We start from the raw sequence: 243,793 nt of genomic DNA on the forward strand, positions 1-243,793 counted from the left end.
AAGATATTTTACTTGCTTGGTGACAGTTTTTTTGTTATCTTTTTTTTTATAAGTACTAAGCTTGGTGACACTTGTTATTAGTTTTTCGATCATTTTCATTTTCTGGTTTTGTGCTTACCACTTCCCCAAGTTCATGTTTTTTGGGCCCCGATGCAATTTATTTCTTTATGTGCTAAATAAGATGTTTTGTGGATTAATGTAAGGTGCTTAGAGCATATATTTGGTTGGTCAATAGAGTTCACTTGGTGTTTCTCATGTCACCTCTTGAGGTTGAGATGGAGGGATGGAATGAAGGAAGAGAAAATGAAAAATAAGAGGCTTAAATGTTAAGAGAACCAAAAGAAATTTTTCCTCTGCTGTTTTCATCAATTTATTTCCTGCTTTGGGTCATTTTTTACCAGTGAAGAAAGTCATGCTAATATAGGCTGATGTTATTTGTTTTTAACAACTTGGTTCATGAGAAAACTGCTGCATACGCTTATGAGGAATGCCCCAATTTTGGGGCTTAGGGTCTTCAGCAGGTTCATGCATCTACCATATAGTATAGACCAATTCATAGATGTAAACCCACCCCCCCCCCCCCACACACACACACACACAACAACAAACACAACATAAATATATATATATATATATACGCACTTCATCAATTAAGAGCATGATTGTTAAAAAGGAAGGGTCACAATAGTTTCATATTTGTGTAAATTAAAGAAACTATATATTAATAACTGAGAAACACTTTCTTATTCTTATATTCAATCATTAAATTTATATACAGGAAAATGCATTTGATGAAGTGCAGATGCAGCATTAGAGAGATGGGAAGACACTAAGAAGGCAGCTTATGTAGCTGCCCTATATTTATATGTCATCATGTGCCTATCAAAGTGAGTTGTATGTTTTCTCAAACCCTGCACTTCTAGCTCTCATATGCATACAGTAATATATATATATATATTGCTATATATTTAATGAACTATATGACCATATACACCTGTAAATTTCTGCTTAGACCATTGTGTTTGGTTGTCTTTGAGTTCACTTGGTACTTCTCATGTCACCTCTTGAGGTTGAGATGGAGTGATGGAATAAAGGAAGAGAAAATGAACAATAAGAGGTTTCATTTTAAGAGAATAGGGAATTAACTAAGTACTGGTTTGAGTAAGGCTATTTCCTCTGCTGTTTTCATGAAGTTATTTTCTGTATAAACCAGCATTTTTTACAAGCCAAGAATTTCTGCTTGGTAGCAGATGTTATTAGTTAACTTAAGACCAAAAACTATCTTGGTTATTGTGCTTCAGTTAACTTGTGCAATATGCTGTTAGAGTGAGAGTTTTCTGTTTGGATGTGTATAATACTCCTTTGTGGATTCTGTTCATGGTTGCTTAGAGCTGGTTTTGGATGTGCCTTTGAGTTAAGTTGGTACATTAGGGTCATGTCACCTTTTGAGGTTGAGATGGAGGGATGGAATAAAATAAGAGAAAATGAAAAAGTAGAGGTTGAAATGTTAAGAGAACAAGGGGTTTCGAACCATAAGTACTGTTTAGATTGAGTTTGCTATTTCCTCTGTTGTTATTATCTTCAAATTTTATGCTTTGGGTCATTTTTTACAATTCAAGATCGGGTCATGCATGCTTGGTGAACTGCAGTTGTTAGTTTATAGACTAACAACTCGGTGGGGTTTTTCTTTTTCCTAACTTGTGCAATGACTATGGTTTTTAAGCAAGAACATCTCTCTTCCAGATGTGCATAATTTTGGTTTTAATTATAGGTTGTTTTTTGGTTGCTTAGAGCTGGTTTTGGTTGTGCATTTGAGTTCACTTGGTAGGCTGATCATCATCTCAACCTCGAGGTTGAGATGGAGGGATGGAATAAAGGAAGAGAAAATGAAAAAGTAGAGGTTGAAAACTTAAGAGAAGGTGGACTTGTGCAATGTACTGGCATTGGAACATGTTGGTATTTCCTCTGCTGTTAATTATTTCTGCTTTGGGGCAAGACTTACAAGTCAAGAAGGGTCATGCTTGGTGAACTTATTGGTACTTGTGTTTTTAGACTAATTAAAGTGGTTTGGTTTTTGTTTTTCCTAACTTGAGCAAGATGTTTTTTGAGCAAGAACATCTGGATAGGATGAGCAGAATGTTTTGTTTTGTAGATAATCTGTTTTTGGTTGGTTAGTGCCCTAATTGGTTGTGCCTTTGCATCTACTTGGTACTTCTCATCATGTCACCTCTTGAGGTTGAGATGGAGGGATGGAAATAAAAGAAGAGACTATGACAAATAAGAGGTTGAAATGTTAAGAGAACAGTGAATAAATGTACTGGTTTGAGCTTCATTATTTCCTCTGCTGTTTTCTAAATATTTTCTGTTTTGCTTCTGAACGTAGTCAATTATCTAGCTATATATTGACTAACTTTAATCATGTGCATATGAGGGGATTCAATGGTGGAGTCTTATGTAAGAAGAAATGAAGGAATTGTGAGGAGATCATAAGCAAACAGTAAGAGAATTCACAGTAGATTATGTACACTGAGTTGTGTAGATTGATAGTAATTTCCCTATTAGGAATACCAAATGACCTTAAATATCAATATGTGACATTAGATAAACCTTTATAGAAACCACGTAAAAGGGTGGGGTATAGTAGAATCATAGCTTCCTGGGGGATAGTTTATTACTGCTGTGAAAAGGGTTCATTATAATTGCTGATTTGGTATTTTTATAACAATAAACAATAGTGAAGTTTATTTTGTAGTAACGGTTTTGTTTTTTTCTTTTTTTGTGTATCATTGCCAGATATTGGAGTTGGAGATATAGCAAAATCAAATATGCAGAAATTTTGAGATTTTAAGGGCATTGTTGCAATCATGTTGAAGCTTGTTCTACCCACCCCTCATGCCCCAGGTGCATATTGAAAAAGCTGAGTAGATGTAATTTCAGCTGCAGGCCAATTGACATATATTGAATGAATGTGCACATTTTCAGATAATATTGTTTAGAAGATATTTAGTAGTTGCGTTGTAGGTTTTGGATGCATATTGGTACAGCCTAGTGTAGCCCATAATTACATTAATGTGAATTCTATGTAACTGAATTTGACTAAATGAATGTATTAGTTTATGAGCTGAAAATGTTTCCTACTTGTGTGGTGTTTATTATTTTTTTAATATATATATTTAGTATCTTTATTTCAGGTAAGATACTAAACATATATATATTCTTCTGGCTGACCTCAATTTAATAAGAAGTTGCAATATGTGTTACCAATGTGACAACAAACCCCAGCCAAGACGGCGAATGGAAAAAAAAAATGAACCAAAGCATATTTGCGGCGAATTCAAACTCGTTGGAATCAACCTAATTTTCGTTGACAACCCAATAGCGGCACTGCTATATCGCCGAAAATCATCACTTTTTAGCGATTTATATGCGCCGCAATATACAGGTATACCGTCAACTACTATTACGTCGAGTTGAGAAAATCGTCGTGACAATTATTTGCGGCGATAATATTCTTTGCGGCGACGACGCATCCGCAGAAATAGCTGATAAGGCGATGAAAAATGAAATCGCCGTGATAAGCATAGCAACTTTTTCGGCGACCAATATCGCCGTGGAGTATATTGTAGCGACGATATCACAATATCGCTGGGATAGTATCAAAGTTTTTTGCAGCGATATTCAAGATTATTTACGACGATATATGTCGTCGCTTTAAATTTTTCGCAACGATATTGGACCAAACAGAAAGACTCTTTTGCAGCGTGCATGTCATTATTTTGGGGCGAATAAAACGCGCCGGTAAAAGTCTAATTCCCAGCGAGTTTTGGCGTTCGCTGCGATTTATCAGAAAAATGCATCTTTATTTCGTCGAACGGGCGGCGATCTAAAAATCGCCTGAATTAATCACCTGCAGCGATTAAGGTATGTATAAGCGGCGATTTTGAGCGCCGCAAAAACCAGCATTTCTTGTAGTGAGAGCCGGTATGGAGGATTGATTGCAATGGGAAGAAGTGTGGATTTGCAACAAGGAGAGAAGTCGGGGCCAAGGAGTTGTAGGTCTTGATGGCTGTGGAGCCAATTTCAATGGGTGCTGGTGTTTTGCCTAGGAATGAAGTTGAAGCTGGGTCCGATGGAGAGCTCATGTACATGAGGGCCAAGTTTGAGAGAATTGTAGGGTCTAGGGATTCTAAAGCTTTCTACATGATGAACCTTGTTAGCAATGGAGCTCCTGAGGTTATTATCTACTTTCTCAGAGTCTAAGCAGCGCCTGCCTAAGACTTGTCCCATGGCGTTGTACGTGTACAAAAAGATAAAGAGAGGGGAAGCAGTGGTGGGTTCCCTCCTTTTCTTAATCCAAGAAATGAAATAAACAACAACCGGTTGCACTGCGGTTCCACAAGCCGGTTGTACCTAGTAGAGCTGAAAAAAAAAAAGGTTAAAGGCACTCTACATTGATGGTATCGTGCAGAAGGACAGGTGGCTGGCGAGTGAGTCTGTGACACTGAGCTAAAAGAAAAAAAAACAAATTGTTTTGTCTCCAAAGAATTATGATATATACAAATTGTATTTAAAAAAAAGAGTTATTTTATTCAGCACTTTTACATTACACACTTGTTTTTATTTTTTATCTTTTTATTTTTTTTCCTCAATAGCTATATGGTGTAAAGCTGTTGAATATAATTTTTCTTAAAAAATATATATATATACCATAATAATTTCATTGAGCTTTTAACTTTATCTTTTTGGATGATGCTAGAGTCACAGAGAGTGGCCACCGACTGTGTAATTTTTTTTTCAAACATGTTTTAAATTTTCTTAAATTTTTGTTGTTTTAAAAACACAAATTTATTAAAAAATATTTTCTTAATTATCAAGAAAAAAAGGTTAATCAAGGAGAATTGTCGATAGCCACACTCATTTTTCTATCTTTTTATCTTTAAATTTCTAATTTTACATTATAATGAAAATTTGATTTGGTATGTCACGTAAACACTAATAAAAAATAAACCAAAGCAAGTCATGCTCAAGACGTATTGATTCCTAAAAAAAGAAAAAGACATATGGATTGGGATTAGATAACGAAAAAGTCTTGTTTCAAGTGATTTTGTGCACCCATGCACACCGAAGATGACATGGAATGGGGTTAATGAAACGGTGTGCATGGTGAGGTGGGAGATGAAAAAGGTTGTTCTAAAAAGTCTGGAAGTACACATTTGAGCCCTTTTTGATTCCTTGTTTATCACTACTGGTAAAAAAAAAACAAGCAAGAAACTTCGTGATCTGCAACTGAACTTCTCGATCTGGGTCCGCTTCTCTACCATTATGGTGTTCTTTGTTGGAACAAGATCATGGAATGTAGCATTCTTCGGGATTTGAGGTAAGACTTTGTTTTCTCATTTTGTTTTATTTCCTTGGTATCGTTGATTTGCGCAATCAAATTAATCTAGGGAAGAAAAGCACAAAACAAGTTTTGCAACAAGAGATACCCATGTGGGAAGGCCTTGGACGGTCACATCAGAACCCACATGAATAAGAATTCAACTGAGAAAGAAGAAGTAGTCGAAGCTCATGTTGATTTGGTGAAGTTTCCATCTCTGGATGGCGGAAAGAATAGCAAGAAAGATTCTAGGCCTAAAACTACCGGTTGGAATTCCAGTTACGGTCTTAGAGAGAACCCCAAGAGAACATGGAGGTTTGTGGATTTAGGTACTGGTTCACTTTAGAAAAGGGTTTGCTGAGAATGTGGCAAATGCTTTCAATCATTGAAAGCTCTATGTGGTCACATGGCTTGCCACTCAAAGAAAGAGAAGCTAATTAGCAAATTTGAGGACCACTCAGGGACTAGTGAAAACCAAAAACCAGAAATGTATATTCAGAATGCGTTTGGATGTTGAATTGAGTTGAGTTAAGTTGATAAAATATTATTTGAATATTATTTTTTAATATTATTATTATTTTGAGATTTGAAAAAGTTGAATTGTTTATTATATTTTGTATTAGAATTTAAAAAAATTATAATAATGAATTGCGATGAGTTGAGTTTGATTTAAAAACCAAATGTACCCTCAATCAGTTACCGATACATCAGCTCCAAGAAAGATAAGGCAGAGTTGGGGGACCAAGAACTGCTACTTATGACGTGCACACCTTGTTAAAAATCCATCAATTTCTAAGGTTTTATAGTCCTTAGCAATTTTCGTTTCCGTCAAGTGCAGAAAATGGGAGAGATTTGGGAGTAGTCGTCTTCGGACGACGACTTCAATCATGGGTGAGATGGGTTTTCCTTTTTTCTTATTTTTCTTTAGTTTTTTTTTTATTTTTAGGGTTAGTTTGTTTTCAGAAATGAGATGAAATGAATTGAAATTAAAATTAAACAGTTGAATAAAATATTGTTAGAATATATTTTTTAATATTATTTTTATTTTAAGATTTAAAAAAATTGAATTGTTTATTTTATTTTATGTGAAAATTTAAAAAAATTATAATGATAAAATGAGATGAGATGTTTCTTGAAAACAAATGAGACCTTAATTAAAAGTTGCTATGTCAGTATTTGGTATGCGTTTGGTTACTTGGTATGCCAAACCGCTATACCTAGCAAAATTGTTAGATAATATATCTAGAAAGTTTTTGTGAAAAAGTTAAAATCTCGTTTAGATATATAAATATTCTCAATCAATCTTATCTCGTCTTATTATTATAATTTTTTTAAATTTATATATAAAATATAATAAATAATTTAATTTTTTTAAATTTTAAAAAAATAATAATATTATAAATAATATTTTTATAATATTTTATTTAATTTTTCTAAAATTATCTCTTTCCATTCCATCTTCAATTACTATCCAAAAGAGCGTCTTTCGGCCGGTCCCACTCGGTGGCCCAAAAGGAAAGCATAAAAATTAAATTCAGTTCTAAACAGAGAAAAGGGCTCCACTCCACCACTTTGCCTGATCGTGTCTTTCTAAAATTCTATCAGACTGGGGGAGTCGGTCTACACTCCTAAACCTAAAGGGACAAATATACACACTATGCCCTCCCCCACTCCCATCGCCGGAGCCTCCAGGATGCTGCGCCACCGTCTTCTTGGCTCCCTGCGCACCAGGGGTGGCCCCGCCACGTCGGGGCAGGGCAGGTGGACCAGCCCGGGCCACGAGGACCGGCCCAAGGGGTACCTCTTCAACCGACCCCCTCCTCCCCCTGGGCAGTCCCGCAACTGGGAGGACTGGGAGCTCCCCTGCTACATCACCAGCTTCCTCACCATCGTGATCCTCGGCGTCGGCCTCAACGCCAAGCCGGATCTCACCATCGAGACCTGGGCCCACCAGAAGGCCCTCGAGCGCCTCCAGATGGAAGCCTCTGCTTCCGGTTCCGCAGATTCCGAATGAGTATCGGATCATTTGGTGGTATGGTCAATTCGGAACCACCCTTTATTTTTTCCTTTTTCTGAGTTTCATGAAATGATGACGACGACGAAGACGACGACGATCTGATTTTTTGTTTAAATATTGGGGTCGAGGATGACCCGTAGCTCTTTCTGTGGCTGTTCATATGATGGTATGTAGTTGAATAAATGTTTTTTTCGAATTTTACCGTTTAATTGGGCTATTTCTGTAGCTCGGTTTACGAGTCTTTACTGCTTATTTTGGATATTCTGACCAAAGTCACGTTACAGTTAGGTTATAAGTCTCAATTTTCTATTTTGGACGTTTTCAATTTTGTTGATGAGGAATTTGGTTTGATTTTAACACCTCTGGGGATTAGTTGGTTGAACTGATGACTTCTGGCTTCAATTGGTAATTTGAGATTGGGTTTCTGAAAAAAGTTTCACTATTTTCAGTGCCAGGGTATGAGCTTGCAACATGAGTTGTGACAATCTATGCAATGATTTCTGGGCAAAGTTTTAGTGTTTTTACTTTGGATCTGTAGCAGTGGTGGTGTAGATATGAATGATGCGTTAGAGCCATAGTGCTATGCAATATAATTGTAGCTAATTTATTGGTGGCCGAAGGGTTGGTAAAGTTTTAAGGTTGTGTTTGGAAAGATCGAACAGAAGTGTTGGATTTTGGGGTAACAATTAAGCAAGGGAAGGCAGGAAGCCAAAGTCAGGAGCTGCTCTGAGGCTATGAACTGTGTTTTGGTGGCTGGTTGTCTCTCTTTGCAGGTTTAGTTCTGAAGGGTCGAAAGGGGAAAGACGAAAATGATAAGACTTGGTGGATAGCCTTTAATGATATAAAGGGGGATTATTGTTAAGGTCGGTTAAATGTTTAACCAAATTAGTATTCAACAATTTTAGGGCTTTTGGATCAAAGGTTAGGTCTTTAACAATTGGTATCAGAGCAGGGATTACGTTACGAGTTCAAGTTGTGGAGGAGGTGACCTATAGGTTAGATTACAATGCCTTGGTACTATGTATGGCATAGTGTTAACTCATTAAATAGTAAATATTGATAGATGAGTGAAGCTACCAAAAGGGAAAGGGCTACCACCGGATCAGTGTCGATAGAGTAGGCCGCAGTGGATGTCGGAATCGGAAGCGTAGTGGAATGGTATGATTCTGAGGGTTGAAGATTTAACCAAATTAGTGTTCAACAGTCCTAGGGCTTTTGGATCAATGGTTGACTCTTTAAGTTTCAGAACTGATTAGGGAGTTTAATGCTTAGGTAAGTATCTATATATAAAAAAAGTAATGCTTAGATAGGTTGAAAAAATAGAAGAAAATAAGGGAAGGGGGAATGGGGTGAGGGTTTGGGGTTGTCCTAATCAACTTATATCTCACTCGATACCAGGCCACCACACTTTTCGCCCAGCCTACAATTTTCATCTCTCACTCCAATCATCCATCTTATGATACAATCAGAAACACCACAAAGGATTTCCCTTTCGCTAGAGTGTGTGTGTGTGTGTTTTATGCTCCTACTTAGCTAAGACATTCTTTGTACTAGTAAAAAAAAGTGTTTTTTTTTTAAGGTTTCCCTTTTGCTAAAGTTGGGAACTTCCATCTTCTTCTTTTGGTGATATCTTTGGGGGTATCTTGTTGTGTTCATGTTGTTGTGCATATCAAGTAGATTCCAAGTCCAACCAAACATTGGATCTTGGTGGTAATTCATGGTCTCGGGGAGCCCCAAAGTGCTATTTATAAGGAGTATTTTCCCACTCGTCTACTTGTTTATCCCCTTGATTTTCGTTGCTCTCTCAATCATAGAAGTTTCTTCTTGCACACTGGACGTCACACACACCATTGGTTTGAGGGTTTCAACTTTGTAGATCATGCGATCAATTTCGAATGCCATGTAAACATGTTTCAGACTTGGCTTTGATGCTAACATTGATGGTGGTGGTAAATTGTTAGGGTTCAGTGTTCAGAAAGACGCAACAAAAGGTCCAGGAGCTGGGGTAACAATAAGGAGAAGGAAGCCAAGAGTCGGGCTGTTCTAGGGCTTTGAATGGTGCCTGTGAACAGTAATTTGTGGTGTCTCTTTGAGTGGTTAAGGATATAAAAGGGAATCCGTCTGGCTAGGGTGTTACGTCTTAGATAAGTGCCAAAAAATAGAAGAAAATAGCAATAAGGTTTAGGTAAGTGCAAAAACATAGAAGAAGAGAAGATATATATAGAACGAGTATACATATGAAGCGATGAATAGAAACAGTAGGAGTATTTACTCGGAGACTTCATTGCAAAAAGTGTCAAACCCAACTATTAAAATGTTAAAACTGCATAGGAAATCAAGGGGCTTTTTGCATTTGCTCTTGGTAAAAAGCGCATAGTCTCTTTTTCTACACCGGTGGTGCTATATAGGAGCCTAGGGCCACTGAGGGCCCTACTGAATTATTGTACCGAGGAGTATAATATTTTTTTTTCAAATATTTTTTAAATCCCTTTAAAAATTAAAAATTTACAAATTTATTTAAAAACTATTCCTTAACAATTAAGTTAAAAAAAAAAATTGATATTTTCTTTTCGCAAGGTGAGAGTGGCATTTCCCTTTTCTACACTTGTAATCGGTCCCCATGGTGTTTCTTGGATGTAGCTACGTACGTACGGTTTTCCGATTAATTTTCCTCCTTTTTAAAAATAAAATTAAAAGTAATGGCACCATCCAATTGAAAAAAATGAGTTATTTACGAATGTATGAAAATTTAGGGGCTGAATTTACATTTAACCTGAATTAGTTTTATATTTTTTTAATAAGGTCGTTGACGCAACATTTTTGTATCATGTTCTAATTTATTTAATGCCACGTCAACGTGGCAATTGAGCAGTTAGTAAATTTTTATTTTTTTATACATTTAGAGAGGAGGGTTTTAAATCCAAGACCTCTATTTTAAAAGCCGGAAATTTATACTAATCAAGTCACATGCTTTGACGAGCATTTAGTAAATTTAAGAGTTCAACAAGGAGAGCTAAATAATGTATAATGTTTCAAACTCAAGGAATAAATAAATAAAACCAGAGACTCAGAGAGGTTTTTGCATAAAGCTTGCAAACTCAAACCCACATATATATATATATATATATATATATATATAATTAATAATATACCGTCCACATGCATGCATATGCAAATACAATTTTTATTTATTTATTTATTATGCGCCATCTGCAATCCTTTGATTTGATGACTTCATCATTGACCTTGACCATATATAAACACTAACAACGCCATATATATCAAAGTTACCTGGATTTGCACACACTATTTACTTTGCTATTAGTTATAATATTAGATTTTGTCTAGCACATGCAGTCAAGCCTTTCATGCGTTAGAAAGCGGAGATCAGCTCGTCAAGAAAAGTGCTTCCATCCAGCTCGAAGGAATCAATTCCAAAGTCTCTCATGTCCAGCTCAAAGTCTTCACTCAATTGATCTCCTTTCTCGACTAAGCTTGGCGGTGCAGAGTTGCCCTCCATAAATATTGGTGTTTCATGAATACGAAATCCACCATTGCTGGCATCAGCATTGGAATTCATCTTCTCCGCGGTCTCCATCACCATCGAACTTTCCTCTGGAAACCAGCTACTACCTGCAAGTCCTCCTACACAGCTACTGAAGTTTACATTATTTGTTCCCACATTCATTCGATCAACACCAGTCAAGCACCCATACAGGAAGTTATTAGGGTTTGTTTGAGACTCAAGGTTTTGGATTTCACGAGAATGGGAAGGGTCAGGATCCTGATCCTGGAGTAGACCGTTAATATCATTTCCTGCATCCTGATGAAACTGAAACATTTGGTTCTGTTGTAGTGTCTGAAACGTCTGATCTAATTCCTCCACTTGTTGAATTCCCCCCCAAGATATCCCAAGATCAGAGTAATCGCCAGTGTTTCTCACCGTTGAATTTCCATCCAGCACACCACGATTCTCTCCCGGAAACCCTCCATTAAGGTTGCCACCCATATAAGTCCCATTCCTCTCCAAGCCACTTGCAGCACTGATTGACCCGTCAAGGAAATCAGGATTTGTCAGAAAGTTAGGGTTTTTGTGGCCAAGAAATGGTAAGCTGAGGATTTGGGGCTGTAGGAATTGGCTGGTATGTTCATAACCTTGATGGAACTGAGAGTGATCAGATGGCTGAATTGGCTGATTCCAGCTCGGCAATATTCCACTGTTGGCCATCAGCTCATTAGTCTCCATCATTGTCAAGCTGTGCTCCCCCAAACACCATTACATGGAAACACCAAATTCGAGCTCTCACTCAGATTTCCACCAGATGTCTCCCCTCCACCAATTTGAGTCAATTCCTGAGTGGCATAAAGCGGAAAGGAGGAGCTAAGGTTCTGATGAAAAACTTGGTTGGCATTATTGCAGTTCTGCTGAAAGTACGGAGAAATGATCTGGTTGTTTGGGGCTGTTGCCAACGTGTTAAACTGTTCAAATGATTGCTCATGTTGTGAGTTGGGCTGAGAGCTGCTTGGGTTTTCTAACGGCGAGCATAATGTGGGGGTCTTTCCGGTGTTTCTTTTCGTAAGAAGAAAATCATCCACTGAAGTCTTCTTTAACACCTTCGAAGCGCCCTTGCCGATCGGAAGCTTTTCGCATGCGAGTATGCCATTGACATCGTAGTTGCTCAGTTCAAAATTGGTGACAGCTTTCAATCCTTTCATTCTTATGGCTGCAACATCATAAGCTCTGGCTGCTTCCTCTTCAGTACCTGTTTTTTTTTTTTTAATACACACATGCATGGAGTTATTAGACAATTAGTTTGGATGCACCTTCAAATTAATATAAGATCGTTAGTTAGTTCTCAGAGCTAACAAAATTAGGAATTAATGATATATAGTACAATATTGCAATTTAATTTCAGATTAAAAAAATAATTGATCAGGTAAAAGTAACATTAATAGATCATAACAATAATGAAATCATGAACCTTAATATACTAGCTAGGACTAATCACCGACATGAACAATGTTAGTTAATTTGATCATATTATATTAATCATGATTTTATCCAATGAGTAACTGATGATATTCAATCATATATATGCAAGGTCGACTCACCAAATGTTCCAATATAAATGCTTCTCATTCCTCTACCTTTCCCTAGCCTGGCTTGCCATTTCTTATAGTCGGAGTTCCTGTTCCCAATGTTTGGCCATGATAAGAGAGATTATAGAGAGAGCTAGCGAGAGAGAGAGAGAATTATGAATCTACGATACCTTGAAACTCCACGGTAACTTGAGATTCCCTTGGAGAAGCCTCTACTCTTTCTGAAATAATTTATTCATGCAAAAAGAACATTGTCTGTTTAAGCTATATATATGTAAAAATAACCAACCAAGAGGGCGCGCGTACGTGAAAGCCTAATTAAGCCTTGATGCTGAAAATCAGATGTTGATCTAGCTAGTGCGCTAATGATCGATCAGGCAATTAGCATCATGTCTCTATGCTCTATACTTATATATAATATGCTTAGTTTGAATTCATTCCTTCACTTCATGTGTTTGTGTGTGTGTGTGTTATATATGAATAATATGTAATATTACATAGAATCGGCGAGACTGAACATATATGGAAGCTGGAAAGAAAAGATGAAAAGGTTTTCTGTTGGTGTTGTGATAATTAATTCCTTCTCGATCTAAACTCCAAGTCGCTCGATTGATCGCACTTTCAAAATTGATTAAAATTACTCTCTCTCACCTTCTAATGCTGAGCAAATATTCTTTCTTTGTCATGTACTGCATCTCCTCCATTTCCTTCTTGTAGTCACTCAGCTATGACATCAATATGCACAGCCAATATTTAATTATCAAAAGGAAAACATAAATTAATACATACATATATATATGTGTGTGTGTGTGTGTGTGTGTGGATTGATCAGATCATCAACATACAGAAAAATTTATTGGTGCAGCCTCGCCCCATAACTTGAGAGCAGCCAAATCATAAGCCCTAGCCGCTTCCTTTTCGTTATCAAAACCACCTGCCAAATTAAATTAAAGAAGAATTAAGAATTTTTTTTTTTAAATAAAAATTTGTGATCATGTAAATAATGCTCTCTTGTGAGTGATTGATTTATTTTCAGGACCCAAAAACTAAAATCTAATTAATTAATTAGAAGATTTACTTACCAACATAAACTGCAAGAGTAGTACTCGATCGGAAGAAAAAGTAGAAGGAAAAACAAACGGGAAAAAAAGGTCAGTACGTAATTATATAAGAAGTGAATCTTATTATACAGAACAACAAATTAAATGCTATTAAATCAAAGTAAAGAATAATTGATAAATAAATGACTGGTAGTAGATATACTTACAGTTTTACTTACAATACTCATTTTATTAGTTTTATTTTGAATTTCAAATTTCATGATTTTCAACGTATCAATAACTGACATGTGAAAAAATAATTTTTTTTATAAGTTTTTCTTAACTACATTTGGCATTTTCCAAATAATATATCTTCTTTGGCAACCTGTCTTTGGTTTCTCTCCTGGGTTAGTGTTATCCCACAGAAATGCTTCAAAACGTCCAGTGTATCTGTATGATCAAATTCATTCGATCATGATCAGCTTATTATATATATGAAATTTTTATATATGTAATCAGAGAATCAAGAGATAAACAGACCTACTAACTCCTCTGTAGATTGAGCCTCTCTCACCAAGTGAGCGCTTTGGCTTTTTACGGAATCCCCTACGACGATCGACACGATTATCAGGAAGCTGTGATGTTTTACCAGTTTGATTACTGCCTGCATGATCCTCTGATCCACCAATACCATTATGGGAACTGTCAACAATGGTTAATTTGCTTATTTAATTAGTAAATATTGGAGAGAAAAGTCTCAAATTAAATAAGTAATTAAATAAATCATGCATAAGGAAAAAGTGATGGCTAGCCAGACTCCATTAACCTTGCCGGGTTCCCTTCAACAATATTGCTGAGATTATTTGTAGCTCCATTAATAATATTTTCTTGATTAGTACCCATCCAACCCTCAAGTACATTTCCCTCCGGAAATGTATAAGTTGACAATGGAAATTCAGGCTGGATTTCTTGGGGATTTTCGTTAGGCATTTCCTGTGTGTAATATTGGCGAAGTGTCGGTGGAACTTCAGGCCATAAAGATGGGTACTCGTCGGATAATTCAGGCATCGGAAGTTGAGGATCTAATTCAGAATTAACGTTTTTGAGAAAATTAATATCCTCTGCATGAACCTCGGCAGTAGTACTATAATATTGTGAATGCATTGGTAGAGATGGAGCGTCTAGGGTTTGGAAGCTTGAGTCAGATGTAATCAATTCATTAAAGAGCCCTATGGTACCAGAGTTGCCAGATTGATCATGAGAAGTAAACGAAGAAGCTGATAAAGTAGTAGAGGAAGTTGGCCAGAGGGGAAGGTAGAAATCATCCTCATCTGAGTGCATTGATCCAATATTCATCTTCGATCGCTAGCTTGATGGGATCAAGTGAGGAAAATATCCTGCAAAAATCAGAAGTTTAACAATGTATCAGCATTCGTGATAGCTTGTTACTCGACAGAGATTGATTTTTATTTTCATTTCCTTCTATGTATGCCAAAGTTCCTCCATTTGTTTATTCATACCAAATCATTTTGATTAATGAAGGAAATTAGCACAATAAGGGTAATGGTTTACAACACCAATAAGTCTATTAAAGGATTACACTTCGAGTTTAACTAATTGATACATCCACGCGCACGCGCGCGTAGATGTGCACGGGATTTGCATGGGAACGTAAAAAATTTACGACGTTCCCATGCAAATCCCGTGTATTAATCCTTTTGTGTATAAAGCATTTCTCTAATTGATATAAGTTTACACCTCTCCGACAAGGTGTACGTGGCTTTGTTTTTTGAACATTTCATCGCTCGACGTATATCATAATTATCTCATGATTGAACTAATATATAGGCCATAGTTTAGATCCGGCCAAACGGTTGTACTAGTATCTTTTAAAAACTACAAACCGTTCTCTTGCTGTTTAGTAATCACAAGTACTTGTACTTTTTATTTAATGAGTAATTAGATGGAAGTGGTCTTACTATAACCATACTTCAATCAAACATTTAAAACGTGTTTCATTTCCCATATTACATGCATGCATGGAATTCGAGGCTTATGTTAATGTAGGAAATAAAAATTGAGTAAATGTTGTGAAATTCTATAATCTCCTCGGATGGCCGCAATCTACTCATCATGTCTAACACTTCAATTACCTAAAAGGCAAGAAACCAAAAGGCTCATATATAGCTTGTTGGTTTCTCAACTAAGATTATTTATCTCCCTTTGATTTCATACAAAAGTTTCATCTTTTTTATTACTTGAACATACAAATTAAAGAACAACAAGATCATCATGTGCATGAGAAATTAGAACTAAGATGATCCCCAATTCTACCTTTTTTTTTTATTTACCAATTCCACTTATATAATTGGGATCGGCCAAGAAATAGTCACAATAGGAAGGAAAAGTAGATGAGCGGAGAAAGAGAATGAGCATTCAGCCACAATGATCAATTAAGCATGCTTCTACACACACACACACACGCATGCATGCATCGACTCCAAACAAAAGCAGAACCAACCAACAGTGTTTTTTTAAGAGATCGAGGGAGAGAATTTATATTGTATAATCATATTTAGTACATTTTGAATCGTCTGTAAAATTATGTTTTTGACAAGAGAAACATGATAAAGTTGAGAGAATTTATGATCTGTTGAAACCTAAGAATTATTAACATATAATATATCATGATCGTATTAATTGACATAAATGTTGTATACTATACCTTACTGTTCCTTTGGAGGAATGAGAGATAAATCGATTTTAGGCTATGAAACAGACGATGGGGTTAGATAATTAAACCATGCAGCTCTTCCTGTGATCTCTCTTCAAACCAGACGGCCTTCAACTCCCTAGCTAGCTAAGAACCTCATGAAGACTCGTTTTTCTTCTGAATTAACTTGCATATCATCATCATTCTTGGTGGTAATAGTATATATTATATGACAATCAAAGGTTGCAAAGAAGATCATCAAGAACGGATCATGGAACTCCTTCATGCAACTGGCCTGCTAGCTATCAATTCCCTTTCAGTACTACTCTCTATATCTCATTCACTAACGCTAATATATATATTAAACTTGAGAATCTCCAAACACCGACAATAATAATGATGCCTCTATACCCCCAAATACTTTGCATGACATCGCTGCATCCGCCCAAGCAAAAACAAAAACAAGGTTTAGAACAATTTAATGCTAAACATAATTGCTTGGTGGTTTAAATAACAATCCCGAGTGATTAATTGAAGGGGATTTTGTTGACCATATATAGATTTCACTATTCAATTCTAGAATCATGTCCTTTTGGTCATGCTTATAAAAGGTGGGGCCTACATAAATATACACGTGTCAAACTTTACATGCAAGTACATGATAAATCGTAAATGTTGTTCTTAATTAATATACAATCAGCTTATATATAGAGTGATTTTCTGTTCAATTTAGTGGTCAGCTTATAAATTCATTTGATCGTGGTAATTTAACTTCTGATATTTCTAGAAAAAGATAAAGGGTAGTTTGGTAAAGAAAAATCAGGTCTCATTCTATGCAACAAATGTACGGTTTACGAAGATGCATGCATTAATTAGCATGCTATAGAGTCTGCAAATGCAAGCCATTTGGGGTTTTGAGCAATCCAGCTTTTTTGACTGACTAAGAAGAATCCAAGCCAACTTTATGTGTGAGTTAAAGACGACCCTATTTTCGCATCCATTTGTATGAAAATAGGCGGAACAGTAACTGTCCGGCCGTTGTTAATCACCATTAAGATTTTCACGAGACGTGATCTTTTGCTTTACACTTTCATTTTACTCCATTTCTATTTGGTTACCAAGAAAATTGATTTCAAAACAAAGAAAATATAAGAGATTCCAACTTTCGTTATTGTGAGAAATTTTGTTTTTTCGGCTAACTGTTTTTACAATTCTATTGCAAATAGAAAGTAGTTACGTAGAACTAAAATAATAATTTTAATTTAATGATGTATAATTATATTAGATGATTATAAGAATCGGATATATAAAAAGAAATTTTTGGTCAAGTAGACAACTTAAAAGGTTCAAAAGCCCAAAACATAACAGTCTAGTATTAACCTCAACCATACTGTTGCACACTCAAAAAATAACAAGCTGCAATAATCCACATCAGCAGCACCAGAAGCTTCAAGAATTCTTCTTTATCGTTATGTTGTAACAAACATTTATTCATTTTCTTTGTTTTTCAGTCATTACCTGTTGTACTAAATGCCTATATAAGTTGTCTAAGGCATTATGTAATGTTTGGATTATTATGAAATGAATATGCATAGAACTTCTTTTGTTCTCTTCTGATATGGTATTAGAGCTGCTAAACTAGCAGTCTCTCTGATCATTCTTTCACCATGGCCGCTGAACTAGTAAATCCCATTACACCTCCAACCTTTTTTCCTTCTTCCTTTTCACATATAGTGACCATCAAACTCAACTCTGAAAGCTACTTGCATTGGAAAGTCCAAATTTCAGCTTATTTGAGAGGGCAGGACCTTTTCTCTTATGTTCATGGAACGCGGGTTCCTCCACCACAAATGCTTCCTACTGAAGTTGATTCTATCATCAAAACCAACCCAGCTTATCTTTCTTGGCAGTGAATAGATCAATTTATTTTGAGCATTCTCTTCTTCTCACTAACCGAATCTGTCATTGGCCATATTATTTTAGCAGGTACCTCACGAGAGTTATGGATTGCACTTGAGTCTATGTTCAGCTCACACTCTCAAGAAAAGAAGTTTCAGATTCGATTTCAACTTATCAACCTGTCCCGTGGAGAGCAATCCATATTGGACTACTTGAGCAAGGTGAGGATGCTAGTTGACACTCTGGCTGCTACAGGAAACCCCCTCCCTGACAAAGAATTTGTAACCTACCTCATAAATGGTCTGGCTTCTACTTATGAATCCTTCATAACTTCTGTTACCACTAGAACCGAACCAGTGACCTCTCATGAACTCTACCACCTGCTGCTTATTCATGAAATTAAGTCGATCCACTCATACATCACCCAGCAATAACTTAGCCTTTTCCTTCGAGCCATCTACCAACTTTAGCACAGGCAATCAATGAGATCAGTAAGGAATGGGCTCTTATCGTGGAGGACGACATAGTCGTGGTAGAGGAAGATTCCCTTATAATAGAGGACGATCATTTCCCAACTCACATTCCAATTTCAGTCCACAAAACAACGACCCAAACAGACTTACCTGCCAAGTTTGTAACAAACCTGGCCACATTGCTCTTTCATGTCATTTTCGTTTTGACCATGCCTATCAATATGACCCACCCCGATCCTTCTCTGCCAACTATACCCCTCCCTCAGCCATCATAAATTCAACCTGGTGCTCAGATAGTGTTGTTACTCACCATATAACCCATGATCTCTCTTATCTCAACCTTTCATTTGAACCATACAGTGGCAATGAGCAAATTCACGTTGGAAATGGAACTAGTCTACCTATTCATAATATCAGTGATTCCTCTTTCTTTTCTAATTCTTCTTCTATTCATCTTCATAATCTTCTTCACGCTTATTCTATCACCAAAAATCTCATAATCTTCTTCACGCTTATTCTATCACCAAAAATCTTATCTCTGTTTTACAATCTTGTATTGACACCTCATGTTTCTTTGAATTTCATGCAACCCATTTTTCAATAAAGGACAAACTGACAAGGAAGCTCCTCATCAACTGCCCAACTCATAATGGTTTCTATCAATTCCCTTCTTCCCGACTATCGTCTCCTCCGTCTGTCCACCTTGGTGAAAATGCCTCTCTTAGTTGCTAGCATCAAAGACTGGGTCACCCCTCTCTAGACACTGTTTCCACAATAATCGCACCAACTATTTGCCATATTTCTCCATTGATTCTGCTTTTGTTTGCCCCGAATGCCCCTTAGGCATTAGCTAAAGCTCATCAGCTACCCTTTCCTTTAAGTTCGACTACCTCTGTAAAGCCTTTGGATCTGATATGGGCTGATGCATAAGGCCCGGCCCCTTGTCTCAAGAAATGGTTTCAAATATTACTTGTCTATAATTGATCATTTCACAAGATTTACATAGCTTTTTCCTATAAAAAACAAGCCTAATGGTTATCTATCTTTACCACTTTTATTACATTTGCTCAACGATTTTTTAATACTAATATCATCTCCTTACAAACTGATGTCGGAGGTGAATTTCGAACTATTACATCTCTTTGCAAGACCCTTGGAATCACCCACCGATTCTCCTGTCCTCACACGCACCAACAAAATGGTCTTGTCAAACGTAAACACAGACATATCGTTGAAACTACGCTCGCTCTCCTAGCCCAAGCCTCACTTCCCTTATCTTTTTGGGATGATGTTTTTGAAATAGTCACATATCTCATCAACTTACTTCCCACACCTGTGTTACAAAATCGATCTCCATACTTCATGGTTCATCACAAACCACCTGACTGTTCCTTTTTAAAAATTTTTGGTTGTGAATGTTAGCCTAATCTACGACCGTATAATCGTCACAAGCTCAATTTTTGCTCTACTTCATGTTTATTCCTTGGTTATAGTCCCTCTCACAAAGGGTACAAATGTCTCAATCTCCAAAATAAACGTCTATATATTTCACAGGATGTCACCTTTGATGAAAACACATTTGATGAAAACACATTTCCCTACAAAAAGCCCAATTCCATTAATCCAGTCTCTCAGCCCACTACACTCATGGTACCCCTCCCCTGTTTTCCCACTTCAATTCTCGGCCCAGTTCCACTTCACTCCTCAGGCCCATCGAATCACTCTCCTGGCCCACTCAACTCTTCGCAGCACATCACTACCTCCCTTACTCATACTCTTTCCCGACGTCTTCCCCAAATCCTTCAATAGAAATCCCTAATTCCTCCCACCACTCATCTTCAATCTCATACCTTCCTTCTCAACCAACTCAAAATCCTCCTCTCTTAATTCTTTCATGTTCACCCTTCATTACTTGCTCTCAAACAAACTGATCTTGACCTTGTCTTCTCACCAACATCACAATTCTTTATCCCTTTCGCTACTGCTTCATTTCCACTGCAATGGTACTAGATGAGCTTTCCTCTTTCACCTTAGCTTCTAAATTTTCCGAATGGCAAACTACCATGACCAAAGAATTTGAAGCCCTTGTCAAGACAAACACCTAGACTCTTGTTCCACATTCCTCTGTTTCTAATCTTGTTGGCTGCAGGTGGGTCTTTCGGACAAAGTTACATCTTGATGGCTCCATTGAAAGGCGAAAAGCAAGGCTCGTAGCCAAGGGTTTTCACCAACAACCCAGTATAGATTATACCGAAACATTCAATCCGGTTGTTAAACCCTCCACAATCAGATTAATCCTCTCAATTGCAGTTACTCATGGATGGTGTCTTCGACAGATTGATATTCAAAATGCCTTCCTTCATGACAAGCTCACCGAGACCCTTTTTTTGCAACAACCACAAGGATTCGTTGATCCACTTCGGCTTGACTTTGTGTGCAAACTCAATAAGGCCATAAAGTCATTTATGGCCTTAAGTAAGCTCAACGTGCTTGATTATCAAAATTAAGCTCTTAGCTTATCAATTATGAATTCTCAACTTCAAAGGGTGACCTTTCTCTATTCATTCTGCATAAAGGTAATATTTGCATTTTTGTTTTGGTGTATGTCGATGATATGGTAATCACCTCCTCTTCCTTAGTTGCAGTTGGTAGTCTTATTACCTCACTTGGTCAAGCTTTTCCAGTTACAGATTTAGGTCCTTTATCTTACTTTTTTGGGTTGGAACTTGATTATCTCAATGACAGTCTACTTATTTCCCAAAGAACATATATTTTTGATCTCTTAAAGAAGACCAATATGCTTGGTGCAAATCCAATTTCATCACCCATGTCTGCTTCCACCAAACTTTCAAAATTTGACTCCCCATCCTTTGAGAATGTCACGTTGTTTAGAAGCATTGTAGGTAGCTTACAGTATATGTCCTTAACTAGGCCGAATGTTTCCTTTACTATCAACAAAGTGTGTCAATTCATGCATAAACCTAAACTTAGCCATTGGATAGCAGTTAAAAGAATCTTTTGCTACCTCAAATCCACCATTAATCATGGATTGTTCTTCACTAACGAATCTGGTTTCACACTCCATGCCTACTCTAATGCACACTGGGCAGGATGCCCAAATGATAGGCGTTCTATAGGTGGCTTTTGTATCTTTCTGGGCAATCATCTTATCTCTTGGAGCTCATGAAAGCAACACATTGTTGCTCGTTCCAGCACTGAGGTTGAATACAAGGCCTTAGCCAACACTACTGATGAGCTTATATGGCTCCAAACCTTGATAAGGGAACTTAGTTTCACACTTTCACAGCCACCTATTTTGTGGTGTGATAATTTAGGTGCAATTTGAATTCAAATCATGTGTATCACTCACGCATCAAGCATATGGATGTTGACTTCCATTTTGTGAGGGACAAAGTTACTGCCAAAACCCTTCAAATTTCCTTCTGCAGTAGCAAAGACCAATTAGCCGATGTCTTTACTAAACCTTTAGTGGCCGAAAGATTTCCATTCCCAGATCGAGTCTTACTATGCTTGACACCTCATTAGACTCGAAGGGGCGCATTAACATAAAAAAAATAGCAAGTTGCAATAATCCACACCAGCAGCACCAGAAGCTTCAGGAATTCTTCTTTGCATTCTGTTGTAACAAACTTTTATTCATTTTCTTCCTTTTTTTAGTCATTACATGTTGTACTAAGTGTCTATATAAGTTGTATAAGGCACTATGTAATGTTTGGATTATTATGAAATGAATATACAAAGAACTTTTATTCTCTTTTGATATCCATAAACCCAAATGATACTACACAGTACATCGTGGGTCCATGATAGAGATCTCTAAGGCTCCATTTGGATTGTAGAGCCAACAGAGAAGGAGATATACGAGGCGATCTCGTCAATAAGAGCCGATAGTAACCTAGGACCCGATGGTTTCGGATTAGCATTCTACGTGTCGTGCTGGAGTATTATTAAGGAAGACATGAAGGAGGTAGTTAAGGAGTTTTACGCGGGTCAGATTCTTTCAAGGTTTTATTCCTCTTCATTTTAATTTCTCATTCCGAAAATTAAAAATCCTCAGAGTTATTACAAGTTCCACCCCATAAGCCTGTTTAATGTGATTTACAAAGTTTTTTCCAAAATTTTAATTGATAAGGTGTCCATGGTACTCAGGGATTTAATCTCTTCGGAACAAGGGGCTTTTGTGAAAGGAAGAAATATTTTAGAAAACATCACACTTACGCAAGAGATGGTAAAACTATTACATCGGAAGATCAAAGTCGGAAACATTATGGTTAAAATAGACATGAGCAAGGCATACGACATGATGGATTGGAGATTTTTGGAACATACTCTAAGGACCTTCGGATTCCCGGAGTTCTTTTGTAGACTGATCAAAAATTGCATGAAATCGTTCTCAATTATCATGCATGACACGTATAAAGGCTATTTCAAGGCGAAAATGAGACTGACAGGGGACCCAAAAATATTTGAGAATATTTTGTGTAAAAATGTTGGCCCCATTGAAAAAGTGAATAGTAATAAGTTCAGATGTATGAAGTAAGTTGAGATATATTTAACTTTTTATTAGAAGTTGAAAAAGTGTTAGATCTCATCAATTGAGATGAAAGAAGTTATGTGTGTTTAGAATGAGGATATTCATCCGTACGAGAATAACTTGGATGAGAAATTCTCAACACCCAAACGCAGCTGCTTAATAGTTTTTTTATTGAGTTCTAGGGCATATAATAAAAAAAGAGATAATCACGTAACATAGAGTTGAACATATAACATTTATTGAAAATTTTATATTATTCAAGAAATTCATTTAATCGATTATACATGTTGTGAAGTCCACTTCTTGTCTCTATATTTCTGCCGCTCTCGACCTTAGAATTTGGTTAAGAACTACAGGGAATCCAAATCCGTAGATCCATACATGAAAACTAAAATCGAAAAAACCCAGTGGTCTCGATCTTCCCAACCGATCGTATTTAATCCCACAAATCTCACATTCATGACCGTAAAGTTGCATAGTAGATAGAACAAGCCCACGATGCCCTGTTCACTGGCTACTGACTATTGCTTATTAATCTCTAAATTGACGAGACAAGTACCGTCTCAAAGAACCGAAGTGTTTGTCTCCTTAATCAAACATATTGTTCTTCTGCTTCTCAAACTTCCAGTTCAGAGAACATTATGTATATTCCATTAAGATGGATTTAACTTTTTGTGGATAAGATGAGTTTAAATTTTTAGGCTAAAATATATGAAATAAATTGAGATGAGTTTAAATTTTTTTTCTAAATAGTTAAAAAAAAAGTAGTAGTCTCATCAATGATTGATTTGAGATGAATTGAAAAAAACACAACCTGTATAGTGCCTGGACCATGGGATCAAGTTTCTTAACAACCCCATAACCATTAGGACATTGCAGAAATCTTGTATTTCTATTAAACAGAATCCCATCACAAATCCTGGTGCAGAACAGAACAGCACGCCTAAAACAGCATATTCTTTTCCTAATCAGAAGTCATAGTGAGAAAATTCAAGTTGGCTTTACATTAAAGACTTGAAAAAAGGGGTTAAGTCCTCGGTTCCATCACAGTGAAATTGAATGACCTTCAGAAGTATTGGAAGGAAAGGAAGTCCTTAAGTCGAGGGACTGAAGAGCTCTCACAACTTCAAACATGGATGGCCTTTTCTCTGGCATCACAGAAGTGCAGCCCATAGCGATTTCTAGAGCCGAAAGCATCTCTTGTTGGGAAGACTCTGATATGTTTGGGTCAAGAACTTGGTGCGCCCCATTGGTAATGTTAACTTTCCTTCGCACCCATTTCACGATATCAAGAGATTCTGCCGGTTCTGCTTGCTCGGCTGTTCGGCCACTCACAAGCTCTAACAATACAACACCAAAGCTGTAAACATCCATTTGCTCAGTTGCCTTCTTGCTGTACCCACATTCTGCAATACAAACCCAATAAGACCATCTGGACCTCAAATATCATTGCGTATTCACAAAGCATTCCATATACTTGCCAAAAATTTATATGTCTTTTCTATGGTGATGTAGTGTTTTATTGAGTCAATTAACCATTAATTCAGAAAGGGCGTAGTTAGAGGTGATTTAGCAGTAAACAATTGCGCCTAACCACTTTAGCAGTTCTTCGCATTTTTATTCTAAGGTAACTTATAGAGAGCATTCCCTGGTCCTCAAGAATTTAAAAGGTGATTTTTCCATGACCCCCAATGTCACGGTTCAAAAAATAGTAAATCAGTTAAAACTGAGAGAGAGAGAGAGAGAGATTCGGACATTCAAATGCCACTAAAGTAGCATTAGACTCTAAGACAAGAGTTACTCTATTACAACATTTTGGGCAGAACCAGCTAGCTAGTGGCATTTCACTTCTAACCACAACTCATCCGCTGGTTCTTCAACTTCAGTCGGTTCTGACTTCCAGTGGAAGTACTTTTAATCATTACAGTTATGTAGCAAAATACCTATTAAAACTTGAGTAGGTCTCATCAGATCTCTTACCTGGTGCATTGTAACACGATGATGCAGTTTCAGAAGCCATGGTGGACTGAAATGCGGCTTCTCCCACAATTATGTTGAGTGCGAAATCAGTGAGTTTTGGCTCAAAATCTGCATCCAGTAGGATATTATTTGACTTGAGATTTCTGTGAAGCAAATGCGGGGCATAATCCTTCTGAAGATATGCTAATCCCTGAGCAACCCCTATGGCAATTCTTAATCTCACATCCCACTGCAACACAAAACCTGGCCTGTGAATCAGATCCCTAAACTCCCTTTTTGTAAGAACTCGTAAATTAGAAGGATCGAATCATCAGAACGGCAAAAACCAAGAATTTTAACGATGTTCTTATGTCTGATCTTGGCTAATGTCTTAATCTCTGCCTTCAAACTTTTGAATGATTGGCTCCCATAATTAACAAGCTTCTTTATGGCAACAAGTTCACCACTCGGTAAACCTAAAATGTATACTCTACCAAATGCACCACTTCCTACTGCACCCTTTTCATTCATTCCCATGACTAATTCATGCTCGGTGACTCTAAGAGGATAGAAGAATATCATACGCCAACTTCCCGTTTGAGATCTCTGCTTGGAATATCTGTGATACCAAAAAAACCCAGCAGCCACAATCAGAGTCCCAAGACCAAAAGCTATAGATATCAGAACATATGTCAACGTTGCAAGACCAGCAGTCTGGTGTCTTGGCTGGTCATCGGAACAAGAATTGGGTAATCCTGGGCCACAAAGCTCAGGGTTTCCTTCCAGAAATGAAGCCGGGAGACCTGAAATCAAAGAGAATGGGACTCTACCGGATAGTTGATTGAAGGATACATTGAAGAGGGCCAGCTTCAAGTTTTGAAGCCCTTGGGGAATGGGACCGCTGAGATTGTTACCAGAAAGATCAAGGTAAGTTAGCACTGGTAAATCTGCAAGGGATGGTGGAATTTCTCCAGTAAGGCTGTTGTCTGCAAAAGACAATGAAACTAGCTTCCTGCACTTCTTCAACTCCGGAATTTGTCCCGAAAGCGAATTGTGTGAGAGATTTATTATACTCATAACGGGTGAATCGCAAAAATTAGGAGGAAGTTCACCATATAAACCATTAAGAGATGCAGAGAATCTGTATAAGCTCTTAACCATCCCAAGACCCTGAGGAATTCTACTAGTGAAACTGTTGTTATCTAGTTGAACTTGCTCCAATTGGGCAGCCATTGATACCGAATCAGGTATTTCTCCAGAAAATCTATTGTTTTCAGCTCGAATGAGCTTGATTTTGGGCAATGACCATAAACCGTCTGGGAAATCGCCAAACAACGCATTGTTCTGAACCTGAAACCTCTCAAGATTTATACATCCACTAATGGAGTTGGGTATTGGACCACTGAAGAAGTTTGTATGGAGGCTCAGGTTTATAAGGCCTTTTTCATTACAGATGCCATTTGGGAATGGCCCCAAAAGCATATTCTGTGAAACATCCAAAGACACCAGTTTCTTAAGAGATGACCCTAGTGTCTGAGGAACCTCGCCGGTCAGATTGTTTTGGGAAAGGTCCAAAATGGTCAAACTTCGCAAACCCACAAAAGAGTCCGGGATTTCACCATAAAAACTAGAGCTTTGCAAAAGAAGTTGCTCGAGCTTCTCGAGCTTCCCGAAGTCACTGGGAAGCTCACTAACCAAGTATGCATTTTTAGACAAATCAAGAACAACAAGCTCGGTGAAGTTACCAAAAACAGCAGGTAGACTACCTGAAAGCAAGTTGCTCCCCAAGTTGAGTACTTCAAGGTTCTGCAGTGAGCCCATGCTTTCTGGAATCTTTCCTTCAACATGGTTTCCGCTGAGATCAAGCACTTTCAAAGAACCAAACTGAGAAATCTGAGATGGGATTGGACCCCAAATGAGATTATTACTGAGATTCAGAGTCTCCAAAGTATTGCATTCAGAGAGATGAAGAGGAATGGGTTTGTTAAAAACATTGTTAGCAAGATTGAGGTGAGAAAGATAGGGAAGCTCACAGATTGAAGAGGAGATTTCACCAGAAAGGTTTAAGCTTTGAAGGTTGAGAGAAGTAACAGAAAGTGAAGGCGTGGAGACGCAGGAGATACCAGTCCAGTTGCAATAATGGGTAGCTGAGGCATTAGACCAGCTAGAGAGAGCATTCTTGGAGTCTTCAATGGAGGCCTTGAAGGTTAAAAGGATATCTGCCTCAGACGAAGCTGAGTTAAGAATAAAGAAGGATAAGATTAGAGAGAGAATAAGTGAGTATGTGCAGGTAGAGGCCATTGGAGGTGACTGTGAGAGAGCTTCGATGTATTCTTTTCAGTTTTCAATCTTTCCTATATATCCGTGAAGTGCGAAGATGCGAGTCAGAGGAATAGATTACAGGACATTGATGGGGTCGAGGGTATCTTTGCAAAGTTACAAAATGTCATCATAACTTTTGAGGATTTCGTATAAGTTCGAAGAAAACTCTCCCCTCGTCCGGTCCCACCAAAGAAAGAAAGAGCAGAAAAGTAAAAGTAAAAACAGTAAAATAATTGTTACGAATTATGCAAAAATGTCAATCGGTCTTCCCTATTATCACCAACCCTATTATGTGTTAGATATGATTTGGCCTTTCACCAACCCTATTATCACAGGGAAATTTTCAGATACGTAGGAGTAGTGCAGTAAATCACCCCTAAATTGTAGCCGGGAAACCATTCTAAAATTTGTTTACAAAATAGTCAAAAGTATCTTACTTTTGCAATTATCATATAAGTCCAAGTATGGATCTAATAATTATATACATATATATATATATATACATATATGCAAATAAAAAAGAAAAGAAGACTATCGTGTGTGATGACAAGACTCCATTTCCAAGAGAGGATGAAACAAGACTCCACTTCTCACGTGCCAGCATGAGAACTCTTTTCAACGACATAGGAGCGCTAATGTCAAAGTCTGTTGGTCAGAAAAATGAGAAAGGGCCTTATTATAATAAAATTACTGATAATAATTATATCATTATTGGAATAAAATATCCAAATTAGAAAATAAATATACTGGTCACTCTTTTATTCTGCTTTCTAACGAGTTTCACAAAAAAAACTATCTCCTTTCATTGTCAATAGATTCAATTATAATACTTCAATTTTTTTATGGGATAAAATTGTATCTAATTTCTGTAATTTTTTTATTCAATCAGAAAATATGTTTAACCAGCGAATTTAAACCATTTCCAACTAATATAGAATTGGTATTTTAGCCATACTTCAATAAGGAAAGATTTATATTTATAGAAAGGAAAATGAAAGATTTGTACTTATAAGTCGGTGTAGATAACATACAGTGAAGTACTTACATTGTATAAATTAATTTAGAAAATAAATTTAAAATCTTGAATATTATAAATCAAATATTATTATTTAAATGATGAATTATTCAATTAAGTAACCTTAGACTACACACTTGCTGATGTGAGTCTTTATTTTTTATATTTTTTCTCTCGACAAGTGTATGGTATAAGACCGTTGAGTTGATTTTTTTTTTTTAAATGATATGAATGATGTGCATTTTACAACGACTTAAAAATATAATAACTCTGTAAAAATTATGGAGAAAAAAACTTATTTATTCAACACAATCAATCTTGTTTCTTAACATGTTTATTAAGATGAATCCAATGACTCGTTTTCATTAGGGGTGTAATCATTCTGGTTCTATACGGGTTTAGACGAATTTTAAAATCGAACTGATATAAACTGATTTTAAAATTTTAAAAACCGATACAAACTCATTCATCATCGAAACACAATTTTTTTTTTTTTCAGTTTCGGTCCAGTATGATCCGATTTTTTTGGTTTACAGTTTACAAGTGTGGCACTATATATATTTATCAAATATCAGTATATGTGATCAAATGTGTAAATATATTTATAAAAATATATATTATAATTTATTATGCCAAATATATACATATATATATATATTAAAAGTAAGTTTCTATTTAATAACTTAATATTAATGCTCATGCTTAAGATTAAAATTTATATGTTATATCAAATGTTGTACTAATTAAGAAATAAAAAATCTATTTATCATTCTAACTCTTATCATTCTCTTATCATTCTATGATGTGTTATTAAATGATAGGTTCACAAGTAAAGTATAATAAATAATTTTCAATCTTTTAATGTTACATCATAAGATGATGTGAGTTAGGATGATGAATAATATTATTCTTTAATTTATTAAAAAAATTAAAAATATAAACATAAACATAAAAGAGTAGAGAATATCTAAGGTTTTAATTTCTTCTTTTTGCATTTTCGAGCTCCTGTGGGAATCCATTGTCAGAAAGAAAAGGAAGGAAAAAAGTTCTAGGCCCGGTTAGCAACAAAGAGATAATGATAAAGTGAGGGATATAAATTAAGGGTATAGTATCATTACTTATATTAATAAACATGAATGATAAGATTAAATTATTATATTATATTAATTAACATTTTATCATATAATATATTATATAAAAATAGTTGATATATAATAAAAAATCTAAAATATATATCCGTCCAGTTAAGTTGAAACCACTTTTTCAAATAAGAAAAAAATCAACTTCAATTCTTTAAAAACTAGTAACGAACAAATTCACCGATTCGATCAAGTTAAGTTGATCGGTTCAATCAATTTTCTAATTTTATTTTATACCCCCTACTTTTCATTGGAAATTAATTGAATAAGTTGAAAATTTAAAATAAATTAAAGAAAGATTTGGATAGTAAGTTGAGATGAAATGAAATAAGATAAAATTAAATTAAATATTATTTTTATTTAGTATTAAAAAAAATTAAATTACTTATTATATTTTATATAAAAAATTTAAAATTATAATAATTTGATAAAATGAGATAAACGAAACTCTCTCAATCTAAATAGGAACTTCTTACTCCTCCTTCATTATTCTATAGTGTATTTGAAATTTTTATTTTTTTTATTATTTTCTTTTAAATATTTTGTTAACATCTTTAATCATTAAGGAAAAATTTAAAAAATATACAATTTTATTAAGAATCACTTATTTAACTATTAAGTAAAATAAAATAATAAATAAGTGATAGAAAGTTAAATAAATAGGAAATGCTTCTCCCACAGGCCACAGAAAGTGGCGGTGGCCACCAATTGCATTTCTTTTACTTAATTATTAAGTAATTATTTTAAAATGAATTTATATTTTTATATTTTTTAAAAAAATATTTCATGAATTTTAAAAAATTTTTGGAAAAAAAAAAGATAAAAAATGTTTTGTCAATTTGGTAGTTGGTTTCGGTGGACTCTGCATGGGAGTAGCACCGTGCTAAATAAATGAAAAATAATAAATACACATAACTTTTTATAATATTTTATATAATTATGTTTTAAAATAAAGGTTAGTTTAACAAAATATTTTACAAAAGAAATATCAATTTATAAAAATATATTTATTTTAAAATATATATTATGAAATATATTGTAAAATATTTTGTATACGTATTACTAAATAAATATGTTCGCCAACACAAGCACAGGCACTCACAAAGCAAAAATGCTTTGGATCCTCCTGAATTCGGATCAAAATAATATCTCGAATGATTTTTTTTTATTTTTTATTTAATGATTAAGAAAGTTTGTTTATTAATGTTATGAATTTTTTATTGTTTTAAAAGAATAAATATATATAGAAATTATTATTGAGAATATCTATTTGTATATGTAATATGACATCATCTAGATCACACATCTCTTTAAATGAATATTGAGAATAATTAATTAAAAATAGTCATATAATAAGTGCAAAGTCTACAATGACTTCTCTATATTATTTTTTAAAATAGTGTTTATAATAATTAAAAAAAGTACAGAAAAGAAAAACCGAAACAGTACTCGGTGACTATTATTTCGGTAACTGTAGCAACGCTACTCGTAAAGTCGTTGTCTTGTCAGTGTTTCGGGCGTCAAACAGCTGTCGTCGTCCACCACCAATAGAGATGGTACACGTGCTGTACAGAGTAAAAAGAGTTGCGTTGAAAATGTCAGTATGTAGCTTTTCTTTCAAGTTGACTCTTTTCATGTCTCTGCAGTTGGGAATTGGGATCGACGTTTTGCTGTGGGAGTTTGAGGTGAAATGACAATCCATTTATTGCAGTTCTCTGGCAAAATCTAGAGAAAAATTATACTGTCATGTCTGCCTCCACAACACACTTCTTTTGCACTGAACGACTACGTACAAAGGCACAAGAAACAAGCACTTTTTTTTTTTCTATTTATATTAAGATGTTCAGACATTTTCCTTTCCTTTTGATTTGAGTTGCTTTACTCATCCGTCGCCCATTCTTTCATTGGCATCCATTCTTGTCATTCAAACGCCGCAGAACTATCGTTTATGGTACCATATATTTTTATAATATCATGGTCACGAATTTCATAAGAAAAGCTTTATGCGTCCTATTGACTGAAAGTTCAAGAATGTCAGCCCTTAAGACGGAACTCTTGGCCATCCATGAAAAATCTAGTATAATAAGCCAGGACTACAAGTAGTTTATACAATAGTTGATGTTCCTCTTTTTTAATGCATTCCAATTTGTTCCTTTTTCTAAAGTTAGAGAGAGAGAGAGAGAGAGAGAGAGAGAGAGAGAGAGAGAGAGATTAAACTTAAAGCATCCGAGGGCATATATATATTACACATTTCCCTGTTTTAGACTTTGGATGCTTGTGATTTTTGCTAAGCAATATTCACCATAAACAAGTCTCCTAGTCCCAACAAAGGATTTCGAAGGTGCCCTTTGTGTCTTAGACGCAGAAACCAGACATGATTATGGTGGGGGGGTAAGCCAAAGGTGTTATAATCAAATTTCACTTATTGAAATGAAGAAAGCTATATGGATTAATAATGCACTCTTATAACCAACATCACTTTCAGCAGACGGTGGGGACATCTCTCTTCATTGCTTCGTGTTGCTTTCCATGCCGATGATCCTAATTTATGCCCTTCAACTTTTTATTTATTTTTTCTTCTTTTTCTAAGCTCGCCCAAAGAAAGTTACATAACCAAGTTTGTTCCGATTAATTGGAAAAAAGAGCATGCATGCCCGAAAAGATAATTAGGAAGTGACAACTGATTTGATCAATTCCAATTCACATCATCATGTAAACCAGTTCTTGCAGCACGGATCCAACTTTGTAAAACCCTCATTGAGCTAAAAGAAGGCTTGTTGAATAAAAATATATATTAATGGTGGAAGTTACTTTTTTTCCCCAAAAAAAGGTCAAGCTTTAATTATTATTTGTAGATACCTTTATCCGGGGAGCCTTCTTTCTAGAGGGAATATTGCAATCTTTTTTCAATCTTCAGCCTTTGCCAAACGATTCACACGGGTCCACGGCGATATCCTCGTGAAACAGCAACTGCACAAACACCATATACCAAACAAAATTGAGGAAAGAAAAGGGCACCAAAGAAAGAATCCTTTTTTCTTGTTTCCATCTTGCTGTTGGGAAGCAACTTTGTTTACGCTGTCAAAACTTCTATCAAAAGATATGCCATTCCGTGCTCCTTGTTCCCGGCCTTACAAGCTACTGGGTCTAAAACATTTTACAGTGCTGCAAAACCAATTGCTTCGAAAGAGGATCACTCTCACAAATGGAAAACACAGTCAAAAGCTGTGTGCTTAGAGGCCATGGAACGCGTTGGTGGTCTTGCTATATTAATTAGGAGATTTCTTGATAGGTAATTGTGCCAATGGTTCTTGTAGTTTACCAGTCCCAATCTCTAATCCCTTATAATTTTTGTTGTTTCACCACATAAGCGCTCAGACGTTTTGTAAGGCATCGTCAGAAACATTTGCATCACTCAAAATCAGAAAACCCTTCTACTGGCAAGTGGCAGTAACCATTCCATCGCCTGTAAACGTCTACTCCACTAGCCGAGGAGTTCCCAGACAACGGGCCGAGATTTTCAACACCAACAATCCACGACTCTGAAACCGGGGACGTACATTCACATTAACACGTGAAATTCAATGGCCCACAAAAGCATGAGAAAAAAAATAAGTGCTACATAAGTTTTTGGGTATGAATTGGTAATCCAGCAAGTTAAGTCTCCCATTCCACACATACATCGCGAGTAACTACACGAAGATGATCGAAAGAAAGGGGAAAAACAATAACATTTATCAACGACCCAATTTCTGTGACACGGTTTTAAATCCACGAAGAGCATATACCTGTAGAGACAACTGAAAGAAGTGCACACAATATTGCATATACACGCCATTGGAAACGGAGTACCATTTTTCAATGTTCTACCAAATAACCGCGCAGCCGACGGATTTAACATTACAAGTAACACCAAACTAGAGCCAATAAAGGAATCCTCAGTTCCTCACAATAGTCTTCTCCTAAAGATGTCCTCACTACCATGACTTCATCCATTTTTATCAGTGAAGGACACGTACATGACAAGCAGCCAACTTATATAAAGACACATGGATAGAGAAAGGAGCATCATACTCCAATTTTCCAAATATGAATCCTAAAGTTTATCAAGCTTTTCTGCCTTCACAACAGGGTTGGCTTTGGCAATAGCATCCCGGGCAGTAGACCTATAATCAAAGGGGCAATCATGCTTATCAGAATAGCGATGAATTGCACAGAACAGGTTTCCGCACTTGCAATTAAAGCCGGTTAAACCAACACGCTTTCGACAAGTTGTGCATCTAGTGGATCCCTCTTTCATAGGCATCTGAACAAAGTTGCTTATGGATGAATCACTTGATGGTTCTGTTGAAAGGATCTTTCTCTCCACTGGTTCAGCCTGCACATCCACCGCACCCCTAACAACAGGCTCCTTTTCACTGCTGCTAGAGCTGCCGTTCACTATGCTTCCTATTGATGAGGCCGCAAGTTTGACTTGCTCCTGCTGCATGAGCTTATCCTTGTAGCATTTGGAACACATATTCATCGTTGCAGCCCTTCCAAAGAAACCACAGCTGTTAATGCAAAGAATAGGGCGTTCAGGTGCTTGGCATCCTGTTTCATCATGAGACTCCATCTTCTCTAATTTCCTGCAAGAACGTCAACTTGAAATCAGAGGCAAGAATAAGATAACAATTACAATGCCATATAGCAATCTTTGAAACCAAGGAAAAGGAGTGCATACTTAAGAGACAAGCGAGGACATGAATCCATGAATACAAGCAAACTAAGGGGCAAGCTCAGGTGCATATAAAAGGCAATTGGGGAAGCCATAAAAATGATAAAGAAAACTAAATGCAGTTGATGCGATTTGCTTAATTCTATCAATAAAAATCAATTTTCATCATACACAATCCTATGGAACGTGTATCTGGGCTGCAAATGGAAAAAAACAAGCGCATTCATAACTGAAGTAACATAGACTTTCTTGAATCAAATTGAAACTCAGAAAGAGTTTAAACAGCAAGAAAAGGCAAAAAATGAAGGCACATAACATCTTCTTTTTCCATTTTTTTGTGTTTTTTGTGGGTGGGGGGGGGGGGGGGGGGTGTTCTCCACCAAACATTTATACAAACTTCACCAGGATAAACATCTTCACTCCAAAAACAATACTAATATGGCCCTAGAGAAAGCAGTTCAAAACAAATTTAACCCAGCACAGCATATCAAAACATCAAGAATTTCTTCTTTTTTTCTAAGCACATCAAGAATTTCCTTGCACACACAACAATTTATATATACACCAAGGAAATAAAAGACGAATCCAAAATATTCAGCAAAAACCCCGACTTCCTCAACCTTCTCCCGGATATTATTACCCAAGAAATAAAAAACTGTTGCCATAAAGTTTAACATACGCAATCAGCCCAACATAACAAAGAACCACCTCGATTAAAAAGCACAACCAATCATCTTCATAAACAAGAACAAGATTAACCCTCAATATGTCTGTTCCTATACATAAAAAAGGACGTACATACGAAAAAGGAAAACCCTAGTCAGGATAGAGGAATATATCAAGAAACGGGTCGTCTGTTTGGTTTTCTTGGTGCACAAAATCCAAACATATAATTTCTACAAGAGCGAATTATTTAAATAAAAAAACAGAGAGAAAAAAAGGAGGAAAAATCTTACCCAGAATCGATCGATCAGATAATCGAAAGATAATCGGAAAAACGAAGACCAGAGGGGAGAGAAAGAGACACGAAGAAAGAGAGAGAGGCTTGAGTTAAGAAATGTTATTACCATCGGGCTGTCTTTCTCTCTCTTTGTCTATATATATTTATCTTTAATTAAAAAAAAAAAAAAAAAAAAAAAAAAAAAAAAAAAAAAACCTCACTATTTTCTCTGCCAGCCACGCTCTGACGGGTCGGTTTCATTGCGCTTGCCCACGGCCTTCTGTTCAGCGTTTAACCTAATAGGGCTGGTTTAGCTTTCAAATAAACCATCTTGATTCTTATCTCATTTTATATTATTATTATAATTTTTTTAAATTTTTATATAAAATATAATAAATTTTAAAATTATTATAATAATATTTTATTTAATTTTTAACTTTTATTTTATCCTATCTCATCTATATAACCAAAACCATGCTTTACTCATTTTTTTTCTCCAGTTGTGGCTTTATAATTATTAAATAGTTTTGACTACATATAAATAGTCTGGTTACATTACAAGATATTGTGCTATCAAAAATTAAGAAAAATACTAGATAGCCCCTCAGTATACCACTCAAAATTATCTCTAGTGATTAAAAAAAAAAAATTACTGTTTTAGTATGTAAAAAAATTACTACTAATAAATTTGTATATTTTCAAATGTTTAAAAAATAGAAGAAGATTTACCCAGCGATCATGTCGAACGGTAAGAACTGGACGGTTGAGAATGCGACGTTTCCAACTAAGGCCATATTTGGTTATCTCAATTTCTAAAAAAAAAATCAACTTTAATCTAAACGTATTTCATTCTTAAATTTTTTTAAGAAAAACGAATTTCATGTCATGATGATTAATAGATTATAGACCATTAGAGAAGATTTTGAAGAAATTGCTGAGGAATGCGAGGTTTCCCTAAGTTGCTCTGAAAAAAAAAAAAAAAGAGAAAAGTTATATATAAAGCCGGTGTGAATAACAGTGAACACATACAGTAAAGTGTTTGATAATTTAATTTGAAAGAAAAATCTTAAAAAGTAAATTTTATAAATCAAAATTTATTATTTAAATAATGTTGATGGTGTGATTTATACATCAATTTGAAAACAAAATAACTTTAAATAATGGATAAAAAAGAGGAGAGGATTTAAATCATAAAAACAATGGACAAAAAGACAGAGAGGATTTAAATCATAAAAACAATAAAATATTTATTCTAAAACTTTTTTATAAAAATATTTGTTTTTTTTATTGAAAAAATTATATATTTTTTTTAAAGAAAAACCAATTATAATTGATAGTTATATCAAACTCGTGGTGACCCGTTTCTTTTAATCGTAGAGCGGCCCAATTGCATGTAGGGTTAAGGTATAGGCCCACAGGGAAGCCCATATGTGATCGTCACGGCGGGAAAAGGTGTAATTTGTAAAGGCCAAAAAACGCGAAGTGGCGGGAACAAATCCACATTGTATATATTATATCAACACCCGAACCCTCTACAGGGCTTCATTTTTTACTCTATCGCATGTAGGCTTCGATGGCGGAGAGAAAGGAAACCAGGGTTTCCAAGGAAGAAGAAGAAGATGAGGAATTCCTCCAAAAAGATGGACAAGACGACCAAGAAAATCTTAATGAATCGTCAACTAACCACAAGAGCCTCTACGAGGTACCCGAAGTTATATTCTTTTTGATAAATACCTTTTTACTGCACAACTATATTTTCAGAGTTTTGTTGCCCTAGATGGGAATTTAGGTTTTTTGGACGTTGCTTTTATTTTTTGCTCCATATAAATGTTTTGGTGATTTTTTTTTTTATTGTGCTCTGTTGTCATCCTATGATCCTGTTATCTTAATGCTTAACACGTTTCAATGGAAGGGTTTATTGGGTTAGTGGATAGTATTTAATGTCCTCCATTCATTAGGCCATTTCATCGCGCACTTAATTGGGAATTGCTTCAAAGAATGATCCAGAGCAGAGGTCAGGGTTATCTTGATGCAGTACTGTAGGCTCCTAGGTTGTCAACGTTGAAAGACCTTTGGATCAGAAAAAATTAATCTTCTCTTTTGGATTAACGAAACTACATCCGCTGCTGATTGCTATACATTTTGTCCTTAAGTGAATTTGTGCTTGGATATGTACTTAAAAAGTCTTTTGAATTACTGGCAGGGGGAATATGTTATATATCACTTACTGAACAAGAAAAGGCCATGGAAATGATTGCTCTCTTTCTATTATAGAAGAAATCATAAGATCAGAGGCAATAGATTATTTGTCAGACCAATCACCTGTAATGTCTCTCTTAATTCACCTTCCAGCGATTCTCTTCTGAACCATCTATTCTTTTCCTTTTTGTCTCCCTCCCCCGAAGTGGATCAGTTGGCACATTGGGATTAGTTAAATTTTGGTTAACGTGGTGCGAAGTTGTCTTCCAAGGCATTAATGGTAATTTGACTAGGTGACCTTTATCACATAAGCTTCGAGTGACCTTCCATTCAAGGTTCATAATGAAGATTTCAATGGAAATTCTCCTTTGTAACCTTTGATAACTTGGTGAATAATCCATAACTGGCATGCCTAACTTGAATCATGAAGAGTGAAGCTTAGATGCTGGTATAATTACATCGGTGTGCTTCATACTGTGAGACTTTTCTCGTTTCATATCCTTGGGGTCTTAGGATGAGTTTATGTGTTTTCTTCCTTATTTGATCAATGTAACGTGGAGTTGCTCCAAACGTTCTCATTTTTGCAAATCTGGGTGCGGAGCTAGGCTCATGGGTGGCATTGTTTTGCATTCTCTGCTGCTGTATTTTGGTCCCACCTTCTCTCGGTCTTGGTTTACTGTTGTTTTACATTTACATCAAAGTGCGAAGTGCAGCAACTTATATAACTGATAACCTGGTGCTCATAGGTTCTTGGTGTGGAGAAGACAGCAACCCAACACGAAATAAAGAAAGCATACTATAAGTTGGCATTGCGACTCCATCCTGATAAAAACGCTGGTGATGAGGTAACAATGCGTGTTACTAGGTACTAATTTGGATAAACTAGAAAGTTTCCGAATTTGTAACCTCTTATTCTGCTTCTTGTAGGAGGCTAAAGAGAAGTTTCAGCAGTTGCAAAAAGTGATATCAATTCTCGGGGATGAGGAGAAAAGAGCACTCTATGATCAGACTGGTTGTGTTGATGATGGTGTGAGTGACAGTCTAAATGATTTTTTTTTTTTTTTTTAAGTCAGTCAAATTAAGGGTTGTTACCCTATAGATTATCGTGCTTGTTTTAAATTTTAAGTCACAATTTTATATATAATCATTTGTTACCAGATAATATTGTTGTTCATTTCAACAATCCGTGGTTATAAGAAGCTGGGTAAAACTGACAAGGGAGTTATGTAAACGATGGTATTTCTTAAGATAATGAAATACAAAAAAGTGTTCTTCCAATTTTCACGAGAAAGTAGAACACTTCCTCTGAACTGCTTTGTAAAACAAAGGGATTGTTTTAGTTTCCTGTAAATCCAACTGTTCTTTTCATCACCTTTTCTCATTTTTTCTTTTGGACGATCAGGATCTTTCGGGGGAAGTTGTTCAGAATCTGCATGAGTTCTTAAGAACAATGTACAAAAAGGTATGCCAATTTTATGGTCAATATATTTTCTATTATCATATGGCTTTCATTAATTTGTTGTTTTTTAAAGATTTTAAATCCGTAACTGCAGGTCACTGAGGCTGATATTGAAGAGTTTGAAGCAAACTATAGGGGATCTGACTCTGAGAAGAAAGATTTGATTAATCTGTACAAGAAGAGCAAGGGTAACATGAACAGGTACAAGATCAATGTTTAAGCCTCTTTCATGAAGACTTGCCAGTTTGACGACTGAAGTTCTTTCCTCTACAGACTCTTCTTTTCAATGCTTTGCTCGGATCCTAAGCTTGATTCACATCGTTTCAAGGACATTATCGATGAGGCTATAGCTTCAGGTTAGAATTTCTAGTTACATGGTCTGAGGTAGGCTTCACTAGGAAATTAGCTGTTGTACCCTTCATATGAGGGAAGAATCTAGTGTCTGAGCTCAGTCCTGCTTTGCAAGTTAAAAAAAGAATGATTGATACTATAGTTGATTGTTACGACACCTGAATACACAACCTAGCAGGTTATCTGGGAATTTTCCACCTAAATAGTACTTTATTTTTATAATAGTTAACTTCTAAGGGCAGCCTGCTTAGTTCGTCCTATTTGATGCATTTCAAGGCATGCTTTATCATTATTAACTTGCTGCATGTGTAGGAGAACTGAAAGCAATGAAAGCCTACCAGAAATGGGCAAGGCAAGTATCTCAGGCTAAACCCCCTACAAGTCCTTTGAGAAGGAAGGGGAAGTAAGTATTATACTGCTTGGTATTTAGCCGTACTATGATATACTTTGATCCGAACTTGGTAGAGATAACAATTTTGCTGTGTAAACTTTATAAAGGTCAATTAAAGAGCCAGAAGCAGATATATATGCAATCATATCTCAGCGCCAAAGTGGGAGAAGAGATCGTTTTGATTCCATGTTCTCATCTTTGGTATCTAAATATGGTGGCGGGGGTAATGCTGTTTCAGAACCAACTGAAGAAGAATTTATGGCTGTGCAGAAAAGACTTGAAAGCCATAGGAAGTTCCAAAAATCAAGGCAAGAGTAACAATAGACTTTCTCTATGAATTGATTGTGTACAAAATTTTATCCTGCAGACACCCTGCAATAGCTGTGTAAGTATTTAAACGATACTAAGAACTGTATGCACGTGTGCCTGTCTTCCTTCTGATGATAATGTTGGATTCATTATCCTTGGGGTTTGAGGTTTGTTTTCAAATAGAGAAAGTGACTCGGATTTTTAGTGAATCTCATTCCGTCATTCGCTAGAAGTTGTCACATTGAAAAATATTGTGAAACTATACATAAAGAAGCTTCTATATTTGTGCCAACGGTAATTATCACTGGCTTGTCGCTGGCTTCTGCTTTGGTGATAAATATCTTTGATGAGTGTGGCCTTGAGGCAAGAAAAGAAAATAATCCTATATACTATATTATTATTTTATTTTCATTTCATTAAAAATGATGTGATATATTTATTACTATTAAATAATTATTTATTATATATTATTAAGTGATAAATATGTCATATATCACTTAATATAATTAAAATAAGATGAAAATATAATATATAATATTACTCGTAAGAAATAAAGAAGTGTGAGAAATTAGGAGCATTTGTGCGAATAAACACGTTATTGTCAACGGGTCATTGAAATAGCTGTTAGCACCTAATGGGACGGTTGGGATGAGGGTCTAGTGGTGGAGTGTCCCTTAGAAAAAGAAAGAAATAAAGAAGAAAATAGTTATTGGGCTGAAAATGTTGAATGATTGATGATGATGATAAAGTAAACTGTTGAAAGTGGATGGGCGAACCCATTCTGTGGTAGTTCAGGGCATCATTCCAAGGCAGTTTCCCTTGCATGTCTGAACTACCACAACAATCTTCTATCCAAGCTATGCCCTTTAATTCTAATACGGCAATGATGTTGTAGGACGAATCTCGGTGTAATAAATGGTTATGCCTTTTTCTTGGGTCTCTCTCTGTTCATACTCTGGCCTTGATTTTTCGGGATCAGCAGAAAATTGCAGTCAAATCGACAAGAAAATCGCAATCATCATTATCATCTGCACATCACCTAAGTAACATGTAGGTTTAGTTAGTTGCAACGGAAATCTTGCTGAAAATTGATCTGACGAGGAGTCCCATCTTCCTTGGGTATGATTTTTCTTCTCTGGGTTGATAGTATAAACATTTTGCCAAGTAGGTGGGCAAGCAAAACAACGTAAAACTTTACAAACAAGGCTGGACGAGGACGTCTCCGAATTTTGTCATCGTCTCTGCACATTACATATTATATTTTTTAAAATTTTTTTTTTTAAATTTTATTATTTTTAAATTAATTAAATTTTTTTACTTATTATTTATATACCACATATTTAATAAGAGAAAAAAAAATTTAAAAAAATAATATATAGTGTGTAGAATGATAAATAGAATTTTTCGGATATCCCCACCTACTTTGAATTTGATTCTAGATTATTATTGCCCACCTGATCAATTGTTTTGGGATTTAGCCCACTATGATTGCACCCAAAGATGCATATAATAAAAAATATAAAATACTTTAGGGCAAAGTTTAAACGATTCCTTGTGTCTCTTAAACCAATCATAAAAACCCATTAATTCCCTTGGCTGGCCAGCACAAGAACCGTGTGGAAACTTTATGGAGGGCCCTATCCATAGGCAAAGTGTCTGAAGTCTTGATGAGATTTTTTTTTAAGTTACAAGGACGGTGACATTAGGCTTGCATGCTGGGAACATTCCCTACTGTAAGTGAGTGCTCTCCCATGAATCTCTCAATGCAAGCAAACCTTTGCTTTTTTGTAGGTCTTCCTTATCTGTCACTTTCACTTGGGGCTCTCTCTCTCTCTCTCTCTCTCTCTATGTGTGTGTTCCTACCTTTTCTTTTTGGTGGGTAATCGGCTGTTTAATTATGTATTATGGATAAGTTGAAACGTTACTTTATTTGAGCTTGTCTATCCACATCTCTCCTTACCTTTTTTTTTCCTCACATCTCTCCTTACTTTCTTGGTAAGTGATAAACTTTTCAATCACCATATTAGTGCTCTATCCAAATAAACAAACATAAGAAAAGAAAAGAAAAGAAATTCATATCAGCGCTGTGCGAGATTAGATGGCTTTACTTGAGATTGTCCTTCCACCTCTCTCTTCTCTGACAAGGCAGTGTTATCTCACCATTGTGGGATGTAGCTTTACCCATTTCTCTGTCTCTTAAGTCTTACCTATAGGATCCCTCGTAGTTTCCGGAACTTCAATAGTCTCAAGAATCCTCCTCGCAAGAATTTTCCTCGGTAGCCAAGGTACAAACTTGATACCTGGCTACACTTTCTTTTCCTTTCTTTTGTCTCGTTTTGTTTTGGAGACTGTCCTGATCTGCCTCTGAAGCAGGACTTGCTGCACTATTTACCTTTCAGGTTCTGAAGTTCCACATGGAGACAGACAATTGTGATACGAACACGAAGTCGAAGATGGAGGACTACGAAGTGATAGAGCAAATAGGAAGAGGAGCATTCGGCGCGGCTTTTCTTGTTATCCATAAGATTGAGAAGAAGAAGTAAAAGAAATTTCTGACCAACATTGTTTCTTTCTTAGTATAACTATATTTCTTCAATCTCGTGGTTCTTATCAGCAGGATCATAAATATTGTTTTGCTGAAGATATATCAACCTACTTGATGATTTTCATGAACTAATTCTACGAAACAAATTTATTTGGATAACTATGTTGATACTTGATAATGATTGGATATGATGGTATCACAATTCACATCTACTTAAGGATCCAAGATTCTATGTTCCATTGTATGGATGATATCCAGTCTAATAAAAAAGTAAGATTTTCTTTGTAATTGCCATTTTCTTATTATTTGTTTTTTTAAAGGTATGTGCTGAAGAAGATTCGCTTGGCTAAACAAACGGAGAAGTTCAAACGTACAGCACATCAGGAGGTCACCATACAAAAAACTTCAGTTACATTTTAAACAATGAAATTCAATATCTTCTGCATCAACTTTTCTGCTCGCCGTATTCAATTAAAGGATTGGTTTTTAATTTGTTTCATGCGTGCCTACCCCATGTTTGCACTTCTCATTTCATTGGTCTAGCCTTTAGGCAATGTGGTTTAGTATATGTCTTTCCTCGGTTTTTCCAGTCAATCATATAGGATAGTGAACTTCGGTTTCATTTTTTCTGTCCATTCCCCATTCCCAATTGTACCTGATTGACTTGATGAAAATGTCATGTCTTGGCTGCTCTGCATTCTTTTCAAGAAACACATTCGGTTATGTGGCATTCTGAAGAAGTTGTATATCGGAGGCAGTATGTCATATAGATCTCCCTCACACACCAGCATATGCATCTTTCACTTCTCATAATTAGCAAAGAGGTCCATAATAGTTAGTGTCGAAGGTCGCTAAAATAGCATGCATAGGCGATGCTCTTGTTTATGTCCCATATATATTGGGCCTTTGTCTATTTTATGATCAATAAAATTTTGTTTACCAATAAAAAGAAAAATAGTGTCGAAGGACACAGAATTATATGCTAACAAATTGAACTCAGCATTGGTTTTCATTATTTTAAGTACCGTTTTACGAAATTCTATCTGTTTCTTCTAATATTCCAATCATTCACACAGATGATATTGTACGATAAACAGCCGCTGTACTGAATACAATTTTAAAGAGCTTGATTTCCTGTCTAGCTTTTCCATCAATTATCCCTGAAGATAACTTCTATAATCGAACTCCTATGCATGGAACCATACATGCCTACTCAAATTGGGATTCTCAATAAAATAACTTTCCAGACAGTGATTCTAGCTCACACCAATGACAGTTCCTCTGTTTATGTTGCAGATGAACTTAATTGCAAAACTAAATCACCCATACGTTGTGGAGTACAAAGATGCTTGGGTAGACAAGGTGGATGTCATTTTTATTCCAAAAGTCTGAATAAAACTTTAAGCTGACCTGATAGGCCTATAATTTTGTACAAGTCTGTAGTTACTGCAATTCTTTCTGACTCAGTTTATGCATTTCCATGAGTTCTTTTGTTTGTAGGGAGACTGCATATGCATTGTAACTGGCTATTGTGAAGGAGGAGACATGTAAGTAACATAAATTTATGTCTTGAACATTTTATGTAGGTTTTGGGTGGTCTAAGAGAATGTGTTTGTGTAAACAACTAATATGTAAAAAATAGAAAGCTCTCAGAATGCAATCTATGAACATGGAAGTAGGAAAAGTGAGTGTTTTTTTTTTTTTTCCCTTTGGAGCAGGGCTGAAATTATAAAAAAAGCTAGAGGGACATCTTTTCCGGAGGAGGTAATCAGCAAGATTTCAGGGTCTTTAAGTCCTTTATATGCGCTTAGTGTAATCTTCTCCTACTTTTAATTGTTTTTCCATTACATTTTTCAGAAGCTCTGCAAATGGCTGACTCAGTTGTTGCTAGCTGTGGACTACCTACACTCCAATCGTGTACTTCACAGAGATCTAAAGGTGTGATATTGTATCCATCCTTGTAATCCAAAGGATCCTAATTTTTGTACTAAAAAAATTTCTTGAATTCCAGTGTTCCAACATATTTCTTATGAAGGAGAACGACATCCGGCTTGGTACGAGAGCATAGTGATTATTAAGGGAGCATAATTTTATTTCTTGCATCAGGTTTGGCTTCCATGTCTTCATGTCTTCTAAAGCAATGTAAATCTTACATGGACTGTACAGGTGATTTTGGACTCGCAAAGTTACTTAATGCCGAAGACCTTGCTTCATCGGTATGAACTTGTATATATCCTTTGGTTTGCTAAATTTGTTACTTGTCGTCAACGCTGCAATCTACAAATTATCTTAAAACCCTACTACTGTATCTTAAAACTCTACAAACTATCTAAATTTATATCAAGTTTTGCTGATGTTTGTCATGCCTAGAACGCTCATCCATCACACGCTAACACTTAAGTGGCGTTTGAGATTTTAGGGTTTAGGTTACAACTTATCTAAATCCACTTATTTGCATCTGTCTGTCTTCAATGCCCTTTGTATTTTATATAGGTTGTTGGAACTCCAAATTACATGTGTCCTGAGCTCCTTGCAGACATTCCTTACGGTTACAAGTCTGATATATGGTCCCTTGGTAAGAATAGTGGAATCATGGTTCTAATTTAACAAAGCCGTGTCCATGATCTTGGCCAGAAGTCTAGGGAATGACTTTTTTATTTTTCACTTTTCAGGCTGCTGTATGTTTGAAATTGCTGCCCATCAACCAGCATTTAGAGCTCCTGTAAGTTTAAGCTCCAGCCAAATCTACTGAAATACATTATCAGCTATCAATATTTACTTGATTGAAAATTCCTCAAAATTAAAACAAATTTCTCAATTTAACAGGACATGGCTGGACTCATCAATAAAATAAACAGATCCTCCATTTCGCCACTCCCAATTGTATATTCCTCCTCACTGTAAGTGACCACCCAGTGCTATCTCAATCAATGTTGCATTTAATGTACGTGTAGCAATTGAAACAAGAAGCCTACACCTTACAGGAAACAGATTATCAAGAGTATGCTGCGGAAGAACCCAGAACACAGACCAACGGTGAGTTCAAGTCAACCTACCCTCATTTCTGGTTATATTTGAGCACCTTGATCCATTGCAGCAGCTGCATCTTTATAATTGTAGGCAGCAGAACTTTTGAGGCATCCACATTTACAACCATATCTTCTGCATTGCCGCAATCCATCTTCTGTTTTTCTACCGATCAAGCCCGTAAACAATTCCAAAGAAAAGGGAACAAGAAAAACATTATCTAACAGGCCTAACAGCAACAAAGGCAACAAAGACAAAGAAGATGGAACACTAAACCAGCTTGAAGGTATTCATCCATCTGAGGGAAATGCTGATATGCACCCAAGCAAATTGCCTAACAGTGACGAGCCAGTGTTGACAGCTCGAGCAGAAGACAACCTTGAGACCAAGAAGGTAGATCCTACTAGCTGTGCAGTTTTAATATCAGCCACCGGTTCAGGAGAGGGGTCAACTGATTCTGAAGCACCTATTTGCAATGGAGACGGTCAAGTAGATTTTAGAAATGTACCTGAAAAGGAAAGAACCAACAATGAGATTATGTTGGAGAGTACACTGAATACTCAGAATAAGGAACGGGAACAAACCAGTGAACAATTTAACCAATTGCAAGTGGTTGATATCAAGAGTGTGGCCACAAAAGAAGAAGAATCACTTAACAACCAAATTAAAAAAGAATCGGAGGTAGAGGCCATGTGTGCTAAACTGGGGAAATTTTGCAGCCAAGTTCAAGAAGAAGCCGAAACAGAGAGCAACCGTGGTAAACCCGGGAACCAAGTTCTTGATGAAGCAGAAGCAGAGGGAGACGCTGTTAAACCAGGGGATTGTAAGAACTTGACAATGTCCAGTGCAGGATGCACTGATAAAGACGTATCCCTTGATGATGAAAGTTCATCATCGCCTGAGCATATTGTTGAAAATAAACTCAATCTAGAATCCAGAACTATACAGAAAAGGGAAAGTCCTGATGCATACACAGAAGGCCACACAGTGTCGGGAAGTAACGGTACAGTTCCGTGTAAAGAGAACGAAAGAGCAAAAAAAGATAATATTAGTTGCTCCATGCAGACTCAGAGAGATGACGCTCATGTAAATAATCAAGCACCTAGTGAACACTCTTCACTGAGTACGCTTACTGGGATTGGTGGTGATGAAATCAAAAGTGAGTGGGATAATCAAAGCCAGCAAAGAGCGGATGCCCTAGAGTCTCTCCTTGAGCTATGTGCTCAGCTACTTAAGCAGGACAAACTTGAAGAGCTTGCCGGGGTGCTAAGACCATTTGGAGAAGAAGCTGTCTCATCTAGAGAAACGGCAATTTGGTTGACAAAGAGCCTCATGTCTGCACAAAAGCTTAATGGAGGAACGTAGTCTTTGAGAGGTGATTGGCATTAACTTGTTAGTCACTTTAAGAATGTTTTGATTGAATGTCTTAAAATAAAGTGTACATCATTTACATTGCTGTTTTGATTGAAGATAGATTATTGGAATAACATATAGTGCAGATTTAGCATCTTTGGTTCCTTTTTGACTCATCATCAATCAGTCGATAAATAAAATCAACATTCTTTTCTGTTTGCCATTAACTTACCATTCGAACATACAAACAGAGATACACACAAACAAAATGCAAGATGTTGCATATGGTTCAAACTACGTGTCATCTTTAGAACCATTAGTGTTGTCTCCTTGAATTTTTAGTAACTATGCACGAAATTACTTTCTCCCACTTCCTCAAGAACAGTGTGACTTGACATGAAGTAATGGTTTGTAAATATAGTTCATGCATGCCTGGCATAATTCAATCAACACCATTTTCGTTAAGGTTCACCTGTCATAGCCAGAGGTCCTCCTGTCATAGCCAGAGGTCCTCACTGGCTATGATGTTCTCCTACGCATTAACAAACTCCGATGTTTTTTTTTTTTTTTCCCTCCCCCAAGCAAGCAAATATATCATTCAAATAATGAAAAACGAGATACATGAGGAGGGAGTGGGGTTTTCAAACAAATGCTTCATTATAACAACCACAACGCTAAAATGAAGAAAAAAAAGTGGGTCTTAAGACTATAAACCGGTCGGTCTGGTCTGGTGGTCCATCATTTTCCCGGACCGGACCGGTAGATATAAGTCCCGTTCGGCCTAATTAGTTTTATTTTTAAATCAATTAATAAAAATATTATTTAAAATACTAAATTAACTTATTAATGTGGATTATGTAACTAACTCAATAAAAAAATATTTTATATGGTCAATGATAATAAATTAGATGAAAATTACATTATTAATTTATATAATTACTATATAATTAGTTAATTGATATTATATAGTAGTTAATTGATAGAATATTAACAAGGATTAATAACATATTTAAAATTTTATATTGTTAATGGTGATAAGTTAGATGGAAATTACATAACAAATTGTACAATTATTAAATAAATATATATAATATATTTATTATTATTATTTTCATTTGGACCGAAACGACAGGTCCGGTCGGTTTCTCCGGTCCAGACCAACTGTTGCACACCCCTACTTAGGACAAAAAATGTGGTCTCCCACCTATACCCTACAAAGAGGGCGCCGTCTTAAAGACGATTTTTTGCAGTTCGCAAACTGTGGAGTCACCGCTAGAGGTGGTGGAAGCCGAAAGTGCACTATTGTTTGTTGTCGTGAAATGTTTCCTAAAAAGACCCGTATTCACTTCCTCAAGATCATTAATTAAAGAAAACAAAAACATAATAGGATCTTTCTAGCATTGTAGTATGGCCTCCTAAGGGCGATAGGTCTACGAGTTTTTATATGAAATGATCGTTTTACTTTTGGGTAGTGATACTCTTATAAAGGGTTGTAATTGAGCCGAGCCGTTCTTTGGCTTGCCGAGCTCGGCTCGACTCAAAATACTTGTTCTCGAGATTTTTATTTTTATTCTTTGTTCGAGCTCGACTTGATAAGCTGAATTCTCAACTTGAGCTCGTCCCACAAAAGAATTCGAGTCAAGCCGAGCTCGAGCTCGAGCTTGTCCTACAAATGAGTTCGAGTCGAGCCGCGCTCGAGCTCGAATTGTTTATTTATTTATTTTAATAAGATTTAATAATTAATAAAATAAATAAATAAAAGATCTAATATTGAATTTATACAACTAACAAGTAGAACCTCTATTGAATTATAAAATTTTAAAAAATTTATAAATAATTAATATCTAACTAGTTGATATTTATCCAAAATAATAATATATTATATGCCTACATATATTATTAATACATACACTTAATATGATAGCATATATCTATTTCATATATGGTTTCCACATACTAGTATATGAAATTATTAAATTTTATCGACTAATTATTATAAAAGTTATAAAATATACCTATGAAGTATATTCACTATTTAGACATAAGTAATTAGATTACATATTATATATTTAATTATAAAAGTGGTATGTATATATTTATTAATATATGAATGTGTTTTAATTGAGTCGAGCTAACGAGTCGACTCGAGCATAAACGAGCGGGTTTTAACGAGCATTAGCCAAGTCGGGTCGAGTTTTGTAGGGTATGTGTCATTTACAAATCGAGTGTGTATTTGCTTTCACGAACGATCTTTATTTTTTCACGAGTCGAGTTCGATTCAAACTTAACCGAGCGAGTACCGAACAGGCTATCGAACAGACTGGTTCATTTACAACCCTACTCTTATACCTCATTTACTAATGCCTTACTATTTAGTTTTTTTTTTTTTTTTGTTATTTGAATCTAGATTAAAAATTCAAGAAGATCTAATTCTTACATAATTTATAAGAAAATAAATTCAATCAACCAACGTAATCATTTAAATTAATTCAAAATAAATTCTATTTTATAAAAATTGATTTAAAGAGTAAAAGAATGTCAATTAGTTTTATAAAATTATATTTATTTTTAATTAAATTATATGATTAAGTTAGTTAATTAAATTTATTTATTTTTAAATTATGTAAAAATGCTACATCCTGAGATTTTTAATTCAAATTTAAAGAATAAAAGGAAAAAAAAAAAAACTAGATAATAAAAAGTAATAAAGAATGTGTAAAATATCATTACCCTTTACTTTTACCCCTTTGCTGTCATGCCTGACGCGTCAATCGACGTAGAGTATTGTCGAGACGTTCCTAGACCGTATAATGGCCAAAATAAAATCAGTGGTAATTCTTTCTTAATTTTATTCATGAAAACAAGTGATCAACGATAGTAATCGATTCTGACTTCATTCTATATATATATATACTGGCTGATGCATTGGAAAATTAACAGATAACTAATGCTTGATTTGTAAAATAAAATATAAAAAAAATTATTATAAATTGATAGGACTTGATTGATATGTTTGATCGTAATTTTTATTTTATTTTTTTAAAATGAATTTGACATCTCACGTCAAATTATATTAATTTATAAATTCACTCTCGAATTAACACTTCTCAGAATCTCAAATTAATGTATTGTTATTGAGAAATCCCGACAATTACATGAAGAACTGAAACAATTCAAATACAATAGTTTGAAAGAATATCCAATCCTCCCAAAGCATACATAATCACCAAAACTTCCAACGTACTATTCCATTCAGACCAAACTTTTCTTTGTCACTCCCTTTATTTTCTAAGTTCTATCCTTTTTCGAGCTTACTGATGAAACCAGTAGGCCGTGAAGAAAGAAAAAACGGAGGCACCAACCAAGTACCCGACAAGGGGCAAGGTAGCGGAGGCTCCGCTGGATGGGCCAGGCGCAGGAGCTGGGACCTCAGTACTGGAAGCCAAAGCCGCGCTCATGGAGGCGGCGGCGATGAGAACAGCACATGAGATCTTCTTAGCGTCCATGGCGAATATTCAGATCAAATAATGAGATCAATGGCTATATAGCTAGCTTGCGAGACCCGCCTTGGAGTATGAAGAAACAGTCTTTTGTTATTCTTAATCTCAGGTATTTGCTGGCCTGAGGAAGAAGGAAGGTGATCGAGCACTTTTAAGCTTACCTTTGACCCAAAAATAGATACAGTTAGTTGCGGATCGAAAGGTTTTACGTGAATGGCTCTGCATGCATGGTGTGAGGATTTGCTATATATTCATGGGTTGTATATATATTACATGATCCGTATGAATTCGCGGTAGGAAATTAAGTTTTGCCAACGGTTTTTTTGGGATACTTTAATTAAACACAGGCCGGTTAAGAAAACATCTTCTTCTTAAGTACCTTAATTAATTTCTGAATTTCTCTAACTACTTTAATTTAATTAGCTTTTATTTATTGAATTATAATTTGGTGTCCCATATATAATCATTATTAATTTTAAAGGTTGAACGAATCGATCGATGGCTAATAACACTAATTAATTAATTTTAGATAGATCCAAATTAATATATATATATATATATATATATATATATATTGTTTTGGAATGTATGACCACTCGATGATCACCCTCGTCATTGACAAATATTAATTCCTTTAATTGCCATTTCCATAACTTCTTGTTGGCACTAGCAATTTACTAGCTATTTCCATAAATGTACGAGGCATTGGTTAAAGAGGTCATTTTTGTCTGCCAAACTTTGGTCCTTTGAAAAGGCGCAGCTCGATCGGCCCTTTTAGGTAGAGATAGACGCTAGCTTGCAGTCAGCAGATCGGAGATGATCAGGTGAATGAGCAAATTTTTTGAGCGGTCCGTCCGTCCTCCACCAAACAACAGCCCTCCAACGGGTGAGTGCCACGTAAGCTTCCCATTTTAACTTCTATGTGACCACATATCAGGAGATAACGCCAAAGGTCTGAAATGCATCCCCCTCTCCAGAGCCCCTCGCTCCCCCTCTCGCACGGAGATCTCCAAAGCCCCTCATCCCCTCGCCTATCTCTCGCACGAAAACAAGAAAACCACCCCCCCTCTACTTCCTCGTGACCCTCTCGAAGCCCCCCTCTCAAATACCAGAAACCTCGAATACCCAAACGTGTAAAGCTTGCTTTTACACGTAATCCTAAACCCCTGGTGATAGTGACGGTTGATTTTTTATTAGACAACTGGACTTGCTGCAAAAGACTGGTCCAACGTTGCTAAGAAAATTGAAGTAAATTTTCATTTTGCATTTTAAATTACTATGTTACTGCTGCATAATTTTTTCTGTTGGATTCCGAGAGTGATTTGGGCCTTGTTTCTTTTCACAAAACATTTCATCTCATATCATTTTATCATTATAATTTTTTTAAATCTTTATACAAAATAAAATAAACAATTCAATTTTTTTAAATCTCAAAATAAAAATAATATTAAAAAATATATTCTAACAATATTTTATTTAACTTTTTAACTTTAATCTCAACTCATCTCATCTCATCTCTAAAAACAAATGAGGCCTTATTAAGTTTGGGTATTCCTTAAAGGTAGTGATGGTTTATTATCTTTTTACTATTTATTTATTATTTATAGTATATTTATTTATTATTATTATTTTTAAATATTTTTTTCACATCCTTAATCATTAATAAAAAAATAAAAAATATATAATTTTACAAATATTTACTTTCTTAACTATTAAGTAAAATAAAAAATTAAAAAAATCAAATACAAGAAAAATAATAAATAAATAGTAGGAGGATAGCTAGCCTATCATTTTCTTTACTTAAATTTGTAAGTAAATGAATAGAGAAGATAAGATTAAGTAGAGAAGGTTTGCTAAATTTTCAAGTCAAAACTGGGACAAAAGTAATCCACATAAAACTGAAATACATGACATTGTCGTGAGTTCATCTGGTATGCCCTTTTACCATTTATGCTTTAGCTGCTACCATTTATGCCCTTTTATTTCCGAATTCATCAGTGTAATATGGCTATCAATTTTTACTGTGGCTTGAGATTATGGTGTGAGATTGTGACGTGAATTATGCTAATAATGTTTCTGATATGTTGATTGTGGTGTCAGATTGTGGCTTGAATTCTTCTGAGATATGGCTTGAATTCTTTTGAGATTGCGGTGTAATATGGCTATCAATTTTGACTGATTGTATGGGTCTTCTGAGATTGTGGTGTAATATGGCTACCACTGAGATGGTGGGCGACGGAGATGGTGTTCGAAATTACTGGTGGTCAACGAAGATAGTGTTCGAAATTACTGGTGGGCAAAGGAATTGGTAGCGACGAAACTGAGGGGTGATGCAATTGGTGTCGTTCGGCTGGGTTAAGGCATCGTAGGCTGTTGCGTTTTTGAAGAAATGTTGATTATCCATGGTGTGATGACCCTTGCGTAAATTGTGCGGAATCGCTGATTGGCATACTATTATTGGAAGTTGTTAATCTCTTCACAACAGACGGACCGGTGCAAAGCAGAACTGTGGGTAAATAGGTGGTACGTCTACATGTTTTATGGGTATCAAAATAATAAATAATTAATTAATGCCCATAACCATCGACAGCAACCCCCTAATTTTCATGATGGTTAGTACTATCTCGTGAAAGGACTGCTATACCACCATTACTCCAGCAATCCTATGTTGCAAGACATCCTAATCCTAATCTGAAATCATGGAAAATTAATGCTACCAACATAGATTTAATTAATGTTATTACTCCTTCCACCACAGTAGCAGTACTGTTTCAGCCCCCCAAAAAATTACCATATCACACTCAGCCTAACTTTTCCACATCTTGCTTGCTTTTCATTTCCGACTAAAGTAACAAGCCAACATGGAAGCATATGTAGAAGTACTCTTGTTTCTAGCACCTAGATTGTTCAATGGGTCCCAGGAGCCTTGACCCCTAAGGAATGAAAGTTGTAATTGCAAACGTTTCACGTCATACATTATAATGTACCAGAGAGTCGAAGAATGTTTATAGGACACACACAGACAAACTAACTATAAATTCGTGCTCTCTTACACTTACACAGCACAGTCGACTTCAATACGAAAAAACCCACCGATTTCTGATCTTTAATTACTCGATCTCTAGCTATCTTTCAATTTGTACTGAGAAATGGCATGGCTAGGTTCATCAACTACAGTACTTCATATTCATATGCTAATGGTACTTGTGTCCTTCTGTTTTGTGGCAACGATTATGGCACAGGAGGTCGGCATTGCCCCCTTAGCAGCGTTGGAGACTGGAGCTGGATTTTCCGTGCCGGTTGCAGGGGCAGTGATTTGTTCCTCTATGCTGGCCACTTTTGTCTCCTTTTTACTGCATTGAACTCGGAGCTGGGTTGTTTTGTTTAGTTTTCATGAGCTGGATTATATATGAGCGGTTGGGTTTTGTGCTGTGGTCTTTGTGTATGGTTTGAGACATCTACTATAAATGGTCGGACATGGACATAGTTAATGTAACATTGTACTGCAACTGGTGTGATTGCCTGTCAATAATTTGTTCTATCTACATTAATGGTAGAAACTGTTTGTTTTACAGGTAACACAGCATTGCTTGGATGATATATAATTATTATATATTAAGTTCTGATTTCTTTGTTGCAAAAGTGGTTTTTAAATTTGAAACATATTTTTGGCATAAAAATGGATTTGAATTGTTAAATTAGGCCCAGATTACCTGAAGGTTGTTGGGCCTTTGATGCCTCCCTGGGCCTACCGACATATATTTGCTGGACAGAGTGACGCCTTCGGACATGTAATAGCCGCCGTCCACCGAGTTTTCCGCATTACGCACACGCACAAGTACCAATTTCACATGCATTTTCCACACCGCAGGGGGCCACTTTACTTTACTTTACAGGCAATTCTTGAGCTGTTAGTAGCCGTTGCTGCCTAATTTACTCGCTGTTCACAGCTCCCTGTAGGGTCCACCGACCGCAGAATTCATCTTATAAATTCCATCGTTCTATCTCTGCCATTTCATACATTCTCAGGGCTCAGAAGACCGATCGAAGTTATCGAGGTGTTCTATAATCTCTCTCTCCGTCGCCTATATTTTATATATATTCTTCGAGTATCTTCAGCTAGCCATGGCCCAAATTAGCTTTTCCAAGGCATTGATGCTCGTCCTCGTGATGGTGACCACCTCGACGGCTATTATGGTCTCGGCTCAGGACAGCGAACTGGCGCCGGCACCAGCTCCCATGGACGCCGGAGCGGCTTTCTCAACGCCGGTATCCGGTGTCCTATTGGGATCCTCTCTCGTCCTGTGTCTTCTTTCTCTGCTCAAGTTTTAAATTCTTGATCAACTGCAGCTTTTCTTTTTCGGCAAAACTGCGTCATCCAGTGTGATTTTGATGAGAGTTATATTTACTGGTTTTGTTAGGGGGAGGATATTTGATTGTATTCGCTTCATTCTTTGTTCCTTTTTTATTACTATATCATAATGAAATAAAATACTTAATATATGGCGCTTATTATAGAATTCTTGTCATAGTACCAAAGAAAATTGAAGTGCCAAGTTACCAAATGACTAATAAAATACAGCTCCACTTTCACTTTGACTCGGCAGTAATGTGAGCTGGTCCTTAAAGATAAAAAGAAAAAATCAATGTGAGAATACTCTATAGCTAATGTTTCGCGTGATCTTGTTCGAAGTAAATTGGAAAACTTGTTTTGCTATAACCCTTTAGAGAAATGATAGTTGTAATTATGAATCTGTAAGTGTTGTGCAATCATTTTGAAAAAAATGAATAAGTTTTACATGAAACAAAATTAATTTATTAATAGTAGATCTAATTTTTTTTTAAAATAACTGCACGGTACTTACACACTTCACAACTATATGCTCGATTTTTAGGCTTACAAAGTGTTGAAATTGAGATGGATTCAATGTTAGTGATTGATTGCCTGAAGAAGAAAATGTGTGGTCTTTGATATTTGGAAGACTATTGGGAGGAGATGTTAAGGCTGCTGGATGATCTGTCTTTCCGTTTTCGACATGTCTATAGGGAATGCAATCCTTTGGCTGATGGCTTTGCACGTTTGGGAGCTGTAGGTGTTAATAAAACTTGGAATAATAGCTCAGATTTACCTCGTTTACTTGGGGGTATCTTTCGTTTGGATAAGAGCGGCTGTTTTTCTCTTAGATCAAAAACTTGTATTGGGTAGGGGCTTAGTTTGGGATGGTCTGGTTTGGCTTTTTAGGTTCTTCTTTGAGGTTTATGTCCTTCTGTTACCACTGGTTTCTCCTCAGCCTTTTGTGAGGAAGGTTTCTAATAAGGAGGCTTGAGCATTACTCAACCCTTTATCTTGCTTCTTTTATATCTAAAAGTTCATGAGCAGTGGAATTGTGAGAGAGCTGGGGATTATTCTGCCAAATGTCATCAATCAGAGAAATATTTCATTTTCTAGGTTCTATTATTCCTGTGATCATTGAACTTTACATCTAAATTCTACAAATTGGATGACGGTCCATTCTAATTATTATTTTTTCAATATTTTGGAGGGTGCAGTGTGTATAGTTTGTGGTATAAAATGTAAAATATCCGATGGGTGTGCAGAATGCATTTTCACTTCAAAAGCTAGAAATCAAGGAGCTCTCTTTTTTCTATACTTTAAAAAATACCTACACATATCCACTGAGTTGTAAGCCCACAAAATAACCATAACAAGTACATGCACAACAGACATTGTGACGTGTATATTCTTCCTAAGCATCTATACAGCAATTTTCAATGATGCAAAGCAATATGACAGCGCAAGCCATGTTTCAAGAGGCAGTCCCTTTGGATTGCTGAATGTCCAGTTCATGCTCTGCCACCATGATACAGGAATCCGTTTCCAGAGAGGAAACCGAGCTCTTATCCTTCAACAAGAAATCCTTGGGAGAACTTAGCATGTCTGTTGTGCACTGCACATCGGGTGTTATGCCAACCTGATCTATGTCATGAAGTGCGGGCGATAGATACTTTGCAACCGTTACAAAGAGGGCCGAACCATCGTGGAGCTCTGTGACACTCTGTAGTAAGAACACGTCAGAATCCATGCAACATAGGCTTAAACAATTCTGGAGGCCTATGACCTAAGCTTGACAGACGTGGTTGGCAATGTTAGAAACAGGAAAACATAAAACAAGAGGAGCGTCCGATAGTAGAAAGAGCAAAGCCTTGGCACCAAACATACCATGGCTGATTAATCAGAAGAAAGGCTTCAAAGACTCAACGACGTGAAATTTTTGGGTTTTGTGCCCAACAAGAATACCTGAATTTTTCCTTTCCCAAAGGTTTTGTGCCCAACAAGAATAGCCCTGCCATTGTCATGTAGAGCTCCTGCCAAAATCTCACTTGCGCTTGCACTTCCCTCATTTACCTATTTCAAGTGGTGATAAATTTGGAAGCTATAATTATTGAGGATGTTATGCCGTCCGTATAAAAGACTGAATAATGGAACAGGGACCTTCATGTTTTTTCAGTAAAAACTCCAAGCCAACAGGCATATGATATTTATGCCCAAGGATCAATCAACAAGAACAATCCAGATTTGTTTTTGCAAACCAATGAATAAAACAATTAGCTTAAAATGATATGATACGTAATGCAAAAACTAGAAGCAAAAAAAGTAGTCAAGCTCAATTGCAATATGTTTGAGTTTATGTAAGATTCATGTTGGTTGGCTAAGTTCATTTTGGGTTGAAAATTACCCATCTCCGATCTAGTTCTGCTCTTTATGTAATTTACAACTAATTGTTGAAATGTGTAATTGCACTGGCTTAAGTAAATCAAACATGAAGCCTAAACTAGATCTAGCTTCTTTCCATGGTGATTGTGTTCAACTTGTCTTCATAGGATTTTTAATTGCATGAATGCAAAACTTGAAAGTCTTTCATATTCTTTATTTATTAAACCAGTTGTTATATGTTAATCAGAAATTAGCGGAAAGAAATTAATGTCTTCATAAAGTTAGATACTCACAAGCACGACAAGTGGATCATGAGTCAAGGCATGCCCATTGAACATGTTGATGGGTGACATATTTCCATCCCGATCAATTGTATTCACAAGAGTCTCATCCCCATCAAGCCATATTTGGGCTACATCAAGTCCTGCTTTTACCAGGCCCCCCTGCAAAATGATTAAAGAATTGAGAAAAATGATATGGAACTAAAAGCTCAAGGTGAGAAAATCAACTTTGTAAAATTTCCAGCTGCTAAGATAAGAAATGGAAAATTACAGGATTATTCCTCAGATCAAGTATATATGCCTGGACATCCTGACTTTCCATTTCATGAATTGCATTTTCCATATCAGCAGCAGCACTCTGTCACAAAACAGATCCTGATTTATTAGCAACTGATTTGCAAAAGAGTTGACATCCTAACAACCGATCCTGATTTTCATGGTAATATGCCAAATCATAGAAAAGAAGCAGCATCTTTGAGTCCTCTAGAGATAATACCTGAGAGAAAGCTGAGAGCCTCACATAACCAGTTTTTGTCAGACGGCCATCTGCAGCTCTATGAGGAATAATGGCACAGGATATGGGAGAAAGCTTAATGTACTCCCTAGGTAGTTTGACCTTCAAGCAAATGAGGAAAGTTTCCCAATCAGTTCATCAAAGAATACAATCATAGTTTAGAACATAACAAGCCAGGGAAGACGAATGCTTTTGCATGAACTATAACTTGAGGCTTTCTTTCCATACTGTTAGAAAGAAACGAATGACTTTATAATAAACCACTCCAATGCAAAGCCATATAATGAATGCTTCCTACCTCTCTGATACTAGAATCACCTCCCGAATCTTTTATCTGGAAAACAAGACACTATTTAGTTGACAAATTTGCTATTGCTAAGAATGCCAGATTACAGTTCAAAGTACCCCAAAACAAAGAACACCATTCTCTACTTGAAAAATATTCACATCAGTCCACAATCAACCTGAAATAAAAAATGAATAATCTTTAATTGTTCTTTTCTTGCTGTGTTTCCAATTAAGTAAAAATCTGATAATCCCGAATATTGCTTGATATATACACACTGTCCACTAGCACTACCAAAGTAATTCAATTGATAAAATTCAGTAGTCTTCATTCTTCCACGACTTAAGGTAAATCATCCCTAGCAAAATATTCAGCTGAAAGACCCTCACTAACAGACATGAAACTTCCGAGTTGGAGTGAAGAATAGAGGAAAAATTTTTGTGAAACACTTAGAGAATGCTGTGTTGCCCAAGTCTTGTATGGCAAGTCTACAAGATCAAATTTTTCAAAAGCTCCAAATCGTGGGATAGAGGGAATTGAGAATCTGTGATGAACTCTGAACCACAATTTGAAGCAATATGCATACAATGTTCTGTTCAAACTGATAGATTAAACGACTAGTCCTCCCCATAAAACAGAAAAGCCTGATCTTCTTCTTCTTCTAGAAAAACACATCAAGTAGAATCTTGTTGTATCGTGTATGTAAATTTGGTATTATGCAAAGGCATGCAAAACATGAAGTGCTGAAGGCTTCTCTGAGCACTTTGAAATGGTCATACTTAACATGCATCATTTATAACAAGAGAGAATGAAAATTACGCTCTGCAATTTTACTGTTACAGCTGTTCCAGCACTCCCTCTAAGTTTCTGTGCAGCTGCTTCACTATTAAGGCCGTCGAGCCTCTCCCCTGAAGTTCCACAAGACAGTTTAAAAGAAAGAAGACATAATTTGAATGAATATTGAACTTTGAAATGTTCCTACCCTGAGACAAATATGACTAGGCAGAAGTAAAGCCATCTGAAAAGCAACAAACAAGATTTCTACATATAAAATATGAAACACTGGGAACCCAGATTTTACCAAATGGAGAGATTAATTTCACTTTTTTGGCAAATATTAACTTCTGGAACCAGTAATAGGTCTGGTTCCACCTCGAAAAGATAAAATTTAGTAAATAGTATAAGGGATCTAAATAATAAGATGAACTTATAAACTATCCAACAGTAGTTCACGTCCCACTTCAATAACTATGATGATATCAACATTTGGCATTTGATAATGCGATTTTCAATTCCCAAACAATTTCAAAAGTCATGTGTGATGCTCTCCAACAAGGGTCGAGAAATCAAAGTTGCATACTCAAATAAATTCAGGCATCTAAAGAATGATAGAATGTTAATTTTATAAACCTAGAAAAAGGTTTTCACTTTTCCCTATAGCCAGCTTAGAGCCTAAGACTTGGAAGTGACCGCCCTTTAGCATAGCATGATGGATATATAAAGACTCCATATTCAGAATCGGAAAGAAACTATCAGATTGTAAAATACCATTAATCTCGATCAACTCCTCTCCTTCATGTATGCCAGCACGAGCAGCTGGGCTACCGTCTACACAAGACAAAACAACCTGCAATGTCAAGAAGATGGAAATGATCTTCGTGTGGTGCCAGAGAAACAACACGAGTCCTTTTCTTCTCTTTTCTTTTCAATTTCTTAACCTACGGGTAAACCGTAAATCTATAATCTAATTAAAATTTTTTTCCTTAAGGAATACTTATACATGGGAATAAATGGAAATAACTTTCATCTACGAAACCACCAAAGATTTTTGTTCTCTGAGCACCTAACACAACACCGGTGTTCTCATTACTTACCATTTGATGTAAAATGGATACAAAAAGTGAATTTTTTACAGCAGAAAATTCTCTATTTCCCAAGAAAAGCCAGGAATTAATTTTTCACAAAGGTCTTCCCTGTGGAAATGACTTTTTTTTTTAATCGAAAAAAATAATCATTGGTATTTTGCTAACCAAATGGCCTGTTCTTGGTTCAACATTTATAAAAATTCCAACTCCCTGCAAGTTCCCATCACTTCCAATCCTGAAGCTTTGATATTCCTGAAGGTAAAAAAATCATTCTTAGGTTGATTTCAATAATTTGTATTTGAAAGAGTATCATACAAACTAAATGATCCCGATATATCGAAATAATAATAAACTAATCAAGAAGACCTTTGGACTGATAATCCGCGTAAATGGATCTCCAAGTGTAGAAAGCATTCCACTTATTTTCGTATATGCCACATCGGCGGACCTCAGGGGAAACATTTCCACCATTGTTTGTTGCAACTTGGAATCCCAATCTACAAAAAGTATGTATTACTATCATAAGAGTTTAGCTCCTTGGCCCATACACACACGCCTCAACACCAAAGGAACGAGAAATACAACTACCGAGAAAAGAAAATCAATAGTACTAATTGAAAAATACGATCCCCCAGTTACCTTGATGATTAAAAGTTGGGTCTATGAATGTTTCTCGGATCAAACCCCAAGCCTCCACAAGTGTTCTTTGAACTGTATTCACCTGCAAACAAACCTTACTGACTCTACGCTTTGCTAATTCCGCTACCATTCACCAAATATAGATTAAACTCGTTCATCTCATCTCATTATTACAATTTTTTTAAATTTTCATACAAAATATAATAAACAATTTAATTTTTTCAAATCTCAAAATAATAATAATATTAAAAAATCATATTTTAACAATATTTTATTCAACTTTTATTTAAAACTATCTCATATCATCTCACTATCCAAATCGGAGATTTGTACAATAAGTTGAGTTAAAGAAATTTAAAAATTAAATAAAATATTATTAGAATATAATTTTTTAATATTATATATAAAAAGATATATTGTTTATTATATGTTATCTAAAATTTTAAAAATTTGTAATAATTAGACGCGTGAATTATCATCAATTATTTATCCAAACAACCCTAAGAGAACCAAGATAACAATAGAAAAGAGGGAAAAAAAATTACCTCTTGAGCTCGTGAGACAGGAAAAGCGACGGTTAGGGACTCGGCGAGAACCGGGGAATCGCAACAGACCGAAACCAAAGCGGCGGCCGAGGCGGCAAACCCGAAAAACCCTTTCCCGAGTGATCCGAGCAGTTCTTGGCAACCGAGATGTTGTTCCTCGGACTTTGGTTTGTACCAAGCACAGGGCATTATTAACGCTCTCCAACTATCGCTTCTCCGGCGATATAAGCATGAAAATCGCTGAGAATGACATGGTCGTGAAGTGGGTTTCTTGAGTTTGGTTGAGAGTGGCGAGCAACGGGATGGTTTGAAATCCAAGTTGCGGCAAAGAGTGGCCTCCATCTCAGAACTTCGCAACTTGGAGAAACCAATGGAACAGACAGATTTCAACAACGGTGAGTGGAGACCGTTTTATGTTGTTGGGATTCTAGTGGGTCCCATACGAATCTTCTGAATTGTGGCTCTGAGATCCATTGCGTATGCGAGTCACTCACTGGACAATTCAACATTCTTTTATATCTTAAATATTATTATTTTTTCCTTTAAGGAAAAGAAACAGCAGAAACAACAAACCAAATGTTCTTGCTTGCTGGGAAGATTGGTACTACAGTTATCGAAATAGTATCGAATATTGTATTTTAGTTTTTATATTTTATCTTTTTGTGTATTTTTTTAATCATCATAAATATTTTAAAAAAAATAAAAAATTTATAATATCATTAAAAAATATTTTCTTAATTATTAAATAAAAAAACCCTTTCGAAAGAAATGTTCGGGATTATTTTTGGGATCCAAGCATTTCTCTTCTGGGAATGACCCCAATATGGTTTGGCTTTTATGCTATTTTTTAATCAAAAATTTGATATGCGTCATTTTCATGTATTTTTTGTATACTCTACTAATATTATTACGATTGATTATGTTATTTTTTTAATATAAAATATTTTTTTGACTAATTACATGTATACAAAAATTATATAAAAATAATTGTATGGAACAGAATTTTAAATTCAATAAAAATTGAATTGAAAGTTCTGGACCCCAATAATTTAACCCGAACATAAGAGGAGGAAAAGAAAATGGACTGGCCCAAGTGAAATACTTTTGGGTTCAGACCAACGAGGTTCTAGGCCAAGACTTCTGACACACAGACAAATCCAAAACCATTGATATTCCGGCCCATCATCCCATATAAACATGACCTGGCCCAATCAAGTAGAGTGCCGTTCAGAAACTCCAATTTGTTTGGACTAGCTTGGGAACCTAAACAATCCCAATAAAATAATTAAAAATCAAAACAGACATTTTAATTGTATTATTATTGTTGATAAATGAACAAACTAGATGGGCCGGTTCAAAATCACCACAAAAATAGGACAATCTAGATGGACATTTTTCTAATACCATGGGCTGTCTTGTGGTCAAGTTTTCTATGAAAATTAGTTGGGCCTTTCTTTTTCAAACAAAAACTTTCATATATTGACTACCATTAAGGTGGGAGTTTTTAACTTTATATATACACAGGAAATAACTTTAGGTCCTTAGTACTCTAAAAGAGAAGTGTTTGTTGGACCCCAAAAAAAAAAAAAAAAAAAAAAAAAAAAAAAAAAAAAAAAAAAAAAAAAAGAGAAAAGTTGAACAAAAAGGGATCATAGTTGCCATGTTAACTGGGGACACATGCTGTGAATCATGGGCCCTCATCTTTATCAAAGTGTTCCTGCACTTCTCTCCTTCCCAATTGTCATTTCTCCTTTATTTTCATTATTTACTATCCAGATTTAAAGCCAAATATTTATATGTGATAAATGATTTATACAATTTTCAAATAAACAAGTCATGCGCAGACTTTTATAAAGAAGTGGATCCCATCTTTAAAAGATATAACAATTTTTTTTTTTTTTAGTGGAACCCACCTTTTTACAAAAAATCTAAACGAAACTTGTTTATTTGACAGTTATTCCTAACATTACTCGTGATAGGTATATGTGTGCACGCGCGATTGTTATGGGATTGGCCTCCAAATCTTCCTTACACCAGAATCCCATATCCAAATTTATGAAACAGATTAATAAATAGATCATTTTCTAACTCATGTTTTTATCAATAATGGCATAAATCCGACGTAAATTGTGGAGACAGATTTTTAATAAGACTGATCAGTGGTGTAAGTTGGTTGTTGATTGAAAGAAGGGTGGTGCGTGATAGGGATCGAGCGATTACACATGATGATATGATTTTGCATATATATAGAGAGAATGTCATGAGCTAGCAATATATATATATATATATATATATATATGGGTTGGTATTAAAAATCCTAACATGTCATGTACATTAAGAAACATATATATATATATATATATATATATATATAAAGACATGATATACAATTTGTAGGAGCAAAAGCTGCCTGTTCAATCACCTTTCCTTCATTTGGCAAAAAGATGAGGTTTTGATTGGATTTCCCAAAGTCCTATTGACAGAAAGGGCATGGGAAAAAGGAAGATAAAGACACCCTCATTCAAGGAGCAAGAAAAAAGTAGTAGTGTTCCGCCCACTGACTGATCAATTAAGGAGCTAGCTAGCTAGCCCAAAAATAAATATTTGTTGATCTGATGATCAAGGGGCCGGCACAAAAATGAAGGTGCCCCCATCTTTCTTAGTGAAAGGGCACCCATGCGCGCAGTTGCAAAAAGATCATGATGCTACCCCTTTTTACTTCACCAATATTATTGGTTTTGTGCATAGGATCAGTATTAATATATCTTTGAGAAATGATGTTTATATTTATAGTATGTAAGTGTCACGTATTTATTTTAAAATAAAAAATTAAATATATTATAAATAGTAAATAGATAATAAGAGGATATTAATTTTATTAATATCCATTTAAAAATAAGTGTGCGGCGTTTACACAATCTATGACTATATCTCGCATTAGTACTCTTAATATATATTTATTATGATTTTCAATCATCACTTATGTCAACTTCATCCCATATAAATTAATTTAGGTGTTCTAAACATTGACCCATAAAATTAAAGGAATATTGATCCAATTAGTGATCACCCTAACTTATTTAATAAAAAAAATGGTTTTATTTATTTTTTAACTCAAATGTACATGCATATGACCAGATCACCCAGTAATCTGGCCTGAAATAAACTAAAACGCATGCACTCGGACAGGAAGTATATATAGGATGAAAATTAATAATAATAAAAGTGAAGTAATTACGAGACGCAGCTAGCTAGCATTGATATCGATCATGGGGTGGTTGAAAGCTGTGATACCAACGTGACATGTTCCCCTTTCTCATCATTATAAGGTCCAAAAATAAAAAAGTGTCCAACAGTTTGTAGAGCTCTCGATCGCAATTTAATTAAGAGAGGTGATATAGTTATAAAGAAATTATATAAAAATAATTTTATAAATTGATGTAATTTTATGTGATCTATTAAATTTGATTTATAATAAAAATAATTTTATAATCTGACGAACTACATCAATTTATAAAATTATTTTCATATAATTATTTGGTGGTTAGAGTATTTATATTTAATTAGTTAGAGTGAACAAGATTTTAGTTAGGAGATATTCATAGGCTATATATATAGGACTTGCCCATGCAGTCATGCTCTCCCTTTTTTGGACCTCGATTAATGATCAGATTATTATTTCTCGACGTACGTTGGACTTTCAAGGTGGTGGTAATTTGATAAAATTAATGAAAATCCCCGTATGTTGTTTCTAAAACTAAAAGCACTCCAAAGGCAACAAAAAAGAATTACAAGAATTAATTATAAAATTTGATTAATGCTGCTAAAATATATTGACGTAAGAATAAGGATTTTTTTTTTTTAATAATAACGGATCTCATTCCATTCATTAAAGAATGACATACAAAGTTGACTTAAACAACACACCAATTACAAACATTAGTAGTTTTTCAGTATACTTTCATGACTGACATGGTCTAGTCCAGACATCAAATCTCTAAAGACTGAAGTCTAAGAGATAGCATAATTCTGTCCACGACAAAGTTTGCAATAACCAAGTAAACACAACTCCATACCCAACTAATCGGAATATGGAGAAATCAAACCCCATCATCACCGCCTAAGCAGATGGTGCACAACTTCCTTCGGACCTAAGTCCGAAGGCACAACATCTTTGGGTTTTTTGTTTTCTTGAAAATAAAAACAGGGCATTGTGAAAACATTATAAAAAGGAAAAAACAATGCACAAAAAGGCTGTAGGAGGGAAAATCGACGATCAATCTTGGGAGATCCAGAGTCGAAGAATTAGGGAGTAGTCGCGCGTTGCAACGGTAGAGAGCTCCTTGGTGGCGCGTGAGGGCCACACGCGAACAAGCTCCGAATTTTTCATCCCGCGTGTGTGGGCTACGCTCCATGTCGATTGGGGCCGCATTTGGTGGTCGTGTAGATCGACGGCTGGGCAACCTCCTAGTGGGGCGTGTGTTCGCAAATGGGTACCGAAAAGTCACGATAAGCAATTCTTCCTTTATTTGGCTTAAAAAAAAAAAAACACACACACACAACCTAAACACTACACAAGAAGAAAATAGAGAGGGGGAGGGAAGGAGTGAGGGGGCAAGGAGATTAAGCTCTCACCCCCTCAAGCCGATTCTGAGTTTAGGGAAGCTAAGAGAGAAGGAAGAGGGTTTAGAGAGAGAAGTTAGAGGGAGCAAGATTAAGGAAAATTGGCGTAAGAATAAGAAGCTGCATTTTATAATATTTGTAAAATTTAGGGTAGTGTCCCATCGAACCCTTAAGGGAGAGGTTGATTACAATATCTAGACATTTTTATGTTAATTACGTTGCCTATAAATAATTAATGACCTATATTAGTAAAGGAGGTATATATTTTAATACCCAAAACAAGAAGATCAATTGTAAGAAGATGATCAGTTTGGCTATAGGTAAAATAGTACAATGAATATTAAGGTGCTGTTTGGACAGTGAGTTTAGATGAAAGTTAAAAGTTGAATAAAATATTATTAGAATATTTTTTTTTTTTAGATTTAAAAAAGTTAAATTATTTATTATATTTTATATAAAAATTTAAAAAAATTATAATAATGAGATGACATGAACTCTTGTATCCGAACTGGACTAGGTACTCGCTTCTCTTTTTGATCTCCCTTCTAATTTTCTACGCATACAGCCAAAACTAAGGAATTAATTAATGCACAAAAATTTCTTACTTTTTTCTCCATTAATTCCTATCAATACCTATCTTCTCTTTCTTCCATGAGAAATGATAGTTATAATTGTGAGTGAGTAAGTACTGTATAATTATTTTTAAAAAAAGAAATAAATACGGAACCTACTTGAAAAGAAATTAATTTTTTAATTATAGATCTCACTTTTTTCCATAACGATTGTACAATACTTACGTATTTTATGACTATATATAATATTACTCTTCTTCGATTATCGATGATCTCTCTTAATTATCTTTTCTTGTAAACTTTCTAATCATAGCGTAGGAGAGAGATGTAAAGGGGAAAAAAAAAAGGAACTTTTTGTAAATGCTATATATTTTTATGATATAATTAATTAACTCCCTTTATTATATATTAATAATGTTAAAGATAGATATTGATTTATGTTGTTATATGTAAACATTATTGCCTAGCTAGCCACTAGACCTTTTACATGATCGATGGATGGATAATGAAGTGTGAGATTATTCTTCCCACTTGACAATGATCTACGTAGACGTTGGTCTAAGATGTGGGGATAATATATATGCATTAAGAAAGGCTGATGGTCACCACATGAGCTAGGAGGCTGACTTTTTGCAGGAACATTTATTTGGATCGAACACGTACGTATGTGCAGGGTCAACTTGAATGAGAAATTGTGGACTTCGTACGTCTACAAGATGATCAAGAGTTAAGAGGATAGCATATATATATTGAGCATATATCTATCTACTCGAGCCATGCATGCATGCACTTTTCTAATTCTCCTCTACCAATAGTATTAATATATATTACCTTTTCCATTTGTGCATGATCCTATCATTTATGTCATGTATAGCTAGGAATTATATATAATGAGGTGGCATGCATGGGTATGTAGGGTCTCCCCGGCCCGTCGTCACTGTATATAATATATATGTCAGTTTGAGCTCATGATGGTCTTTATTCTTATTGTCTGGAGCTAGCACTCCAATTGGTGCAGTGCACTTATCCCAAAATTTTCAAGGAATTTAGGCTGTATTAGTTCTGCCCAGCCCTTCGCAAAATCCAGATAAGAATATGGAATACTACTCGTTCAAAGATAATAAATGTTAATGCATTTATGTAAGTAGATAGGTCTTTTTCTTTCCCCCATTGCTTGTTTAATTTGGGAGGACACACGTCTCTCCCAAAATAAAGTACGTAAATCTGTTATGAATTTAAAGGATATATCTACTCTATTATAATAAGTATCTATTTAACTGTGAATTATAATAATTTTTTCTTGTTTTACCGTTAGTTTCCTTGTTTCCTGTTAAGTTTCAGTTGAGCCTCGTTTGTGGCCATTTGTGTTGTTTGTATCCGTTTGTATTTCATTATAATAATTTTAAATCTGCAAGAAAAACAGTGTCACATTATAATACGTTCAGGCTATGCATGGATACACAAAGTGAATATTGTCCATGGATTGGAATGGAAGCTGCAAACAGAAAGATAAAATATATTATAAATTAGATAATATATTATATTGCATGCTAGAGTAAAGAAAATATATTATATTATAAATTAGAAATTCTATTATATATTAGGAACTGAATATATGAATATTTATAAAAGTCTAACCATTAATTACAAAAATGGTGCAACAAAAAAAAAAACATGAAGGGGCAACTGAATGGCCAACCGGTGCAGTAGTCAGCTTTAAAGTTTGAACACTAAGACACATTTTTCATAGGAACCCAAGAGACATTGAATTGTGTTTAAGAAAACCCTTCTATTACCTTAAGTTTCTACTACGCTCTATCTCTCTCAAAACTAATTAGAAAACTTATAAAAAAAACTCAAATCAGAAAACTGATTCGTGCAATCAAATATTCAGTTTACTTTCTATTTCTTTCAGTTTCTTCTACGCTCTATCTCTCTCAAATCAGGAGTGGCCAAGCAGTGCAGTGGTGCTAAGGTTTGAAGGAACATTGAAAATGTGAGTCTAATTGTCTTTTGTGTGTTTATAGTATGTATAGTTTATCTATGCATTACACATGTATGTTCATATTTCTAAGAAATCAAGCAACTAATGCAATAAAACTTAAATGCAGAAAGTACCTGGAGAAGAGGGTCATTCTATAGTGAAGGATTGTACCCACACAAAGCAACAAGTTTCAAAAAATGAAGAAGATAAGGAACACAAAAATTTAAGTAAATCGAATTGTACAGATTTTGTTTAGAAACCATATATAAATAAATGAACATAAATAAATTTATGTATCAAATAATTTCATCACTCTAATAATTTTTTTTTTATAAGAAAGGAACTATAGAGATATGTCAATTAGAATAACCCTTAAATTTTTTCATATAATATGATCTCAAGCTAAACATTTAAAACTTAGAAATAAAAGAAGTCAGAACCATGAAAACAATTGTTAAGTAACAATCACCTCATTTAAAACTTTTACCTTCTGTTTTTGCAAAAAAACAAGGCACCAAATCAGATCAAATTCAATTGTTAAAACATGCACAAAAATGAAACCATTGTCCAAACTTCCCGCAAAAGGAAAAAACCACCAAATCAGATTAATTGATTCAAAAAACAAAAAGAGAAGTCATAACCATGAAAATGATTATAGAGAACTAACAATCACATAAAAATATGCACAAAAAGCAAACCACAATCCAAAGTCCTTGAAAAACAAAACAGCAGATCAAGACAATTAAACTGTTAGCACATGCACAAAAATCAAACCACAGTCCTGAAAAAAAAACACCAAATCAGATCAATTAAATAAAAAAGGAAAAAGAGAATAAATCAATGACATGCAAACCAAAATAAAAAAACCAATAAATTTTTTAACGATGACAAGTCATGAGAAGTATTACAAATAGCTTATGATGTATAGATCAGAAGTAACAATCACATTAAAATATGCACAAAAACCAAACCAAAATCCAAAATCCTTGAAAAAAAAATCACAAATGGGTAAGACGCAAATGGGGAAGAGCTAAAAAGACCCATCCAAAGTCCAGAATCCAGAATCCATTTTTCATCTTGAGGAGGAGCTAAGACGCAAGGTAAAAACCCTATTTTAATAGGTAAAGAGAAGAGAAATCCACTCTACTGTCGAGACCATTGAAACAGAAGTACAAAGAGAGAGATTGAGATGGAAGATGGAGTTATTTTCAAAGAGTAGAAGGCAAAAAGACTTTTAGCTTACGAATTTTTTTAGTTTTAAAAATTTTAAGACTAAATGGGCCAAAATATACTGAGTAAGGTTCATACAGAAAGCCCAACGAGTTAAATGGATGATCTTATTGTCCATATTGGAAAGGCTCTTTTATTTTCACCAAATGGGCCCAAATATACCGAGTAAGGTCCATACAGAAAGCCCAACGAGTTAAAGGGATGCAAGCGTACCATAACCTCGCCACCTAATGGGATTAATATGGTAACCATCGCCAATATAAAATATCTACTTCTAAGGAAACAAATATGCTAATCAATTCCATCTTAAAGCATATACCGAAAATTTGATAATCGAGACTCCGAGATTTGGAAAAGGGATTGAACTATTTTTATAAGCAATAATTCATCTATAAATATATAAAGGACCAACGTTAACAATCCGAGATAAATTTTCTGATCCCCTTTTGCAAGGCAATACATATAGATCTCAAACTTAAGCATCAGAGGTGCACCAAGCACACTGGACCACCATCTTTTCTTGTCACAGTTTAGCAGTCAGGATCTGTTGCCGGTCATGAAACACATTATATATAGCCTTGCTAATTGTTGCCTATTCTTGGTTCCTAAATTGTATTCATAATTTCGAATTACGTCTGACATGATGGATATATAATTTACATGGGGGTTAAAATATATGGCCAATATCAGAAAAAACAAAATGAAGCCATGATGGACCATATATATATATAAATATATTCCAAAAAATACTCTAATTATTGAGTTAAATTTATAGCATCTTTTACTCAGGAATAAATTATTGCATCTAATTTTATTCAGGAAAAAAATTCTTAAATTTTTGCTTCAAAATCGAGTACGGATACAGTAGTGCACGTGCATATATGCGACCAAAAAAGAGTGTTTATATATAATATATAGATGAATGTTATATATAAGTCACTATTTACTTTCATATTTTATGCTTATAATTTTTTTTTCATAGAGTGTGGAGTGTTTTTATAAGATGTGAGATGTAAAATAGTAAATAGTGGCTAATGAGAAGAAAATTAATAATATATAATCTTTCTTTAATTTATAAAATCGAAAGCACTTAAATTATAAATATAATTTAATTTATTATTGCTTCATGTATAGAGCCTTAATCATTTGCATATCCCATTGTTTTTCATTGGCCCATGGTCGTATAATTTCCTCTACCTGTCCCTACTCTATAGTTTCCTAATTCTCTCCCGATGATGATGGATTTTCTTTTGTCGTTACAAAATATATATATAGGACATACTTTCCTTTTCACCCTTCCCTTTCTACTTTTTGTTACATGCAATATAAAGTATTAATTCCACTGACGGGATCCTTCTAGGAAGCTGGTGAAAGTGGTCTTTTGAAAGAAAAAGTTTTCCTCTTTAATTCCTCATTGATTTGGGTTTTTGGAAAAGATATGATGATCATGGGAATTATCATCTAGAGTGAGCCCTACAATCCATATATATTTGCCACATGACCCACCAAATTAGCTTTAATCCAAGCCTATGTTTGATTATTTAGTCAGAACTATATATATATATTAGAGAATATGCCATCAGGATTTTAATTTGGAAGCTGAAGGATATACTAGCTAGCAGCACACATGCCACAAGAAAAACGAACAATTGTGACAAATTATTTACGACGAAAATGACTATTTGTGACTAAAACAAACTCATTTTAATAGAAAATAGTCATTTTTAGATGAAATAACTGGCTACAAATAACCAATTTTCTTGTAGTACATATTATGCATCGATAATGTTATTAATTTACTATACATACATATATATAACTATATATATTGTGCAACATCTCTTACATGATGATATATATACTAATTAATCGGCATTGAAAAATGTTTACAAGCTGGACGAGGTATTTACATTAATGAATATGTACTCTAATTATTTAGTGAATCCAAGACAAATTAATAATAAATATTAATGCCAATTATGATTGCTTAATTTGATGCATGCATTTCATCTTATCGATCATTAATTTAGAGTTAATAAACAAAAAATAGATATATTAAGCTAGCTCATGCACCCTTTATATATAGTTTTATTAATAATAAAAAAATCGAAAAGATAAAATATGTAATTGCTCATGAGCCCCCTGCAAGTTGCTGCCCTTTAAGTTTTAATTACTCTGGCCAGCACTGCAGCCACTGTCAATATTAGAACAAACCGGCCTTAAGCATGCACCAACTGCGTCGGCCAATTGCATGCCTTTATGATCAACACCACGTACGTACGATTTTCTATCCTCTTTTCGTAAAAAAATAAAAAAATAAAAAATAAAAAACTGGCATTATCACAATCTTGAAATGACGCAGAAAATGAGTGAATTACCTGCAGATTGTAGGTACGTACACAGATAAAAATGGGAGAGCTAGGTAGCTAGAAAGGGACGGGGTGGGCATTTTGTTAATTATATATATTAATATATATTATATTCTGTCAAGTTGAGAATTGCATGCATATGGAATCCTCCTGATCATAATACTTTGAAGTACTTTAAAAGGCGATCGTGTGGGTTTTCTTCTAATGAGTGCCTTTGGCCGCGGGTTTCTTTGGCTTTATAGTTGTTTATCTTTAATAGGATCTTCTAGCTGCAAATGGACCTTCATGTTTACATGCTTCATGCAGCTCTCTCTTTATATAAAACTAGATTATATACCCTGTACGATTTGATAGCTAGCTAGCTAGCTAGGCTTGAACGTCAAACTTCTCATCAACTTTCCTATACCTCACTTCGGGCATAGAGAAAAAAAAGCCTAGATCTCTCTCTCTGTATCTCTCTCTCCTGTGGCGAGTCATCATGTATAATGCAGGTCATATATCAAGTATAAAATCGTTGCTGCAGCTTACTTCTCTATGAAGTTTTTCTCTATATTCCCCAAACAAATTGATAGCCAATGCATGCCTCCAACTTGGAGAATCTCCAAGCATCAAAGCAATATAACTTTAGCATGAGTAGCTTAGCTAGCTAGGTAGGCGCATATGTCATGGATAATGATCATGGGGTAAAAAAGGGGTCCCTAGGTATAGTCCAAAAGAAGGATTTTTGTTTCCCTTTGTTTTATTTAATTGATCTTAAATTTATTTTCTACTTTCTTTTCAAAGGGTACGTGATTATGGGTCAAGATTATTTTTTTCCTTTTTCCCTTTTTCTTTTGCTCATTGGGGCCTCTCAAACAAAGTTGTCTCATTTACTTTGAGAATCAAAAAAGTACCTCAAATCAACCTTCTTACAGTTGGACCATTTGATATAATATGATGAGGGCATATAATAATATTGCGATTACACTCGGCCATGCATGGTCATCATTTCAGTGATGAACATATTTATCTTTATGGACTAGTTTTAAGAGCTAGCTAGAGACCTTTTTCTACACTGTGTCGACGCTACTTTAATATCCATAATTGACGTTATCAGAGCTGCAGTAATCAATACCGATCGAATTTATATATATATATATATATATATATATATATATATATATAAAATATTAAATTTACTTGAAAAAAATTTACTTCTTTACATGTCAATTATTAATACGTTGAAAATCATAAAATTTAAATTTAAAAAAAAATTAATAAAATGAGTCTAATTTGTAAATAAAAACGTAAATATATGTAACAGTACTCTATATATATACATGTATTTATTTATTTATACTAACTTGACTCTATTTTTCTTACCTCGATTGAAGAGGGAGTTTTAGAATTTAATTAGTTGACCAATATGATCTTTATTATTCTATAAGTAGTGATATTCTTCATGGGAAATTAAATATTTTATCAGCCATGAATATAGATCGAATCTCTTCAAGAAAATTTTGGAACGTCGGCACATGAATTAACCAAGATATATAGTAAATCGCTTGATCTCATGATATTGTCCATGAACTTTTGCATTTTTTTGATTGAAAAGTCATATCTCGTACGTGCAACGCTATTGTTATACCATGTTTAATTTTTGTTTTCTTATACATAAGCAAAGAAAAAGCAACTAAAACCTTTTCCGCGTATTGGTAATCATATATACCCGCTCCCGGCCGCCTGATCTCTCTTTGATCTCTGTCTCGCCTCAATTCGTTATTCCCACAAGTATTTGTCTTATTAGAACTGTATTTTAATATAAGAAGATAGGTGAGTTTTGTTTTGCTAGGCAAAGATTGGCTTTTTTAAACGCATAGAAACGCAAGGAAAAGCTAATGATTCCAACCGAGTGTGGGAAGCTGTCAGCTCTTTGTACTGCAATATGAATACAAGCTGCTGGGAAACGTAATATATTATATAATACTCGTGTACAGATATTCAGTAAGATAATATTGGGAAAAGAACAGAAGAAAAATAAAATAGTTTTGGGATTTAATTAATTAAAACGTACGTGGTTCTGTTAGATAGAGGGAAAAAATGAAAATCTAACGAGCTTTTCTCTCGAGTCTTCTATCGAGTTAAAGTTTTCTTGGGTTTGTCTGCATGCAGGAAAAACAAAAAGAGTAAAATTAGTTGGATTAACATATTGTAAATGTAAACTAATTTTCTTTTTCTGTTTCTGGGAAAATGTAAACTGATCACGAAGTGGTACGTGAATACACACACATGCATACATTCACATATAAACAAGATTTTTCCGGTCATTGTGTAATCTGATTGTATGGTATATATATTTGGTGGTTTCGGACATATCACTAGCTAGCATCTACAGCAAGACTCAAGCGGTACAAAAATTGAAGACGTATAGATACAAAATACATATATATATATATATATAGATAGAGAGAGAGAGAGATGTAGATGCATGGAGACGTATAGGGGAAAGGAGAGTGGCCCAAGGGGTCAATTCTGGTAGGGTATGGTCTCCCAACAAAGGGGTAGGATATTGATGGTCAATAAATGCTTTAGTTCTAGTTTACTGTTTAGATCATGTGGTAATATTTCATAGCAGTAAACGAAGGAATTAGTAAGCCCACATGGTCACTGACTGACAGTGGCAGAATGTGAACTTTGTACGTGGTGGTCATGGTCTTACATCAAAAGATCATTGCAGTCAATGTAAAAGTGACGCTAAATTGCTGAAACCCAAAAGAAAATGCACAAGAAAGATTTTGTTTTTCTCATGGGTATCCCACATTGTCATTATTGTTGTTCTTGAAAACATGCTCCATGTATTTATCAGCAAGAATTGCAGGCTGCAATATTTCAAAGACTGTCTGAGAGATATAGAATAAGGTGGTCAAAATATTATTGAGAGGTCATTTCAGTCTACAGTTTATCCATCAGAACGTATATGTATGTGGCACTGTACGTAGTAGGCATCAGTATTTGTTTCAAACTGGCCCAACCAATGCCACTTGGTCTCCGCACTGTTGCAGTTTTCAGCCTAGCTGACCTTTTGGACACACCCATACCCTCTCTCTCACTCTCTCTCTCTTTCCCTCTAGCTCTCTGATCTATTCTTTCTCAAGAAAGCTGCCAACGGGATCTATTTCATTTCAATCCCCTAAAACCTGACAAACGATTTGCATAACCTGTCTGAGTGTCTGGTAAATGCTATTTACTCATCTTTCTCTCTCTTTAAAAGCTAATCATTTGCCTTGAATTTTCCATACAATAGTGAATCTCAAATGGTATATGTTCCATACATCAACAAACACATGATCCACTGAACAAAGCAAGAGGGTATCCCCCAAAGAAAAAAAAAAAGGCAAGAGGGTATCGTATGCACCCCCCAACAAAAGCTGATCTTTATATTCAGGATGAAAAGACTAGCTCAACTATAATTGTGCAAAAATACTCACCCCTCTCCCTATCCATTTCTTTCTTCTGGTCAGGTGTCTATTGCGAGGTTTGCTTCATTTACACCCTTCACAACGCATTTGTCAGATTTGTGAATTGATGAAGACTCACATGAGGATCCTAAAAGAGAAAATGAATTATTGGGGCCAGAAAATCCTCAAATTATGTCCCACAAAATTTATCGATCCTTGGATCATGTATCATCATCGCAAAATCTTATAAGAGCTAGGTAGCTTATTATTTCAAATAGGGCTTCCTTTCTGTCAGCTTTTCGTGGTAAACCTAAACCCATACTCAAACCCTTGTTTTTTTGTCGGCAAGCAATATCAACAAATACTAATTCATGTGGTCATGCATCTACTTACGTCACGTTATTACAAGAAAAATGAGTTTTTATGATCAATTTATTACAATTAAAAGATTATTCAAGAAAAATGAGTTTTTGTAATCAATTTATTACAACTAAAAGATTATTCAAAACTAAAATTAATTATAAATAATCATTTCGTTAGAATTAACTTATCACAAAAACCTGTTTTTTTTTTGTAGTGCGTGTATTTCTTCTACATTTTGATGTTGATAAATTCAAGTACTTGTATTTGCAAATACTAACTGATCAGGAAGTGAAGAATGCTTGATAGCTAGACTAATGAGCATACTTAATCTATTAATCTAACTGCAACGTTCTAATTAACAAATCCCTATATATCCCGGTAGCTGGTTTTGAGGGAAAAAAAGGGCCTACTCTCACTTAAGATTCTCCTCTAAAAATTGTTGCATACGATGGAGGATGCTGATCAGGACACTACTGATGCCTTCCTCATGGAAAGAAGGGAAAAAGAACACTAAATTTTCCCTCCAATCACCATATTAATTCATAAAGTACCGCTTTGACGCCTATTTATCGCTAGGAACATCGATCTTTCGGTTTTCTAAACATATCCAAAATCACTTTCTAAATAATGTTTTTATATTTTTCCGCATTGTTTAGATCAATAGGAAAGAAGAGACAGCAACAAAAGTTGAAAGGAAAATGGATTTACAAAAAACTTTGCCTACGATATTGGATGTGCTTTGGATCCTACAATGCCAAAGAAAAAGGAAGTAACAGAAAAGAAACAAGACGAAAAATCTAATAAATCGGCTCTCCAAGTAATTTGAAGCTCATACGTCTATAGTTCTTAGTAAGAAAGCCATGGCTATATTAATGCAAATGAGCTAATTATGGACTTTAGATCATTTACTAGTATTGATGCTCGATTCGTTAATATATATATATATATATATATATATATTTCACTGCATCGACTCATTATCTTGCTCTACTTCGGATGCTGGTTCATCTTCCTCTTCGAAGCCATCCATGCCATATGCTGCATGGCCGCTGCCAAAAGCCTTTATATGGTCTTTGAGAGATCTTTTGTGCTTGAAATCAGACCCACAGATGCAATACCAAAGCTTGCCACAGTTCTTTTCATGGGTTCTCCAGTCACCCCTCACTGCGAAAGCCTTGCCGCATTTTCTGCACATGAACGGCTTAATTCCATGCTTCCTCTTGTAATGTGTCTGAAGAGTTCTGAAATCTTTAAGAGGCTTTGCTCTCGGGTGATCAATGTTGTTCCTGCACCCTGGTGCACAACAATAACAAGGAAGCCTAAGCATCCCAGTTGGTTGGGTGCCCCTCAGTGATTCGGGCCCTTTTCTATACTGAGAACCATGCCCCCACATATGCATCTGCAAAAATTTAGTGACACCAAGAAAAAAGAAAACATCAAATTTAGCAAGAAACAGCGTCCAAAGTACTTCTACATATCCCAAAAATCAACAATGAAAAAAAATGCATGACCTAATCTATATATAGGAGTAGAAGTTCGTAAGAAATATGTTCAGTCCACTAATCAATTCTAGCTTCTTGAAAAATAGTTGGGTTTTGATGGTGTAGAATCTGTAGATAATTTAGTGTGAGAAGTATCTATGATTTCCGCTTTAAATTTGGGGGTTTAGTTTACAGATAAATTAAGATGCGAATGTTTGGTCTTTGAAATTTTTACTGGCTGATAAATTCAAAGTTTTTTCTTTTTTAGATATATGGAAATTTAAATAGGCATTTGAAAGAAGTTAATTCGTACTTCTCACATGAGCCTTAGTTCGAAATTTTCGGGCTTAAACAACGTCCCAAAAGGAAAGTCAAAAGTGGATTTGCTTCAGCCAAGGTATGAAACAGAAAGTTCACTTTGTTGTACACGAATTGTTCGGATTACGAGGTTCTTTCTCTTCCCAACATCTGCGAGAGAAAACAAGATGTGAAACAAGGATATGGAAAGACCAGGCCGTCTGGGTTATGGGATTTCGTAATTGTATCCTATGTTTGGGGTTGTCGTGTCTGAGAACCGTTCGTTGCAGACCGAAGGTTCACAAAGAGAACTCAATCTGTTCGTGGATTAAGATCATGACCTGAGCCTCTGATTAAAGAAGCACTGCAATATTTCAGTTCTACAGACCTGCCGACGTGTGTAGCGCAGACTTCAAGGTACTATGAGCTTGAGGAACATAGCATGTATTGTTCAATCACATAAAGGGAAGGGACTCATGAATACTGATCATCTCAGTCTCAGTTTGGATCAGAAAATATTTCTTAATTCCAACCCCAATACCCAGAACCATGCAAAAAATAAAACAAAAGAAAATAAAATAAAAAGAACTTGAAGACGATAAATCCCGGAGAAAGTCGATCTTAAAAAAAAAACACCCAGAGGATCAATCTATTTTTGTCCTCTTTAAACTGAGAACAGTTGAGACTCAAATCGGGCAAGAAAAGTCATAGACACAGAGAAAGAAAGTCATGGACACAGAGAAGGAAGGTCTATGTATCCAATTTTCTTTTCCTTGAAATATTTTGAAAATGTAGAAAAAGGAAGAAGAAATCCAGAAGGCAGAGGGGTCAAAGGACCTTTGGGGCGGGGGAGAGGGGGGTGGGGGGGATGGTTTCATGGGAAGAAACAAACCTGCATGTTGTTGTATCTATTGAAGGTCTTGCAGCAAACAGGACATGAGAACTGTGTTGGGCCAATGAGAATCTGAGAAGGAGTCGGGATCCAGTACTGCCCCTTGTTGAGCCTGTTCATGGGGTACCCAGAATCATCGCCATCTCCATGATCTTTATCATTGATCTCCGAGGAAGAAGCAGAGAGCATAGAAGCCATCTCAGCAGCACTAGGGCTTGGCAACCCTATATGCAGTGCAACAGTCACAGACTCATCGTCGTCTTCTTCTTCTTGTGCGCTTTTGTTGATCTTGTCCACATCCATGGCAGTACTGCAATACTCTTCTAATTTATCTTCTACAGGTTCTTGCTTTGTAGGGCTTAAGCTTAAAAGAGGGAGAGCTTCTTTGAGAGGAGGGGATGCAGGTGGGGTTTGGTAATGGAAGAAAGAGTCGTTGTTTTGGTTGATGAAGAAGTCGTGAGCATAGGGAGGGTGTGGAGGAGGGTTTGAAGGAGGGTAATGGTGGAGAGGGTTGAATTTGTATAGACCTGTGAAGAAATTTGGGTAGGGGTCAGCCATGGTGAAAAAGGCTGTAGGGGGAGGAATAGTTTCCCTGTGCTGGCTTTGCTTTTATAGAGAGAGAGAGAGAGAGAGAGAGAGAGAGTACAAAATGGCTGAAGGGAGTGGACGGTGGTGAAGAGTGGAGAGTACTGATATACAGCGCTCAATTGGATTAAAGTAAAGGCGAGTGGAAGATAATTTAGAATCACCCAAAGAAGATTAAATAATAATAATAAATAAATTTGATTAGGATTGGAAGAGAGAATCTATGAATTTTATTATTTCTTTAGCAGAATCTATGAAAATACCGTTACCGGCCGTTTTGTGGTTTAGGAGGTCCCTGGTAATTTGCACTCATGATTTCTCTCTTCTATCTTCTTTTACTTCTCTCTCTCTTTTTTTTTTTTCTTTTTTCTTCTTCCTTAACGATAATAATTTTATTTATCATCTTCACATTATACATCACACTTACACTTTTATTTTAATTTTTTTTTCACACACTACACATCACACTTATTTTAATTTTTTACAATCAGTCAACCTGATATGTGTGTCGTTGCATAAAAAATATTAAAGCTATTTTTTTAATCTGATTTAAATTTGAAATTACATATAATCGCCTTTAAATTTTTACAAAATTATGCAAAAGTTATCATGTATCTATGATCTTTCTTTTAATTTAAATTAGAAGGCGTTCATGTACATATTATTATTTTTCATTTTTCTATTAACTTGGATTTAATCAAATTAATTTGTTTTGATTAATTAATTATTGCATGACCAATACGTATATAAATATATATAAAGGGAAAGACTTTAACCATAAAGTAATTACATAAAAATAATCTCACAAATTGATGTGGCTTGATGTTGTTTTTTAGATTGTAAAGTTAATTTTATTGTAAAGTAGATCTAATATATCAGATAAAACTACTTCAATTAGTATAATTTTTTTGTATAATTCTTTTACAGTTGTAGCAGTCATCTATATAAATGAGAAAATTTGTGTTGTTGTGCAAAGAACTTGGAATCGAATCCTTCCTTGATTACAACCGCTGATGATCTATTATTTGCTGGTTGGTTTATAAACTGAGTAGTACACCTAAGAGTATTTTACTCCGTGCCATATGTGATTGGATTTCCCTTTTGTGGATTTATATTATTATCTGTGAATTTTTATTTTATTAATGTTGTAGCCTCATGTAGATCATCATGATTGTTAATTCGAATTTGATACATAAGTTTAGTACTATGGAAGAAAATATTATTTGTTCAAATTAAAAACAACAGTCCTAATCATCAAAAGATCATTGAAATATTAACCACCCGGACATCAAAGAAAAGGAACGGTGAAAATTTGTTTATTAATTTATTTTTATTCTACATTCATAAATATTATAACTAATTTATTATTGTGTGTCTATATATATATAGCACATGGATTTTGCTATACTTCAGCTACTATATATTCGCCCTCACATCTCATACTTAACATTTTTTTTTTTTACATAGGGTGTAAGGTGTTGGGTAGTGAATAGTAGCTGATGAAAAGAATTATTTGTTTGATATAAGAATTCTCAAAACTTCTTATAATTTCAATATTCTTAAACATTACTCAAAGTTTCAAATACAAAACACTTTTCAATTTTAGATTTTTAACTTTTTTGTTTAATCATTATTTAAAGCACAAAAATAATACAAATTTTATAAACTTCAAAACAAAACACAAAAATTAATGCAACTTTTACAAATTTTAAAAAATTAATATTAAAAAATAATGCTCAAACAATTCCCTAATTTTATAATATTTTTATTTTGTTTTTCCTCTCTCATTTTTCAAAACCCAACAAAAAATATTTATTCAAACTATTTTACTACTATTTATAAAATTATGAAGTAATCGGAGCATCCAAACATGCCCTATCATCCAATTATATACTAAGGGTGTTAAAAAATAAAGAATTTGGTAAAGTCTAGTTCTAGAAAAATCTTAAGACTCAGTATTATATAAATAATACTTTAGACAGATATTTGGCTAGACTGAGGATTTTGTTCAGTTTGATTCTCAATTTAAGTAAAATAAATAAAATATCAAGAATAAATAGTACTTTAATTTGTCCTAAACCACCATTTAGAAGTGGTTGCGGTAATTGGAATTCTGAGCGGTCCGGCCCCTACGGCCTATTACAGCTATTTTAGTTTGTAAAATGCTAGTCTTTTGGTCGCTAAGATTTTTTTTACTTAATGACTAATAAAGTATTTTTTAATAATATTATAATTTTTTTTAAAAAATTATTATTAAAAAATATTAGAAAAATACATATAAAAAAGAAGAAAGAAAAAAAGAAAGAAAAAAAAAAGAAAGAAAGAAAGAAGGAAGAAGAAGAAGAAGAAGAAGAAGAAGAAGAAAATGATGAAATGCGATATCAGATCAAGCCCCAAGCGGGAGTTCCCAACGATGGCTAGCCACCCTTTAAATAATGCTATCCGCGATATCAAACTTACCGCTATATATAGCCTAATATAATATAGCAATATTCTTTAATTTAACTATATATTATTTTATATATAATATAAAATAATTATTTTAGTCAATTAGATCAGTAGAGTGCATAAAGAACACGCAAAAATAACTGTGCATAAAATTTTTTTTATAGAAAAAATATATTTGTAATTATGAATTGTATAACTGCTGCATATATAATCGTTTTGAAAAAAAGTGATTAACTATGAGATCCACATAAAAAAATTAATATTTTAATAGTATATCTCACTATTTTTTAAAATAATTACACGATATTTACACACTTTACAATTATACATAAAATTATTCATTTTTATATTTTATATATATATATATATATATATATATATATATATATATGCGCCATGCAGGCCATTTAGGTTTCCGTATTCGTATTTCCATTTTGCCCAGCAATTCGAATGTGTATTCATGATCAGTCGGACACATTAATTCTTGCGTTGGCAGCAAACAATTAAATGATCATGAGAAATAGTAACATAGTTAGTACTCAATATACTGCAACAATATACTGTAACTACTATTTATTCTGCGGTTGTCACACCGGGCCAGCTAGGGCCAGTACCATTAATATATAATACTGCTACATCCAGATCAGCCCATGAATACCTTATGGCATTCACTTGATCATGGACATGACATGCGGTGCATCATCGCATGCATGCACCTACCTTGTCCTCCAATATTGTTAAATTAAGGACCAACATAAAAGCATTAATTAGATGAACTAAATATAAAATAGAAATAATATTTGTAATTTTAGAGTATACAAGTCTTGCATACTCTTTTTAAAAAAAGTGAGTAAATCCAGTATCATATGAAGACATCATCAATAGTCGTTATGGTAAGACCATCCAAAATGTGAATTGAGATTTCCTACAATTTTGTCTCTAATATCTTATATATATAATTGAAGGGAGATAAACACAAGATCATGTGGACTCTGCAAGCAACATTTAAATCCTATTTGAATACAGAAATAGTTTCATCTCATCTTATCTCATCATTACAATTTTTTTAAATTCTCACACAAAATATAATAAATAATTTAACTTTTTTAAATTTTAAAATAATAATAATATTAAAAAATAATATTATACTAATATTTTATTTAATTTTCAACTTTCATTTAAAACTATTTCATCTCATTATCCAAATAGTGCTTAATATAATATTTAATGCAGTAAGGTCCACATATTATATCTGTTTCTCTTAATATATATTCTTTAACTCAATAAATAAATATGTTCTCAACCCAAATCCCATTCTCTCTTCGTATATATACAGATGATTTTGCAATTTGTTTCTACCACAAATGTGTGTATATATATATATATATATATATATATTATATTTTTGAAACAATCCACCATTGTTTCAAAAATAAACTAAAAAAAGAAGAAGAAGAAAAAGGTTACTGTTTGTGAAAGCACGCGTTCTTTGGAGGATGTCACCCATCCCAAGCAAGAGGCCAGGGTAAAAGAATATTGTGTGCATCATATATATATATATATCATAGAGAGTAGGACATGATCTATGCAGCTGGGACATGAAGAAACTAACTATGATTTTAGAGTTTCAATGAGGCCAACATTTCCATTGGTGCGCGCGCGCGCAGTAGTACTGGTCTGCCCGCCCAACTGCGACCTCAAGAGATTGTCGCAGTCCCCATAATACTGTTCCAAACAATCTTCTTGTAGCCATATATATAATACAAGGATATAGCTGGAAGAGGCCACCTAATTTCATTTTCTCCATGCATATCTAGATCACTGTTTTCTATCTCCGTATACTATGACTTTTTTACAAATAGTTTAATCGAATATTATGTAGTATCAGATGTACGTACTATATCATTTGGCTACATTTACTTTTGGTACCATACACAACAGTTGCCGTTTTGTTTTGTTTCTATCAAACGTATACACCAGCATGCATCAAATTAGGCTTGGTTTAGATAAATAAAACTATCTCATCTCATCACTATAATTGTTCTAAACTTTCACATAAAATATAATAAATAATTCAATTTTTTCAAATCTCAAAATAAAAATAATGCTAAAAAATTATATTCTAATAATATTTTATTCAATTCTCAACAAAATATCTCATCTCATTTCATCTAAACTGCATAATCAAATCAAACCAACCCTTTAAAGTTCATACATATAGATCTCCATCATGTACTACGTCTTCGATCCCACAATTTGCCTAGCAGCTAGCTAGCGCTTCCTAATCATGTTCATGACCACCACTACCTACTTACTGATCTCATTATCATTTTATTGATCAATAATTCAAGTTGATCAAAGATTAATGATGAAAAATTAAAACAATCATGAACTTAATTTCTCATTTATTCGAATTGATCGAGCAACTACAGCTGGAATTAAATTAATTATACCTGTGCTCAAACCTCATGACCCCCGGCCAGCTTGCTTTTATGTGAGAGGCAGCTTTCTACTTGCGGCCACAACCCAACGAATGTCATTACTTATATGTATTTTATCTTGCTTGTTGCCTCGAACTTCGTAGTACTAGTACTGCATATTTTCTAGTCATGAGGTACTACTGTTTCATGTTTCTTGAATTGAATCCCCAAATATACAGCTCATGATCAATCATCGATCTCTGATCACTAGCAGTTCTCTTTGTATTTCCTAATTATCAAATTGATCTGTACTTCAAATTAATCATGTGCATTTCTTAAGGGGGATAGCTATAATCCTAACTATATATATATATATATATATATGTTATAAAAACAAGTAAAGATGGATCAAAACTTTGTTGCTAATGCGTGCAGAAATGCTCGATCCATATCTCAAAAGTCGTGTTACGTTACTCCCTGGTTGGAAATTAACTGATCTTATGCATATATGGGGCACTTTCCTGTGATCACTTGCATGGTTATTGCGTGTGTTTTATGAGGTATGCTTGTGACAAGGTAGGCCGGGAAAGGTCATTGATCATATTATAAAAGGGAAAGCGATCGAAGGGACCATTTTGTTGCATATATAGTACATATATATATATATATATATATAGGTATGTTCTCTTAAATTTGTGGCTAGTATTTTCAGAATAGGGACATCATGTGGTACTAATATTCATCCCATGATGTTGTAATTTCAATTAAAATTGATACTTGCTTACTTAATTTTAATTATATATGTTGTGATAGGATTGATGTGAATCTTATCGTCATGATCTATACTTTAAGAGCATCTAATAAATTCTAGATACGTGAATATATATATATATATATATATATATATTAAATCTAGGCTTTACTGATTTATATACTTGAATGAATGCGTGTGTGTTAAATCACACTAGTGACACTTTTATCACATTCTGTACTCTACACAACCAATCACTTTCTAATTCTTTCTTTTCCTTCAACGTAAAGGCAATTAACCACCGATCGATATGGGGGAAAATTTGTGTAAAAAGGTTTTGGATGATGAAATATTTTACAGTACGTAGTACCACTTTTATCTTAAATTACATCTGTTTTTATTTGACTAAATCACACTGATCTGTAATATTAATGTGATGTGTAAAAAAAATAACAATAAATAAAGCAGATTCATGAGAAGGAAATTAATACAAGCAACCATTCAGGAAAAACAAATGAAAAATGATAGAATTACTACCTTCCTACTATCTATTTACTACTCTTTTTTTATTTAATTTTTTTATTTTACTTAATAGTTAAGAAAATGACTATTAGTAAAATTATATATTTTTTTAATTTTTTCTTAATGATTAAGAATATTAAAAAAATACTTTAAAAAAATGGTAAAAGAATAAAAATTTTAAATATAGTTTAAGTAGTAAAAGAGTAGTGAACCGATTGCAAGAGTATCATTACCCAAAGCAAATTAATACAATATATCCCCCCACACCCATTATTTGCATTTCAATAATAAGTACGTACGCATCATAAAATATAAATTGTGTATGGCCACGAAGCCCAAAAGATCTTCTTTATGCTCTTTTGGTTGAATTAAACGACAAAAGCCATGAAAAAAGTTATCTTGCAAACAGCCAAATTATAAAGTACCTCTCTCTCTCTCTCTCTCTCTCTCTCTCTGTGTTCATAGCCCCTACTTTGCTTTAAAATTCATGGGCTTTGGGGTTTGTAAACAATTAGCAGCTCGACGAGGAAACCCAACATCTTAGCGGAATTCCAGTGTGTGGATAACATGCATGGAGTGGGGGAAGCACTATATACATTTGGGTTTGTGATTAATGTAAAATTAAATGTTAAACAAATGTAGGGATCAAAAGGGAACAAAATCTAACATCTAGTAAAAGGCCGGAGTTGTGTGTTGACCAGAGATCATCCCATGCTTCACATACATACGTACATATATATATGCTTTTATTTATTTGAGTTTCCAAGACAGCACGAGTGTGCAGCTTGCATTGTAACTTGCAAGATCATGTCTATATATATATATATATATATATATATATATATATAAACACCACATTGAGTTTCCAAGTCCATGTCTTGTTCTAAAACTTCCAAACATCTTTTCCCTGAATTTGCAAATCCCCATGCAAAATCACCACAAAAATAGATAAACCTCCGACTACTATTGCTTGTTTTTATTTTTATTTTTCTTTCGGTATATTCTAACATATCTCATCAGTACATATGTTGTATTGCCGACTTGGTAATTGCCTTGTGATTTTAAATCGTTGTTCCCCACAGATCACTTATTTTTTATATAGAATTTGTTGTCAAAAACCTGAATACGAACTTTACCTGCCCAAGCTAGGCATTTGCATTCTGCTCTACATGCACACTAATTAATTCATTATCGAATATCTCAGGTCAGAGGTTGTGGGACGTTGTAACTTTTATCGATCGTATTATAATATTGAATCCTAGTTAATCATGTAATTAAATTAGTACTAGGCAAGCAGAACCTGGATCGAGAGCTTATAAAAGTAAATGCATGGCGGATTCATCTGATCAACTAATTCATACACACACATCACCAAGTGGGACAAATAATTATTATAAGTAAAACAAATAATCTTAAGGGTTGATGATTTAGGATAGAATCGATCGAGTAGTACGTAGTAGTAGTACTTCACTTGGGGTTAAAAAATATATATATATATATAGTACAAAAGGCATGAAAAGCATAGACGAGTTAAGAATATAATGATTGATCAGACTCGTTATAAATTAAATTGCTTGATCCGGCAGGCAGGCCAGCTTGTGTAACAATCAGAACATGCATTCTGCGCTTTACTCTTATGATGTCCATCTGAATTTCCTAACTGCTTGAAGGGACAGTCGCATTTAATCCTTCGATCTCGATCGAAAATGATGTATGTTTTGTCAGAGACCAAGCAAAGTCATGGCCTGGCAGGCATCAAATGAAGAAGGGCCAAAATATATGTGGCTTGCTTGCTAGCTAGTTGAATTACCTAACAAAAAGAAACCCTCCAGCTCGAACTTGGATTTTGACACTTTTGACTGCTACAGAAGCTTTAAATTAAGTATTCATGATCTCTCCAAATGATATTGCTTTTTTATATATGCATGCAGCTACCCTACCTTATAATCAACGTACTCCATTTCAAGGTGGCACCAGTACTGGTTTATCTTTTACAAGAACATGAGGATATAGCTAGCTAGCTAGGTTGTGTCTGTCAATGAGCACTTCAAAACCCATTAATCCACGACAACTAGTACAATAATAAGAGATTGAATAGCCAGCGCTATAGCTAATATGAAATAAAAATCTGATTAGTAAGCAGAACTGACGTAGCTGTGAGAGTAGCACAAGTCATAGATTTATCTCAGCGCTTTGCTTCTTCCACACCCCCTCCCCCGCTTCAAATTATGAACCATAAAACAATCTTAGCCTCACAAAAACACTCACCAATTAGGATTTAATCTTGAAGTGTTGATCATCTTTTGAATGGGGAATTTGGCTTCAAAGTCTGGCTGGAGAATCGCCATCTTTCCTGTGAGCTGTGATGGCACATGATCAGTACCACTCCTTCACACAGTCTACATCACAATGATTCAGTAACTCTGTTTGACAGGGTTTTGGCGCAATCTTTACAAGTCATTGATCAGGGAAAAGAATATACAGTTGGTATTGAAGTTATTGGCCGCCTCGGAAGAGTCCAAAAACATTGTCATTTTCATTCACTAGTTTGATAGACGTCAGTGGTTTAGTTCAGCTTCTTGCTGTGTTGTCACTATCGATCATGAGTACTAACTTATTATTTACATTAAAAAAATGTTGTTAGTAAGTACCTACGTACTCCTAATGTGTTGATATTTCAAGTTGAAGAAATTTAAAGCTCAAAAACTTTAATTTTTTTTTTTAAAAAAAAAATTACTCATATAATATCATATGATCAGTGATGTGATAAAATACGTCATTTATATGGGTACTGCTACTCAGTGTACATTTCTAACTAATTTTTAATCATATAAAACTCAAAACCTGAAAAAATTAAAAATATCGGTAGAATTTCAGTTATTTAGTATGTTAAGTGGTGTTTTCCTTCCATTTATACCGATTTGTAAATATAAGGACTTATTTGAAAAAATCTACTCCCATTTAGGAAAGAAAAGGGACATAAATACTCCAAAAAAAAAAAAAAAAAAAAAAAAAAAAAAACAGAGAGAGAATCAAAACTATGCGGCCAATATATAACAATTTTTTTTTCTAAACGTAAATTTTATATTTTATTTTCTAATAGGTGTGTTTGAGAATAATTAGAGGCAATTATATTCTAAAGAAAAATAGCTACATTATAATTACTTTTTAATTTGAGGGATGATTGTAGAAATTGAGGGAAATTAATGCTTAATCCACAAAAAGTAATACAAAAAACCACCTTACAAACTGTTGTAGCTTAATATCATACAACATTGTAACTCTTTTTACCATAAAGTAGAGATATTACACCACTTCAAGTCACATCAATATAATAAATGTCTTTTCCTAATTCTCTTCATGGACATAGAATTTTTGATAATTTGAGAAGATGATTACAGATTGAATAGGCTAAGTTTGAGAAGGACTTTCGTACTTTCCGATTTACTTTCTATTTAACAACGGAATTACACGGAATCGGAGTACACAAGCAGCATTTCATGGAAATTCTTAAAATATTCCGCTTTTACACCATGGGACGTTGGCACAGATGCCAACTTTTGAATGTCTAACACTGATGGACGACCTGTTTACTTTGTGATTATTGAAATGATATCGAGGGCTTACTTCAGGATGTTGAGTGCTTGTAATCATCCTAGTCTAAGATGGTTGCACCCCATGGGCGTGAAACTAGTCGAATGAACACGCATCCACACTTCTATTTAGTTTAATCTGCTGATTCAATGCTTCTCCAAACCTTAAAAAGTGCCAATTCAAGTGATCATAAACTTCTTAAATTGGTCGAATTGCTGTCGTAGAAAGGTTGGTCTAGAATATATTTCACAATATGCCTTGTTCCGAGGACTCTCCTCTCCTCTCCTCTCATCTCATCTCCAAACATCACTCAAATACAAACACTTTCAAACAAAAAACAAAAAATAATTCATTCAAGCTTTTTCCAATCCCAAAATAAAAATTATATTAAAAAATTATATTCTAATAATATTTTACCTTTCTAATAGTTTTTATTTAAATTTTTCTCTCTTTTCCCAAAACTCCATAAAATTAATGAAATTGAAATATTTTACAACTTGTTATGCTTCCATCAGTAAGAGAACCGAGACTTTTGCAACCAAAAAAAAAAAACTCGGGTGTTTGACCACTTCGCATTGGGTAATCCAACAACTTTCACAAGACTCTGAATAATGCTTTGTTCTATATTTCGTAGCCAAAATTGCCATAATTTACAGCAGAAGCACATCTATTCCACAGGCATTAAAAAAATAAGAAGATGCAAATAAAACCTCTTACCGTCAGATTTCGATCTTCTGCATCAAATCAAAACATCCAGTACCCATCTTCACTGGCAATCCAAGACAGATCCTAGCAGATGGAGTCTCCAACTCGTCTCTCTCTCCATGATATGCAGCTTCAACAATGAACTTCGAAGCCGTCTCAAAAGACATTTTGCTGAAAGGAGACGTCGACTCCGCTATTCCCCCAAGTCTGTTCATTGGACGATATCCACCCGAATGGGTCATATACTCAGCAATGAGGGTTAGGTGCCGCATATTCACAGATATCCCATAAGAACCGAAAACATGCTGTATTTCCCTGATGATAGTTTCTCTGGCGGCTTCCACTCCATACGTGGTTAGCATAGCATGGATGTTGTTGGAGTATACATACCTGACATCAAGAACATCCTGAAACTGCCACAAAGTACTGAAATCCACACCTGTGGTTTGCAGTGCTGGAACTTTTTCTTTTTCTGCAGACGAGATATCCTTCCTGTCTTTGGGATTTTTACCATAGTATATCACTTGTTTTTCTTTGCAAGTAACTACTTTACACCCATCAATCTTACCAAAGCTCTGGATGTAAACCTTCTTGGCTGTTTTTTGAGCAATCTACATAAGTGGTATTAAAAAAATTAATCAAAATTTCAAAATGGGGCAGTAATCAAAAGAACGTCTCATTACTAATGAACTATATAAAAAAACCCAATCCAAAATGTCACACCAGCAAGAGCAATTACATCGACCTAACAACAAAAATGTTTGATAATATGACTTTTGAATGGGGAGCCAGCCAATGCTAAACACTATAGTGAGTCATAATTTCAACGCCAATAACTAGATTGATAGTTGTTACTGCCGGAAGACAGAGGCCCATGGCACCACCCATGGACTGTAAGCTGGTATTGGGTTCATTTATGCAAGGGCCAGGAGTGCTGCTCTGTCAGTCAAACTTTTGAGGGTATAATGTTGTATAGGTTCAAAAAAACAACGTGCCGCTATAATCTGTATCAGCCTTGCACGCATGCGTACACAGGGAAGAGCGAGGTTGTCAGTTTGTAACTCCACCATTGACTCTAGCAAAATCAATCTCCCTTGCATAGTTGATGCAGGCGACTTTATCAAACCACATGTCTGCAGCGCCCTCTTTTATTTGGTGCTTTCTATTGTTTCTCTACTAGTATGTGTTTGCATGACAAGACATCAAATAAGTACTTTTCAGGCCACAAATAAGTTTTAGAACTCAACACTTCCACCATTGATGAAATTCCTCTAGAAAGTACTGGAGAAGACTAAAAAGGAAGATTTAAAAGATGACTGTATTATTTTTACTAAACTGCACCCAGTCTTCCCCATTGCTCCCCATATGAGGGGGAATGAAACAAAAACCCAAATTAACATGTAGCTATTGTAAGGTATGCTATTATAAGATGTCTTTCCTCCTAATCGTTTCCACCTGCACTCAGGACCGAATAAGACCCCCAAAAATATGACAAATAGTCATGAACAAGCCAAGTGAGAAAATATAACATTTTGCGCATGCTGCAATTAATTCCAAGTTTACCCCATTAGCTGAGCATAAAAGGAGAAAAGGGACTTGTAAAATAGAGGTGATTTGGGAAACTTATAGAATTTGTCTATACAATTCAAAAGGGGCTATAAATTTGGGACAAGTCTAAAGGAAAAGGAAGAAATATCTAAAGGTCCAAGAGAGTAACATAAAAGGGTGATGCGAATTGACAAAGCAAAATGTAGATTTGCTTGGCATGTATTTTTTGTGGGGTGGTCTTGGGGAAGTAAGACAGTTCCATTTGGTAAGTTGGGATAAAGTTTGTTCATTGGTTGCTTGCGGCGGTCTGGGGATTCACAATTTGAGGCTCTTCAACAAAGCTCTTCTTTAGAAATGGCTTTGGAGGTACCATTTATAGAGGGATGCATTATGGAGGAATATTATTGATGTTAAATAGGGAGGGCTTGGGGGAGTTGGTGTTCTAACGAAGTAAGAAGTGTGTATGGTGTGGATTTGTGAAAATCTATTCGGAATGGGTGGGGAATTTCTCAACCATATTTCGTTTAAGGCGGGTGGAGGAGATAGGATTTGGTTTTGGCATGGTCTTTGGTGTGGGAACTTGGCTCTTAAAGAATGCTTTCCCTTCTCTCTTTAGAATTGCAAGGGACTAAGTAGCTACTGTGGCTGATTCTGTAATTTTTTCTAATAATATCCCTCAATGGATGTAAGATTTATTAGAGATGCTCATGACTGGGAAGTGCCCATTGTTTCCGTATTTTTCAGTAGGTTGTATCATATGAAGTTAGTGTAAGGAAGGAAGGACAAATTGCTGTGGAAACATGCTGGAAATTCCATTTTTACTGTCAGCTCTTATTATAAAACGCTGACTTGTCATTGTGTCAACCAATTCCCTTGGAAATGCATTTGGAGATCCAAGGTGCCTAGTAATGTTGCTTTTTTCTGCTGGTTGGTGTCTCTTGGGAAAATCTTGACAACGAATAATTTGAGAAAGCATAATATAATCTGTTTAAATTGGTGCTATTTGTGTAAGAAAGATAGTGAATCCATTGATCATTTGTTTCTGCATTGTGAGGTGGCTAAGAGGGACGAGATTTTCAACAGGTGGATCTCTTGGTTTGCTGGAAAGGGTTTATGGGTAGTCATCGCATGCTGCTATTTGGAAGACGATTCCTTTATGTTTGATGTGGTGCCTTTGGCTGGAAAGGAATGGGCAGTGTTTTGATGAAAGAGAACGTTTGTTGGGAGATGTCAGAGTCTTTCTTCCAAACTGTGTCTTTGGGCGAATGTTCATGTATTGAATGGGAATGATTTTCACATTTTCCCGTGGAAGAGTATATGGAAGACGAAAGCTCCTTAAAAAACAGCCTTCTTTGTCTGGACAGCGTCTTTGGACAAGTTTCTCACCATAGATAATTTGAGGAAACGACGGGTCATTATCCTAGATTGGTGTTGTATGTGTAAGAAGCAGGGGGAGTCTGTTGATCATCTGCTTTTACACTGTGAGGTGGCTAAGGCTGTATGGGATGATGTCTTCTCAAGAGTTAGATTGTCTTGGGTTATGCCTTGGAGATTGGTGGATTTCCTCGCAAGCTGGACAGGACTACACGGAGATTCTCAGGTAGCGGCAATTTGGAGATTGGTACTAATATGCTTGTGTTGGTGCATTTGGAGGGAGAGAAATGCTAGATGTTTTGATGATCAAGAGAGAACAAGGGACGAGCTTAAAGTTTTCTTTTTCAAGACATTGTTCCTATGGGCAGGGGCTATAGTTTGTAACGGACGTAGTGTCCATGATCTTCTTCTTTCTATTGTTTCCTATAGCTAGGCGTGTTTTCATGTATACTTCTTATGTACCTGGGCTATGCCTATTTCTATGAATATATTACCTTTGATTACCGATCAATAAAAATCATGATTTTCTTTTAGCTTCTTCTAGCTCCTAATTCCTAGCTTGTATTTAGGTGTTTCCGCTTATATACTTCTTATGTACTTGGGCTATGCTTAATTACTTGTCTTAATAAAATCTCTTATTATAAAAAAAAAAAAAGATCTGCCTGGCACCCCAAAATAGAGAGTATATTTTCCAAAGAATAATAAGATGGATGCTACTATGAAACAGAAAAGAAAGAGAAAGAATAATAAGATGGATGCTACTATGAAACAGAAAAGAAAGAGAATGCGAAAGAACCTGAGCCAGTAAAATATGTGGTTCGTTGGTAAATCGAAAATGGACCTCAAAGTGCATTCCCTTGGTTTTCACAAAAAATGCTCTATCGTACTCTTTTTTTACTAGTTTTCCTCTGGCTCTCTTCTTTCGTTTGGCTTCTGATTGGTTTCTTTTATCCTTCAACTTATGCTTAGAGGGTTTTCCAAGTTCTGATGGTTCACATGTTACATCTTTGACATTGACTATTCCAATCACAGCATCATTACTAACTTCAATTTCATCCTCTGCACGGTCAAGTTCACTTTCAGAGCCAGCTGACAGCTCCCCTTCATCCGGTTCCTCTTCAGAAGAGTCCCCATAATCCATCTCATCTGTCGCTTGCTGTTTTCTCTTTTGTGCATCCATACCAAGATCCTCAGACCCCCCTCCATCATCAGCATCATTGTCGTCATCATTTTCTTCCTCACGGTGTGATTTATTTCCAGATACATCATCATCCTCTGTCCCATTTGAAGCATTTGACTGAGAATCTGGCATGAAGGTTTCAATGCCACTAATTTTAGAAAGCAAGAGCAGATGATTTTGTATGGCGTCCTCCAACTCCCTCACAAAAACAACCTCTAGGGTTCCCTCCCAGTCTTCTAATGTAATATCAGTGTGTTTTGGATAGTTTTCAGGTATGTGAAGCATCATTTCAAGCTTATAAATACTGCAGGTCTGGTGATCATGAACAACAAATGGAATGACAGATACTTTCATATTCTTTATTATGTCTGCGACAGTTATCTTCTTCAACTTATCAGCAAGACAAGAGGCATCCTCCCTGTAGATAACAAATTTGTCAAATTGCAACCTTTCTTGATGTATATCTGTGCATATGCAGGTGTAGTGTGTTCATCACCGTAATGCATGTACATCACAAAAACAAACAGAGAAAATAGCATAAATAGTTTTTTTTTTTTTATCGGTGAGAAAATAGCATAAACAGTAACACCCAAGATTTTAAGTTCCACCAATGGCTTAAGACCTAAGAATTACATTGATATTAGATTAGCAAGAGGCTTAATGATTTTTAAAGTTCTAAATCCAGCATTCCATGCTCAGCAGAGCAACATTAAAAACCATAAGAACTATGTCCGTTCTGCCACAAAAATATAAAGAATTTGCATTATGCTACATAATAGAATTCTATAGCAAGAGTGCCTTGGGAACCACCAGACACAGTATATCCTCCTCTAATCAACCACAGGTTTTTTTTTTTTTTTTTGGCAGAAAGGAGGGTTTGGGAGGAAGCAACTTTCACAATATTCTCATCCAAGTGATGGTATCAAATTTAAGCACATGTGGGTGAAGTTTTTCTTCTTTTAATTAATAGTATTAGAGGCTTTTGAAAAAGGAATAATCAATTATTAAGTAATAGAGTCATTAATTATCTTGCGTAGCATGAAGTTGGTTCCTGAGAATCATTCATCATTACTGACTTAATAAATATTTTTTTTGATCAGTAAGAACGAACTTTATTCAAAAATAGGCATAGGCAAGTACTGAATAAATATTATTTACTAACAAATAAAGAATGGCAACATTCTCCATAACATTTGGACACGATTCATCAGACCAATCGGAAGTAACTTGAAATGTATAAAGAATACAAAAATGTTTCCCAGAAACAGAAATACAAAAGCACAAAAGAATCTAGACCACAATGGACTTGTATCATTGTATGTAACTTACTTCGACCTCCCAATTTGGAAGGGGCATGTCATCACAGGGGTCTTAATATCACTTGAAGCAGTCATCAATATTTCCTGTAGGCGTGGAATTCCAAGTGTCACGTTCATTTCACCTCGCCCAGCAAGATGGAATGTATTCAACCTGATAAATTGTAATAGTTTTAGACAGCCTAAAACAAATGAGAAAAATCATCTAAAAGAACATATTACAATTGTAATAAAAAATGGCATAACCTATATTTTACAACTTAAGAAAATAACAGCCAACACGATCAAATCTTGCCAGTGGACATCATAAGGATCAATTAGTCTGTGATACGTAAGGAAGAAATATCCCTATCCACCAATTTCATGTAGAAACAGTTACTAACGACAGGTTAACAAGATTGTGCTGCTATAACACCAGGATAAAAACTCTGAAGTTAAATAAACTAAAAAAAAAAAGAACAACAACAAAAGATTTATGGGCATGCACCAAATCTTAAGATCAAATCAGAAATAGTCTTGTAAACATTCCAAATGCTACCAATATCATAAAGCAACTAACCTAAGTATAACATGCTCTGCACTATGACACAATTCTTTTATAATTTTCTGTAACATATAGAATGAAGTTAAGAGGCATTTCATGAAACATGAATAAAAATTAAGAGATCATACGTCATCTGTGTTGATGGCTCGCCTACAGACTGTGCAGCAAGCACTCCAACTGGTTCTCCAGGCTGAGCAAGGCTTAAGACATATTTGTGCTCCATTAACTTCAAGAAATCCGCTTCTTTCAAATCATTAGGATTTTTTTGTCTCAAGGAGAATGCACGCACAAATTCCTTTGCTTTTTCTTCAAGGGCACAAGGCAATTCCTTGATGTAACTATTGGACTTCTGAAGCTCTTGACCACACTTTTTGAAAATCATTTCTTTATTCTGAAAATAAACAACCAAAAGAGATGTACATTGTAAGAAATTAGTTTTCTTTAGAATACAGATTCAGAAATCAGGAACAAGTTCTCACTGCAGCCAGCGCTTCAAATTTTGCAATATAACTCGTTTGATGTACATCTACACCATCTTCTCCATAGCAAAATTGAATAATGGAACCATCAGCATCACGAACAGTATGGTCATAACAAATTTTTAGGCACTCAAGATTTTTTATTAGGCATCGTTGTAGATATCCACTGCGAGATGTTTTCACCGCTGTATCAACCAACCTGTGCAATAGAAAGAACATAGTTGAAAAAATTAATGCATGAAGACTAACATTGAAGCTGGGTTGCATCTGAATAATCCTTTTAATTGCTATTTTAATGGAATAGGTTAGAAACAAGAGACTAAATTTAATCAAACATTGACATTAACTGTCCATAGATGATGCTCATCTCTTTCATGGACGTTCAACCAAGTAAATAATCTTTTATTAAAATAACAAAGAATAACCTAATTAAAAATCTAGCCCCTTCACTTCATTAGGAGCATTTTGGTCAGTCTTTATGCCCAAATGAATTTCCACACTTAAACACATGCTTCTATCATACTTAAGATTAATGGAAGGTATCAGCATTCCTTTTTTTATATGGTCAAAATCACCCCTACTAATCGTTCATTTAAAAACATCTGGGCATCTCACCCATCCAGCCTCAAAGACCATCGCACTTTATCTAATTCCCACAACCACCACCACCCTATTAATAGAATAACTTGAAGCATCCCATGTAGTGTTCTAATGAGAGCACTACCACTGCCTCCAAGATTTTTGACAACTGTATCTGCTGCAACAGTGTCCATCTCTACCTTCTTCTATGTCTTTTCAACTTTCAGCACCAAGAGACATGGGAGAAAGGTTTTGTAATCAGATCATAGAAAATAAAGAAAGTTGCCGTCTCAATTACTAAATTCATACATCAATTGGAAAACTGAATCTGTTTTAGCAAAATAATTATGACCTAATAAAAACATTATTCCACACATTTTCTTTCATTCATATTCGCTTCAGATTAATCCTAGTAATTTTATCAAAATAACTACGACCTAATAAAACAACTCTAACATTATTCCACACATTTTCTGTCATTCATATTCGCTTCTAGCATTATTCTGCTGTGAAAACTTTTCTTTCAATATATTGTTTTAGTGATATCTCATCTCAATTAATTCATGTCTCTGTTAGAGTTAGAAACTATATGCCCCCTTCATGGTTCAGGTAGTCAAATTCCTCTGGCACAACATTATTGAGGATGCCCAAGCCACTGGAAAGTGAGCTTTAAAAGTATTGGAGACATCTTAAGAGAATTGCTTGCATCTTTTTAGGCACTGTAGTTTAGATTGAAATAAAGGAATATAGGCACAACACACGCTCATTTGTACTTACATATGTTTACAGTAAGATAAGACGTCTTCCAGTAACAAAATACAGGAGTTCAACAAGGCTTACAATAGCAAAATTCAGGCCCTAAACAATCGAGCAAGAAAATTAAAGAAGACACATCTTAACCAAACAAAAAGCATGAAACTTCAACATGAAAATACAATCACATGCCTTTACATGACAAAGGTACATAAACAGATTCCAATTGCATAATGCATCAATCCTTAATTCACCATTATATGGATGAGACTGAACTTTGACTTACCCTTCACGACCAGCCATGCAATGAAAGTAATATTCTTGAGGGTGGAGACCAGTAAGAAAGCGGTCAATAATAAAGCCACCAGCTCGAGCTGCCCAATCCCAAGGAGGGAAGCAAGGTAAAGTTTTTCCAGAAACCATTCGAGGGACTCGTTTGCCTTCTAACTCTTGTTGTCCTAAATGAGAAGATATTTGCTGGAAATTAACCTGTTTAAGGCACGACAAATATGTAAAAAAAGCTAAAACTATACACAATTTTCACAAAGAGTAATATATCACGAAAACAGAGAAGTTTACGTTAAATTGATTTTACAAGGAAAACTTGGATCATAACCATTTCTTAGATATGGAGATGCTACATATCTGACCATCGATATGTTGTCAAAAGTAGCATTAACAAAGTTTGAATGTTTCAGTTCATAAAATGCAGCGTCCAAAGGCGTTCGCTAAGACATGGTGCCACCAAAATCCAAAATAGATGCATTGATTGCAACTTAAGTTGATCGTTGTGATCTTCATCCCATAAATCATAGGCTGTCAAATCAAACATAAAATATGAACATAATACCTTGATCACACACGACAAAAGTCACCCTCATAGAAGAGTCAAATACACAACTATTTTTTTTTTTTACAAGTAAAGTCAAATACACAACTATTACACAACTGGAGAGGGAAGCTCTATGGAAAGCTATAGTGGATTCCAAATATGGTAGAGCTTGGGGTGAGTGGTGCTCGAACAAAGCAAACAGACCACACGGTAGGGTTGTGGAAGAATATCATAAAAGGATGGGCAGTCTTCACTAGATACATCAGACTTGAGGCAGGCAACAACAATGGGATCAAATTTTGGCAAAACATATGTTGTGGTGAGAGAGCTTTGAAGAAGGTTTTTCCAGACATACACAGGATTGAGCGGATACAGGAGGCTTTGGTGGCTGATTTAATGGTACTCTATAATGGCTCCCCTCAATGGAATGCTAGTTCTTTTAGAACGACCCAAGAATAGGAAGAAGAGAATAGGGGTTGCGTGTGTAAACAACTTCTTTGGAGTCCTTTTAAGAAAGGGAAGTTCGATGTTTGTTCAGCTTCTACTTCCGACTAAGTGTTTTTCCTACATATGATTTATGTACTTAGGCTATGCCTATTGTCATCAATCAAATTTACACTTATAAAAAGTATACTTTTCTGTAAGATAATTTTTTTGATAAGTAGAGAATACTTTGTTTTTTTTAAGTAATAAGAAGTTTTATTGAATCAAGTAAATAGGCATAGCCCAAGTACACAGGAAATATACAAGAGAAAGCACCTAAATACAAGCTAGGAACTAGTAGAAGCTAAAAGATAAAATCCTATGTGTTATTAACTTGGGCAACCATAAAATCCTATTTCTTTAGTTCTTAAGTCTAAAACTTATCAACATGGCACAACCTTATTCAGATCAGGTGTCCATGGCTCTTTCAGCAATCTAATATTTTTTTACAAGTACACCAGAATTTTATTTTATTTTTTAAGTGATATATGGAAACCTGCAAACAATGCAAGGACATTACAGGCAGCAGAAGCATAAATTCTGCTTTAGGTTTGAGCTGCAAAGGGGATCCCACCAATTGTTTTAGCACATTTGGATTAGGCATTTGTTTAAACAGTGCAAGGGGTGCCACCAGACACTGGAAGTGTGCAAAAGGCAGCTAGAAGAGGAAAGGGAACAAGAATTCATTAAACCTACAAAAGAAGTAGTATTGCTGTGGACACTTGACCATTCATGCAAAGTTTAGAGCATAGAGAGTTTTAGCTCTGATAGAGTTCTCGTGTGGTCTTCAAAATTGCAGGTGTTGCATTCATCCCAAACACACCGCATTAACCACATTGGAGCCACCTCCATACAGTATCTCACAAATTACCACTCAGTTTACCTCCCCAAACTGTTTGTAGTTCCACCACCCGTTGGGGCATTACCCATTCAATTCCGAAAAGAAGAAAAATCAATGCACACACAGTCCTAGCTGCATCACAATGAAGCATCAAAATGGTCAATGGGATCCCCACTCTTGTTGCACATGGAAAACCAATCCATCACCATATGATGTCTCATACAGTCAGGATCTTCCCCTGAGCCACAGTCCAGGCAAAGAAAGCCACTCTTGAGAAGCAATTGTTCTTCCATATGCTTTTCCATGGAAAGGAACGTTAAGCCAAGGGATGTGATATTTAATAGAAGAATTTTTCTTGAATGAATCCAACCCCCCCCCCCCCCCCCCCGGGGATCATTGCAGTGTTCCCTCATTCTGAAGGAGTACAGGACGTTGAGAAGCTATGAGACTGATTCCACCTCTTAATCCTTCACAAGTCTTAAAAGATGCATTCCAATGTTGATTGTCATCATACCCCAGTACATATCAACCACTAATGCCTCGCTACAACTAGATATTTTGAATAATGCTTGATCTCGACACTGCTTTAAAAAAAAAAAAGATCTCAGCAACATATTTTCTTATCAATAAATAAAATTTTATTAAAATAGGCGAAGCCAAGTACATGGGCATATACAAGAGCGACACCTATGCATGAGTGCCTAAAGATACAAGGAAATCATGCACATTCATGCCATTAAAGTCTATTACAATTGACCGATGGAGTAGGGTAAAAAAAAATAAAGTTCTAATCTCGATCATTGTCCATTCACGATTCTCAAAACTTCGACCATTCCTCTCCATCCATATGCACCACCAGAGACATATCAGTATCATCTTGCATATAGCTGCAATTTGAGTGGTACCTCGGATGCCTTGCCAGCTGGCCAAAAAATCCACAACCCTTCGTGGCATCACCAAATGGAGCCCTGCTCTAGCAAATATGTCATTCCACAAACTCATGGCTTTGTCACAATGCAGTAATAAATGATCCACCGGCTCCCCACTGTTCTTGCACATATAACACCAATACAATACAATGATTTGGTGTTTCCTTAGATTATCTAAGGTGAGAATCTTCCCTAATGCAACTGGATGATTGCAAGCAGGAGTTCACTTCCTTCCCTCCGGCGTAGGCCTCTAGAGGGGCCTTGGTCCTCCATATGTTCTTCCATGAGAATGGTCTTGTAGAATGTTTCATAAGGGACTTATAATACGACTATACAGTAAAGAAATCTGTAAAAGTGTCAATTTCCCAGTCTTGGGCAGTTCTAAGGAACGTTATATTCCATTGGGGAGAGCCACTAGAAAGATCCATGAGGTCTACAACTGAAGCCTCCTGTCTTTGTGCGATGCTGTATATTGTTGGATAAGCTTCCTTAAGGACTCGATCTCCATACCCTAAATCAATCTAGAATTTAAGTGAACCATCCCCAACTGCCTAACGTGTGTATCGATGGATGTTTGTCCAACCTCTTCGGATGTGTTTCCAAAGCCTCACCCCATGAGGTCCGCTCAACCTCATTCGAGCACCATCCTCCCCACAATCCACCATATTTTAAATCTATGATAACTCTCCACAAAGCTCCCCTCTCCTCATGGTATCTCCATAGCCACTTACCCAATAAAGCCCTGTTGAAAACCAACAAATTATGAATTCTCAGCCCTCCTTCACGTATTGGGGTACAATTGTAGCCCAATTCACCAAGTGAAACTCGAATGAATTCTTCATCTATTCCCCCCCATAGGAAATCTCGTTACAACTTCTCTAACTGATTAACCACCTTGCATGGTATTGGCAAAAGAGATAAGAAGTAGGCAGACAGATTTTTTTTTTTTTTTATAAGTAAGAAAAATTTATTGATCCTCATAATTAGGCAAGGCCCAAGTACACAGGTGGTATACAAGAGAGATATACCTAATTACAGCCTACCAGAAAAGAAAGAAGCATACAAATCATTAAAATTAGCCCCCCTCTAATACAATAACCTTAGCCCAAAGTAACAAAGATTGGTAAAACAAGTCTCTAATACCCCCCCCCCCAAACCAAGACCGTTCTCTATTTTCAAAGCAACAACCATTCCTCTCGTTCCATATACACCACATAAGACATAAAGGCACCATCTTCCAAACCTCCGCTACTTGACGATTTCCCCTTCCTCCATTCCAACAAGGCAATAGATCCACCACCCTCTTAGGCATCACCCACGCAATATCTAGCCTTACAAATATATCATCCCAAGAGCCTTCGCCATGTCACAATAGAGAAGAAGATGGTCTGTTGATTTTCCATTCCTTTTGCACATAAAGCATCAATCCATTATGAAAATACCGCGCTTCCTTAGCTTGTCTATTGTCAGAATTTTTCCATGAGGCCAACTAGCCAAAAAAGCAACTTTTAGAGGCAACATTTTGAGGTAGGTAGATTGGAAATAGTACTTTTTATCAACGTAACTCTACCACCTTTGGACAAATAAATCCTCTTCCAACTCGCCAGTTTCTGCTCCATTTTTTCCAACACCCCATCCCAAATGGACTGCAACTTGAAGGAGGCATTCAAGGGAAGACCAAGATACTTCATTGGCAAGGTGGCGACTTTGCACCCCAAAATGTTGGCGAAGCTCAAAACACTTGGAACATTTCCTTGCCTATGAAGTATTTGGGACTCCCTTTGGGGGCGACTTTTAAGGCTCGAGCTATATGGGATGGGGTGGTGGAAAAAGTAGAGAGGAAGCTTGCCGGGTGGAAACGGATGTATTTATCGAAAGGGGGGTGTCTCACTTTAATTAAGAGCTCTTTAACTAATCTCCCCACATATTTCCTATTCCTCTTTCCTTTGCCTGTGGGGGTGGCGACTAGAATTGAGAGATTATTTCTGGCCATTCTATTGGCGGGAGTGGGGAAGGAAACAAAATTCCACCTAGTTAGTTGGAACAAAGTTTGTTCTCCAATTCCGAATGGTGGCTTGGGTGTATGCAATTTGAGGACTGTCAATAAAGCCTTATTGGGAAAATGGTTATGGAGGTACCAGTTAGAGGGGGATGCGCTTTGGAGGGAGATTATTGTTTCTAGACACGGGAGTGTGTGGGGAGGACGGTGTTCCAATGCAGCGAAGGAGGGTATGGCGTGGGTTTATGGAAATTTATTAGGCAAGGATGGCAGTGCTTCGAAAGTCATATACGGTTTGTGGTGGGAGAGGGGTCCAGAATAAGGTTTTGGCATGATGGGTGGTGTGGAGAGTACGCTTTGTACAAGGCTTTTCCAACACTCTATCATATTGCAGCTAATAGTGAGGCTTCCATGGAAGATATGCGGGTATTCTCTCATGGTTCTTATCAGTGGAATGTCCTTTTCAATAGGGATATTCATGATTGGGAATTGCACACCGTGTCTGATTTTTTCAGGTTGCTATATTCCATGGGAAATACCACGGCACAAGAGGATAAGGTGCAGTGGAGGGCCAATGACAGTAAAAAATGTACAGTTAGGACTTATTATAAGATTCTATCAGGGCAAGGCAATGCTGCATTTCCATGGAAGAGGATTTGGAGGTCCCGAGTGCCCACTAAAGTAGCATTTTTTGTTTGGACTGCGGCTTTGGGGAAGATCTTGACCACGGACAATCTGAAAAAGAGGGGACTTATTGTGATGGATTGGTGTTATTTGTGTAAAAAAATGGAGAATCTGTAGATCACTTACTTTTACATTGTGAGGTTACAAGGGGGTTATGGTATGAAATATTTAGAAGAATGGATATTGCTTGGGTAATGCCTTCGAGGGTGGTGGATTTATTGGCTTGTTGGAAGGAGCTTCAAGGCTGTCCTCAAGTGGCGGCAATATGGAAGATGATCTCATTGTGTATCATGTGGTGTACATGGTCGGAAAGGAATGAGAGGTACTTTGAAGATAGGGAGTGCACAATGGTGGAACTCCAGAATTTTTTTATGCGCACTTTAATGATTTGGTTCTCAGCTATTGTACCTGATGGGAACAATGTCCATGACTTTCTTTCCTTAAGCTAGAATGTATTTAGGTGTTTTCTTATGTATACTTCACGTGTACACGGGCTATGCCTATTTCATTCATATGAATAATTTTTTTTTTTTTTATAAGTATATGATATGAATAAAATTTACTTCTTACTTATCAAAAAAATAAAAAATAAAAATAAAATAAAATTTACTTCTTACTTATAAAAAAAAAAAAACATTTCCAACTGGAACTAATTCTAACTTGGCGAGTTTCACTTTCAATCCCGATGCCGCTTCAAAACAAAGTAGAAGAGCCCGCAAAGCTTGAATGTGATTGTGACTAGCACCACAAAATACAAGAGTATCATAGCAAATAGGAGGTGGGTCATCTCAATTGTGCCGATTCTTGTATCCCCTACTACAAATCATTTTTTCTAACACCCCATCCCAAATGGACTGCAACTTGAAGGAGGCACCCAAGGGAAGACCGAGATACTTCATTGGCAAGGTGGAGACTTTGCACCCCAAAATGTTAGCGAAGCTCAAAACACCTGGAACATTTCCAACTGAAACTAATTCTAACTTGGCGAGTTTCATTTTCAATCCCGATGCCGCTTCAAAACAAAGTAGAAGAGCCCGCAAAGCTTGAATGTGATTGTGACTCACACCACAAAATACAAGAGTATCATCCACAAATAGGAGGTGGGTCATCTCAATTGTGCCGATTCTTGCATCCCCTACTACAAAGCCAGATAGAAATCCATCTTCCACAAGACCTACAGTCATTTTACTAAAAGCTTTCATTATGAAAACAAAAAGTGGTGGGGATAGGGGATCACCATGCCTCAATCCCCTAGAGCTTTCAAAGAAGCCCCTTGGAGTACCATTCACCAAAATGGAGAAGTGTACTATGGATATACAAAATTGATCCAAGAGCACCATCTCTCTCCAAGGCCACACCTCTCAAGCATGTGTAACAAAAAATTCTAGTTTACTCGATCATATGCCTTTTCCATGTCAAGTTTGCATAGTAACCCTAGAACACTCGACTTGATGCGACTCTCCAAGCATTCATTGGCAATGAGGACAAAATAAAGGATTTACCGACCTCGTATGAAGGCATTCTGGGGCTTGGAAATGATCCTCTCCAATATCGTACTCAATCTATTAGCCAAAACCTTCGAAAGAATTTTGTAAATTCCAATCATCAAGCTAATAGGGCGAAAATCCTTAATCCTCCACCACTCCCGACCTCTTTGGAATAAGAGCAATGAATGTAGCATTAAGGCTTCTTTTGAAAGTACCTCGTTCATGAAACTCATGGAAAAAGCTCATGATGTCATTTTTAACTACTTCCCAGCATGCCTTAAAGAAAGCCATAGTGAACCCATCCGGACCTGGAGCTTTATCACCTGCCATACTTCGCACTACCTTGCAAACCTCTGCCTCCTCAAATGGTCTCTCTAGCCAACTTGCTTCATGGTGATCGAGCAACTCAAAAATAAGACCATCCAGGCGTGGTCTCCAAGAGAATTGTTCTGAAAGTAATTGTTCATAGAAGTTGGTAATATGATCCGCGATCTTAGACGGATTCAATGTAATCCCCCCATCTGAGCGACTCAACAACATATATCATGCAAAAAGAGAATCCTAGACCTATCTCACAGCAAGTACTACTGATCTAGAAAATACTCCCCATCGTCAATCAATGTTTTTCCATAACCTTGCTCTGAAAGGTCATTAACCTCATTGGAGCACCATGTATACAGGATGTATACAAAAGAAACACCTAATTACATTCTAGAAACCTGAAAAGAAAACAAAAACTCATGATACGAACGTTACAGCAACTCAGCAAAGAGTGAAATGATAAAAAATTCCATCATCCTTTTATCTATGCTGGAGCCCTTGAAAGAAATCAACAAATTAGATGAGTTGCAAGGGATGAACCATAAAAAAGGTCAGCTACTGGCTTAGATGATTTTACTAACTGAAGAGATCCACCAGCATACAGAAACTATGTCAAAATTACACTATCAACATGTCATTGTTTTCTCCTCTATAGGAAATTTATAATATTACTCAATTTCCATATAAAACTTCAACAATTGAATCCAACAGATCATGGCCTTGCCAGTAAGAATTTCAATCAGAAGTTTAATACAGAAAAAAGATACAGTATCATGAGAACAATAAGAGCTTACCGATGCACCCTTAGCCCCAGATGTAGTCATGAGAGAAATACAGTTCTTTCCAGAGGGTTTCAATAACCCTCTGGACAACAACTCTTTGAAGAAGTTCTTACTTAATTCTTCATTGAGCTTGCTTATCATCTTCCTGTCCAAGTCTGTCAATGCAGGTTCTCCATTACTGCGTATCTTTTCTTCAATTTTCAGCTGCAGGAGATCTGCATATTAAACAACGGATTAAGACGTCAGATACCCACTACAACAAGCATGCTCAATAAAATGATAGAAATGTGATTTTTTTATAGGACATAAGCAGCAGAATGAACAGTACATGACCATGTGAAGGAAAATTGAGGCTTAAGCCTGCGAGTCAAAGCAAAGGGGAAAAATGGAGGGCACAAGAAAGGGCATTCACACACATCTAATACACAAACCAATGTGCCAGCTTTAGTTAAATGGATAAGATGCTCTAGAAATCATCATCCCCAAGCCATCATTGAATTTCTTTTAACATGCTTTTTCATACCAATCATTTTCCAAAAAGGGAGGAGAGAAGAAGAGAATTGAAAAATCTAAGTTAACAACCATTATCTGTGGCATGGAATCAACGAGGTAAGTTGAAAGCAAATCTAAAATAGAACAGTGGCCTTCGAGTAAATCAATTGCAGTTAGAACGACCACATTAATCAAAATAATATCATATTTGCAGAGGAAACACAGTTTGAGGCAGAGCTTTTCTACATGATCTATAACATACCTATTTTATCACCACCCTTATCACTAACAAACATACGGTGAACTTCTTCACCAACTTTCTCACAATCTAGAAGGTTTTTGTCCCTGTCATCATCTTTTTTCTTCATTAGCAAAAGATCATCTACTCCACAGGTGAACCCATGCACCTGAATCATAAAGATCAGAAAACAGAAGTTTAATTACTTGTCCAAACAATCTTACCATGGGAACTGCGGAAAAGAAATCCTTCAAAACAAGATTTTGAGCAATAGAGCTCAAAGCTGGCTGACCTGCAAAAAAGCAGTAAATAAACGACTCAACGCAGAAAGCAGGATCCCTGCAGTGTTTGAGCCATAGAGCTCCTGCACTGTATGAACCAAACCATATTCACCAAACTGAGCCTTGTCAATCACACCCCGCACCAAGTCATTCCTATATATCAACAGTTTATCTTCATCAGGCTCCTTTTTCTTTGATGCATTTCCATCAACCCTTTTCCCTTTACTAAGTTTCTTGTCATCCAGCACCCTTTCCTTTGTTCCCTTTTTAACAGCCTTTTCTTCTTTGTTCAGTTCATCCTCATCACTCCCGCTCTTAAAAAAATCACGTGGGAGTTTTGCATCTTTTTCAACAGTAAATGGAGGGTGACCCTTAGTAATATGATTTAGCAAGGCGCTAATCACCTACAAAGGAAAATAAAACAAAAATATATGTATAAGACAATGATAGTATCTACATGTCACTGACTTTTGATTAACAACCGTGTAATGGAAAAGATATGTCAAGTTCACATTCAAAGGTCCAGGAACATCAAGCATGGTCATGCGTCAAATGAGAAGGGAAAAAATCTTAATTTTTTATAACTAAACTTCAAACTGGTCGACATTTAGTATGAAATACAGAATTATTTTGCAGCATCAACTAATTCTAACCTGTTTCCCAGTCCAAAGAGGCACTGGTTTCCATATTGCCGGCAGAAGGGGCTGCATCTCATCTTCAGAGTTCAACATGCAAACTTTCTGGCCAAATTTTCCTAAAAAAGAAACTGGACGAGCAGTAGAGATGCCAGCACAATAAAGAAGCTGGTTGAACTCGTCGCCAGTAAAAAATGTATCCTTCTTTGTAAGAAGCACAGCACTTACGACATGATCTTGAATCAAGGCTCTAATGGGTTCACCACTTGTGGGCTTGACATATTGATTATTGGCATTTACAATGTTGTAAGCTTCTGCACGAGAAATTTCATCTTGTGGGAAGTGAACATTCATTTCATCTCCATCAAAATCAGCATTGTATGTACTGCAGTTTGCATAGTGCATCCGAAGTGTTTTCTCCCCCTTTAACACACGAACTACATGTGCCATTATACTGGGCTTGTGTAGAGTGGGCTGTCTGTTAACAAGCACAATATCCCCATCTTGCAAGTGGCGACGCACAAATTTTCCTTCAAATTCATAATCACAGCTTTTCCCATGCTGTGTGAGGAGACCTCGTGATGATGGCAATTTCCTTGATATTGCAATGCGCCCCTTGCGACTTGGTGGTAGTTGCTTAGTATCTAGCTTATCACCATATTGTGTAGCTCCAGGATGAATATCCGAACCATTGATGATAGCATTCCTCAACTTGACAACATTCCAAGGAGTCACCCTCTCGGGATAGGTTAATCTTAATGCAAAATAAGGAGGAATTCCAATTTCATTAACTGCTAAATAGGGATCTGGCGATATGACAGAGCGGCAAGCAAAATTAACCCTCTTTCCCATCATTTTCTGGCGGAACATGCCTTCTTTCTTTTCCAGCAATTGACAAATCCCTGAGGCTACATTTCTTTGACCTTGACCTGTGGCAGTTTTGCTATCAAACAACACGTTTATAGATTGTTGGAGATCCATCCACCGGCTTACTATTTTTGAGCGTTCTAAGTTGTTAACATGAGCATTTCCCAATGATATATTGGACTGTAGCACCTTACCCAACAAAACAGTTTGAGGATGTTCCATGACAGAATCACCTCCCTTGGATGGGGGCCGGAATTTGATTGGAGGTACAAGAATAGTCTCTAAGAAGAACATAGAGTAATCAGTTTTTGGTTCACTATCTTTCACTTTAAATCCCTGATGCTGAATATCACTGATAAATGAGCAGAGTTGACTCTCATTTTCCCATAGAAGCTTCACAATTTCTTTAACTTCTGATGGTAATAGAGGTCCTGAAAATAAATCCTTCTGCTTAACAAAATCAAGAAGCACTTCCCCTCCTTTTTTTCTTTGCTTTTTTGTGGCACTATCGCGAGCTCCTGGAGAGGCGACACTGGATGGATCTGTTTCAACAATATCAACAACATCCCCCCAGTGAGTCATATCATCCGTATTTTCCACCTCAGGCAAAGATTTTCCATTAGTTCCACCAGTGGATGACCTTCCTAGCTTGCAACCTCGAATAGCATTCCGTCTGGCATCAGCACCTGACATGCCACTCTACAAACATCAACCCAAAAGAGAGGATTAATTATCTAACCAAAAAAGTATTGGATATCTTTTTTTAGCATGATACAACGATACTGTAATATTTTGATCTGTTAATAGTATTTTTTCCCTTTTTTATTTCTCTTTGTTGGTAACCTTCAGTACCTAATACGTAATTTGTTTAACCAACTCCCCCCTCCCCTAAAAAAAAAAGCTTCAGAGACTATGAATTTGCATGGCCGAGAATGACTTTAACTAGCATACCAGCTATCTAAATAAAGGTTTTCAATTATCCAAACTTTGCAACCCTATGTTGGCAGAATCCCTATGGTGGTCATACAAATCTAGAAGTTTGGAGGATGGTTCCCCTACGTTTAATGTGATGTATGTGGAAAAATGCAACCCTTGAGCTTTTGAAGACCGAGAGAGGACGATGATAGAATTAAAATCTATTATATTCATCACCCTCTATGCTTGAATGGCTGCTCACCATGGCTTCCAATTTTCTAGTTATCTAGACTTCAAAATTGTTTTCTTTTTCCCTTCTTCTTGCTAGTTGGGTGTTTCCTTTTGTATACTTCTTATGTACTTGGGTTGTGCTTGTCAAGGTGTTCTTTAATAAAATTACATTTTTTTATCAGAATTCTTCAATAAAATTACATTATATATCAACAAAATCTTTACCAACCAATCAGCCAGTTTTCTTTACAGAATCCACTCATCACATTCTACAAAACATATGCTTTGCAGTCATGATGGAAAAAGAGGAGATGAGAATTAGGTAATGGTAAGGAGCACCAATGTGGTGAATGCCAAAAGGTCTAGTGTACGGGAGTGTACAGCCAAAGGATAACCAAGGACATCCAGTTCCCATGGCAGGCGCTTTCACTGAAAGCATAGAAGATTGAAAAAAAACTCCATCCCCTAAATCATCAGAAGTAAGAGGAGATAAAAAAGGAACACTCGATGTTTGTGTGGACAGTATTCAAGCTGAAAGGACATGAAGAAACTTACCATATGAAACCATCCAAATGTAGGTTTACTGATTTTAGGATTTTTGGCCCCACAACTCTTACAAACCACAAACCTTGGCCTCAGAAATTTTTTGAAAACAGACATTGCTTCCATAAACTGAAGAGAGGTCCAACCTTGCTGCCTTAAATACTTGGCATCATGATTCTGACTCCAATCACCATCATTAGGATATGAAGTTTCACCTGGTGTATCAGAATCTAACCTTTTGGCCCCAACGACATCACCTTTCACAATGAGTTTCAATTGAGAAATACATGTCTCAACCTTCAATTTGTATAGAATTCAAAAGACAGCCGTTAGAGAAGACATCAAGACCGACGAAATGATTAAAAAAAAGTGAATAGGAATAGCCTCCAAAAAGCAAGGTCAGAGTACAAATAAAACACAATAGTCTTCATGAGCCCATCAAGTTCTTATATATAACACATTAAAGTGAAAATACCTGGCTTCTGCTTGCCCGGAAATGGTGACAAAATAAACAAGTTCTCTGGAGAAGATTGTAAAGAATATTAAATAGCAATGGATTATAGGCAGGTGAAACAAGATCAATATGACCACAGTGACCTGGGCAATGGAATGAACGCTGCCCACATTTCTTGCAGCTGCATAGAAACGAAGAACCATATCATCCATATGTCACAAAATTGTCGTATTCTACAATAAATGCAGCTAGCATAAACCATAAACACGAAATAGTTTCCAGAAAGTCTGTAGTATAATAAAATTGTTGCCCACGAAAAAGAATCAATCAAAATCAGTTCGGGCTAAACAAAAAAGCCAGCCTCCCAACAACTTCCAATTCTACAAGCCAAAATATAACTGATAACAGAGGCAAGGACAAACTTACTCCATTTGCTCTTCAATTAAACGAGAAGGACATAATGTTTGAGTGGAGGGAAGCAGAATTGCAAAGAGAGAGATAGAACAAAAAAGATATCTATGACTTTGATTATAATACTATAAAAGTTAATAATAATGATAAATACATAGAAGACCACATAAACGTTCATCCTAGGTGCCATCAGATTCTCACATAGATGTGGTGTTAAATTAAAATTGAATGTTGTGGACAGGAAATCAGCAAGAACAGGATGACATGAAAACGGGCAAGTATAAATAGACTTACAGACTCCTTTCATCTAGCGGGCCCAATTCTGGATCATACAATCCACCAGGTACAGGTCTCTCCATACTATCAAGCAAAATGGGGTTCGTAACCTTCACAACGCTGTGCTCTCGAACCTCTTCATCTGTAAAGAAACTGAACCTAACTGCTTCGACATGCTCTGTTGTACCCTGCAATAGTGCTCAGATTTAGAATTATGGTGAACTGTAGGCGTCTCACATTATTGATCAAATAAAATTGTTTAACTAAATTGAGGTTTTCATTATAGCTTTTCTTCTTGGGAAACCAAATAAAAATCATCATCTAAAAGATTTTATTTTTCCAGCTGCTCCTTTTTCCTAAAATTTTTATTTTCTATACAGCAAGTAACAACAAGATACCTCGAGAGACTCTAGATTGGTATCAGATATGCATTTTTCAAAATGTTAGTTTCTGAGTAAAACCAGACAACTTGCTAAGCTCTTCTTAAATCCCAAGAAAAACAAAAAGATAGAAAGCACGCCGAAATTATGAATCCAATTCTTCATTAAAGGAAAAAAAAAAAAAAAACTCGTATTTCGAATTTCCAGAAAATCAAAATCACAACCAAAACAACCCGACGTCGTCATATTTGATATTAATCTCCGTTCACCATATACTTTCGGAGCCAAATAAAACTATCTCCTCAACAAACTGAGCTACATAGGTATCGCATCGCTCCATAACTCCATTGAATTTAGTTACTTTATTTCATTAAAAACCAAAAGGTATGTAAATATATATATTTTTTTAAATATTTTCAAAATAAGTGAAACGAACACAATATGAGAGAGAGAGAGAGAGAGATAGACCTCTGTGATCTGAGCCATGATGGTGTTGCTGACACGCAAGGCTACGTAACTAGGCAAGACCGAGCTACTGAAAGCAGAAAGAATGACAAAGAAGAGAGAGAGGCAGAAAGTGCTTGGTCACCGGCAGTTCGGGGTTGTCGGTTTGGTCGGCGAGCAGAGAGTGCGAGCGACAGAGGGAGGAGACGGTGAGGGCGAGAGAGTGACGAAGAGAGAGAAAGCAGACACGGACGGAGATTTACCAGTGGCGGGGCGCTGCAACAGACGAAGTAGGGGACAGTAGAGGACGGGCTGGAGTGGCGTCTTTGGCGTGGGCAAGGCTGAAGAGGGTTGGGTGGCGAGAGGTAGAGTGGGCGGTGTTGTTGGCGGTAGCCCAGTGGTGAGGGCGGCAGAGAATTTCGGAGATAACGAGAGGGGTGGACGGCAACGAGAGAGAGCAAGAGGCCGAGGGAGGGAGAGAAGTGGTCGGAGAGGCTTACCGACGTGGACTTGTGGTAGGACGTGGAGGAAACGACGGGGGCATGGCGTTGAGCTTGGGCGGTAGAAATGCACAGAGAATGAGAGATCAGGACAGGCGGAGACAGAGGGCTACTGAAAGAGAGGCCCGAGCGGGAAGAGAGAGAGAGAGAGCGCTGGACGTCGGAGACGGAGCTGGGGAAGAAGAAAGAGAGGGAAAAAAAGAATACTGGGTTTTAGGGTTCCAGAACGACGTAGTTTTGAAGCTTTTTTTATATATAAATATATATATATATATATATTTATATATAAAATATAACCGGGCTGAGTTGGGCTAAAGGATAATGGGTCTTGGGGCTTGGGCCTATAATCGGCCGGGTCATAAAGAAAAATGATAGATATATGATAAAGTGTATATATCATTAACAGCTTTGCTTGGTATAAGCAGTTTAGCGTAATATATCGAATATTAATGTTGACATGATTTTTTTTATTGAAAAAAAATAATATAAGAAAAATTTGAGAGAAGAAAAAATCTCATATCTCACAAAAATTATTTTTATTTTTAATTTACACTGTTTCATTAAACGAATGTTTTACATGATAATATTAGTATGCGATCTGATACACACACTCACTTGTAATAAGACTTTTCCTACCATTTATATCGATTATTTTGTTTTTAAAGTATTTGTGTTTATTTATTTATTAATATTATATTTTATATTTTTTGGTTTTTTTAAACATACATATAAAAGATGCTTAAAAAAAATTGCAAAAAAAGAAATTACATTGTTGAACCTTTTATAAGTACCTTCTCTCGGTAGCTCTAGCACCACCGATTCATCAATATTTACTATGTGTAACAGCTTTTGTTGATGAGGAACGGTTTAAAAAAAAATAGAAAAATATTTTACTCATAAAGGAATTATGTAAAAATAAATTTAAAAAATTAATATGGTTTGATGTAGTACATTAGATTATAAAATTATTTTTATTGTAAAATAAATATAACAGATCATATAAAATTATATTAATTTATGAGTTTATTTTTATACAATCTATTTGTATCTCTAACACTTCTTATAAAAATAACCAGTATGAGATCTTAACACTGGAATGTATAAGTGAACCCAAAACATCCTACCATCCCACTAAAAAAACCTATATTAAATATCATGTCCCCCAAATGATCATACTTTAGAGATATTTTGTTCGTTATAAAAAAAAACCCTAAAATATAATATAAACAATGTCTAAATCTAAAATCATAAAAAATGAAAGTTTTGTATAGAAAATAAGAATACAATGAGCCAATTGAAATAATTGAAATAAAACGATACAACTCGATTGATGCAAAGCTAAGCCAAATATTATGATTTTTCATATCATTCAATTAAACTAAATAAAATGTTACGGAGACTGTTTAAAGTTACTTTAGGAGTCTTAACAAATATTTAAATAATATAAAAACTATTAAATGATAAAATTAAATTGTTTGAATGTTACATATTAAAGTACGTATGAAGAGAAATATCAAAATCGTGTTTTTATTTTTTTTTAAATGTAGTTTTTAACTTATTTGAGCTTAAAAAGTATTTTAATATATAACACCTAAATAATCTAATTTTATCATTAAAATATTTTAAAAATTATTTAAACACTTATTAAGATCTCCACGCAACCTCAAACAATCCCTCTGAACATTTGGTTTAGTTCAATTAACGGATATGATAATTTAGAATATTTGGCTTAGTTTTGCATCAACCGAGTGTTATCGTTTTATTTCAATCATTCTACACCATAATTGGCTCATTGTATTTTTATACGAAGCTTTTATTTCGTAGGATTTTAGATTTATACGGTGTGTGTCAGGGTTTTTATTTTTTTAAGTGTGTTCATTTAGGGGGCATGATATTTAATATAGGCTTTTTATAGTGGGATGGTAAGATACATACCAGGATATGTGTTGGGTTATTTTTATGCAAAGTGTCAAAGATAGAGATGAATTATATAAAAATAAATTTATAAAGTGATGTAATTTTATATAATCTATTATATATATTTTATGATAAAATTAATTTTATAATTTAATATATGATATCAAGTAATGTCATTTATTAATTTATATAATTTTTTTATAACTAAAATATTTTTATATTTTTATTTCCAGCCCTTGTTCGACAACGGAAAGCCGTTTCACATAGCGAAGATGTCATGACCCGGCCGATTATACACCCAAGGGGCCAAGCCTAACCAGTAACCATCGTCCTTTAACCCAACCCAGCCCCTTTTTATTAAAAAAAAAAAAAAAAACTCCAGAACTACGTCAATTTCCTTCTTTGTTTGCCTCTCTTTCTTCTTCCCAGCCCCCGTCTCCTAAAACACCCCGTCCCCAACTCTCTGCACTGTAGGACACCCCCACGCGTCGCCCTCTCCCTCTCCCTCTCTTACTCTTCCCGATCATCCCTCTCTCTTTCAGTCGCCCTCTCTCTCTGTCCGTTTCCCCGACGTCCTACCACAAGTCCACGTCGGTAAGCCTATCCGATCACCACTCTCCCTCCCTCGGCCTCTTTCTCTCCCTCGTTGCCGCCCACCTCGCTCTCTCTCCCTGAAATTCTCAGCCGCCGCTCATCACCGGGCTACCGCCAACATCGCGGCCCACACTGCCGCTCACGACTCAACCTTCTTCAGCCTTGCCCACGCCAAAGCCACACCTCACGCCACTCCAGCCCGTCCTCCACTGTCCCCTCCGTCGTCTGTTGCAGCGCCCCGCCACAGGTAAATCTCCGTCCGTGCCTGTTCTCTCACTCTTTCTCTCTCTCTCCGTCACTCTCTCGCCCTCTATCGGTCTCTCAGACCGTTTCCTCCCTCTGTCGCTCGCTCTCTCATCTCTGCATCCTCTCAGCCGCGCCACTCACCACACACGCAACTGGCCGCCGTTGGCCGCTGCATCGCACAGCCCCCAATCGAAGTGCCGCCAACGAAGCTGACATAGCAGTCCCATCGCATCGTTGCCGTGAACAATCCGCCGCGCTGGTAAGCTTACTCTTGCCCCGCCCGGTCTCTGTCTCGTTATCTTCCGCTCTCTATTTCCCTCTCTATCTAACGGGTTCGGTTTCATCGTCCACAGTTGCTGGCCAACACTGCTACCCTTCTTAGTGTGCTACCCTTCTTAGTGTGCTACCCTTCTTAGTGTGAAGCTGCCACCACCGGACAACCACCGGTCAATTGGTATTTCCTAGACTCTATGATGAAATGAATTGATGGTTGGCTTGGATTAAAATGGTTGGATTGGGTTACTTATACAAAAAATGGTTGGATTGGATTAGCTGGAGTTTTAGTTGTGGCAGTTGATTTGGTGCCGATTGGACCAGCCGAGCGTGAAAATGGTGGGAGTATTTGATCTGTAAAGTGGCAACGGTGGTGTTTGTTTAAAACAAATTATTTTGGTGGCTGCTTGCTATTTAGATGTATTCGATTATGGTGATGTTTTGGCCATTGTAGAGGTTAATTTTGTGGAGTTGGGTTCGAATGTTTATTGTTATTTTAGAAATCGGTACAAAATGCTGACTGGTACTTGGCAAATGATTAATCACTGAAATAGAATGTTTAGAGCACCTTGCATGGGCGGAAGATGAAAAGTTTTGCCATCGGTATCCTAATTTGCTTTGGTTGTGAGAGTGGGTTGAGATATGGGGTTTTTGTCATGGAGTCTTTTAGTTGGTGTCGTTTTATATAAGAGGTGCTGGTTTGATTCTATTAACATATAGTTGTGTTAAATTATGTTTAGGTGACAGTTGATATTCGCTTGGCATTGTTCGGGTTAAGGATTAGTTTTACGGAATCTAGGGGATGGGGTCGGGGAGGTGTAATGATAGTTTTCCAATTCGGGTTTGGTGTATTTTGAGTAGGTTTTCATGGGCTTTTGGGTCATTGCGTGCTTTCTTGTATGGGCTAGGTGTTTTTCTTGTATATGTCCAGTGTACTTGGTTACTTCTATTGATATATATATATAATATTATTACTTATAAAAAAAAAATATTCGCTTGGCATTGTTGTGAGGAAATTCAGAGATTTTACAAAGTTCAGGTAAGCAATACTCCCATGCTAGACGTTGCCAAAAATCAATGGAGGTTATTTTGTGAAGAGCTTGCATCTTTTTGCTATGAAAACAACCTCGTCATTTTCTGCACTATCCTTTGTATCTGAAAACTGAAATATTTTTCTGCCATAACTGGTATAAACACGAGCATTTTTTTTATGAGTAAGAAAGAGATTTTATTAATCCACGTAATTAGGCGAGGCCCAGGTACACAACAAATATACAAGAAAAGCCTAGTTACAAGCCAAGCGTTGCGAAAAGCAACATAAAAGTCATTAAAATTTGTTCCATTCAATACAATAGATGATGCCAAAAGTAGAAATGTATAAAAGAAAAAGTCCCTAAACCCTTCCGGTGAGTGCTCCTTATCCTCAAAACAGCGACCATTCATCTCATTCCATGTGTACCGCATTAAGTATAGAGGCACCATCTTCCAAACAGCCGCGATCTGCCGGTTGCCCCGAATACCTCTCCAACATAACAATAAATCTATCACCCTCCTAGGCAATACTCATGCAATGCCAAGCCTTGTGAATATTTCATCCCATAAGCCTCGACTACTTCACAATGAAGAAGGAGGTGATTCGTTGATTCACTATCATGTTTGCACATGAAGCAGCAATCTATTACATAGAGGTCACGCTTTCTCAGCTTGTCAATAGTTAATATTTTCCCATGAGATGCCTGCCAGCAAAAGAAAGCAACCTTAAGGGGAGCATTACTCCTCCAAATGCACTTCCAAGGAAAGGCATTCGGGTAATTGGTCGACAATACCTTGTAGTAGGATTTGACTTCCCCAAAGGTGTCCAAAGCATCTGTCCTCCCCATCTGCATGTAAATTCAGCGCATATAACATGCTGTAAAAGTCAGCAATGTCTCCCATCTCCCAATCCTATACAGCTCTAATAAATCTCACTGACCAACGAGTGAAATCAAAAGAGATGTTCATGTTATCATCCATTGAGGCATCCTTATTTAACGCAATCCTATAAAGAGAGGGGAAAACGTTCTTCAAAGCAGCATCGCCACACTAACTGTCATGCCAAAATCTTATTTGAGTGCCCCTACCCGCCTTGAATCTGCAATTAACAAATAAGTCATCCCAACCATTACGAATAAATTTCCAAACACTAACGCCATAAGCTCCTCTTACTTTGTTAGAGCACCAACCTTCCCATATGCTCCCATACTTAATATCGATAATGTTCCTCCAAAGAGCATCTCCTTCCCGATGATACTGCCATAACCATTTTCCTAAAAGGGCCTTATTGAAGGTTCTTAATTTTCTAACCCCAATCTGCTGTTGGACAAAGGTGTGCAGACTTTTTCCCACTTAATCAAATGAAACTTTTTCGTGTCCTCTAAACAGCCCCACAAGAAATCACAAAAAATCTTCTCCAATCTGTTCGCCACTCCTGCAGGCAAAGGAAATAAATATAGAAAGTATGTTGGGAGATTGGATAATGTGCTCTTAATTAATGTGATTCTACCACCTTTAGATAAGTAAATTCTCTTCCAACCCGCCAATTTGCATTCGATCTTCTCAACAATCCTATCCCACATAGCCTTGGATTTATGAGAAGCCCCCAAAGGAAGTCCAAGGTTCTTCATGGGCAAGGATGACACCTTGCAGCTCATGATGGCAGCCAAGTCACTAAAATTATTAACATAACCAACTGGAACTATTTCAAATTTTGATAGATTCACCTTAAGACGGAAGATAACTTCGAAACAAAGCAGGAGAGCTCTCAAGGAACAATTCTGATCGGGGTCTGGCTCACAGAAAATCAGTGTGTCATCGGCGAAAAGTAAGTGAGAGATTGATAGACTACCATGTGAGGAACCACCCACTGAGAAACCCGAGATGAAGCCCCTATCTGTCATCCCTTTCAACATTCTACTCAGAACATCCATTACTAAAATGAAAAGAAGAGGGATAAAGGATCCCCTTGTGTCAAGCCCCGAGAGCTATTAAAGAGCCTTCGTGAGTGCCATTAACCAAAATAGAGAATCTAACTATTGTGATACAATGTTTCATCCACCTCTACCCAAATCCGTACCTGCCAAGTATATACACCAAGAAATCCTAATTTATATGGTCAAAGGCTGTCTCCATATCCAATTTACATAAGATACCTGGAATGTCGACTTTGACTCTACTCTCCAAGTATTCATTAGTGATGAGGACCGAGTTTAGTATCTGCTTTCCTTTTACAAAGGCGTTTTGGACTTCAAGATGATCTTCCCCATGACTTCGCTCAACCGCTAGGCTAGAACTTTAGAGATGATCTTGTAAACCCCACTCACCAAACTTATAGGAAGAAAATCTTGCACCTCCACCGACCTTGCCCTTTTAGGAATAAGGGCGATAAATGTGGCATTAAGGTTTTTCTCAAATTTCATAAAAGAGTGAAATTTGAGAAAGACCTTCATGATGTCCTCCTTGACAATGTCCCAACTAGCCTGGAAGAAAGCCATTGGGAAACCATCTGGGCCCGAAGCTTTGTCTTTGTCCATCCCTTTTAGCACACTAAGCACATCCTCCTATTCAAATGGTTTCTCCAACCAAGCCGCACTCGATTGATCAATAGAATAAAAAACCAGCCCATTTACCTTGGGTCTCCAATGATGTTGCTCATTCAGAAGCTTATCATAAAAGTGGACAATGTGATCCTTGATAGCGACTCTGTCCGAAAGAACCCTCCCTTCCAAATGAAGAACCTCGATGGCGTTGTTTCTTTGATGGGAATTAGCTACTCTATGGAAAAAAAATTTGTGCTCTTGCCCCCTTCCTTCAACGAATGGGCCCGAGATTTTTGCCTTCAGGAAATCTCCTCCATAAGTGTATTTTTTCCAGCTTAGTTACTACAACCATTTTCCTTGCCTTGTCATCATCCGAGAGGACCCCATCCACTTCTTTTTCATCGAGACTATGCAGCTCATGAAATAGATTATTCCGCTGGTCATTAATGTTTCCAAATACTTCCATGTTCCATTTTCTCAGATCATTTTTCAAGACTTTAATTTTCCCGGCTAAAACAAAGCTCAGAGTGCCCGAGAATTGATATGAAGACCACCATGTTCTAATCTTGTCTGTAAACCCATCTACCTTCAGCCACATGTTCTCGAATTAAAAATATCTTGGTCCCTATTAGAGACCCCCACAATCCAATAAGAGAGGAAAATGATCATAGCAGATCCTATTTCTGCCCAGTTTGGTCACTTGGGATAGCACAACCCTACCACGAGGGTTAAACATGGCTTCTATCCCGTTCTAATGCTGTTTTAGTCATGCTTATGTCAAAGGTCTTTTGTCTATATTATTATTGTAAATAAATATTTCCAAAACATCGCTCTGTTACTTTTTAATTTTTTTTTTTTTTTTTTTTTTGCATTCTGTAATTGGCTTATGTTTATACACTAGTTTATTGCCACCATTTTTTTTTTACAAATGGCTTGAGAGCTGTGATAGTTGGAATATAAGAGAAAGGTGAGATGAGTGCCAACTAGCAAGTGGCATGATGGATTTGTGAGATTTTGGAAAATATGTAGTAGTTTCGAGTTTACTTCATTTGGAAATATTTTTGAGGTATTTGATTTTGGAGAATTATCGTATCTAAGTATTATATTTTGTGGATTTTAGGTTAGAAGGGTTCACCGCCAGGTACGGGGCGTGACAAAAGACGTGCACGGTGCCTATAGATTTTTGGTTTGCGGAACTTCTTGAATTTTTGGTCTCCCATGGATGAGGCATCTGGTTGCGCTTCAAGCCTTGCATGGATTTGGGTCATTGAAGCTCTTGCAAGCTTTAAGGAAGTTGAAGTTTCTATTTTACATGGTACTGTGAATTCAAATATATTTTTCTGTGAATAATTTTTTTAATCTATACTTGAGTGAATGTTTGGGTGATTCATGGTTTCTTGTTTCAGATTTGATCGAAATGGCTCCAGAATTACCTGATAATTTGGGGAAAAACATGAGGGAAATGCTGGCTTTGAGATGTTTGGAGGTTTTATTTGGTCCTAGTAATGGGATCACAAAAGATGGTTGTTCATCCCTAGCTTCAAAAGTTGGGTTTGATATGTCAAAAAGCTGTGAAGATGTTCTCGAGCACATAGTGCAGGAGGTAGTATTTTATCTATAATAACTAAATCGGTCATGGTTTTTAAAAACATGGTATTTGAATCAACCTAGTTTCACATAGTTGATTATCTCCTTCAAAATTTCTAAGCTTGGATTTCCTATTTTGAAGTGAACATAAATATATTTTGTCAGACTTCGTTATCAGATCTTAAAATGGCTGGACTAGAGCTGTCAGAATGCAATGCTCACCCCTTTATAATCCATAAAAGAGCCTGTATGCCTAAACTTGCCTTACAACAGGTATTGGAGATTTTTCAAAATTCTCTCTCTACTATCATATATTCCCCATTTCATCCAATCTCATTCTTCATTCAATATTTGGTTTGTGTGTTTCTTTATGCACAGCTGAAAGATTCACTTCTTGATGGTAGTCATCCTTATGCTGATACCTTGAAGGTAAGGAGTGGATTGGCAAATGTAGGTGAAATAGTTCCTGTGTATAATGTTAAGCACAGCGCACTCACACAGAGAGTTAATAAGAGCTGTCTTGACACACAGCATATGGGACCGAAAGGGAACGTGATGCCTAGAATTGTTGAGGGTAGGAAAAAGCTACTGGAAAACAATCTGTGCACTGGGATTTTACTAGACTCCAAGAGGAAAAGGAATACACTGGCTACTGAAAATATGGATGACTTCCATGAAAACCGAAATAATTTAGATGCTTGTGATGATCCTAATATAAATGCCAAGAGGCAGAAGCAATTTGCCTCATCCTCAGTTCAGTCCAGAGAAGTGAACCCAGTTCCTCTAAATGGAACAGAACGCTTAGAGTTTCCATCTGAAAGAGCTATGCTGGTAGCTGGAACAGAAAGTTGTGGCTTGGCTAAGGATCAGAGAGGAAGCCTGGAAGAAGTCAGGGTTCTAGGGGATAATCATGATGAGCATACTGCCTCCATGAAATGTGGGCATATTGCTGATGAATTCAACCATATTGAATCAGATATTCCTGATGTCAGTACTACTATGCCTTTGGATACATTTGGAGATGAACCCCGTCAAAAGATCTCTGTTGATGAAGTTGGAGATGATAGGGAACAATGTGCTGAACTTAGAACTTCAAGTGGTCCTCTCCTGGTCAAGACTCGAGGAAATGAATCCCAATGTGACTATGAACACCAGTTTCAACTGAAAGCACTATGCTCTGCATCTCTCAATGGATGCAAGCAGAATATCATCGCACATGAAGCTGAAGAGAATATGGACCATTGTTGTGAAGCGGGGACATCAAGTGATAGTGAGGGGTATCACTACGGTAATATTGGTGTCTTCTTTGAGAAAAATGAGTTCTTGAGCTCTCAGGCAACAAACAGTTATGATCCATCAACTAGTTGGACGTTCCAAAATCTTTGTATGAAGTGTAATGAAGGTGGTCAGCTGTTGGTATGTAGCACAAGTAATTGCCCGGTGACGGTTCATGAGAACTGTTTAGGTTCCTCACCCAGCTTTGACAACAATGGTAAATTTTACTGCCCCTTCTGTGCATATTCCCTTTCTATTTCAGAGTACCTTGTAGCTAAGAAAAAGGCCTCCTTGGCAAGGAAAGAATTAACTTTGTTTTTTGGTATGGGTTTGGACCAAAAGCCAGAGGAACTTACTAAGACATTGCATAGAGATGAGGATCTTCTAGTCAAAAGTCATGAAAATGGTTACTTGGAAGAGAGAGTAAATGGTCAGACTGGTCACGACGGGGAACATGCGGATGAAGTCAATAATTTTTATTATAGAAGAAGTATAGATGATAAGCAACAAGCAGAACCTTCTGCATTATGTGATAATGTCAATTCAGTACTTAGAGAGGAAGAGCCAGCTGAAATTACCAGGACACTAAATGTATCAACTGAAGAGAAAGAAGGGCAAGAAAATTCTATCCAAGCTGTAAGAGTGGTTGAAGGAGACAACCAAGAAGCAGCTGAGCATGATGGTCATAATTCATCCTGTAGAAACATAGATGTTATTCCTGTCAATCAAAGTCACGTGGAGGAAGAACTCCAGCAGGATGTTTTAGAGCAGCAGATTGCCTACCCACCAGATGAACCTGTTTGTGTACATGATACTCATGCAGATGGTGATAATTTATCCTGTAGAAACACAGGTGTTATTCCTGGCATTCAGAGACACTCAAAGGAACAAATCCAGCAGGAAGTTTTAGAGCAACAGATCGCTGAGCCAACGGAGGAACCTGTTTGCGCACTTGATGCTTATGTAGAGGAAATTTCTGAAGAGGAAAATGAGAAGTCTATCATTTCTAATTATTCTATAAGAGTCCCAAAGCAAGAGAGGCATGAGTAAGTTGCTTCTATGCCTAGTCGTTTCTATACATTTATCATCTTTCCTTCATGTAATTCTGGATGTCTAGTACTTCTACCCTCCATATTCAGGAGCTGCCTTAAAAATGTATTATGTTCTATGGTACACCAGTTTCATCTTGGACTCATGTTATCCTGCTGATAAAAAAAATCTGGGACTCATTTTTTTCTCCCCTTCTATCCCTACGCACACTTCTTGGTTATCAGTAGCAGTTTAACATTCTACTTATTTAAAAAAAAAAAAAACAAACGTAGCAGTTTAGCATTCTATATATTGGTTATCCTTCATTGATACTGAACCTTGCTTTAATTTGCAGTACTTACCCAGCAAGTCCTCAGCTAAGGCGAAAGAAAGTTCCGTGGACTGCTGAGGAGGAAGAGATACTGAAGGTACTTATTTTGTTGTTTGCTTACATTGCTTCATGATGGAAACTTGTATAGTATCGATTAACTTGACATTATATAGGTAATCACATTAATACATTTATGATCCCAGCAGTCTGTTTCAAAAGTATGGTTATTCATGTGGCTTCGATTTCGGACCTATGGGGTATAGTTATATAATTGAAAGGTTTGTACTTTTTTTAGTTATATAATTAATTATAATTTTGTTGTAATGTAGGAAGGAGTGCAGAAATTTTCAAACACCAATGACAGAAATATTCCATGGAAGAAGATTTTAGAATTTGGTGGCGATGTTCTGCACATTCGGACAACAGTAGACTTGAAGGATAAATGGAGGAACTTGTGCAAAGTGGGCCCGAGGTGAAAATGAAGTCCTGTCAGGGGAGATGGAAACCCAAAAAAGAACAAAAACCCACAATCTAAGAGTGGAATTAGCTGTGCTAGGATCTGTACTGAGATTGATGTGTGGTCCATTTTGTTGAGCACTTTTGACTCCCATTGTGAGAATGACTGGTTGTTCTATGTGCAAAGTCTTCATGCTCGGACTAGGGTGCACAGGCTTTGATTCAATCTAGCAAGCCAGTGCCCAATTCCGAGGAAGAGTGGAAGGAAGTTAAGGAGCGCGGAAAGGGAAAAGAGGCTTTGGTTGTCCTCCAAATTCTGCTCCTGTGCGGCTCTCCCAGGTGGAGTCTTATGTGTTTTGAAGGGCTCCTCGGATCAGGCAGCTCCTCCCCGGTTGTGAGGACTCTTCTAGTTCTTGGCAATCTGATCCTGTTTGTATCCATACCCCCTCCGTCTTCTGATATACATACATGTATAGATAATATGTACACACTAACTTGTGAGTCTGTGACCGCTGTTTACAAATTCAATCCTATCTTGAAATACACCAATACTATTTTAAGCTCGAGTCATATGGAGGATTAAAATGTTCAAATGGCTTTAAAATTTATGTCTTTTGTTCATTGTTTCTGGTGATTACTATTTTGCTGGAACGTATGCTTGAGTGTTTTTCTTGGTCTAAAAGCTGTCGTTCTCATAAATTCACCAATAATAAGAAGTGATGCGTTCGAGTGTTTTCTTCAATAAACGTGATCGTCAATTCACTATGGAGTATTATCTCATGTCATCATCCTCGAACCAGGAAAATTATTTGTTTTCCATAGAGTTTTCTTGGAATTCCACGGAGGGAAGGCCACCGTCACGCTATCTGGTCATGTGCCTTGCATCATGATTGGTATTCTAATTTTTTTTTTTTCAAAGCTTTGTTTTGGAGGGGATTCGTATACAAATTTGGAGAAGTTGTACTTTGCGCTCTCAAAATTACAATTTATTTTGCGGTGAGTACCTTAAATTACTAGACGTTATAACTTGCACTCTAAACTACCGATAGATTTCAATATATATACCTTTGGTTTAAGTCTGATATTTAAAATGAAGTTAAAAAAAAAAAAAAGCACATTTGGGTACACAGAGAGAGAGAAGGAAGGAGGGGGGAAAGCATAGCATGGGATAAAGGTGAAGGGAGTCCCGGGAATCAAGTTGAGAATGACAGGAAAACATGTGAAATAGAGCTCGTGAAAATGAAAAATGCAGTGAGGTGAGTATTCTTGAAATCCAAACTCTCTTAAGAGTAAAAATTCAACTCAATTATATTTATGGACAACCAACGCCAATAGAATCCAAGTAAGAGATAGATAGTCAGGCTTCATTCAAAGTACTCTCTTTCTTTATAATATTTTGCAAAAATATTCCACTCACCACCTCAACATTTAATGCTATCTTTCCAGTCAATAAAATAAAATAAAAGACCACTCGTTTGTACCAGTTGAACCTAAAACCTCTTACCCCGCTCTGCTGGCTATCATTCTATTTCCACAGCATTCCCATATTTCGTAGTGTCTTTTTTAAAAAAAAAAAAAAAAAAAAAATCAATCATTTTTAATATAAAATGGAGGACAGAGCTTGCCTATAATTCAAGGAGATTGGAATTAGCATCAAAATTCATGGTACTCTTGGAAGCTTCTGAGATGCAGTGTCAGTTACATATGGGATCAGGAAAAAGGAGTTCGATTATAAAAACTTGAGTGTTTACTCTTATATTAGTTGCTTTAATTATTTTGTTGAAGAATAAAACTTTCAAATGAAGTTTGAAAAAAATATCACGAGTGAAATTACGCATCGATCATGGATAAGAACATGCACAGATCCATCTATACACATATTAACGGTCACATGAGCTTGATAACTTCCCCCCAACGTGAACACATTGAAACCAAGCTGCACTCTTTACTCCTACATATCCCGCGCCTGTCAACCCATTTTCGGCAGTCTCAACTCTTATTGACACTCCTCCCCTACTCACCCAGCTTCCTCAGACCCAACCTGAAACAAGCCATGGAGAATTGCAAAAGATCCTCGTTAAAGCCATGGAAGAAAGGCCCCACTAGAGGCAAAGGTGGCCCTCTGAATGCCTCGTGCGAGTACCGAGGTGTTCGACAAAGAACATGGGGCAAATGGGTTGCTGAAATTAGAGAGCCTAAGAAGAGGACTAGACTCTGGTTAGGTTCTTTTGCCACTGCCGAAGAGGCTGCCATGGCTTATGATGAGGCTGCAAGGAGATTGTATGGACCAGATGCTTACCTCAATCTTCCTCATCTTCAACCCAACCCCAACCCTCTAATCAAGTCCCAAAAGTTCAAATGGTTTCCTTCCAAGAATTTCATTTCCATGTTTCCTTCTTGCGCGTTGCTTAATATAAATGCCCAACCTAGTGTTCATGTCATTCATCAGAGGCTCCAAGAACTTAAGCAAAATGCGGTTCAAAGCCTAACACCCTCTACCAGCTCATCTTCATGCGATTCAAAAGCTAAAATCCAGACCATGAGTGACCAAATGGAAAACCCAACGGTTAAGAGGAAAGATGAAGAAATTTCATCAGACAAGATGCTGGGAGCTTGTGATGAGAAACCACAGATTGATCTCAATGAATTTCTTCAGCAGTTGGGTATACTGAAAGACGAGAGACAGTCAGAATCAACCGATGCCACACTAAGCTTTGCAGTGCCAGATGCTGCATTGAAAGAATGTGATGATGAACTTGGACCTGGAGCCTTCGCCAACAAGAGTTTCAACTGGGATACAATGATCGAGATGCATGGGATTACAGATCAAGGAGCAGAAGCCGGTAACCTCCAAGTTTGCGACTTTAATGAAGAGATCAGTTTCTCTACTTCCATCTGGAATTTCTGAGAGGATCAGCTGCTTTCGGGAAGAAATAGTATTTAGCTTTGGTGGAGTTGGAAATTACTTCGGCTTGAAATCTACTACCAGTTTCATCACTCTCACGTACGTAGCATTTCAATCTCCTAGACATCAGTTCACTTTCACTTTTTCTGTGTGTGTGTGAGAGAGAGATGAGGGAGAGAGAGAGGGCTCAGTTAGATTTTTAGACGCTGCGAGAAATTTGTTGTTCTACTTCTTGTGGCTGCGAAACTAAAATTGGCCTTGGTTTTAACCAATGGTTAAGGCGAACTGATCAACACTTTGATAATTTTTCCGATCACTATAATGGCCATCTTTGCAACAACGCATGTTTTTGCTCGGGTCCTACCCAACTGAGGGAACTTACAGGGAAAATCTTAGAAGTGGGGGCTTTCAACATCTTAGATTATAATCGGAAGAAATTTGGGCATAAAGATAATCACTACAAGGAAGATTAAACAAAGCAGTTGTATGCAAAAGGAAATGGAAAAAGTGAGGCTTACGCATAGAAGCCATGCCACAGTAGTTTCCAGATGAATGAATATTCAGGATATAAATCTATTCTTGGATCTATTCTAAGTATTAAATAGTAGCATAAAACAGCGGGCAATGAAGATGACTCACAAAGGCAAAAACTCCGAACAAAAAAAAAAAAAAAAAAACAACAGATATATACATTCTTGGCCTTTATGAAAAAGCTCAAATACGTCATATTCAAAATGTGAAACATTAGTTAAACATTCCCATTGAGTTTTTGACAATTCCCCAGAAAAGAAGAATGGAGTTGAACCTTGATGAGGAAGTTTAAGCATTACTATGAAAGTGCAAAGATAACTGGTCTTTTACTTTTGACACAATGAACACAATGCACGGTAGAGATGAATAAGATGTGTCCAACAGCCTAGTTTCCAGACAACTTTGCATGTCAAAAATAGCAAGTTGAAACAACTTTTCATCCAGGAGAACTATAAAATTATCTTCTTTGAGTTTTCTTTAGTTATTCATTTTGATACTCTGAGGCACTTAGATACTCACCATGCTCCTCAAAATATTCAATTAATCGTTTTAAGAACCCATCACTACTCACTGTTTCGGTGTCACAGACAAGACAGCATTGCCTTCTAGCCCGTGTCACAGCCACATTCATTCGCCTGCGGTCACTCAGAAACCCCACCTGAAATGTTTTGAAAAAAAAATCAAGAGTTTAATTTTTTTCTATTCTACAATATTCATGGTAATTGAAATTTTAACTATCTTATTTCTTCTGAAGAAATAAATTACAATAGTAATGAAGATGAATTTACGTACCTCTTTCTTTGAGTTTGATCGAACCATGGAAATAATAATAGCTTCCTTTTCTCGTCCCTGGAAGCCATCAACTGTTGAGATTTCCACGTGTTTTAGTTTCTCTTCATTGCTTCTCAATATCTTTAGTAACACAACCTGCATTACTAGATACAATATCAGCAATGAAAAAATATATATAGTGTCGTACTATGTGCACAAAAATAACTTTTCATTTCATCCAGCAGCTATTTTGATCATTTTCCATAATTACATAATTATGAAGCTCATGGTTTGGTGTAAAATAAGACCAATAATACAATGACATGCAAGGATTCCATGGCATTCTGAATACATTCATGTGCACTGGATTATTTATATAATAGATTTATAATAAAAATTAAGAAAAAAAGGAGAAATTAGAACCACCCAAGGGGTGGTCCGGCCAGCCTCTATGGTAGCAAACCACCCCACCCTGGGTGGATCACGCCACCCCAGCGCCAGGGAGGCCAAATGGGGTGGACAAATTTTAATCTTTTTTACTAGATTTAATCAAGTGTGTTATGTTTTCCTACTCTTAATTAGAAAGTCGATGCGTCTAACTTTCTATTGAATGGTGTACATGACCTGGTTTACTAGGTCTAGATTGTAGATAAATTTCAGCAATCAAAGCTCACAAAAGAAAGACCTATACCTGTGCAGCATATGGGGTAATAATACCAATATCAGAAGCCTGGACTCCACTTTGAACAAGTCTCTTTGCATGGGCAATAGCAACTTCCGCTTCACCCTCATTCAATGTGCTATCTTCTTCATCCTTCTTTTCGTCCATATCACACCTGAATCAGATCAATATGAACCAAGTATGACAATCATCAAAAACGTCTTTTTTGACACATTTTGTCTTCTAATTTTGGTGGACCAGTTTAGAATTTTGGTATGACTTCAAAATTTAAGGACAGTGAGAATGAAACCATTCAATGCAGTTCCAAACAGGCATGGAGAAACCCTAAGCAATTATTGTGAAAACCATTATAATTCAGCATATGGCAACAATGTAGCATACCCAGCTATGTCTATGAGAAGAATGGTGGGTTCGGTCGAAGTGGTTCTCTTCACGTCCTCAAAATCAAAAAGCATATGTGCAGCAACACTTGGATGGGCCTTAATCTGTAAGAAGATATAACCATACAAAATCGCACAATTTCCTTTCCCATTTATTATTGATATTACAGACATAAAGTTTTTCGCAACCCATTACTGATATGTTATATCTAAACCAACATCCATAACACACCTTACTGCTGTATAGCTCTTTAGATGACCAATTCATAATTAGCTCATGCATGCGGTACTGTACGGTGAGCATAGACATGACTTCATTTCCATACATGTCTGCAAGGCGTTCAAATAGGGTTCTTCCCAAACCTTTCCTCTCAGCTTCAACACTTTGAATCGTAGGGGGAAGCTGAAGATGGTCACCAGAAAGTATACATCTTGAACCCTGAAACAAATAAACTCAGATTGTTAACTGGTGCTGTGAGTGCTAGTAGACGTTCTACATGTATCATTACCATATTTCATTTTTAGGCAATTACCTTCAATCTTTTGATATACACATTAAACCAACTCTGATAACCTATAGAAACCACCGGTTTTTTTTTTTTTAAACCATTAAAAGCAATGACCAACACAAGTTGTTCACTATAGAAGATGCTTCTCAAAATTCAAAGTATCCTTGGCTGAAATTTTTTAGTCTTTGAGCAACCTAAAATGTGGAGAATGACACATTTTGCATTACATATATTTAAAGACATTTTTACTCCTGATAGATGGTATGGTAAAGAAGTGTATCCAAAGACCAGGGTAATAAGCATTAAAAATGAGTGACCATTAAAAACGAGAGTGATAATTATGGCATCCCCAAATTTAACACACATGGGGGGCATGGCTGCATTTTTAAGGGAAGTGCATATGTTTTTTGGTGTTATTATGTGTGCAATACTACCTTTAGTAGAGCTATCCAGCATGCTATCTCAAGTGCCTGAGCAGCTTCATCAATAATCACCAAGTCAAATGAAGTGTTATCCAACTTGTGGGAAGATGCTCCAGTCAAGGTTGTCAACACCACATCTGCTCTTTTAATTACATCTTTAACAGCAAGTTGCTGCCTTTTACGCTCTTCTTTAGAAAGAGTTCTAAGCTCCTTCTGGATGTCTCTCCTTGTGTTTTTGTCTTTGGTTTTCAACAGTTTCCCATTTAAGACCTGAAGAAATGCAGTGAGGACAAGTTGAAGCATTAAGATATAAGAAAGTTATCAGATCACAGAAGCATGAAATAGGTTCTGGCACCACTTGTAAAAAAAAAAAAAACTTACGAAAAAAAGGTTCTGGTACCAAAAAGAAACTTCCAGAAAGAAAGCCTTCTGGCGGGATGAACCGGAAACTATGGAGTAATGTTTTAAGCTTAGAGAATAAATGATATAACATGCAACAACCAACCACGCCCAAGGATATATCAACTTTCTCCCAAAAACTGAATACCATTATTTTGGCTAGAAAACTTCATCCGATAAAATTATAAAACGGCAAAGCTTATCATTAAGCATTATTTTTCAATAATTTTAACTGCATATATGGGAAAACGTTGTGCACCAAGTTTGCTTCAAATTTACTTCAAACCTCTACCTTCATTTCCTTCCGAATGTCACTAGCCAGAGCACTATTATCTCCCCGTAAAACCTAAAAAGCAGAAAACATACATGAAAGGACAACATCAATTTTATCAAAGATTAGAAAGTATATTAAAACAACACCACACTAAAGAAAAAAAACATCTGCTTTATGATATGTCAGAGAAAGGAGGAAATGTCTTGTCCACAGAACCATAAACAAAGACTAGAAGACATCAAAGGAAGAATCAATGGATTTATGAATGAAAACACATGTAATTAGGTACATAAAACAATATAACAAAAGGAGTGAACTTTCAGTTTCTTCAGCAAAAAATAATTATAAAGCGAAAAGGACTGTCAATATGTGCTCATACAAGTAGCCGTGACATGCTCCCATGTAAAACAAGAGAAAAGTCAAGGTGCACACTACAGTGACACAAAAAACATATAAATCATGGGATGAGATGGCATTATAAGTTTAAACAAAATCCACTGATGACAGCAAGCATTCCAGGCATCAAGCTTTTTTCCCTAAATTTGAGGTTTTATAAACCTGAGCATCCAGCGCACTCTCCAATACTTGAGGCAGTAAACGTGCAGGATGCCCCAATCTCACCAAATTTACTCTGAGAGAAGATGTGGAAATAGATAAAGACATTGTTAGATTTGATATTGACACACTTGAAAATTCAAACCATTTTATAACAAAGAGATTCCTCGATATAGAAAGCTGAGATTTTCAAAGCCTATAACCTTCCGTTTTACTCTACAGAATTGAACGCAATAAGGGGTGACACCTGATATTAAACCAACCACAACAATTCCTACTTGCAATGAGCTATATGAATCCTAAAAAGCAATGCTAGGAAAATGTTTGAGCCAATTGGCTGCTACATTCAATTGAATGCAACAGCACCATACACAAGTGAGAAGATCAACAGCTATAAGAATTTCTCACTGATCACATTCTTCAGAAACCGTTCACAAGACATGTATGTATAGAACCCAGACTTGCCATGATAACATGATAGGATAGCTTCAGAGAAAATGAATAAGAAAACCTGTGGAATTATAGAAATACATACTTATTCTAGTACATGTTTGCTGTATTTTACCTGTGAGGAACAAGTCGCTCAACAATGTTGTCTACAGCAATATTTGAAGCAGCACACGCAAGAATCTTTGATCCACGTTTCACTTCTTGTAAGATAATCTCCACCACAGTTGTGGTTTTTCCAGTTCCAGGAGGGCCATGCAGCAAGAATATATTCTTTGATGACAGGGCTTTTGAAATGGCATCTTTCTTTGGAGGAAAAAAAGGGTAGACACTAGGTGCATTAGTTTGTGAGAAATGGAGTATGCATAAAGAGTGAACATATACATGCATAAATCAAGCAAGCATGGGTGAAAATGTTCAAAATCGCACTTTTTTTTCTAAATAACAATAATTTTTTTATCAGTAAAAAGGAAACTTTATTAATGAGAATAGGCATAGCCCAAGTACACGGGACATATACAAGAGCAATACCTTTTTTTTATCAGTAAATAAGAATTTTTTTTATCAGGAATAGGCGAAGCCAAGTACACGAGACATATACAAGAGCGACACCTATGCATGAGTGTCTAAAGATACAAGGAAATCATGTACGTCCATGCCGTTAAAGTCTATTACAATCGAACAATAGAGTAGAGTAAGAAAAAATAAAGTTCTAATGCCGTCCATACAAGAGCAATACCTATACGTGATTGTCTAAAGATACAGGGAAATCATGAATGCTCATGCCATCAAAGTATATTGCAATCGACCAATGGAATAAAGTATTAAGAAAAAACATTCTAAGCTCATCCATTGATAGGTTGCAAATGACAATAATTCTAAAATAGAGCACAAATGACAGCTGCAATCTTAGTACAGAGGTGGTACGCAGGAGAATATGCATAGAGAATCCAGCTTCACAATTTCCTAAACTTCATTTATGGTTATTCTGCAACTCTTTCTATTCACTTATGTTTCAGTTCCAATTATTGTTTAATGTTTACCCTTAAAGTTTCGAGCAACTGGCAGTGTTGATTTTACGATAGGTGAGCTTTATATTCCAAATTTTGAAAACTGAATGTATAGAGCATAAACAATCTAATTGAGATTGATGTTGAGAAAAAATTTCAATTCAATGACATAGTCTCAATAGTAAAGAGAAACCAACTGGATTTTGCTAGAATTCTCTTAATATGGCTGTATGACTCTTTTTTCATGAATCTCAATACCATAATCTTTTCCTTTTGAGTTTCTTTAGTAACAAACTTTTTCAAAAACCAAAAAATTATGCTTGAGTGTAAGGAAATGCAAGAGAATATGTTTACAAACTTGAGAGTTATCAAGGTTGGAGTTGAAGGGGGTGAATTTGACATCCTTCTTGGTCACTGTCGGTGGGCTCTCTCCGAATAAAACAGGAATGAGATCAGCTGCAGGTCCCTTCTGCACACATTTACTCAATTGTACCAAGGCATCCTTCATCCTTCGGTATGTCACCTGTGAAGATAATCACTAATTGCAGCATTTATTTTTCCAACGAATATCTATAAACACATAGTCTAACGATTGAAATGATCTCAGCATAGAACAGGAGGTGCCAAAATTTTTATACCACATCCTTTTTTGAGGACTTTGCAACTTATAGAAACTAGAAATTAAATTGTACAGTTCATTTACGAATGAATGACAAGTATGATCCATGTAAGAAAGCTGAGTCAATATACAGTTTTCAATATCTTACAGTTTGAACTGCTTACAAACTTGTAATTTTTTTTTTTTTTGATAAGTTCCAAAGTCATGTAATGTTAGTAACTGTACATGGCCTGCTACAGTTGGGTATCCAAAAAAATCATACCCGTTCATGTTTTGCAGTATAGCCAAACTTGATGTACAGTATTTCCTGTAGCCGGTTTACATTTTGGGGAACTTATATGTACAATATCTACTATGTACCCCTGTAAATGATCCCTAGAGCACCATAGAAGTCTAATCTCCCTCAAATAAATATAAAGTACATAACAATTCAAGCCAACTCGAAATCTTCATTAACTGGGAAACTCTGAACAATACCTCATTGGCCACTTTCTCAAGACGAAGGGGACTATTCAAACCGTCTTCTGGGATGTCATCAAAAGCAACAGTGATTGAAGAGTCCTGTTCAATACACAGCAAACCACCAGCACAAGTAGTCATGAAAATGATCATCAGTTTCATAAAGAAAGCATGGCATTAAGCAATCACCCAACATTCTGTTGCTCAAAATTACCTTTAACCGGTAAACCACACCTTGTCCAAGTTCAGGAGACCCCAAATCAGCCTTATTAGGTCTTAAAACAACCACGTCATGAGTGCCAAACTACAACCAGAAAGAAATAAAAGGAAAAAAAAAATTAAAATGTGAAACTAGAAGCCAAAGCTAGGATATGATTTCAATATCTTAAAAACACCGCACTTGCTTCATTACAAGTAGTAAGTAAATTGAATTTAAAAAGCAATCAACGAGGATTGTGGAACCTTCACCTTGTGAGCAGGAAGAACTTCCCCTTTAGTAGATTGAAACTCAAGAAGAGTTTTCCCCATTAGCCCTGTCTATGGCCACAAAAAAGTTTAAGAAGATTACAGAAAACCTAGATAGTGCAATGCTCTTGGTTGCCAACAAAATGCAGTAAAAATAAAAAGGAACCAAAATAGTGCATTTTTGTATTTTTTCGGGACAAGTAGTAAGAAATTTATTAATAAAAGAAGAAGCTTATGCACAAGAGAATCGCCTTGAGAATTACAATCCAAGGTTTAAGAGATTCACAAAAATCAAATGAATCACAAGAAAAAACCCCATCCATAACAAGGCTCTATTCATACAAAAAACACAATAAAAAGGGTGGGACTTAACAGAAGACTTTTAACAGCATAAGAAAGTACAGTTATTCCCCTCTCTGCAAATCGTCAACATAACGCAAAGAGGAGCTGCATTCCATATCGGACTATTTTATGCCGACCAAACAGCCTTTCCAGCTGAAGTAGACGTCTATCACCTTCTTTGGCATCACCCAAATTAATTCCAAAAACAGAAAATATGAAAGACCACGAATCTCTCACAAAGGTACGATCTGACAATAGATGATCAACCAATTGGCTGCTACAATTAAGTAAACAACGAAATTTGACAAGGATTTTATTACGCATTAGATTATGCACAGGTAAAATCTTAGGCATGGCAGTTGTCCCGGCGACAAAACAAACTTTGGAAGACTTCGCCACAATGCACCTCCAAGGACTACCAATGGCAACTGACATATCAGAGTACAATAAATCCCGGAGAGAATCAACCAATTCGAACCCCCAAACATGGAAAGATCGAACAAATCGACTCCAGAAACGAGTTCCATCATCCCCTAGTGTCCAAACAGAAGAATTGAGATGCATCTTTATTGACAGCCATCGGAAATAAAGTTCGTTACACACACCACACATCACGCCAGAATCGGATCCTCCTTCCATCGCCTACTCCAAACGAAAGAAAGTCAAGATTTTTTTCTCAACCAGCTCTAATAGCAATCCAAAGACGACCATTTCAGCATTCTGTTCACTCCAGGCTTTCTCATATTAGTCATATTAGTTGACCAAAGCTGCTTGTTTCTTAGTTCACCCCCACCCCAAACACTCCCCCCCGCCTCCTCTTCCCTTTCTTTTTGAACTTCAGGGAAAAAAATTAAAAAAAATGAAAAAAGAAATTACAAACATAATCTTGTATTTCCCCTTTTTATATACTTCCATTTTCACGGAAACCATTAGAATAGAAAAAAACCTGAGCGTCTACACACTTCAGATTGAGAATAGTGGAGCCCCTCTTTTGAGCAGTCTCTAAGTTTCTGGACGCGCCTGTGCTGATTGATGCTGATATCTCAGCGTCCTAAACCATTTTATTAGAAATAAAAAACTTCAATATCCATATGACATAAAGTCACGCACATATACACTTAAACAGAGAGAATCATAACCTTCTCCAAATCGAGGAGAGGGACTGTGATAGAGATGAATTGTTGGAGAGAGAGAGGAGATGAGATCTTCTTCGTCTTCCCTCCCTGCATGGCTATCGTTGCTGTCCGCCACTTCGCTTCTTTAGAGAGGGAGAGGGAGACTCCGGGGCAGCGCAGCAGAACGATTATCGTTTCTCTCCGTTTCCTGGTGTTACAAAAAAAAAAAAAAAATTCGAAAACCGATTAAACCGGACCGGTTTGTAAGCAATCTGGTGGTACGGGTTGTTAATAATCAAAACCGATTTTAAACTATGCCGTATCGTTTTCATATCTTAAAAATCAGTTTAAGCGGACTAATAGATATATTTATAATTTTTTATAATATATATTATATGTTAAATTAATAATTAATATAATATTAAATTCTAATTTTATTATTTAAATATATTAATCTTATGACATTATTCACGTAAAACTTTGATCTTAAACATAAATACTAATATTAAGTTATTAATATAAACTTAATTTGATATATATATATATATATATATCAATGATAAATATATTTTTATCATAATAAATTATAATATATATTCTTTTTGTAAATACATTTTTACATATTTGATCATATATACTTGTATAAAAAGTCTACAACTTATATATATACTATAATTAAATTTAATACTATACTAGTATGTGTTAATTATTATAAAATAATATACTTATACTATAATATAAATAGACTAATAGTTTGATATATATAAACATCATATTATTAATAACATAGATAATCTGTAAAATCGAAAAAAGGGAATGGATTAGACCGAAACTAGAAAACCGAAAGTTCCAGTTTTAGCAGTAAATCGGTTCGATATTGTTCTTAAATTTTCAAAACCAATACATATCGGTTCGATTCTAAAAAGATACAAAATTGGACCAAACCGATTACACTTCCACTGATCATTTGCAAACAGAGTTTCTATTCTACCAACACAAAAACAAATATTTTATGAGATTATGGTTAATATATGAGTTTAACCTATATTTATTTTCTTTTATTACTTTATTAAAAAGATGAGCAAATTGATGGTAGTGGATTAGTTTTAGGGGTGATAATATGTGACATAACTTGTGAATTCAATACCAATACAACATGAAATTAACGAGTTCGGGTTTGATGTTAACGAGTTTAGGTCAAAACAGATTGACCCATTAAGACAATTTATAAATGGGTCAACCTGTTTAACCAAAACCAATCCATCTTGACCCATTTAGATTTTATTTCAAAATTATAAATTTATTATTATTGAGTTGTAATATTAGTATTTCTCAGTATGCTTATGTTTTTATTATTGAGATTGTAATTCTAGACCTATGCTTATATTTCTTAGTATAGGGTTTGTAATATGAGTTTTATTATATGTTAAAATTTGAAAAATATTAGACATTTCTTGTTAGTACGTAGTCTAATTTTTTTAAAGATATCGTGGCTACTAATAAATATAGATTTTAACTTTTATGTGAAATTATATTAATTAGATCAAATGAGTTATACATGTTAGTCCAATGAATCGTGTCATGTTGACCTATTTCTAGTTAATTATTAAAAGATCAAAACGGATGACACAACACCACATGTTATTTAAATAAATTGAATTATGGTTTGAAAGTCTGACATGTTTAACTAAACATGTCAAATTCATATTGACCTATTTAATTGAATGTCCATAACTTAATACGACATCAACTTGAAAACAAAAATTGTCACCTCTAATTTGTTTGAAGGTAAACCCATAATTATAAAAGAAATTATGATTTAGAATTAATTCCCCCAACAGTTAATTTCTTGTTTTATTTTAAGAGGTTCTGGCTCGGCACTGTTTTAGATTTTTTATTTTATTCAGCGGAGGATTCGAACCTAATTCTCTCATTTGGATACTAGGCCTTACGTCATCTGGTTCGAATGACTTTGACTATATTTTGTTAGAATTTTTTTTTTTTTGAATCATATTTTGTTAGAATTAAACTTACAATCTAACATGACTTAATATAAAATATTATATTATAAAATTATATTTATTATAAAATAAATCTAACATCTTTAGTTAAACCAGTTCATTTTAGTAAGATGGTCAAATTTTTTTCTCACGGAAAAAGGAGCAAGTGAAAGGGTTGAGAGGGGAAGAGCAAACGATTGACTCGGAAGAGAAACAAGTAAGTTATTGAGCAAGTAAATAAATAATAAAAGGGGTAAAATCACTACTTGATGCCAACGTATCAGACGAAAACTTAGCACATCATCAACAGTGAAAACTCGAAAAATACTGAACCAGAAATTCTCCAAATTGCTAAACCCAATACATAGAGATTGGAAATGCCCTTCCACTGAAGGGAAAGGGTGCATAACTGTTGCATCAAACGCATATAACCTGCCTTACACTCTCCAAGACAAATCAAATTTCCTTTGCATCTTTCTTACCTCTTAAAGAGCACGAGAATCCTCTCGAGCATCTGAGATGGAACAATTATCAATTTATTTTATTATGAGGGCATCACGTCCAGGTCCAATACCAATATAATGGATGGGTACACCAACAAGTTCTTCTATCCTTTCTACATACGTACGTGCAGCCAATGGAAGGTCAGCATAGTTTCTGATAGAAGAAATATCACTCTTCCATCCAGGCAATACCTCATATTCCACCTACACAGAAAGAACACATAAATCAAGAAGAATTCCCAGAAATCCTAAATCAATCAAGAGGGTGTGAATCGTTTTAGGTAAGTCAGGAAATGAAAGATCAGTTAGGACAATTTGAGAAGTAGCATACAAAGCTCCACCCCTTTTTGTTTGTCATAAACAAAGCTTTTAGGCTATTGAGGAGCTGAGGGTAGGCTGGTCTGGATGGTGTAAGATGGAAAAAAAAAAAAAAAAAAAAAAAAAAAAAAAGAACTGTCCTCACAAGGCCTAGTATCCCTTACAATGCTTCTAACATGACGTAAATGACCAGCAGCCAAGCACTGCTAAATTGCTAATGCAGTACCCAAAAGGAAGCTAATGGTTTTTGTTAATAAATGAACATATCCCCAATATTAAACTTCGGAAAGGAGGCTGAGGTTGTGGAACTTGCCTTCAATTGCTCAAGAAGACGAAGATCTCCAGGGAATGATTTAATTGGTGTACCATCGATGTGTTTATATGCGACCCCCAACTGAATTTCAGGAAGCTCCGACAACACGTCCAGTTTGGTAAGATTTAGTGACGAAAAGCCATTGATCTGACAACAGTATTTCAGGGCTACTATATCAAGCCAACCACAACGACGAGGCCGACCTGTAGTAGTGCCAAACTCCTGACCAGCAAACCTGAGTAGATCACCCCCCTGACCCAAGATTTCTGTAGGGAAAGGACCAGAACCGACTCTTGTAGTGTAGGCTTTTACCTAAACAAGGAAAGCTCAAGTTAAGAATCTCAACTAGCCATGTCAAATGTTCTTAATTTATTTCAAGTGCAGTGCTAAATTTAACAAAGAGTGTGTGGTACTATAAGATGTTTTCTACCAGATACATATGAAAACCCGTAGTTGAAAACACCACATATTTTTAAAAGAGTTTAGCTACAAATCAGCAACTGTTCACATCACACACCGCACACCTATAGCTTTTCATATGGTGTGGGCATGTTTTTCATAGGGTATATGAGTGTTTTTCATAGAGTGTGGGGGTGTGGGATGGTGAATAATAGCTGATGAGAAGAATTTTTCTTTTTAAAAACCTAGCATTCGACATTTAAGAACCCCCCCCCCCCAAAAAAAAAAAAAAAAAAAAAAAAAGAAAAAGAAAATCTAGATGCACTGCTTAACACTCTCAAGTAGGAGAGAAAAAATTAACCACTCACCACTCCAATTAGATCACCTATTACTCTTGGAGCAATGCCAAGACCGGTGCAAATCCCACCAGCAGATGGGCTAGAAGAAGTAACAAAAGGATAAGTTCCAAAGTCAATATCTAGCATGGTCGCCTGACCACCTTCAACCAAAATCTTCTTCTTCTCTGAGATGGACTCATTCATGACATGCACGGTATCAGCAATGAAGGGCTCCAATCTCTCGGCAAACCTCTTGTATCTTTCAACTTCTTCCCTAAGCATTTCTGGTCCATAGTTAAAACCTCGGAATCTTGAAGCTGCATCTAACAATAAAAGATCCAGCTTTTCAGGGAAAGTATCCATGTGCCTCAGGTCATTTACTCTAATGCCATTCCGAATAACCTTGCTTGAGTAACATGGCCCAATGCCTCTCTTAGTTGTGCCAATAAAAGATTTGGCAAGCTCAGACTCTCTAAGCCCATCCACCACTTGATGGAAGTCAAATAACAAATGAGCACGGTCAGAAACCAGTATCCTTCCTTTGCAGGAAACCCCATTGGCTTCTAGGCCATCAATTTCTTGAAAAAGTCCCGGTAGATGCACCACAACTCCATTCCCGATAACACACAGAGTATCCTCATTAAAGATACCAGAAGGAATCAGGTGAAGGGCAAATTTCTTTCCTTCCCCATTGTAGATAGTATGTCCTGCATTGGCTCCACCCTGACATCAAAAATTGTTCCGGGTTTCAAGCAAAAAGTAATTGCAATTACAAAATAAACTAGCTGCAACCACCAAATGTGTCCAGCCAATTACAACTCATTAGAAACGTGCTTTTTTAACTAATTAGCCACCACTCGAAGGATCTTGTATCTCTTTGATTCCTAACTATGCTGAAAGACTCCGCTATGAGGAAACGGTGAAGTTTGAATCTTTACGCCCACGCACATCCTATTTCTCGAGAGCTATTAATAAAATTGGGGTCTTTTTTCTTTTTAAAAAAATTGAATTTTTACGCTGAACAGTCCCAAACGCATTTTCTTTTAATATAAAGCAACGACAATTGGGTGTGTTTCAGTCATTATTAACACACCCAATATAAAAATCCATACTAAAAGCATAGATATGTGCACATGCATATGCATCTGTTTTTAAGAGCAAGTGTACCTGACAACGAGCAACGATGTCGAAGTGCTGGGCCAAGATATCGACGAGCTTGCCTTTGCCTTCGTCGCCCCACTGGGAGCCCAGGACGCCCGATACCTGACTCAGCGACCCAATCCGACTCGGATGTCCCTGGGCGGCGGTGGCAGATTCGGCCACGCCGAGAGAAGCTGAGGCCACGACGGGCTTTACGGAGGAGCATACGATGACGGTTGGGCGGCGAGGGGGAATGGGCCTGTGGTGCACCCCCACGAACGCCGTCCGTGGGCCCGTGATGGGGTTGGTGTCGAGTGCGAGTGACGAGAGTTTCATGGTGAAAGAGTACAGAGGGAAAGTAAGCGAGGAAGAGCACGAGAGAGAAGGCAGTGGGAGCGAAAATATATGAGAGGGTTTCGGAGAGAGTGGGGATTGGGTCACCTGCGGGTGAAGTGACCAGGGGTATATAGAGGGTTCGCGTTGGTTTCACGTTCACGTTGACGCAGTGAATCTGGGTAAACGGCAGCAGTTGGAAGACCGAAGACTGCAGAGGGAACTTTGAATCTGGGTAATTGGCTGCTTTTGATTCCGAGATTTTGCTTTCACTTATAATAATAGAGAGATGCTAGCATGCCGCTGAATTTGTTCCGTCATTTCAATTATTTATATATTTTATTTTATTTTTATTTTATGTTATTTAATGATTAAAAAAATAACTTTTAATGTATTGATTTATTTTTTAAAATATTTAAATATATTAAAAAATATAAAAAAATAAATTTATACTGGCACGTTCAACCGTCCTTACTAAGCCGCAGCCTAGCACTACTCATAATAATAATCCAGATGCTGCCGAGTAAATAAATAAATAATATTTTGGCCGAATTCTTTAAAATTACCTGTATTTCTTTATAAACTTTCTGCAATTTACAATTTGATGTATATACATGTTATTTATTAGTATCCAAAACAGTTATAATAAAAGTTTAAAATAAAAATATTTTTATAATAGTTTTATTTTTTGATTTTCCAAATAATACTTAAGGCTGATTTGTTTACAAAAAACCAAACTATCTCATGTCATGTCATGTCATGTAATTATTACAATTTTTTCAAACTTCCACACAAAATATAATAAACAATTCAATTTTTTTTAAATCACAAAATAAAAATTATATTATAATTACGTAACCAAACACGGCCTTACAATCTCACGGTAACATATTAAAGACTACATTTCTCTTATTTTTAATTAGATCTCGGCTTCATTCGTCTCGATTTTATGTTATGATCCTAATTAGGCATAACATTATATGATATATCCAATGAGACATTTGTAGTTATAAAAATATTTTAATTGGCTTAATTTAGAGAATAAGATTTTCCGGACTAGGTAATTTTTATGATCTATGGCAAGAGACAATGTGGAGGCCAGGTCAAAAAAGTTTATCAAGGGAAGTAATCTTCATATTTAGCATATGGGTTATCTATAGAATGAGCCTTATGTTTTGCATTACCCTTGACAATTAGATCTATAGAATATGCATCATTCCTCTCTCCTTCATCTAATAATAAGTGCTAATTCGTTTCCTCACAAGTAATGTAACAGTTCTACTTGATCCACATATATGTAAAATAGGGAAAATGTGTCTCTCATCATGCAGGCCTAATGAGCTCACGAGTAACCTTTAAAATTCCCACATGTTCTTTGATAGAAAATTCCAGTAAAAAAAAAAAAAAAAAGGTCCAGAAAGATAATTTTGCCATATTATTATCACAAACATCAAAATAGACATAATACTCTCTATAATTTGGTATTTCACAGTTTGCTTACATATATTTTCATGTAAACAAGAAATGAGGAAAGATTTTATTGAATTTTTCTTATTAATACTTTTCTGAATATAATGAGCCGAAACAAGATGCAAATATGTATCTCACATGTATGCTGGAAGAAGAAGAAATTCTGTATGTGTCCAACTCTTGTCAGAAAAATGGTTTCTGAATGAAATACCAATCGGAGAAATGGTTTTCAGGCACTCTTTTAACTGGCTGCTACCATCTGTACAGGCTTTGAGGTACTTGCTATGAATCTGAACTCCCAATGAGAGTGGTCATGTCTTCATGCTTTCAACTTGTGAGCCCTTTTGCAGCAGCAGTCTCTCAGTTGGTTCCTATCAAACATTCTCTAGGTAACCCAAACTCTTTTTCTAGATGTACATGTCGTCTCCACGGGTCATTATGTAACTTGTAATGCAAAGCCTTTTTAAGACAGGAACAATTGGTCAGCAGATTCGGATAGAGACAGGCAAACATACAAAGATACATGTGTACAGCTGCTTACACTTAACAGCTATATGCTCAACTAGAAAGTAATCTGATTATTTTTTAAAACTCAAAGTTTCCAAATGTCCTAAATTTCATAAAAATGATTTTTGTATCTGTCATTGGATGTAGTAGCCTACCTGTATAAATGTGGCAAAGACGTCGTCTTCAATTAATTGCAAGAAATCAACTGCCCAGTCCTCAACATGGCCAAAAGCAGTTTTTTGCCTCTCAGCTTCAAGCATAATAGAATCACGATACAAGAACCTCTGCCAGATTTTCCGTACATTGGCCAGCTTATATTCTATTTCTGTCTCGTTGAATCCCTAGAGGAAGCAAAGGAACCCACCAGTGAAGCTAATAAGCAACTTCCATCTTAACGTTTCTTGATCTCAATCTCATATCTTAATGCTAAAAAGAAATTACCCGGAGAATCTTTATCAAATTTGGAATTTCATCTTCGCGTATCCGAACAGCAAAGCTTTCATAGTTGAGCAGATTCTCGTATGGCAGGAAAATCCCATCCTACACGTAAAAGCAAACAAATACTATCTCACTAAGGCCAACTACCCCATATTCTATAATTTGGTTTGAGCTTTCAGGAACTCAAACTACAAAATTCTTTTGTGAATGCATGTCTGGGCACATTCAAGTAACAAGAGGACTATGGCATGATAGTTGTAAGCAACACGGGACAGTCTAGTTGCTGCAGTTGCACAAGACTTGGATTGGGAGAGCAACCAACCAACAAGTAACATATTGGGGCAGACAAGTGACCAAACCTTTTCACATCCACCTTCTTACAGTGATGCCATGAACAATACTGTCTTACTAAGAATTTTAAAATATTGAAACCAAGTCCAATTAGGTCCACGGGTGTTGATCCGTCCAGGATGTAGAGCTTTTATTCCACAGGGAAGTTTTCACAATCATCACTATATCATCGGTCTTTACCCAGGCTCAAGGTTGCAATACAGAAGTGGCTGAATTGTGGCCTCATATTAAGCTAATCCTGAGTTCTCCAAAGCTTTGATGTGCAAAGACTGTAATGAGTGTGCTCTGTGAATAATAAACTTAAAAAGCTATAATCAACTCTGGAGTACTAGTGCAATCAACTAACTAGCCAGATTTAGAGAGCAGCAATCTTTAAGCTGGTTTCCTAGAAGAAACTGATGCTGGCAATCAGTGACAAACTAGAACAAACCCATTATTAGGAGTTTAGATGTTACATGAATTCTGAATTGGTGGAGAAACAGGGTGCAGAACTACAATACCTGAACGACCACAGGAATGCACCCTTGCAGAATACTATCTTCCATTCGACCGCTCCAACCATCTCCAGGAAATACCCCACAGAAAACAGAGCTGGCTAAATCCTCGTGATAATTTTCAGAACGTAGTGGTGTTACAATCACATCTTCTGCATGCTGTTTCCCAAGCTTGCCTTCCTTGTTAGGGCTTGATCCAAACTCTTCTGCTATTTTTTGTCTAATACCCATACTATACCTGCATATATACCACCAGACTATTTGTTATCTTCCAAATACCACTCGAAGCAATGACCAGTCTCTCTCTAATACCGAAAACTGTTTTCAGAACTAGAAACTCAACCAGCCGAAGACAATGACCATATGTAGCACTCAAAGCATGCTTATTGAAGATGGAGCAGAAAGTGGCAGGGGCAGAGAGAGATTGGTTGCTCTCCTAATTCAGGAAAACATAAATTCCAATTGAATTGGTCCCGCTAAGAAAGGCAGGGCAGTCTCTGGGCATCAATTTTGTTTTTTTTGTTTTTAATGAATTGGGCATTGTAATTTCAGTCTCACTGTTTAAAACCCTACAAGAAGATCAAATCACAGTAGATTTTCAACTCGAAATTACATGAGTGACCACCGAATCCTCAATGCCTGTCTGCATAAGGCACGAGCCACATAACAACCCTGCAAGGGTTGATAGGCTGGAATGATGCAGTTCTTCTTTCTTTCTTTTTTTTTTTTTTTTGGGGGGGGGGGGGGGGGGGGGAAGAGAGAACGATCTGGAACGGAAAAAACAAATGGAAAAACAACTGCCATTTGTTTTGCCATTTGAAAACATTCAAAACAGGTCATCAGTAAACTTACGAAGCTTCCGGCCTTCCATTTAGGTAAGCTCGTCCTAGATTTCCATTGAAATAGAACAGTATCTTTCGCTTATCTCGGGGCCTGAAAACGAATCATTGAAGTGCTCATTTTAACTTTCATGTATGGAAACTTTGAAGTAGCTCTGCATTGTGAAATCAAGCCAAACAAATGAGGCAAGAAAGATGAGACTACATTAATGATGAAATGTGTACCTCGCCCAAAATTTTGAGCCTAATGCAATACCATCCGGACGTTTCCAAGCAGGCAGCACAAGATCTTTCTCAGGTTCAAAGCATGGGTGGTTGCCTCTTCGACTGGAAGGAATTCTATCCCAGTTATCAGCCCAATAGGCTGTTGTCGAATGGTTATGCTTTGAGTTTGTGTTACCCCAGTGGACCAACATCATGCTACTCCATATCTCCTTAGGGGCATAGCAAGCACCTTCATCCCAGGAAAAGAACTGCCATCAGATGTAAAAGTGACTTCATTAGTGTGCACACTGTTTAATACTATCACAAGCAAGGTACAAATGCATTCACTTTCTTTAATTTTCTTCACACTGGCAATACATGATTTTTGTATTTACAGCATACCCAAATATGGTCTCTTCCTGACGAGCGATTCCAGTAAGGATATTTCTCGACAATGTGATCGTAGGCATTCTTATAAAATTCCAGAGTGAGAGAACTCCTCAAGCCCATATGCTCCTGAAAAATTCAGTCATATTCGCATAACAATGGGAATCATACGTGCAAGCAAACAAAACCAAGGGATGCAAATTGAAAGTGGAATCTCATATATACGCACTCATACACCTTACCTTTCTTGTTTAAGGATCAAATGATGTCTCTAGCAGGTAAAAATGAAGTTAAATAAAATTCCTAATCTTATGCTTTGGTCACATTACCGTATACAAGCATGAGGAAGTGTCAAAATTCATTTTGAAATCAGAAAAATACCGGGGTTGGAAAGTATGTATTGTCCATCACTGACAAACATCTGTGTCAAAAGGTCTACCAAAGCACAATGCATGTGCAAAACGCAGGAATGTACACACGCACACACATGCTCACATAGAGAGAGAGGGAGAGAGAGAGAGAGAGAGAGAGAGAGAGAGAGAGAGAGAGAGAGAGAATCAAAGTCACATGCATGTAAAAATAGAGAGAAAATGAAGACATGAGTGTCTGCAACACATGCAACAGCCACATAAGTATACCTCCATGCTCAAGTGAGGAGCATCATCAGCACGAGTTATTATGCATGCATCAAGCACAGGAACAAAGAAAAAATCTGCTTCTTCACCATTCAATGTTCTATGTGGACTCGCTAAGATGCTTTCATACAGAGCCATCTGCATAGAAAAAAATTATAAGGATTTGTTAACATTATAAGTTGACTGGAGTCAAATGTCAATCTAGGTTTAAATATACCTGGGCACCATACAGCTGATCTGTCCACAATGTTGCATTCTTGTCATCATATATTCTGTTTACACACTCGAACTTAAAATGGCGACCCTACAACATCCAACAAATAAAAAAAAAAGTGAAAAGCTTGATGCTGGCATCAATCAAGAAATCACTTTTTACAGTTGATCCTGACCTCAAGAAGAAGGCTGTTGAAACTTGGGGGCAAGTCATAAACATAAATAAGGGGCCTTTTCTTTTTCACCAGGGCATTGAGATTGTCAATCTTCGCTGTGAGGTGTGCATGATCAGGAACATTAAACTGAGCTGGTCGAAGCGATTGAGGCCACTCTCTGATAGAAGACACAACAGATGGAATGCTGCAATCTATTCCATACCATCCATTGTCGCACTGAGATATACAGTTCTAGATTTATCTTAGGCAGAAGATAGCGACATATCAAAGAAAAGCAAAGCACACAGCAACAATGGTAATATAAGCTAACTCAAATATGAGAACTTACATGGTCATAAACAGTGGACCTTTATTAAACTTAAATGAAAATCGAATTATATAACTTTTGTTGCATATGTTATTTTTATATAGTTTATGAACATACGGACAGTTCGCAAAATGTACAGAAATCAGGAGTATCATGAATAACACCTGACCAACTTATCATTTTGTTCACTACTTCAGCCTGTATATATGCAAAAACATGGTTGACTTAAAAGCATTTTTGCCAAACTTTATCATCTCTAAAGCATATTAGACACCAAAGATTGATGAAATTAGAAACAGAAAATAAATGAAACCATTACTTGACAAAATCCACCACGGCAATGCCCATGTCCAGAGCATTGATTAATACAAGTACATAGAACAGGAACTTCACAGAATCGCCCCCAGAGACCATCGTATTTGCAGTCACATTCCTCTTTGAATTGCACCTTGTTAGCATATGCTTCAGATGGGTCCACATTACACCATCCTGGTTTGCTACCATTGGTCGTAAAAATATTATCAAGGTCAGCTTTCGTCCAATCAGTCAGTTTGGGAGCACCAGGTTCAGAAGGTAAGCTGAAACAGATGTTAGGAAATTGTAAGCCACTTAATATCTTTCAACTAATGAAATACTTAACAAAAGCCTAGCTTAGGAATTTTTCTACATTTACTTTATGTTAAACCCACAGGCCTCAGGCACTGGACGATTTGGGTATTTTGAGCCTTCTCCACAGAAGCACATTGCTCGTGTAGTGTCACAATAAGTGGGGCATATTGAGACAACCCATCGCCCATATGGTTGTTCTGGTGATTGTGGGTAGTTGCATTTCAACTGTTGTCTTTTGGAGCATTCTTCTCCTGTTGCAGCAGCAGATATTATGTAGCTGATAGCAATATGATTGATCCCATAGGAACATTAATTTTGATTCGGGGTTAAATTGAATATGAAAACACAGAAACTAGACAATACGAGTTATTGAACTGGATATCATTATGACAGTTCAAAAATTGTATCAACAAACGTCCACCAAAATATACTTTCTGACTATGAAGATAATAAATTGGAATAGCGCTCATCTATTTGCTGTTTCTCCATCAATTTATAATCGAATTAATAGAGTGAAAGAAGGGAAAAATTGATACTGACCACTATATCCATGAAAGCACCGGCATTGTCCCAATTCACGATTACAGACCCCATGACCGCTACAGTCTTTTTCACAGATACTGCCACCTATTATCTGATAACAGAATAATTAGTCATGAAGCAACATTCTTCCAAAGTGGAAGTCAAGTGGTGTCACCCTTAAGCCTATAAATCTTAAAATGGCTGCATAAACACCCACACGCACAACCTACAGATGAGCATTTTATGGAGTAAGTGTTGCATACAAAGTTGGCACTTCAACACAAAAAACAGCAACGCACTCTTACCCTCTTACAGAAAAACATTTAAAATCACCTCAGCAATGCTGACTTCTTTGGTAACTGAATCACAACCAGAAAGCCACTGTCCAATCTCAGCCTTCCATGGTGCACCACGGTAGACAACCCCCTTGTGCAAGTCAGCTGGAAACCTTTGATCTAAATCAGCTGTCGGCTGTAGATCTTCCCTAACATGGTTGGTTGTTGCCTCGGATGATCCATTAACCGGGACACAAGCGTTTTGAGCTTGCTTGACGTAATCAAAAGAAGGCCCCAAAGGAAACAGGAATAGATGAACTGCGGAAACTAACGCCACAACAGAAGCAATTGCTGCTATCAAAGACCATGAGCATTTCCACTTCTGAACAGAGAACATATCCATAAACATCTATTCCGTGATAAACCCAGCCAGATTTATCTCTCCAAATTTTACACAAAGCAATCCTTCTTCTTCGCTTTAATCCTTATATAAGCACCTGAAAAAAGAAATTAATTTGCCCTAAGACAAACAAAAATATGCACATACACAGTCACCCACAAATCTACCTTTCTGCCAAATATTGAATGCTAGATAACCATTAAGATGTTGATGCTTCACATCAAACCCAATTTCTACATAAGGTCATTGACCAAACCCACTACCCCAGGTCATGAAATAGATTGATTCACACTAGAGATGAGCTAAAGTCACACCTTGATATTCTTTAATTTGCAGCACGTCAATGGATGAAGAAATTTCAAACTAAGACGTTAGACGTGCGTATATTTCCAAAGGAGGAACTGAAAAGGATCGATTAGCAGCGAGGAATAAATAAAGAAAACCAATAAAACATGATAATTGAACCAAAAAACTGACTGACTTTGACTGACTTCTGGTAACAGGGAGCATTGACTAACCTTTATGTCATATGAAGAATTCCGAAATTGAAGGACCCAAAACGTGAAATCGATGAAAGAGAAACCCACGAATCTGGAAAAGAAATCGATGAAATATTGAGATTCAGCGAGAGAGAGAGAGTCATGGACAGAGAGAAGGATTCCCAATTGACTTGAACGTGCTCTGAGTTCTCACCCAGATTAAAATATATCGAAGCAAAAGATTTAAAATTGGGAAAAATGGCATCTGAGAAGGGTATAGGGATAGAAGGGTCGAAACAAAAGCCGCCAAGGCTCTAGCTGAAAATATTGAACCAACGGAACAAAAACATAACTGCAGAACCTTTCTGTTAAAATGACTGTTGTTGCCCTTTTCCCTCGCATCGTACGGTTGCCAACCCCCGGTTATTTGCAAAAATTAAAAGAAAATAATTTACCCATAATATTTTGTATAATATATTGTACAACAATATATTAAATGAGAGATATTTTTATAAAATTATGTAATTTTTACATAATTGTATAAAAATATTTCTTATTTAATATATTATTATACAATATGTTATATAAAATATTATGAATATATTATTACTCAAAATTAAATAACGATGTCGTATATAACATTTTCTTTTAATAATTAACTCATAATTATGTCAATCTCACACCATCAATATCCGTAGGATTGTATCCATGAAGTTTTTCCTCTTGTAAGAGGTGTCTGATAGTTAATTAATTTTTAAAAATAATATGTGGTGTAAAATTTTTTAAATAAAATTACTCAAAATTTAATTTTTGAGAATTGGTAGGGCACGTGAACTAAATTCACTGAAATGAATAGTCAACTGTCTTCTGATATATTAATGCATCCAAAAAATAAATAACTATTGTCAAAATAGAGACTAATATAATATTAGTAATACCACTGTCGACTTGATGGCATATTCGCTTCCCTTTTCTAAGGAATGTTTGGCATCCTGATATCTCAATCCTCTTTGAAAATATATATATATATATATATATATATATATATATTTATATATATTATAAACGTTATTTATATTGCAACTTTATAAATATATAAAAAAAGAGAGATTATTATGGGTTGATACTTGTTTTTCCATGTTAGGATGAAGAACTTAGGCAAACTATCCAAACTTTTGCGAGCATTTATTAATATTTTATTTTTTTAATAAAAAAATTCAAATATTAACGTACAAGCTCGAAATCGATAGACATCCAATCCAAAATATTTCCAAACCATAATCAAATCAATAGGGCTGATTTGGATTCATAAATGAGATGAAATAGTTTTAAATGAAAAATAAAATTTTAAAAAAATATTGTTAGAATATTATTTTTTAATATCATTATTGTTTTAAAATTTGAAAAAATTGAATTGTTTATTATATTTTATATATAAATTTAAAAATATTGAAATGATGAAATGAGATAAAATATTTTACGAATACAAACGGGATCTTAAATCAACCATTAGGGTAGCTAAGCATGTGGAAGCATAGCACCACCCTGAAAATTTTGGAGGGTTTTTTTTTTTTTTTTTTCTTGTCAAAATATTGTGTGAAATTCCCTCTGCTTTCCAAACCAAATTCCTCTCCTTTTATCAATCATCATGACCAGCTGAACGTCAAGAGAAGTTTGATCAAAAGATACAAAGCATGATTTCAAAACACTCTGGCCTGAACTTCAAAATTTGTATTTCCATTTTTCATTTTTAATCAGTTTCCCAGATCCAGATTTGACCACTTCAATGCACACACCAAACTCGAATTGGGGTGTATTAATAAAGAAAAACGTCCAATGTATGTATTTTTCAGAAAAATAAATGACGAAAATGCTACGCCAGCAAGGCGACAACCAACTACCATAACCTCTATAATCAGACAGAAACTGATTCTCTCTCTCTCTGTCCCCCTTGTTTGCTGAAGACTTGGAATTTGGAAGTCCCTAAAATGATAACTTCACAATAAAGAGAGTATTTTTCAAAAAAGTACTAGAACTTTACGATTAAAGACTATAATTTTACTGGGTTAATATTTTATTTTCTTGGATAATTAGGGTGGACTGGATCAAGGATCAAGCCATTAAAAACGAAAGCAATGGTTACCATCTGCTTTCTCCCCAAAGATGGACCCAGAAAAAGAATCACCTCTCAGGATTGGGAAAGGGTACCATTAGGCTAAAATTTTGATAATCTTGGCAATACTCCATAATTCGACGCAGGATTAGAATCAAATTATCCTCTTGCCATGAGATTTTTTTCCCCAGGAACATTGCCCTAACTATGATCGATCATTCCAAAACTATCTCAAGAATCACTCGAGGAACTCAAATCTCAAAATACCCAAATACAATAATCATGTCTGATTTGTAATAAATATAACAGTTCGTGTACATCAAACCCTAATAACATCATGGAACTGATCCAATCCCAGAAACTAACAACACCGGCAAGGCGAATAATAATGACAAAACGTTAAAAAGAAAAACCAAAAAGAAAGGTAAAAACTTTTTCAACTCTCACAGAAAACCCAATTTCATACAATTAAGGGTCATGTGAAGAAACACATCCATGTACATCAAAGCAGATCATGAGTCATGCCGAAGATTAAATCCCTAAATAAACGATTTAACCCCACAACTCGTCATTACAAAAACAGAACCAACACCACAAACCCACAAAAACGAGGGGGGAAGAAAAGGGGAAAAAAAAAAAACGAACTACACAAATAAAAGAGACAATTTTTGTGGTTGCATTTTGGTGGGTTTGATTGGACGTTGAATGATAAATAGTCTACCTCCTGGTTGGATGGAGGAAGGAGTTGAGGATGCGAGAGAAGGCGAGGCGTACGCGAGGGTAGGCTCTGAGGGTGAGAACGGTCGTCTGGCGGAGAAGGTCCTCAACGGTCTCCAGGAACAGATTTAGGCTCCGGATCGGCGGCACATACAGGGTCAAAGGCACCGCCGAGAAGGCCACCGCGAAGAATAATTGCAGCATCGCGAAACAACTCCAAAACGTGAAAATAATTCGATGATGATGCTGATGTTTGTCGGTGATGATGTCTGTGCTTTTTGTCTTTGGTATAAAATGGTAATATGATGTATGAAGGTGGTTTTATTACGAGGTAATAGAGCTCTCTCTCTCTCTCTCTCTCCCTGTGTTTAGGGTGGTTTTCTGTATGCAGATGTGGGTGGGTTTCTGTCTTATAAACGATTGGTGGGCGTTGGTGTTTGGATTTGGAATGTGAACGTCAAATAAAATAAGAGAAATAAATTGAATGAGGAATAGAAAATTAATAAGATTGGAAGACTTAAAACTTGTGGCAAGTGATGGGGGGTGCTCAGCTGTGTTGTTTTGGCCGATTTGGAAACTAATTAATTTGTGGGGTTTTGGAAAAGGCAGTATTTGCCCATTGGAAGAAAGAAGACTACTCCTTCCTACATTGACAAACTTTAGAATGGTAATTGGTCAATGTGTGAATGGTGAATCTGGTTTCTTTTGTTTTGACTTGGGACCATACATTTCTAGAAATTGGGTGTGTGAATTCTTTGACTAAAGACCATTTTTTTTTTTTTAATTTGAGAATTTTAAATAAAAATAAAATGTATATTATAACTTTTTATACTTTTGAGGGAGGGGAGTTTGAATTCCAGATATCCATTTTAGAGATTGAAATTATACCAATTAAGTCTTTAGCATGCAGCTTATAATTTTGAGATGATATAATAATTCGCTTGAACTTAAATAAATATTTTAAAATTCACTTTGTCTCTCTCTTTCTCATTTTAAATGCCCAAACTACCTCGTTGTATGTTGCAGAAATAGAATAGGAGACGCGTCAGTTATTAAAGCCATAATTAAGTAAGTAATATAAGGTTAATTTCTTATTCTTTGTTTGTTAGGATAAGGCAGTGCTTATCCTTGCTGATGAAAGGAAGATTAAAAATAAAATAAAAATGAAAGCATGACCTCGGCTGCTGCATAGGCCAATACTACCATTTAATGATGCTTAAAAAAAACAAAAAGAAAAGAAAGAAGAAGTAGGTGAAAAGAGAGAGGAAAATGATTGCATCCATTGTCTCCATTTGGGTAGTGGCGATGAAGCATGGAGGCGTGTATGTTCAGAGAATCTTGTTATAGACTATGGCGAATTAATAACTACAAAACAAAAAGAGGAAAATTAACCTTAAAACTGGACAATAGATGCAGGATACTCAACGGTTGAGCTTACTTGATGTCATTTAAATCAATAACATATGCAGCCATAGTAAAATTTAGGATGAAAGATCATTGGTTGGGACAACTGTGTAAGGTGAGTAATTCTACGTACAATCATGAAGTGCTTAAACGCCGTGTAATCGTTTTGAAAAATAGTAGGGTATACTATTAAAAAATTAATTTTTTTACATAAGTCTCATGTTTTATTCACTTTTTTCAAAGCGATTACGCGGCAGTTGTACAATTCACGGTTACAAATATTTTTAATATATCTTTTTTCTTCTTTATAATTTATGGGTGAGAATGTCTGATCATAAAAGAGCTTAGGGGAGGGCTCTGACTCCGACGGAGTGACGGAGTCGAAATGCTCACCTCCAACCTCAGACTCCAATCGGAGTTAGAGTTCGACTCCGATCGAAGTTCTCGGAGTCGGGAAGTTGGAGATGATTGCCAAAATACCCACACACACACACACAAAATTCAGAGGTGAAGTGGCGACAGAAGCCCTAGAGACATGAGGAATAAGATAGAGGTGAAATAGAGATCAGATCCTACGAAGTGAAGTGAATATGATGTCTCGAACTGGAACTTAACAAAAATTAAAATCACCCGCAGAAGCAAAAACTAAACCAAACCAAATTGCAAAAATACCCACATCAAGAAATTATATGCACAAAATATAAATCAAGCTACAAAGAACTTGTAATGGGTCTGCTACTCTCTACGATTTCATGGCTTGTAGAACACGATCATGGAAGCAACGCCTCCGCGTGCATCTCCACAAAACAAAAGCCCCACCTCTTCCATGGAAGCGGCGCCTCTAGATTTGCATCGTTGCCCCCCGTGAGCTGGAGTATCTTTATTGTGGTGCAAAGAACACGAACATACCAAAAAGAGAGGAACATCCTGTTAGATGATGGAGTGGCGTTACTCATGCTGGCGTTGGAGCCTAGAGGGGGAAGAAAGAAGAGAGGAAATGCCAAATGCGGTTAGGGTTTTGATCTGTAAAAGAGATGAATATATACCTATTAAAAATAGTGTCGTTTTAGGTTTTCTTAAAAAAAAAATGCAAAACACGACGCTTGAGGGACTCGATCGCAGGTTCTCAAGTGAAAACCAAAACCATGTCTCAACCATTAGGCCACTTGGCTATATAACATTTTTATTACAATATATAATATATAAGGTATTAATAGTTGAAGTTCGAAGCCCACATGAGCTCTGACACCGATTCCGAACTCCGACTAGTGGAGTCGGAATTATTCCAAATTCTAAAAACTCTTACTCCAATTCCGTCAGAATATCAAAATTTTGCCCACCCCTAGAAGAGTTTATTAAATCATTTTCCGTACCTGTTTATGCAAAAAAATATATATCTCACTATCAAAACAGCTCCTAAATCATTTTCTATAATTGTTGATGCAAATAAATATATATATATATATATATATATTATATTGCCTGGATGCATTGTTTAACATATTCCCTCAACAATATTGGACCCACCCACCCACCATGTCCATCTATAAAATTTCGGTACCTTCTGAAAGCATTTAACGCCTTGTCACTTTTCTACGAGATTAACAATTATTGTCGATTTTTGTATAGATCCTCTATCAACGAAAAATACCATATATCCTGGTCAGATCAGTTTCAAGTGAGACAAATTTCGACAGATGGATAATCCTTAGCCTCAAGTTCTTATCGAGCGTCCTGATCCAAACCTAAAGATGATTAAAGACTCCCTCACATGATCCAAGGCTGAATTCAGATATCTTTAGACGACGACCCCACTGTCTACTAGGGAATTCTTGCCTCATCCCCCACATTAGTTCATTCAGCCGAACAAGATTCTTTAGGACTTGAAGTAGAAGAAAAGACACATAACATAAATCCAATAACATTTATTAAGCATTTCATACTATCCAGGATATTTTTTTAATTCTAGATCCCTAATATTCTGAAAAGCATCACCACCGAATCTGTAAGTAAAATTCAATTCTTTTGATATTCAGTGAACTCTACTCGTGAGCTTTGCTGCACGACCACTTCGAGAAGCAGTCAATCACAAAGGTAATTCTTTGTAGAATTTGTGATTGCCTGCATAATGACCTGTTATTTCTTCTCCTACCAACCTCCAATAGAAAAACTCGAACGTGGAAAAAGAGGAAAAAACTTTTTGTACAAGAGGATTAACTGTACAACCAGAACAAATACATAGTACTTATTAATTTCATCACAAACCAAATAGCTCGTTCTATCTTCTATGAAGTCATGCATATCAGCAACTTTTTGCATACTTGTCGTAGCTCAAGGGAGGCATCCGTCAACGATACACTTGAAAGTACAGATCTTGCTTCTAATAGTGCTCCCGATATACTCTCCAAAATCACATCATCACTTCCCATGAGAGATGCCACTAACTTTGCACCTGCCATCCTTTCCTGATAAACAAAAGAAGGCAATTAATGCACCAGCAAGAACCCAAAATACTTGTTCAGCCCGTGCAAGAGAGGAGTTAATTACCTTTTCTGATTCTTTTCTGAGAGCTTTTAGTGAGAGTTTAAGCAGATCCAGTGAGTAAGGGAGAACTGCAGACTTCAGATGATAGACAGCTGAAAAGAGAACCTGGATGCATGCAGCTCTAATCTCTGGCTGCATTATCACCTGCAATATCCGATAGCACTCGTAAGAAGCAAGCAGGAGAAAAAGTGACCAAGAGAAACACACACACACTCACTCAAATCAATCAATAACGATCTACATGTTATGAGCTCAATAACTGAAATACCTCAGCAGAACGGATGAGAGATGGAAGAGCCTTCCGAGCGAAGGGTTTCTTCCCAGAGTCTGATATCTTCTGGCAAGCACTGATGAGAACATTAGCCATGCACAAACGAAAAGGGAGTTGGACTGTTGCTTCAATTGCACTGATTTCATTACTCAAATCAGAGGTTGAAACATCTTCGTCCTTATTTTGTACAAATTGATGGATCACATAAGTAAGCGTAGAATTTTTTGAGGCACCATTCCCTGCAATTTGACCCAAAGATATCAAATGTGCCCTAATCAACAATATTTATGTTCATAATAAGGATATGAAACTAACTGATACCACCTTTCTTTCCAGGAATGGTAATCTTCTCTGAGGTGGAGGCAAATGATTCTGGAGTTTTGAATTCAGCACATATCATCATTGCTAGACAATCAATGCATCCATGTTGTGCTTTGGAAACTGAGGGGAGAAAATATTTACAGCCATTACTTGCATAGAGATAATAGTAACCAGTAGAAAAATATGGAAAAGAAAAGTAATCAGGCATGTACTTTCATCCCCATTCAGTGAAGGCCATAGGAGCATGGTTTCTAGCGTCTTCCTAATTTTGAACATGAAATGATGGGTAACTGAATCCCTGCCTCTGATCTACAATGCAGAAGAAACTTTTACATTAGCTGTGGCATAATTATTATTGATGACACTTTGGGTCAAAGCAATCAAGAAAAGCAGTACTTCATGATCGCATTAAAATATATTGATATCATAAGATAATTACCATAAGGGAAGTGCAGACTGAAAACAAACAAGCTTTTATCTTCAGTATATCCTGAGAAGCTGCTGCATGCTCTAACTCGGTGCAAAGAATTGGAAATAGAACCTAATAAATCAAAAGGCAGAGAGTCAAAAGTAGTTGAACATGAAAATGAGAAGACGCGCAATTAAAACCACAAGCAGAAATGGAAAGCAATATCTGTGCCAAAATAATCTGTGCCCGGTTTTTATATGACATATAAAGAATAAACTTTTGTTTGACAATCTGTACATGTTATTATGCAACAGAGAAGAAACAAGAAGGGAAGAAATTCACCCAACTCCTTTGTTTATGGAGAACTGAATCCCCAATCAACATGTAAAGCTGTACCCCGACAAATAATTGCTTCCAGAAAGTAAAACCAACACTAATAATTACATCAATTTGGAAACTTTAAAAAAAGAAAAAGAAAAAAGAAAAAAGCCTAATCAAATGATCAAACAGTCTCAACTAGCATAAGCCAAATAAGACGCACTAATAACAGGTTGGGCACAGTTGTTCATACTTGGGGGTGAATGCGACCACAAAGCTCAGCAGCAAGTTTTCGTACATCGTCAAATTCAAACTTACGAAATGCCCTAAAATAAAGAACAGAAGAAATAAGTACATCTCATTCTGTATACTGAAGCAACTAAGGTTATGCATGTGAATCAACCTGTTTAGAAGGAGAGCAGCAGCACTCTCATGATTGTTGCTATCTTCATCCCCTGGAATTTTCCCAAATAACAAGCAAAAATGTTACAAGTGAACTGTAACTAAAACATTTGTAAAATAAGAAGCTTCAGTTGGGATTTAGAGAAAACTCAGACATGCATCCAGGTCAAGATTTGAGATTCACGATAAGGTTCAAGTACAGTCTTAGAAGTGTCCGCTAATATCATGTTCACATGCATGGAAACATAAACTTGTAGACAAACTTAAGTTTGATAAGTAAACATTTAGACAAACTTATTTCCAAATTGCTTTACGGTTACAAATGACTGCATAAAGAAATAAGGAAAGCATTAATGCTTTTGTTATAAAATGTAAAATCTATCGGGTTGAGCAGTTATGAAACATTTACAAAATTTACATACATAAAAAAAGATGGTAAAAATATTCAAGACAGCATATTAATAACTCTATTCTCCAATGAAAAAAAAAAAACAATGCACATAGTTTTGGAGTTGACACTGTGATAGAACAATGCAATAAATTTAAGGGGGCTTAGTATTGTAAGGGAAGAGGGGAAAAAGGAGCTTATATAAGAGAGACAAGCATACCATGCATAATGCCTTGAATTAGAAGTTTATCATACATAATGGCTGAATTAAGATCATCAAAGATTCTCAGGGGAAGCATCCTAATTATGAGTAATGGGCAAAGGCGCTCAAACAAGTATTGCTGCATTTGCACAGAATCATGATTGGCATAGGTTCTGCTCTCTGGTCTGGCTAATAAGCTTTCATCAATCCTGGTAAAGGAAAATGGGAAGAATGGGTCAGAGACAAGAAGACAGTCACTTTGATAGGATCTCAACATTCTAAATGCTATATAAATGATGTAACAACAGATCCAGCATTCAGATGAAGCTCCTTTTTAGAAGTGTTTGTGCTACTTATCTTGCAATGGTGAAGTACAAAAGCAGTAGATACTGAAAAACTTAATTAAAGTGAACATCTAAGATCAAAAACAAGAATTAAACAAGAAACAATAAATAAAATCTGCATACTATTGAATTGATTAACTCACTCTCGCTGTCCTTTCACATGTAATAAAACGCGATGGATGACGAAATCACCAGCTTCTCCTAGGTGATCACTTATATAACTCAGAAACCTAACAATAGTTGCATTTGACGGCTCTGCAAACATCTTGTCAATCAATGGTCCAATCAAACAGTTCCAGTCTTGAACCTGCAATATTTCAAAAAAAGCTGAGATTTTTTTTTTTTTGAGCAACAAAACAAAAGTTTCAATTTGAGCTACATCCACTTGATCCAGTTTGTTTCACAGAGAAAGAGACTAGGAACAACTGCAAAAGCTAAAAATGGATGTGCACAAAGAGAGAAACTCCTATAATATGTCTTTCAACTATTTGCATCCCCACAAAAACAAAAAATGTATGGATTTTCTTACAGGAGTTGAAGATTTATTAAAAAATACAAAAGGCGCAGCCCAAGTACACGACATTGTGGATTGATAAAAAATGATCACAACATATGTTGGAGAGAGAGAGAGAGAAGGAAAGAGATGCACTTTTTTGTTATTGGATTGCCAATGATCTTGGAAAGCATAGAAACCAAGACAAATAAAAACATGGATGCATGTGCATACCTAAAACGTACAAAGAAAACACTTTACACAGCAAGGGAAGCCTAAGCTATAATTCAATGCATCACTAAAAGGGAAGAAAAACATGAAGAATAATATAATCAAATTATAGTAGCACCATCTTACACTTTTTGTCCACTCTGGGATTAGCCCAAGCACTCGATCACTATCAAACTTTGATCCTGCAACAGTAATAAAAGGTGGATCATAAATTAAATGTCCTTCTTTACTCTGAAGGGAGTCGCAGAACTTGTTGATGATCAGCACACTTGACAATGAGTACCTGATTCTGAATTTAACTATCACTAGGAAGATGGAGCATACGAGAAGAAAATCCAGAATTTCATAATGACTTAGAACCCAACAGATTTTACAAGATCTCAAACATTTTTATCCGTTTCAAATTCAAAATAACAACAGAAAAAGCAAAATAAGATAGAAAAATTCGTAGGAGATGAAGGGCTTTAAGCCAAACCTGATGGATGGATGGATAATTTAGGGGTTTAAGAAAATCCAGGTATGGTTTTGCTGGAAATGGCTAGAAATGGCTGAAAAACTAGAAGGAGAATCAGAAAAAGAAGATTGATCTAAGCATTACATCTAAGATTTCCTTGGCAGCTCGAAGGACTACATTACACAATCCTCAAGAGCATAACTTGGGTTTAATGAATTTTGACTACTAAGTTTATAGTATATAACTATTATAAGAGCTTTTTTTTTTATCAGTAACTATTTTAAGCACATATAACAATCCAATATCATAATGCAACCCAAAGTACAACCTAATAGACCAAAAGTACAACCAACTCCAGAAATATCACAATTACATAAATAACCTTGACTACTCAAATTAAATAAAACTGAGTTAAGGTTAAAAAAGCTTCTTGCTGGCAACATCAGAAACTTTGTTCATTTTGACAATCCAATGGGAAATTGGTCAATGTAGAGTATATACATAATAGATCCACAGCTCCTTCATATTTGGGACAAGCATTGAGACATTCAATCCAAAAGTTATGTTTCGGTGATTTAAGAAGGTAAAAGAGACTATATAGATCATACCGAGAATGTGGTCATACAATCAAATGGAGAAATTTCAAAGTAAAAATAAGAATAAAAGAGAATCATGCATCATTTGGCAAATTGCGCCATCACAACGAGAGACAAACCTTCCCCTATGTCTCCTGTAGTTTGCTGAAAATCTAGGCTTGCATTTAGGTTGCTGTGAGAGAAAATGGGTGAAAATAGGTGAAAACTCAGTCCAATATGATATTATTCAGAATTAGAAGCTACAAGTGATTAGATATAAACCAAATAACTTCTGGTTTAGGAATTGAAAGGGTTGGTGAAGGAACATACCTCAGAGAGTCAAGCAGCATACAGATAACTTCAAATTTCTGATTATGATATTTGAGCACCCTAATGAAGGCATCACTAGCAGATGAATGGACTCTTTCATCTGAAGAATAAACAAGATGAACAAGTCCTGGAAAAACTAATGACGGGTCTGCAAGAAGAATTATACAATTCAGTAATGCAAAGTACTAAATTAAACCATTTTCCACTAACAAATATAGCAGCAAATAAGTTTCATGCAAGATCATATTGCCCAAAGCAGATAGCTATACTAACCTATCATTGGAAGCAAACTAGATGCCTGCTCACGAATAATACTTTCCTCATCTCCTAGGCATTCTAGCAATTTGTTTCCTATATCTTGCCTGTCATACGCAGTGAAAGAGGAGACAGACTTACAAAAAAATGAAAAAGTGAAATCCTTGGATATTGGAAATAACAACAGCTACAGTATTTTTTTTAATAATAAGTAACAATGGCTACAGTAGACTTATACCATGCCAAATGAGAAAGTTTATTCATTGAATCAGATGATATATGAACAAGTTCGGACAAAACATCAACAGCATTTCTTCGCTGCAGAACATTCCCAGAAGCAATTCGCTTAAGAACTTTTTGAACGCACTGACTATCTCTGCTCCTGGTAAATCATTAATACAGTGAGGTTTTAAACCAAACAGACTATAAATTTGTTTCCACCACAAAGTATTAGGATACAAAAAGAATAGAAAATATACACTGAGCAGTATTCTGCTATGAGCATAACAACAGCTCTAGCTGTGCCATCCCGCTCGTCTAGAAGGCGAAGCAGCAGTGGTAGCACAGAATCCATCAGTCTAGTGTCAGTGACACTGCTTCCAGATGAATAGCACTTGAAAATGACTGCCTTATATATGCAAACAACTCCGTCTATCAAATCTTCATCAGCACAATGAAGCTTCAAAAGCCAACAAAAAAAAAAAAAAAAAAAAAAAGAGTAAGGCTCCATTTGGATTGAGAGGGGCTCTCAATCCATCTCATTTCATTTCATCTCATTATTACAACTTTTACAAATTTTCAAACAAAATATAATAAACAATTCAACTTTTTCAAATCTCAAAATAATAATAATATTAAAAAATAATATACTAACAATATTTTATTCAACTTTCAACTTTCATCTCAACCCATCTCATCTCAACTCATTATCCAAACCTAATCTAAGAATGGCCATGTGTTTTGCCTTCCTTAAGTCCAGGGATGATCCCCTATGTTTTCATGGAGTCCAATAACTGAATTGGGTGTTCTTAACATAAATCTACAACTAAATGTAAGAAACAATGATTCAATGATATATTATGAGTACCCAATAGCAAATGTATGTGTGCCTAGGGGTCCAAGATTGAATGCAGCCAACTTATCTCTCAGAATTAATCAAGAGACGCGTGAGGGTGCCATCTTTGCCTGTTCAAAACTTAATAGCTGAAGGTCTAAAACAGACTCGGAGTACTTCTGAGACTGCTGTATAACCTAGAGGTAAGTGATCCTGATAATATGACCAAGTTTTGACAGAGATGACGTGTATATTTGGTATTGCCATGCTCAAACAATACACAACATCTAAATTTCCAAAATCATGTCAAATCCACGCCAGCAACATGTCCAATACATGTCAGAATTGGTCAATATCCTAGAAGCAACACCAACGAACCCTTAGATATCAGGAAGGGTTATTATCCATAACTGGTCCATGTAGAATCCTGGGTGGGTGTCTTGGATATGTTCACAACCTTCAGTATTTTTTACATGGAATGGCCAATCTAAAGACTCAAACCCACATGCTTGCATTGGGATGCCCAGGATTTTACTATTGCTTAAGATGAGGACCGCTGGAGCATTCAATGAACTAATACGTGCATTAACTTAAAAGAGAAACCAGTCTTGATTTGCCTAACTATAAATTGCATATAGCTCTTGTTAGAAAATAACTGTAATTTGGCTCTTCATGACCCCAAGCATGACTACCTGTGGTAAAAGAACGTCTGATATCTGCATCCCATATTCCACAGTCGTGGCTTCAAATTTCTTGCTATCTAAACGACCCAGTAGAAGGCATAAACAATTCAGAAAAAATTTCCTGGTCTCTGCACCACCATCCTTATCATCAGTGTGCCCTCCAGTATGGTTGTCTGTATAGTACTGCATATGCTTCCAAGTATCAACAACTTAATAACTCCATTAAATAAATGGAGAATGGATATATGAGCCATCAAGATCACAACATCAAAGAAAAAATGACAGCCAGTCATTTTGGATGGAGTTTCACGAATAACGTTATTTGATCTTTTAAGCATCCAGCGAATAAGTAATTTGATGCTATGTCTAGATCCTCTTACCAGATCATGTAAACAGAAATCCTTTCTTATAGATAAAATGAGACAATTATTTGAAAAAAATAATAATAAAAAATGGCATTCTACTCAAAATGAACAGACACGAGATGCTATGGGATATATGACCTGGATGCCAGATAAGTACTGGTCCAACAAGTTTTTGTAATGCTGAGAAAATTTCGGGTCTTCCAAGTGCAATAGCAAGCCATAATGCTTCCAACAAGAAGAGAGTAACATTACTCCAGTCTTGAGAATCTTTGAGCCTGTGTGTCATGTTGCAGAAAAAAGAAACAACGGCGTATAAGAAATTATCCATACCTACTTATTCAAAAAAGAAACTAGACATGCTGAATATATGATACACTGAGAAGCGTGCATTGTGTATTGGACCTGCCTCATCTTGAAAGCAGCCATAATGACCTTTTATCTCTTGCAACCACTTGATCACTTTCTCCAACCCTTTAGCATGTAAAGGCCGACTTTTCCTACTCCACTGCAGAACATGGTAAAGCATATAAGCTATGATATTTGTCTGCTGCTATAACAAACTTGACATCTACAATATGGCTCATACGGTAAAAGCATATGTATCACTAACTCAATATTGCCCAATAACATAAAATAAAGGGATTTATACCAATAATGAGTAATTCCATGTTTTTCATAAAGTGAACAAAAGTATAGAACATACAGCAAGGAGTCTCTGTGTTAAATTTATGAGTTCCTCTAAATGATCCCAAAATAAATATTCCATGTCCATGTTTGAGACTTCTGAAGACTTTGAGACTGCTTGTGCTTTCTTGTGAGTAGACGACGGCACTAAAGAAATTGGCCGATTCAGAGCTGAATTTGATGTCATTCTGTTACTTGGAACTTTTTTTGTCAATGCTTCAGTAAGAGCTAAAAGACAATCAGCAGCGGATACTGCAAGACGAGATGGTAACTCAAATCCACCCTGCAAAGTGCTACAGAAACAAGTGGTCAAACAAACATATAAACAAAACATGGAACAGGATTTCCAGATATGATTCTTAAGTGAACACATAAAAATTGTCATATATGGTCTTCAAATGTGATTCATACCTTCCTTTACATACAATACTTAACAGATGTGACATACTCGAACAAAGTATCTTCAACAGATCAGTGAACCTCTCCCTTATTCCTGCCATACCAAAAGAATAGCTAGTCCATCAATCCTCAACACCAGGGACCAAAACCTTGGATTATAAAATGGGTTTCCTATTCCCTAAAGAGGCCCCAGCAAACTACTACAAGACTAAGGTTCTACCCTTTCTTTAAAATCCTCATAAGTTCATTGACATAAAACAATCAATAAATGGATAATGAGAGCATATGGTCAATTTCCCTAAGAGAAATGTGCGTTTACCAATCATTGAATATTGAGAACTGGAGCTCTCATACTCGAGAAGATTGCGGACAAGAATGCACCAGCCGAGAGCGATATAACGGTCTTCTTTTATCACGAACACGTTAGCAAGACTCGTCGCCAGAGCTTGGAAAAGAAGTTCATCTTGAAAGAGCCAGTTAATAAGTATTAGAACCTGGCCTCCATTCCTCGGCTCCTTGCACCTCAATGACTTCAAAAAAATAATTGAAAAAATCATATACTCCATGTTTAAATGATGATGTAAGGGAGCAAAACTTGAAATAAATAAAATGAGGAAATGCATGTGGGAATTTAATCTACGTGTTCAATCATAGGAACAAGAATATGATCCAATGCTTCCTTGTCCTCAGCGGCGTCTTTTACGTACTTGTGCAAAAACCAGAGAGAGTCCTCCAACGAACCTGCGAAAGTTCGCAGTTAGGATAACAAGCACACACACAAGCTTCAAAGACCAGAGAGAGAGAGTGAGAATCATGCGAAAGTCCGTGTATATGTGTAGCACAGATGTACCGGGTGAGGCTCTATTAGGGCCCGAGGAAAGGCGAGAAACGGCGTCGTAGAGTTTTTTGGGGCGAGCGCCGAGCAGAGTGCTCATGACCCGGCCAACAGTTGCGGAGACCATGGATTCCGGTTGCGATGACTCCCATATCAATCGGTGATCTTCCGCCATCGATTGAAGCTGTTAGTCGGTTGGTTTTTCAGCTGTCTATAAAAAGTTCCTGCTAGCGAATTAGGGCATTTGCTTATTCTAAGAATTCCGGTCCGGTCCAGTCCAGTCAGGGAAATGTTCGAGAATTTCTGGACGAAAGTTCAACTTGATGCTAGATGCTACTTCCTGCCGTTATAAAATAACTTCTTGTATAAAAACGACGTCGTAGCCTATCTCGCTATATTCTCCTGCCGTCGCCTATTCGTTTAGAGTTTTTCTATCAATCAACCTCTATTCACAATTAATTTGTAGCACACATTACGTGTCATCTTATATATATATATATATATATATAAACAGAACGTCTATCTACCAAGTTCGCACTCACGTGGGCAGCATCTCCTCCCTTACCCGATTCCCTTTCTCAGCTCACCAAATTCTGTCGTGCACCACCTATAGTGCCAACAGCCACCACTATCGGCTCCCCCTTACGCTGGCCACTTCCAGCCACCTTCAAGCCTCCAAGGCAGCCCCATGCGCAGCCCCCTCTCTCAACCTGAAATGGGTTCTTCTACACGGTTTCTCCCTCTCGCTGCAGCTATCGCCGTCGTCGTTAGCCTCCAGCCCCACCGTTGAGCACCATTGAGCCATTGAACTCCCCCTAGCCACTGTCAAGCTTCCATAGCATGGTAGCCCTCTCCCTCTCTTTCCTGAAATGGGTTTCACCCATACACAAGTTCTCCATCTTAGCTCGTCATACGGTGCCACCCACGATTTTCAATAGCCACCTCAAGCCTCCCTAGGCTGCCATCGACTTACCCTAGCCACCCATAATCCCGATCTACCCCTCACGCACCCTTACTCTTATATGGGTTTCTCCACCCATTTGGCCTAGATCTGCCGCCCTCTAGCCACCATGCCGCCTCCCCCTCGCCATCACCAGCTCCACCGCATCTCCCTCAGCCCTCTATGCTTAGTCATACCTCCCATTTGGCCTAGATGCGCGACGCAGGGTGGAGGTGGGCAGAGGGTGCAGACGGAACATGGGGGTAGGGATGAGGGAGAGCCCTGCTGGGCATTTCAAATTAGTGAAATCTGAAAGAGGGAACATACTTTTTGTTGCAGGGATAAATTAGTTATTTTGATAGGTCACGTGGGGTGTGATCCAATTGCTGCCAAATAGTGGTTGCTCCCCAAATTTTTTCATTCATTTATGTCATCTGACACGTCTTCTTTCTCTTTTAACCATTTAAATTTTAAAATTTATTTTTTAATTAAATTAAATTATATAAATATTTTATTATATGTGTTTTACGCACATAATAAATTTTTCTTTCATTATTTTTTATTTCCATTTTCAATCCAAACTCTTTCCTATAGTTTTAGGATAAAAGTAAATTTTAAATTAATTTTTAGAATATATATATACACACTGTTTTCCTTTAAACTAACATTTTACTTTATAATTTTGATTATCAAACTATGAAACTTTTCACTTTACCCCCCAATTTAAAACATAAGGTGCAATTTTACTCGTTTCGTTAGCATAAGTTACTTGAAATGGAATAATTACAAGCGTACGTAGTATGAAGGGCATTGGTCGAAGATTTAAATTTCCTTCATTTTTTTATCTAAATTATTTTTACAATTCAGAAAAACATAGACATAGCACGTGAACTCAATATCAAATATGAGTACTTTTATTCTAATGCATTCACATTGCATACAATTATGTTGTATTATTTAATTTAAAAGATAAATTTTAAAATTTAAATCTTACAAATCAAATCTTATTATTTAAGTGGTGTAAATTATGTACTCTATACACAAACTTGAGAACAAAATAACTGATTAGTAAGATTCACATGTTGTATCCATCTATTTTTAATTATAAAAAGAATATTTGGGTTAAAAAATTAAAAAAATAAAAAATAAATTAAGAGGACACATTTAGGGAAAAAAATTACCAATCGACTATTTCACTGTCATTTTGTAACTATAACCTTCTCAATATCCAAGCATCCCAACAATAAATACCTTATGAAGTCATTTGGTCCATGTTTATTCTGAAACCTTCCATTCCATACGTAACATAACCAACAGTGTAACACAACACCTGATGCTTCACCCACTGCCCCAGAGGAGAACCCATCCCACGCTCCCAACCACTCCAACTCCCGTTCTCCTTAAACCCCCACAGTTACAAAACCCTCTTAATCAACATAGCTTTGAACAAAGCTACAAGCACGTCTGCAACCTCCTCCTCTCCCTAACCCACTCCAGATCCCTCCCAAAGGGCATCCAAATCCACGCACTCATCATCAAATCAGGCCTCCAAACCATCCCCCTCATTTCTCATCACCTCATCAACTTCTACTCCAAGTCCCAATTGCCCCTCCTTTCCGGCCAAATTTTCGACGAGGCCCCACGTAAGTCGTCCACCACTTGGAGCTCCGTGATCTCCTCCTTTTCCCAGAATGAGCTTCCCTCGCTTGCCCTCGAGTTCTTTCGTCGAATGTTCCGTACTGGGGTTCGACCCGACGACCATATACTCCCGAGCGCGACGAAGTCGTGCGCCATTTTGTCCAGGTGTGATATTGGGCAGTCTATACATTGCCTCTCTGTGAAGACTGGGTTTGAATTTGATGTGTTTGTGGGGAGCTCAATAGTTGACATGTACGCAAAATGTGGGGAAATCGGATATGCTCGGAAAGTGTTTGATGAGATGCCTGGGAAGAATGTGGTTTCTTGGAGTGGGATGATATATGGATATGCTCAGTTGGGTGATGATGAGGAGGCTTTAAGACTGTTTAAGCAAGCTTTGTTCGAGAATTTGGATGTTAATGATTTTACATTTTCAAGTGTGATACGGGTTTGTGGCTATTCAACGCTACTAGAATTGGGGAAGCAAATACATGGGTTTTGCTTTAAGACGAGCTTTGATTCGTCGAGCTTTGTGGGTAGTTCTTTGATTTCTTTGTATTCTAAGTGCGGAGTTATCGAGGGAGCTTATCAGGTTTTTGCGGAGTTACCAGTTAAGAATCTTGGTACGTGGAATGCAATGCTGATAGCTTGTGCTCAGCATACCCATACGGATAGAGCTTTTTCTCTATTTAAAGATATGGAAGCTGCTGGGATGAAGCCAAATTTCATCACGTTTTTGTGTGTTCTGTATGCTTGTAGTCATGCAGGGTTAGTTGAAAAGGGGCGATATTACTTTCAGCTAATGAAGGAATATGGAATTGAGCCAGGGGGTCAGCATTATGCTTCCATGGTGGACTTGCTTGGCCGTGCAGGAAAATTGCTGGATGCAGTTTCGATTATTAAAGAAATGCCTATGGAACCAACAGAGTCTGTGTGGGGAGCTTTATTGACTGGATGTAGAATTCATGGGGATACTGAATTGGCAGCCTTTGCTGCTGATAAAGTCTTTCAGTCGGGCCCTGTGAGCCCAGGCATACACGTGCTACTGTCTAATGCTTATGCTGCTGCTGGAAGATGGGAGGAAGCAGCCAAAGCCAGGAAGATGTTAAGGGACCGCGGGATGAAGAAGGAAACGGGCTTGAGCTGGGTTGAGGAGGGAAATAGAGTTCACACATTTGTTTCTGGGGATAGGTATAATGTAAAAACTCGAGAGATCTATCAGAAGTTGGAAGAATTAATGGAGGAAATGGAGAGTGCTGGATATGTGGCAGACACAAGTTTTGTGCTTAAAGGAGTGGATGGTGAGGAGAAAAATCAGGCAATTAGGTATCACAGTGAAAGACTAGCCATTGCATTTGGGCTCATTACCTTTCCACCTGAAAGGCCAATCAGGGTGATGAAGAACTTGCGTGTTTGTGGTGATTGTCACACTGCAATCAAGTTTATGTCCAAGTGCACTGGAAGGGTGATTATTGTGAGGGATAACAACCGGTTCCATAGATTTGAGGATGGTAGATGCACTTGTGGAGATTATTGGTGATTGATATTGGAAGTTTTCATTCACATTGACCAAATACATATGCAGGCAAACAATTACTGGAAAAGAAGAATTTTGTTTCATTTTTTTTTTTTCACAATTGAAACTTTACTCCAGTATTTAATTGCTGTCTAATTGTATAATGCATTCAGCGGCTTTGGAATATTGTCAGATTGGATTTTGTTCAAATCTGAGAGGTTCGTCAAGAAAAAAAAAGGTTCATCTGCTCGGATCCATACATCCATAGGTATTTTATTTTTCAATCCATGTCTGGTCTGCTATCATATTACATTATTGCCGTGTCAACGCACCAGATCTGCGTACCCCAGCTAGCCCTGGATGATATTCACGAAACCAACAACCATCTTGATCTACGTTTGGTCTCCAAAACAAACCCATGCGGTGGAGAACTCAACTTGACTGTAACCATCCAGGAGAGCATCCATGAAAGTCTTAGGTCTCATCTTATCTCATATGCGAAAACAAACAAGAACTTGGGCCTCGTTTGTTTTCAAAAAACATCTCATCTCATTTCATCTCACTTCATCATTACAACTTTCTCAAATTTCCACACAAAATAAAATAAACAATTCAACATTTTCAAATTTCAAAACAAAAATAATATTAAAAAATATATTCTAACAATATTTTATTCAACTTTTTAACTTTAATCTCAATTCATCTCGTCTCATCTCTGAAAACAAACTAGCCCTTAGTTTTAAAAGATTTTTTTCCGACTTTCGGTCAAAGTAGAGGATTCAGTATCAGAGCCTCAAGATTCTGTTACCAATCGAGAGTAAACATCCTCCAATAGGTTTGTGGAATTAATAAGATAAAACGCTTCTGTCTAGCTTAAGCGAGAAAGGTTCATGGAGTTAAAAGAGAAAAATAGTTGAGGAAGGTTCTGCACCATTACGGTCCAATGCTTAAATTCCACGTAATTAGAATTAAATAGTGTTAAAGCAGCCTTGGTTGAGTGTACGGTTGGTTATGACCATTTTCATTTTTATTAGATTACACGTTTTAAGCTTGTTTTATCTTCCTCTTGAAGACAACGTGAATGTCCCAAGAGTAACCTAGATTTTTAACTGTTGCTGTAATTTAATCTTTTTTAATTATGCCTAAGATCACGTCCAAAACAGTTGTTGATTAAACAAAGATCTTATGGTGTATTGTCGCTATTAATAATCTGATGCCTCTTGCTTATAAAATAAAAAATAAAAGAGTAAGTTAGGTACAAATCTTAAATAGACAAGTTTCGTATATAAATCTTTTGTAAAAAAGTGGATTTCACTAATAAATAATAATTTTTTTAGGTGTGGTTCACTTTTTTACAGAATTTATATGAGACTTGTCTATTTAGAATTTGTACAAATCATTTTTCTTTTGATTTATATTCAATGAGAATTAACACTTTTAAACATTCTTTGATTATACTTTCTAATCTATTGTTTCGTCTAAAAGACATTTTTTCTTTGTTTCTTTTCTTTTAATTTAAGAGAGCTCTCATAATTTATGCTACCCAAAATCATTTTTTGCCCAACGGCTGCAATTCGAAAAAAACGTCTTAAATAGTTCAAATGGAGGTCAAAATATGTTATAAATTTTAGAAAAAAACTACCATGCTGCCCAATTGTTACCGTTAGTGAATTTTTTTATTTATTTAATAATTAAAGAAGTAATATTTAATGTAATAATGTATTTTTATATTTTTTTAAAATATTTAAAAATGATAAAATAAAATGTAAATAAAAAAATGCGGCACAGTAGTGCAGCTCTTTAAACACCAGAAGGTGACTTGGTCAATGCACCCCCCGTAAAGGAAGAGCCTGTGTCATTTTCAGGCATGTCACCATCCGAAACTGGGGTATGCATGTATGCATGTATAGTTTTGCCGGGTGTTCTGAACTGGGGTAGGTCGACGTAGTGTCTCGTTATCTGGGGTAAGACTATTATTCCGGATCACACCTTTCTCTTTGAAATGGAATACCTATACGCATCTACTTCCCAGTTAAGTATCTTTCGTTCATTTACGATGTTTTTTTGTCTAGTGAACCGAATTTCTGTTCTTAGTTCTTGTGCGTCTTCCATTTGTAAATCGATCTCTCTTTTTGAAACTCTCGATATTTGATTCCCTCTGCTGAAGGTGGAAAGGCCATTACAGTCATGACTTTAGATGCGGTTTCATGGTTGTGGAAAAGCATTGGCAAGATGCCCCTCTTTCTACTCTTCAAAGACACAAGGTGCTATACAATGACTGAATATCTTAAACGTTCCGAGTTTTTCAAGTTTTTTTGCTCTTTGTCATCGTACTGCCATTTGTGTTGTTATTTTTGTGGCAGTTTTTCCTTCTGCCACAAAAACCTTTATTTATTATTCATCTTTGATTGAAATAGTGAATTGATTCGAATGTTTTCTTTCTTTTGCCCGACTAATTGATTTAAACGTTAAACTTGCAACTTTACAATGTTGCCAGGAATGTTTTCAGAAGCGATGATATAGGCAAGGAAATAATGCAGATCGCACTCCCAACCGCGCTGGCTTTAACAACCGACCCTATTGCTTCTATAATAGACACTATATTCATTGGACGCATAGGTTAGTTCTTAATGTTCCTTTTTATTTAGTTGCTATTTCACAAACCTCCTGCATGGTGTCTGTTACCCTTTTGACTTGTGTTCAAGTTGTTGAATCTTGTGCAAAAGGTGATGCTATGCATCCGTAGACCTCTATTTAGGGCCGGGAACAACAGATACATATACGAAAATTAGTAGTAAGGACTCCACCAGATTTTGAAGTATATCTATTATACTGGTTCATAATATGGTATTGTAGAAAATATTTCCTTGATGTCTAGAGAACTGATATATGTGTAAATATGCATCTATCTTATCGCATTACTGTATTATGACACTCATTTCTCCTTATATGAGCATGGTTTTGTTAATTCTTATTCAACCCGTGACATGTTTCTAAACTGAGAACTTTTTCCCTAGATCAAAATTTGGGCTATTTAGGTTGCCGCATTATATCACTGTTTGGTTCTGGTCTTGATCACCAGGCTACTATTCATATAGGTGCTGTGGAGCTTGCTGCTGTAGGAGTTTCTATTGCTGTTTTCAATCAAGTATCAAAGATAGCAATAATTCCACTTGTCAGTGTTACAACATCTTTTGTAGCTGAGGAAGATGCTAATGAAAGATTGAGTATGGAAGCAGATGACAGTGAAGTACTCAAAAAGGGTTATGCTGTCGATCTGGAGATGGAAATGAAAGAGCTGATACCTCAAGTTGGTGTGCCTTTTCTCTTCTCCCCCCTCTTGTATTTGTTAAAGCACATGTTAGGAGTATTTTCCATCTTATGGAAGTTCCAATATCCTTCAAGTTTTTTTCTTATTCTTCCCCTGTAAAGTTTTGTGAATTAGTCTCATCTATTAACATGTTATGGATCTTGGTTTATTTTAAAAACAGAGTCTTCGTGCAAGTCATCAACCCTTACCAAAAGTTACAGGAAAACAGATGATAGAAGGCATATTCCATCAGCTTCATCAGCATTGGTTGTTGGTAGCCTGCTAGGGCTCATACAAGCTTTATTCCTCATTTTTTCTGCTAAGCCAATATTGAACTATATGGGGGTAGATTCTGTAAGTTTTCTTTTAGAAGTGCTAGGTATCACTTCACTTTCGTTGGAGTTCCGTTGTATATAATTTGCTTGCTAAAAATGGTTGGAGAAAATTTGCAAGTCATACCTTCAATGTTGTAGTATTGCATTGGAGAAGCAAATAAGGCTCCCATGTTCCCCTACCCATAGGCTCCCAATCAATCTAGCTTCATTTGTTATTCCAATATTCAAGTTATAGTAATCTGCATACAATTACTACATCACAATTCTGTTCCTGTAGAATTCTCCCATGTTAAAGCCAGCCCAACAATACTTGACACTGAGGTCTCTTGGTGCTCCAGCGGTTCTTCTCTCTCTGGCCATGCAAGGGGTTTTTAGAGGATTTAAAGACACAAAAACTCCGTTATATGCTACCGGTAAGTTTTCTTCATCTTGGGTTCTTTTGCATTTCCATCATCATTGATGCAAATTAACAGAACTTACTCTGCATTCAAATGTCATATGGAGATAATCTAATGAAGACACTTTGTTGTGGTTTAGGATTTGAAGAAGTATCCCTTTAATTTAAAAAAGTGTCAGCCTTTGTTCCACTCAGAAGATTGTTTTGAGAATTTGTGCCTATGGATTATGAAAATTTAAATTTGCAGAAGAATGTTTAAATAGTTGAAAAGTTAGGTGGTAAGCGCTTGGTTTATGGTTTATAGAAAATGGAGACTTTAATGTGCAACCTATCGCATGTATGTAATGTAATTGCTATGAAAAATAAATAAATAAATATATATAATATAAGTATTTATGTCTAGGATAAATAAACTTCTATGTATTAATTATTGTTTAATTCATTTCAAAGAAAGAAAAAAATCTTCCATGTTTGGCATTTTTGGTTGCAGATAAATCTTATTGAATAGTTCATTAAATTTGATATAGTGGTGGGAGATGCGGCAAATATCATTCTAGACCCACTATTTATGTTCATACTTCGTATGGGGGTTAGTGGAGCGGCCCTTGCACATGTTATTTCGCAGTAAGTATCACATTTGTGCTAATTAATTTCCATCATCCTGTTTCTGACTCTGGGCTAGGATGTGTTAATATTTTAGGTCTCTCACATCTATTTGTCATTTGGCATCTGATCTTTATAGGTACCTAATCTCCCTGATTCTCTTGTGGCGATTACTGAAAGAAGTTGATCTCTTAGCTCCAAGTATAAACGATCTTCAATTTGGGCGTTTTCTTAGCAATGGTGAGTGTCTTTAAATTTTCTGCCATGACTTGGAAAAGAATCCATGCCTTTCTTATTTTAGTATTCCCCAAATTATTTTTTTTTCTACAAATTCGAATGTCAGTGCTGCATATACTTTTTATTTCATGAATTTTAGGACTTGAGGAAATAAGTTTTATGTTATATGCAGAGTTAACGAAATCATTATAGCCAGAAACTTGATTACATGAACTTGTCAATAGATGATGAAAATAACCAGCTACCATTATCATTCAAGAGCTGCATGTACTTTTTATTTCATGAATTTTAGGACGTGAGGAAATAAGTTTTATGTTATATGGAGAATTAACGAAAGTTTGGAATATGAGCCAAACTTTCTACATCACTCTCTCTCTAGTTTCTCTCCGTACAGTTTTAGTTTTTTTTTCCTTCTGTTGGTAGTGATTCATCAATGGCTTTTCCTTCTTGAGGGGATTAGTGTATTCTCTGAATCATTAGGTTTGTATTGTCTGTGGCTTGGTTTAGATGGGGTTGTGCAAGGAGGTATTCATTGATCAGAAGTTGTTTGAGTTTAGAAAGGAGAATGCAAGGTGGTGGAGGATTATAGAAAGTAGTCATCGTGGTGTGAAATATATTTCAGTGGATTGGGAAACTCTGGGTTGGCTGGGTTCTATGGTGAAGGAGTGTGCAGTAACATTGGGTACTCAGGAGTTTCTGCGAACTCGTAGAAAAGGGGACACTGTGATAATAGTGAGGAAGGGACGTAACTTTAATGGTAGTTTTATCTCCATCTCAGAATTTGGTCGTGATAAGAGGAGAGGATTGCTTGTGATTCCGGAAGGAAGGAAGGGGGAGGGATGGAAGAAGCTTGCTGATATTTTAATGGAGATGGCTGATATCCAGATAGTTGCTGCAAAGAAGAACAAAGGTGAGGGAGGTGCTCCATCATCGTGGGCAGGAGGTGCAAGGTCGTACAGTGAGGTGCTGAAGAAGGTATTGTATCATGCTGCATTAGACGTGGTGTCAGGTGTAACCATCTCTGAGGACGTGTAGCGGCATGGTGTAGCAAAAAGCAGATTGGCGGGGCTAAATGAGGAAAGCATTTTGAAGATGTTAGCTGGATTGGAGGAGAAGATCGGCATTGTGTTAGATGAAATAAATTATCTAAAACGCTGCGTTAAAGGTAAGGAGGTGGTGGGCCGAATGGTGGGTGGTATGGGTCTGGGCAGAGCGATGGGCTTGGGCAAGGGTCAGGCATCAGGCCCTGTGAAGGCCTGGAGGGCAGTGGAGACAGTTGGGTCGGGGAAGGTTCTCGGATCCGAGATATCGGACCAGGGACAGCGGGTGGCGCCGATAAGTTCATTACCGGCAACCCTGCCGGCAGCTCGGCACAGAAGCTGCCGACAACCTTGGTCAAACCCTCTGGTGAGACGAAAAAGGAGATCCGACTCGGATCCGAGATTTTGGACTAGGGTTATGTTGCTCCTGTGGCGCCGATAAGTGCATTATTGGCAACCCTGCCGGCACAGAAGTTGCCTACACCCTCGGTCGACCACTCAGGTGAGACGGTAAAGGAGTTTCGACGGGAAGAGGTAGAGGGGGGGGAGTTTCTGGCGTTAACTTCTGCGTCTGTGGAGAATGGATTATCGGAACTGTGTGTGGTGGACGAAGTCCCAGAAGTGGTGCACGAGCAGTCTGGCTTGAGGGATAGAGAGATGTCTCTTTGCGGTGAGGTGTTTTCGCGGGACAGTGATGTGGTTCAGAGTGGTCTTCCACTTTTGGTGATGAGTAGACCTGATGAGTTATTTTCTGGGGATGATTCTCCTCTTTATAATATGGTTTTAAGTGGTGAAACAAATAAGCTGGATGTTTCGGTGATTCCCAATAACAGTGTTGGGGAAGAGGGGGCTCTTACTCCTTTATGTACACTCCCTCCCAGTGATTATGGGAGTTGTTCGACGAATTGGATTTTTAAAAAGGTAGAGGAGCTACAGAAAATTTTTGGGGTCTCTTTTGGAGGTTATGAGGAACAATTTATGGCCCTTTTTGTGGCTATTGAAGCTAGCCGTTCGAAATCAGCTTCAAAACAAGATAGGGAACTTAAACGCTTAACATGCTCCATCAATTATGATGTCAAGGAGGGGAGTAGTGGAAGGGTTAGATCAAAAGGGAGGGGTAAGTTAAGTTTTAATGAAGCCTAAGATCGTTTCTTGGAATGTAAGGGGTCTCAATGATAGAGACAAACACCTTCGGATCAAAGCGCTATTGAGATTATGGAAGGGAGATGTGATATGCTTGCAAGAAACAAAGTTGGGTTTTATTGATAGAATTTTTGTGCGTAGTATTTGGGGATGTTCTTATATGGGTCGGTCCTATTTGGCCTCTCAGGGAGCATCAGGTGGAGTATTATTAATGTGGGATAAAAGAGTGGTTGAGGCGATTGAGGAGTGTGTTGGAGAGTTTTTGGTTTCGGTGTTATTCAAAAATATGAGCGATGGGTGGATTTGGGCTTTTGCAGGGTCTTATGGTCCTAACATAGATAGAGATAGACGACGGTTGTGGGAGGAGTTGGCGGGAATACACTCTTTATGGGATGTGCCGTGGTGTATGGGGGTGATTTTAACATTACTCGTTTTCCTAGTGAACGATCGGGGCATCATCGACACACTTTGGCCATGGCGGAATTCTCTGAGTTCATCTTTGATATGGATCTTATGGACCTCCCTTTGGTGGGTGGTGAGTATACTTGGTCTAATGGCCGTGCTTGGTCGAAATTGGATCGATTTCTTGTCTCACCGTTATGGGAAGCCCGCTATCCAGAAGTTAGTCAGAAAAGGTTAGCTAGAGTCAGCTCAGACCATTTTCCCATCCTCTTAGATTGTGGTGGCATTCAAGGGGGTCGCCGGTATTTCAAGTTTGAGAATATGTGGCTTAAGGTGGACGGGTTTGTAGAGATGGTGAGAACTTGGTGGACTTCGTACCAGTTTAGTGGCACTCCGAGTTTTATTCTTGCAGGTAAGATGAAGGCTCTAAAGCAAGACCTGAAGAAATGGAACTTGGAAGTTTTTGGTCACATTGACAATCAAAAGTCTATTTTGATGGAGGAGTTGCAGGAGTTGGAGGGTAAGGAATTATTGGGAAGGGCTTCGGAGGAGGAGTTATTGAGAAAAGTAACGGTTGTGGCAGAGTTGGAAAGGGTGTTGCTGTTAGAAGAGACTTCATGGCGTCAAAAATCCAGAGCCCTCTGGTTGAAAGAGGGTGATAGGTGTACGAAGTTTTTTCACAAAATGGCTAATTCTCATCGACGTAATAATGCGATTGAGTTGTTACATTCAGGTACACAGGTGCTATCTTCTTCAGCTGATCTAGAAAGTCACATTGCACATTATTATGAGACTCTGCTTACCGAACCAGTAACTTGGAGGCCGAAGCTTGATGACTTACCATTTGAGGCAATTGATCCGCAGCTTGTGAGTGTATTGGAGAGACCTTTTGTGGAAGATGAGATTTTCAAGGTCATATCTGGTATGGCTAAGGACAAAGCGCCGGGTCCAGATGGTTTCTCAATGGATTTCTTCCAAACTTGTTGGAATGTGGTGAAAGGTGATGTCTTGCGGGTGTTCAGTGAATTTCATGCTTATCAAAAGCTTGAAAAATCACTTAATGCGACTTTTATTGCACTCATTCCAAAGAAATATGGGGCGTCGAATATTGAGGATTTTCGCCCAATAAGTTTGATTAGCAGTGTCTATAAGATTATTTCAAAGGTCCTTGCTAATCGGCTTAGTCTAGTGCTGGAAAATATTATTTCCAAGCCTCAAAATGCTTTTATTCATGGGAGATATATACTTGATTCGGTGCTCATTGCAAATGAGTGTTTGGATGCTAGATTGAGGGAGGGAAGTCCAGGTATTCTTTGCAAGCTAGATATGGAGAAGGTTTATGACCATGTGAACTGGGATTTCCTTTTGTATTTATTGAAGAGGTGTGGTTTTGGAGATAGGTGGATTTCTTGGATGCGTTTTTGCATTTCAACGGCCCGGTTTTCAGTGCTAGTTAATGGCACTCCTGCAGGTTTTTTTTCATAGTTCGAGGGGTTTGCGACAGGGTGATCCATTACCTCCCTTTCTTTTTGTCATAGTTATGGAGGCGTTGAGCAAGATGTTGCAGGCTACTGTTAGTGGGAGTTTTTTATCTGGTTTTCAGGTGGGAAATGGCTCTGGTAGCTCTTGTATCATTTCACATCTTCTTTTTGCAGACGACACTCTGTTGTTTTGTGAAGCGGATAGGAGTCAGGTCCAAACTTTGCATGCATTATTACTTTGTTTTGAAGCAGTATCAGGGCCTAAGGTGAACCTTGACAAGTCTGAGTTGGTTCCGGTGGGTGTGGTCCCTAATATACGCAATCTAGCAAGTCTTCTGGGTTGCAGGGTGTCCTCGTTCCCAATGAAATATCTGGGTCTTCCGTTAGGTGCTACTTTCAAGAGTAGAGCTATATGGGATGGGGTGGTAGAAAAGATAGAGAAAAGGTTGGCTGGATGGAAAAGGGTGTATCGAAAGGAGGTCGTCTCACCCTTATCAAGAGTACCCTTACAAACCTCCCCACTTTTTTATCCCTTTTTCCTATGCCTGCAGGGGTGGTGAATAGAATTGAGAAACTCTTCAAGGCATTTCTATGGGGAGACTTAGGGGAGGAGAAGAAAGTTCATTTGGTTAATTGGAAGACAATATGTTCTCCAGTTGAGTATGGGGGGTTGGGTGTGTGTAACTTGAGAACTTTTAATAAAGTGTTGTTGGGGAAATGGCTTTGGAGATATCATATGGAAGAGGGTTCTTTGTGGAGGGAAATAATAGATGCTAAATATGGGGTTGATTGGGGTGGTTGGTGTTCTAAAGAAGTGAGAGGGGGGCATGGAGTGGGGCTATGGAAGTTTATAAGGAAGGGGTGGATTATTTTAGTAAATCATATTCGTTTTGTCGCAGGTGAGGGTGACCGAATCAGTTTTTGGCGGGATGTGTGGTGTGGAGATCATGCATTGGAAAGGGTGTTTCCAGCTTTATATCGTATTGCAGTTAACAAGGACGTTTCTGTGGCGGAAGTGCGATTATTTACTCATGGTTCGCATCAGTAGAATATTCTGTTTAATAGAGATATTCATGATTGGGAATTATCTATGGTTTCAGATTTTTTCAGCTTGTTACATTCTTTAGGGTCTACTATGGCGCAACAAGACAGCTTGAAATGGAGGTTCCAGGATCATAAGAAATTCTCAGTAAAAGCGTATTATAAAATTTTGATTTCACAGGATCACACCTCATTCCCTTGGAGGAACATTTGGAGGTCTCGAGTGCCCTCTAGAGTTGCTTTCTTTGTTTGGAATGCCGCCCTTGGGAAGATCTTAACCACGGATAATTTGAGGAAGAGAGGATGCGTTGTACTGGATTGGTGTTACATGTGTAGAAAGAATGGAGAATCGGTAGATCATCTTTTACTACATTGTGATGTAGCAAGAGGGTTGTGGGATGAGATTTTTCGACGGGTCGGTGTGGCTTGGGTAATGCCTAGGAGAGTGGTGGAGCTGATGGGTTGTTGGAGGAAATTGCAGGGCAGTCATCAAGTGGCAGCAGTTTGGAGAATGATTCCGTTGTGTATCATGTGGTGTATTTGGACGGAAAGGAATATGCGATGCTTCAAAGACAAGGAAAGAACAATGATGGAGCTGAAGAATTATTTTCTGCACACTTTATTGCTTTGGTTTTCAGCTATTGTATTAAATGGGGATGATATACAAGAATTCCTATCTTTAGTTTAACGCTCTTAGAATGTATCTAGGTGTTCAACTGTATACTTCCTGTGTACTAAGTATATGCATATTTCATTCACATCAATAAAGTTTATATCTTACTTATAAAAAAAAAAGAATTAACGAAATCGTTATAGCCAGAAACTTGATTACATGAACTTGTCAATTGATGATGAAAATAACCAGCTACCATTCTGCTTGCATTAACTCTAGAATTGTACAACATACGTATATAAATGCATGTTGTTGTATTCAATGTTGCTTTCTGGGGGCGAACAAGTATTATAAGAATTCATTCTTTGATCTGGCACTGTGTTTCATAATATTTATACAAGGATACAAAATTGTATTGGACAGTTTACAAAACCTACAACTTCCCTCACGACCTTATCCTTAAAGCACACGTCTGTGCAAGTTATAATCAAATACAAGAAATTCTTGTAGTACACTATCCCTGTTGATCAGAGTGCACCTTTTGTTTTCTTGAATTCAGGATTTATGTTGTTGGTGAGGGTCATAGCTGTGACATTCTGTGTGACCCTGGCAGCATCATTGGCTGCAAGGCAGGGATCAACAGCAATGGCTGCCTTTCAGGTTTGCCTACAGATATGGCTGGCAACCTCTTTGCTTGCTGATGGGTTGGCTGTTGCCGGACAAGTAAGATTCATAATACTTTTCAATCAAATGCAAGGATGCAACTACCATCATTACCTTCACACATATGTATACAAAGACTTATGCTTGACTTGCCAAGGGACAGAAACTTGTATGAGATAATTTAACAGACAAAATACATTGAACTTCATACAATACATAAGCTTATACCCAAAAAAAACTTGGGATATTATATTTTTTTGAGGGAGGTGCCCCACCCCTTTTTCTTCCTTTACTTTCACTCAATATCATCATTTATAAATAGCCAGAAAAAGGTTTCTGTGGCTCAGACTGTTTTTAGTCATTGGAAAATGCTTAATCTGACTTCTTAAGAATCATGTACATCTCACTTCATTTCCATTTTTTTTTCTTTTTGAGCTTGGTTATAATATCATACAAATTGAACTGTCTTTAAAGCATGAATTTAGACGTGTCTAACTTGGCTTTGTGTGAATTCGTTTTTTATCATCGTTACCTCGATTCATACCAAACTATCCAGAAGCATGCTCTTTTCTGAATTGTCTCCAGGACAGACTGTAGTGACACCTTTTCTCAGGCAATTCTTGCAGGTGCATTCGCAAAGAAGGATTACAACAAGGCTGCAACCACTGCTTCTCGTGTTTTGCAGGTATGCTGGTTTTTGAGATTATTATTAAAAATGGCTTCTCGCATTCTGCATTGCTTATGGTTCTATAATGCAGTTGGGCTTGGTTTTGGGGCTATCACTCTCGGTCATCATTGTTGGTGTATTACAATTTGCCCCGAGAATATTTACACAGGACATCAATGTTCTGCAACTTATAGGTCTAAGCATTCCGGTATTCCCTCTCTCTCTCGAACCACATTAATGTTCTTTTTCCAGTTCACATGATTCCTATAATTTTTAGTTGTGCCATTTTATTTTATTTTGCTAGTTTGTTGCGGTGACTCAACCTATCAATGCTTTAGCATTTGTTTTTGATGGAATCAACTATGGTGCTTCCGATTTTGCATATTCTGCTTACTCGATGGCAAGTCCTCAAATCCCTTGTTTGCTCCATGCAATTTTTTCTTTCCATTTTTCTTTTTCCTGCCAAGTTTAGTTTGATTTCTTACTGAATCTTTAAGCCACCATTGAGGTTGGAAGATTCTACCCTTAGTACTTTACTTTAGAAATAAATTTATCCATAGCACTCTCTCATATAATCTCTGTTTGCCCTTTGTCCCCAGGTTTTGGTGGCATTAGTGAGCATAACGTGCTTATTTATACAATCATCAAGTCATGGCTTTATTGGAATCTGGATTGCTTTGTCTATCTATATGAGTTTGCGCGCATTGGCTGGCTTTTGGAGGTAACTACTTCTGCAAGTAGACTATCATATCAATCATTTAATCTCTTACATCTTTTGTTAAGTTGGAAAGAAATGCATGCTTTCATCTTTCTTCCTTTCTTTTCTTATTTGCTATAATATGGTTTCTAACAGGGATTATATGGAAGTATTGAGAAGAATTCAGTTGAACTTAACGTTCACGCTTTTAACTTTGCAGGATAGGGACTGGTACAGGACCATGGAGATTTCTCAGGGAATTATAGCTACCTATAGGATGTTCTGTACATTGATATTTTTTTTTTTTTTCCTGAATTCAGGTAATCAAACCCTGCATGCTGTAATGGGATGATTCATGTTTCCAACTAAAATATAATGGTATTTGCTTCCCATTTCTTTAACTGAAAATTTGGGGTTTCCTCGTAAATAAAATTAAAAATTAAAAAACTGGGGTGCGCAATTTTCCTCGGACAGAGTTATTTATTTTGGTTCACGAAACCCAAGTTCTGGACTTTATGATAGGGTATGTCCTTGTTTGGTGTCTATGTTTTAACACCACACCTACTTCCTATACCCCTCCTCTATGTTTTAGGAAGTTTCAGTTCAATTTTTAGAGAGTATTTAGTGCAAATGGTACCCAAAAATAACTTAAAACATTTCACTTTTGCTATACTTTGAGCAAAAGCTTGCATGGTAGCTGTTCCCACTCGGAAAGGTAACCCAGACAGCAACATCCCTGAAAATGCCTAGAAAGTGAGAGAGAGCTCGCGAAATGAAAAACAACAAACTAAAATGGTATGAGTTTGAGCTCCACAATCCAACATATCTGTCATACCAAAATGTCCACCACAGACTACTCTTGCCTTTCATTGCGCAAAATGTGTTCAAATGGTTTCAAGAAGAATCATACATTTTGAAATATGCCCTATTTTAAATATGGTCTCTCGTTGCAGTGGTTGGGATATAAAGTCACTCGAATACCCGTCATTAAAGACAATAGACTCGGTTTCGTGGATGTGAGTCATGTGACATTAATATAATTGGCGCTTTGTCTTGAGTTACCAATTAAAAAAAAAAAAACAATAGAAAATAAGATTAAAGAATAATATTGATATTTTAAAATTATCCCATTAGTGTAATCCTCTTTTACTCAATTCCTTCTACAAGTTCAGTATATTGGAAAAGGCCAACATGATGTATATTAAACGTGTAAAATAGGCACACGCATTGCACTCTGGTTTTTATGAGCAATATCGTACGGACAAACAAAACTTTACACGAAGTTAACACTAAGTAAAAGAGAAATATGCACCCAACTTTTAAATTTACCTTTATAATGATCCAAATCAATCATCTTCACCTCAGCGGTGAAATGATGCAGAAGATGACACCAATCCACAAGTCAGCATGCATGCAGAATCCCCCTGCTTTTTTTTTTTTTTTTTTTTTTTTTCTCTGTTTACAACTTTGCCTAAAAGCAACTTGCCAAGAACCATTTTCATGGTGGTAACTCTTTTTTTGTTACTTTTCCTCAAAGTTACTTTCAAGGATTTCGTTAGTGAAATTTTGAAGAAGACACGAAACGAAAGGGTGAGCGAGGAAGAGGTTAGAACTTAGAACTTAGGGGAGCAAGTTTCACTCTTCACTCTTTTCACTCTTTTTATTTTTCTCCTCTTTGCATGAACGGCCTGTTTTATATTTACACTTTATCATATTTAATTATGTCAGTTAAAAGTGTCACAATTTAAATGAATTTTTATTTAAATTTTATTAAATTAATTAAAAATAACGATAACTGTTTCATAAAATTTTTTTTTTCTATTAGTCACTATTTACCACCTTACACTTTATGAAAAACATCTCATACTCTATGAAAAATATTCATACACCCTATGAAAAGTTATAGATATAAAATATAAGAGTGAATAATAATTGATACATAGCATTTATCTTATTTCATTCATTACTTTAAAGTGTTAAAACGGACGAAATATGAACAAATTCAAAGTTTAGGTTAACTTTACTTTTTTTTCTATTTATTAACAGACACTGCAGCAAAAGAAAAAGACACAAATTTCATCATTTTCGTATGATCTTTCAACAGAATATACAATGAAAAAGCACCCATCAAAATCGTTGCAACAAGGAACCCACCATCCAGTGTCGTCTTTCCCACTTTTCTCATTCTTCCTATTTTCATCGTCTTTTTTTTTTTTTTTCTTTTTTCTTCTTCCTTTATTGTTCTAATATTAGAGATTATAAAAACATTATTAACGAGATTTTTCCACAATCTTCCATAGGGTCATTGTCGCACTTCAAAATAATAATAATAAAAAAGGCAATAGAAATTCACAAAAAATTCTATCAACCCATCAAAGATGTGGAATGGAACCTTACGTTATGTAGCCACGGCATCTAATGAAAACAACTAATTATATCACTGTCAGAAAAATCTTTATAAACAGAAATGTCTAGTCATGACAAATAGAATTATTAAAAGATTAAAAACAAATTTACAACCGAAAAAATCATAAGTTTTAAAATAGTTTTTCTTTATAATTTCCTCTTCGATTGGTTTAAATACATCTCAACTCATCATTATAATTTTTTTAAATTTTAATACAAAATATAATAAATAATTTAATTTTTTTAAATTTTAAAATAATAATAATTTTAAAAAATAATATTCTGACAATATTTTATCAACTCAATTCAACATCCAAACACAGCCTTAATGACCTAAAATTTCTCTCGAGTCCATTTCTAAGAGAATATTATCTTTAAAACTATATAAACAAAAAGAAAATCTAGAAAGAGATGTGATGATATGGTTTTTAAGATATTTATCTTTAAAAAAATGCTCTAATTACAAAAAATAAATATATATCATAAAAATAAATTAATATAATATATTAAATTATAAATTTAATTTTATTGTAAAATAAATCTAAGTATCATGTCAATTTATAAATTTACTCATATAAGATTTCCTTGATAACAGTAGAAGTTAGAACTACGATTAATCTATTGGATTCAATTGCCAATTGATTAGACATTAATAACTATAAGAATGAGTGATGCTTACGTGCCGTCCAACTTTGACGCATGCCCACTATCATAAAGTTATTTATTTTATTTTATTTTTTACATTTTTTAATATATTAAATATTTTTAAAAAATAAAAAATATACCAATACATTAAAAATTATTTTCTTAATCATTAAATAAAATAATAATAAAAAAATAAATAAGCGCTTGCGGTAAAAGAAGTAATGTTTTTCACAAGATCCTAAAAATGCTTTACCGAAGAATACGATCTATTATTAAATTACTAATGGCATTTTTCCCATCAACAATCACCACGCACATTCCACAGTCTCCAACCCCCACTCCACTACTGGGATTTGGAATCCGCCAGAGGGTGAGGTCCGAGGCAGGCCATCCTGATAAACCCACTCATCACAAACCACTTCCAATTTAGATAGAACAAGAGGATTAGAACCAAAAGAAAGAACCCAATAAATAAATAAATAAAAGGATAAAGAAAGGCTAAAATAATGGAGTAACAACGTCAGTTCAGCTTTAACTAAATGTCACATCATTATAGAATCATAACTTCTCCATAAGCCTGTCTGTTCCCACTCAGCCGAACCCACATCATTGTTCCCAAATCACATCAGAAACAACATGCTCTGCATTCATCCCCCAACAGACAAATCACATTTTAAGCACTACAGAAGGACGGACCCTCTTGCATTTTCCTAGAGGTGATTCGAAAGGACGGTACCCCAAAACATTTCAAACTCTACGGAAGGACCGTCTTGAACAGTACCCATAATGCCTCCCCTCCCCTTTTTATTCTTGTGCACAACTCCCTTGGCTTTAGCATTATTCTATTCAAAAAGGAAAAAAAGATGGAACATAGAATCTGGTTTTCATTCCAATCGAATACGGTTCTCTTGATGGGAAAAAAAAAAATGACAGAAATATATGCTGCCTAAAATTTGGAAGCCAAAAAGAAACACCCATACTGGGTTCATTCTTCTGAATGTAACCCAGACGGTTTCTCACCCTATCTAATTTCTGTTGTAATAAATGGCGTAAATGAATCTTTTTTCCCCCTTTTTTTCAAACTTCTCCCTTGCTTTCTTCCTTTGTTTGCCGTTACCTTCTTCTCACACTCAACCGCCAACAAAATCTGGACAGGCACTAGTTATTTACTAAAATCTGTTGTTAACTACCTCAGGGCTCGGTTAGAATGACTTCAATTTTGCTGAGCCACAAGATGATCAAGCTGCATTTGTTCGAGCCATGCTCCCAACACAGCATGATCAACCGATTCAATTTGCGAGGTCATAGTTGGACCCTCACCAGCCGATGCAGTAGCAGCAACATCAGGGGTTGCTAGCTTTTCTTTGATATCAGTTGGAGATTCTTTGACAAGCGATTGAACCCATGATAGATCCGGCTCCTCTCCATTGTTCCCAAGCTCAAATGAAGATGACCTGCGGAGCTTACCTAATTCGTCTGTACTAACAGCCCAATCCAGCTTACCATTTGAGGATCCCCACTTAGACCAAGAATTTACAGGGGATCCAACAATGGAAACAGAGTTTGAGCCAAGTTCTCGTGAGCTGAGGCTGCGAAACTGTTGCTGCTTCTCACGTTGAGCTAACATGGACACCCGAGAGCTCATTGGTGATATAGGTTCCACACTTCGGGGAGACATCCTCCCTGATGTCGGAACAGCAAAGGAGGACTGCAATAAATGATGATCAACATTTTTCGGGGAGTAGTTTGTATTGATCGGGGACAACATGCCCTGCTGCTGAAATTGATTAAGAACTGCTGATTTGTGTGTTGGGGAGAAAACAGCTGAAGCCAATGCTTGATCCGTATACCGAGGAGATGAACTCTCGGCAGAAAATAGATCATCAAGATTTGAAGGGGTTAGTGTTTTAAACCGACCAGAACGGTTCAGAGAATTAGAACTCATAGATGGTTGAGAGAAGCAAGAAAACTCATTTAAGAGCTGCTGTTGCTGCAAATCAAAATCTGGAAACATATCAAAGTCCTCTGCAGGAATGTCTCTTGCATTGAGGGAAGATCTCAGGCGACTGGACTGAACATTACTTCCTGGTAGATGCAAGGCTGGGACATTTGGTTGGGGCCAGGCAGAGTGTGACATGCCATTAGCAGATGGAGACATGGGTGGAGTGAATGGTGAAGGGGACATAACAGATACTGATGAAGGGGAGCCAGGTAGGAGGTTCATGGCTGCAGCAAAGTCCATGGCTGTGGCACCAGAAGTACTTGATCGCGGAGAGGGAACAGCAGAACCAGTAGATACATATAGTGGCCGGAGTTCCTCAGCAGTGTGGGCAAAAAAGCAGACTCTCCTTGCACAATTGGTACCGTCCTTGCAAATCCGGGTTCGATATTGAGCAGGGTGCAGCCAACACTCAAAAACACCATGAGCATATTCACACATATCCCCACGCCTGCAAGCCCCCTTTCGGAAATCAGGACAAGGGACGCAGCTGTAATGGAACTTCCTTGGATCCCTTCTTCGAGCATTTTCCCCTGGATGAACAAACGGGCACTCAGTCCAATCATGAGAGTAGGCACGCGAACAAGGCCGCACCTTGAATGAATACATTCGGAATTCATCAGTCGAATAGATGCTGTTCTTGATATCAGGGAGAGATGGGTCAACAGGGTATTCTTTCTTCTCTGACAAAGAAGATACAGGGAGATCACTAAAATTGATCTTTGTTGGTGAAGAAGTAAAATCTGCAGTGGACGGGGATCCATTCTCAGGGGACAAAGAAAGGGGTGGCGAACTCGAACTCAAAGTGCCTGTTACTATTGTCAGCTTGTGCTCAACATTAGAGCCGTCAGTTTTAAGGAGTTCTACAAGAGTCAATTTGACATCTTGGAGCTTTGGTGGAACAACAATAACATCAATTGGACAGTGGCCATTGGCATCTATTAAATTTGGATTAGCTCCTGATGCTAAAAGCAGTTTCACAGCATCAACAGCATTTACAGCTCCACCTGAGGCAGCACAGTGAAGGGCAGTACTTTTATCAAGTCCACAGGATCGATTTATATCAGCTTCGGACAGAGAAAGGATCAGCTTCATGACATCAATGCTTCCATATGTAGCAGCAACCATCAGAGGTGTTCTATGCTCATAAACCATCTGCTTTGAGCCCTTCTTACGACCATACCACAGACCAATCTCATCAATACCAGAAGGATCGCACTCAATCGATCTTTTGAAGCCTTCAATGTCATTGTTAGCAGCAAGTTCAAGCAAACTAGCAAAAGCATCTTCCGTTTCAACAGTCAAGTGGTTCATCATGTCTATGTTGGAGGGTCTACTTTTGACAATGGAAATAGAAGCTAATGTTGGGGACAAACTGAGTTTTAACCGCTCTGAAACACAGCACATACTTTCATTTGCTGGACGTCTGAAGCAAATAACAACAGTAAGGTTCAAGACTTGCAATCAGTATTAATTCAATCCAAAAAGCTTAGAAACATAATATAAATATCCCTCCACGAAATTGCCAGCACAAACCCCTTCCAAACAATATCTAGAAAAGTTATCAAAAAACTGAATCAGAATCACAAGAAACCAACAAAGGCAAATGTTTGGACTGTAATAGCTTCTGAGGGAGTACAAGAACGGACGACAAGCAGAAATTGATTTTAAATATTAAAATCAGGCAGAGATTAGGACTGAGTACAGGACAATGAAAATTTTTTTAACTATTAGGCAACATAAGCAATTTGTGAGTTAAACATATGAATCCCGGTTCTGGATTTTATATTTCTATTTGATCTAAATTCTCCAACCGATGACAAATAGTACACAAACTTAATTTCTTCGGTGCAGCCGACCTGGAATTATTGTTCTGTCCATGAGTCCAAAAGAAAGCATTTGAAGGAAAAAAAAAAAAAAGAGGAAACATGTTCTCTCTTCGGCTTCCAAGAATTGTAAGAAAAGTAAAGAAATTATTTTTTATTGGAATGAATAATACTTGGCGTTTTTCACTGTCAAGGACCCAAGACGAAGAACACTGTTCCTTGTTACTAAACTAAGCAACCCAAACAACGTAAGACATAGATTAATTTGCACGTCCAAACAGAGGTTAAAGAAAATCAAAAGCTTCAATCTTTCAATTCTGAAACTGCAAAAACAAAACAATCCATCAGACGGTGAGATCAAAGAAACAATTGAAGGGATGATCTTTCAAGAAATCTAAGAGTCATTATGTCCAGCAAAATGTTTATTAAAAGGAGAAATATTTCGGGAAAAAAAAAAGTAAAATTAACAATAATTAAAAGCATGTAAGAAACAACGACCACAATCATAGCAGCCAATATAATCACACAGACTTCCAAGGACCGTAGCACGGATCAGAGACACATGAACTCTGATTCAAACCAAACATTTACCTATTTTTAGCTAGGAATTTGAAAGCTTGCAAACACCAAAACTAGAAACTACTCGTGAAGACTATCTTCCTCCACGTGATCACACACTGGAACATACCACATGGGTTCGGACGGAGAGAGAGATCAAGCACAAATAAAACCAAGACAAGTCAACAATCAATTTGAGAGTGGAGAGGCACTGTGCTAAGACCGAATCTTACCAGATTTTTTCTTCCACTTAAGGAAGCGAAGCAAGCACCATGCAGTTGAGTCGTGAGGCAGATCTAAAAGCTTTGCAGCAAGAGTGACTGGACTCCGAGAAAATCTGTGGGGAAACTTATCTGAGCGACAAAGTTGTAAAGAAAAGCGAAAGAGGGACAGAGAGAGATGCTTGTTCTCCTTCTTCCATCCATTTACTATGTTCTGCTTTCTCATGGAAAATATAAATATATATTAATTAATAAATCGACTGCTTTAATTTTTTAATTATTTTTTAAATATATATATATATATATATATATATATATATATCGGGTGTTTTGAAATAATCGCCTATACTGTGAGAGCGATAGAAAATAAAATTCAAAATTCAAAAAAAGGCAAAACGCACTGAGCACGGATTTGAATATTCTCGGGCTGTACCTTGTGCTTTTACACTCAGCAATGGCATCGTGCCACGCAATACGATGATGGCAGAAAAGTCATTCTGACATCAGTTTTTTGGATAGACACGCCACAGTGTGCGGACGTGGCAAATATTCGTTGATCGATTGGTGCTCGAGCAGTAGAAAGAAAGTAGACGAATAGGACGCATTTGTAATAATTTAACCCAGTCTTCGGGGTCAAATTCTGTGGAAATTCAACCTAAAGAATGTTAAATTCCGAAAGGTAGAAATCTAGTGCATCCTCCTCACAAGTCCAAAATGCAACCTAATCTCCCTGGCTCCAATTTATTGCAGGTCACTGCTCGCTAAAACCAATAGATCGTCTACACGTTGATGAAGCTCGTTGTTCTGCTCAACAGGTGAAATCTACCCAGCGTAAACGCACTTTAGAAGTGTCCCTGGGAAACTGGATTGGGAAGTGCAAGGGTACGGGATGACTTCCTGGTTAAGTTAATGATCGGGTTGAGTGACCGGGCCGAGCCGGTGAGAGTGCGCTCGTCTGCGTGGTCGAATAGACTGGATTGGAAGAAGGTGCTGGCGTCCACCAATCAGAGACATCGGAACTGCTTGTTTTAGAATGAAATAAGGTGAAAATTTTATAAATTATAATTAAATAATTTAAATTAATATTTTTAAAATTTTTAAAATTAAAAAAAATTAAATAAAAATATTATAAAGTAAAAATATTATTAGAATATAATTATATAATATTATTTGAGTTTCAAAATTTAAAAAAATTGAATTATTTTTATTTTTTAATTAAAAGTTTAAGAAAGATATAATGATTAATTTAAAAATTTTGTATTTAAATTATATTTTAAGAGAAAATGAGATAAGATGAAATGACACAAATGAGAATTTTAAAATAATATCCATTTCCAAACGAGCCTTAATTGCACAGGATTGAGCCTGAGATCTTCCGGTTTGTATTCGTAATTCATCTTAACTCATCTCATTACTATTCATTAACTTTAACTCACAAATCTTATTATTATTAACAACTCACCTCAACTCATCTCAACTCATTTTCGAATTCAAATAACATATCAATTCTAGTTAATTGCGGCGTCAAATCACATTAAAACACACCTATGATGAATATTATTTTTCTGAAAGATAATATATTATGTGATGTGATAAAAAAAAAATTAACCATGAATAGTGTTATATTTTTAATAGATAATAAAAATTGTAAAAAAATTGTAATTATATAATTATATGATGAATAGTGTTACATTTTTAATATAAAATATAATTATATAAAAATTGTAAAAAATAATTCAAATGTAGCGTTATTCTATTTTCGTCTCATTTATATGATACGGTGGAAATGCGATGCAATTCATTAACTTATAAATTTCCTATTTATGTTAATATAATATAAGATGAGATAGCAGTATTTATTATAACTTTAAATAAAAACCTTTGAACTTTATTTTTTAAAATAAAATCAAATATGCAGAAAAAGAAATAAAAAATTGGAAAGAAAAAACCTTTTGCAGCCGCCCCAGTTGACTAAAACAGAAAGTGAAAGAGAATATATTGTACTTAAATATACAGGTATTTGTGTGTTACACTCGGACAGGAGACTTGGGCCTGAGCGATGATTATGACTTGTTTGGAGAATAAGATGATACGAAAATAAGTAAATAATAGTAAAATAATTTATGAATAATAGTGAAATAATTTGAGTTATGCTATTTTGTAGAGTTTTGGAAAATGCTGGAGAATATTTTGAATAAAAATATTATAAAGTAAAAATATCGTTAGAGTATTGTTTTTTAATATTATTTTTATTTTAGTATTTAAAAAAATTGAATTATTTTTTATATTTATTTGAAAATTTAGAAAAATTATGATGATTAGATAAAAAAAGTTAAAAATTTGAAATTGAAAAGTATATATTTGAATAGTGTTTAAATATTTATATATATGATAAAATGAGATGAAATAATTTCAACATCCAAACAACCCTTAGGGCCTAGTTTGGCTTCACAAGCATTTCAAATCATCTCATCTTATCTCGACATCTAAATACCATTCAAATACAAATATTTTTCAATTTCAAATTTTCATATAATTATTACCAAATCATTCTTACTTTTTCAAATTTTTAAACAAAACATAAAAAATAATTTAATTTTTTTAAATTTCAAAATAAAAATTATATTATAATTTTTTTATTAAACTTTTTCTTTCTAATTCTCATAAAAATTTAACTCAAAATATTTCATTATTATTTATAAACTATCTTACCATTATTTATAAATTTTTTACCTTAATTTATCTTGTCACATGTGTAACAAAACGAGATCGAGTGAGGACTGTTGGAATGTAGAGAGAATAGGCTAATCCGAGACCCCTGTTTTTCAACATTTCAGCTTCTCTTGGCTGACAAGTGTGTCTTCCACACAGATATGGACATTTGACGTGATTTCTCTTTCGCTACCTTTTTATTTTATTTGTTAATATTTACTATAATAGAGCTTTTATTTCAGCAGTTTTTTTTTTTCATTTTATATTTATTTTTATGCAAATCATGATTAAAAAAAAAAATTAACTGTAGTGACAAAGAGAAAAACAAACAAGGGCGAGGTTTTATATAGAAGATTTTTTTAAGATATAAGTCTAAAAATTTTCAGAAATTTATGGGAGATAGCATCTTAGCCTTTTAAAAAAAAAAATGGACGGTGAATATAAAGATTAAAGAATATGTTTTGACTGTAAAATAAATAATTATATTTATATTAAAATTTGAAAAAATCATGAGATTAAGTACTATAGAGCTATTTGTAATACAGTCTGATAGAGCCAAAGGTCTATAGCCTGATTAACATAAACTTCTAACCTCTAAAATTGAAGTTTTGGATTCAAAACTCCCTCTACAAAAAAAAAAAAAAAAAAAAAAAAAAAAAACTGTAGTGGATTGTTATTATGTATAAATAAAGAGTTGAGGGAAAATGAAAAATAACAAAAAGTCAAATTTAAGGACCATGCCTGGAAGAAAATAGAGAAAATATCATTAGATTTAGGACTTGATCCTTTAGAATTTTTGTTTTTATCGAACTCTAATTTAGAGAGAAATAGGCGTACTCAAGTGAATTTTTTAAATAATATTAAATATTTAATTAATATTATAAAATATACTCAATGTATTTATTTCTTTCTCATTGTAAGTTATAGATATTTTCAACAACAAAAGTCATATAACTTTCTGCAATAAAATTATTCAAAAGCCTTTTTACAAAAATAAAAATGCAGTATTTATACAAGCAGTGGTCTTTAACCAATTATAAACGAAATTGAAGTGGCTAAAGCCCAACTATATCATGAAATCCAAGCATCAGACCAACTACATTCTACACTCACTTATAAAAGAGTAAGCCCATATATGACTAAACCAACTTGGGTAAGAATAATGATTAATACTGTTCGGAGAAAATAATAAAGAAATGATTTATATAAAGTTTAAAATATTGTTATCATCATATTTTAAATTTAAATTAATATTATTTTTAATAAAATTTAATTTCTGATTAATTATATTAAATAAATATATATATTAATACGTAAAATCGTTTACCATTAAATTTTTCCTTTCGAGAAATGGAATCCAAAGGTTAGTAACGAGGTGTCGATGGTGGAAAAGCTAAAGACGACGAAATAATTATTACGGTAGTAATGGATGACAGATAAATAGATCACATGAGATGCAGTGACCTGACCTCCACCTAAAATCATCACAATTTTTTGTGACATTCATCGATATAATACATAAGAGTTGTTGTTTATTACTTGAAAGCCGTACGTGGGACCCAATAAGACGTTCTTCGTTTCCCTGATTACCAACTTTGCCATATCTTTCCTGCAAAATTTTCCCAAATTAAGTAAAATATTTTATAACATACAAGTTTTTGTTGTCCTATCTGACAAAAATAAATTGCATTAACATGTCACTTTTATGAGGAATTATATTTAGTAACTATTTGGACAGTGAGATTTTTTTTTAGTATAATATTGTTAAAATATTATTTTTTAATATTATTATAATTTTAAAAATTTTAAAAATTGAATTATTTATTATATTTTATATATAAATTTAAAAAAATTATAATAATAAGATAAAATAGATTAAAAACGATTTTTTACAGTTTTAAGATTTACATAAGTTTTTTTAAATATTTTTATAAGAAATAATATTTTTTTTAATAAGGGAGCAGTTGAAAAAGAAATTGTTTATGAATCAGCTTTAAATACATATTTCAGCTTTTGTTTAATCGTCCGCATGGGTATGAATTAGCAAGTAGGCGTAGGGTCCACTGCAATCGAGAACTCGAGAGAAGGAAAAGCTACTTTCTTGCGTTGCATGCACCGCAACATGCCTTTTGTATAGTTTAATTTATGTGCCTTTCAAAAAAGAGAGAGAGGAGAGAATCTCTCTTCCACCTCACACTTTTATTGATGATGATACCTTTGAGAATTATCTTCTCGTTTCGTAAAAATTACTTCATTTTAATAATAACCATGCTTTTCAAATATTTCTTTCGAAGATAGCTGGGATTTCTCCAGTAATCTGTTTCAGCAGTCATGTGGTGTGGATGTGTTTGGTCGGAACACTGTGTATGTAACCCATTAATCAAGTACTAATTATTATATCTCTTATTATTAGTTTCTATCGCTTGAGGAATCTATATTTCAGGAAAAACCATTGTGGTAAGAAATACCATTGTACAGGAAAGCTTTACTTTCTATAAGGTGTGTAGGAATTTTTAATTTTAATGTTTTTTTTTTTTTTTAATTGGCAAAAGCATAGGAAACTGGAGGTAAAGGTGTTTTGGACCTTTTGGTGGAGCCGGAGTCCATGTTCCTTCGTCCGACGGTCTCAAAATTCGAGGCGGTCTCTTGTCTAGAAGCTTATCTCAGTGTAAACTTTCAATTAATAATGTCACCTGATGGAAAAAAATTTTGAAAATCTAAAAAGGAAGCAAGCAAAGACCGTTTCAAGAATCAAAACCCTTTCCCTTTTCTGTGACCCAAGACTTGCTTGCTTTCACACAGTGCCCATACGTCCTGTACTGTAACTCCAACCTCCCCGGCGACTCTTCTCCTCTGTCTCTCACAGCTGGTATGCCTGCAATATCGCTGAAAAGGGCCGGTACCCTTTTGAGCCTTGAAAGCGATTGCATTGCCTGAGTGTGCATCCCATTGGCCTAATTTTTGGGTCCCATGTGTACATCAAAGTTCTTCGACTGCAATCCCAGACCCATTATTTTCAATCCCATCCCCACTTTTCTTTAGAAAGTAAAAAAGAAAAAAAAAAAAAAAAAATACACCCTTTTCCTTGTTCCTTCCTTTACAGCCCAATTTTTACTCTGTAACCCCAGTCCTCACTTGAGTAGGTTATATGCTATTCAAATCATCGCTCATTGGTTTCGCATGTCAAATATAATGCTATGGGCCCAAAGGTGAGAGCTTTGGATAATTTTGCCTTTTGCGAGAGTCATGGTGGTGGCATTTCCCGGCGGCCCTCTTGAATTTCTGGGACTCTGACTATCTTTTCAGGTACCAAACTCTGAATATTTTTAGTTTCCTGTTGAATCAGCAGTTTGGTTCATCCTGAGTGTTGTTTGTCTGAGACTGAAACTTGGAAAAACTGCCACCTCGTCGTACCTAATAAATGTTGAAATGTGGTTCAACGTGTTTGATTTTGTACCCATAATTTATGCTAGAAGTGGTGGTTATCTTGAACTCTTGTTCCCTCATATTCTGCATGATGCTCTGCGTCGGAAATCTGAGCTCTTCCTACTTTGTGCTTATTTTGAAATTAGGTTCAATTAGCTGTAACATAGTCTAAATGAACTATGAATAACATAGTCTAAATGAACTATGAAGAGCAGTGAAACTGATCGTTCTGTTTATTTTCTGCATCTCTAAGCATATTCAGATATGCTTAAACGGGACATGTCTCCACTTGACTCGCCTTTCCTGCTATGTTTCTCTATTGGGCTTTCGCTACTTACTGTTGTGGTTGGGCAAATTCCCTTGGGTTCAAACCTTTCTGTAGCTGAGAATAACTTTTGGGTCTCATCCAACGGTGATTTTGCGCTTGGATTCTTTGACCTCCCGGATCAACCTAATCAATACAGCATAGGGATCTGTTTCAAGTCGGATTCTATTCCGGTTGCAGAAAGGAAGGTTATCTGGGTTGCTGGCGTTGATGTCACAGTCGGTAACAAGTCTTATTTTCAGCTTAGCCAGAATGGAGAACTGTTTTTGTTTGATTCAGTTAAGGGAATGGCTGTTTGGACCAGCCAAACAAGCATGTTATCAGTTGTTTCAGCTGTTCTTCGTGATGATGGAAATCTTGTTCTGTTGAACAGCGAGAAAGATGTCCGCTGGCAAAGTTTCGATACTCCATCCGACACTCTTCTTCCAGGACAGACATTATCTGTTTTTCAAACACTTCGAGCTGCAAGCAGAAATTCAACGTCTAGTTACTTCAGTCTTTATGTAAATGCTTCTGGCCAGCTACAATTAAGGTGGGAAAGTCATGTTATCTACTGGACAGGTGGAAGCCCCATTAGTTCAAATGTCACTGCTTCCCTGACCTCTAGCGGAGCGCTGCAACTCCGCGACCATAGACTGAAACTTGTTTGGTCAGTGTTTGGACAAGATCACAATGACTCTGTAAAATACCGGTTTCTTCGGTTGGATGTTGATGGTAATCTCCGGTTATACTCATGGGCAGAAGCATCACATGCTTGGAGATCGGTCTGGCAAGCTGTTGAGAACCAGTGCAACGTATTTGCAACATGTGGACAGCGTGGTATCTGTGCCCTCACTTCAACGGGGTCCTCTGACTGTAAATGTCCATTTAAAGTTACAACAGACTATAACTCAAAATGTTTAGTTCCATATCAGCAGTGTCAATCAAATTCCAATATGATGGTGTATAAGCACACCAATCTATATGGGATATACCCACCAGAAGATTCAGTTATCCTAACTAGTTTACAGCAATGTGAAAACTTCTGCGTTAATGATCCACACTGTACAGTTGCAACATTCACAAATGATGGATCAGGAGAATGCCGACTGAAGAGAACTCAGTATGTCACTGGTTATTCGGACGCCTCTGTACGCTCAATATCTTTTGTCAAGAGATGTTCAGATCCTTTAGCTGTTAATCCCAATCTCAACGTAGTCTCCCCTGCTCATTCTCCACCCATACAGTCTTATAAGCATTGCATTCCTTGTCTAATTGGAGTGTCCTCAGGCACATTGGCTGTGTTTTTTGTATTTCAGTTGGTATTTGGTTTCTTCATCTACAAAAGAAGAACTGCAATTCGGAAGAGAGTATTATTAGCTTACACAGGCCATAACTCAAAGGGGTTAATTGTGTTATCCTTCTCTGAACTCAAGGACCTTACAGGGAATTTCAAGTGCCAAATGGGACCAAAGATGTTCAAAGGCACGCTACCGAACAACCAACCCGTTGCAATCAAAGACCTGAAAGGTAACATAGAAGAAAGAAAGTTCCGTAGTGTAGTATCAAAAATTGGAAATATTCACCACAAAAATCTTGTGAAGTTGGAGGGCTATTGTTGTGAATTAAGTCACAGACTTTTGGTTTATGAGTATGTAAAGAATGGTTCTGTGGAGAGATACATTGAAGATTCTAAATTGAGTAAGAGGCTGGATTGGAGAAAGAGGATTGACATATGCTTAAGTGTGGCAAGGGCTGTTTGTTATTTGCACGCAGGGTGTAGGGAGTTTGTAAGCCATGGGAATTTGAAGTGTGAAAACGTTGTCTTAGATGAAAATCTAGAGGCTAAGGTGACTGAATTTGGTCTTTGGAGAGTAAATGGTGAGGCATCAAACCATGAATTTTCTGCAGAAAAGGATGTGAAGGATTTTGGTGAGATGGTATTGAGATTGGTCAGTGGGTGTCGAGCGGTTGAGAACCTTGGTGAGTGGGCCTATAAGGAATGGATGGAGGGACAGGCAGAGAATGTAGTAGATAAAGCTATTGATAGTGGGGCAAATTTGGAGGAGCTGGAGCGTGCATTGAGAGTTGCATTTTGGTGTCTTCAAAGCAACGAATTTATGAGACCTTCTATGGGAGAGGTGGTTAAGGTATTAGAAGGCACATTGACAGTTGATCCCCCACCACCTCCTTTTTTCCGGAGGCCAGTCGAAGTAGAAGAAGATTCATCAGAGTAATGCTTGGAATAAAAAGAATTTCAGTTGACTTTAGTGGATTGTTTGTTATGTTCTTTTTTTCCTTTCATTGACCATGTACAGTAGGACTAACAATGCAGGATGATGACAATCTGTTTGAGACAGGCATCCCTAGTCCCCCCACCCCCCTGCCCTTCGTCCCAACTGATGTGAGGCTTTAAGATATTGCGAAGAAAATAATGTACTTAATGAGATCTTTGAGCACCCTTTCATGACTTTGATATCTTTTACGTGATTTTTCTTCATGCAAATCGGTTGGATATTCCAGGTAGAGTTCTTTCTTAGTTTTTGATTTCTTGGGGTTTCTGTCTAATATGGCTCTGTTTGGTGGTGGAGATTATCCAGAGGTAATCTAAGCTTTTAAAAAGCAGAAACTAGCTGCAGTTAACCTACGACTGTAGCAGCCCTTGTCAATTTTGTGAAGCTGACGAACTTTGAAGATGGCTTCTGGAAAGTATGCGCTCTAAATGTATTAATGGAACAACATTAGGGGCGATTCCCTTGGTTGCCATTCATGGAACTTACTTTTTTTATTCGAAAAGTGTTTCATTTTATTTTATCATTATAAATTTTCACGCAAAATATAATAAACAATTCAATTTTTTTAAATTTCAATTCAATTTTTTTAAGTCTCAAAATAATAATAATATTAAAAAATAATATTTTTTTCAACTTACATCTAAAATTATTTCATTTCATTTCTCAACCCAAATAAGCCCCAAGTATTTTGGTTGGAACGTGGGTAACATACATGGAACTTCAATTCAATGTCTGCTATGATGGGAAATTAGGAATATTAGCAACTCTGGTCATTAAATTCAAAAAGGTTTTTTTTTTTTTTTTTTAACCTTTCATTCCAAACCAAATCATTAAAAATAAAGCAATAAAAGAGAGTAATATTACATAATTTCATGGAGATCATGAAGTCATTTGGTGAACCCAAAATGATTTCACCGTATAATAAATAAGCATATCTGCGATTCTTCCAATATGCTTTCATGATTATTCCAGAAAACACACTTTTTCTTTAAATGTAAAAAGTTATCCACCGAAACAGGGTAGAATGAAAAACATTAAATAAGGTGATGCCAAAATATAGCTTTTAATAAATGAATATTCTTGCAATTGGGTGTAAGACTGACATTGTATATATGAAAAATTCTACTTGTTATCTTCATATCATATTATACATAATTTTAAAATTTTAATTTTTTTTTACATGATATATGGATAATGTGTAAAATAACTCAATTAATATAGGAAAAATTTTACACTAAAAAATTTTAAAAATATTAAAAATAAGTGTGATATATAGTGTGTGAAGATGATTATAAACAAAATTAGAGAGAGAGAGAGGGTGCTTCATGGGCTTGTGGTACTATATTCCTCCCAGTGGGCTCTGCAGTATTTTGTGTGTTTTTTTTTTTTTTTTAAATCGCCGATCATCATTGTGCCTTCCAAAGTTGAACACCTCCTACCTCTATTTTATATAAAGATTGGGAAAAAGCTACCGGCTATAGCAGGACTCTTTATGTATGTTAATTAGCAGATTTACTTTTGCTTTTGGCAGATTCCACTCTCTTTTGATTGGTTATTCGTAAATTCACATGATTTATGCAGCTAAGGATCATATATATAATTAGGTGAATTACGAAAAAAGATATTAAATAAGAGAGATATACATTTAAAATGAATTTTATCATATTTATAATGAGCATGTATCTTTCTTATTTGAGGCTTAATTAATTTAAATAAAAACTCCAAAAAATCTTGATCACAGAATACGCACCCAGCAGCACCTTTTAAGACCGGATCGAGTAGATTATCCATAACAGGTAGACCAAATTGCATGTGGGCGGTGGGTGCTATCAAGTCTATAGGAGAGAGGAGACATGAAACTTACATATATCTAACCCTATCAAGATATAGAAAATATATTTAAATGGCAACTCTCTCTCTCTCTCTCTCTCTCTCTCTCTCTATACAGTGCATGCAATCATATAAACTTCCAAGAAATAGAATGGGGGGTGGTTTGATTTACGATGTACGTGTATAACTTCCGTTATTTCTGTGTCCAAAACGCTTTCAATCTTATCAGGATTTGGTAGAGCTTTTGAATAAAATTTATCTTCTAGTGGTAGTAGTTGTAGTTATGATCGATCTCGCGTATAGCTAGTACTATATATTTGCATGCATTTACTTTATTTTATAGATGTTAGAAAGTACTACTTTTGAATCCCTCCTATTGCTTTCCATGGAAGATCTGAAATAGTTAAATGGGTGTTTTGGAAGTTTTTTTTGTTGCTGATTCCGTCAGCTTTCAAGTGTTAGTGACTTGGTGGTGTCTGTGCTTGCACTAGTTGAGTTTTAGTGGAATCCAAAAAAGGGGCCATTTTCTATATCAACTTTAGGATAGTAGGTTGTACTTTTCAACTTTTCTTCTGATAAATCTGAAGCACCAGTTTCATATATCCAACACTTCCAATGGCACGGCTATCTGCCTCAAGCAGCTGCACTCCGGCCTTGTTCAAGTGCGAGGAAACCATATCAAAAGGCCAAGAAAGTACATCAATGGCGGCCTTGCCTTGTGCTTGCATGAGTAGTACTAGTACTAGTACTCCTGCTTCAAGCTTCAAAGAATCATGGAACTGCATGATGATCAACAGCCATGAGCAGGATGAGAATAGTGATCAAGATATAGTGGCCATTAATGGCTGCTCCACACCAAAGGCTCGAAGATTCAGAATACCCGATATCTCCTCATCGTGTCCACCTGCTCCAAAGAAGAGAAGAGTAACTTCAAGCTACGTTTCAAATAGATCTCCTATAGCATTTTATGCTCCTCCCGATATAGAGCTTTTCTTCTTCTTAGCATTTCAGAACATCCCGGCGTGAGTTGCACTGCAGAAAATCTGACAATCGATATTGGACGTTATGACTTTGGAGGTGACTCATCATGATGATCTAGAACTTAATATTGCAACGTACGGCCTCAGTGTTCTGTTCTGAAAGATGCTCATCTTTTGAATTATTAATGGCAAATGCATGCAGTTTTTAATTAGCTCTATGATCTTTTGTTTCCTTACTAGAAATTATATGTGTTTGATCTGTATGCATGCCCATGCTTCGTTGGAGTTTTTTTCGAGAGTACTTACTTCAGTTTGTATGTGTTTGTTATATGCATTTTCTGCATTATGTGTCATATTTCATACTTAGCAATAAGAGTTGTGTATGAGCTTTAACATTAGCAATGAAAAGTTCTTGCTGTATCTAATATTGAAATTTCAATTGTATCAATCAACTAATTCTTTTTAAATAGAGTAATGCTACGTACAATTATAGAGTACGCAAGCGCCGCACAATCATTTTGAAAAATAGCGAAGTCTATTATTAAAAAAATAATTTTTTTCATGTGAATCTTATATTTACTCACTCTTTTCAAAACAATTGCATGACGCTTGCTCACCTCGACTGCAAATATCATTTCTTTTTAAAATATAGGTCAATATGTGATTTGGGTCTCCCTTAGAGCGTTGTTACATCATAAATCTAACATTTTATTTTGAAAACTTTGACCTCGGATATCTAAAAAGTAGCTTAAATATTTATAGGTTTAGTATAACTCAGTTTGGATATCAAAATCCTCTCAATTCATCTCATCATTACTATTTTTATAAATTTTTACATAAAATATAATAAATAATCATATTTTTTAAATCCCAAAATAATAATAATATTAAAAAAAATATTCTAACAATATTTTATTTAACTTTCATCTAAAATCATCTTATCTCATCTCACTATTTAAACTCTACCTTAATGCCATTCTCTTGGTATCTTATTTCTCGTGTTGGTTGGGAAAAAAAAAATTCTCTATTTTGGGTGGACCTAATGAAAATTGAAATAAAAAGAAAATAGTTGAGAAAAAGTTGATTTCGAACGCGATCTCATGTTGATTGAATATTCTTCTTAATTTTGCGCTTTCCAGCCAACCTTTTCGCCACCGAGTCACTGACAGTGCCTTCTAACCTTGACGTGAAATTTCCTATGATTTTTCAGGCCACGCTATTGTGTTTGTAAAGTAAAATATGACCCATCAAGCAAAATTCAATTATGGATTTAATGAGTTATGGAAATGAACAAAGAAATCATGATTTTAACATTATGTGTGAAGATTAAGAGAAATGCTATTAAGGCTCATGTAAATTAACCAGTCTATTTGCATTGATAGGTTAAACTCAACTTGTAAAAAAAAAAAAAAAACTAGACCGTGAAAGCAAATACTCGCTCACTTAGTAAATACTACAATATATCCGGCTAAACTCGACTCGACTAAAATCCGTTAAGATCCGATCTGCTCATTTATGTCTAAGTAGACTCATTAGCTCGACTCGATTAAAACTCATTCATATATTGATAAATATATACATACACATATGTATATATATATATATATATATCTATTAGCTAATAATATAAGCATAACATTTTTATAATTAAATATATAATATGTAACCTAATTACTTGTGCCTATATATTAAATATGCTTTATAACTTTATAATTTGTACAATAATCAGTCAATAAGATTTAATAATTTCATATACTAATATGTGGAGACCATATATAAAATAGATATATGCTATCATATTAAGTGTATGCATTAATAATTTATGTAGGCATATAATATTGTTATTATAGATAAATATCAACTAGCTATATATTAATTATTTATAAATTTTAAAATCTTATAATTCAATAGAGGTTCTACTTGTTAGTTGTACAAATTCAATATTATATTTTTTATTTATCTAATTTATTAATTATTAAATCTTATTCAAAAAATTTTAAAAAAAATAAACAACTCGATGAGCTCGAGCTCGAGTTGGAAATTTAACTTACCGAGTCGAGCTTGAACAAAGGTTAAATAAAAATCTCGAACTCAGGCTCAAGCTCGAGTTTAAGTTTTTTGAGTCGAGCCGAGCTCGGTAAGCTAAAGACCGGCTTGACTCAATTATAACACTAAATGCTACTATGCCCCTAAATTATACTACTCATTTTGCTCTCTTGATATATGATGCTAGTTGACTTATTAAAAGATACTAAAAACATAAAAATAAAAAGATAGAAGAAATCAAAGGGTAAATGAGTGATATAAATTAGGAATATAGTAGCATTACTCAAAGATTAATTAGTGTGATCTATAAATTTCAATTCAAATATTTGAATATAAACTTAGAAGAATTGCATTGGATTTTTCTTGCTTTCTTCACTTGGAGGGCGGAGAGCAGGTTTCTAACTCAGGATATTAAACTTATCATTCAAAACTTTTATCATATTATAAGATAATTTTCACATTTTAATAATTGTAAACACAAAATGAAACCCAGTTTAATCAAACTAAGTTTTAAAAATTCAAACTATTGATTTATCTAATTGATCTAATTGTACAATTTTCAAATACAAGTGAAATTTTTGTACTTACCATATTTAGGTTAGATTCATTATTTTTCTAGCAAACACAAAATCTTTCATGAGTTAGAACATCAGAATATTATTTGTTTACAAATAAATTTTTTTTTTTTTTTTTTTTTTTTGGTCAACCGATATATAGCCCCATGCATGCTAATTATGTTGAATTAGTTTGCAGCCTTTCCCGTATCCCATTGGGTGGATATAGACATGAATGATGACAAGAAACTGAGAGCTATGTCATCAATAATCATATGAAAAAATGAGAAAGGGGGTAAGATAAGCACTAAGCAGTAGTAGTACCCCAGCAGTTTTGGTATTGTGGGGTAGATCATGATGGATGGTGGGTGTCAGGGTATTTTGAATTAGGAAAACGTTAGTTTGGCCTCTCCTTTTGTTTATTCATTTTATCGTTAATGTATTTAATTTTTTAAAAAAAAAAATTTACTTAATGATTAAGAAAATAATTTTTAATGTATTGATGTATTTTTTTTTATTTTTTAAAAATATTTAAAAAATATGAGAAAAAAAATCAAAATTCCCTTACAGTTAAATGGACGACCGAGTAACACTGCTTTTTGAATTATATATATTAATGAGTAATGTTAGAAAGAAGTCATTGTAGCAATGTACACTTTACACTTACTGCATGGCTATTTTTGATTGATCGTTCCTAACACTCACTTAGAGAGATGTATGGTCTAGATGATATCACATCATATGTATAAAATAGATACTCTCAATAGTGAATTCTATCTATATTTATTTTAAAATAAATTAATTCATGAAGTACTGCAAGGAACAGGAACTCAACATCATGATGATGCATTATGCATGGATATTTTATAAACAGCATCCAATAAAGGAGCTCTCGTGCGGGTGGTGACCGTTTGATCAGTGGTTTGATACACACACAAAGGGATATATAGATATTCATATCCATGAGTTTTTTCGTGAAATTCAAGAGATAATTTAATTTGTTCCGTTGGTACATGATGACTGGCCGCATTTGCAAGGGCCATCATGTTATGGTGCTCATTTAACTTGCAGCTGGTGTCTGTTTAAGGCAGTACTACTGCTAGCAACAAAGTTAGTTAATATATAGTTCCTTCGGTACGAGACTGTCATGATGATAACTCGATGAATACAGTGAGATATCAAAATATCTCATCTTATCTTATTTTAATATTTAATTACTATAAATATAAATATTTTAATATTTTAATTTTATAATATTTTTATTCAACTTTATCTCTCTATTTTTTTAAAATTTCATAAAACATTTTAACTCAAACTATTTCATTACTATTTACAAACTATTTTATTATAATTTATAGATCATTTCATCTCATCTCATCTTATTATCTAAATTAGGTTGCAACTTGAACGAGAAAAAAAAAAGTTGTTTCTTATAAGAAGTGCTACAGGCACAATAAGAAGATTCCTAAACTTACATATCAACACGATTTTATATAAAGAAATTATATTTACAATTATGAATACGCAAGTGTCACGTAATTATTTTGAAAAAAAAAAGAAGACCTACTTGAATAAAATCTAAATTTTTAATTGTAGATGAAGATCTTACTCATTTTCAAAATAATTACACGATACTCACACATTTCATGATTGTATTTAATATTAGTTGTCAAGATAGAACCCCAACCATCAAATGAACCATATTAATTCCGTGTTATGAATTATAACACAAAGCTAGCCCAGCACTTTAGCTAGCTTTTGGGTCTTCCAAATATTCATCAGAAGCTACAGAATATATATTCATTATCTCTATCTCTCAAGCAAGAGCCCATTTTACACTAAATTCTAATATACTTGGAGATGGTCGACTGGAGAGGCTACAAGGCTGGTTCTATTTAGGCAAATCATTCTTGGCTTGGCTCGTATTTTCATGTTATTGCCTATTGGGGGGACGGTGCATGAGAATGTAAATGCGGCAAGAAATGGGGTTTCTTCTCGGTCCAGCTTCTAGTCTGCTAGCTATTGCCTAGCCTTACAATCGCAATAGCAAACTATATGTTATCAAGTATACATACACCAATATATATGTATATGTGTGTCTATATATATTCTTGTTGTTTAAACCGATGGGAAGAAATTAAATTTATTATTTATTTTTTATATCTTAATGGACCTAACTAAATGAAATAGAGTATAGAGTTTAGATTTGAAATCAGGAGTAAGAACTTCTATTCTAATATCATGTCTGATATTATATGAAATTATCATTTATCTCAAAAATTTAAAATGACGATAAGATATATATTTTATTATTTATTTTATATCCTATCAAAACCATGCATGTTGTGGTCATTTTGTTTCAAGAGCAAGCAGGTACGTACGTTGTTAATTTTGTCACTTGTCTATACATGTAATATATAAAAGGAAATGATTTAAACTTGAGTATATTGGATATTGATCCGTATAAAATAAGCTTTCTTGGGCCTGTTTAGTTGCATCTGGCTCATTTGAAGCCCATGGAAGATTTGGATTGTAAATGTGGACAGCAGCACTGACGTGAAGGCCGAATTGGCAAACAGAAAAGCCTGACAAGATACTGATATTTCAGTTTCGACTTTTCTTTATGCTACACTAACTATAAAAGAGAAAAGGGCCATTTGGGCCGCTGCTCCGCGAACCAATATACTTATTTTTTGGCAGTCGAAAAGTATGCATTTTTAGGGGAAAAAAAATGTTTAATTCCGTCATCAATCCGAACACGTATTAAGCCAAAAAAAAAAAAAAATCCACAAAATATTTTATCCTATTGTTAATCTTAGTTTCCTTAACAAAATAAATTGATAGATGCTTGGCACCAAATCAGCAACACCATATTTTTAGAAATTCTCCTTTATTTTAGGAATTGAATATTCTTTCCATATTTTATTTGTTATTATGTACAACTTATAGTCATGTATCTATTTATTTGTGAATTTCTTCATTGTAAAGGCATGGTCCAGAAATGAAAAAGATTCATATTGTATAAATTTGACATGGAATCAGCCTAACCATGATCCCTTCTCTATTACCTACATGGCCTCCTTTTCCAACCCTCTTACTCCCCATACTTCTTTCATCCCTTTGATTCTCCTAATCTTATTATTGTTTTTGGACTACTTACTGGAGATAATTTTTTAAAATGGTAGAAAGCCATGACTCGTGCTCTTAACGCCAAGAACAAATTCAGTTTTGTTGATGACACTCTTTCACCACCCAAACCCACATCCACATGACTATCACTCGCCCTGATATTGTATTTGCAGTAAACATTTTCAGTCAGTTCATACATGTTCCTCACATGCAAGCTGTCACTTGTATTTTTTGTTACATCAAAGGCAGTTCGGGACAAGGGTTTTTTTTCTCCTCCTCTTGCGGTTTACATGTTACCGCCTACACTGATTCATATTGGGCCAGCTGCCCCACCACTCGTTGCTCCACTACAGGATTATTTCATTCAGTTAGGCACAAGCCCCATTTCCTGGCGTACAAAAATACAGACGACAGTGGCATGATCTTTACTGCGCCATGGTTGTCACCACTTACGAACTCACCTAGTTGAAACAACTCCTCTATGATCTTGGTGTTTCTTATTCTGAACCCATCAACTTACATTGTGACAACCCTATGTTTCATGAACGTACTAAATAAATTGAGATTGACTGTCACATCATTCGTGATAAGATCCGATCAGGCCTTCTTACATCTTTTCATACTTCTTCCCATAAGCAAGTTGCTGATATCTTTACCAAAGGATTAGGACGGAACACTTTTTCAAATTCTCAAACAAAAATAATATTATAAAATTATATTCTAATAATATTTTTATTTTATAATATTTTTATTTAATTTTTTCTCTCTTATTTTCTAAAATTTAATTCAACTCAAACTATCTCACTACTATCCACAAACTATCTTGATACTATTTATAAAATTCTCATCTATTCTCGTCCTTGTATGCAGGGCATCACCGCAATCCAAAACCGACACTGCAAAGCATGTGAGGGGGAATTAGACTAGACCAGACCAGACGCAAAGCGGCAAGAGCTGTGCATGTGATGTGAGGTTGATGGAACCCTTACGAAAGAGAAAAAGGAAAAGGACATCGCCCCCACTTCCTCCTGCTGTGGCGTGGCCTCACTCACTCATGACAACTTTTGACCCCACATTCCCAACTTGCATTGGAGCAAATGCCTTTTTAAGACCGCAGCGACACCCCCCTCGGAGATCACAGATATGCCTTTCCTACTGCAGCCAAAGGTGGGAAGACACAAGCCTTACGTACTCAGCACAAACCTTATATCATAACATGTATACTTTTTGCCCCCAACTTGGATGGATAGACCAACACAGCAAGGCATTGGCTAGTTTAGCTCAACTTGATTTAAAGCTGACAACAAAGACCATGACCATTGCAGAAAAAGTGTTGGCTGCCACGACTTGGGGCCCGACATTCAGCGTGCCAGCTAAAGAGACCGCACTTTGAAAGGGTCTTTCCTGGTGGATAGTCATGCGTTCACAACTGAAAACTGCATTAACGGCCGTTCTTCAATATCTAGTAGAAAAAGCTAAAAATCTGATGGTTACCTCTCTATAGTCATTTATAACAAGCTATCTTTTATATATATATATATATATATATAATATATATATATATATTATAGCATATTGACCGTATTAACCTTCCCGGGTTATACCAGAAAGAAAGCCTCACTTCTGGTGTAAAAAAAATCCAAAATTGTTAGCTCGCTTTATATATTCACAACTATTCGCCCTAATCATCTTTACATTCATTGCGGCCTCCCATTATCTATGCTGTCAATGGTGACATGATCATATCACTCTTTATTTAATGATAGAAGTTTCTGTTTCAACCCCTTTTTTCTCACATCATGTAGTGGAGAATTTGTGGCAGTAGGTCTTGTAAATGACTATTCCATGAATATATATATATATATATATATACATACCTTTGGCAAATGGAGTGAGATATTCTCAGATCCGGAAGGAATTTTTAGCTTTTGGTGATGATGCCACCCTCCCCAAGTCGGCAAATCCTCTCAATTGTCGATTCTGGCAACATTTTATCCTCTCTTTGTCTAATCTCTCTCCTTTTTTCTTTCTTTCTTTGTTTGAGTCAGTGTCTCCACGTGATATTTTCTTGTTACTTTCTCGTAATAAGGTTCGTTACATGATTTTTTGAGGTAGGTCTTGGCCAATGGCCGCTTTTTTACTAACGGATATGCTTTTAAATAGGAGTTTTATGGTTTGTTTATTGAGATGAGATAAGATGAGTTGAAATGAACGTTGAATAAAATATTGTTAGAATATATTTTTTTAATATTATTTTTATTTTAAAATTCAAAAAAGTTGAATTGAGATGAAATACTTTAGAGGCTGTCCATTAGCTACTGAGTGATTTTGAGAAATTCTGTACAATTTTATTTTAATATTATTTAATTTCTCAATGTTTATAACAGATGGTGCTGGTGGGTGTAAAAATCTCCAGTACCATTGGTCACACCAAGTTCATGAACCTAAACCTTCTATTACGTTCATCCACAGTAGAATATCATAGCTTAAGATGGATAATCTTTTCGAGGTAGCTGCAAAATGACTTCATTGCCGCAGAAATCATAAATCATTTCTCATTGCTCACGGGGAGGAATAGTAATTGTTCACGTATTCAAAAAACAAGCAAAGAATAGGAGACAGAAAAAATAAAATAAAATCATGTGATGATCTCACATAACAATATCAAGAGCTTTCTCACGTTTTCCCCTTTGGAGTGATAACAAACTAAAGAAAACTTTTTAAAATGAGATCCCAAGTTAGTATTGCCATTGCCATGGAAGGGAGTGTTAGCTCGGCTGGTTGAATCCATTTAAGCCATTTGAAAATGACTCAATGGCATAAAAATCTAGCCCTCTTGTCCGTCCAGGTGCACCTCCTTTGAGTGAGGATAAATCCAACACAATCCTGCTCAAGCCCACATATACGATGCAAATAAATGTTACAAACTCACCAAATCTAAAAACAATGAGCAAGAAACTTACAAGTTGTTTGGAGTTGTTTTTAGTTCCGGACTTCCACACTTGATGATGATTTTCTGATCAATTTTTGATATTGCTAGGTCCATAGGAAACTCAACTCCTTTGGGTGCTGGATTGACATTTTACACAAATCAAATTTAATTTCAAAGGCATATAGAATGTACAAGAAGAAATGGAACACCAGTTTTATGTGATGTAATTGGGAGACTTCTTACATGCTTTTGGGGAAGTGGTGACATTTCCATCAAGTCCCAAGAGTTTCTACACCAGATGAAAGTTGTTGTCAGAACAAGTCAGTTGAAGAGAAATTATTCACTGGCCACAGACAAACAAAAGTATAAACATGGCATCCAGAAAAACATGGGTGCACAGCAGATTATCAGACAATTACCGTAAGACTCTCATAACACTCTTCAAGATTATCATTATACAAGATATGATCAAAGATGCCCGATGATTGCCCTTGCTCAATCTCTGCCTGAGCATTTCTGAGTCGCTTCTGGACCTGTTCCTCTGTCTCAGTTCCCCTGTTTTCAGTAATCAAATCAGAATCAAGATGATGGGATTCAAGGAAAAAATACCAAAATGGACACCTCTGACTCACCTTGCACGGAGGCGCTTCTCAAGTTCCTCCATCGATGGTGGACAGACAAAGATGAACATAGCATCAAGAGAACTAGCCTTCACAGACCTTGCCCCTTGAACATCAATGTCAAGAATGCATCTCTACATTGAAACCAGAGAAAAACATTTCAAGTTCGTAGAGAGAAACTCATTTTAATTTAACTAGGGAAAGTGAAGGTCACTTGAGAGTGCAATCTACAAGGTTCCTACAATCATCCAATACAAAAAATCAAATATTAACAACATCCCATGGCAAGGCCAAATCAGAAGACCTTGCATCTGATTTCAACTAGAACAAGCCCTCTCAGAATTGATATTACTTAAATGAATAGCATCTAATATATAGAAATTTCAAGAAATCAACTTCTTTTTTTGAGTAAAAAGTTTTATTAATGCTAATAGAAGAGTAGGCATAGCCCAAGTTCATAGGATGTATACAAGAGGAAACACCTAGTGAGGAAGAAGAAATAGATACAAGGAGATCATGAAAATCAAGCCAATTAAAATCAATAGCTATGCCAAGGTCCTTTGGACCAGATGGCATAAGGCCTGGTCTCCAAATGGGAGAACTGGGTTTGAACCCCCCACCCATGTATAAAAAAAAAAAAAAAAAAAAAAAAAAAAAACCAATAGCTATTGCCAATAGAAATAACATATTGAAAAAGAGAGATCTCAACTTTTGTGTTTGTTGCAATCAATATATCAACTTGGTTAAAATAATTATTATTAAGTACCAGAATGGTTAATGGTTTCTTCCAGATAACAGATCAACAAACTATAAGTTATAGGCATTTCTTTAACTTCCAAGTCATAAATTTATATGTAAACTCCCATTTATAACCAACAAAAAGGGAAATTATTATTTACATGAAAAATTAAATCTAAAACCCAGCTTTAAGAAAACAAAAATAGTCAGATATTTACCTTTCCCGCATCTGCTACCACTTCAACAGCTTCAACACTAGTTCCATAGAGATTCCCATGAACAGCAGCAAACTCAAGAAACTTGCCATCTTCTATCTCTCTCTCCATAGCACTTCGTTCAGTGAAATGGTAATGAACTCCATCCTTCTCCATGCCCCTTGGAGCCCGGGTTGTGTGGCTCACAGAGAATCCAAACATAGACGGGAATTCCTTCATGAGCATAGATATTAGCGTACCCTTACCTACTCCAGAAGGACCACTAATAACAACTGGCTTGTCAGCGTTGCCCCTCACACCCTTACTCCAAGCAACAACTTCAGTCCCCAATATTTTTCTCTGTTCCCTAACAAATTGGGTGTCCACCTACCAAGTATTCAAAATAATTGAACTCTGAGGTACAGTACAGAAATTATTAGGCAATTAGATGATGTTTACAACTCCCGTTTAGGGGTTTTCTTTTGGGAAATTGGGGGGGGGGGGGGGGGGGGGTTGGTATAAATAGAATAAGAAAATGAATGCTTCCATTTCAGTTTACATAGTATTTGAACAACTTCATTTGTTCTCAGTGACATCAGAAATGAGTCTATTTAAAAAATTTTAAAAAGAAACCTTTCTGGATTTTAATGTGACCCTGTTATCTCATATGCCATCTCAACTTTACCATATGGTCTGTGACTTCAGTGCTATGAGATAGCCAGACAAAATGACTTCAATTTTATGGTCTCCAAATTTGCTCCTATATAAACCCAAATATGCAGGATACCAACCTCAAGAAACCATATGCAATCATCTGGGACAGAACCTCTCTTAATCATCAATATTCGGTCCTCATTTAAAAGCACAGCTGAATGGCCTTTGCATGGTGTGGGTTTTGTTCCCAGCACAAGAGGATTCACCCTGCAAATCCTTCCAGAAATTAGTAACCACGACTGAATGAAGTAACCTTAAGGATAAAACTACAAACGACAAACTCACAATTTGCCTCTTGTTTGGTCAAAAATATGAACTCCAAGTGATAATGTTGGTTCATCGTTGACTCCACCAATCAGATACTGTTAAAAAAAAATCAATTGGGAAGATGCTACATCTGAAGAATCACTAAAGCACGAAGCATAGGGATATCATATAAGAATTGGATCATCATACTGCTTTATTGCCGATGACAGTGGCTGTTGCACAGCCCTGGGATTTTAAATCAAACCCATTTAGAAATCCCGTCTGCAGATCATCAATAATGAAAGCTGGCGCTTCACCCTGGTGACCAGAAGAAAATACAGATCAAAACTACGAGAAAGCAATCTCTTTGATCCACAATTGATATCATTGTCTAATTGCATTCCGCGAGAAAGTACGCATATATTCACTAAAATTTAATCCAAAATAAGAGAGCTAAAAAATATTATTAAAAGCTCACCATGGAGAACTCTATGCCTCCAATTCTAGATTCCCCCTGATCAATATACGCGGAAAGATGTAAGAATACACCAATCTTTCTCGATCTAGCAACATATGTAAAATTCTAGCTTGAAGGTGCATAGAAGGGCAGAAACTCCATTGAAGCAATCAAACAACATGAGACATGTCAACAAAATAAAAGCAACAAATCCAAACTCTTTTTTTTATAGGAAAAATCATTTCTGAGAAGAGAGTATTCGGGAGGTCCACTTGACACCAAGTCAAAGACTTGAGACGTCTGCAATGGACTGGTAAAAAATCCAAACTTGAAGCGCATAACACCGAAAAATACTCCAGAAATCAAAACCCGGATTCCCATTAATCTTTCGAATGCAAAATTCAAAAATACAAAAATTTACAAAAGTCCAATACCATTGAAATACACCCATGTTAGTTTTATCTGAAATAAAAGACAATTGAGGAGCGAGAGATCAATCTAGCAAAAATATATAAATCAAACAACTGATTGTAGCCAAACGCAGTGAATAATGCACTGGGGAAAAATAAACTGAAATAAGTCAGATTGAGACTCATTTACCTCTGAATAAGCAGAAAGCTTTCTGGCAAAAGATCGAAGGTTTTTCTCTTGAGCCGTATGAGAAAGGATCAATGAAAGCCGACCTTTTCTATGTCCGTGTGTGCGCTTTTTCAACCTCAAGTTTCTCTGAGGTTTAAAAAATCAAATCAGAACAAAGTTTGAGAAGGAAAAAAATAAAAGAGCGGTTGAGGAAGTCGCGAGAAAAGTTGTGAAGGCATTCCCCTATTTGTAGGGGAGAGAGAGTCCAGCGAGGATTAAAAAAAAAAAAAAAAAAACAGAGGAGGTGGCCCTTTGTTTGCATTCAATTCACGAAGACAGAAGACCGGCTTTCGTTTTCTTGTAAGGTTCTTACGAAGTTTCTTCCTTTTATTTTTGTAGGCATTCAAATATTATGTTTTGTTTATGTTTATTTTTATTTTTATTTCTTTTTCGAGGATAAAAAAAAACCGATGAATCAGTGAATCGGACCGGACAGAATAGGTGGATGGTGGGTTTGATACGGTATCAATTCTATTTTTCTCAAAACCGGTCGAAATTAATCTGGTTCTGATTTTCTTTTTTCTAACATCGGACCAAACCGATTCATATATTTTAAATTTTTTATATCATATAAAATATTTTTGTATTATATGATAAATTACTTATTAATATAATAATAAATCTTAAAATCCTATATAAATAACTATATATTATTAGTATAGTTTATTGTATTGGTAGTTATACTAATACTATATTCCTATATATTATAATATACTATAATATATCACTATAGTTTATAATACAAATTATAATATATATTAATATATTATTATATACTATAATATATAGTATATTATATATACTATATAATATATCTAAAAAATCGAACTTAACCGGATTGAAATCGATAAAATCGAAAGTATCGATTTAAAAATAAAATCGATGTAATATCGATTCTTCAAATTGATATATATTAATTCGATTTTAAAATATATTCAAAACCGAATCAGTCTGTCCGATTTCTTTTCCCCTATTCAACTTGGGCCTCTACAAATTCTTCTTTTTATTTTGCTTTTTCTTTAGGCTTAATCCAATATTGGTTCTCTTAAATCAATTACTTTGGTAAATTAGAATTACGAAAATTTCGTGGAAGAACTACACGTGTGTTCACGCATGATAGGGAGCTGACACGTCTGATGAAAAGTTCATCGGCCTTTTGCCCGTCCCAAAACGTAAAAATAAAAGGGGTTTTTTTTTTTTTTTTTTTTTTTTTTCCTTTTATTTTTTCATTGGGGGGAAGTAGATCCGAGAGGCTAGGATCCTATATACGGGAGGGAACCTGGCTAGATTTGGAAACATCTAACCAAAAAATAGAGACTGCTTAATTTTAGTTTTTGTTACAAAAGAGTGATTTCAAAACCAAACTCATTTTAAGTTATAGAATAGATAAGTACCGCAGTAAATATAAAATCTATAAAAAATAAATAAATAAACCTTTTAATAATAAATCTCATTTTATTTCAAAAAAATTATACAATATTTACAAAATCCACCCTTTAATATTAAGTCATCTTAAGGTGCAACCTGATTGTTTTATTGGTAGCAATTAGCATAATTCAAATATAATATTTGTGGAGTTGTGTTGGTGGGCCTCTCGTGTCCCAAAGTTCATCCAATTGACCAATTCTCTCCGTGGATTTTGACTTTCAAGCATTCACACTACCTATGACCTAATCAACTCTCGAAATGCAAAGGAAGCTGCCCGACTTGGCCTGGTTGGTTGAGTGTAAATTCAAAGATAAATTGATATAATATGTGAATAATAAAATAAAAGTTAAATTATTTATTATATTTTATATAAAAATTTAAAAAAATTATTTTAAGATTTAAAAGAATTGAATTGTTTATAAATTTGAGAAAGTTATAATGATGAGATGAGTTGAGTTGGGGTGGATTAAGTTAGTTTTGAATGCAATCGAATTTGAAATTTTGAAATTTTTTCATCTCATTATTATAATTTTTTCAAATTTATACACAAAATAAAATAAATAATTCAAAATTTTTAAATCTTAAAACAAAAATAATATTAAAAAATATATTTTAACAATATTTTATTTTATTTTTTAATTTTAATCTCAACTCATCTCATCTCTAAAAACAGACGAGGTAATACTTTGGTAAGTTTTGTAATTTATAATTAAGTTAGTGCTTCAATAATTATTTATTATAAATGAATTTAATTCTTAAAAAAATCATTAAAAATAAGTTTACAAAGTAATATGATTATATATGATACATTAAATCTATTTTATAATAAAAATATTTATAAAACGTATGAATTTTATAAGAACAAAAGACTTGGACCCTGTTTAGATTTGAAAAGTATTTCATCTCATTTTATCATTATAATTTTTTTAAATTTTCACACAAAATATAATAAATAATATAATTTTTTAAAATCTCAATTCAATTTTTTAAAATTCAAAATAATAATAATATTAACAAATAATATTTTAATAATATTTTTTTTAAACTTTTATCATTTATCTAAAATTATTTTATCTCATTTCATCTCTTGAATACAAACCAATCCCTATCCAGGCTGTCAAGGCATGTCATGGGCACCGTGGTGGTCAGACTTGGTGATATAGTTGATTACTTTTTATATGGTAAGATACCTTGGATTCCTTGTCGGGTCTGGAGGCCATGATTTCACAAATTCAAACTGTGTTTAAGATGTCGACAAAGGAAGAATTGCCTAAACCTACGGAATTCATTGGAAGGAAACATTTTATTTAATAACATTTTTCTTATATTAATAATAGAGAAGTACTGTAGCCACAAGTAAATTCATAAATTAATATAATTTTATATAAAGTATTAAATACTTTATAATAAAATAGATTTACATTATAATGTATCGCATAAATCAATTTATAAATTTATTTTATAAAATCTCTTTTAATAATCATCGACTCTAACCACTCAAATAATATAATAACACACAATATGTCCTAAATTTACTTGGCTATGCTTAGCAGAGAATCTAGGCACATAAATATTTTCTTCCCTGGCCTTTGCCTTTTTGACTTTTATAGATTACAAATTGATCATTTATTTAAAAAGAAATACGTGAAATTTACTAAAATTGCAAATATCGATTCTTTATTTTTATTTGAATCTCTGGACAAGCGTAAGGAATAAGTAGACTTGATTACAGAATATTCGATTGCGTCAAATAAGCAATATTATTAGACCGAACTTTCTTTGACAATTTGCACGTTATTAACTGTGACTTGAATAAGACTGAATTAAAAATAAAAAAACTTGTATTAAGAATAGATCGCAATTGGATTAAGATCTATGAGAGGTTTTGTCCATTCGATAAGAAGATACTAAATACACTTTAATTCGTAATATTTTACTTATTATTGTCTTGTTAAGGATGGTGACATTGCTAGTTTAATTGGACAAACTTGAATGCATGACACTAATCCCCCACCGCTTTAGACTGAACTTTCTTCGGCCGGATAGTGAAAATATTTCATCTCATATTATCTCAACTTATATTATTATTATAATTTTTTAAAATTTTCATATAAAAAATAATTTATTTTTTTTAAATTTTAAAATAATAATAATATTTAAAAATAATATTCTAATAATATTTTATTTAACTTTTATATAAAATCATCTCATCTCATTTCATTTTATTTCAATATCCAAACGAAACACAAGGCCACTTGCTTGAAGGATAGGCCACATCTTGCACTTTTGGATCAACTTTGACTATGAGTGCCGTGCAGTCCCCAACTGAGAGGGTCCATGCCTTCTTACTAAATTACAAAACTTTAGAAACAAAACAATGCAAAAGACACCAAATATTGCTGATTGGTATTAAATTTCAGCCCAAAAGGCCATTTTCCTCCCTTTAAATTGTTACAACTTTTAAATATTACCCTTAAAATATTAGAATTCCCATTTTATTCTCCAAACTCTTGCTTCATTTACGAATTGTTTTATATTTAAGATTCAATAATTAAGGTCGTGTCACATAATCGAATTTATGAAATGATTACATCTTTAACAATAATGAATAAATTGGAACTTTTGTTTTAAAGTGGGAACTTCAGTGACTTGTAATTTATTTTTTAATTATTTTTTTAAGTTATAACTCTAGAGGATAACATGTAGTAACTTTGTCAAAAATATCTTATGTTGTATATAAGGCTAAATGGCATTGTCCTGAAAAGGAAGAATTATATAAAACTTCAAAGGGCATTCACCTTTAAATAGTTTTACGGTAGCCATTTCTTGCTTAGTGGCCCCGTTTGGATAGTTAGATTAAATGAGATGATTTTAGATAAAAGTTAAAAGTTGAATAAAATATTATTAAAATATTATTTTTTAATATTATTATTATTTTAAGATTTAAAAAAGTTGAATTGTTTATTATATTTTGTATGAGAGGTTGAAAAAATTGTAATAATGAGATGAGATGAGATGAAACTGTTTTTCTATCCAAACGGGCTTTATAATAAAAAGTTTTGCTTAAAGGAAAGAAAGTATAAAATAAGTCAACAAATTTAATTATTTTGTTATTAACGAACTTGAATATATTATTAAGAAATTGGTAGATTCGACAAATAATATATGAAAATTCTGAGAAAGAATGGGAGCTTTGTTGCACATGCATGGGTAACCTAAGAATTAAAAACAAATGAATTCATAAACAACAAATACATTTAATGATAGTTTTGGTTAGAGAAGATCTTGATTGTTGTAGGGGTTTGAGGCTGAGCAAGTCTCTTGCTCATATTCTCACGAGTCATGACGACAGCCCATTGGGCTCAGTTATGAGTACAGATCATATTTCAACACGAGTGCAAGTAAGCCCGACTACAATTTGGACTCCTAAATCGTTTCAAAAAAAGGGCCCAGCTTTGGGCCTACAATATATTGGGTTTTACTCTGACCTCGCTAGGCTTTCTTTATCCAACAACGATTAGCTTTCTGATCCAATATATGCTTTATGCAGCATTTGTGTTTCGTATTCGTTGTCATGACCAGTCAAAAGTACACGGTCTCGTTGAATGGAAAGTTCCAATGCTGCAAGAATAGTACTACAATCTAACAATTGTACGTTGAATTATAAAAAAAATAATAATAATAATTTACTCATAATATTTTATATAACAACAATATATTAAATGATAAATATTTTTATAAAATTATGTTATTTTTATAAGATATTTTATAAAAATATCTCTCATTTGACATGTACAAAATGTTGTGACTATATCAATACTAAAAAAAAAAGAAGCAACCATATCATTCATGAATTTATCAATCATCTTTACATGCACATATATATATATATATATATATATATATTATATGCATACCATGCATATTTTTTTAAGAGAAGTATTATATCTATAAAGAGATCACATAAAAATAAATCTACAAACTGTATTGACTTGATTTGGTACGTTAGATCTAATTTACAATCTAACATATCATATTAAGGCATATCAATTTGTAGATTTATTTTTGTGTGATCTTTTTATGACTAAAATATTTTTCTTTTTTTAAAGTTTAAATCGTGGGATCGACCAACCAACATGATTGATCTAGAATTAAAAATATATATTTAGGGCCTAATTATGTCATACCAATTGAGTACTCAGTAACTCAACATACTCATGAGCTAAAACTTTAAAGGGTTTGGAAAATGTAGTGGTAATGCTTCGGTTATATTCTCATTGGAATTGGACCTATTAAACGAGGGATGTGTGTCCCCAGAACAAATACAAAAGACACTAATTAATTTGAACAGTGTAACAAACAACAAAAATTTGACATTTTTCGTGTGTAGCAAAAGGCTACTGATATAATTAATTACTCTTAAATTTCATTTAGAAAAAAATCTACTTATCATTTTTTTACTACACACCACATATAATTTTTCAGAGCCGCTTCACACCGATCGAGCTGATTTGTCCCAAAAAACAACCCTCCATTCATCTCAAGCCACATAGGATAAAACACTATAAGAGAAATACACCTCACCACAGACAATCACCTCATACGTGCCCTGCCTTCATTTCCCCAGCACGCATAGTCCTCTGCCTTCCTTCCACAGCATTGTCCTTTGCCTTCTCTACCCTCAGTCCGACGCCAACGCTGATGCCAACTCACCCATCTCAATCTGATGCCAACAAAAATGTAGCTCAAAAACACACCCTCAAAAACAATTGCTAGATTTATAACTCTAACAATACAGTGGTGCATTTTCTTCTTAGAACTTTTATTAAACACGTATGCAAAAGTTTCTAGATTCTTGCATACTAGATGAGGAGAGATTTGGTTCATATTTTTTATACAACCACAAACAAGCAATTTCATTTCTTACAGCAACAATCAATTTGTTAAGAAAACAAGAAATGGCATACCAGAAAGGGCTTCAGGTTGAGCTTCAAGGGTTTCAGGTTGAGCTTCAAAGGGGGTGTGACGGGGCTGAGAGGTGACGGAAAGGGCTTCGGGTTGAGCTTCAAAGGGGTGCGACGGGGCTGAGACGGCGAGAAAAGGGCTTCTTTGCGATTCGTGAGGCAGAAATTAAATTAGAGAAATCGGGAAGAACAAATAGTAGAGGTGAGAGGATTTTCTGAAGCCTAAAATCGTGCAGAGAGAGCCCGTGTTTGATGTAGTGTTGGTCTAACATAATTTTGGTAGAAGTCTTAGGTGTTGGCATGTGATTGGCAGATTGTTATTTAATTATAAACAGCCTAATCGGTCCTAAGGAATTTTCATAATTTTTTTATTTTTTATAATTTTTTTCCTTACTAAATGTGTAGTGTATAGATAAACAGTAAAATAACTCAATTAATTTAACAAAAAATAAAAAATGTATGTAGTATGATGATGAGTAGTATAAAATCCATCTTATAATAATACATTATGACCTAGTGGTCAATAGTACTGTTTTCATGCATGTTGATTGTTTGTTTTGTCTACAGCAAGCTCATCATGTGGCTGATTGAATGAACATATTACTGAAAGGAACCAATTGAGATGGTATTGTGATTAATGTTATATCATCTCCAACCAAATCCATCAACAAGTCGTCATCACCCAACCAAGTTCCGATTTCGCACACGCCTGTCCCAACTTTGTCACTTAAAGTTGGTGCCACTTAACATATTCCACCTTCACATCCACCTCACAGTACTTAACTCTATTACATCATTAAAGAGAGCTCCAGATAAGCAACAGTACTCCAAATGCCACTGTTTGATTGGACTTCAAAAACCCATCAAGAAATTAAATTAAATTAAAAAAAGCTACTTTGGACTATTAATTAAAAGCCAGTACAGAACATCACAGTACGTAATTACCATATTATTTAATATTTTCCTAAATGTCTCTGATCATAAAGAGATAATAGTAGATTATTATGCTGCATATTATTATATTAACATGATATCGCGTGAGACGTCGTAGGCATCTCGAAAATTTAAAGATGAATACCGTTTCATTCACAAACAAATTATATAAAAATAATTTTATAAATTAATGTGATTTTATCTGATCTGTTAAATCTATTATAAAATAAAAAAAAATTATAATCTGATAAATCACATCAAACTATATTAATTTATAAAATTATTTTATATAATATATTTGTAATTAAAATATTTTTCTCTTAATATAGATAGATATCTTAATTGGGATACTGTACACGTGGCCATGGTAATATGTCAGGACTTACCTGGAAGCAACATCCATAGCTTTCCTGATGGGGCCATTAGCGGGCAGATTTATGCCACGTGTTGTTCATCGACTAGATGTTGATTGCTACAGTACAATGCGTGTGCACTGATCAAGTGGCCGCTGGTCCACCTCCACTACCTCATTAATATCAGCGGGCTATCCCCAAAATCTCTTGGCCGACACTAATATAATCTTTTAGAAATTAGAAGATAATGAAAATCTAAAGTTTATTCTTTTCATGATATGCTAAAAAAATAAGAAAATAAAAAAATAATTTTGATCTCAATATTGCTTATGATCATCATGATTTTTTTCCATGAACTTTGCTTTTTAGGACTTTACTTCAACTCTTGAGACCAGAAATTGCCATATATACTATATATATGCTCAAGCTATTTAGTACTTCTCTTCCACCAATTCAGCTTCCGCGCCGTCATATTCCAATAATCTCGAACACAAGTAACCATATACAGTACTACTACTAAAAGATTTTGCTATGTTGAATGCTCAGAGGGATCATATGATCACCAGCCATGGAGATCAAGTCAATCGGGAAGACGAACAAATCCGGGACATCCACGCTCTGACTCCACCTCCCCCTCCGCCGCCGGGAAACCGTGGCCGTCAAAGAGAGGCTTGGGAAGATAGATCAATATTGTCTTTGTCTAATATGGCAAGTGAAGGTGCTAATTTAAGTACTGATCAAAACTTCACAAGCATGAGTAGGGAATTCAGTGCCTTAGTGCTTGCAGGGTCGTCTATTGATAACAATAGCAATTACGATATTAATGAAGGCACAAACAATATTAATGGGAACAACAATTTGGCAAGGATTGGAGAGGAAGATCAGAGGCTGGAGGAGGAGACTAATCCATTGGCTATTGTTGCAGACAATAACCCATTTGACCCGGTTCCGTCTCCTAGAAGAGATCAGCCTCATCCTGGCGCATCTTCAGCAGCTACTAGTGGTGGTCAGAGTGAGGTTTCAGTGCAGAGAGTGAAGAGAGAGGAGGTGGAGTCGAAGATATCGGCATGGCAGAATGGAAAGGTTGCAAAGATTAATAATAGGTTTAAGAGGGAGGATGCGATTATTAACGGGTGGGAAGGTGAGCAGGTTTCAAAAGCATCATCGTGGATGAAGAAAGTTGAGGTACGTACGTAAAATATCACTCTTGTGCACGTTGATTTGTTCACTAAAATGATGCCCTTTTTCTGGTTTATAGTAGACGCTTATTTTCTTCGTCAAACTGTTCTTTTTTTCCCCCATGAAAGTGTTTTCAGGTGATCATGATGCGTACGTTCTAGGACTAGATGAAAAGATCGTCCATGTTAATTTCATGCATCTTCAAGTCGGCCTGATCATTGAGCATTGGGTTGAAATATTTTTCACCTCGTAATAACTTTATACCAAAAGTGACCGATCTCTGCCAGATGGTCCGCATGACTAACAATAAAGTCAGTTTGTCGCAGGAATTTTAATAAGATGATTATAAGAGGCCTCTTTTAGGTTGATTTTTTTTTTTTTTGGCTACCTACTCTTTGAAGCCGAATGCTTATATAGTTTTGTTCCCCAAAAGCAAACTGTTTTAAAAAAATGCGTCTTGAGAAATTTTTTGAAATATTTCCGACAACCGGCCTTGAGTTCTTCCGGCTTACCGGCCTTGGTTTCATGGCCTCATAAAGGATACTCTAAGGTTGTTGGCTCAGCTTCCTCTGACTTCGTCAAATATTTCTCTATACCTTAAAGCATGCACTACAGAAAAGAAAAACATTTATATTCCTTATTGTTGGAAGCCAAATTAATCGTTCGATCGATGAGCGTATTCGGCACTTCCAAGTTCCAAGAGCCAAGTAGCTTTATAGCATTAATTAATGGATCACCTTCTTACAGGGATTCGAGAATTTGTTTCCTGATCTAATAATTGAACTTAGTTGTTGTTTGTATCATTTTCGAGTCGGTCGATCGACTCCTTACGTTATGTATATAACAAGATCCTGCGCGCCCACAAGCTAGCTAGCTGGAACCATGATGAGTTCATCATTTTTCCTTTTTCAAGCAGCAATGCATAACTTCAATTTCTTTACGTTATCAACATTAATCTTCACATTGTGCAGAGGAAACTAGAGGAAAAAAGAGCAAGAGCTCTGGAAAAGATGCAGAATGATGTGGCGAAAGCACGCAGAAAAGCAGAAGAGAGAAGGGCATCGGCTGAGGCTAGGAGAGGAACAAAAGTGGCCAGGGTTCTTGAAGTAGCCAACTTAATGAGAGCTGTTGGAAGAGCTCCTGTTAAACGGTCCTTCTTCTGAGCCCTACGGAGCATGCCCTTCCCTATATATCCGAACAAACCAAAAAACTGAAAAAAAAAAAAAAAAAAAAAAAGGAAGAAGGAATATTTTTATATATGTGCATCGACACGATAAATATTACTTCACGTACAATTATTAGGGCCCCTTTGCCTTTTGAACTAGGGTACCCTAGCTTATATATGTGTATATGAGATGAGGCAGTACTGGTGTGGCACCGACAAGAAAAGAAACATAAACTGATCTTGGGTGTTTTAATTTCCTCAATTTGTTTTTTTGAGTGTTTCGAAATCGTGTAAGAATTCTGGGAAGGGCTTGTTAGTGATGGAGGTGAAAAACCCTTATGTTCAGCTTGCATGTACAGTAATGTTGCTTGTTTTTCATGGCAGCTATATATTGATAGTTGGTGCTTAGTTAATTGCCATATATAAATAGATATGCATGCTAGTCTCTTATAAGACTAAGCCCGAGAACTTTCCGGTTTGCATCTATGATGTATCCACTACAGTCTGAATGGTCTTTCGCTACGTACCTATATATAGATATATATAGACTAGAAAAAAAGATATATATATATATATATATATATATATATATTATACATATTTGTCCATATGTTTTCAAATCCCCCATATATATGTTTTCCAATCCTGGCCTGTACGTATGTTTGCTAAGCACATACGGCAACGAGGAATCGAATGTGTGTTTCCGTCGTCGGAGTTGCTATATATTCTTACGTACCCAAGCTTTTAAAAAGTTATATAATGCACATATAGATATGCAAAAAATTCAGGCATAACGAATAGAATTGGAACAAAATGAGGCCCATGCAGTCGGCACACTGTTCGTAGTACTTCATTCTAATTCCTGATCTCCTCATACGTACTGATAAGTAGGGATGGCAAATTGCATTTTGAATTGTGTTTGTGTCATATCAATTCATAATATTTGATTATATAGGTTAACTCGAACTCAACTAGTTAAGATAAACGTGTCAAACTTCTAAATTCTAACTCAACTCATTTAGATAACGAGTCATGTCATGTCGTGTCACTTATTTTGACCCGTTTAATAATTAATTAGAAATATGTTAACACGACATGACTCATTTAAATCTATTTGTTTCATGTAAATGTATTGAACTAAAATGCATAACTTATTTGACTTGATCATTAACATAATTATACATAAAAGTTAAAATCTATATTTATTAATAACCACAATATCTTAAAAAATATATATCAATATTTTTCAAATTTTAACATATAATAAAACCAATATTACAAACTATACAATAACAAATACGAGTATAGGTCTAAAATTACAATCCCAATAATAAAAACAATAAAAACATAAACATACTAAGAAATATCAATATTGCAATTTAACAATAATAAAATTTTAATTTTGAAATAAATTCTAAACGGATCAAAACGGGTTGATTTCGTATTAAGCAAGTTGACCAGTTATTAACCCATTTATAAATCGTGTCTTAACGGGTCAACCTATTTTGATCTGAATCCGTTAACATTAAATCCAAACCTGCTAATTTCATGTCGTATTCATATTGGATTTACGAGTTGTGTCACATATTGTCACCCTGGCTTGCTGATCAGTACGTTGACTATTGAATTCAAGACCAATCTCTCCACATTGGATGGGAGAGAATACAACGTCTTGGTCGTAATTTTATATACAATCGTGAAGTGCGTAAATATTATGTAATTGTTTTAAAAAATAGTGATGTCTATTATTAAAAAATTAATTTTTTTCATATGAATCACATATTTTATTTATTTTTTTAAAACGATAACATAATAATTATATAATTCACAATTATAAATATATTTTCTCTTATATATTGTTGTTTGGATACAACAGAAGTGAGGAAGATCACGCCGAGCTAAAATTATAGCATTCAAGCTTATTTAATGCTGATGTACGGCTAGTAAACTAAAACCTCAATATATATTAATTGAATTGAAATGAGTAATAAAATAATTATAAAAGAATTGTAAGTATATCTTTATTCGTGATTAAACTTATATTCTTAGTGGATGAAATTAGCATAGTAGCTATACGAGCTTTCCTTTAGATGTTGAGTTGATATTAAATGGTCTAAATTGATTTATAAATAATAATATTTTATAAATTTTATTGAGATGTATTTAAATATAAACAAATTAATATATATATTTAAATATATGAAATAGATTAAGATAAATTTAATTTTTTTTAGAAGTTAAAATAATAATAAGTCTGATTCTATCAATAATTGATTTGAAATGATGTGAAATCACTTTTAACAATCGGATGGAGGAAGTTAGGAACATATATAATTCATTAAGCAGGAATGCATGCATCATTTTGTAGTGGATAGGAATAATGTTTAATAAAAAAATTCCTTATTGCATTCCGTAAATAACGGCGGAATCAAAATCTTGCTTTTCATCACCTGATCGAGATTTTTATTACTATATTATATTATTTCAAATCCAAAGTATTGGAGGGATCACCAACTCTCACTATATGAAAAAAAAAAAAAAATTATGAAGGATTATTTATGATGATAATAATTATTTACGATAAAAATTGATTTATTTTGATAGAAAATATCTGACCATAAATAAATAATTTTCTTGTTGTGTCTGAAATTAAATTCAATATATATATATATACGAAAATTTTATTTATAATCTAATACCACATCAATAAATGATGAGAGAATAATATAAAAAGAATTATGAGTAGTATTATTAATGAGAGGTTCACAATTAATATATAATTATCTAATGACACATAATCATGAAATGATGAGACGATAATGAAAAAATGATAATGCCATCACTCGTATGTGTGTATATATATATATATATATATATATATATATATATAATATTTCAGGAAGTGGGCATCAATGTGTCTGGAATTAAATATGCCAATATTGACATGGAATGATGGAAAGATATAATATATGGTCCATAATGCTTCAAATAAAGACAAAATAAATCGCCGAAAGCTTGCCATCAAAAGTGTCTAGCTAGCTAATTACTTATAAAATTATTAAAGAAAAAAAAAAAAAAAAAGGTCGATCGCGGGTAGCATGCATGCATTTTGTTTTTACCCGTTCGACAAAATAGCCGAAGAAAACCAAAAGTCTCTTATAAAAACACAGTAATTAGATGCATCATGACTACTTTTATATGCAGCTTTAATATATTCCACGAAAGAAAAATATATATAATATTGGACGGACGGACAGTGGACGTGACTCGATCGACTGATCTAGGTTTAGTTGTGTCCCATTAATGAAAATTGCAATATTAATGCATGCATGGGACACATGATGAATATATATAATATTAATGATGCATGGCCAAATGAACCCTACAAATTAGGTTTCAATGTCTTAATTAAAGTGGGAAAAGGGTAAGGCCAAGAAACAAGATATTCAAAGATATCCCGTACGTCTAGCTAGCTATATGTCGCTGTTAATTAAACTTTATCTTTTCTCTTTTTTTTTTTTTTTTTTCTTTTTTTTTTCTTTTTTTTTTTTTTTGTCTCTCTTCGTTTTCTTTTTTCCCATTTAGGGTTGTTGCATTCTCTGATCTCTCTCTCTGATCAGCTCCTATTTTCAACTTCAACCAAATTGACGTCACTTTGATCAGTAGCGTCATTAATTACTTTGTGGGGGAGTTTACCACTTAATTTCACATGGACATGAAGATGAAAGTTCATTTTTATTTTAGCATGCCGTCTATTATATACATAAATACATATATATATATATATATATATGAGTAGACGACTCTATCTGAATAATTCGAGCAGTGCTGTAGCCCGAAAGTCCACCGAACAGGTAAAAAGTATTTTATTTATTTATTTATTTTTTATTTTATATATTTTTTTAATCATCATAAACATTTATAAAAAAAATAAAAAATTCATAACATCATTAAAAAATACTTACTTAATTACTAAATAAAAAAAAAAAAAAAAATTTTGAGACACATTTTCGGAAAACATCTTCGAGACATTTAGCATTTCTGAATTCGCTATTTTCTTTGTTTCCCTTTTGATGATAGCATTACATCGCTCACCAAAGCGTTGGGAAAAGCAATATTATTGCTTGTTTGATCTCAATTGTTCCACGTTGATTATTTGCCAACAAAATCATCGCATAGAATTATGGGACAAAACCGCGGGTGCTTCTCATCATTAGCTCTTTTACTGTAAATTCGACGTGAAGTACGATTTATATTTATGTGTGTTTTTTTGTACCTACTACTCATAATTATACAAAAACTTTATATACAATCTCTTATTTACGTATTCTATTAATATAATTAGTTACATCACTTTTTTTAATATTAAATTATTATTTTAACCAATTATATTAGTGAAGTACGTAAAAAAAAAAACAAAAATGACTATATATAGCAGAATTCAGAAATATATATTGGTCTCTCTCATGTATATATATACACACAACTGCTTACAAAAAATGAGACCCATCTATTTTTTTCTGAATTAATAATTATTATAACTTTCTTAAATTTCGAAATAAAATATAAAAAATAACTTAATTTTTTCAAATTTTAAAATAAAAATAATATTAAAATTTATATTATAATAATATTTTATTTCACTCACATCTTACCTCATCTATATATCCAGCTTTAGATGACGTAAAGGACACCGATCCAATAGGAGGGGAACCTTAGCATGAGTAAAGTAAAACCTAGGGCCCGCATGCAATACCCATATAGACATTAACCTAGGAGTGGACCTGGCCCAATGTGTGTTTGACCCAACATTAACCTCGGAGTGGGCCTGGCCCTCTTGGTCGATTGAAAGACCCACCAATTGGTAGATTCCGTGGATTAGATTGAAGTTTGAACGGGAAGCGAATTCTTTTTTTGTTATTTTTCCAATATATATATATATATATATATAGAAAAAGAGACATAGATGATATATGTTTATAATTTATATTATCTTCATAAAATTATATAATTAAATTTTATATATAGAAATTGAATACTACCGCCTATCCTGAATTACTAAAAATTAGTTTTTAAGAGGATTTTTTTGTTGTTCTGAACTTATCATTTTTAATCATAGTACCATGAGTTAATAAAGATTTATTTTTAAATAAATTCTTATTGCATTTAATAATCCATATATTTTTCTCATTCTTCAGGGATTCTTGATACGTGCCCCGTTGGATTATAGCCTGGAATTAGACTGCATGCATCGAGTAAATTACCGGTCAAGCTGGTTGATGCGCAATGCAGACGTTCCGTTAAAAATTCGAAGATGCAAAAATCCTAAGCTTGCGAAGAAAACAATGTACGTAGATCATCAATACCCGGCCACTGGATGATCTGCTGTCCTAGCTAGCGTCCTTGAAGAACCCTCCATATATATATATATATATATATATATATATATATTTATTAGAAGGTCTCCTTTCTCATAACCATCTGATATCACTTTTGAGCTCTCGCTCGCTCTCCTTGGTGATCTCTTTTCTTTGCATCCTAAAAATCTCCCTTAATATAGTATTAAGTCGCGCAGATCATCATTTGCTTGCACTTTCCATTTTATTAATTTTGAGATAATTGATGATTTTACATGGAATTAGATTAGAGATTTAGAGTTCGAACTCCAATTTTATACTTTATTATATTTAATTAAATATTTCATATATTGGATCCACTCATAAATTCACGATCAATTAGAATCTAGTCTTTCGAGAACTAGAATGTATAAAAGAGCTCATGCTTAGGGTGGGCAAGCATTCCAAGGTCTGGCTAGGATCATGTTAAGAACGTGTTTCACATGAGCTTCTCACTAACGATTACCAACAATCAAAGAGGTGTGTGGCTTGGGGATTGGAGGGAAAGTCATGATGCCCAAGTCAGTAATAACAACAAAGAATCTCTCTATTTTTAGCTAATGAATCAGATGGGTTCCTTTGTCATACTTAGATGATATAAATATTAGAGCCCATGATCTTTTTGTTGTTAGTCGATAACTATCTCATCTGTTACGAATAAATCGATAGCTTCTCTTACCCAAATAAACCGATGGTATTTGAGATGGATTGAGCTTTCGATTGATTGGGTTATTAGACTGAGGTGTAGTCCATAATTAAGTCCTGGGGGATATTAAGTCTCTTCGAGCTCATTAAGTACTCATCGAGACATGGAAGAAGCTCAAAAGTCAGAGTAGTGCTGGGAAACAATAATCCAATTGGGATTGCGTAAAATGTTGAAAGGTGCCAGTCAAGACATGATAAAGACATCATCGATCGATGCCAACATATTGATCACATATATATAAAGTTTTGTATGGGCAATTAATTGATGCAATACCTCGATCGTTTAAACAAATGCATGGCTCACCAAGATCCGACATTTTAATTGGAAGAAAATACCTGTGTTTTCAACGGATGATCTATATATCTATCTATTATATATACCTTGTAATTTTAAGAAATACTAGCCAGCTGCGTTAATTATGAATTGAAAATATCGTCCGCCTTGTCGAACATCTTTGCGTTCTAGATAGGCGTGTGGGACCACCATCTTGTGTACAGACTGAGTCAATTAATTAAATCATGATCTTACGAAGCTAGGAACCATTCCAACGTCTAATTAATATTATAATTTTTGTAGACTGCTCTTCGTCTATTTTTCTGTCACTTTCTTTCCGACCTTCCAGTTCCAGGACTATGATTAGTACTTCATAATTAATATATATATATGTATATAAAAATGAGTACCATATATTTTTTGACTTGGCGAAGAATATTATTATAAGATCAGCTCTCTTTTTTTAATCTAATTATAAAAGTTTACTGTGCTACAACAAGTAGCACTTTTACAGAAATTAAGCTAGCTAGCTGGATGGATGCACGGTTCATCTCTTAATATTCTTCGTACTTTTTTTTGGTTCTGAGCTCAAGCATGCATGATTTTCGTACAAGTGGGTCGTATTTTCTGTTAAATCAGTAGTACTTGTGAATATATACTTGCTTTAAAAGGCCAATATTCCATAGCTAGCTGCTGCATCGATCCTTCATTTTGATCATCCGGCCAATTAAAAACTAAAGATTTTATTTATAACTTTCTTTTTATTATTCCGCATTGATTTTTTTGGCCACTCCTGATCTCACGATCATACTGATCTACGCGCGTCGTCATGCATGCATGCATGCAGCTGTTAATTTGTCCGCTTAAACTTGTAGCCTTTTCTCGAACTATGCATGCACTTACTATATATTATATAGTAGTACTCCCACGACCCAGTTTACTTGTCAATTCCATATATAAAGAAGAATCTACGTAAGCGGCCTAGTTAGCCACATCAATCGGCCCGGTCGTCCTATTTTTTCTAAATAATATTGCTTCTAATTTACTTTCTTTGGTCAACTTCACCTGACGAATTCTATCGAATTAATTATAAGCTATATAAACATAAAAAAGAAACCCATTGGCACGCAGTAGTACTCATCATGTGCCAGGCTAGCTTCATATTGAACAAGTTCATAACGTCAATTGACTTACATTACGTATAATATGTGTATATATATATATATAGAGAGAGAGAGAGAGAGAGAGAGAGAGAGAGAGATGCCATTAATGCTAACTACTCCATCGTGAGCACGTCTTGGTGCTTTGTTTATTATATGCACAGTTCTTTGCCGTCCACCTAAGGATGTTTAACAAATTAACAAATAATATAGTCCGCCTTGAAAGACTCGAAAAACATGTACCAGAAGATGACGATCATGAATATCACATACCCGGATCTTCTCTCATCAATACCTTTGAGAATTGAGATATAAAAGGCTGTAGATCATCATCTAAAATTAATTTGATAAATATTATATATTATCCTCTAATCAATAAACGTAAGACAATTTTCATCGACCGTTCCTTGGCTTCTAAAACATCACTTTTTTGTAGGATTCATGCATGCCTGCCTGCCTTTAATTTGTAGGATCCAACCAACCATCCATCCATGCATGCTTGCTTGTTGCTTTATAACCCAACCATAATTCAACCGCGCACCGATCAGGCCACTTCTTTTTGGGCATTATTATGTCACTATTTATACAGCACTTGCAGTAGTATCCTTCACTCCCTCTGCTTTTTCCTACTTTTTCTTACCATCCTGTCACCTCTCACTTAATTTACAGGCACGTTTAATTTTTTATTTTGATTTCCTAGTATACGTAAAATGCTCAACCAAAAAAAAAAAAAAAAAAAAAGGTGTGCTTTAAAGTAAGTTTATTTCTTTTAACGGTAACATCAAAAAGCACTTACGTGAATGGAGGGTCTAGATAGAGTGCTTGCTTTGAAAGGCAAAGCGTGTATCTGAACCACACCGTAAGCTTAAACCGGTGAGATCTCCAACGTTGTTTTCCGTTTGGGAAGTCCAAATTAATTGTCGACCTTGACTGTCCATCTTTAAACACATTAAAAAAAAAAAAAAAAAAAAAAAAAAAAAAAAAAAAAAAAACTACGTGTGCGACCATTTAGAGGCTGCTTTCCTATTAATCTATTGTTGATCCGACAATACCCTTTTAAAATTTAGAAAATAACAATTTTGAAAAAAAAAAATCAGATATTTCTTTCAGGTTCGTTTGAATAGTAAAATGAGATGAAATATTTTAGATAAATTAAAAAAATATTATTTTTTTAATATTATTATTATTTTAAATTTAAAAAAATATTATTTATTATATTTTATATAATAATTTTAAAAAATTATAATAATCAGATAAGATGAAATAAAATTATTTCTACATCTAAATAGAAGTAGCTCTTGATTACGTGTCAAAAATTTAGGGAGGATGCTCGATCGATCCTCTGAAAATATAACTTTGATGCGTGTAATGATTGGAAGGGCGACATTAATTGTTCATTCATGAGTGACTGAAGTAAGCTTTACGCTATATGTATATTTCCACGTACCTTGATGGGTATGGATTCGGTTGGGAAACCGAGAGATCGAAACTCGTTTAATTCTTTTCGTCGATAATTTCTATTCCAATAAATTACCAAATTTCGCTTTACTCAACCCCAATACTACTACGTGTTCTGGCCGGCTTCTAGAAGGTCTATTGTATACCAAGTTAAGCCAATTACGTTTAAGAGTAATGATAAACACAATATTTTACACAATATTTTTTACAATATATATTATAAAATAAAAATATTTTTATAAAATGACGTTAGTTTGATAAGATATTTTATAAAAATATCCCTCTTTTTAAAATATTATTATATAAAATATTATGTGTTTATCATTTTTTAACATTTAATTATCACATTCACATAACATGTGACAACGGATTCAAATCTCATTGAGATATTGTTTGAATTCTATCATCTAGAGTAAAGAGAAAGATAAATACTTAAGAAAGAAGAGTTTTAGTTATAATAAATTTTTATAAAAATAAACTTATAAATTGACGTAACTTGATGTGATACGTTAGATTATAAATATATTTTTATTATAAAATAGATCTAATGTATTATATGAAATCATGTCAATTTGTGAATTTATTTTTATAAGATCTTTTTGTAGTTATATTACTTCTCAATAAATAATACATACTATTTATAACTGGTTAAATAAATTAATTTACAATGTTCAATATATATTGACCCAACCCTAATCATATATAGTGTGTTTTGATTTTACTGTTCACCCTTCTCTCTCTCTCTCTCTCTCTCTAGCATGTCCCAACCATGTACATTTTTTTCTAATTGTTGTAGAAAAGTATATAATTGTAGAGGAAATTATTTTGTGGTTTATATATATCTCTAAGCATCATAATGTGTTAACTTAATTGCCAGATCTATCATACAAATCTGGAATCCCCTTCTAATGTTAAATTAGAAAGACAGGAAATAATTAACTGTAGAAACAATTTCTATAAAGTTGTAGACAAGTGGGAGTGATGATGAGGATGGTGATCATGCAATGATGAAATGGTGTGAAAGTTATAAACATTGATGTCGAGTTTGATTCACTAAATTAGGTATGATTTGAATATTGGGATGAGATGAGATAAGATAGTTTTAGATGAAAGTTAAAAAGTTAGAAAACATAATAAAAATGCGTACCTGTAGCCATTGGATAAAAGAGGGTAGCGGTATGATCTTCCACGTTTAAAATTCACATTTTTGGTAAAAACTCACAATGATAGGATGTGTAAAGTAAAAAGTAAATTGGAGTGGGGACCATAACTTTATATATATAACTTCTATAATTTCAGTTTTGCCTATCGTAAAACAATGAAATTACATGGGTCCTCAATGGATCTCTATACATGAATTGGGTCCGTACCACTTTATACTCATGAACTGACCAAAATCATAGATTTCAAGAGATGTGTTGGCCTAGTTATGTCACTTTATTGATCACATTTATTTAACCTTACAAATATTATCCAAACTTTATATTAGGCAATTTTACAATGTGAAATTTCTAATCTATGTAGGTCTATTAATTTAAATAATATTAACAATGAGATGAAACACTTTCGTCATTTAAATTGAGCCTAGTCTTCTTTAATTTATTTCTTAAATTTGGGAGGAGAAATATGAAAGTGTGGTTATAGAAAATATCGAATAATACTGTAATAGTTTCTAGAATGTTTTATAGTTAATGTTTTGCTTAATTTTTACTATAATTTCAAAATTAGACTGTTAAGACTTTATGACATCATTCCTTATTAACTCCAAACTACAATAGGATGTTAGAATACATAAAATCATATAATTATAAACATGAAGCCGTTAAAAAGTATAAAGAATTGGGGCTAGTGCTGAGATGATATATAATATATATATATATATATATATATATATGTGTGTGACGAAAATTCAAGATCTTTTTTTAAGCAGATTGCTGATGTGGCAAATTTTAATGTGCATGCCAAGTCATCTTGCACCGTAGATCGGGGAAACAGTTTAGCACCTAGCATTACTCGAATGCTAACGTTGCATTCATAGTAAAAACAATAAAGGAAAATAAAGGAGATGAAAGTTATTCATATATAGTCACTTAGGCGCCTCTTTTTTTTCACAATTTATTTTATTTTATTATTATAATTATTTTAAATTTTTATATAAAATAAAATAAATAATTTAATTTTTATATATCTCAAAATAAAATTAATATTAAAAAAATATATTATAACAATTCAATTTTTAATTTTAATATCGACTCATTTCTTATAATTTTTTTATATATAAAAACAAACGAACTCTTAAAAATTATCAAGACTCACAGAAAAATCAGGAAATTTTAGTAGGAAATTGTGTACAAATAGAATATATCTTTTATAATGATTATTAGAAAAAAATCACTTTTGAATATTGTTTTGGATATTTTGGGAAAACAAACAGAAGAGCCTTCTCATTTCTTTCTCTCTCTGAGAGAGAGAAGTGGAGAGGGGTTAGGAGCCTAGGAGGGAGGGAAGTCGCTGGGAAAAGAGGTTTGACCTTCCTTCACCTTCATCATCTCTCTCACACGCCACAATTGCCCCCCTCAATCCACTTCTCCCCCGCCCACTTCTCCCCTCCCCATTCCTTAAAATCTCCCCTCATTTCCTGATCTACTTGTGGGCATTTCGCTCCTTAACACACTCACCAATATCTTCCCCCTCCCTGCAAATCCTCTCAATTTCTTTCCCGGAAACCCAGAACTTTTCCGGAGACCAATCTCAATTCCATCACAGGAAGATCAGATTTTTATTGGATTTGGCTTTTATTTCCTTCAAATTCTCAGACTCATTTTGCCGAAGCATAGAAAAACCATAGAAATCACTTCATGGGTAATTGTTGCGTAACGCCAACGGTCGCTGATGACATCAAGAAGAATAAGAAGACGCCAAACCCGTTCGCGACCGACTATGGCGCGAGCCACCACCAAGCCAATGGTGGGAGTCACAAGCTCTCGGTCTTGAAGGAGCCTACCGGCCGCGAGATCAAGCAACAGTACGATCTGGGCCGCGAGCTGGGCCGCGGCGAGTTCGGAATCACCTACCTCTGCACCGACAGGTTCACCAGCGAGACGTTCGCTTGCAAATCGATATCGAAGAAGAAGCTGAGGACGGCGGTGGACATCGAAGACGTGAGGAGAGAGGTTGAGATCATGAAGAACTTGCCCAAGCACCCCAATATCGTCAGCTTGAAGGACACCTATGAGGACGACAATGCGGTGCACCTCGTCATGGAGCTTTGTGAGGGCGGCGAGCTCTTCGATCGGATCGTCTCCAGGGGTCATTACACGGAGCGCGCTGCTGCCGCGGTAACCAAGACCGTTGTGGAAGTTGTTCAGGTTTGTACATTGATGAGTTAGGATTGTTGAATTTTGCGATTTTTATATATTGAATACATATCGGTGTTGAGTATAGATTACTAGAGAACTCAGTTAATATAAATAAATCCAGGCTTTATTGAAGTCTGCCTGAGATTATAGTGCTTTTTACTCAAATTGGGTAATCACTCTAAAGCACTTGGAAGAAACTACCTGATAAAATTGTGTTTTTTCCCCTTCGTATGTTAAATAGATTGGAAATCAAAGGAAATGCAATGTAAGCAGCAAAACCAAAGCAATTAATCCTCTCTTATGTTGTGGGTAACCGTATCTCCTAGTTTTCCAATAAGTAAACAATTTAATGTGCTGTATTGAAGAACTTGAAACATTTTCTACTAAACTAGTTTAGTGACTGGGCTTATGGTCAATTTGTTCAGACTTTACATTATTCTTTCCTAGGATATCTTAATTGCATTCCATTAAACTCTTTATGTGCTCATAAAAAGAAAGGATCATAAAAAATATATGGACTCTTTCTGTAATAGCCACCAGATTTCACTATTATGTAATGGACTTCTCTTTTATCCTAGTGTTATTTTATAGACTCAGAAAATTTTGAGTGATAGTTTTCATTTGTGTTTTTACCCCCCAACCCTTTTTCTTGGTAGAAGGGGTTTGAAATGTGCTTTTGCTTCATGGTGTTGCAGATGTGCCACAAGCATGGTGTGATGCATAGGGATCTCAAACCTGAGAACTTTCTGTTTGCTAACATGAAGGAAACAGCACCTTTGAAGGCAATCGATTTTGGGCTTTCAGTATTCTTTAAACCTGGTAATTTTATTTTAATAGCTGCCACATGTCATGATCTTGTTCTGAGTCTCATCAATCGATGGTGTCCTTCCATGTACATAAGCCGAATTGACTATTTCTGCAGGTGAGAGATTTACTGAGATAGTTGGAAGTCCTTACTACATGGCTCCAGAGGTGCTCAAACGAAATTATGGTCCAGAAGTAGATGTTTGGAGTGCTGGAGTAATCCTTTACATCCTGCTCTGTGGTTTCCCACCATTTTGGGCAGGTTAGTCTTGTTATGAACGAAAGAATAACCCCTGTTCGCTTTTGTGAAAATTTTACCCAAACTGTAATTGAAAACTGTTTTGTATTAAATTATGTTTAACTTGGTATGAGATGTATGTATACTTAAATTTGTTCTCTTTGCATGCAGAAACTGAACAAGGAGTAGCACAAGCAATTATACGGTCTGTTGTAGATTTTAAAAGGGATCCTTGGCCTAAAGTTTCTGATAATGCAAAAGACCTTGTGAAGAAGATGCTTAATCCTGACCCACAGCGGCGGCTTACTGCTCAGGCAGTGCTAGGTAATGTTTAGTTCTAATCAATAGCTAATGTATGGAATTCCTGTTGCCAAGCAAATTGATTATGTATTTTAAAACTTAAAAAAAAGAAGTGTGGAATTGGAATATAACAAACTCTTGTTTTTAATCCTTCATCAAATGCAGATCATCCTTGGTTACAGAATGCAAAGAGAGCTCCAAATGTTTCTTTGGGTGAAACTGTGAGGGCAAGGCTCAAGCAATTTTCATTAATGAATAAGCTCAAGAAAAGAGCTCTCAAGGTAAAATACTTCTGTCCAAGAAAAATTCGCATGCCTTCCATTTTCTATAAGTTAAAACTTTATATGCTTGTTGATCTTGACAGGTGTTAAGCTGAATATTAATTCATTTTTTTATTCACAGGTAATCGCCGAGCATTTGTCTGTAGAGGAAGTTGCCGGCATAAAGGAGGGATTCAAGGTGCTAGATACTGGCAATAGAGGCAAAATTAACATAGACGAGCTAAGAGTGGGGTTGCACAAACTTGGCCATCAGATACCTGATACAGATCTGCAAATTCTAATGGAAGCAGTAAGTAATACGTGCATTTAAAATCTTTTCACCATGTTGAGGCTTGACATGGAAACATGATTTTGCTTTAAATGTTTGTGATACAAATATTTTCATCATATTCAAGGCGCCTTTTAATTTGTAAATAAAATGTGTCAAACTAAATGCAAAAATGAGTAACATGACCTGCGCTTAAGTTGCACTGAACATATATTTTGTCCAAAAACCTGTTTTTTTGGAACATGTTTTTTAATGGTGACAATAATGTTTGCCATTAAGTCATTCCAAAGCTTTGTGCAGCTCATGGTCTTGGGAGTAATCAGAGGTTCTTTTTTGCAGGGTGATGTAGATAAGGATGGATATCTTGACTATGGGGAATTTGTAGCTATCTCTGTTCACTTAAGAAAGATGGGCAATGATGATGGGCACCTTCGCAAAGCCTTTGAATTCTTTGATCAAAACGAAAGTGGATATATAGAAATTGAGGAGCTAAGAGATGCCTTAGCTGATGAAATTGAGACAAGCAGTGAAGAAGTCATTAATGCCATTATGCGTGATGTGGACACAGACAAGGTTTGTCAAATTTCTTAACAATTGCTTTTATATTAGTCATTTATACTTGCTTATTTTGTCTTTTTGTTTTATGCGAAGTAGCACATCCGCTTCCGTATTTTTCAATCTCAAGCATACATATACTTGGATGGCAATGAGATGCGATTTAGGTTTGTAGGCTTTCACTGAATATTTATCGGTGGTAAAAACACTTCAGACCTAAACAAATGCCTATGAAACAGAATCAGATGATGTGTGAGAAGTGGGCAATGTTGGACCTACACCAAAAATGTCTTTTAGGCATATTACGTTCGTAAATATCTGCATACATGAGCATCTTTGCTGGTGGTAACATTGGAATACTTAAATAGCTAAACCAATGATGCGTTCTCCACGGCGTTTTCTTTTTGAAAGGCCTGTGACTCTATGCTCTTTCATGAGACTGGGTCCTATATTCTATTGTTTCATGCTTAAAATTCACCCTTAATCCTGTTGCATAAACTTGCAGGACGGACGTATAAGTTACGAGGAATTTGCCACAATGATGAAGGCAGGCACAGATTGGAGGAAAGCATCACGGCAATATTCACGAGAGCGGTTCAACAATCTCAGTTTGAAATTGATGAAGGATGGGTCATTGAAGGTAGAAATTTAGAGTAGATAAGTCATGACAAATTACTCCTGGGAGGATGCATGCCAGAAGAATAGAGAAAATTATTTTTCTTATCTTTTTTTCACAATTATTTTTTTGTTCATTTTCTTTTTTGAGACCCTTTTTTTTGGGGGGGGGGTGGGGGATAAGTAGGGGCATGGACCTAGGGCTGTGGATGCCCTAATATATTGGAATATGTTTCATTTTGATTGTTATGGGAGTTGCTGGGGGAAAGGAGTGGGTGAAGAAGGTTGGAGACTGGAGTCGTTATTTGTGGCTGTAAATATGCTAAGACTTCCATCCTTACAAAGTCATCATCTGGCATTTGTTAGGTGAAGTTTGTTGGTACCATGACTTTCGTGTGGATATGTTTATTGCCATATAGCCTGAAAGCAATATAGGCGTGTTTCATGCGTTTCCCACCACTTCATATCAACTGGATTACTATTGTAAATGTTGCCCCAGTTTTACTAAAATGCAAACAGGAAATTTTGAAATGGCAGCCAAGTCAAACAAATTTCGCAACCTGTTGCTAGTGGGGTTTCTTTTTCTTTACTCATGAGTTTACAAGAGGTATGATATGACTGGGCCAGAGTTGGGCTTAGATTGATAATTATGGTCAGCCCAAGCCCACTTTTTTTAGCTAGTTTCAGGGGATCCCTACACGATTTAGTCCAAATCTAATAGCAACGGAAAGGCTAACGAAGGCAAGCATAAGGTATTCAGCCAAGCCTACTTTTGCCTTCCAAACAGAGCTGGATGGATCAAACTTACTTGACCACTTACGTAGAGTTGTTTAATCAACCTGTTTTTTTTTTTTTTTTTTTTTCAGTTATTGTTCTTTTATTATTTTTTAATAAGACACCAAATAATAAATAAATAAATAAATAATATTTGTAGTTTTAGAATGCATGAAAAAAAGTTTTATACTCGGCGAAAGAGTATATATATATATATATATATATATATATATATATATATATATTTCCACTCTATCGTGGTTGCTTTCACTGTCAAGTATTGTTGAGCTCGCCCTTTCAACATGCGTATGGCTGGTATGGCTTTGAAATAAATTATGGTAGAGACTGTACGAAGTGTGTCAGTCACTGTGTGTATTATTGCAATCCCACGCAGACAATCACGAGCAAATTGCAATATCTTGTACAATTAATTTGAAGCTGTCAAGAAGGAAGCAGTTCTTCTTATTAATATTATTAATTAACGTAGTTATGTAAAAATATCATCACAATAATTAAGGCATTTAATTTGATGATAGATTGAACCCACAAATTAAGGCTGGATTTGGGTATACAAATCTCTTTATCTCATTTAATCATTATAATTTTTTTAAATTTTTATATAAAAATATAATAAATAATTTAATTTTTTAAATTTTAAAATAAAAATAATATTAAAAAATTATATTTAACAATATTTTATTCAATTACTATTTAAAATATCTCATTACATCTCATCTAATTGTCTATCCAAACACAACCTTAGTCTGTTTATTGGCATAGTAGGCCACGATATATAAATTAAAGAAAATACTACTTTGCCCTTCCATTTATACCGTTCTATTTGATCGCTTGATAAATTTTTTATTCTTATTTTTTTTATTTAATGATTAAAAAAATAATTTTAAGTGTATTGATATATTTTTTTATTTTTTAAAAATATTTAAATGTATTAAAAAAAAAAAAAAACAAAAAAAGGCTGGGCGTACCAGAGTGGGGCGGCACCCCACTCATAAATTAATAATCTTTCGTCCTTATCCACACACGCATGTGACACGTACCCGGCCACAATATTTTAACGATCGACGTCCGTCCGACGATAAAACTTAAAAAAAAAAAAAAAAAAAAAAAAAAAAAAAAAAAAAAAAAAAAAAAAAAAAAAAAAACTGAAAATCGAGCGGTCTAGGCTCAACATATGCATTGCAAAATTCCGAAGTATCAGATCCCATTAATGTTTAACAAGTGATTTTAAAATGGCACTAAAAATGATTGCCGATTACGTACGTACGTAGCTTATTTTCAGTCTGCATAAACTATACACAAAAAAAAAAAAAAAAAAAAAAATTAACACACAATATTTTTCACAATCATGTTTTAAAATAATTTCACAATCATATTTTAAAATGAAGAGTATTATTATAAAATATCATATAAAAATAACACTACTTTACAAAAATATCATTATTTTATATCACATATTGTAAAAAATATTGTATATATCATTACTCAAACTATAAACCTTTCATCAATAAAAACAAGTTATATGTATTCATTCCTGCGTGCATGCAGATCTACTGAACAAAGTCACCCTTGCCTCATCGTTGACCGTGCACGCGTTAGAGCATTGGTAATGGACTAGTCAAATGTCAATACAAGTTTAAACTTTAGCTAGATGTGAGAAAAAGCCTCAACATTAGACTAGCCAATGGTCCAAAACTTAAGACTTGAGCTACAGTAAATCTTAAGTCCTCTCCAAACATGACTAGCTACTATTCATAATGGAAAGCAATATTTTATTATTTCATCACTTCCCTCTCTCTTTGAATGGTAAAACATGCATGGCATGCACATTATTTATTCTACTGATTGCGAATATTGATAGAGTAGACACATTATTTCTACAAAGTATGAAAATCTAGGAAATATATAAATTGTATTTGCAAAAAAAAAATATATAATATAATATTATTATTTTAACTTTAAGGTAGCTAGTAGGGCTGTATACAAAACGGCCGGATCAACCGTCGCCGACGCAGACCAACCACCGGATTCAGGAACCAGCTGAAACCGGCAAAGAACCGGTCAGCCGATGGTAGCAAATTAACAAAATCGATGTCGGCCGGTTAGGTCTGCGGTATAGACTCGGTCTGAACCGAAGAACTGACCGACGTCATATATATATTTTAAATATATTTCTTATACAAAACGACGCCGTTTCACATGAAACGGCGTGGTTTTGTTCTTAAACCTATGAGCCGTTTGGTGTAAACAAAACGACGTCGTTTTTGGGTAGGGTTAGAAACCACCCCCCCCCCCCCCCGGCTGTTTCTCCTTCATCATTTCGTTCTTCCTTCTTCGTGAGCCGCTCCCAGCCTCCCAGTCCCAGACTCTCTCTCCCTCTCCTTCTCCCTCTCCCAGTCCAAGACTCCTTCTCCCTCTCCCTCTCCCATCGATCCCTCTCTCCTCTCTCGTCGCCGACAACCCACAGCCTTGTCTCCTCTCTCGTCGCCGACGACCCACACAGCCCACATCCCACTGTAAGTAAAAATACCAAATCTTTAGTCTCTGTTTTTACCTTGCTTAGTTGTTATTGTTAATTTCTTGAGGAATTTTTTGGGAGGAAGATGAAATACCGAATCTTTAGTCTATGTTTTTGCCTTGCTTAGTAAAAATATTGTAGTTTGTGACTGACATTGTGTCGTGTGTAATGGAGCAATGCCGAAATGAGCTTATGTCGAAGGCCCGAAATGCTTACAGTGTGATAATTTGTGTGCGTGTGTCTGTGATAGACTTGTGGGCTGTGTTTAGAAATTTTATTTTATTACCAGTCTTTGAATCAATGAATTTAAAGCATGAAATGTGATGAGTGAACTAAACTTAGATTAGAGTCTTAGACTTGTGATGTTTGCTATGTTGCAAACTAGCTGTTGTGATAATGTACATGATAACGTATTAAGTACGTGATGTTTGCTATGTTTTATAATGTACGTGATAATGTATTAAGTATTAACGTGTAACATTTATGTTTTATTTTATAATTAGATGGATTCTTTGTTGTCTCTGATTGATGTTGATGCATCAACACCAACCATTAACTTGGGGGATGATGTGAGGGAGACCCAGTCATCAAAACCCCCAGTGCCCCTACTAGTTCTACTAGTCCATTACCTAAGAAACGAAAAGGGAAAGATCCATCTATTGTTTGAGACCATTTTACGAAGGTGGAGGGTTGTGCTATAGATGATCTAAAGGCTAAATGTAATTATTGTGGTAAGACGTATGCTTGCCACTCAAAGAGAAATGAGACTTCAACAATACAAAACCATTTGCATTCATGTCCTAAAAATCCTCATAAACGTGGGCCTTTGGATAGGTACCAAAAAATATTAACAGGTGAGGCAACACCTGAGGAGAGGGTTGGAGAGAGTGATAGTATGTTAAGGAGTCTTGTAACCCACAAATATAGTGAAGATGTTGTGAGGTTGGTGATTGCAGAGATGGTTATTGTCGATGAGTTACCATTTAGAGTTGTTGAAGGACAGAAATTTAAGAAAGTGTGTTGGTCTTTTGAACCTCGGTTTAAAGTGCCATGTCGTGTCACAGTGGTAAGAGATTGTATGAAATTGTATGAAAGTGAAAAGAGAAAACTTAAAAAAGTGTTAAAAAATGGTGGCATGAGGATTTCGTTAATGACCGATACATGGACATCAATACAGAATTTGAATTATATGTGTCTAACTGCACACTTCATTGATAATGATTGGAAATTGCATAAAAAAATCATTAACTTTTGTTTAATCCCTAATCATCGAGGGGAAACTATTGAGAGATATGTTGAGTCATGCTTGTATGATTGGGGCATTGATAGAATATTTACTATGACAGTTGATAATGCAAATTCAAATGATACTGCAATTTCATATTTAAAACAGTTTTTGAGTGGGAATTTGTTGGGGGGTAAGTATATGCACATGAGATGTTATGCTCATATATTGAATCTTATTAATGAGGGTTTGAAGGAATGTAATGACGCCATCACAATGGTTAGAAATGCAATTAGATATGTGCGTTCATCTCCCGCAAGATTAGACAAGTTTAAGAGATGTGCAGAAAAAGAAAAAATTGATTATAAGAAAATGTTGTATATTGATGTACAGACACGATGGAACTCAACTTATATGATGTTGGAGGCAGTTAAGAAGTTTGAGAAGACTTTCAGGCGGATGGAGAGTGAGGATTATAATTACCTCTCTTACTTTGATGATGGCCCTGGGTCTGGGCACATGGGGCCTCCTAAAGCTAGGAAGTGGGAGACAGTGAGGGTTTTTGTTAAATTTTTGGATATGTTTTATGATGCCACTAATAGATTTTATGGGTCTTTATATGTGACAGCCAACACCAGATTTTTGGAGATTTGTGATCTCCAAAATGAGTTGATGGAGTTGAGCGAGAGTCCTAATAGTTGCTTG

The 243,793-nt window shown here is 35.5% G+C and overlaps 22 protein-coding genes across 43 annotated transcripts; 10 read left to right on the forward strand and 12 right to left on the reverse strand.

Moving 5' to 3' along the window:
* Window positions 1-6,885: 6,885 nt before the first annotated feature.
* Window positions 6,886-7,681, forward strand: LOC121266469. The gene has a single exon (XM_041170297.1). The coding sequence runs from the start codon at window positions 7,035-7,037 to the stop codon at window positions 7,389-7,391; it is 357 nt and encodes a 118-aa protein (XP_041026231.1). The 5' UTR covers window positions 6,886-7,034; the 3' UTR covers window positions 7,392-7,681.
* Window positions 7,682-11,641: 3,960 nt separating this feature from the next.
* Window positions 11,642-16,555, reverse strand: LOC121264430 (AP2-like ethylene-responsive transcription factor At1g16060). The gene is made up of 10 exons (XM_041167589.1): window positions 16,260-16,555; window positions 14,361-14,931; window positions 14,075-14,236; window positions 13,920-13,984; window positions 13,577-13,585; window positions 13,340-13,428; window positions 13,146-13,219; window positions 12,665-12,715; window positions 12,507-12,583; window positions 11,642-12,157 (listed from the first exon to the last, which is right to left on the reverse strand). Exons 2-10 carry the CDS (start codon window positions 14,888-14,890, stop codon window positions 11,646-11,648), a joined length of 1,569 nt encoding a protein of 522 aa, XP_041023523.1. The 5' UTR covers window positions 14,891-14,931; window positions 16,260-16,555; the 3' UTR covers window positions 11,642-11,645.
* Window positions 16,556-24,133: 7,578 nt separating this feature from the next.
* On the reverse strand, window positions 24,134-27,500 carry LOC121266059 (probably inactive leucine-rich repeat receptor-like protein kinase At5g06940). The gene is given in 3 exon segments (XM_041169760.1): window positions 24,134-24,580; window positions 25,155-25,418; window positions 25,421-27,500. Coding segments are annotated over 3 exon segments (2,640 nt in total). The 5' UTR covers window positions 27,435-27,500; the 3' UTR covers window positions 24,134-24,218.
* Window positions 27,501-33,416: 5,916 nt separating this feature from the next.
* Window positions 33,417-35,427, reverse strand: LOC121265962 (zinc finger A20 and AN1 domain-containing stress-associated protein 8-like). Its single transcript, XM_041169642.1, has 2 exons — window positions 35,283-35,427; window positions 33,417-34,237 (listed from the first exon to the last, which is right to left on the reverse strand). Exon 2 carries the CDS (start codon window positions 34,222-34,224, stop codon window positions 33,706-33,708), a length of 519 nt encoding a protein of 172 aa, XP_041025576.1. The 5' UTR covers window positions 34,225-34,237; window positions 35,283-35,427; the 3' UTR covers window positions 33,417-33,705.
* A 1,342-nt stretch (window positions 35,428-36,769) lies between these two features.
* LOC121264114 (chaperone protein dnaJ 6-like) lies at window positions 36,770-40,267 on the forward strand. The gene is made up of 8 exons (XM_041167170.1): window positions 36,770-36,968; window positions 38,212-38,310; window positions 38,393-38,494; window positions 38,868-38,927; window positions 39,019-39,125; window positions 39,198-39,280; window positions 39,588-39,678; window positions 39,774-40,267. The coding sequence occupies exons 1-8, from the start codon at window positions 36,840-36,842 to the stop codon at window positions 39,982-39,984; spliced, it is 882 nt and encodes a 293-aa protein (XP_041023104.1). The 5' UTR covers window positions 36,770-36,839; the 3' UTR covers window positions 39,985-40,267.
* A 1,774-nt stretch (window positions 40,268-42,041) lies between these two features.
* LOC121266445 (serine/threonine-protein kinase Nek6-like) lies at window positions 42,042-47,054 on the forward strand. 4 transcript variants are annotated; one of them, XM_041170260.1, is made up of 14 exons: window positions 42,042-42,260; window positions 42,346-42,514; window positions 42,841-42,907; window positions 43,817-43,882; window positions 44,021-44,067; window positions 44,239-44,284; window positions 44,378-44,458; window positions 44,532-44,574; window positions 44,687-44,736; window positions 45,014-45,095; window positions 45,193-45,242; window positions 45,347-45,420; window positions 45,505-45,556; window positions 45,641-47,054. In XM_041170260.1, exons 2-14 carry the CDS (start codon window positions 42,390-42,392, stop codon window positions 46,910-46,912), a joined length of 2,055 nt encoding a protein of 684 aa, XP_041026194.1. In that variant the 5' UTR covers window positions 42,042-42,260; window positions 42,346-42,389; the 3' UTR covers window positions 46,913-47,054. The 4 variants fall into 4 exon arrangements, with proteins under 4 accessions (XP_041026194.1, XP_041026193.1, XP_041026192.1 ...); XM_041170259.1 differs by having other exon boundaries at window positions 42,349-42,514; XM_041170258.1 differs by having other exon boundaries at window positions 42,043-42,260; window positions 42,375-42,514.
* Window positions 47,055-56,020: 8,966 nt separating this feature from the next.
* Window positions 56,021-61,638, reverse strand: LOC121264895 (carboxyl-terminal-processing peptidase 3, chloroplastic). The gene is made up of 12 exons (XM_041168244.1): window positions 61,246-61,638; window positions 60,701-60,782; window positions 60,428-60,558; window positions 60,227-60,313; window positions 59,745-59,823; window positions 59,016-59,104; window positions 58,209-58,244; window positions 57,893-58,012; window positions 57,668-57,754; window positions 57,409-57,558; window positions 56,699-56,806; window positions 56,021-56,456 (listed from the first exon to the last, which is right to left on the reverse strand). Exons 1-12 carry the CDS (start codon window positions 61,585-61,587, stop codon window positions 56,208-56,210), a joined length of 1,560 nt encoding a protein of 519 aa, XP_041024178.1. The 5' UTR covers window positions 61,588-61,638; the 3' UTR covers window positions 56,021-56,207.
* A 14,983-nt stretch (window positions 61,639-76,621) lies between these two features.
* Window positions 76,622-79,168, reverse strand: LOC121264896 (zinc finger protein WIP2). Its single transcript, XM_041168245.1, has 2 exons — window positions 78,494-79,168; window positions 76,622-77,222 (listed from the first exon to the last, which is right to left on the reverse strand). The coding sequence occupies exons 1-2, from the start codon at window positions 79,049-79,051 to the stop codon at window positions 76,785-76,787; spliced, it is 996 nt and encodes a 331-aa protein (XP_041024179.1). The 5' UTR covers window positions 79,052-79,168; the 3' UTR covers window positions 76,622-76,784.
* A 9,461-nt stretch (window positions 79,169-88,629) lies between these two features.
* Window positions 88,630-112,535, reverse strand: LOC121264965 (DNA-directed RNA polymerase I subunit 1). Of its 2 annotated transcripts, XM_041168378.1 has the most exons (15): window positions 111,841-112,535; window positions 111,011-111,180; window positions 110,327-110,486; window positions 109,864-110,148; window positions 107,314-108,861; window positions 106,672-107,064; window positions 106,404-106,548; window positions 105,662-105,864; window positions 97,578-97,780; window positions 95,960-96,158; window positions 95,609-95,871; window positions 94,950-95,090; window positions 93,237-94,038; window positions 89,531-90,129; window positions 88,630-88,977 (listed from the first exon to the last, which is right to left on the reverse strand). In XM_041168378.1, exons 1-14 carry the CDS (start codon window positions 111,856-111,858, stop codon window positions 89,533-89,535), a joined length of 5,127 nt encoding a protein of 1,708 aa, XP_041024312.1. In that variant the 5' UTR covers window positions 111,859-112,535; the 3' UTR covers window positions 88,630-88,977; window positions 89,531-89,532. The 2 variants fall into 2 exon arrangements, with proteins under 2 accessions (XP_041024312.1, XP_041024311.1); XM_041168377.1 differs by lacking the exon at window positions 88,630-88,977 and having other exon boundaries at window positions 89,300-90,129.
* Window positions 112,536-115,474: 2,939 nt separating this feature from the next.
* On the forward strand, window positions 115,475-123,740 carry LOC121264966. Of its 3 annotated transcripts, XM_041168380.1 has the most exons (8): window positions 115,475-115,527; window positions 120,042-120,236; window positions 120,328-120,524; window positions 120,674-120,781; window positions 120,887-120,937; window positions 121,040-122,829; window positions 123,168-123,240; window positions 123,473-123,740. In XM_041168380.1, the coding sequence occupies exons 2-8, from the start codon at window positions 120,140-120,142 to the stop codon at window positions 123,617-123,619; spliced, it is 2,463 nt and encodes an 820-aa protein (XP_041024314.1). In that variant the 5' UTR covers window positions 115,475-115,527; window positions 120,042-120,139; the 3' UTR covers window positions 123,620-123,740. The 3 variants fall into 3 exon arrangements, with proteins under 3 accessions (XP_041024314.1, XP_041024313.1, XP_041024315.1); XM_041168379.1 differs by having other exon boundaries at window positions 120,887-122,829; XM_041168381.1 differs by lacking the exons at window positions 115,475-115,527; window positions 120,042-120,236 and having other exon boundaries at window positions 120,384-120,524; window positions 120,687-120,781; window positions 120,887-122,829.
* A 1,881-nt stretch (window positions 123,741-125,621) lies between these two features.
* Window positions 125,622-126,993, forward strand: LOC121264969 (dehydration-responsive element-binding protein 2F). The gene has a single exon (XM_041168384.1). The coding sequence runs from the start codon at window positions 125,653-125,655 to the stop codon at window positions 126,505-126,507; it is 855 nt and encodes a 284-aa protein (XP_041024318.1). The 5' UTR covers window positions 125,622-125,652; the 3' UTR covers window positions 126,508-126,993.
* A 212-nt stretch (window positions 126,994-127,205) lies between these two features.
* On the reverse strand, window positions 127,206-135,742 carry LOC121264967 (DNA-binding protein SMUBP-2). 2 transcript variants are annotated; one of them, XM_041168382.1, is made up of 15 exons: window positions 135,509-135,742; window positions 135,316-135,420; window positions 134,031-134,099; window positions 133,777-133,866; window positions 133,581-133,664; window positions 132,843-133,007; window positions 131,593-131,780; window positions 131,031-131,103; window positions 130,491-130,544; window positions 129,812-130,069; window positions 129,101-129,307; window positions 128,870-128,973; window positions 128,498-128,642; window positions 127,828-127,962; window positions 127,206-127,693 (listed from the first exon to the last, which is right to left on the reverse strand). In XM_041168382.1, the coding sequence occupies exons 1-15, from the start codon at window positions 135,596-135,598 to the stop codon at window positions 127,517-127,519; spliced, it is 1,944 nt and encodes a 647-aa protein (XP_041024316.1). In that variant the 5' UTR covers window positions 135,599-135,742; the 3' UTR covers window positions 127,206-127,516. The 2 variants fall into 2 exon arrangements, with proteins under 2 accessions (XP_041024316.1, XP_041024317.1); XM_041168383.1 differs by lacking the exon at window positions 127,206-127,693 and having other exon boundaries at window positions 127,834-127,970; window positions 135,509-135,728.
* Window positions 135,743-137,722: 1,980 nt separating this feature from the next.
* LOC121265231 (adenylosuccinate synthetase 2, chloroplastic) lies at window positions 137,723-141,077 on the reverse strand. The gene is made up of 4 exons (XM_041168777.1): window positions 140,523-141,077; window positions 139,386-140,078; window positions 138,619-138,930; window positions 137,723-138,191 (listed from the first exon to the last, which is right to left on the reverse strand). The coding sequence occupies exons 1-4, from the start codon at window positions 140,829-140,831 to the stop codon at window positions 138,021-138,023; spliced, it is 1,485 nt and encodes a 494-aa protein (XP_041024711.1). The 5' UTR covers window positions 140,832-141,077; the 3' UTR covers window positions 137,723-138,020.
* Window positions 141,078-142,334: 1,257 nt separating this feature from the next.
* Window positions 142,335-149,535, reverse strand: LOC121266508. Its single transcript, XM_041170354.1, has 15 exons — window positions 149,174-149,535; window positions 148,314-148,752; window positions 147,999-148,092; window positions 147,523-147,709; window positions 147,169-147,427; window positions 146,543-146,758; window positions 146,371-146,457; window positions 146,157-146,291; window positions 145,534-145,647; window positions 145,153-145,400; window positions 144,941-145,021; window positions 144,095-144,326; window positions 143,247-143,345; window positions 142,961-143,146; window positions 142,335-142,757 (listed from the first exon to the last, which is right to left on the reverse strand). The coding sequence occupies exons 2-15, from the start codon at window positions 148,662-148,664 to the stop codon at window positions 142,659-142,661; spliced, it is 2,388 nt and encodes a 795-aa protein (XP_041026288.1). The 5' UTR covers window positions 148,665-148,752; window positions 149,174-149,535; the 3' UTR covers window positions 142,335-142,658.
* Window positions 149,536-155,613: 6,078 nt separating this feature from the next.
* LOC121266462 lies at window positions 155,614-165,349 on the reverse strand. 4 transcript variants are annotated; one of them, XM_041170283.1, is made up of 24 exons: window positions 164,941-165,349; window positions 164,731-164,831; window positions 164,410-164,620; window positions 164,103-164,184; window positions 163,711-163,984; window positions 163,410-163,512; window positions 163,146-163,282; window positions 162,652-162,825; window positions 161,385-161,584; window positions 161,144-161,281; window positions 160,924-161,012; window positions 160,651-160,798; window positions 160,461-160,513; window positions 159,418-159,473; window positions 158,711-158,874; window positions 158,242-158,432; window positions 157,635-157,686; window positions 157,485-157,557; window positions 156,944-157,045; window positions 156,717-156,813; window positions 156,508-156,624; window positions 156,181-156,422; window positions 155,916-156,056; window positions 155,614-155,833 (listed from the first exon to the last, which is right to left on the reverse strand). In XM_041170283.1, exons 1-24 carry the CDS (start codon window positions 165,098-165,100, stop codon window positions 155,654-155,656), a joined length of 3,285 nt encoding a protein of 1,094 aa, XP_041026217.1. In that variant the 5' UTR covers window positions 165,101-165,349; the 3' UTR covers window positions 155,614-155,653. The 4 variants fall into 4 exon arrangements, with proteins under 4 accessions (XP_041026217.1, XP_041026216.1, XP_041026218.1 ...); XM_041170282.1 differs by having other exon boundaries at window positions 161,144-161,287; XM_041170284.1 differs by having other exon boundaries at window positions 161,144-161,287; window positions 164,798-164,831; window positions 164,941-165,047.
* A 1,791-nt stretch (window positions 165,350-167,140) lies between these two features.
* On the forward strand, window positions 167,141-169,303 carry LOC121266463 (putative pentatricopeptide repeat-containing protein At5g52630). Its single transcript, XM_041170286.1, has one exon. The coding sequence runs from the start codon at window positions 167,199-167,201 to the stop codon at window positions 169,041-169,043; it is 1,845 nt and encodes a 614-aa protein (XP_041026220.1). The 5' UTR covers window positions 167,141-167,198; the 3' UTR covers window positions 169,044-169,303.
* A 1,593-nt stretch (window positions 169,304-170,896) lies between these two features.
* LOC121266464 (protein DETOXIFICATION 42-like) lies at window positions 170,897-182,049 on the forward strand. 6 transcript variants are annotated; one of them, XM_041170287.1, is made up of 14 exons: window positions 170,897-171,050; window positions 171,187-171,283; window positions 171,517-171,638; window positions 172,118-172,333; window positions 172,511-172,683; window positions 172,942-173,077; window positions 173,589-173,685; window positions 173,804-173,904; window positions 180,181-180,344; window positions 180,898-180,969; window positions 181,043-181,159; window positions 181,256-181,351; window positions 181,551-181,672; window positions 181,805-182,049. In XM_041170287.1, exons 2-14 carry the CDS (start codon window positions 171,207-171,209, stop codon window positions 181,998-182,000), a joined length of 1,689 nt encoding a protein of 562 aa, XP_041026221.1. In that variant the 5' UTR covers window positions 170,897-171,050; window positions 171,187-171,206; the 3' UTR covers window positions 182,001-182,049. The 6 variants fall into 6 exon arrangements, 5 of the variants coding, with proteins under 5 accessions (XP_041026221.1, XP_041026222.1, XP_041026224.1 ...); XM_041170288.1 differs by having other exon boundaries at window positions 181,869-182,049; XR_005940807.1 differs by lacking the exon at window positions 181,805-182,049 and having other exon boundaries at window positions 180,911-180,969; window positions 181,551-181,596.
* A 3,516-nt stretch (window positions 182,050-185,565) lies between these two features.
* On the reverse strand, window positions 185,566-189,531 carry LOC121264751 (zinc finger CCCH domain-containing protein 30-like). Its single transcript, XM_041168053.1, has 2 exons — window positions 189,316-189,531; window positions 185,566-188,124 (listed from the first exon to the last, which is right to left on the reverse strand). Exon 2 carries the CDS (start codon window positions 188,103-188,105, stop codon window positions 185,913-185,915), a length of 2,193 nt encoding a protein of 730 aa, XP_041023987.1. The 5' UTR covers window positions 188,106-188,124; window positions 189,316-189,531; the 3' UTR covers window positions 185,566-185,912.
* Window positions 189,532-194,133: 4,602 nt separating this feature from the next.
* Window positions 194,134-198,215, forward strand: LOC121266118 (G-type lectin S-receptor-like serine/threonine-protein kinase SD3-1). Of its 3 annotated transcripts, none has more exons than XM_041169846.1 (2): window positions 194,134-194,379; window positions 195,704-198,215. In XM_041169846.1, exons 1-2 carry the CDS (start codon window positions 194,358-194,360, stop codon window positions 197,980-197,982), a joined length of 2,301 nt encoding a protein of 766 aa, XP_041025780.1. In that variant the 5' UTR covers window positions 194,134-194,357; the 3' UTR covers window positions 197,983-198,215. The 3 variants fall into 3 exon arrangements, with proteins under 3 accessions (XP_041025780.1, XP_041025781.1, XP_041025782.1); XM_041169847.1 differs by lacking the exon at window positions 194,134-194,379 and adding an exon at window positions 194,426-195,321 and having other exon boundaries at window positions 195,695-198,215; XM_041169848.1 differs by lacking the exon at window positions 194,134-194,379 and adding an exon at window positions 194,426-195,321.
* Window positions 198,216-209,107: 10,892 nt separating this feature from the next.
* Window positions 209,108-213,316, reverse strand: LOC121266060 (guanylate kinase 2-like). Of its 5 annotated transcripts, none has more exons than XM_041169763.1 (11): window positions 213,080-213,315; window positions 212,501-212,536; window positions 212,233-212,340; window positions 212,062-212,138; window positions 211,854-211,983; window positions 211,087-211,449; window positions 210,143-210,264; window positions 209,930-210,065; window positions 209,754-209,799; window positions 209,542-209,647; window positions 209,108-209,464 (listed from the first exon to the last, which is right to left on the reverse strand). In XM_041169763.1, exons 2-11 carry the CDS (start codon window positions 212,501-212,503, stop codon window positions 209,347-209,349), a joined length of 1,209 nt encoding a protein of 402 aa, XP_041025697.1. In that variant the 5' UTR covers window positions 212,504-212,536; window positions 213,080-213,315; the 3' UTR covers window positions 209,108-209,346. The 5 variants fall into 5 exon arrangements, 4 of the variants coding, with proteins under 4 accessions (XP_041025697.1, XP_041025696.1, XP_041025695.1 ...); XM_041169762.1 differs by having other exon boundaries at window positions 209,108-209,467; window positions 212,501-212,585; window positions 213,080-213,313; XM_041169761.1 differs by having other exon boundaries at window positions 209,108-209,467; window positions 213,080-213,311.
* Window positions 213,317-221,005: 7,689 nt separating this feature from the next.
* On the forward strand, window positions 221,006-223,546 carry LOC121266233 (remorin 4.1-like). The gene is made up of 2 exons (XM_041170003.1): window positions 221,006-221,981; window positions 222,947-223,546. Exons 1-2 carry the CDS (start codon window positions 221,328-221,330, stop codon window positions 223,136-223,138), a joined length of 846 nt encoding a protein of 281 aa, XP_041025937.1. The 5' UTR covers window positions 221,006-221,327; the 3' UTR covers window positions 223,139-223,546.
* Window positions 223,547-234,588: 11,042 nt separating this feature from the next.
* Window positions 234,589-238,938, forward strand: LOC121265315 (calcium-dependent protein kinase 32-like). The gene is made up of 8 exons (XM_041168897.1): window positions 234,589-235,501; window positions 236,188-236,311; window positions 236,415-236,558; window positions 236,706-236,858; window positions 237,000-237,115; window positions 237,237-237,404; window positions 237,723-237,956; window positions 238,444-238,938. Exons 1-8 carry the CDS (start codon window positions 234,992-234,994, stop codon window positions 238,588-238,590), a joined length of 1,596 nt encoding a protein of 531 aa, XP_041024831.1. The 5' UTR covers window positions 234,589-234,991; the 3' UTR covers window positions 238,591-238,938.
* The last annotated feature ends 4,855 nt before the right edge of the window (window positions 238,939-243,793 follow it).

Source organism: Juglans microcarpa x Juglans regia, chromosome 5D (genome assembly GCF_004785595.1).
Source record: "Juglans microcarpa x Juglans regia isolate MS1-56 chromosome 5D, Jm3101_v1.0, whole genome shotgun sequence".
Lineage (NCBI taxonomy): Eukaryota > Viridiplantae > Streptophyta > Magnoliopsida > Fagales > Juglandaceae > Juglans > Juglans microcarpa x Juglans regia.

What these genes read in the sequence shown, in the direction of transcription:
- LOC121266445 (XM_041170260.1), top strand. Translation starts at nt 42,390, where the DNA reads ATGGAGACAGACAATTGTGATACGAACACGAAGTCGAAGATGGAGGAC. An exon ending in TATTGTGAAGGAGGAGACAT is followed by an intron (nt 44,068 to 44,238) that starts GTAAGTAACATA and finishes CCTTTGGAGCAG; the next exon opens with GGCTGAAATTATAAAAAAAG. An exon ending in GGAGAACGACATCCGGCTTG is followed by an intron (nt 44,575 to 44,686) that starts GTACGAGAGCAT and finishes TGGACTGTACAG; the next exon opens with GTGATTTTGGACTCGCAAAG.
- LOC121265231 (XM_041168777.1), bottom strand. Translation starts at nt 140,831, where the DNA reads ATGAAACTCTCGTCACTCGCACTCGACACCAACCCCATCACGGGCCCA. An exon ending in TAGGTGATCTAATTGGAGTG is followed by an intron (nt 138,931 to 139,385) that starts GTGAGTGGTTAA and finishes TTCCTTGTTTAG; the next exon opens with GTAAAAGCCTACACTACAAG. An exon ending in GTCTTCTTGAGCAATTGAAG is followed by an intron (nt 138,192 to 138,618) that starts GCAAGTTCCACA and finishes CTTTCTGTGTAG; the next exon opens with GTGGAATATGAGGTATTGCC.
- LOC121264969 (XM_041168384.1), top strand. Translation starts at nt 125,653, where the DNA reads ATGGAGAATTGCAAAAGATCCTCGTTAAAGCCATGGAAGAAAGGCCCC.
- LOC121266464 (XM_041170287.1), top strand. Translation starts at nt 171,207, where the DNA reads ATGACTTTAGATGCGGTTTCATGGTTGTGGAAAAGCATTGGCAAGATG. An exon ending in ACTATATGGGGGTAGATTCT is followed by an intron (nt 172,684 to 172,941) that starts GTAAGTTTTCTT and finishes CTGTTCCTGTAG; the next exon opens with AATTCTCCCATGTTAAAGCC. An exon ending in TTATAGGTCTAAGCATTCCG is followed by an intron (nt 181,160 to 181,255) that starts GTATTCCCTCTC and finishes TTATTTTGCTAG; the next exon opens with TTTGTTGCGGTGACTCAACC.
- LOC121264114 (XM_041167170.1), top strand. Translation starts at nt 36,840, where the DNA reads ATGGCGGAGAGAAAGGAAACCAGGGTTTCCAAGGAAGAAGAAGAAGAT. An exon ending in TAAGAACAATGTACAAAAAG is followed by an intron (nt 38,928 to 39,018) that starts GTATGCCAATTT and finishes CCGTAACTGCAG; the next exon opens with GTCACTGAGGCTGATATTGA. An exon ending in CGATGAGGCTATAGCTTCAG is followed by an intron (nt 39,281 to 39,587) that starts GTTAGAATTTCT and finishes CTGCATGTGTAG; the next exon opens with GAGAACTGAAAGCAATGAAA.
- LOC121266508 (XM_041170354.1), bottom strand. Translation starts at nt 148,664, where the DNA reads ATGTTTATGGATATGTTCTCTGTTCAGAAGTGGAAATGCTCATGGTCT. An exon ending in GCCTGTGGGTTTAACATAAA is followed by an intron (nt 147,428 to 147,522) that starts GTAAATGTAGAA and finishes CATCTGTTTCAG; the next exon opens with CTTACCTTCTGAACCTGGTG. An exon ending in GCCGTGGTGGATTTTGTCAA is followed by an intron (nt 146,759 to 147,168) that starts GTAATGGTTTCA and finishes TGTATATCTCAG; the next exon opens with TGCGACAATGGATGGTATGG.
- LOC121264966 (XM_041168379.1), top strand. Translation starts at nt 120,140, where the DNA reads ATGGATGAGGCATCTGGTTGCGCTTCAAGCCTTGCATGGATTTGGGTC. An exon ending in TCGAGCACATAGTGCAGGAG is followed by an intron (nt 120,525 to 120,673) that starts GTAGTATTTTAT and finishes ATATTTTGTCAG; the next exon opens with ACTTCGTTATCAGATCTTAA. An exon ending in CTAAACTTGCCTTACAACAG is followed by an intron (nt 120,782 to 120,886) that starts GTATTGGAGATT and finishes CTTTATGCACAG; the next exon opens with CTGAAAGATTCACTTCTTGA.
- LOC121264895 (XM_041168244.1), bottom strand. Translation starts at nt 61,587, where the DNA reads ATGGAGGCCACTCTTTGCCGCAACTTGGATTTCAAACCATCCCGTTGC. An exon ending in GGCTCTCAGCTTTCTCTCAG is followed by an intron (nt 57,755 to 57,892) that starts GTATTATCTCTA and finishes GTTTTGTGACAG; the next exon opens with AGTGCTGCTGCTGATATGGA. An exon ending in TTGATCTGAGGAATAATCCT is followed by an intron (nt 57,559 to 57,667) that starts GTAATTTTCCAT and finishes ATCATTTTGCAG; the next exon opens with GGGGGCCTGGTAAAAGCAGG.
- LOC121266463 (XM_041170286.1), top strand. Translation starts at nt 167,199, where the DNA reads ATGCTTCACCCACTGCCCCAGAGGAGAACCCATCCCACGCTCCCAACC.
- LOC121264967 (XM_041168382.1), bottom strand. Translation starts at nt 135,598, where the DNA reads ATGCAGGGAGGGAAGACGAAGAAGATCTCATCTCCTCTCTCTCTCCAA. An exon ending in CCAACCTTGATAACTCTCAA is followed by an intron (nt 131,781 to 132,842) that starts GTTTGTAAACAT and finishes TTTCCTCCAAAG; the next exon opens with AAAGATGCCATTTCAAAAGC. An exon ending in AGAGTGCGCTGGATGCTCAG is followed by an intron (nt 130,545 to 131,030) that starts GTTTATAAAACC and finishes TCTGCTTTTTAG; the next exon opens with GTTTTACGGGGAGATAATAG.
- LOC121265315 (XM_041168897.1), top strand. Translation starts at nt 234,992, where the DNA reads ATGGGTAATTGTTGCGTAACGCCAACGGTCGCTGATGACATCAAGAAG. An exon ending in TTCAGTATTCTTTAAACCTG is followed by an intron (nt 236,312 to 236,414) that starts GTAATTTTATTT and finishes CTATTTCTGCAG; the next exon opens with GTGAGAGATTTACTGAGATA. An exon ending in TTTCCCACCATTTTGGGCAG is followed by an intron (nt 236,559 to 236,705) that starts GTTAGTCTTGTT and finishes CTTTGCATGCAG; the next exon opens with AAACTGAACAAGGAGTAGCA.
- LOC121264965 (XM_041168378.1), bottom strand. An exon ending in CTCTTTGGACTGGGAAACAG is followed by an intron (nt 107,065 to 107,313) that starts GTTAGAATTAGT and finishes TTTCCTTTGTAG; the next exon opens with GTGATTAGCGCCTTGCTAAA. An exon ending in TATTTACTGCTTTTTTGCAG is followed by an intron (nt 106,549 to 106,671) that starts GTCAGCCAGCTT and finishes TTTATGATTCAG; the next exon opens with GTGCATGGGTTCACCTGTGG.
- LOC121266118 (XM_041169846.1), top strand. Translation starts at nt 194,358, where the DNA reads ATGTGTTTGGTCGGAACACTGT. An exon ending in GTGTTTGGTCGGAACACTGT is followed by an intron (nt 194,380 to 195,703) that starts GTATGTAACCCA and finishes AAGCATATTCAG; the next exon opens with ATATGCTTAAACGGGACATG.
- LOC121264896 (XM_041168245.1), bottom strand. Translation starts at nt 79,051, where the DNA reads ATGGCTGACCCCTACCCAAATTTCTTCACAGGTCTATACAAATTCAAC. An exon ending in ATAGATACAACAACATGCAG is followed by an intron (nt 77,223 to 78,493) that starts GTTTGTTTCTTC and finishes AAATTTTTGCAG; the next exon opens with ATGCATATGTGGGGGCATGG.
- LOC121266233 (XM_041170003.1), top strand. Translation starts at nt 221,328, where the DNA reads ATGTTGAATGCTCAGAGGGATCATATGATCACCAGCCATGGAGATCAA. An exon ending in CGTGGATGAAGAAAGTTGAG is followed by an intron (nt 221,982 to 222,946) that starts GTACGTACGTAA and finishes CACATTGTGCAG; the next exon opens with AGGAAACTAGAGGAAAAAAG.
- LOC121266462 (XM_041170282.1), bottom strand. Translation starts at nt 165,100, where the DNA reads ATGGCGGAAGATCACCGATTGATATGGGAGTCATCGCAACCGGAATCC. An exon ending in TTCTCAATATTCAATGATTG is followed by an intron (nt 164,185 to 164,409) that starts GTAAACGCACAT and finishes TTGGTATGGCAG; the next exon opens with GAATAAGGGAGAGGTTCACT. An exon ending in TAACACAGAGACTCCTTGCT is followed by an intron (nt 163,513 to 163,710) that starts GTATGTTCTATA and finishes CATGTTCTGCAG; the next exon opens with TGGAGTAGGAAAAGTCGGCC.
- LOC121266469 (XM_041170297.1), top strand. Translation starts at nt 7,035, where the DNA reads ATGCCCTCCCCCACTCCCATCGCCGGAGCCTCCAGGATGCTGCGCCAC.
- LOC121264751 (XM_041168053.1), bottom strand. Translation starts at nt 188,105, where the DNA reads ATGTGCTGTGTTTCAGAGCGGTTAAAACTCAGTTTGTCCCCAACATTA.
- LOC121266060 (XM_041169762.1), bottom strand. An exon ending in ATTGCATATGGTTTCTTGAG is followed by an intron (nt 211,450 to 211,853) that starts GTTGGTATCCTG and finishes AATACTTGGTAG; the next exon opens with GTGGACACCCAATTTGTTAG. An exon ending in TGGTAGCAGATGCGGGAAAG is followed by an intron (nt 210,265 to 211,086) that starts GTAAATATCTGA and finishes GTTTCAATGTAG; the next exon opens with AGATGCATTCTTGACATTGA.
- LOC121264430 (XM_041167589.1), bottom strand. Translation starts at nt 14,890, where the DNA reads ATGAATATTGGATCAATGCACTCAGATGAGGATGATTTCTACCTTCCC. An exon ending in CTGCACCAATAAATTTTTCT is followed by an intron (nt 13,220 to 13,339) that starts GTATGTTGATGA and finishes TTGATGTCATAG; the next exon opens with CTGAGTGACTACAAGAAGGA. An exon ending in CATTTATATTGGAACATTTG is followed by an intron (nt 12,158 to 12,506) that starts GTGAGTCGACCT and finishes AAAAAAAAACAG; the next exon opens with GTACTGAAGAGGAAGCAGCC.
- LOC121265962 (XM_041169642.1), bottom strand. Translation starts at nt 34,224, where the DNA reads ATGGAGTCTCATGATGAAACAGGATGCCAAGCACCTGAACGCCCTATT.